Source organism: Ictalurus punctatus, chromosome 18, assembly GCF_001660625.3.
Source record: "Ictalurus punctatus breed USDA103 chromosome 18, Coco_2.0, whole genome shotgun sequence".
Classification (NCBI taxonomy): domain Eukaryota; kingdom Metazoa; phylum Chordata; class Actinopteri; order Siluriformes; family Ictaluridae; genus Ictalurus; species Ictalurus punctatus.
The window spans coordinates 3973713-4260731 of record NC_030433.2 but is presented as its reverse complement, the minus strand read 5'-3'; the positions used below and the strand labels follow the sequence as shown (position 1 = coordinate 4260731).

The following is a 287019-nucleotide window of genomic DNA, read 5'->3' as shown; positions in this document are numbered from 1 at the left end:
TTTCTTCTACTTCTTTTTCTTCTTCTTCTTCTTTTTCTTCTTCTTCTTCCTCTTCTTCTTCTTCTTCTTCTTCTTCTTCTTCTTCTTCTTCTACTACTACTACTATTCAGTTGTTTATTCATTTACTCTATGCACAACTTTTACAAATGGTCTCTCAGATTCAATGTACATAATCATGAAGTAGTATTTAAAAGAAATACATACGCAAATACATCAATAAATGCATAAATGAAAAGAAACAAGCAAGCAAATAGATAAGAGAGAAATAAATAAACAAACAAACAAAAAAAAATTTTCATTATTGATAGTGGAACTTATTAGTAAATTCGCACTTTTCATTATGAAAATTACGAGAAATATAAAATGTGTTACATTGTACATACGTCTTTTATGTTCATAACCACTGACTAATCAATTAAATTTCATTAAATTCAATTAAACCTCAGTATAACCCGCACGTTTTCATCATAATTGCTCTGTATGGCTGAATAAATAAACAAAGATCAATTTGGTGGAAATTAACATTTATTGTCATTTATTAAACATGTATTATACATATATATCCATTATATTTGTGTTTGTTTATTTAAAATGAACTTTAAACAAAGCTTTTTGTTGTTTGTTCAAATCATATTCATATAATATTTGTCACTTTCCTTTAATTTGAAGGTCATTAGCATGCCTTTTAGTGTGCTATATTCACTATGTTCTTTGGGGTTTTGTGTGTGTGTGTGTGTGTGTGTGTGTGTGTGTGTGTGTGTGTGTGTGTGTGTGTGTGTGTGTTGTTGTGGTTGTTGTTGTTTGTTTGTTTGTTTGATTGATTGATTTTTGGCATAGAAAACGTGAATTAAACGCGAATGAGGTCTTAAGTACACTTGAACAATATTTCCAACCCCTTGTATAGTCTCAACGAACCCTTTTTCAGATTTTGTTGTCACTAATGCACAACATACTGCACATCATTCATTCATTCATTCACTCTTCAAAACCCATTCTATGAAATCTGCATTATTAGATTATGTGTTATTTACTTAGTGCAGAATAGCCTAGGTTTTCATTAGAGCCAGGTTTTGTTGATATTAGTTGTTTGGTTCAGGAAATGTGAGATCCATTTTAAATGTATTACTGAAATGTTTAAGCAAGGTCGTTTGGGTAAAATACTGTAAGTTATTAGTAACATAACACTGCTGCAGTATGCGACTTGTCCTGCAGATGGAGCTATATGATTATATATGAAGGTGGAATCCAAACGTTGGCATTTAAAAGCGCCTATGAAACAATTAAGGGGCACAGTGGCTGTTAGCAGGTTTGCCTCGTATCTCCATGGTTGGCCCAAACCAGTTCCAGCACAACAATGACCCTGTGCACAAATCGAGGTCCATAAAGACATAGTTTAACAAGGTTGGTGTAAAACAACTCACGAGGCCTGGACATGCCCTGACCTCAACCCCACTGAGCACCTTTAGGATGAACTGGAGCACCAACTTCACACCAACTTTGGTGTCCAAGCACTTCTGTTCTTGTGGCTGAACGGGCAAATCCCCACAGCTACATTTGAAAACCTAGTGGAAAACTATCCCAGAAGAGCTGAGGTTACTATAGCTGCAAAGGGCAAACAATTTCATATTAATGCCCATGGTTTTGGAATTAGATGTTCAGTATTGAGGTGTACACATACTTTTGGCCATATAGTCTATCTATCAATCTATCTATCTATCTATCTATCGATCTATCTATCCAGCTATCTATCCACAAGAAGACAAAATGATACAAACAAAGGGTTGGATACAATCTCACAACCTGTTATATATATATATATATATATATATATATATATATATATATATATATATATATATATATATATACACACACACACACAAACACATCATTACATACATCACTGTTGAATTGACAATTGAATTCTTGAGAAATTGTTAATGTGAATTGTTATAATTAATGATTTGGTAAAAACATTCATGGAAGGAATCTCCAGTGTCAGTGCTTTGCAACAGTCAGTATGTTTTCTGTTTTGGAAAAATCTTAAGGACTGAGGATTTTATGCTTTGCAGTTTCAGAGAGAGAGAGAGAGAGAGAGAGAGAGAGAGAGAGAGAGAGAGAGAGAGAGAGAGAGAGAGAAAGCAAGAGTTTATAGTTACTGTAATATAACTGATAAAAGGAATGATCTTGTTTCACAGATGCTTCACAACATTTCATGTGAGTACGTTTGCCTTGTACCTCTGAGGTTAGGGGTTGGAATCCTGCCTCTGCCCTGTATGCACGGAATTTGTATGTTCACCCTGTGCTACGGTGGTTTCCTCCGAGTACATCAGTTTCCTCCCCCAGTCCAATGACTAGTGTTGTAGGCTGATTGGCATTTCCAAATTGTCGGTAGTGTGTGAATGTGTGTGCGATTGTGCCCTGCGATGGGTTGGCATTCCGTCCAGGGTGCCCCGAGGCTCCCCCACAACAAGAGGTATGGAAAACGGATGGATGGATGGACATACAGTATATAAATTTTAATTGTAACTATTGTAACAAAAGAAAACCTGACAAAACGTTTAATATGTACATGTTTGCAGAAGTAGACTGTGTATTTGATCTCACACACAACTTAATTACAGTGTTTTTTAATGAATTAATGGTTAGAACTTGGCCCTCACCCTTCCAAAGTGGTAGCTGTCATGAGATAGTGGAGAACTAATTAATGGGTGGGAATCGGTGATGAATTAATTGCATGTGAAAATGTACTAAAACACATGTTAGATGCTCCATATTATTTTGAATGTCATTTATAGAAAATATGCTTTTGTAGAGTGTAAGCATGTAGGATTTTCCATCCATCACAGGAGAATTACAGTCCCCTCCAAAACTATTGGAATGGCAAGGCCATTTGTTTGTGTTATACACCAAAGACATTTGGGTTTGAGAACAAAAGATCGATATGAGATGAGAGTTTAGGGTTTCAGCTCTTATTTCCTCATATTTGGACTGACATAAAACATTTTGTATCAGACTACCCAATTTTAGGTGAGCAAAAATATTGGAACAGGTGACTGACAGGTATTTCTTGTTACCCAGGTATGTCCTGTTAGATTGATTGTTTAAACAATAAATAGCTCTGAACAGCTACTCTTGGTTTTAACCTTCAGTTTCACCTGTGAAGACGGCATTTCTTGTTAAAACGGTTAAGCCAACATGAAGATCAGAGAGCTGTCTATGGGAGAAAAGCAAGCCATTTTGCCAAATCTATCACTGGGTGGTCTGATACAAAATGTGGTATGTTCTATATTGCTTAACATATCTACATATAAATGCCAAGAAATAAAATCTGAAATTCTAAACTCTATTCTCATATCCATCTTTGGATCTCAAACCCAAATGTATTCAGTCTACAGCAAACAATTTATTAGCCTTGCTGTTCCAATAGTTTCAGAGGAGAATTTTAAACGCACAGAGTATGGAGTTAAATTTGTGCCAAAACTAAACAAATAAATATACCATTTTGTAAACAAACACAATTTGCTTTGCAAAGTAAAACTCGACTCTCAAACAAACAGAAAGTGATTTTCTCACAAATGTGTCTGCTTGATTTTCTCACAAATGCAGCTAAGCAACCTCCTCTTCCAAACCAACAGATGGTGCTATTGGTCAATTTACACTAGGAGAAGCATTACAACCGCACATTACATTACACCACAATAGAGTGCAGTAAATAGTTTTTTTTTTAAATTAAATCCTGAAATAAGGTCTGTGATTACCACAAGCTCAAGATATTTTCACATTTTATTCTATGACAATAACAAATTTATGTGCCAATTATCCCAATTTCAAACCTCAACTGCCCCAAGAGGAAATGTTTATTGGATGTCTCTTATTGATTATAGATTCAAAAAAAACTTGGTTCTTACAATATAAGTATTGCATACCAAATAAAATTATGGAAGTTCATTTTAGAATCTTGCACAAAATCTACCCATGCAGTGCACTATTATCAAGATATTGTGAAGTAACTGATACATGTACCTTTCGTAATGGTGAGAGTGAAAACCTGAGACATTTGTTCTTTTCATGTAAAGTGTCTCCATTTTTATTTTTTGGTGTGAATTGAGTAATTACTGTTTGTCTAAAGGAAATTTAAGTTATGATTTAAGCATGAAGTAAGTTATTTGTTATTTTTGAAAATAAAAACAAGGTGCTAGAAGCTAGGTTGAATTTCTTTATTCTTGTGGCAAAATTTTACCATCACAAGCAAAGGTTTCTTAAAAAATTATCTAGGTTTGTGGAATTTTTTACCTGGAGTGGAGTATTTAATCCTTGAGGTTACTTGATAACAAAAAATAGATTTTTTCCCTACTATGCTGCGATGAGATCTTTCATGTGACATGATTAATAGGCCTGTGTTTATTTATTACTGTCAGTATAATATATATATATATATATATATATATATATATATATATATATATATATATATATATATATATATATATATATATATATACTCTGTTTGCTGCTTCGTCTCTTATACTGTGTTTATTGAACATTTTTAACTACTTTGAGCTGCATTTATTATTATTATTATTATTATTATTATTATTATTAACATCAGTAACAACAATTGCGATTAAATGCCCTTAGTAGCAGTAATATGTGCTACCATAACTGACAGGAAATATCATATACTAAACTGTACTAGGAAAGAGTTCAAACTCACCTTCTGCTTCAGAAGCTCTGACTTTTGAACATATTTCCAAATCTAGTCCCGGTATGTACTTGAGATGAACTGGATGATCGTTCTCCGAACACCCAAGGCTCCAACTTGTGAGTGATATCAGTGCTATGCAATATTTATTAAAACAGTTGAAGCACAGGCTTTCACAGAGACATATATCATCAATCCTCAGAGTCTCAAATTATCATAAGACTCTAAATGAGTGCTTTATTAAAGCAAACTTCACTCAGTTCACTAAACATTTAATAATGAACATTTCTTCATACACTTAGATCTATTCTTTGGTTAGATATTCAACAACATTGTTCAAAAACTTTTGATTGGAACTATATACTGTAATGTTTAGGATTGAGTGGATAAATGCACTGAAATGTGATCTAATCTTGTTTCCACCGAATAAGCCTGTTCCTGAGGAGGTTTGAGCTGGTGTTCTTGTTGTCTAGGTAATGATCAAAGAACGGAAAAATCCAGGATTATGTCAAATCATAAAATTTCAATCATTCAGTCATGAGGTAATCCAAGTATGAAGAACGGTTATGCATGACTGCAGTGATTCCATCCAACACGGTCCTCTCAGTGTCTGCTGTTCTGTCTCTAAGCTGTGCTATTTTCTAGCTGAGGAGAGAAAAGTAGCAGGTTGACCGAGACAAATCAGTTTGTAGTTGTACGAAGCCCTATATTTTGTTTAAGTGCTAAAATACATTGACTTGATATGCTTTAAAAAAATGCTCTGAATTGCACCTTGAGTCCTGAGAAGAGTACTGAAAAAGAAAAGAGTAAGGTATAAAGGAAATGCGTGTGTCTCAGTGCTCAGTGCTCGCATAAGTGAAGTTGTTTCACATGCGTCAGTTTGTCTGGATGCTCACGTTAGTTCTCCATGCTTGCGATTGCCTTTGTTTACTGACATATATCTCTACATAAGAAATCTTTATAGTTAATACTCTACAAATGAATCTGGACAAATTCCACCTGCTCGTGTTGGTGATTTCTAATAAAACATGATGGGCATTCTGTTATAGAAAAATCAATGGGAGGAATGGGAATGGTGGCTTAATGATTAGCACAGTTGCCTCGCACCTCCAGGGGGTTGGGGGTTCGAATCTCACCTCCACCATGTGTGCATGGAGTTATGGATTATTTACCTCAAACAGCACATCCTGAAGTGTTTTCATATTACAGGCAAACCAAAAAGATTTTCCTGTGGTGGAAAACATTTTACAAAGAGACTCCTTCCATAAAATCATCCCACCATTGCAATGATTATACATGCTTTCTTTTGCCAAATAACCACATGGTGTCCCTGTGAATTAGCTGTGACCAATCAAATGCGAGAATTCAACATTGCTCTCGTATTAACGAAAAAGCTTTGCACTAAAGTAAGTTTTAGCACATGTTATCAAATTCATCAACAGATAAAAAATGTTAGGTAGTTTAATAATTACAGAGATCCGTTTAAAGATTGAGATCTATTTACACCTAATGGAGGTTGACATGCGCATCCATTCACAATCTGGTGTTTAGTGAAACGTCTTAAAATGGTGCATTTAACAAAACGCCATATTACTCCTGCTCATCAAACAAAGCACAAATATTAGGATGGTACATTAAGCTGTCTTCATTAACAGTAATGAGTTCAGTGATATGCGCTCAGGAAGCTGCTTAATCATACTCTTGGGAGAGCTTCAGGAAATAACTTTGCTACATAACAAAGAGCAGGACAATTTACAAAGGACATTTACATGAACGACACTGTATAACCGATTGCAGGTACCTGCGTTGGGATTTTGCTTGTGTTTTAGAGGTTGTAACTCCAGGAGGTTGTAGGATGTAATATTTAGGCACTTCTAATCTCCACTGATAGAATCCTTCAATAGGTTTAGACCACACGTGGATAAGGTTTTCTCATGCAAATTCATATTTTTATTCAAGACAAACAGATGAGGTTGTGAATGAGAATGGTATCATGTATTCACTCTTGTTTAGTTATCTAGAACTTGCTAGCACTTTCCAACATCAAGAACCACACCACATAACAATTCCAAGGCGAGTTACCATAAGAGGTTAGCTAGCTACGGTAGACGAGTGAGTCCATGATTAGGGTGTCATTTGGTTCCCACTGATACTATGGTTACAAATAGGTATGTAAAGTAAAGGTAAGTCATTTTAAACATCAGAGAACAGCACGTTGTCCTGTCCAAACTCACTATAAATACACTTTAACCCGAAATATAATTTTAACATTATATTCATAAGTATAAACATTAAAATACCAAACCATTCGTTTCCATGATGTTCATCCATTATAGGATATGAAAAAAATGTACATCTTAGTTCACATTCACTCAACACTGCTGCCTGAACACATTCACCCCTACAAAATATTTGGAATAGTCCACAAGTCACCACATGTCTAAATTTCCTGAAGATCATGGGAAGAAGAAAACTATACTCTCTTTGTTTTGTTTTCCACCAAATGATCTTATGAAATTGACTGGTGATATGGATATGATATGGACCTTGTTACCCAAATTATACCTTGAAAGTAAATAATTAATTGAATATTTTTAGAGATCATTAGAATGTCCTTAAGGTGTGTATATTTGCTTAATTCTAAGCCCCAGAAATAATACTAATTCAACCCTGTTACTCATTCAAGTGCAAAACGCAGCCATTGTCAGGAAAGAAACCTGAAATGGGTTAACATTTAAAAATAATAAATAGGTAAAGCTTTTAAATATTTTTTTAGGTTCCAAGGTCTAAATGCAATCAAATCACAGATTCACCCAGATAGGTTAGCTTACCTCAGCCTTCTGCTTCTACTAGCTCCACTGGCTACACCATGCTTGACCGTATGTATGATGTTCTTTTTGTGGAATTCACTGCTAGGTTTATGCCAGATGAACCAAACAGAACATTCTCCCAAAAGGTTTGAGGATCATCAAAGTGTGTTTTGGCAAAATTCAGATGAGCCTTAATGTTCTTCTAGGTTAGCAGTGGTTTTCACCTCGCCATCACCTCCATCTTCCGTGGATGCCATTTCCCCCAGTGTCTTTCTGTTGGTGGAGTCATGAACAGTGACTTTTATTGATGTAAGAGAGGCCTGTAGGACCTTTGATGTTGTCCTTGGCTCTTTTGTAACTTGCTCTTGGAGGAATTTGTTAGGCCGGCCACTTCTGGGAAGGTTCACTATTGTGCCGAGTTTTTCCATTTGGAGATAACGGCTCACACTGTGGTCCTTTGGATTCCCAGAACCTTTGAAATAGCTTTTTAACCCTTCCCAGACTGATGTATTTCAATCACCTTCTTCCTCCTCGTTTCGGGAATTTCTTTCAACTTTAGCATAGTGTGTTACTCTGTAAGACGTTTTAACCAACTTCATGGTGTTGAAAAAGTTCCATTGAAGTGTTGATTTGATCGAACAGGGTTTGCAGTAATCAGGCCTGGTTACGTCTAGTCCAGCTGAACCCCGTTATGAATGCAGATTTATAGATTTTTGGAATTAGTAACTATAGGAGCAAATACATTTTCACACAGGCCCAGTTGGTATTGGATAACTTTTTTGCTTCAATAAATAACATTATCATTTAAAAACTGTATTTTGTGTTTACTCAGGTTGCTTTCTTTTATCTTCGATTTCATATTTTAATTTCTGAAACAGTTTAGCATGAGATATACACAAAAACAGAAGAAATCAGGCGAATATTGTTTCCACAGCACCGTAAATTTCAAATCTTATTTTTGCCAAAGGCTGCATATGGTGTGCCATTTCATTAAAACGTTTTTAAAAAATGAGCAATTAGTAAAAGTAATCTTTGACAACTTGTTGCTGTACTATAAGAGGAATAAAACACTCTTGTGCACTTTAAATGTTCACACTCTTAAGTGTTTTATTCCTTGCTTATGGCAGATTTAATATTCATTCACAGTTTTGACTGGTTCATGCTCACGCTCAGACTAATTTAAGAGCAGATGACCCAGACTGAAGAAAAAAAAAAAAAAAACTCTTAGATCTTCTCCTAATTTATCATTAATAATAACTATTTTGAGCTTGAAACCTGAGCATGTTGGAAGATAATAGACAGAGGGGGATATCATCAAGCTCAGCGGCATGGCCTAGTTAAATCTCATTAAGCTCTGACTCTGTTTAATATTCAAGTCAGTCTGAATAAAATGACAGGATAATTCCTCAGTGTAAAAAATTAGCCACACTATATTATCTACTTGTTTCAGTGACACGTTTGGTAACAGGTTCTTAGTCTCAAATTATCCCTTTTAAATCAGCATATTTACCATAGCTATTATAGTTAAATGCTTGTCTCAGTGGTATAAAAGCAATTGAGATGCTTTGCGTCTCCTAACTGGTGTCATATTTGAGTGATCCATCCACTCTAATAGCTGTAATCAGGCTTCCTCATTAAAAAACTCTTGCTTTATATATTATGTGAGATCAAGTTGTAGTGTGCTGTTGCACACAGTTAACGTTAGATGGCAAACTTGCTTAATCCTGAGACAATTCTGTTTATTTCTTTATGTGGACGCCAGAGACAGTTAGTTCCTGGTTGTGGCAGCTACAGATTACGTTAATCACCATAGTTTTTCTGCTTTGTCATAAGACTGCTGCGAGAGTTCACGAGGCTTTAACCGTATCTGATGTTCATCTGTTATTTTCCATCCTTTTCCAGCGTTGATCCATGCGGCCTCGTGGTGAACCCTTTGATAAGGAACACCCCCCCCCCCCCCCCCCCTTCATATATTAGCCATAAAGCATCTCATTTCACATCCTGAATACCAGAACCAACCACAGGCATGACAATACAGGTGATTTTTTTTTTTTTTTTTTAACAATAGATATCACAATTTCTTTTGAATTGTTTTTTCTCTTCATGCAAATGAGGTATTGTATAACAATTACGTAATGTTCGATCAAGACAATACCATGGAACTATTATAGAAAAGACTATGAAATTACTATGTAATAAGCTTTTAAAGACTGTAGGGCTAGGACCACAAAATGTAAAATGTCATGAATGCAGGTCATCTATGAACAAAAACGGAATAAAATATATAGAGATATAAAAATAAATGTCATTTCAACACTACATGTGGTTTATAAGGTTTATCAAACAAACTGACATATACTGTACACTCAGCCAATCATGTGGCAGCATCATACAGCTACATCACATCAAATATCAGAATGGGGAAAAAATGTCATCTCAGTGATTCGGACTGTGGCATGTTTGTAGTGGCAGACTGGCTGGTTGGGGTATTTTTAGAAACAGTCCATCCAGGATTTCACAATTTTTTACTATCGGAGAAATTACCGCAAAAAATCAAGCACAATATTCGGAAGGAGCGTGCAATTTTTCCAAATTTCCACAGATGTTCCGCAGATTTGGGCCATGAAGTGCCAGGTGACATCATCATAACACATATTTCTCCAAAGCCCTCTTGGATTCACACTCGTCGAAGATGAGTACAGCTAAAAGATCTCATTTAATAACCAACATCACTGCGAAAGAAATTCTGTGCAGTTGCAATTTTGCCAATTCAAGTAGTTATCTGCAAAGAAAAAGCACAAACAACTGCACAAGTTGCATCATAAATTTTGAAAAAAAAAAAAAAGCCGCAGCTAAATCAATCATATTTGGCCAGAAAAAAAAAAAATTCAATAAAACTCAGTGAAATCCTGTATGGACTGTAGAAACTGCTGAACTCCTGGGATTGTATTTAGAGTTTACATAGAGTGGCACGGAAAACCAAAAAATATTCAGTGAGCAGCAGTTGATAAGAGAGCTCAAAGGACAATGACCAGACTGGTTCGAACTGACCGGAAAGCTCATTTATTTAACTTAAATTACTGCTCTTTATAACCGTGGTGAGCAGAAAAGCATCTCAGAATGCACAACATGCCAACCCTTGAGGCGGAAAACCCCATCATGTTTCACTCCTTTCAGCTGAGAACAGAAAGCTGAGGCTACAGTGGACAGAACAGCTGAAGACTGGAAAAAAGCTTTAGTGTACAGGTATTCCTGATAAAGTGGCCAGTGATTGTTGTATGTCATAATGACACTTAACATGATATTTAAAACAAGAAACTAGGTTATCAGGAATAAATGGTGTGCTGTGAGTATACAAAAAGAGTCAAATAAAAGATTAGGAGTGTTATAAGTACAATTTATCTAAAATAAAAAGAAAAAAAAGTCTGACCAAAATAGTTGTGTCTTCCCTTAAATGGCTACAAACTCTAAAAGCAGCCTAGAACAGCTTAATAGTGTACAGCACCTCTGCTCTATTTGTCACAGATCCAGTTTCTCTTACCTTTGGTGCATGATGTTATCTAAGATTAAGTTATATTATGGGTCCATTTATAACCCTGTTCACTTTTTACACTAACTATCTCACCTTGGAGGATGAGGATGTACATTATAATCATCATGTGCACCATGCATCATGTTTCAAAGTTCAGCTGCGATGTGTTAAGTGAGTAAATGAGGCAGTGTGCAGTCCTTCTGCTTCATACTGCTCATTAAATAGATAAAATAAACTATGCTCAAAGTGCCATGCTGCATTCTCAATTTGTTTGACTGCTGTATTTATCATTGAGCAGGCCCACTGAGGGTAACTGTGTAAATATGAAATATTATGGTACTGGCGTGCTAGCAGTGCCACTGCTGTGTTTAATAAAAGCACAGCCAGTTAATCTTTTTTTTTTTTTTTTGTAAGACAGAAAGCTGAATTCAAACTAACTTAATCTACTATTTTCCTAAAGGCTCAAAAGTAAGGTTCAGCTAAACAAACATCAATACGTGTTCTCTGATGCATTATCTAACTCACACAATCCTGTCTCTTTGAAAGTGTATGCAACATGAATCGTATTGTTCCTGGTATAAAAGTTCAGAATAAACTTAGTCCGTGGGCTCATAATGTAATTTCAGCATTCCCTTCGATGACGCACTTTGCTCCAGTGACATGACAGGCTAATTAGTGGCTAAGTTCAGGCTCTAGATCCATGCACATCGCACTTACTATATGTCTTGAAGGCTCATAATTCTATTCATAATTCTATATATGTTCAGTTTGGTCTTCCCCAAACTTTTGCCACAGTTTGAAGCATACAATTGTCTAGAATGTCTTTGTTTGCTGTAGCATAAAGAATTCCCATTTAATGGAACTAATGGTTCCATTAACATAAACCTGTTCCAGCATGACATTGCCCCTGTGCAGAAAGCGAGGCCCCAAAAGTTTGTCAACGTTGGAATGGAAGAATTGACCTCAACCCCAATAAACAATTCTTTTGGCATGAATTGATGCTAGGCTTCCTCATCAGTGACTGACCTCCCTAACGCTCTTGTAGCTGAAAGACCACAAATCCCCACAGCCACACTCCAAAATCTACTGGAAAGCCTTCCCAGAAGAGTAGAGGTTATAATAAGAGCAAAGGGGGGACTGAATGTGGAATGGGATGTTGAAAAATCACATACGGGAGCGATTCGTCAGGTGTCCACATACTTTTGGCCATACAGCGTATATATAACCTTAGCCAGGGCATGTATTAAGAAAATGGTCGAGTTTTGTCGTGGGGTAAATTCCATGCAAATGAAAATGAAAATCATGGTGCAGAGGAGAAGCCACAGTAAACCGTAGTAAATTGGAATAAAAACAAACAAACAAACAAACAAACATCTGATTGCTTTAAAAATAAGAAAATGACTGCCTCAAAAAAAAAAATAGTCTCAAAAACTAGAATAGTTCAGCTTGCAATTTTTCAAAATTACCACAGATATTTGGGCCAAGACGTGTCATGTGACCATTGCAATGCACATTCAGCCAAATCCCCCTTTGATTCACGTGCAATGAACATGAATACAACTGAATGGTCTCATTTACCAACAAATATCACTGTGAAAAACTGTGCAAAACAATATCATGCAATTGCAATTTCAAGTAGTTTTCTAAAACACACACACCCACACACCCACACACACACACACACCCCCCCACACACACACACAAGCTCTGTGAAATCCTGTACGGACTATCTACACTGTGTGACAGAAGAATTGTTTACTGTGAAGATCATAATACATTAAATTATTTATCGTACCAACACTGGACAGTGACCATCATGTGACAATCATGGTCATCAAAATACCATCATGGGTAGGACAACAAATACATAAAAAAATACTTCCAATCTGGAACTTTCTAACAAAGATTACTTGCTGCAACACAAAATCTTTATGTGAAGAAACTATTAATGAGAAATTGGTCCTAATTAACAGTAACAACAGCAACAAAATATGTATAGTGCCCTCCAGAACTATTGGCACCCATCATAAAAACAAGCGAATTAATGCATATAAAGAATAGCACAATAATTTGAGCTAAAACTTGTAAACATGACAGTAAAACTTGACAGTGTAGAGTTGTATTAAAAACTTCAAACACAGACATTTTTATCTTTAAGTAGTGCAATTTTTTTTTCTATAAAACATTGGTATCAAAATCATTGGCAGCCAATGCTAAAACTTTTGTGATGCCAGCTGTGGATATAATTAGAGCACTCTTCCTGAGATGTCCAACAATTTTGGAAACACTTATAGAGCAATCTTGGTCCACTCCTCCATGTAGAACATTTTAGACTTCTTAAAGGTCTTAGGTTTTGTGCAAGTGGATTTCCTTCATTAATTCAGGCCACAGGTTTACATTAGGGTCCGAATCCAGACATTGAGATGGTCATTGCAAAACAATGATTTAGTGTTACTTTAACAATTCCTGTCTTGAGTTGAATTACCATCTTGCTGAAAGCGCTATGGGCGAGTCTGAACCTCCTGGCAGAGGCAACCAGGTTTTGTGCTGAAATATCCAGGTATTTAATTTATGGTGGCATCAGCTTTCACAAGAGCCCCTAAATAATAGGAGGGTGATTTAGAATGGAAGGAAACTGGAAAACCCAGAGGAAACCTACACGAACACTTGGAGAACATGTGAAACTCTACAAGTTACATAGGGAAAGTTCCTCGTATTCAGATTCAGGTTACTCACCTGCTTAATTTGATTTTCGGGCCTATGATAATTATATCCGGATGTTCATGTCTCTGGAGTTGCCAGATTTTCATGAGGTGTCTAAGATGTTTTTTGAAGCATCTAGACCACCTATAAACCAGATGTAACTGTGAGTTTGTGCTGATACTTGCTTGTTTGATTTCAGCTTATGTATGTACAGTGCTCTTCATTTGTTCATTGTGCTTTGTTTGTTTCTTGTAACAAGATAATTTCCCTTATGGGGTCCTTAAAGTATCTGTTTGTACAGCAGAGCATCCGGTACAAATCATGTTTTGCTTCGTTCTGTTTGGCTTCTATTCCAATTTTCTGGTTGTTTAGGCAGAGAGGGTAGGACACAATTTTGAGTTGGTTTTATGAAGATATTAGGATTTATTTATTAGGATTTTCCAGAGGGTTTGGTGTTGTAGGATGGCTCATAAATCTAGGATAAAAAAAACAACAACACTAGGACAATTCAGACTCGAGTGGCTAACAAGGTCGGACCACAAATAACCTTCAGGTTAACTTGAAAAACAAGAGAGCTTAGTCATGCTGCATAAGTAAGATTTTGCAACCAAAAAACAAGATAATAAAGTATATGCAGATATGCACGTGAGCAGAGCCAAGATGGATGTTCAGAACATAACAGAATATACATTTTTTTTCACGGCAATGTGTTCTCATATATGTATATATAAAAAAAATAGATACTGTGTGTATATATATATATATATATATATATATATATATATATATATATATATATATACAGTATCTCACAAAAGTGAGTACACCCCTCACATTTTTGTAAATATTTGATTATATCTTTTCATGTCACAACACTGAACAAATGACACTTTTTTTTGACACAATTTATATATATATATATTTTTTTCTAGTAAACATAAACATGACAGCCTCAGAACACATAATAGCTAAGACAGAAATCAGTGGAAGAAGTAAAACACCACTGGAGAGAGACGCACACAAAAACAGAAAGTGACACATTGAACGAGAACGTATTGGCTAAATTTGCACAAGCAATCTGGGATCACAAGCCTTTTCGTATTCCTGGTTCATCCTTTCATCTTGCTGCCAAATACACATCTGTCATGTATCTGACAACCTCTTTTCTCTATTGCACGGTCCATAATCCAAAGGAGGAGAGAAGGAATTTTCCCCAATGTTTTCGGCTAATTTCAGTAGACAAGGGTGAGCTTAATGACACGCTGGCTTTATATACGTCCATCACAATTTGATTTCCCACTTCAGGCTTTGAATTAGCAAAATCTGAGAGCAGAACAGATTTTACTTCGGCAAGCTCTCAAGGATGTTTAAATACATTCCTCTTTCTCTGCGCAAACTCTAGACCATCTCTACGGATACGTGCGTCTATATGTGCTGGCAATTATTTGTCATTTTGTGGAATACACCAGTCTAATGGCATATCATTCTATGCTTTCATTGTCTATTTATTTTATAAAATGGAGAGTAAAGATAGTACAGCATTTTTCCCCAGCAGCTTTTCTGACATGTGAAATTTCAGCCTGGAGCGAGTACTGATAAAAACACATTCACAGCGTGTCCAGTATGGCCACAATCAGCCCCATTTCGGACACAGAAAGACTCTACATTACAGTATTATAAGCCGGTGGAATTTCTGCCAAGTGAAGGTCGACGAATTCTATACTTTCCCTGCCTAGTCATTTTCAGGGATGCAATTTCGTTGCTTCGAACATACTAAGCAAAGCGCTGTTTACATAGTGTCTTTTCCACTATGGGAATGTGTTTATTATTGCTATTTTATGACTCTTATCAACTGCCTTGTGTGCAGTTTACAGGGATTTTGCTAACTCTAAATGATTCCTTTTTGTTGGCTGTGTCTCAAATTGAAAGCTAAATATGAATAACGATATTAGTAAATAGATATTAGTAATGATGTTTGGTTTGCAAATGTTTTTTTCTACTATTTATAGCCACCAGCAAGCTTCATTTCTCTAAATTCAATTTCTCTAAAACCTCTATTCTTAAATTAAGACCACCTCCCTTTGATTTACCTAGATAACCACCAGATTGTTTCTATCTTATCTATGTTCCTTGGTGTTCCTGACAACAGTAGACAGTTTGACGTAGTTGATGTAGGTGTTCTTTACACTCTCTTTTGTCTGTTGAATGACAACTTAACAACTTTCTCATAGCACACACTCCAATCTGCCAAAGGTTTACTCAGAGAGCACTTTTGTTTACCAGGATTGATTGGCATCGTGGAAATGAAATGATAATCTAGGCGGTTGAGCCCCTGGAGCACTATGCAGCATGCATTTGTTAGCATGAAGCGATGGAGGTCAAACAGACCCATTGGCGCTTGGGAAATCCAAGAAACCATTAGTGTTATTACAGTGGCAGGGCCTTTCATTTCCTCTGCAGCCACTGAATCAAATGACATAAAACTTACCAAACGAGAATTAATGGTGACATGTGGTTATGACTCAATTTGTTTTCTTCTGAGCTACAGGGATTCTGCTAAATTAGCTTAATACGATTGTGCAAATCTATTGTAATAAATATATCATGCATTTAACAAGGAAGGGTTTGATTCTCGGATCTAGAAATGCATTGCAATTTCTACGAGAACAGTTTGATCTTCACACATCAGGCCATCCATCCATCCATTTTCTATACCGCTTATCCTACAGGGTTGCGGGGAACCTGGAGCCTATCCCAGGGAGCAACGGGCACAAGGCGGGGTACACCCTGGACAGGGTGCCAGTCCATCGCAGGGCACGGTCACACACACATTCAAACACCACAGACACTTTTGGACATGCTAATCAGCCTACCATGCATGTCTTTGGACTGGGGAGGAAACCGAAGTACCCGGAGGAAACCCCCGCAGCACGGGGAGAACATGACATCAGGGCATATTTAACAATATTTTAGTAAGATGCATATGTGTGTTTAAATGTTTTCATAGGCTGAACTATACTAAAGATTCAAGCCAGATTTACAAAAGCACGCACAGAGAGTTGCAAACACTGAATGATATCTTAACAGTGAAAGAGCACTGCTGAAATGCATGGCATGAGCTACATCGTCCAATAATGCAGCTCAGCCATTGCAGCGCATCAGCTGTCATAGGCACTCACTAATTTTTCCCCCGGCTTATACAGTGGCCCTTCTTTCTTCCTAACTCAATATCGAGTCTTATTTGGTTTAAGTTATGGATTTGTTTTGGATCCCCTTCTCTTTCAAGTTATCAACATGAAAACACTGGGTTTCACAAAATTTTCATTACACTCATGTGTGATATGTATATAAATATGTGATTTAAATTTTACAGTATAATCCATATATAAAATTGTAGTATCCATCCATCTTCTACCGCTTATTCCTTCTTCAGGGTCATGGGAAAACCTGGAACCTATCCCAGGGAGCATCGGGCACACGGAGGGGTACACCCTGGACAGAGTGCCAGTCCATCGCAGGGCACACTCACATACACATTCATACACCACGGACACTTTGGACATGCCAATCAGCCTACCATGAATGTCTTTGGACTGGGGGAGGAAACCGGAGTACCCGGAGGAAACCCCAGCAGCACGGGGAGAACATGCAAACTCCGCACACACATGGCCCCGGCGGGAATCGAATCCCGGACCCTGGAGGTGTGAGGCGAACGTACTAACCACTAAGCCACCGTGTGCCTAAAATTGTAGTAATTCATCAAAAAAAAAAATTCAGTTGAAGCCTTTGAATTGAGGTTTACATTCAAGGTCTCCTTACACAGAAATGTTCACAAATGCAAAAGTTCTCATAGAAGTTTTTTTTTCCAAACTAGCTTTTATGAAAACCACATTTCATGTTCTTGTGATTCTGCTCAGAAAAAAAGCATGCCCAGAGCAAGGTCATATTTGTATGGCTAGTCTCTAAATTTGATAAAGAGAAGATCTGCATGAATTATTTCTGCACAGTGGCTTTATTGCTTTACCAAAGTTGGGCTGAATTCAGCTGAATGCAATAACATCCCTCCATCCATTTTCTGTATCGCTTATCTTACACAGGGTTGCAGGGAGCCTGGAGCCTATCCCAAGGGGCCTATCCCAGGGGACTCGGGACACAAGGTGGTGGACACCCTGGATGGGGTGCCAACCCATCACAGGGCACAGATGCACATACATTCACACACTATGGAAAATTTGTAAACACCAATCAGTCTACAATGCATATTTTGTGGACTGGGGAAGAAAACTGGAGTACCCGGAGGAAACCCCCAAAGCACAGGGAGAACATGCGCACACATGGTGGAGGCGGGAATCGAACCACCAACCCTGGAGGAAAATGTGCTAACCATTAAGCCACTGTGCCCCCCTGGAATAACCTTACAAACCTAAAATAAAAGTTGTTATGACACATTTTCAAAATACAAAAGTTACATATTAAGTAAAATCAAGTTTCATCAGTAGAAAATAATACAATGTGTCGGCGTTGACGTTTTTTCCGAGTTTTTCCCCCCGAGTACGACGGATTGAAGCATAAATGCTCATGTGAGTGATTTTTTTCCCAGAAAAAAATGTGTTTGTATCCATGTTGATAAAAACTGATTCAGTATTTGAATCAGGTCCACCCTTAAACAAGCAACAGCCCACATGCTGAGTACAGATTTAGTAGCTATTCTGGTGTTCTGCTCCTACAAAGCATCATTCAGTCGGTCAGTCATGCTCTCTGCGACCTGATCAGCCTGCTCGATGCATCTTTGTCTCTCCACCTGTGCCACTCTGAAAGGGAGCGCTGCTGCGGCACTGGAGCGGCAAGCCCTAATTTTCATTGGTAATTTGAGGGCACGAGTTTGAGTCACAGTGGAGCTCAAGCACCTGCCCCATTTCTAAAGCGATTTCATACAGAAATGAATAGAATTTCTGGTGCTTCTCAAGTAGCTTCTTTAAACAGAAATCAAACAAAAAGGAAAAACCCACCCTGAACAAGTTGCATGTCTCAGTGGTTTATTTATAAGATTTATTTTATAATGAAATTCAGAGTTGTTTTTTTTAATTAAAATGTCTTACATGGGGCACACGGTGGCTTAGTGGATAGCACGTTTGCCTCACACCTCCAGGGTCTGGGGTTCGATTCCCACCGTGGCAATGTGTGTGCGGAGTTTGCACGTTCTCCCCGTGCTGTGGGGGTTTCCTCCGTGTACTTCTACATGAATGGTAGGCTGTTACATGCATGGACACTTTGGCATGTCCAAAGTGTCTGTAGTGTGTGAATGCGTATGTGATTGTGCCCTGCGATGGATTGGCATCCTGTCCAGGTGTACCCCGCCTTGTGCCCCATGCTCCCTGGGATAGGCTCCAGGTTTCCCTGCGACCCTGAAAAGGATAAAGCAGTATAGAAGATGGATGGATGGATGGATGTCTTACATGACCTACAATGCCATTCGGTTACCTGTTCTAGTGGGATTTAACCCTCGCTGCATCTCTACTGAAGAGAGTGATGCAGTAGTCCTTTAGTCTGCCCAGCTCTTTCTTCTCCTCATCTGCTCAAACAGATCAGCTTCCAAAGTGTCAAATTCCATGCTAATATTGCCATGAGCACCGTTGTGCCTGTCATCTGCATTATACAGTATAGCGGCCTTGCATTCTGGATGTCTGAGCCCATTGTTTGCTTCCCAATTCTTCTATGTTGGATTAAATTAGATGTCACTCTTGCTTTTTTGTTTATAGGAGCTAACGCCAAAACCTGACTGTTATCCTTTTTGTCTCCTTGTGATTTCAGCACTTCTCAGTTTTCAAAGAAATAACAAAAATACATCACCAACCAACAACCTAACGCCAAAATCGCTAAACACATCACAAATATTTCAATATAAATATATGTACTGTGTCTCAGGGCGGAGGTGTAGTACTGGGGTGGTGATATTGTTCTATCCAGCATCACAGTCACCATCTCAGCCCATGTGGACTCATATACGCTTTGGCAATGATGCTAAAGAGTTGGAACAATTGAGCCTAAACCTGGTTAATGCTGGTGACCAGGTCATCGTGAACCCATTAAAAAAAAAGAGGCCAAATGAGATAATGAGGAAAAAGAGTGATCTGAGGTCTGTAAGGGTTTTCCTGGAGAGTACCTTTCCTTCAGGGAAAACTCTTAGCTCATTAGGTGCAGATTAGTTTTAGACACAGCTGCGAATGCCACTACTGTGTAGTCGGTAATGACTGCAAATGCAGCAGCATTCGGAAATTGTGTTTTATAAGCCAATTAAATTTCCGTCAAATAACATAATTTACTCAGTGCAGCTGTGGCTACTCGACCACATCATAAAATATTTCAGGACAAAGATTTACTGTTGTTTGGTCCACTGGTGTCTTGCAAGTTCATGCTGTGAATCTCTCAGAGGTGATCTATTGGAGGATCTTGAAGTACACATGGAACCAGTCTTCGTGATATGGTGCATTATCATGATGGAAGTAGCTAAGCGTGGCCATAAAAAGATGAGCAACGAAACTCAAATAAGTCGGCATTCAAATTATGCTCAACTGGTATCAGGGAGTCCAATGTGCGCCAAGAAAACATTCCCCGCACCATTACACCAGCTTGAACTGTTGACATGAGGAAGGTTGGGTTGATGGATTCAGACTGTTGATGCCAAATTCTGACCCATTTGCACATTGCAGCAGAAATCAAGATTCATCCGACCAGGTGACATTTTTACAATCATTAGTTGTCCAGTTTCAGTGAACCTGTACCCACTGTAGCCTCAGACTCCTGTTCTCGGCTGACAGGAGAGGAACCCGATGTGATGTTATGCTGGTGTAGCCCAGCCGCCTCAATGTGTGGGTAATTGAATTACCATAGTGTTATGTCATCACATTTTCATAGATTTCTTCAGGACAAAAATTTTAATTACATTATTATTTGATATAGTTTCAATAACAAAATTTTTATATTGGTACCATTTGCGCCAATTATTATAAAGCCAGATTAGGGTTTTTTTTTTTTTTTTTTTTTGTCTTTTTTTACATCAAAGGCGGATAATAGGATAGAAGTTGCCTTTGGAGTGTAATATCTGTTCCTCAGTAATATGAGTTGAGTGAAAAGTGGTAAAGTATTGAAACACAGCAATGTTTACCCCTGTGCAAGCTGTTCAGTATGCATTAGAGAGCATGTGTAACGGCTTCAAGGAGTATAAACAGTCACCCTGCCCCCATTCAACCATTTGTCACTTTCAAAACCAGGGATAAGACATATATTGAAAAACAGGCAACTAAAGGGCACCATGTTTTTGATACACTGGAAAATATATGAACTCCTCAAGCCGCTTATTATAAGAGACATGCTATTCATATAACCTGCAGAATGAGGAGCAGGGGTGAGTACAGATGACTCATCATTCATAGAGTGTGCATGTGAGTACATAGTGCAAAAACAAAGCTCAAAAAACTATTGGTGAGGGGTATTTTTCCCTTTCTGCCCTACTGTAAAAACAAGAATTTTTTTTTATTCATGTCATAATTCATCAACCCAGGGTCATGACTCCACATGGGATCTCCTGAGATGTGGATGGGATTGCTGGAGTTTTTACCAAACATTATTTACGAAGTAGTTTTGTCCACAGAAATTTGATTTACGGAATATATTAAGATAATAACTAAAACTGTCAGATTATTATTGTGAAACTTTCATTAGATTCAGTCAATTGACAAAAGTGCAAGACATTGGAGACATTCATCTTCATTTTAATCTTTAGCAGAAGCCTTAATGTTTTGTGCCAAAATTGACTGGTATGTGGCGGTATTCATTATTCCCTCCACCCAGATTAAAGCCCAGGTCCAGATGAAGAAAAACAGCCCCAAAGTATGATGCTGCCACCACCATGCTTCCCCATGGGGATGGTGTTAAAAAAAGTTTCCATCTTAACAACCTACCCCACAGCCCAGAGATATCCATCCATCCATCTATCTTCTATACCGCTTTATCCTTTTCAGGGTCACGGGGAAACCTGGAGCCTTTCCCAGGGAGCATAGGGCACAAGACGGGGTACACCCTGGACAGGATGCCAATTCATTGCAGGGTAGCCCAGCGATATGAAGAATTCATATTCAGGAGATTGTTGTGACATATAATTAGCAACCAGTACTTGCCAGAAATTTAAGCAATTTATTGTAATGTTGCTGTACGCCTCTTGGCAGCCTCCCTGACTAGATTTCTCTTGATCTTCTCATCAACTGTAGAGGGACGTCCTGTTCTTAATAGTGTCACTGTCATGCCATATTTTCTCCACTTATTAATTATTGTCTTTTTCAGTGTTCCATGGTATAACCAATGCCTTGTAATTTTTTGTAACCCTCTCCTGATGGATATTTTTGTAATATTTTGATCCCGTACCTGCTTTGTAAGCTCTTTGCAACCCATGGATTTTCCAGTTGGATGCTACCAAGAATTATTTATTAATTATTTATTCAATTCCACCCCCCACGGTAAAATGATACTTATTGTTACTATAATAAATAGGTTAAAATTTCACAATAAAGGTGGAAAAGGTTCTGACATTATTTATCTTGGTTAAATATTTCATAATCACTTTGGATTCATAAACTTTACGTGATCATATGCAGTCGTAGTTCATTTATAATATTAACAGAGAGTTGAATGTTATATTTAGTAAATGGTATTCGGTTTCATGCAGTGGGGGAACTGTTAACAAAGGACCAAAGACGGAAAAAATGTTAACAAGGGAACAGAGAGGGAAGAGTGTTAAACTATAGTAAACTTATCATATTTCTAGATTAGTATTTTTTTTAATTTATGCTTTAAGTGGTCTCATTCTATAGGCAAATAATTTTGTTTAATTCAGGCTTTTATTTTATTACAAAGAAGCAAAATCGTCTGCCAATACATTAAGACAATAAAAGCTTGAAATTAGTAAATATGACTAAAAATAGGCTGAATGGTCTCATATTTTTTATATAATAATCCCATAATGAGAAATGAGAAACTTTTCTTTATTCAAGACATCTTAATTTTTTTTTGCCGTGCACTCCTGAAAACATCACGTAACGATGCAATACAACTCGACTATAGCAACAAACACATTTTGGTACCATTTGCTTATTTAATAGATGCACTTATTTATGAGATCAGTGCCTTTTTGTGCATCAAGTCAAAGTAACGATCTTGGCTGGATGTAACACTCATATGCTGCAGTGGGACGCACAAGCCCAGTTTTGGGCTCAGTGATTCATAAAAAAATTTTCCAACATGTAATAAAGAAAATAAAGAATTCATGTGCTATATTTCCCTGTTTAATGTCCAACAATTAACTGTTACATGCAAATCTGATTTTATTCCCAAACAGTGGGTTAGTGTCAAGAATAGTGTCAGCCCTTAGAAAAGGAGTGACTAGGCAAAAAAGGTTGCAAACTTCTGTTTTATGTCTTCATTATTGAATATGAGCACCAGATCGAAAGATTTTTTTTTTTATGTTATTTTTTTTTTTTTTATCATTGAATGGATCAAGAACACGGTGATGTGGTGCATCACAAGCCTCCATATGGATGCAAGTGCATAGGTTAATTGATTGATTGTTTTAATTATTATTTGGTGTGACTGGCAGTTACTCCTATTAGCATGTGGTGAAGAATGATGAGAAGTGACAAGCTAATGAACCTCAAAGCAAGATGTTTATGCATGTACTGTGCCAGCATTTAGCAGGGTTGCTAATTAATTTGAAGAGTAGTTACAAAGGAGAAATCGGAAATTACATGTATGAGATTGTTTGCGTGTAAGGAAAAATAAATGCTTGATATGTGGTGGTGGGTGTGTGGGGGTAGCACCAGTGTTAGCAGTGTTAGATTATATTTAAATTGATGTCAAAATCATGAGCTGATTTTGCGAGTATCTGTGATCTTTGTGCATCAAGTGTATGATGATCAACTTGAGCATGTCCTGAAGGAGACAAATCAAATTATTTACCCCAGCAGTGCTCATATTGATTGGCAAAATTGCCTGTAGTGTATTCTCGATCGTTACGAATGCCACACAGTAGAAATCCTCGCACACATCAACACGCACTCAGATAGTCAGACAGCTGCATCATGCTTTCATTTGTGCAACACACTCCTGTTATGTGTATGCTGGTTGGAACTTGGCACGCAGCTGGCGGTTGACTTCTTTGTCATCTTGATTATGCAGAGTAGAAGCTGAAATCCATCAGGGAGTGACACAGAAAGAGAAAGAGCAGTGGGACAGCTCAGTGTATCGACCTCAAGATGAGATTACAGACACCGTTTTTTCCTTTGCTGTCTCAATGTAATAAAAAAATAGAAGTGGTCACTCGGCTTTCACATATTTTCAGCCTTGAATTTAACCACTGTGACGAGCACTGCTTTTACGTTATGTAATATTGTTTACATTGCCATGTGTCTTTGTTTCTGTTTTGATCCTTTCTCTGCTCTGTTCTGTCATTGGTTCATTGCCCTATTGTTTTCACCTGTTCTGTGTTTAGTCGTTGATTCATTTGTCTATTTATACCTTGCTCTGTCATAGTATTTTTTATGTCTCTCAAATCGATTATTAATTAATTCCAGTTTGCCTGCCTGTGTTTTGACCCCCACCAAGGACAAATTATTCTTGGATTACCGGACATCATAGACAGTCAGATGGATAGGCTCAAAAAAATGTAATTGGCAGTCGAAAAGAAAATACTCATGGTAGCCGAAAAATCCATCGTATGGCTCTGGGGGATCCATGGCAACCCATTGGGGAAGCCTGACAGAGTTGAGTCTCGGTAAAGTGTTCCTTATTATCTTGGCATGATGTCTCCTTCTCTTTCCTGCTGCTTCCACGTTATAGGCGTAGTATTTTGTCACGTAATTTACGTAATGGAGGTTAGGACGGATGCAAGTGCAGTTAAAGACTTTTATTAGAGCGAGACATGCAGACCAATCAAAATCATGATACAAGCGCGTGGTCAAAACAGACAATGGGTCTAGCGAGCTACAAGAAGGCATAAATTAAGCAAGGCTAGAATCCAGAACGATAAACGAGAAACAAAGTCAATAAACACGAATCAAGAACGAGAACAAAGAACAACCGCTTAGTAAGGAGAATACACTCAATACTACGCGATGAGAAAAGAGACACGAGGGGTTTAAATGACAAACATAATCAGGGGTGAAACACAGCACAGCTGAAAAAAATGATAACACATAAGGGAAACAACCAATGACAAAACAAGGGCGGAGACAGAACATAAACCATAACAAAAGCACGTGTCCAAAGAAAACAAAGTTAATGTCACTGAAGATCCAAAAGCGTGCGTTCGCTTAGGGCTCGCGCAACGAGCTAGCGCTTCGGTTTTCTGAGCACACTGCAATACTGCAGCGCTAGCTTGAGGGGAAATTGTGATAAATAGATAGATAGATAGATAGATAGATAGATAGATAGATAGATAGATATCTACAATATGAAAATTAATACACTCATTATAACTCATCAGTATATGATGATTAGGAATAAAGTAAGGAATAAAACGTAGTGTATGCTGGTTGGTCCTGATAGTTGAACAGCACACCCCAAAGAGTTGTATTACTCTTACCACAGCAATTTCCAACTCTAACAAAATATTGACAGACATTGTCTGAAGACACGAGGTCAGTAAAATGAAAGGAACAAAGTGACAAAGCTTTGAAACTGGAGACTCCTTTATTAATTTAAAAATAAAATGTTTTCTCTCAGAAAACGTCACCATGTCATCACTGTAAATCCGTTTACGTGGAGAGTCTGACATACAAGTCTTTGTGTAAGTTGTTACTATAGAAACAATGCTCACATGGTGATCAGCGGGTTGGTGGGTGTCAAGATACCAGGAGGGGGTACTTTCTCATAATATTTACAATTCATGAAGCTTTTATGTTTTCTCAAATGCACAATAAACCTTATCCTTCAGAAATGTGGTGCCTGCGAGAGCTCATAATGAACAATCTTGTCTTTGCACAATGCTTCTTTGTTAGATAAGAGAGAAGTTTTCTCTGAGGATGACACTGAACAGAGAGTTAGCAAATCACAGCTCCTCTGAGTCAAACTCTTAATTAAAGCCCAAAGTCACAGTCTCCAGCGTGCCCTCCTCCAGGGACCTGATAACAGTGCAAAGAGCTCCCTAATGTAAGTTGCTCTGATAAACTCTTTTGTTATTGAACACGGGGGTGAGTCACGCTCATCACGCTAGTTATTAAATGAAGATGCTCACTGCAATGTTCATGTAAATAAGATTTTGGGTGGTTAAATATTGAATTTCCTTTAGATTAAGCCGAAATAAATGGCTTGTTTGTCCAAAAAATATTGCATTTAATAATACAAATAGAATTATGCAAATAGGACGAGAGACAAATTGTAATGTGAGGGATAATGAAGCAGGACATAAGTGCGTGTGCTTGGTGTAACCATGCTAGTCAGAGGTCAAAGCAGGGGTCAGAGTGTAGGCAAACATGGAAATCGTAGGCATATCCAAAAGTAAGTTAAATAAACTGACATGGGTCAAAACCAATAGAAACTGGAATATGTAAAACAGTGGTCACCAACCCTGTTCCTTGAGATCTACCTCCTGCAGGGTTCATCTCCAACTAAAATCTAACACACCTGTTTTAGCTGATCAGGAAAGGATTAGATGGTCAGGTGGGCACAATTATGGTTGGAGCTAAAGTCTTCAAGAAGGTAGATCTCCAGGAAAAGGGTAGGTGACCACTGATGTAAACCAAGGCTCAGAAATGCACAATACAATTGGCAAGACTTCGCAAAAAGACCTAGACCCCTTTGGGCATAAGTAGACAATCTAATAAAGGGTTAACCTGAAACAGGTGAACACAATGAGTCACAGAGCAATGATGTGACAGGGCGGAGACAGGAACAACACCAAAACAAAGGGACAAGCAGTGCTGAGAACTGCGATGAGAACTAAGAGAGGGAATTTGTGACACAAATAAACTTGTTACTAAACGCTCTTTGTTGTTATTCGTGCACTCATGCTTCTGATTAACAAATGAAATAACCTCAATGCCCAGCCATATAGATAACACAAGTGTAAATTTGAGAAAGGATGGTAGTGGCACATCCTGACTAACTTTCACAATAGCTGAAACGTCCCTTCCAACATCCACACTCAGATCATATGAGCTCTGCATGTAATTGATGCGTGTAATTTAGAAGGTGCTAGCAAACCAGACCTGTCACAATCCGAGTGCTTAGCAAATACAAATCCGCCTAGCAGAAATGCTGATAAAATATCCACCCACCTCAGAACCTAGTGATGTGAATCAGGCTTGTTTGTCTCCAGACCTTTCATTTCCCTTTACCGTTCCAGGACTGTCAGTCGCGCCTGAACAATCCTTTTGTTTATCGTTCGAATGTTTTGCTGGTTTCAGAGCTCAATCTCAACAGACGATGGATTTACGGGACGCTCAGTGAGGTTGCCCAACATGTTTCTTTTTTTCTTTCGAGAGCTTAGTTTTAATAGCACTCAAATGGCTTTCCTTTTATTTGGCCTCCTCTGACTTTTTGTTTGAAGAGGCAATTTGTTGAGATGCTATTTCAATCCAATTTGTTCTCGAACATTCTAGAGTCGTTTGACGCAATAGATGCTCCATTTTCATTCGGGCACAATGTGAAATTTAATTTAGCAAGCCTCTTTGAAGGCACCTGTCACTGACGATAGAAGCGAGAGTCCTATTTCAGAGAGTGATCTCAGAAAATACCTTATTGAGTTTTGGAGCTGTGCCTCTTGGCTAATGATAGCTATTATTTCACACAGTCCCTGGTGCAATATTGGTAACCATTCAACAGGCATTTTATTATAGAAATATTTAAGTATAGGAGCCTTATTTTCCTATTTTATCTAATGGTATTCCCCTGGAGAGTCTGCTGTCCTCGGCTATATTCCTTTGCGGCCTTGATTATTTACTTTATTCCATACCTAACAGAATTAACTGCATTTCTTGCGCCAGTTTTGTTGTTACGTAGACACTGTGGCACATCAGTCCAAATGATTACCAATAAACAGATGTGTGATCCAGGAAAACACAACACAATATGCCAGAGCACTGCTATTAACCACAGAAAAGATGACTATGTAGATAGAAACACTAGTTGATTGTTATGGGTAGAAATTGCTTAAGCAATATCACTCGAGCAAGAGTGCTGTCTGCTTTTATACAACAGTTCTATAAACAAGAAATTAAATATCGAGCAAATGACACATCAGACACAATATGGCCAAATTTTCTGCTTATTTTTTGCTCCAACAGCGAAAATAGTTCCCCAAAAAATGCCACAGTTGGATAGAGTATTGTACATAGATTGACTGACAGCTTGCAGTAAATGTAATGGTTTCAAATTAACGATTTCTATTGCTAGAATTAGAAATGTATGGAGTAAATGCAGACAAATTATAAGTGCTATATAAACCTAAGGAAAAAGTGATACAAACAATGAAATGTAGCTGTGTTGTTATACTAAATATTTGCACTCTTGGATTGCTGCTTGTCCAATCAAATTAGTGGACCGGAATTAACTGTTGTATAATAGGTTGTGAAATGATAATACAAAGAACAAATTGGAACATTGCTGCTTAATACTGTACGTTTCACATTTTTCCTTGGTTCTCACCAATTTAAATTTCGCCACACTTCATGAAGGTATAAACACACATCTTGCTGCTTGTACCCACAATACATAATTACTATTGGACATTTCTGCTTTGTGAGGATATTCTTTCTTATTGCTGATTTTCTGAATCTGGATACTGTACAGGTTATCTTGTATTCATTAGGACTGCTTTGTAGCCAGAATGAACCAGTAACAACAACAAGACTGCCCATAAAAATGTTTTATACAATAGCTACAACCACATCATCATTGTTAAAGTGAAAAAGGGGAAAGACTTAGTAATTGCTCTTGTTAAAACCACAGGGTATATATTGAAACAGCCTGTGTGTATGTCTGTGTGTGTGTGTGTGTGTGTGTGTGTGTGTGTGCATGTGTCTGTCTGTCTGTCTGCCTATCTATCTATCTATCTGTCTATCTATCTGTCTGTATGTCTGTCTATCTACCTGAGAGCCATATCACCCATCAACTCTTGTCTGGTTTCCTACTGAAGATAAGTAGGTTTAGGCTGGGTCAGTACTTGGATGGGAGACCTCCTGGGGAAAACTATGGCTGCTGCTGGAAGTGGTATTAGGGAGGCCATAAAGGGGTGCTCACTGTGTGGGTCCTAATGCCCCAGTGTACTGACAGGGACACAATACTGTAAAAACAGCACCATCCCATTTTGGATGAGATGTTAAACCGAGGTCCTGAGTCTCTGTGGTCATTAAAAATTCCCAGGACACTTCTCCTGGCAAAATTCTCCCATTGGCCCTTATCTATCATGGCCTCCTAATAATCTCCATCCCTGAATCTCCTCTCCTCTCCACCAATAGCTGGTGTATGGTGGGCATACTGGCACACTATAGCTGCCGTCGCATCATCCAGATGGATGCTTCACACTGGTGGTGGTTTGAGAAGACCCCCCCCCCCCCCCACCACACACACACACACACACACACACACACCATATACACTTTGAGTTCCTAGAAAAGCGCTATATAAAACTAAGGAAAATCTTTTTAAAAATAATAATAATCCACATCTTCTGAGTGGAGAATTCACCATAGCTGTGGTAATAATAATAATAATAATAATAATAATAATAATAAATATGATAAAATTATTCTTCATGTATTTTGATCTTGATCTTACTGCCTATACACTACTCTATGGCCACTTTCTGTTTCTAAACCGTATCATTTTCATTCATCATAAAGAACACTATTGTTTAGTAATGTTGACGCTTTTTTGATTTAATTTAACGTCTATAGAAATGCATGCCGCATGAAGTTCTACAAGATTAACATGAACCCCCTTGTATGTTTTCCTGTGGAAATTTTGTAACAGTTATTCTGACTAGGGCTGATAATATAATATCGATATCATGATCAATTACGTCTCAGTACACTATTCTGTTCACTATGGCTGCTGTCACATCATCCAGGTGGATGCTACACTGTGGTGGTGGTTGAGGAGATTTCCCCCCATACAATGTAAAGATCTATCTATCTATCTATCTATCTGTCTGTCTATCTATCTGTCTATCTATCTATCTATCAGTTGTTTTAGTTTATGTTAGATACATACAGTAATGCAGTAATGTGAGTGAGCACTGATCCTCTAGTCTTAACCAGCATCATATTTAAACACTGTTAGGCCATAACAAATGTGTATCGGCCTCTGGGTTTAGCTGCTTGCTCGGCTGTGAAATAGACCTAAGCTGTCAGTAATTGCATCTTAATGAGCCCAATGTCTCATTTCGGCAGCCCGGTAATGATAATTAATAAATTAAACCTCTAATTACATAATCCTGTAAAGTTTATTATTCTGCTAAAGAAATGTTTATTGGTGGCTACAGCCTATGCTCAAAGTTATAACCATAACGATAATGAGACAATGCAAGGTTATTTGTTTTTAAACAATTCTCTTTGAATTATGAATCCATTAATCTTTCCTGACCTCTCCGAAGCAATCGGGTGTTTGGTGAAATGTCAATAGTGTGAGAACAGAGGCTCACAGATAGAAGCTGTAAGCATTCAGTAGGTTCAAGTCCAGGGAAAGCGTCTTCTTTTCACTTGACTCAGTGAGGGATACTGGCCAAGCTTTTCACACCCTCTCGCTGCATTCCATGGTGCCCAGTTAACATCCAGTTTTAAGAAATCTTGTGTCCTTTATCAGTATAAATCCTAGAAATGGAAAGAGATGAGCACCTCAGCCGGAAGAATGTATCTGCCACTTCCTTCCACGTTGTATTTTTCTTCATAATGCCATTATACAACCCATTTCATGAAAGGTCTAAATGTATATGACAGGCAATATTGGTATAAGATGAAGCCATGGGTATACTGTATGTTTAATCTATCATTTTTGTCTCAAACAGTAAATGGAAACTCATTACAAAAAGGAATCAGACCAACCATCACATACGATGGTTTGATAAATTGGTTTGAGGAAATGAATGGTCACCTGTTAGTGTCACTTGCTGGTGTCAACAAAGTGTTAGGAATATGATTAAATGCTCCGGCTAGAGCTGTATCAGGCACGTCCCAATGGCCAGAGATCCCAAGGCATACCCAAAACCCACTGGAGAGATTATGACTTCAACCATCGCCAGGAAAAGCGGAAGGTAAATGAATAAATGAAAAAAAAAAATTAGTATTTTAACTTGGCGTACAAGTACGCATATGAGTGTCAAGGTTCAGTTTCAGTTTTACTCTTCCGGGAGATGCAAAATCCTCATTTAAATATTGCTTCCTCTTTCTAATTTGCAAGTGACGTATTGTACACGGGTATTCTTATTCTTATTCATCCACTAAAAGGCTGTTTTTCTGTTTATATTCTCAACTATCATATGCCACGGACAGTGAAGGCTGACACGTGCTGTTCTCCATGTCAGATTATATGGAGGTAGGAGGTCCTCTTTAAAAATAAATTTAAAAAAAAACATGGTGTGGGGTGATTTAGTTGAGCTTGGATGTTTTATTTGTGAGAAAATGCTTCCATCTAGCCATCCGACCCTACAGCCCAGACAAGAGAATGTTGTCACACGCAGAGAGAAATCAGTACTTGTGAGAGATTCCTGCAGCTCCTTTCATGTTGCCGTTGGTCTCTTGGCAGCCTCCCTGGTAAGTTTTTGTCTTCTCCTTTTGTACATTCTGTAGGGGTGACATGTTCTTGGTCACGTCACTGTGGTGCTCCATTTTCTCCACTTGTTGATCAATTCCTTTTGAAAATGAGACCCTGTAGAGGCTTTTTCAGCTCTTTGCTGATCATGGTTTCAGCAGTCATTCGAAACTAAGACCATGTCAAGAAAATTCTATAGAAACAGCTGGTCTTTATTTGCGGTTAATCAGAATACGATCATTGAAAACAGCAGTATGATAATTACTCTTGAACCTGAGATTGAATTATAAAACTGTGTGCACACTTATGCAACAAGGTCATTGTAACTTTTTTTTTTTCCCCCTAAAATTTTTCTGATTGTTTTTCATTTCATTTTTATACGCTGTAATTTCACGTTGTAGTTTCATTTTTTTCATCATACAAAACTGGTCACTTTTAACAGAGGTGTGTAGACTTCTTATATCCACCGTATGTGGATGCTTTTGAAATGACACAGAGTGCAGAATGGAGAAATTTAAATGGCAACAGCACTTACCCTCCCATGATGCCTCTCTCTCATCTTCTTTTACTTTTAAACACTATTCTCCTACCAATCATGGGTAATCTCAGTTATTATGTGTACTCTATCTCTGTCCATGTTTTTTATTCCCCAGAAATGAATATGAAGTTGTAATGAGGATGCCTACAAATACATGCAAGACATTTCATGGGGAGAGAAAGTAGCTGAGCAGCAGATATCATACACTGATTGCAAACTCCTCTCATTAAACAGGAGTAATTGTTTTACTCCTGCACTCTGTCTGAGCAAAGAAAACAGCGAGACAGTGAAGTTCTCCGTGGAGCACAACAAACCCACTGCATTAACATACTCTTTTAGTAATTTTACATCATTATAGAAACCATCATTTCCTTTTATAACCCTTAATTGAGATGCAAATGGACGAACCTGGGATGAAAAACAAAACACTTTAAAATGGGAATGGAAAGTCATTATCTGAGTGCAAATTACTCCTCAGACCTATAAGAGTTTCTCTCTGCAACCTTTATTCCTAAAATCTATCAATTCAGGTGCATAATATTTCCAGCTCTCATTCTGAGAGGAGATAATTGTTTCATTTTATTGACATATCAAATGTAATTAAACTCCTTCCCCTTCATCACACAGTATGCTGGTCAAAGAGTTTGTTGCTTATGCGTGATTCAAATGGTTGTGCTAATTCTGAGCAACCCAGGGCAGGAAGGTAGGTGTCATTTTGCTTCGCACCAAAGGGTTTGAGGCCTCAATTCCACCAAAAAAAGTTTCCCCAAAGTTTGCATGTTTCCTCCAGGTATTCTGGTTTTCACCCCAAGTCCCGCAACATGTTTTGTAGGTTGATTGGCATTTCCAAATTGTCTGTAGTATGTAAAATGGATGTGAGTGTGTGTGATTGACACTCCATCCAGGGTGTTCCCCCACCTTGTTTCCCGAATCAACTCGGATAGGCTCCAGGCTCCACACGAGCCTGTGTAGGATAAGCGGTACAGAATAAAGATGGATAGATGGATGGGCAAACCAATCTGTCTATATTGGTTTATATAGTAGTAGGAGGAATCACCGGTTTTGCTTGTTTTACGAAAATGATCTCTGTTAACTCTGTTTGAATTTTTTTTTTCCAAAAAAAGTTAGTAGAAATAAAATCTCCTAGCCAATATTCATGGTCTTGAGGTGACTACATTGTAAATATTACAACTAGATTGACATTTTTGGGATGTGGGAGTAAACTGGATAACCTAGAGGAAACTGGCAGGCATTTTAGGAACAAATATAATTGTAATCTATTATCTATCTTGCTCTCAATCCTGACCAGTTACCCAGTATGTGCTGATGAAAAGCATCCCCACGTCACAATACTACCACCACCATGCTTCACTGTGAGGATTGTGTTCTCAGGATAATGATGAATATAAGTCATACTGAGTGATGACGTTTACTTGTCTACTGTTATTGGTAATCAACTAGCTAGTTTGCTTGTGATTGAACATAAACATCCGAATTCTGCCAAGGCCTACGCTAAAGGTGTTGGTCACTCGAACACTATGGTAGTTTGGTATTGACCGTGGACAATCCAGTACCAAGGCTGAACTGGACTCTAGGAACCTTTGCTCCATGAATCACTTGGAAGAAAAGGCTTCATACTCCTTTGGTGTCTATATTCCATGGCTGGCATGCTTTTCTGAATTCATGCCTATGCTTCAGAAAGCTCTTGTGAATGTCTACACACTCATTAATCTGACTTGAGTTAAGCAGATGAGACAGTATGATGCGTGGGAAGTTGCCTTGATAACAATCAGGCGAATATGAACAGGGATTAAAGTATCCTTGGTTCTCCTTAGCTTTAATTTCTCATAAGTGAGATGGCCAAAAAATGTTTTTATCTCCTTCAGCTCGGAGTAGAATGGATGGCAAGGATGCAAATGATCTGCCATTGTTCAGGCTTTAATGAGTTCTGTCTAATCTGAATCAACTATGGTTGCTGCAAATGAAAGAAGCCTCTTACATGTTTCTCCAATACAAAAGAGAACATGCATGGTGCTATTTATTATTTCAAACCCTCTAAAAAGAAGGATACAGCACTGTTATTCAGTAAATTACACACAGCCAGGGATGTTAATATCGTGTGAGATTTTGTAATTTGCCTTATATAAAAAATATTGCGGCTGGTGTAAATGATTGTCTCTACTTCTACTTCTTGGATGTTTTCATTGACCTTATGCCACTTTTAGACTTACTGTGTAAGGAGCTTAGATTTGCCCTTCATTTCTTTTTACACTTTTATCGAATATCAACAAATATCCAAATTACAATCCTGTTTATTTGCTCATAAACTACTATATCATCAACTATTCAATCTGCTAGTAGAAGAACCCTTTAGACATTTTACTGTGCTATTCACATGTGCTGTATGCAGTATGATACATATATGTATCAGCGTGTACATATTTCTGGTAACCCATAATTCATGAGCAACACGTTTCTGCATCACCTACAGTACTATAACTGACAGCAAGGTACAGTGTTTAGTCAAGCACACGGCCTGTGATCACAGCTACATTTGATCAAGCGTCTGCATGGATTCGAGTTAGATCTTGACATCTTTTCTGATCTGTGAATATTATGTAAATGACTGACACACTGAGCAAACCTGAACAGCAAGCACATGGTGGGAGATATAAAGTAGTCTCATATATGGTTCCTCATTAGGATATATCTCTCTCTATATATATATATATATTGTAAGACTAAAATTGACTGCCAGAGAAAGCACTGACCTCTGTTTTGTTAGCTTCAATAGGCATCTTAGAATCAAGCACAAAAGTGATGGTGATATTTTTGTAGCAAGGATAAAGAACTCTATTCAGGCTCTCTGGCAACACAAAGAGAGAAGCACAGACAAGCATACAAACTATGTTTACCCCCCAAAAAAGTCATTCAAAACTCATAGATTTGATAGACTTTTGGAGGATTTCCTGCCAGATAACTGACAACAGTTACAACATTATATCCAGTGTTATCCAAATCCAGTGACCTCTTGTGTAGCTACATATTATGTTAAAATGAAAAAATTCATTCAGTGTGATTGTCTCAAATTCCCTCTCAGTGTACATCATGGTTCTCAGCGTTGTTTTTGTGTCATTTTTGTTCTGGGTTTGTGTCAGGTGCCTGAATGCGAATCTGAATCAGTGTTACCTGAATGTGTTCACCTGTTCTGTGTTTGGTCCTTTTTTGCTGCGTTAGAAAGACTTATTGTGCATTTATTGGCTCGTTAAGCCTTAGCCGGGTTCCTAGTTTTGCATATCATTGTTCTTTCTGGTTTTCACCCTCACCTCATTTCCCCAAGTCTTTTGTTGTCTGCAAGTGTATTGAACCCTGCTGTGATTTTTCACACATTGACTTTTCACACTTGCGCTGTGCCTCACGTCTCTGTACATTACAGTAACATTTTTAGCAATGACATGCTTTTTACCCGGACTGGCTTTGCACTGAGCCACTCCAGTCTTGTCGTTTCTTTCTTATTGTTTCTCAATTTCTTAATTCATTCTGCTGGAGCCTGTTCCAGACGTTCCAGAAGCAGCCATGCAAGCCCAAGCCATGACACTACCTCCACCATGCTTGACTGATGAGCTTGTATGTTTTGGATCATAAGCACACTCCTTCTTTCTCCACACTTTAGTCTTTCCATCACTTTGGTAGAGGTTCATCTTGGTTCCAGAACTTTTGCGGCTCATTTCTGTATTTTTTTGTGAATTCCAATCTGGCTTTCCGATTCTTACTGCTCATGAGTAATTTGCATCCATAATAAATCACACTTGCGCCATGCCTCACGTCTCTGTACATTACAATAACATTTTTAGCAATGACATGCTTTTTACCCAGACTGGCTTTGTATCGAGCCACTCCTGTCTTGCAGTTTCTTTCTCATGAGCCACCACATGACTGACTGTCATTCATATAATCACACACAAATGAAAACAAGGTAAATTGAAAAATCCTTTCATATGAAAATTACAGCGTCACTTATTTCCATACGAGCATTGTTTTGAACGTCTTAAGTCTCAGTTTCGGTCAACCTTTTACGTTCATTTATATACATGATTTTCAAACTTACTGTTGAATATCCAAGGACAGTTCTGCTTTGCTAGCACAATTGTTTGACTCATGAGTTTTATAATGAGCGCAACAAATAATCCGACTATGCAGTGGAGGATTTGATGAAGCAAGTGATGAGGTTCAGCTTAGTGTGTGTGTGCGGTTACCTAAGCTTCCTCTGCTACCTCAGCACATCTAAACGCTTGCATTTTTGCATCTCGCTCTAAACACTTTTTTCTTTGAGAATATTTTTTTCTCAACTTCTAGTTCTCTTCACAAGAAGTTACAACCAAACTTCATTCTATTTGGTAGAACTTGATTTTCCATCTCAGGTTGCAGATTTCTTGTGGATGCACATCATGGAGCATGGATTTAACCCGTATTTCCTTTTTTGCACATATCAAATTCCAGCACTGAAACTTTACAATTTACAGTCTTGTTTATTTGCTCATAAATTAGTCAATAGTTATTAAATACTACAACAACCCTTTAGAAATGTTACTGTTCTACTCACATGGACTATTCTTTATGCTGGATGATGCATAAATCTTAAAGAGAGCTGACATCTTTTGTGAGATTCATGAGATTTCTGCTTCACTTACTATAACTGACAGCATAGACAAGCCGTTTAGTAAACAGAAGGTCTGTGACCGCAGCGACATTCGATCAAACCTCTGAATGGATTTAAATTCCTTTTAGATTTGTTAATATTAAGAAATGACTGACAGTATAAAGATGAAGCGAAAGGGAGTCGGGAGCTTATCCCAGAGAACTCAGGGCACAAAGCAGGAAGCAGGGGACACCCTGGATGGGGTGCCAACACATCACAGGGCACAATCACGCACACATTCACACACTATGGACAATTTGGAAAAGCCGATCATGATGCATGTCCAGGACTAGGAGAGGAAACCAGAGTACTATGAGAAGTAGAAATTGTATACTTTTTAATTTTTAAAAAAATTTTTGCTTGAAGATTTGGCACATACATCTCTGCCCAGGGAACATGTTTTTAAAGACTGCACGAATGTCTTTGCTCAGAGTAATGAGTGAATCATGAGTCGATTTCGCTTAATTTCTCTCCACCAGCACCACTTTTGAAGAGGCCATCGAAATACAGCAATAGCATCCCTTCACACATTCAAAGCCATTCTACTATAGGGTTTTTTTTTTTCTTTGCACAGGTGCATTTCAATGAGCAACACGAGACTAGCGTTCTCCAACCAACTTTATATGAGAAATGGATAGATATAACATTTTATCCCTTCTGTCTAATATCAAAACCAGCCATCAAATCTGCACTACAATAAGCACTAATAAAGGTGGAGCTGGTAGAGGCGAGGTATCTATTAATGTTACGCCTAACTTTATCATATCTCCATTTTTATTGCCTTCAAAACTAACATCAGCTACAGTGATGGTGATTTGGCTGGTTTATGGATTGGGTTAAGATTGGATAGGTGGATAAGTCACCCCCAAGCTGCTGACAGATAAATGACAAAATTGCTTTGCTCCAGTGGATCGACTGTGAAAACAGAGCGACAGAGAGCGAGAGAGAGAGAGAGAGAGAGAGAGAGAGAGAGCAGAGTGGTGCTGCCTTGGGCACTTCATTCTGCTCGGATTTTACACGTTGCCTCTGCGCTCAAACATCAGTCACATTCAGCTTCGTTTGACACGGCTTGCCAGTGACCTTTCATAGCGCAACTAATGAGATAAACCATTGCATGATGAGGCAAACAGCAACTCACTTTGAACATGATTTTTTTTTCTTGCAATAAATTCAAGGGGACAGAATCACATTTCTTCACATTCATGAGAGACGTGTACTGTACCTTCACAACAAAAGGATAAAAATGCTATTCAGGCTCTTCGGCGCCAGAAAGACAGAAGTTTTTCTGGAAAGTAGAAACCTTGAAAATATTTATAGGTTACTAATTTCATTAAAAACTACATTTTTTTAAATTGTGCAAATACAGTATTCATTAAAATGTACTACTTAAAAGTGTATTACCTGTCACACTGTATGAAATAATCCCGATAAACTCTTCTCCTAATTCTACAATTGATATGTGTTCTCCATGTTTGATTACACGATGACGATCCTCTAACGATAGACCTGTGATGAAAGAAAATGACTATCTAACGCTTACTTCATCGAGCAGCGTGATCTGGGCTTGCAAGGCTGTGGTAATGAAGATATTTTTTTTTCTGTTCATTAGCGTGTTTCATTTGAATTTTGTCATTGCCACTACAGCTGTCCTGTTGTAACTTGTGCAAGTGAGAGGCAAAACAAAAGTGTATAAGCTCAACATGTGTTTTATTGTGGGCAACCCAAGAATTATTGTCATAGCCCATAGAGTGGGTCAGTCCACAAGCGGGAAGCAACAATACTAGGCTAATCCATAGTCAAGCGACAATCCAAACCAGCCCTAATCAAGAAAACAAGGCTCAGACCTAACTACATGAATGCACAATGTTGTTGTTATTGTTGTTCTTTCGGCTGCTCCCATTTGCATATTTGATTTAACATCGTTTTTTATGCCGGATGCCCTTCCTGACACAACCTTCCCCTTTTATCTGGGCTTTGGACCAGGACTGAGTAACTCCATGACTTTAAATAGACAAAAAAATTCAATGAGTTAATACCAAACAGGTGAACACAATCAAGAAACACAGCATAGGCAGGACACGGTGGAGACAAGACTAGAACAGAAACAAAGAGACGTGGATATGTAAACAAAATCATGTGACGAGAACAAAAAAACCCAAAACAAACTAGAGCTCGTTGTGCTGGAAAAAGCACCTCACGCTTGCTTGGGAGAATCTGTGACATGCAAAAACGAAAACCACAAATGTGAGTTTTGTTTAATTCTTTGCTATCTTCTTATCTGCGACAAGTTTTAGACAAGCGCTATAACAGCAACTCAGGACCAAAGGATGTTTTTACAATTTGAGATTTCAAAATCTGCCTGACAACTGAACAAAGTAAACCTGGTGGGGAATGCCAACCCATTGCAGGCACACAAACACTATGGATTATTTGGAAATGTCAATAAGCCTACAATGCAGGAAACATTTGGTTACTATCATAACCCCGGTTCTCTGATAACATGAAGTGAGGTATCTCACTATGGGAACGCCGTAGGTGTGACCGATTGTGAAAGCACCAATGACACCACGTCTACCGATATGGCAGACCAATCGCTACAGCGATCAGGGAGTCCCACCTCCCTGAATATAAGCCGCTGCTGCCTGCCTCTTCATCAATTCTTCCACGAGGAAGAAAGCGAGAACGATGAGATACCGAGCGAATGTTAAAAAGAGAATCCCCAAAGCACGGGGAGAACACGCAAGCTTTCCGCACACAAGGCGAAGGCAAGAATCGAACCCCTAACCCCAGAAGTGCAAGGCAAACATGCCACCTTGCCTCCCTATCCATAATCTACAAAGTTAAAATGTAGGTTTATATTTCAGGCAAAATACTAAATGTATTAGCAAGCAAGCTTGTATTTACCTCTTTTGACTAGAGCTACACATTGTGAGATCCATCCGGTTTGGAGAATAAAGACATACTTTTCTTGGACAACTATTTTTTTTTTTTTTCAACAAGCCATGTTATCACTTCTCTAATCAAACAGGAGAGTAAATGAAATGAAAAAATCTGTGAAAATACTTTCCATTCTGACTTAACCTCTCTAGACCTGTAGCTAGTTCCTGGTCATACTGTATGATACAGTATTCTATTATACACTATTATACAGTAATAATAATAATAACAATAATAATTATGTAGGCGAGGTAGCGGGGGGTGCTCATGGCTTAGTGGATATCACATTTGAGGTTGAGGATCCCCCGTGACCCTGTGTAGGTTAAGCGGTATGGAAAATGGATGAATGGATGGTTAATACATTTAATTCATATAGCACCTTTCTCACAACCAAGGTCACTTTACAATTACAAAAACAACAACAACAAGCAAGCAAGCACATTAAAAAAAAAATAATAAATCACTGATGAATGTGTGGTTATGAATGAACTAGATAAATGAATGTGATTGACCAAACCACAGCAAAAGATCTGCTACAGAAGCAGTCACGACTTGTGTTTAGAAAACTGGAGTTGCTGGAGTTTTTTGGTCATTATTTTTGGTTTGTTGGGTCCACATCCAGACCACTGTTCACCGGGTCAAGACCCCTGCTATTGCTTTTACATTGAAAACATCCAGTATTCACTTCCATTTTTCTTCACACTGATACTGTGTGGCGTGTCATCTGGGTCGTTCTAATGAGTCACCACCTGAGGGATGGCTGTCATGTGTGCAATCTACTGTAACACAGCTAAAAACATGGCTTTTTGATCATTGTTGTTTTTCTCTCTCATCACTTATTTCCATTTGAGAACTCTTTCTGAATGCCTTCAGTTCAGTTTCTGACACAAACATAGTCAGCCTTTACCCATCTATTTAGCTTCTTGATTAAGTGCAAGCACTTTTTTTTTTTTTTAACATATACAGAGCATCCAGTGACAGCTTGGATTTGCTCTAATGATGAGCGTAAGAAAAGGTTGCTTTGATGAATGAAGCAAGTGGTGAAGGTCTAGTCTGTGTATGTGTGTGTGTGTGTGTAGTTGTGTTTTGCTATGCCCTGCATGATCTGCATTAGCTATTTTATCTCTTATCTTTATAGAGTTCAATTAAGCTCTAAACATCCACCAGGCCTTTCTATCCTCTCTTATCTGTCCTTGTCACCATAGCCCTGCTTCAGCTCCTCTCCTACTCCTGCTTTCTGCTTTGAGCATCTTTTTTTTTTTTTTTTTTTTATCACCTGAAGTTTCCCTTCAACATAATCCTGGACTATAAGCTTTTAGGGTTCACTTTGAAGTGAACTCTATTCTAGTTGGTAGATGTGCCTTCTCATGGATGCACATTTTTCTCAGAATGTACATTATGGCTGTATGGTTCGAACAAAAGGCTTGAACCTTGGCACTAGGGACAAGCACATTTCATTTCCAGTGAAGGTTCAACAACCAAGGAAAGAAAAATAAAGAAAAGAAACCCTACTTCTTACTGACTTGCGGTTTCTCAGAACAAAAGTTTTCATTTGGTATAAATGTTTAAACATAATACACTACATGGTGAGGCAACACATCTCAGTGCTGTAATTAGTCTTTGCTACTGAATCCCACTGCCTGCTGCACTACACACATCAGCCAAGGTCATAATCTGACTGAAAGTATAAAGTTTTTTACTAAGTGGATTAATTAGCGTGCATAGATGGCATAATCGTTTCAGAAGCTGGAGCGTGTAGGTGTGTGTAACCAGTGATGAAACTGAGCAAATAAAATTAATGTAATTCCTCTGCTTCATATACACAGTCACCTCATAAAGAAAGTAAAGTTGCCAGCCAGATTTGAATAAAATTTTTACTTGCAAGGTGAGGACAGAACACTACAGCTCATAGTCAAAACATCTACTAAAGACTTGGTGACTTTGCTACATCGAACTAAAAAAAAAAAAAAGATTATGGCTACGTAGACATCCCTTCTCCAGGAATTCACACTTCAACTCGTTTGTCTTGCGTTAGCTACCACGTTTTAGCCTAGCCAATAAAGTTTCCGGGTAAGACAATACAAGGAACTGGCCGACACTGGAGCTACAATTTGTATGGAATTAAATGTATCAAAAGTATAGAATGTAACTTTTTAAGAAACAAACAAAAATATCCAATGAGAAAGAAGAAAAACACTCTGAAACTGAAACAGTGAACTCAGCGGCAAAAATTGAACATGGTCTTCAAATAGACAGCATTCATTGTTAACAGTTTTCCAAACGTCTTTTTCGCTAATCACGATTTATGAATGCGGTGTCAGTTTCAGAGTTTCCTGCGGTGTCAGAGTTTTTGTTTACGCTTTCAAAGTTCTTATAAAGTTCAACTTTACATTCTGTCAAAAAACCCTCTCTTGTGGGCGGGGCTTAAGAGCGATTTACTCTCATTTGTTAGTGAGTTTTGTATCGACAGCGCCCTGACCTGGAAGTACAGACTAGTGTTGTGAATTTTGGAGAGTGTTCTGGATGCGGTTCTCAGTATAGTTATAGTCTTTGTACTTTGTAGTGGAAATTACTTACTTAGTTAGTATATTAGTTGTAGTTAATATTTTAGGTTTGGAAAGTCTCATACCACGGGAGTCGCATGGAGCATCGTCGTCGTCGTCATCATCATCGTCCTACTCCTCCTCAGACGGATACTCGAGCTGTCGATCCGAATCTCACTAGGCGATGAGAGTAAACCGCTGTTAAACCCCGCCCATACGAGAGGTTTGTGCCAGAATGGCAAACGTAAACTTGCGAAAAGAAAATTGTGAAAGCGTAAACGAAAACGCCGGCAGCACATTCATCAATCATAATTAATTAATCATAGACAAGCAACATGGCTGACTTGTCTTGTACAATATACTTAAATATTTAGCTACTGCTTATGTAAAGCTTGACTGTTTTTGTTTGTTTGTTTGTTTGTTTGTTTGTTTGTTTTTATGAATGACAGAGACAATTATTTCTGAACTTCTTAAGGAACTAAGGTTGGATGTGTACTTTAGCAAATGATCACGCAGACTCCAGATCAAAATGAAAGTTCTCAAACGCTTATGCCTGTGCATTTAAATGCAACATGGGGTCAGTCTGTTGCCAACAGAGCTTCAGGATGGGGAGCACATTTGCACGGAAGGAATGAATTTGCAACTCAGAGAGCTGTGAGGAATGGCTTGGTCATCACAAGGGAGGATCATAAGGCAGAGAGAAGGCACACGCATAAATGTTGTACCACGTAGAGTGTGACGTTCTGACTGCTAAAGCATTTCTCTGAATTCTGCTCATGGTAAGAGCATCTTGTCTTTTCCCACTGTGGTCATGGGCCAGTGAAGCTTATCCAACCTCTTCAGTTCAGCAGGGAAGCTCGGCTGCGTGAGTAATCTGAACAAGCTAATGGAGGCAATCCCACTTTCTGTTTTCATTTCCCTTGAAATATAGCTGTGCTTAGCCTTTTGCTGGTTCTCCTTAAATAGGTCCCTGTTTGCTGCACTCTGAGCCCTGAATCTCACTTCCATGGTCACAGAAGCTCAGCGACGTGCGGTGAAATCCAAACAAACAACAGTTCTGTGTCCCCAGTTATCTTTATAAAATCACATCCTTAGAAAAGTTTTGATTTGTTGGTCGATCTGACAACTACTGAAGAAAATACTGATATTTAGTTATTAAAAGCTCAAATTTCTGGTTAGGATTTTGTCTCAGTGACTAGTTTTTGGTAAGTCCCAAAACTGCAAGAAGGTTGTACATCCCAAAACCGCTAGAAAGCCCCTTTATCACCTCAACTACTCAATTATAAACTTGGGCTGGATTCTGATGGCATGGATTCCACAAGGTGTTGGACACACTCCTTTGAGATTCTGGCCCATTTTGGCCTTGACATGATTACATCACATAATTGCAGATTTGTCAGCGGTATATTCATGCCGCAAATCTCCTGCTCCCGTACCACATGCTCTATTGGATGCCGATCTGGTGACTGGGGAGGCCAGTGAAGTACACTGAACTCATTGTCATATTCATAGAAAAAGTTTGAGATGACATGGCACATTATCACATTAGAAATAGTTATTTATAAGATGATAATTGTGAATTATGGCTAATCGTACATGGTCAACAACAATGCTCAGCTGTGACATTCAAACTATGCTGGACTGGTATTAAGGGGCCCTGTGTGTGCCAAGAAAACATTCCCCACACTATTACAACCACCAACAACAACTGTTGACATAAGGCTTGGGTTAGGTCCATGGATTCGTGCTGTTAAGGCCTAATCCTGCCATCTGCATGTCATGGCAGAAATTAGCCTGTACCTTATCTAGCCTCACGTTTCTATTCTTGATTGACAGGCATGGCACCCAGTGTAGTCTTCTTCCTTTGTAGCCCGTCTGCCTCAAAGGTTCAACATTTGTGTATTCTGAGATGCTTTTCTGCTCAGCACAATTGTAAAGAGTGGTTACTGCTGTCATTTTAGTCCTTGTATAGCAATTGTAGTCCTAAGCCACTGTACCGAAACTGTTCATATCAATTGCCGCCCAAAGCCATGTTCCTGGTTTTTAACTGGTACAAAGAATCCACTCTTCTAAAAGAAGGTTCAATCTACAACCAGGTTTACTGGTTTGCCCTCTGGGGGAACCCTTAATGGTTCTACATAGAAGCTACAACTGCATTTTCCCTTATCAGAACAGGTTTCAAGTAGAACTTTTTTTTCGGAACCTACAAACCCTTAAATGTAGAACAAAGGTGCAGTTTATAGGTACGTTCACATAAAAGATCTCCATCTTTGGATTGATACCACTGGTTTAGTGACACAGAATAGAAAACTATTTGTATTTCAGTAAAATTGTCTAAATAGCAAGTAGACTTTAATAGCCTGCTCACGGTGAATTTGTATCAGGCTATTCCAAGCTGAGAAATGGATAATTAAATAATTAAGTAGCTGAATATTATTTATACAAAAATCTTTCATTGGATTTTAGTCAAACTTGGGATCAAAGCAATTTGATCAGGGGAATGATATGGCAAGTTCCAAGTACCAAGTTCTTTGATAAATTATTTACTTACTTTTCAAACTCAATATAAACAATGTTTTTCCCAAACCCTCCTCTAAAATCTAATAAGGAAGTTGCGCGTACGCAATTTAGAAATGATATTAGCAAATGTTATGTTTCTCGTAAACAATTCTGAGAGTAATTCTCATTTTAGAGATTATATTCATCAATATTTTAATAGTTTTGTGTTTAGTTCATGCAAACCTAAGTCTTGAACTGCAATTGTGAATAGGCTTGAAATCAGCAGAATCATGTTCTGCTTTTCATAAAACATTAATATTATGCAAATGTACAATTAAGTAATGATTATGTAATGGCTTTATTAATTAAACTTTCCAGTGGTTATGCAAAGAAATTTATATCACTGTTCCAGATTCAGATATACTTGTTGCTAAATGAAAAGTTCTTTGTATCACATTATTCAGATTATTTCACAGTTTGCTTCTCTGCTATCAGTCATTATGTAATTTAATTAGAAAAGCTTTTAGTGCAATCGTTTTCATATCTTTCGTTCATTTGGCTCCATTATCCTGCACTGGCATGATGGGTGTCCTAGACACAGCTGCCAGAACAAATCACAATGAATGGCAGCTTCTTTGTGATTGTGTTGGGTGTGTTGTTGGAAGTATTATGCATGTGCTTATGTCTGTGTCAGCTCACGTAACCTGATCCTATGATTGCCAATTCTTAGTAATAACATGAAAAGCTATGAGAAAAGTTACATCACTGATCAATAAAATTTAAAAAAAAAAAAAAACGAATTCTAAGCACAATGTCACAATAGACTCAAACAGAGACTGAGAATTACTCATATTCTTAATATTCATAGTTTTAACAGCTAATATTTAGGTGAAACGTCTGATACTAGGTGTCACTCACTAGGTTTACATGGACAACAATAATCTGATATTAACCCAATTAAGACAATACTCTGATTAGGAAACTTCCATGTAAAGAGCAATTATTGATTACCTTAATCCGACTACAGTCATACGCGAAGCAATGATGTGTGCCATTAATCGATCTGCGACCTATAACGTGTAAAACGGGAACATGAAAGGAATAGTCTAAAAGCAACTCATGTAAACACCTTAATCAGAATACTGTTTTATTCAGATTAAGGTCAATAATTACATTATTGCTGTCCATGTAAATGTAGTCACTGATGGTTATTACAGCCTTCAGAATGTCACCACTCCAGCTCCATGGACAGCAGCCAAGAAAAGAAAAACACTGCATTAATTTTTTCCCCTTAATTTTTAGCAGAAACATTACTCAAATCTATTATCTCAAGGGTTTTTTTTCCCCCTCTGAGACACGTGATGCTAACCTCCACATCTTTTCAAGCTGCTGTCCATGCTGTGTCACAGGGCAGTGTATCACATTTGGAAGAAAGTGCTATCTGCCCTCTTCCACATACAGTACACGAGCTCACAAAAGCTCACTATGATTGATACTTAAAGAGAACAAACAATTTTAATGTCTTTACCTCCACACACCGATGACTATGGCATCATCAGGATTCAAATTTGCGATTGCCCACTGGGGAGCAGATTATTATAAGAATCAAGATTCTTACTCATTATCTCAAAATCCTGACTTCTTTCAAAATATTGACTTGTCTTAAAACGTGTACTTCAGTTATTATTAAAAGATTATGGAACGATTATGAATGGGGTTAAGAAATGGGAGTGATGTAGCTGACTGAAGAGGATTTGCTGGATGCTATGTAGAAAGCTTTGTACTATGTAATCCGTATGGTATGTACAGTATATATGCTAAAACTTTGTGCTATTTATGCTTAACAAGAATTTTCGATAATATTTTGACATACTGCTGCTGCCAAAAATTAAAGAACGAAAAATGTATTCTTTTTTTTTTTCTTACATTTTCTACTTGACAGAAATGAGCTTCCATAAAATATAGACATGGGGTATTTCACGCCCATGAATGTAAAATATCATTCAAGGGTAACAAAAATAAATAAATAAATAAATAAATAATATATTTATTTATTTTTTTGTCTTCCATTTGATCTTAACTCAGATAGAATTTTATATTATAAAGGTCACAAAATGCTAACGACTAGGAGCTATAAACAATCCCAAATCTATTAAGGATTATTATGGCAGTTTTCACTCAAAGAGTTTATAAAAGACAGATGTGGCAGTGGGAGTAAGCAGTGGGTGTAACTGTTTTTTTTTTTTTCTTGTTTGTTTTTTATTTTAGTTTTTTTAAGAAAAAAAAATTATTATGAGGAAGCTGGAAATCAAAAAATACAAAACAGGAAAGGAATCTGAGCAGACCAGATGAGCACGACGGCTGAGGTGACATGCGAGAGTGTCAAAGAAATAGACTACAGTATAGATAAAATACTACATTTCGAAATTATAATCATACTCATGAAAATGGTCATAAAATAATGCATTCCCATAGATAGTGTATGTAAAAAGTTACGTATGATCACTGAATGTAAATGTGAAGAAACTATATAAAGAGCAGTGTAGGTCAAGGGTGTTTGAGTTAAATTTACAAAGGTCCATTTACATAAAATTCCTCACTTACAGGAATCTGTACAAGCAAACCTATAAGCAACTAACATAACTGAATGATGACAACAGTTACCCTTAAATAGTTAATGATTAGTTAATGCTTATAATTAACATCATTTGAAGTGGTTATGCTTTGTTTCTGGGTGGCACGGTGGCTTAGTGGTTAGCACATTTGCCTCAAATCCCGTCTCTGCCTTGTGTTCCGGCTGGGTGCTGAACGGACAGCGCCATTTCAACATCCCTGTTGTTGTGGACAGCAAGAGCGCACATGGCTGGCAGGGTGGAGCGGTAGAAACACACATGGCTGGCAGCCAATGATTGGAGCGGCGTTTCCTCACCGTCAGGGAGAAGAGGAGCAGCTATAAAAGGGCGAAGCAGAGATGGCGTGATGAGTTCGAGTAGGTGATTCATCGCTCTGTCTTTGCTTTCAGATGCGGACAACGACGATGAAGACGCTGCTCCTCTCGCACGCCCTCTCGACCTCCACCAGGCCTCCTGGGTCCCGCCACACGGCAGCTCCAGCCCATTCAGTGCACCCCACTCCAGGAAGACAGCGCCCCACATGCACCTGCTCAGCACCCCAGCACTTCCACTTTTGCACCTGACTTTAAATAAAAATCACCCAGCTTTTCCACCAGCTCTGCCTTCTGAGTGTCTGTGTTCTGCCTGACCCACAACACGTGTTATTTTGAGGCAGTAACTGGTACTCATTAATTATTATTTTGTTATTTCAACAAATCATTCCTTACACTTAAATGGACATAATCCCATAATGGTCACAGCAGTCATTTTGGCTGTTTGAATTTGATATAACATACCTGAATGCATGTAAGTGAATTACTAATTGTTAGACGTACAGTACAACAGAATTTCACTCCACTGTCTGACATACCTACTATTTCAGCAACAGCATATGGAATAAAGCGAACTGTCAATAAATTAGGCTTATTGATTGACTGTGGGGTGTAAAATATTAGGTCATAATTACGAGATAATGGCTGAAATAATCAGATATTTTCAGAGAAATTGCAATAACAACATTGTACTTGAGCATTTTTTTTTTTTGGCCATAAAAGTGGATCTGCAACAATGTTAAGAAAACTTTTTTCATATGTGGATCGGGTCTGCATCTTCTCTGTTTTTAATCTGACAGTAAGGTCATTTCAGGTATAATAATGTAAGTTGACTGGCATAGAGACCCTGGATTGGACAATAGCATCAGTCCTGAATAATGCTCAGTGATGGCACAGAGGCTTGTTTGAGCCATTTTGGAAATAATATCTCTAGGAAAGATACCGACCAGCAGATCGCTATGATGACCAAACGTGCCTCAGGGTTGTTAGTAATAGCATAAACTGTGCATTAAAAAACTGTCAGATAGACATTTTCTGTGATAGACAAAGAAGGAAAAATGTGCAGAGACAATGTGGAGAAACTGTCCTTCGGCTTTTGAACATCAATATTTCGCATCAGTGTGCAATGATTTCAAAGAATCTATTTACTCTGCCCTTGATATGGGGCAATGAAGCCATTTTTGTTCACACAGACAAACTAAAAAAAAATAAAAAATTAAATGTGGGTTATAGCAAGCTGTGCAATACTTTCAATACACCTGTAGCAAAATATCAACTGTAATTTTTCTAAGGACACAGTTAATTATAATTTGCATGACAATTACTTATTTGTCCAACTGCATGATGATTCATTCATGTCTCCATTAATTGAGATAAATAAAAAAGATTCCACCATCTCACTATGTACTGATTAGCTTCGGATCCGGTGCTCTTAGAAAGAGTTCAAATTGGGAGAAACTGGTGGTACGATTTCTGTGTGGGGAAATAAACGAAACCAAAAGAGAATTTTGTGCATTTCCTTAGCATTTTATCTTTATATGACAAGATAGAAGCAACAACGCGACAGTCATAGGAGCTTTGTAGGACCAGTGTTTGTCGGCAGAGCTAATCATCGGGGCCCATTTTTTATTAAGCAGTATGAAGTGGAAAATATTTCAATGCTAGCTAGCTAAAATCACTAAAAATGTCAAATATAGATTTTTACACCATAGTGCTGTTGAATTCTTGATTATGATTGGTCAGAAGGTTCATCCATCTATTTTCCCTACCTCTTACCACATACAAGGAAGGGGACACCCTGGACAGGGTTCCAGAGCACAATCACACCCACATTCACACTTTGGAAATGTCAATCAATATCAAGTCTTTGGACTGGGGGAGGAAACCCTCGAAGCATGGGGAGAACATGCAAACTCCACATACAAGGGTGAAGGCGGGATTCAAACCCCCGACCATGGAGGGGCGGGGCAAATATGCTAAACACCAAGCCACCATGCGTCCCTGGTCAGGAGGTATCGATTGTTGTAAAATTCTAAAATGTTTGCTTGTTTGTTTGTTTTTTTTATCATTGATATGGTGAACTTGTCTGTGAGCAGATAATTATTTAAGATTTATGGAAGGGGTCTCCAATCTACAGCCAGTACATTTTCAGACACGGGAGCGCTCAGGATAGAGGACTTTGCACTTTATGGCTTCTTGGCAACATGAAAAGCTTCAGTGTTTTTTCTCTTATTAAGAAAAAAAGAAAGACTAGTAAGGGATTGCCTGCTAAAACACAAACAATAGACGGAACTCGCTTCCACAACGTTAACTATAACGGTTAAACGTATGATGTGGCATTCATTAATACATTTTATTAATGTAATTCTTGGCAAATTGCTGTGGTATAAGAGGAATAAAACACTCCTGGATGTGAATCTGGAGCATAATACATCCAAATCACCCCATCATTAATAATATGCCTATAACAGCACCGCCCTAAGAGTATTAGTCCTTAAATGTTAAGCAATTTTGTATCCATTTTGAAGTTTTCTGTTCATATAAATAGCATTTAATTTGATTTCATGCATTTTTTTCCTCCATAAAGAACATTAAACATTAGTCACGGATCCTAACCTCAAACTTTTTAACATCTCATATGAACGGAGTTCACATGAGAGCTCGAGATCATTATACCTACAAATAATTACATTTCACAGGATTTTAGCATTGTATGGAGTCTTGACCTACTTAGATTTCATTGAAATGAATGAAATCGAACATTAAACACTGAAAATAAATAATTCAGCTCCATTTCAGACAGTATATTTACCAATAATGATACCACACTAGTGTTTTGTTTTTAGTTTCTTTCCTCAATCACTCTCAGTCACTGTCTAGAGCTCTTATAGTATTCTCCTCTATTTGCTATGTTCTGGCGGTAGATGACATGAGCAATGAGTCTGAATTTCAGAGCCGTCAAACCATCTCAAAAAAGCACTCACTCACTAATTTACTGGAGGGAACAAACAAATGAACATACACCATGTGTATAAAGCAGTGTCCCTATGTCGCCTTGACTCTAACAACCTGTGTAAGAGACTTGCACAGGAATATGTAAAACATTTGTTTAATAAAGCTGTCTGAACCCATCGAGAGGCATAAAATATACATATGTATGTACATTACAGTAATTCAACCTTACCTGTATCAAACAAATAGATAAATAACTGCCAGGCGTGGATGAGCTTGCAACTTTGCTAGCTCTGTTACTTCATGCTTGTCTATATATGTCAGTATATTTCTTCTTTGTGTTTATTTTCTTCACATTGGATTCCTGCAAGTTCGTGTTTTCTCGAGTGTAAATAGTTGACTTAAATGCTTCGTGCTGTTCTACGTATCCATTGTCTCTCGTGTTTCATTTGTTAAACATTGACACGCCAGTATGGTTTTTCTTTCTTCCTTATGTTTGTTTGTCAAAAAAAATCGCTACGTTTTTTTTTCCACTATGTACGTGTTCAAAATTTTAGGATTGATTTAGAATGCACTGTATTATTATTAAGTCCAAGCATGTAGCGCTGGAACACTGACTACGTTTACATGGACGGCAGTAATCTAATTATTGATCTTACTCTGAGTAAGATAATAATGTGATTAAGGTGTCTACATGAGACGCTTTTAGAATACTCCTGTCATGTACCCGTTTTACATGTTTTAGAACATAATTAGATTAACATCCCGCGTCATTACGTCACCGCGCCCCGCCGTCCGAAGACTAAATGCAAATGTAGTGCAAGTGGCTTTTTAATTCATGTCACATGCTGACATGTTTACATTGCCATATGCTTTTGTTTTATTTTCTGTCCTATAACTTGTCTTATCATTGGTTTGTTAACCTAATGTGTTCACCGGTACCGTGTTTCTCTTTTAAACGGTTTGTCCTTTTCTAACCTCCTGTTCCTTTACCTCAGCGAGAAGTCTTGTTCGTTGTCACTCCATGGTTCTACAGTACGTCGTGTTTTCTGTCTCTGTGTTTCCGGGTGCTCATGTTTTTGTTGTTGATATCTCTGGATTATCTCTTTTTAATGTTGTCTACCTGTGCTTTGACCCCATACTATGGACATTGGTAAAGAAATAAGCAGTAAACTCATCATAGAAGCACGCAAGCGTGGCTAGAATTGACCCCAAATCAGAGTCCTGAGATTGAATCTTCCCTGCATAGAGTACACTAACATTACACAAAAATTGTTCGTGCTTGCAGCTTCCAGAGATTTGTACACTGCACTTATTTCTTAATGGTGTCATTATGTGGTATTTGGGACTAGTGGCTTCTTTATGGGACTTAATAAGGCATCAGGCAGAAAACTAAATCGCCATGTGCCATTTGTTTATAGAAATATGCCTGCACTTGCACTCATGACTTATCAGATTATACAGCTCCTATCACGGGGCAAGGAGTTCATGAGCTCAGCGCTCATGTGAAGTAGTGTTTGAATTGCTGGAGCATGGTGCTTAATTAACTACTATGAATATGCAAAATGTGTGTGTGTATTCACGGGCATGCATATGCAGTTACACTTGGCTAATACGCATGCTGTTGTTTTCTCTTGTGTCTCATGTATGCTGAGTAAAAAAGGTACTCGCCTGCAGACAATCATCACATCCTTTCAAAATAATGCATCACTTTGTCTCGATGACAGTAATTATGATCAGCTAATACATATTAATGCCAGGCGCTGTAATAACCTTATGTCTACAATTAAAAATATATTCAAATGAGTCTTAATTAATCCATCCATTTTCTGTACTGCTTATACTTACTGGGTCACAGCGAATCTGGAGCCTATCCCAGGGGGCATGGGGCACAAGGCGGGGGACCAATCCATCGCAGGACACAATCACACACACTACAGACGCTTTTGGACATGCCAATCAGCCTACAATGCATGTCTTTGGACAGGGGGAGGAAACCCTGAAGCACTGGGACACACAGGGCGCAGCCAGAATCAAACTCTCAATCCTTGAGGTGTGAGGCAAACATGCTAACCACTGAGCCACCATGTCCCTGTCTTAATGAATCTTTCTTGAAAGAAATATATATGTATTCGCAATCCAATATATTTAACTTGATGTAATATTTTTGTACTGGCGGTACAGTTCCTCGACTGTGAGTTTTCCTTCATTCCAAATTCAACTTAATATGGCCCAGAGCATTTAATAGTTGTTACATTTCTCAGAATTATTAATGCCACCGATCACAATGTGAAGTTGAAATCGGTAATGGAAAGAGTGCAAAACACACTCACTTGAGTAAAGTATGGCTTCTCTAGTAATAATTCACTTAAGTAAAAGTAGTGGTCAAGAAAATGACTCAAGGTCTTCTGGTGAGTGAAAAAAAAAACACTTGCGTAATTACTTGTACATGTCTAGACTTGAGACAACTTATCACAACTTATAAAAAAAATGTTCTAGATATGAGGAGCGCATTTTTTGACAGTTATGTTAACTAACCAAGCACGCTATACGGAAGTGAACCTCAATTATCAACGGTAATCCAGTCAAATAATGTTGGGGATTCAATAGCTTGCTGTGTTGGTTAATTAGCTAGATAGCTAGCTCATGCTAATCCATACAGGATTCTAGCTACAGAGTTAGCAAGCACACTTTACTATTATTTAGCGAACAGGTTTTTGTATCAAGCCTTCGCAGGGGCACCCTTCTGGTGTGGAAAGTGATTAGGTAACTAACATCAGAAGATCATGGAGAACAGCAAACATGGAGCATTCCCATCTATTTGAGGCAGAAAAACGAATAATGCAGAAGAGATACTGACCCCAATCACTGCTAACACTTTATCAGTTTGTCTTCTTTCTTGTTTCTGCCTGTGGACAAAATTATAGTAGTGGCTACCGAGCTAGTATCTAGAGTAGAAAGTGTTAGGCTTAACATGTAACACATGTGAAGTTGCTAGCTTGTTACTGCTAGTACCAACATTAGCCAGTTCTCTTTAAAGAGTTTGTTCAGTTGTTTTTACTTGGCTATTTACTAAATTGTTTTTCCCTCATGCAAGATAATGAAGTATTAATTCTGTTCATTCTTGCATATAAAATAATGTGATCAGTGTGTGTGTGTGTGTGTGTGTGTGTGTGTGTGTGGTCGGGGAAAGGGAAGAGGAGGGTGTTGTCAGCCTGACCAAGTTGTTGCTTAGGGCACCCCAAATGTTCAAAAATTGCCCTGGAGACACACCTCTATTTTCGGCAAACTCTGCCTAGTGCATAACTATCCGAGTTGTGCGTAGGCCTGTGGTTATGCCTGGGGTCTGAATATTGATGGTATTAACTCAGTATTAATTCCTCACTACACATACGTAACTTATCTCTGAATATGGCCAGAAATATCCTAATTTCTACTAAACCTTGTATGCCTAAGAGTGTGTGCTGTTAAACTGTCTCCCCATTTTCCTAGGTTTAAAAAATACACATCTCTCAGAGGCAGTAGTCTAGGCTAGACTGCAACCCTTTTTTTTATTTTGCAAAAATATGAGACATTTTTTTTTAGCTATCTCTATGCTACGTGTTTAAGCTGGTCTGGAGAGATACAGTAGTAATGAAATATTTTCTAATTATGGTTCAGAGATTCACATACAGAGAAGGCAGGAGCCCGTCTGTGTGCCTGAAGTGGTTAGTCACACACTTGGCAATAACACACAGATCTGGTTCCGCCTGTTCAAGTGTAGATTTTGGAGAGTCATTAAAAAGCTATAGAATTGAGAGAGTGTGTGTATATATATTACAGTGCCCTCCACTAATATTGGCACCCTTGGTAAACATGAGCAAAGAAGGCTGTGAAAAATGTAAAAAAAAAATAATAATAATAATAATAATAATAATAATAATAAATAATTTTAAAAAAAATTCCTCTGCTCTTATGAATATCAAGCAATTGCAAACAAAACACAGGTTTATCAAAAAGAATCTTTGTTACTTATAGGTGTGCAACAATTATTGCTGTAGGGGTTGGGTGCCATTTATTTTGAGATGGTCTTCTTGTTCTCTGTTTTGGAATCAGCAAGGGAGTTAGGTTAGACACTGTATTTTATTTTGAAGTAGAACTCGATCCCATTTGAAGTTCCAGTAGTGTCTGGCAAACTGAAGACGCTCGAGTTTGTTTTTGGATGAGAGTAGAGGCTTTTTCTTGAAACCCTTCCAAACGACTTGTGGTGATGTAGGGGACTTCGGATTGTAGTTTTGGAGACTTTCTGACCCCAAGATGCAAGAACTTCTGCATTTCTCCAGCTGTGATCCTTGGAGATTTTTTGGCCACTCGAACCGTCCTCTTCACAGTGCGTTGAGACGATATAGACACACGTCAAATTCCAGGTTGATTCATAACATTTCCAGTTGACTGGAACTTCTTAATTATTGCCCTGATGTTGGAAATGGGCATTTTCAATGCTTGTGCTGTTTTCTTATAGCCACGCCACATTTTGTGACGCTCAACAACCTTTTGCCGCACATCACAACTATATTCCGTGGTCTTACCCATTGTTATGAATGAATAAGGGAATTTGGCCTGTGTGTTACCACATATTTATACCCCTGTGAAACAGGAAGTCATGGTTGAATAATTTCCTGTTCCTAGTCACCCAGGTGTACTAAAAATGTAAAATCTCAATGGGAATGTACTTCAAATATATTTTTCTCATATGAATTCAAAGGGGTACCAATAATTGTTACACAACTACATTTAACAAAGATTATATATATATATATATATATATATATATATATATATATATATATATATATATATATATATATATATAAACCTGTGTTGTGTTTGCAATTGTTTGATATCCATGAGAGCAGAGATTTTTTGTAAGTTCAACAATAAAGACACTTTTTCACAGTCGTCTTTGCTCATATTTACCAAGGGTGCCAATATTAATGGAGGGCACTGATTAGAAATTTGAAGAATACTTGATCTGAGATTTTTAAATCATTAAACTTTTCAGCAGAATCCAGAAATACCACTAAAAAGTGTAGAAAAAAAAAACGTAAAGTAATTCTTTGCACTATACTGCAGATATAAATGAATGGTTTGATTATGTCGCAGGAAAAAATGCGAATGATTCGTAATTATGGAATGTTATAGCTACCAGACAATATGCTAATGCTGCATACTAAGACGCATGCTAATGTCTCCTTCATGAATAATAAGTTATGCCTTCATTAATGCACAATTTTGTGGAGTTATACTGAGACAACAGCTTGGTTTCCATTCAAAGGTTTTGAACAATGCAGCAAAAAAATTAATAAATGAGAATGAATATGTATGAATGTGTACTCTACTACTACTAGAGAAAAAAAAACCTACAGTGGCCATATCGCAGGGATGTTATTGGTCTATTGTTAGAATGTAATAAATGCTCTGACTCTTCAAAACTTGTGCTAACGCTCGTCAACCATGGGCTCCTCAAAATGAAACGAATTGATGCCTACGAAGCAGGGGAAGGCTACAAAAAGCTATCAAAAGGCTTCCAGCTCACAATTTCCACTGTCCAAAATTAATAAAATGGCAGTTGAGGGGAACTGTGGAAGCCAAGGTAAGATCTGGAATCCTTCAAATAGAAGTGCTCATATATTGGGCAAAAAGTAAAAGCAAATCCCCCATAAGATATTAAGGAACTGCAGGAAGGTTTAGCTGATACAGGAGTGTTGGTGCACTCTACATTTACATTTACATGTATGGCATTTGGCAGACACCCTTATCCAGAGCGACTTCCAGAAGCGCTTTGAAGTCTCTATCAATAAATACATCCTGATACTGGTTCACTAGGTCGTGGATTAAGAATACCATCAGTCTAAAACTCTGTTGGGGAGGTAATATAGTAAGAAAAACACACAGACAACACAATTGCTGTTGTTGTTTTAGGTTTTTTAAGTAAAAAGTGCTCATTTAAGTATTTTAGGAAGAGGTAGGTCTACTGTACAGTGCAGCATTACTTGCACAAACATTATCTGCATTGAAGAGTCATCAGAAGCAAACCCGACCTTCACAAAAATGAATGTCTAATATACGCAAAAACATGTCTAGACAAGCCAGATGCATTTTGGAATGAAGCGCTCTGGATGATGGACTAATGGAGCTAATGGAGTGGAATTCTTTGGCCGCAATCACCAAAGGTATGTTTGGATAAAAAAAAAGAAAAAGGAGCAGCACTTGATGAAAAGAACACCTTGACAACTTATAATCATGGGGGTGGATGTTAGGCTCTGGAGTTGTGTGGCAGCCAGTGGCGCAGGAAACATTGCACAAATAGATGAAAGAATGGATTCCAGTAAATATCAGCAAATTCTGGAAGCAAATGTGAAGCAGTCAGCCAAGATACTGAACCCGAAAAGAGCTTCGGTTCTACAACAGGACAACGATTCAAAACATACCTCGATATCCAAGACTTCAAAAATTGCAAGCTGACGCTTTTAGAATGGCCTTTACAGACCCCTGGGATCATTTTCACATGATTGAAAATATGTAGGTACAGTACCTGTAGACCTTGCTATAACTGCCCAAGAATATCTCAGAAATAGAAGCATTCTGCAAGGAAAAGTGGGTGAAAATTCAATAAGAATAGAAATCTGGCAGTAAAAAGTGTTTGCAAGTTGTGATATCTGCCAAAGGGAACATTACTAAGTACTGACTAAATGCTGCACGTTACTTTTATTTATTTATTTTTTTACTTATTTGTGACTTGTTTGTGCCCCATAAGTTATTATATATTCCATTCCTACTCGTCTTTATCAATTGTCCATTCAACATTCATGATGTGTATGTGTGTTCTTGGAAATTCTAAAGTTACAGCATTAAAAACCCTTATTTTATTTTAAATCAAATGTGAAGAATTGCTAGATGTGTTCCTGAAAGCCAGTGTAGATACCTGTAGAGTTGGAAACACAAGCCCAACTTGGCAAGAGACAGAGCGTATGCATCATTAAAAGCTTTCAGAATAATGGTCTTTTATAGTCTGTGAACAGATAGAGGTTGAAGCTTTAAAGCATGCTCCACTAGATTTACGATTATCATCAACATGGAGTGAAAGAACAGACTGGAACAACAGCTTGCCTCTCTTTCGCTTTGTCATACATAATCGCTGGTGTGGTAGGTGCTCGTTCAATTGTTCTGTCCTCCTACCTTCTGTATTACAATAAACAGATTCTCCATTTTATATTTTAAAAAAAAGAAAGAAAGAAAAAGCGGGGAACACGCCAGTAAATAGAGGTCAATTCTAAAGTATGTTTCAGAACCCTGCATTTTCCTCATTTGTATGCATGTGGGCATTTTATGGAGCAGTGCATTACAATCTGCTGATTTCTTCATTCTGCGCGAGGGTCTGAGGTGATGCATGGTGAAGAGCATTTAAGCAGTCTGCATTAACACACAAGCCAAAGCTTACAGCCGGAAAAAAAATGAGTGTAGAGGTAATTAAGTAACGAGTAATTACTGTGGTGTCAGTTTTATCATTTGAGTATGTCGTCTTGAGGTTTGCCAGGCATGAATGTCATTAAGAATTGGAAATAATACACCATGACTGAAAAGTAATAAGTGCACAATGATTATGTTTCTAGAGAATAAAGTTTGTTGCAAGCATAGGTTTCTTTTCTACATAGTAACTATATAATGATGTTTAATCAAGTTTGATCGCTGCAATTATGTTAAGATAGAACTTCAATTACACTTATATCATTATTAATGACAATAAATCTGTCTCTTAAGCATTAATGCGAAAGCAAAATGTGAGAGTCTCAAGGAATATTTCCCTGTAACAAGGACTGGTATGTCTTTAAGAAAGCTGAAACTTTAGCTTTAACCCATTGAGTCACTAAAGATTAGATTATATGGAGATTATGGAGAGTATACGAATACATTTGGTGAGTTTTAGCCTTTATTAATATGTTAAGCCATTAACATTTATTATTCCACTGCACTGTTGAATGCACCTGAGTGCTTAAATATTTACGTTCATTTAATTTGGTGTTCATTTCAAGTGTACTTTTAAATACAGGGTGTCCCAAAAGTCTCAACACATAAGGGAAATTAACCTTTTTGCAATTATCTACCGATCAGTGCATCAGTTCGCTTGTTGCCAGGCAGAACTCCTTGCATGGCCAATGGCCACAGTAAAGAAAGACCAGTGTGAGTTATTTTAAGAAATCAGGACTTTGACTTCATAACACTTGAAATATAAGTTTAATAAGTTAAACGAACTTAGATTATTGATGGTTGATTAGGGTTTACTGTATCATTTCTATAGCACCAACTTACACGGGGGCTTGTATGATGAATGGTCTACATAAACAGGTTTTAAGAAAAAATAAACATGTTGATACGGTGAAGTTTCCTGTGAGGAGATGATCATTTAGCAATTTTGGACATCTGTAATGTCAGCACTTTGTAACAGTCAGAGTTAAAGCTGTAACTGCATTTTCTACCACACAATGCATGGCTTTGCACTTTCTGGTTTAGCATGACAATCTGCATTTGTCTTATTAACGTCACGAGAGAGAGAGAGAGAGAGAGAAAGAAATGTGCTGGTGAGAGAACGACTGTTTATACTGTAAGTGATAACACACAGAGCACCACACCATTCTTGATTATTTTTCCACGACAGAAGACTCCTTATTACTTATTTATAAGGACACATTACTCCTTACTTACACCTTTATTTTATGTGTAATTTATTTTGATTGCTTATAGTATTATTGAATACTATCAAAATCAACAACACTGTAAAGAAGAAAAGTTGACTTAACTTAAAAGTTAAAGTCAACTCCAAGGTTAAAAATTGAGTTAAGTTAAATTGAGAAACTCAAAAAAAAACAAACAAACAAACAAAAAAAAGCTGCAGTAAGTTGCCTTGAAATTTTAAGTTAAGTCAACTTTTCTTTTCTTTTTTTCACAGTGAACTAGCTAAAAATACTGAGAATGTTACATTATACGTTTATATGCATAAATCTACGAGTGCCCCAAGAATCTACAAGTGCCCCAAGAAAGAAAATCTCAATATATTCACAGACATATATAAAAAACATGGCTATATTATTGTCATAAAATCAATTATCTTTCATTATACAGATGTTGCTTGCATACAGGTGTATTGCAAACCTTTCGGTTTGAAAATGAAATATTCCAGTTCAGCGGTGGTGAGTCACACAATGATTGATGCTTTCATGCCAATTTTGAGATGCAGGGGAGAGGAAAAGTGGTGGTTTTCATTCATTTGCTGTCTTTCTTCATGAGCCGCATCACTGCCCCATCACGCCCACATCAAATAAAGAAATATCACATGGCAAGAAGGCAGAAATTATTTTTGGCATATATAGATGTATTTAATTGATAATTGCATTTTTTTCTTCTTTCTTATGTTAAAATGTGTCGATATTATTCATCACTCTTCCTTTATAATTTATTGATATATAAAAGCAGACCTTCATAGGACTGGAGCACTGTGATAAGTTTACCTTGGTGGTGCGAGTGCTTGCACTGAGAGGATCATGAAAAATACATGTCTCGTCATGGTTTCATAGCTAAAAGTTTCCTATACAAGTTTGGTTGCAGGTATTCCTACACAATGGCATGCATCTAAAAGAGATTTTCTTTGCCTCTTCAGTATTGGTACCACAGGAAAAAAAAATGAAAACATAAATTAATAAATATACACTGTAAAACCGGATAGTTCATTTAACTCAAAAAATGTGAGGAAACTAATTACCACAAAATTTTTAATTTGACTTTTAGCCAAATACACTTAAAAATCACAAAAATTTAACTCAATTAACTCTATTTAAGTGTATTTGGCTTAAAGAAATTGATTTATCAACGTAAAAAATTTTGAGGTAATTAGTTTACTCAAATTTTTGGAGTTAAATGAACTCATCCGGTTTTACAGTGTGTATATACAAGTAATATATAATACAAAGTAAATGGATTAACTTAGTGCCTAGCATGTTGCAAACCAGACCAACTTGTACAATTGATTCACAGTTCAGAAGGAATTCTTCAATTTTTTACATCATCTGCAATTATGTTCCCCCTAAAAAGCCTAGAATTGGTCCTGAGCGCGGACACAAATATTTGAGTCTACTGTGATATTGTCATGGTGGTTTACATTAGACTGCTAGCTTGTTTATGCACTCATCTCTCGTAGAGACTGAGTATACAGTCCCTCCAGGATTTTGCGATCGCAGAAATTAATACGAAATCAAGGAAACTCCACGATCTTCGGAGGAGCTTGCAATTTTTCAAACTTACCGCAGATTTTCCACGACACGTCATCATCACAACACGTATTCAGCGAAAGCCCTCATTGATTCATGTACGTCGGACTTGAGTACAGCTAAAAGGTCTCGTTTACCAACAAACATCCCTGAGAAAAACAGTTCGTCGAATTGCAATTTTGCCAATTCAAGTCATTTTCCACAAAAAAGCACGAAAAATTCAGCAAACTGTATCAAAAATTTCGAGAAAAGCCTCAGGAAAATCAAGCATTTCGGGTCGCAGCAAACACAAAAAAAACTCAACGGAATCCTGTACCGACTGAATTACGAACTCGAGTCATGTAGCTGAGGTGGAGGAACTGTCAGAGCCAGAATTCGCAGACAGTGCTGACAGTGTCGGCATTTCTTCCTTTTTATCCCGTAGTGTTTTCTAGTTTTCCGAGCACATAATGGTAGGCTTCAAAGAAAGAAAGAAAAAAAGCCCACTTTTGGGTTTCAATCCAAATACAGATGTGGATATTTGCAGCACTAAACAGATACCGATACAGATAGTGAGTTAATTTCACTAACCTCTAACTAACTCTAACTCTTACTCTCAAGAATATCAAATAACGTTTGTAAACGTTAGACTAGACTGCTGTTTAATTCAGTGATTCACAAAAAATTCAGCCTAAAAAATTCACTGCATGAAGGAGGTTTAAAGTCTTGGGAATATTTTACAAGGTTATATTTAAAGTTTATTTAAAGGATTAAACATGTGAAGATTGTTTCAGCCCGTTTATTGAGTTTAATCGAAATTAGCCGGATTTATTAGTCTGTCCTACATTTAGAATGGGAAATTGTTTTAATAAGAGGCTTTTAGATGGAACGATGCGACTTTTCACTGGCTAAACATCAAGAGGTCTTTATTTCTGCTCTGGGAGAGCTAGATTGACTGTCAGTAATTTCCATTTCCTTCAGCACTGACGTTTTAGTCGGTAGGGAAACCTGTAAGAAAAGAAAAGAGGGAAGAAAAGAGTGGACACGCATTTCTTATCCCTATGTTTTTTACACAGTTACTAGTAATATTCTGTGTGTGTGTATGTGTGTGTGTGTGTGGGTGTGTGTGTGGGTGTGTATAAGTGCTTTTTGTTCTTTTTTGACATTTGAATTAGTTATGTAATACCTATGGTATTACCTTATGGTAAACTGATGATTGAGTGCTATCAGTCCCTTTGCTAAAAACATCATTTCAACATACAATTTTTTAAATATATAATTAGAACACAAACCATGTTGTAATTAATGCACAGGGGTTTGGATGTATGTGTCAGTGTATTCGCAAAGCAGACAAATCCAAAGGCAAAGGCAGACATAAAATCGAAAGTTCAGGTGATCAATAAACAGATTAGCCTATTAAAAGCAAACTCAATAACATTTCAAGGTCAAAAGCCGAATCAAGGAAGGAGCTAGGAGCACTACTCTGCAATGAGGAGAGGTTTGAGGTGTGCTTACGGTATGTAATGAGTGGTGTGTGATATTATACAGTAGGTCTAGGGAGTGAGAACAAAGTAACTGGTCGTGTGTTGGATCAGGTGATAAGCCTTGAAGCAAATGATTTTGGGAAATGTGTTTTTTACAGACAGGCCCCAAAAAAATTTGGGATAGAAAATTTGGACTGAAGATGTTTTATTATTTTGCTGTCGGATGTAATATGATGTAACATAAAAACAAGAGACAATAAAAAACTGAAAAATAAAAAGATGAGAAGAACTGTGACTAGCAAGAACCTTAGCAAGAATAAACAGAACCTATGGTGGTTCAAAACTAGCGTTAGCATTCGCAAGGGGTGCATCTCAATCGGCTCCCTAGCTCCCTAGGTCATGAATCAGTATATCGTGTACATGAGTAAGGACCCTGAATCACTACACATTGGGACATTGATGACTTGGTTTCTGGTGAGATCACCATAAATTAAAAACGTAAAAATATTTAAGTTTTATATTTCATATAAATGTGATACATTTAATCACACGTATTTCTGTCATAATATGTCATGCAGAATCCTAGGCTAGCTCGTTGATTAAAAAAAAAAAAATCATTAAACATTAGACCCAAACAAACCGTATATAGAACGTCAAATAAAGTAAAAAAAATCACTGACGTAAGTAATCATTTGAGATCCACAACAACAAGAACAGGCTACTTACATTTGTAGCCAGAAGCTTGCTGAGTGTTCATCCACCACCTTTTTTGAGCTGAGAGGCTTCAGAAAACGTCATTTCCAGTAAGGGAACATACAGTAGTGAGCATTGATGCGCCCTAGTTTTGGCAGTGCATTGTGGGATTTTTTTAACGTTCCAGTGCATTGGAAGGATTTTGCAGTTGAAACAGCCCTTAAAATGGCCGACAACCCTGATAAGTGCCCTGACTACTGAACTAGCAAGCTGATTGAGACGCACCCAAGGACTGTCATGACATCACTTTCAACCACAGTTAGCAGTTCAACTTGAAAGCTAAGTTATAAAACTATCAACATGCCTCATACCTTTTCATGTAAATTGTAAAGAAGGCTTTTTTTAAATTCATTTTTAATTAGGTTTTGAGATTTTAAGCACCTGTATTTGTACCACTAGCATATTAAGCTACACAGTAGGCCATTCAGCTCCTTGAAAGCCAAGTTATAACAATATAAACACACAAAATTCTGATTATAATGAATTATGAGAATGGGCAGGAGTGCCTTTGCTGTCCTGCTGTCATTCTTTAATGAATATATATATATATATTGCACCTTCAAGTAAATGTAATTCATGATATTGAATAAGTAAAACTGAAGTTAACAGAGCTGTCAAACTGAATTAACTCCACAGGATGCTGAAGTGAACATGAAGGTTTAAATGATGAAGCAGTGGAAGCTTATGGAATGGCCTAATGGCACTTCGGTGTTCAGTCTGTTCACGACGCTTGGGTTCATGTCCATCATGGTCTTCCTGACGTGCCTGAGAAATAGACTAACCGAGCAGAACAGTCATGTTCCTCCTAATAACCTAACACGAAATCAATCAACCAGAGACTACAGACACATGCACAAACTTGCTCTGTCTGTCACATTCCAAATGTTTCAGTGAAATCCCTACATTTTTTTGAAAATTGCAAATGATCCATAGCCATCTGTTGACTGTTGATGGATCTTAGAGATGAATATCAGTCCGTTCATTGAGAGGCACATCATTCTTCTGGCATGCAGAAGAACGATGACACAAATCCCTATCTTCCTTATGTCTTCCTATTAGATGTTCCTTTGCATAATTTAAAATGATTAAAAAATAGCTTGGCTCGGTCTCAAGTCTTTACTCTTCATTCAGTTCCCATCTGGTAGAGAGCGTCTCTCGAAATGAAGACTAGTCATTGATTTCCTTACATGATGTGATATTGATCAGGATCGTTTCATTATGAATTTGTTCTAGGATGAAGGATCGACCCATAGGTTTTTAAGAAGCAACAACATTTTTGGTACTGCATCTCGAGCGACCTGACTGATATTTTATAGAAAATACCTGATTGATATGTATATAGAAATGTGTCTATACAGTTATGTGATTTGTAAATCATTATTCAGCCCATGTTGCCCATTCCTCATAAATCTACCAAGTTATCCGAACCACTTTATTTAAAGGTTACCTAAACAGGGCATTTATAACATGTTCGTAACTTAAGCACAGGCAGTGCTTAAGACTTACGTATATATCAAAAGTCATCAGGTGACATTAGAGATCTAATGTGTCTAGGTGACTCAGTCTTCATTAGTGGTCAACTGATTGAGGTTGTTATTGATTTCTTTAATTTATTCAATTCTTTACCTTGCAGAATAGTTTGTTTTGGAAAATTGTTAGAAGGTATACATAGTGCATCATGACAAAGTTATAAATGTAATCTTATACATGTTATCAAGCTTTCGTTATATAAATCATTATAACGGTGCTCATAACTCTTTGTAAGTTTGTGATGCCCCCTTGTATGCATTTTATAAACTTTAATAATGCCTCATAAAGCTCTAATTCTAATGTGCTAATTCCTTAATAACGTTGTAGCTCACAAATGGCTCACGGTTCAATAATTATAATACAACTGCAACATTTATTACAGTTATAAAAACATTATACACATTTGCAATGTCATCATTATTATTACTTATGAATTTTTATAGTACAGCACGTGGCATTATAAGGAATAGTGATGGTAACTTGAATAATCATGCACGGATACCGGAATTAATACTTACTTAAATATGAACTAATGATAAGTTAAGGCATGTACTAATCACACACTAATGACGAGCAAACCTTAACTACGACGGGAGTCTTATGAATTCATGCGTGAATAACAACCACATTGGGTTCGGGTTAGAGGTAGGGGTAGGGTTATGTACATGTTAGTACATGTTTGTTAGTTAATGTATTAATTAACACATCGGTTTAAACTAACTCAAGCATGCTCTATAGGAAAGAATATGAATTAAACGTGCATAGTTTCAAATTGTTCTTTATCGAATGTAGAAAGATGTACTAATAATAAACACCAACAATTTCATCTCAACCCATGCACAGACAGTTTGAGGGATAGTGGCCCAAAACATGAGCAAGAGCACAGGAGACAAATGGGCGACTGTTCGTAAAGATTTAAAGCCGAGGAGACCTGACTGACATGGACGCGTTAAAGCAGTCAAAATAAAGACTAAAACACTGAAAAACAGTCATACAGAACACTAGTTTTAAGCGTTAATAGATAATAATGTCTTCTAAATGAATAAGTGTTGCTGTATTCAATTCACTCTTGTAGGTAAAGGAGCAGTGCTCCGGGCCTGAGCCATTCAAAGCACGTACTAGTACTACAGTGAGATTTAAAGAGAAATGGATGGAGAATGACGCAAAATGGGTTGAGATAAAATGAATGGTGTTTATTATTAGTGCGTCTTTCTCCGGTCGATAAGGATGATCAGTGTAAATTATGAAAGTAATCCAGCACCATCTGATGATTTTTTTTAATGTACACCGCTGCATATGGCCAGTTTGAAATTATGTACATTTAATTCATATTCCTTCTTATAGCGCATGTTTGATTTAGTTTAGATTTGATTTAGCCGTAGTTAAGGTTAGCTCTTCAATAGTTTGTGATTCGTAATGACAGGCCTTAACTCATCATTAGTACATATACTGTAAGTAAGTATTAATTCAGTTATTAGGGCATCGTTATTTATGTACTGTAATTGTAAAAACAAATAAGTGTTGCCATATGTGATTCTTGCTGTACGACAAGAGTTATCAAGGAATTACTTATAGCCCATTATGAGAGTTTTACAAGGCATTATAATCCACCAATCCATCCATCCATCCATCCATCTTCTATACCGCTTATCCTTCCTTCAGGGTCACGGGGAACCTGGAGCCTATCCCAGGGAGCATGGGGCACAAGGCAGGGTACACAGGGCACAATCACATACACATTCACATTCACACACCCATTCATATGCTATGGACACTTTGGACCTGCCATGCATGTCTTTGGAGGAAACCCCCGCAAACTCCACACACACAGGGCCACGGTGGGAACCGAACCCCCGACCCTGGAGGTGTGAGGCGAACGTGTTAACCACTGAGCCACCGTGCGCCCCTTACATAGAACAATACAAAGAAAAATAAGCACAGTTATAATGACTTATGAATATGGGCTTCATAGAAAGTGTTCAGCTCACAGGTTGTGACATAAGCCATAGATAATCCCTCCATTATTGCTTTACAAAAGATATATGCAATGCTTATGAATGTGTTATGTCGGTTTGGTTCAAATAAAGTGTTTCTGAATCATCCCAGGCTCTCATCAGCTTCAGCTCGAAACTGGCAAAGTTGATTAACAGGTTTTCTGTGTGTCAGCCAGACGTCTCACACATCTGAAAGTACCCAGGAGTATCAATTTGACTGTCTCAGTTTGACTGCCACATATGGTATACCAGCTTGCTTGTTTGTTTTGGGTTTTTTTCATCAAAACCACAGTAGGGTTTTTGATGCCTTAAGGTCTTTGAAAAATAAGAAAAACATGCAACCTTCACTAAATCGCCCTTTCGAGGCAAATCTCGTCTAATAAAGTCTGAAGGGAAACGGTTTCCATCATTTTTATGGGTCTTAAAGATACGTAGGGCACAAACACAGATCTTACTTAATGAAATCTGTTCAGGTGGGTGCACAGTAATATCAGATATGCATAGAGAATGTAGTAAAAAAAAATGAATACAATTAATTCATTATAATGCATGAAAATGTAATAAATTTTGTAAGCCAACAACATAATCCATTTATAATGGGTTCCGTTAAAGGAAAAATGTTTCTATCCTGAAGCACATTAAAAATGTGTATCACCGAGTGACAACAGGTAGTTAGATTAACTCCTAAAAGCATATCAGCAAAACATTTCTATTATCTTTCATTGTCATTTTAATGAAAAATCCAGTATAGAAATCGCAAAGACAACAAACGCCGGATTCAAAGTTCCAGCATAGGACGCAGTTGCAGTGAGTTACATCAGAGACTCGGTTTGGCGAGTTAGGGAGACTTGAAATTCCAAGATTGGTAAGCTGATCTTTATGAGCAGAGTGTACAGATGAGGAGGTAAGAAAGTTGGACAGATTTAAAAGACTAAAGCTCTGCTGCATCACTGTCTTTAGGTCGAGGTGAAATGTGTGCTGTTGCCAGCAGGAATCAGTACATCATCAAGCGCCATTGCAGGCAATTTAGGAAACTATTAACCAAACAGACTAACACGTTGTGTTTTAACTGAAAGCATGAACACAGTATTTCCTTCAAAATAAATGTAGATTTTGTCATTGATGAGGTAGCAATTGGACTAAGCCTAGGCTCACATGTATGAATTTGTAAGAGAGAAACAAATATGAATATTAGGGGGAAAAAAAATTAAATAAGGGAGTACCTAAGGTGATGTTTTGAAGGAAACTGAAACAAATTTGTTTACGAAGACAGCTTCACTCAACTGCTGGCCACTCAAGGTATCTGTGGAGGTAGTCAGGCATCATGGGTTCAGTGGGGTAGAGTGCATGTGAGGCTACAGTGAAGGATTGAGTCTTTAAAGCAGCACCGATCAGCATGGTCATGGATCAAAGACTCGCTATGATTGGATGAGAATAAATTCCACATGGCTCCCTGCTTCTCCAATACGCCTGCTAACGCTCGAGCTTCCTCACGATTTCACTTCTTCTCCCTTCAAGGATTTCTCATTAGCAAACTAGTTATCACAGCAAGGGATTGGTACCTAATTGGTTTTAAAAAGGAAATGAAGAAAGACGCAGAAGAAATTCAATCTGTTCATTAATTCATACCATCGTGTTCCACTTATAGAAGATGTCTAAATGCAGATTGACCGGAGAGAAAAAAGAAATTGGTCGCAGTCTACGCCTTCTATTCTTTTTTAATCATTCAAACGAATCATTGTTACTCTTCATGTGTCCGGGTGTGTGTGTGAATAGACATACAACAGAACTTACTCTCTTTTTCCGGGGTTTTATTTCCTGACTGCTGTTTTAAATAAAATCAGCAGTCTATGGAGCTTTGATGAAAAATAAAGTACATTGAACAAAATACAGGTGCGTCTTTCGTGAATGGTGCAAAAATAAATCAGAAAAAAAAATCAAATAAACTGAACTGAATAACAATATCGATTAATTACTTGTACAATCCAAAGTAAAGTATAAAATATATCACATTAGGATACCAGTTACAAAACACCACAGAGAAATAAAATCAAAGCTTATCTACGAAATACGGTAGTGGCTAAACTTGAGAGCACATAGAAAAAGAAATCTAAATACAGATTAGCTTAGCGACCTTTAGCATGACTTTACATTGCACATCTTATCTCTTAAATATACACACTTTTAACTCAACTCAAGCATTTTAACTCAACACTTTAAGTAAACCCGAAATGCACGACACCTTTAACAAACGTTACGTTATGCACTTTCCATGAAATATTCTTAAATTTCACGGATCTAAATCTTTAAAGGGCACACTCCAAATTGTTAGTGCATTACAGTAAATGACTTTTTAAACCAACTGGGCTACAATTAGACTAGTCAAAGTCCACATCCTTTAAAAAAAAAATCCAAGGTGCATATTTCAGATAGTTATGGAAGGTTCTTTGGGTAGTTAAAGGTTCTTAACTTCCTAAAACGGTTCTTGGAATCCTCAGAATTCGACTTTAAGTGGGACAACCAAGAAATCCTTAACGGTTCTAGATTTAACGCATAGGACTCAAAGAAGATAAGATAACAGAGTTCTAGTTTCTTTGTCAAAGTGTCTGGGTCAGCAGTGTGACTCGACATAATTCGACATCATTCATTTTGATTTATTGGCGTATGACCCTAAGCTTGTTTTGTTGAATATTGAGATCCGTTTTATTTTGTTGCCAGATATTTGTGTAAATATGGTCTTTGGTGAAATATAATTCTGATTATTAATCCATCCATCCATTTTCCATACCACATAGCCTACACAGATTCGCAGGGAGCAGGAAGCCTATCCCAGGGAGCTTGTGGCACAATGACTCATGGACGGGGTACCAACCCATCACAGGGCACAATTTCCGGCTAGGTCTTTAACTTTACCGGTAAGCTTTGCTTTAAATAAATTTTGAATAGCAAAGCTTATTGCCTTAGTGAAATAAAGATCATTCAGGGCAGAAAATTAGAGCTGTTTTATTATTTGTTATTACAGTTATATACACATAGTTCAGCATTCGTTAATGTGTAGCTCAATACATATTTATGGGATAAAGCTTGGTTACATTATCATCACATTTGTTCACTAAGAACCAGATGTTGAACTAATTTTGGTGGTTATTACAAAAATCCCCAAGGTAGAAATTCAAAGGGAAAATAGTTTCAGTCTAATTAGGTGATTCCTAATCTAATCAAAATTTGATATAGCCTATAACGGAAATCTGCTGTACAAATAAAACTGAAAAAGCTCAACATCAGTGTTAAAATGATTTAGTATTTACTCCACAGGGTCCAGTAAAAGCAAATAAAGTCTATCTTTTAGAAAATAGGCCTTTTTTTTTTTTTTTTTTTTTTTTGCTCAACCTCATCCACTACTAATAATTCAGTGGACCATATTTAACACATTTTCTACCAAATTATGCAGCAAAATTGCATTTAGCCAAGGTCATAATTCTCAAATCAACCTAATTTTCACATGGCAAAGTTATATGGAAACTTTCTTCCACCTTATAGTGTATTTCATTCCCCCTAAACAATATTTAAGAAGTTGACCAGTTAGTGAATTAGTTAATTAGTTACCAACTACCGTTGTAATACTGTAATTATATAAATATAGTACTTATAATACTTATAAATATTTAAAGTTTTCACACTAATCGCTCATCTTGAGTCTGCATTCTTTTCTATAATTTTAAAACAAAAACCCCTGATCATTATATGAACCATAGCATTAGTGTCCCGTATTATGCTAATCTTTCTCTTCCTGAAACAGTAGTCAATATCTCTTTATTAAGATCAGACTCTAGAGAGTTACGATGTACACGGTAACAACTGCACCTTGCGTATGAAAGCACAATGCCTAAAGCTCTCTAATGCTGTATTTGGTCAATTAAGCCTTTGTAAGTCTTTCTGCACTTTTTCATTTCCTTTGCTACAGCGTATAAAGATTTCCTACCCACAGTGATCATTAGTTACTCTTTAAGGTCTTTATTCAGTCTTGAATTAACAGCTCATGGGATTTAACAACCCCACAATTAATGCACTTGCTTTAAAAAAAGGGGGGGGGGGGGGGTAGGTTTAATACAACGAAGATTACCTTTAATTCTAGTAGAGAATATTACACAGAGGTTTACAAGGTTTCTAATAAGGGGATATATCACTTGTGGAATTGTAGCAACTGCCTTTGGTGTACACATTGTCGAATCCAGATTTATTTGTATATTTATTTATTTACTTACTTACTGTCTTACTTACTTACTATCTTACGTACTTACTTATTCATTCATTTATTTATAGTTCTGAGTGTGATCTCCATGTTTAGTCCACCAAGCCAAATGTAAGAAATGTGCCATATAAATGAAGGTGCCTTGGCTTACATGGAGAGTTAGATGTTCTCCTTGCATATATTTTCTATTGGCAGACAGAATAAAGTCATTTTCTTTTCTTTTCCTTTGCTTTCAGTTAGGAGAAATATCTCTGCACGGAATCCTTTGTAATTACACTAAATGGTCAAACGTTTGTGGACACCTGACCATCATACTCATATATGCTTTTTGAGCATTCCATTCCAGATTTATTCCCCTTTTGCTGTTATAAGAACTTACACCCTTTCGGGAAGGCTTTCCACTAGATTTTGGAGCGTGGCTGTGTGGAATTGTGCTCATTCAGCCACAAGAGCATTAGTGAGATCAGGTATTGATGTTGGGGGAGGTCTGGGGTGCAGTCAGCATTCCAATTTATCATTGGATTTGAGGTCAGGGTTCTGTGCAGGCCACTCAAGTTCTTCCACAACAAACTTGGCATGGACCTCGCTTTGTGCACAGGGGCATTGTCATGCTGGAACAGGTTTGAGCCTCCTAGTTCCAGTGAAAAGAAATTGTAATGCTAGAGTATACAAAGACATCCTATACAATTGTCTGGTGTCCACAAACTTTTGGTCATATATGTGGTGCATGACTCCAGCATATAGTATATAAATATAATAATAGCATATAAATATTAGCAATGCGAGGTGGGGGGGGGGGGGGGGGGCATAGATCATGTATACTTATGTATATTTTATATTTCTCTTATCAAGTTCCTTCCTGATTTATTTTGCATAATTATATAATTTTCCATTAGGAGGTACCTACAAAGCAATTTAAGTATAATTATTTAAACAACTGGGTGCTGGCTGGATTTCCACATGCCATGCTAAATACCTTCTTCTTGGCGGTTTTTTTTTTTTTTTTTTTTTTTTTTTTTAATTTCTGGAGCAATCAAACAACAGCAAAAAACAACAACTACAAAAAAAAAAAAAAAAAAACCCTGAAAGTACTATGTAAGTGAACCTTCACTGAGACCAGCTTGCTGGGTAGTAGCTTAAAACCCATTATCTAAATTGAACCCTTATCTTACCTGTCTTGATATTGTTTGAGGGAGGAAATGGCTTTTCATTACAGCTCAACAATTAATAGACGTGACGCCCCTGCTTCCAGGGCACAAGGTCACCATATTCTCATTTAACACCAAACTTTGCTGCTATTAGCACTGCTGCACGTGTAGGTGGAGACCGCCTTTGACCTCTACTATGGGATATGGTGCAATTAACTGGTTATGTGGGCTTGTTGTTGAATAAATTACGATGCCCTTTCGAAGTGTCGACGGCACTCAATACACCACATGCGTCATTTGCAGTAGTAGTCATAGATTTTGTATTTTATGTATGGTGTTAAATAATGCAACACTGATCTGAAGTGATTTGTCAGTAACGATAATTCACAAGGCAAGAAGAATTTTTTTACACTTTGTACTGCATCAACTTTATAGTGTTTTGTGTTTTGCTTGGCTTTTCAATCACAGCCAATAAACATTGCTATATTTTGAGAGGCTCTGGAAAATACCCAAACGTCCCAGGTTGGATTAATATAGTACAACATCATGCCTGACTGCAGTATTTTCCAATTTCCTCTAACTTCTATTAACTTTATTTTGTACAGGAGTGGGGGAAATTCTGCAAATAGGTCCTTATTCAAACTTATGCTCTGAACCACTGAGGTATTAGACATTAACCATCAAGTATGTGAGACAGATATGTTCATAAACCCTTTATATCTCTGAAAATAGTGTATATCTGTATATATATAATGTGATATATATATATATATAATGTGATATATATATATATATATATAAGTACACACTATATTCAGTATATTCAACATTCAGAATGTTGTGGGTCATTACTATCCATCCATCCATCCATCCATTTTCTGTACTGTTTATCCTACACAGGGGAGCCTGGAGCCTATCCCAGGGGACTTGGGGCACAAGACAGGGAACACCCTGGACGGGGTGCCAACCCATCGCAGGGCACAATCGCACACACACACATATTTTGACTTGGGGGAGCAATCCACAGTAACCAGATTAAACCCCCAAAGTATGAGGAGAGAACATTCAAACTCTACACACACACAGTGCGGAGGTGGGAATCGAACCCTGGAGGTGTGTTACAACAACAGGCTGACATGCTAACCACTAAGCCACCGTACCCCCCAGGTCATGATTAAAATGTCAATTTTTCATAACCTATAATGGATGACTCATAATGTTTCAAGCAAAATATGTTAAAATATTCATTTTAACCATAATATTCCAAGGTCAAGTGTAGTTTTCTTACACTGGGACAGTCATTTTGTCGGTGTTGTAGGTATGTATTATTAAATTTTTAAGTTATTTAGCTGAAACATGCACATAGGTTATAGTGAAGGACATTTGCTTTTATTTTAAATGTCTTTGTACCTTCCTTCTACATACTTATTTGTAAATGTAATATCAGTCAGACACAAATGGTACCACAATCATTGAAGCACTCATTATCTGGAACCAAGTAGCATTATTCAAGCCTATCCCTGATAGTAGAAGATATAGCACAGCTTCTGCATTGCTACAGGCATATTTTAATGACTCCCCAAAGCATTGAGCTTCCACATCAAGCTGTGACTAGATGTGCAGTTTTTATAGCAGGCTTTTTCCTCCACTGTGGTTTGCCCCAGTCTGGCCTTTTCATTTAAACACCTATACCTTCCTATTTGTAAATGACTGTAGAGAATACAGAGTGCAGAAATTTGTTTTCTAACATCCCATGCTTTACCATCCAGCTACATCTTCCACTCTTGAAGCCAATTACCACGTACTGGGTGTGTAAGATTGTATATGCAATTACTGTGTACCATTTCCTTCAGGGCACTTAGAGAAACTTTTTTGTGATATCCAAGCATTAGTTTACTGAGTAATCTGCGAAAATACTGTATTTTGCTGACCGATAAAAGGTCACAACTATATTGGAGCCCTTTATATTTCAGATGTCGGGCTGTTTAATTGCGGTTCAATAGGGAAAAATTATGGCCTGGTCCTAAAGGTTATAACCTGCCTTGAAATTTATATTCATCAAGATTCACAGAACTCCCAAGGACTGACTGCATAAAATATTTTCAACAATTTGATATGCCTGTGGTGACATTAACCAGCTAGCTTCACCAAAGGTCAGCAAAGGTCATTGTAAAATTTCTTCATTCAATTTTGTATCTCAAAATTGCTGATCGGTCAATGAGCTGGCATTCACATGGACTTGAAAAGAGTCAAGTTAAGTCAAGTTAGGGTTTATTGAAATGTTTGTGGTGAGGCTCAGGAACAAAATATGCAAAATACAGCCACAAGTAGAGAAGCCTTCACAAATAGCACCCCCACTGGTCAGTTCCTGCAAAGTTCCATCCACTTTCCATACCAATTATCCTACATAAGGTCGCAGGGGAGCCTGGAGTCTTTCCCATGGAACTAGGGGCACATTGCCAGGGGACACCCCGGACATTCACACACCCATTCTCGCACTACAGACAATTTAGAAATGCCAATTAGTCCACAAGGCAGGTCTTTGGACTGGAGGAGGAAACTGGCGTACCTGGAGGAAACCCCTGGAGCACAAGGAGAACATGCAAGCTTCATGTATGCAGGGCGGAGGCAGGATTTGAACAACCAATCCCAAATGTGCAAGGCAAATATATTAACCACTAATCCACCATTCCCCCCTTCTTGCAAAGTTACACAGAACAGTAAAGGAACCATACAGTACTGATCATGACCAGATTTGAAATACTGACTGAAACAAACAACCACAAAACAATCCATTTGGCAGACACAAGAACTAAACTGCAATGGTGTCTTACTCCCTATACATGGCCCAATGTTATAACATTGATTATATAAAACATTATAATAAATAATTCTGGGACATTCCGCATTGTTCATAAATGGTATTCCAAGTCCAATTCCTCAGGTTGTTTATTTTATTTAAATTGTCCACGCATTCATGCTACATGATGTGTTGTGTAGGAATACACAGTTTTTCACTCAACCTTTTGCATAGTTTGCTGGTGAGACTTTATTTAGAGCCCAGAGATAAAACAGCAATAGCTAACATTTCCCCTTTATGGCCCCTAGTGAAGGGGTATGACTCCCAGAAGATTAAAGTGCACTGCCAAGCTATTTGTCTTTGGACAATCTCCAGCTGTCCTTCATTTCTGTTGTTGGCAGGACTGCTTATTCAAGCATGGCTTTAAATCATCCCCTGGCCACTGTCGAAACCCTCTAAGCAGGACATTGTGGCATGCCGAAGACCAGGCTCTCTGAGCTCTCAGTATGGGAGCTCTAATCTGTGGCATTTTAACATTTCGAAACATCTTTGGGCAGATCTATAGTTGTCAGCTTTGTTCCCTAACAATGGTGTATTTTGAAATTTTTACCTTGTGCTCAGGGTCAGTGCTCATATAGGTGAGATCGGGTTACAAAGAAAGTGCTTTAGAGTCGAACTGACAGGCCACTAGCTCATAATTAGTGTACTGGAAACGGGTTTTCAAGGCTTCATTTGCATCTTGGATACATGCCCTTTAAAAATTAAAATGATCTATTGGTACCATAAAGACTTGATATAACTCTATGCACAGTTCACATAGGCAGGTCTGTGTGCCAGTCTATTTGTATGTATGTATTTCATATTTGACTGACAGTCAGTTCTAACAGGATGCATGGTTGACCTTTTGGATTTGCCACTCTGTAGGCTTTGCTGCATTGTATGTATTTTTACTAATATCAGGCGAATATCTGTTTCTCAGTCTCATATTCATATCCTCTTTGATTCAGTGTTACATTTCAGCCTTTGTTTCCTCTTCTTCGACCAACAAAACATGTTTAAGGAATTTATTTTCACCAAAGCATTTATTTACGTCTGTCACAAATTTCAGTCACGGTTCCCAGCGCAGTAAGGTTTTATTTCGTTTATGTTATGGTACCAATCCAATCCCTGCCCCAGTCCCTTATCAGTGGTTTGTTTCCCTAATGTGTGCACCTGTTCTGTGTTTCATGTTTGTATGTTCGATTCTGTCTGACTGTGATTCTCGCCTATAATAAAGCAAATGCTGAGAATACACACTTTTGTGTTGTCTCATCAAACTGCATACTACAACGTCCATGAGTGACTTTATCAAAACAGTTTCTTACTTGATATTATGCTGCAGGACTGTTCTCAAATCTGATTGGTCAGAAGGTGTTCATTAACAAAGCATGTTAATACAATAATATATAAATATTATCCATCCATCTTCTATACCGCTAATCTTACACGGGGTTGCATTGAAGCCAAACCATTGCAGGGCACAAATGCACGTACACATGCCAGTCAGCCTACTGCGCATGTCTTTGGACTTGGGGGGAGAAAAACCAGAACCCCCAAAGCACAGGAAGAACATGCAAACTCCGCCCAAAGGCAGGAATTGAACCCACAACCCCAGAGGTGCGAGGAAAACATGCTAAATGCTAAGCCACCATGCCCAGCATATAAGTATCATATATATATATATATATATATATATATATATATATATATATATATATATATATATATATATATATATATATATATATATATAATTCATTTGTTAATTTGTTAATTTTTTGACTAATTTGTTTTCAATTGTATTCTTAGTCCCTGACCTAGTGAACTAGCTTGAGGGTGTGTTTTTGATACAGGCTCCAAAGCACTATATATATATATATATATATATATATATATATATATATATATATATATATGTGTGTGTGTGTGTGTAAAGTGCAGTGATCCATGCAAAGTTGATCAAGTTGTTAAGCATTAATTAAACTTCTTATACTATAGATTCTTAGGCTTTAGTGCTTCACAGTTGTGTACAATCTGCACATCTTCTGATAAAGTCAAGGTTGTTGCACGTATATACAATTCACAGAACCACACTTTTTGTGGAGGTTTGAAAACTCATCACTCTGTGATGAAATAAAAAGACAACCTACACAAAATGCTGTTTCTTGAAGTACTAATGTAGTTGTTATGCAGTATATAATAAGTGAATATGTAGATTTTCACACTTTCGAACCTCCTGAGTTTTACAAAGAAATACAAATTTAGCTTCTGTGAAAATATGAAAGATTATATCTTCTCAGCAACTCTAAAGATATGAATGTTTTGCTTTTTATGGTTAATCTGAGTTTCTCATCAAAGGGAAACAAGGTATTTGAAGTTTGCTTAACAGTATTTTCCTCCGTTAGTTACTTGATTTATTGCTTCATGGGAAAAATACTGTCTTTTACAGTATATCTCATTATAAACTTGAACGAGCACGAGTGTTGTGGATCAAACACAGCCCTATTCAGCTGTTAAGAAACATTAACATTTTAAACCCTCATTTTTAATACAAATAGAGTAAATGTGCAAGAGTGAGCAGTGTTGCCAGTTCCACTGCTTTCCTACAAAATTGGGTTACATTTCATTGTCTGCCGCGGGTTGTTATTCAGGGATTCCGAATTTAGGGATTTTGATTCATTTCATGCTCATATTTACCAAGGGTGCCAATATTAGTGGAGGGCACTGTAGCTGACAGGACCTACAATGCTATTTCTTTCTTATCATGTTTAAATTGTAATGGAAAAAAAAAAAAAAAAACTACTCTACTTACATGTCAAAATGTGATATCAAGTGATTTTTTTTTTCCAAGCTAAGCACGAGAATGAATTAATAAATCATTTTAATATGCATCTTTTTTATAGTAAGTGATAGAACTTTAAAAGGTTAAGCAAAAAATTCTGTAGTAATTATGCTTACAAAACATTAAGGTTGTATGAAGATGAGGCTGTGGGAAGAAAATGAAGTCACGGTTCACTAGCAACCCAAGATATGCATATAAGGGTTAATTAATCATTAATCCAAAACACAGTTTGGCTCTAGCGCTGTTAAAGATACTGTAATTGACTGTTATTCCATTCAGAACTTTGCTCTGCATAGATTTCAACATAGATTTAAAATGAGCAAGTACAAATTCCTAATAGATTTCTGCTGAGCCTGTCCTGCATCAGTCCCTCAGTCTCGGCTGTTTTGGAGTCTTTTATTCTGCTTTTCAGTCTTTTCAGATGTCACTGCATGTTTGTTCGAAATATTGCTCTGAACATGAATAATGTCCATAGGCATGCTCATTTATACTCATAAAAGATATATGTGGCAGATGATTATGACAGTTCCAGGAGAGCTGATATGACTAAAATATACACAGACAAGTGAGAGACAAACAAGCATGAATCATGCATGTCTGGACCTTCAGCTTCTGTCACGCTTTATTAGAATTGTAATAACAAAAAACAAAAACAAAAAAACAGGGTTATACTGATTTGTTGTTTTGTGTCATAATTGTGTGCCCAAGTGGCACAAAATCTGTTCATAATTGCCTTATAAAATCTAGGTTAGGAAACTAATGAGATCCTTAACTATAATTGCTAAGATAGATAATGTGCATATTAAAGCTTTTATTAGAGAATACCTCATACCTTCTCAAACAGCTTTTTTTTTTTTATTTGGAGCGAGAAACAAGACATTAATTTTATCTTATTAGTTCAACATTTCCCCTGCCACTTTTCTAAGGGTGGGATGTATTTAGAGCCAATTGTTTCCTAATGCAAAGAAATACCTGGGCATATTTACTTTGAATAACAACCAGTCCCATTTCCATATTGCTTTGAATTGAGGCTTTTGCATTCACAGACTTTTTTTTTTTAAATAGAAAATTAATAAAACTGTCTGCATAATGCACTATATATATATATATATATATATATATATATATATATATATATATATATATATATATATATATATATATATATATATATATATATATATATATATATATATATATATATATATATATATATATGGGCTGGTTCTTCATTTAGGTGCAGGTAACAACCATTAAGCATTGCTCTTTTCTCCTCTGCCATTGGATAACAGCTCATCAGTCTCTATGTTTTCTCTCTAAACAGATCTTATATTGGTGAACAGCTCTGTCACAATTATTTAAAATGAGGTTTGATATTAAAACCACAGTAGAACATTAGAACATAGAAAACATATTCAAAATTACCTTGATTTTCTCTTTAAATGTTTCATTTGCCCAGTTTAACCATTCGATATGTTTTCTATGTTCTATTGTGTATAACATATGGGTTTACGAGATTTGCGATTCATTGCATTCTGTTTTTATTTACATTTTACACAGCGTCCCAATATTTTTTTGGAATTGGGGTTGTAAGTGAATAATCATCGAGGGAAGTAATAATATGTGCAAAGACAGAGGTGAAATATTTGTGAGACTTCATAGTGGGAATTTATACAGTATGCCATAAAAGAATAACACAAATATTTTCTTAGAAAGATATCCTTATATATGTCCTTCTTTATTTATGCACTGTATGGCCAAAAGTATGTGGTCACCTGAACAATCACACCCATATGCTTGTTGAACATCCCATTCCAGATTTAGTCCTCCCTTTGCTGTTATAATAACCTCCATTCTTCTGGGAAGGCTCTCCAGTAGATTTTTTAATGTAACTGCTATTACTCTTTTGGAGACTTTGAGTGTCTCACCTGCTTCTGTTTCTGCAGATAATTCTAGATACCATTAATTGTGTTTCTATCTGAAAAATGGCCTATTACAGAATATCCACAATTTTTCATATCCTTTCGTTTCAATACACACTGTTCATTCGTGATAAAATGTCAAATGCAGACTTACAAGGGTCCTGTGTGGGCAAAATTTAAATGTGATGACAAAGGTCAGAGAAATGGAAATTCATAATCACTTATGAATGTAAAATCTTCTTTATAATGAACATCTTTCTTTGCCTTATGCTCCCACAGGTTAAAAGAGTTTAGAGATTCAGAGACATTTACATTTACATTTATTCATTTAGCAGACGCTTTTATCCGAAGCAACTTACAAATGAGGAAATACAAGCAAAGCGATATGTCAAGTGGAGAACAATACAAGTAGTGCTACAATACAAGATTTTTAATTAAGTTCTAGAGAAACTGCGTAGAGCAGAGGTGTAAGAGCCAGTGTAATTTTTATTTATTTGGTAAATAAAAGCCAAAAGCCCGAGCCACAGCTACAGCATTTATTTATTTTAATAATGTGGGGGTTGGCAGGTTAGGGGTTAATTAGGTGCTCACGTAAGAGGTGGGTCTTCGGTTGTTTTTTGAAAATAGTGACAGATTCTGCAGTCCGGATTGAGGTTGGAAGTTCATTCCACCACTGAGGGACTGTTAGTTTGAAGGATCTGGAAAGGGACCTTGAGCCACGCTAAGTAGGCACTACTAAGTGTTGGTCGTTAATCAATGGCAGATTGTGTGAGGGAATGTAAACCTCAAGGGAAGTGTTGAGGTAGGGGGGCGTTGTTCCAGACAAGGTCTTGCACGTGAGCGTCAAGGCCTTGAATTTGATGTGGGTGGCTACAGGAAGCCAGTGGAGGCAGATGAAGAGGGGTGTGACATGGGTCCTTTTGGGCTGGTTGAAAACAAGGTGTCCTGCTGCATTCTGATTCATCTGAAGGGGTTTGAGGGAGCTGGCTGGGAAACCCCGGGAGTAATGCGTTGCAGAAGTGCAGTTTTGAGATAACAAGAGCCTGGACTAGTAGCTGTGTAGCTTGTTTGGTGAGATAGGATCTGATTTCCTTGATGTTATACAGAATGAACCTACAGAATCGTGCAGTTGTTGAAATGTTGTCTGTGAAGGTCAAGCTGTCATCAAAAGTCACACCGAGGTTCCTGGCTGTCCTGGTTGGCTTGAGTGTGGTTGAGCCGAGCTGTGCAGTGAGGCTGTGGTTTATTGAGGGGCAAGCAGGGATGACGAGAAGCTCAGTTTTTGCCAAGTTGAGCTTAAGGTGGTGTTCTCATATCTAGTTTGAGATGTCAGACAGGCAAGCAGAGATATGTGCAGAGACTGATGGATCATCAGGCTGGAAGGACAAATAGAGCTATAAGTCAAAGGTCCCAGAGATGTAGTATAAATAGAAAAGGGCAGTCTACCCAGAACTGACCCCTGGGGAACTCCAGTTGTGAGTTGCTGAGTTTCCGAAGCTCCTCCCTTCCACAATACCTTGAAGGATCTGCCTGTGAGATATGATTTCACCCATCACAGAGCCGTTCCGGTAATGCCCAGGCCGGAGAGAGTTGACAGGAGGATCTGATAATTCACAGTGTCGAAAGCAGCATAGAGGTCGAGTAGGTGTAGGACGGATGATCTTGAGGTTGATCTTGCTAGTCGTAAGGCTTCAGGAACGGAAAGCAGAGCAGTCTCGGTGGAGTGACTGCTTTTGAAGCCTGATTGCCTGGTTTCTAGGAGGTTGTTCTGTGTGAGAAAAATGGAGAGTTGATTAAAAATAGCTCTATCAAGGATTTGGGAAAGAAAATGAAGGAGGGAAACAGGTCTGTATTTACCAACTGCAGCAGGGTTAAGTGTTGTTTTTTATGCAGCGGGGTAACCCGGGCCTGCTTAAATGAGGTAGGGAAGGTGCCAGTACAGAGGGATGTGTTAAAGATGTGTGTGAGTACAGGTTGTAGCATGGGAGGTATGGACAGGAGAAGGTGAGAAGTTATAGGGTCAAGAGGACAGGTTGTAGGATGACGAGAGGAGGAGTTTTGAGACATCAGTCTCTGAGAGAGGAGAGAAGGAGGACAGTTGAGAGTTATGTGGTGGAGGAGCCGGTCTGTGTGTGTCTGGGGATGAGAACGGGTTCCTGATTGATGTAACTTTCCTGGAAAAGAAAGTGGCAAAGTCATCTGCAATGAGAGAGGTAGAGGAAGGTAGAGGAGGGGGACAACGAGGAGAAGAAAAGGTTTTGAAGAGAGCACGGGTGTTGTGAGAGTGGCCAATCTTCTCCTGGTAGTATATGGCTTTAGCAATAGAGATGCTATGTGAAAAAGAGGAGAGTAGGGTTTGGTAATTGGTTAGGTCAGACGGTTCGTTAGATTTATGCCATTTCCCTTCAGCTACCCTTAGCTTGGTCCGGTTGTTACGAAGAGCTTCTGAGAGTCAAGGGCTAGGGCGTGATGTGTGAGCTGGCCTAGACGTTAGAGAGGAGATGCTGTCAAGAGAAGATGTTAGAGTGGAACATAGCATGTCACTTGCAGTGTTTAAGTCCAGTGAGGAGAGGTGGCTATCAGAGGGAAGTGAGGTTGTGACAATGGCGGAGAAGTGTATATTAGCACACTAATATAATCCTCGACAAGTGCTGAGCACGCCTCTGTAATCGCATGAACGAGTGACTCCGGACTGAAACTGAATATGAATATCTGAATTAGCTCTAATCTAGCAAGGTCTAAACAGCTCGTCGCAACAAGGAAGCGCTCGTCACAGCTTCTATCTGACAGCCAATGCTAAAAGTAGTTTCAACTAAAGAAAGAAACACTTACCAGTTACGGTTCACCCTGGGTATTAATAGCTTTTTTGGTAACGACTACATAAATAGTAATCTGGTGATGATCAGATCATGCATACTTGACAGTGTAATAATATCTTAGCCAATTAGTCATGTAGGCTCAAATGCATTTTAACAACCATCTGTCTATATTATGAAAAGTATTCTAAAAGCTCTAGCTGTATTCACTACATTTACATTTACATTTATTCATTTAGCAGACGCTTTTATCCAAAGTGAGTTACAAATGAGGAAATACAAGCAAAAGCAAGTATTCATTTTTGTTCTTTTTTTCTTTTTCTTTTTTTTTATTTTTAAATAAATCAGAATGTATAATAAGCTGTACATGCACTTTACATGTTAATGTGAAAACAGCATGTTCTGACAGAGAGCATGACCTGGACTCCATTAGTCTTTTTTTTTTTTCTCCATTAGCCCATTTACAATTCATTCCAGTTTGTATGAATTAATTCACAGGCAGAATAAGGTCACGCAAAGGTTGGATATCTCCTTGTATGCATTATGACAGAACCTTTATCATAGGATGCCTACATGGGGTTTAGATCTTTTTTTATATACAGTGTACATTTTCTAAGCATGTTCCCGATTTTAGGAAAGGATCAGTCTTAGGACTACATATCTAGGTCACTATGTTGGACATAATTATTATTCTCACTTTGGTACAGAATGCCGTGAAAGCGTATTCAACTCGACTGTATTGACAATGATTAAACGGTTCTTCGTATGTTTGGTTTCCGTAGTAATGAATATGGACAGTGTGATCTATGTGAATATTGAGATTAATAACCCCCTTTTAAAGAAAAATAGTTTAATTCACTTTGTTTATTACTTAGAATTTTTATATTGAGCCCTAATACTTTGTGCTATCAAACATTTACACAGGTTAGACCGACATAATTATAGATCATTATTATCACAAATAAGATGCAAAATTAAACCTTGTCTCTTAGAAGTTGTTACATGGTGCCAGGGATCTGAATAACAACCGTGTATTTATTTAAACTGTTGGGGTCATGCTTGAATAAGTCTATTAGCTGTAGAGGTCTGAAAGGTAGCCCTTGGCTATATTTTACTGGCAGACATGAAAATGGTGTGAAAAGAACAATATAGTCAGTGCATAAAATCAGGAAACTCTAAGGAGAGGCTAACACTATAAACAAGCGAATGCTAAAAAATGGATGCCCGCCAGATTTTTTTTTTGTCAATGGCTGCTTAAAAAAAACATGGAAAATAGAAAGCTGTTCATTATGCTGGATGTAAGATTTTTTCTCTGATAATTATTATTTTTCTAATGCTATCGCATAAGAACATTTCAGAATGGTGTGTCCTTCTCCACCGTACACGGATATATTTATCTGCTGCCATTATCATCATCTCAGAGGTACAGACATGTTAGAATAAAAGATTGAGTATCAGGTGTCAGAGCTAAACCTTTGTCCTTTAAAGGTCCTTTAAAAGATTTGTGGTGGAAACAACAGGTCGAAAAAAAAAAAATAGGTTAAATGGGTGGAGTTGAATAAGATTTGAGCCCATCCCATTTCCATTTCCCCATGCACACAAAGCTGCGCCCATAAAACTTACATTATGATGGTTGAACTAGAGTTAACATGCTAACTAGAGTTAGCATTAGCAAGCACGGTCAGTGCACTCGGACATTCCAGTGCTTGGAATCCAAGTTACAGCTCTATAAACATGTAAAATTCTCTTCATAATGATTTATAAAGATGTGAAGGGGAATGTCTATAAAATGGCCGACAAGAGGAGAACAAATACAAATACAAACAAATACAAGCAAACATTCAGGAGCAGAATGCAGGTTTTTGTTGTTGTTGTTGTTGTTGTTGTTGTTTTGGGGTCGGGGGTAATGGTTAACCTTTTTCAGCTTTATAATACACTTGTTCTGAGACAATAGCTAAAAGTATTTTTTTTTTTTTATCATTTCTACATAATTTTCCACTCATAAGAATTGAAAAATATTGACTATTGTTCTGTTAACAAGCGCTTTTTTTTTTTTAGCTAGCACACATACCCTAGGCTAAGATCAGCTGTTTTGTGTTTCATCGTGATCCAACTGATCTCAGATGCTATGATGCAAGATAAGATCACACACACACAGCTTATACTGTAGTAGTGAACTAGCCAGCTAACTTTAGCTAGCCTGATAAAGGGGAAAGATTTTTTTTGTTGTGATCCGTACAGACTTGCACAGTAAGCTTAAAAGCTGTCTGCAGGACAGGGCCTTGTTAAATGGAAATTCTTTCTCTTGTATGAAGTCTGCAGTTCTCTGTAAAGCTGTACTGGAAATTGGAGATGGGTTGTTGGCTGTACTTCTTTCGGGTGCAATGATGTCGGATGTATCTAGTTGATCTGGTGTACTGTATGTCATGTGGTTTTGACAATTCGGGCTTGACAGCTCTGACTGTGAAGTACTGTGAGTTACTATTACATGATTTCCAGAGTGACTCCTAGCAGCTCAGGTACACAATGTTTTAGATCATTTTTTCAAGGAAAATAGGTACATCGACAATGCACATCAGTTTGACTTGAGCTGTGTCACATGACGGTAGCCAGGTTAATGTAATGCTAGTTAAATCTGAATGTAGAATGTGGGAAATAATCAGAAAATACATTTTATATGTTAATATGGCCTATTTTTTTACTATATATAATCCACATCACTATCAAGAGAAGAGGGGAACAAACACATTCCATTTCCTGAGAGGTTCTGGGAAACTTCGGAGAAGCTTTGATTGATTTCCTTGCTTATCCTCGAACCTACGTGTGAGACTGGAAGAATACTCTGGGACAGCAGATTCAGAAAGGGCCTTTATAAACTGTTAATCAACTATTTATGTGATGTGACCAGCCTACTTGTTCTTATTCCAAATCTTCAGGATGAATATTGCCTATAGGTAAACTGCATATGCAGTGTTCTATATTATGTAATAGTATAGCATGAAATAAATAACTAAACCACAGTGAATAATGGTATACTCTGGATTCTTGACAACCAAATATTACACATCAAACTGAGCTAAACTGATTTAGTCTCCCAGCTGGTCTGTTGGACAAGGCATTGGTGTCCTAAGCCAGGGAATAGGGGTTAGTGGCTGGCAGAGTGGTGCAGCGGAAGCATGCCCGGCCCGTAACCCAGAGGTCGATGGATCGAAACCATCCTCTGCTAATTCCGATTAGTTGGTGCTGAGGTTAAGATGTTGGGCTACTGATTGGAAGGTTGTGTGTTCAAATCCCAGCTCTGCTGAGCTACCACTGCTGGGCCCTTGAGCAAGGCCCTCAACTGCTCACATGTATACAATAAATGAGATAAATGTAAGTCACTCTGCATAAGGACTTCTGCCAAATGCTGTAAATATAAAATATATCAAAATTAGCATAAGTTAAATCATTCTGTTTCTCTTAATTTGTTTTGCCTGCATAGTTTGATATCATTCCAGCATTACGCTCGCTTTCCAACACTAACATGGATATTACTGAAAAAACTGGTTTGAGTCTGAGCTTATGTTCGGACCAGATGCTAGCATGATTGTTCTGACATTGGTAGACAAAGCATAAAAGATTAATGATGCTACTGGTTCATTTATTAATGCAGCTGTTTACTTCACTCCAGTTTGTAAACACAGAATAGTTCCTATTTACTTTTAGATCAGCTATGAGAAGGCTGACATTTTCGTTGATAGATACATACTAGAAAATAAAGACGCTGAAATATTATATTTGCAATGATAAAATGTCACTAAAGGGATTTTCGAGTGTAAAATGTGGGCAGATCTTGAAAGAACATTGAGAAGATGGTTGCAATTAATTAAATGGTAAATGGTCTGCAGTTATATAGCGTTTTTTAAGCGCTTTTTTCAACTCTTGATACGGCTCAAAATATAGAGAGAATATTTGGAAAACTTTGTAGATTTGACATTTAGCCAATAACTTCAGGCTAATCAAATGTGAACTTTATATACTGGCATGGCTAGAGAAGACCGGCCCAGTAGCAAGATCGGACAGAATATTTCATTCAGAGATCAGTACACGCTGAATGTCCAGGAGTGCAATGAGACATTCTTGGTTATCTTTTAAACCCAGTGCACAGGACATTTCGATGAAAAGACCACATTTATCTCCATCATTAAAAAAAAAAAAAAATTAAAAAACAAAAAAAACAAAACAGTACTATGCTTATTAGTTAGCATGTTCGCCTCACACCTCCAGGGTCGGGGGTTCGTTTCTCACCGTGGCCCTGTGTGTGCGGAGTTTGCGTGTTCTCCCCGTGCTGCGGGGGTTTCCTCCAGGTACTCCGGTTTCCTCCCACAGTCCAAAGACATGCATGGTAGGCTGATTGGCATGTCCAAAGTGTCCGTAGTGTATGAATGGGTGTGTGAATGTGTATGTGATTGTGCCCTGCAATGGATTGGCACCCTGTCCAGGGTGTACCCCGCCTTGTGCCCGATGGATAGGCTCTAGGTTACTCGTGACCCTGAAAAGGATAAGCGTTATAGAAGATGGATGGATGGATGGACTATGCTTATTAACAGTTCCCTTACATTATTTAGTTATTTGCTTCCAACCCCAACTCCATCCCCAACCCACACACACACATACACTTATATTTCCAGATAATTCAGTACAATAATGCAGAAAGAGTAAAAGGTTCTTAATGAAAATTGGCATGCACATTCAGCTCTCCATCACTAGCTGAATCCCTAGTCAGCAGCCTGCTGTCAATTGACATGGAGCCTCCATTTGTTAAGAGACCGCTTTCAGTCTGGCTTCTTAACACCTGATTCCCTGATAAGGGTCTGCTTTATTTTTAATTTTCCATAAAGGGAAAGTATCTCCTAGGGACAATGGGTGTCAGGCAATCCACACTCCCTCAACTTCTATCATGTTATTACAGATAAATGGGTTGCCAGAAACAGTATTATATCCTGTCTGAAGTCTGAAGTCAAATGGGATTAATGGTTCCATATTGTACATTGTTTCTGCATTTATCTTTCTCCCTGAAAATATCATTCATTTTCCAGTTTCCATGACCATTTTCCATTTTGCATCTTTAAGACAAGCCATGCCCTCTCTTCTGATCGGATGGTTGATAAAACTGTTATCAAGCTTAGTTTTATATATATATATATATATATATATATATATATATATATATATATATATATATATATATATATATACAAAGCTAAGCATTATCAATGGTGACCAGTCCAGTTTCTTGAGATCTACCTTCCTGAAGACTTAATCTCCAACCATAATCATGCCCACCTGACCATCTAATCACTGCCTTTTTTCAGCTAAAACAGGTGTGTTAGATTTTGGTTGGAGATGAACCCTGCAGGAAGGTAGATCTTAAGGAAGAGGGTTGGTGACCACTGCTATAGATAGACATATTAATAGCTATGATGAGTCACTGTTAATTTAATACTCATGGTAATTTTCTTTAAATAAGTCTGAGAAAAGTTAGAGCTCAAATAATACCATATTAGCTAACTTTATTTTAAGCCATAGCTAGTTACAGCTGTTAAAATGATTTTAAAATAGGTTAATATTAATTCTATCATAACTGACTGGATGATTCGCTACGAATTTTCAAATGCTGGCATCCCAGATCCACTGCAACCCTGACCTGTATAGAGCATTACCTTAAGATGTATGAATGAAATGAAAAAGGATGAAAATAAAACATGTTAATTTAACTCATTTATTCATCAAATATTAGTTCATTTGTTTGGTCTTGATGTAACAATAGATTGCGTAATTTTATTATATTCCAAAATACATTGGAATTTGCAAACACACTCGAGGATTGTTTGTTTTGTTTTTTTTGTTTTTTTTTTGCGGGGGGGGGGGGGGGGGGGGTTATAAATAAGTCATTCAATAATGTGGTGGAGGCAAACAATTTGATGCAGCTGGATTCAGCCAGAATATTATGTCCTGTTGTGTATTTTTACAGTTCTATTGATGTCAGAGAGCAGAAAACATTTATTTGCTACATACCTCCACACAGATCCACTCATAGAGCAAATTGAAAAGCTCTTGTAGTGGAGTGCAGTATGAAATTAGAATAAACAGCACACCATCTCTTGGAAATAGAAAGGCAGGATTTAGCACTGAGGCAATTTCATACTGACAGGCATTATTAAATCCTTTATGCCCAACTACTTTCTCATTCTCCTCCTTGTGAGGCTTCCTACAATACCTTATACCTAATTGAGTTCCCTCAAATCATACTGACACATTCAGTGGTAACCTGTAATTATCTGCTAGACAGACACTCGGCATAACGACAATTAATACACAGATATTTTCACACTATTAAGCAGCCTAATGTTTATTCAAAGCTGCAGGATATAATCTAAGCACATATCTTAGCAGATTAAGGTTCTTGCTACTAGGTACGATGATGAGGGTCGCTCGCAATAAAGGTTCAGTCTTTCTCGAATCTCCCACCAATATCTTTACAAAGCACTATAGCAAATGTAAGTTCAATTTTCACTTCCTCGTCTAACTAGTACATCATGTGGTGCAGGGGTCCTCAAATGACAGACCCAGGAAAGTATTTCAGTGGATCAAACCAAGCGATTGAAGAATACTGGGGGGGGGGGGGGACAGGAAAAAAATTGTTCAGCAACTCTATAAAACATTCCAGATTTCTGCTGTTATAATAAATTCCACTCTTCTGGGAAGGCTTTCCTCTAGATTTTCAATACCAAATGTAGCATCTGTAATTCCCCATCCTCTCTAATCCAGAGTTTGCAGGTAAAGAATTAAACAAGACGGGATGTGATGTTATAGGGCATCCAAAAGTGTTTTATTCCTCTTTATACCACAGCAATTTATGAACACTTACAATTTTTTACTTATTAATGAATGGCAGGTCATACTGTTTAACCAATTATGTGCACAGACAAGTTAGTTCCATTTATAACCTACACCTCATTATTACTGACTGTTTCAAAGCAATGACACTGATGGTTCCTATCATAAATGTTAAATTGATATGCTTCACTATATTAATGATTTCACGTCTTTCTTTGTTAAATAACAAAACAAAACAAAAAATATATATATCTATATATTTTTAGCATTAGATTAAATAGATGTGGTGTGCCTGTCTGAGAATGAGGCATTACCACGTATAGAAATGATGATGTACTGTAGAAGAATGAGTGCATTAATATAAACCTGTGATTTGAATTAGCCATATATATTTAAAATCACTGATGTCCACTTATAGAGTGTGTGTGTATGTGTGTTGTGTTTGGGTGGTGTGTGTTTGCAAATGACAATATAATTTTTAAAACGTAAGAGCAGTTTGAGGAAAATAAATCATTCCTACCACGGTCTTTCAAACAGCTTTAATGAACATAGCATATAGGCTAAAAACCATTCACAGTCTTTTATTCAATGTGTTTAATCAAGTGGTCTCAATTAAACCAAAAAATACATAAATTACTAAATTACAACTAGTCAAAATACAAAATAGCAGTCACGTACAGTGGGTGAAATAAGTAGTGATTGAAAAAAAGTCAAGGCGTTAGAATGGCCTAGTCAATCACCTGACTTGAATCCATTTGAACAAGATTTAAAGACAATATGTTTAGAAGAACGGGCCAAAATCACACCTGAATACCGCGGCCGATAAATTTCTTCACACAGGAAGTGTCTTGAAGCCGTCATTACAAACAAAGACTTCTCCACTAAGTATTAAATAAATTTCAGTTAGCGTGTTCAATACTTTTTTCCCGTGTCATTCCACTTTATTACACATAACTTCGTTTAAGGAGTTTAATGTTGTAAATTCTTTATATTTTTGATTTCTTGAGATAATACTGATGTCTGGTGAGAATTTCATGTGAATAGCCTCATTGGAAATATATTTACTGAAAAAAATGTTGACGTGTCCACTACTTATTTCCCCGCACTGTATGTTGCCTTAAAATGTAATCAAACCCTTGATATACTTGAAAAATCTTTACAAAAAATTATTATATATATATTTTTTTACCCCCAACACATACACACACATTTAAATTTAGATTTTTATGGTAAAAAGCATTTCAAGCTGTGTTTTATCTGAAACATATCTACAAGTTTTATTTACTTTGAGTACGTATTGTATATCATTTTATTTTATTTTAAAAGGTCTCTACTGAAAAAATGTATACAGTATTTCTCACTCACTTACAAACGAACAAATGAATTAAGGAAGGACGGAAGAAAGGACGGAACGAAGGAAAGGAATAAAGGATAAATCAGACCAAAACCTGTAACAAGTGAGGTATACTGTATTTCTTCTTTCACGGGCTGATCTTACGGATGTTTCTCACCCTCAGCTTGATGCTCCTCGGCATCCCCAGTCTGATTAATTCTTGTTGAAGCTGAAAAAAATGTGAATCATTCATATAAAAGCACTGTGAATCACCTCACAAATATGATGAAATGAAATGCATTGTTCATTCTATTAGACCACTGATACTTCATTAGACATTTGTTGCAATTATTACTAGACATTATCTAAAAAGTAAATTTGACATTAACTGGCTGCATTAGATTTACGAAATGCAGAAAGGTTACTCACTTCCATCAACACCAGGTCTTTAATCTGAGAGTCCAGCATGTTTCCTCTCACTTTAATTTTCATCTGCAGTCCTATCACAGCACCTGTGATTAAAGTATTGAATTATAGAACGAACACAATCACTCGATGTGTGACATATATAGATATGCGATGCTTTAAGATAAAAAGCTGTTTTCTTTAAATAATAATTTCGACATTTGACGCCTATATTTGGAAATATATTGTTATTGAATATACCATGTTAGATCAAAAATTTTGATATTTATATTAAGTTAAAGGAAACATGCTTGTCCTTACCTGGAATGGATGCTACAAGAGTAAAAAGAAGATATTAGCATTTGAAGAACATGTGGAAGTCTCTTCAGTTCAAACATTGTTATGGTAAAATTAGAACAGTCAGAAGACTATTATATACAGTATATTCTTACATAAAATAAGAAATATTTAAAATTCTTATTATTTCACTGAAAAGAGATGAACTCACTACTATAGCAAAAGAAAGGGAAACTGGCTAAGCAGTTTTCATCAGTCCATTTGCCAGTAGAATCCATAGCAGTGCAGTGTTGGTCTCCATATTGTGCAAATGAATACAATCCATTATCAGGTTCTGCTATTATATGCTGTTGAATCGCTGGTCTCCAATATGAAAAAGTTGAGTTGCTCTGATCTGACCATAATAGGTTCCTATAAAGACCTATCCATACATCAAAGCCCTGTGTGATGCGCAATATCTGCTGAAGCTCAGTCTCATTCCTCACACTGGTCAGGTCTGTGTGTTTCGCTCTGCAGAAACTTTGCGCTTCATCCCAAGTCATTCTTTCAGAAATCCATACATATGTGTTGCCTGTACCTGAGGTTGAAATGAATGTATTAGTCACATCTTCATATGATTGATTAATGCTAAAATGACAGCTGCTTTGTGTTCCACATCAATGTTTTCTAATATTCAGGAATCTCCTATACCTAGATGAAAGGAAAATGATGTGAACTGCACTGTTCACCAAAATGTAAAAAAAAAAAAAAAAATAGTGTTCACTTTTTTTTTCCCTCAAACATAAGGTAAGGTTTAACTGTAGTAAAATTACATTGCATCCGCTAGCCTTTATATGAGCGGCATTTATGAAAAACAGTTAAATTAAAATATTTAATTGCAATTTTACAATATTTGTTGATCATTTAAAATATACATCAACAGTATAAAATATACTTTTGAATATACATTTATCTAAAATTAAAAAAAAAAAAAAACATATAGGATTAAGCACTTGCTGGTTAGGTTAGCTTGTTGATTAGCATATCTTCTCTAGCATGTATTAGACACATTGTGTTCTGCTTTTTGGAGCATAATAATAACTTTCAGCTTGATAGATAATAATAATAAAAAAAAGTCATACTGTGACTTATAAAAAAATACTTTTTTTTGCTTTCAATAATTCTCCCTTCCCTGTTTTCCCAAAGTTGTACAGTATATAGTGGTAATTGTCAGAGTCATTTTCAACACAACATTATTTAACCACCAGTGCCATAATATAGACACTTTCCTTATACTAATGTCCGAACCTTCTCCATCTGTACTACACTGTAAAAGCGGATAGTTCATTTAACTCAAAAAATTTGAGGAAACGAATTACCTCAAAATTTTCAGGTTGATAAATCAATTTCTTTAAGGCAAATACACTTAAATATAAGAACAAAAATTAACTCTATTAACTCTATTTAAGTGTATTTGGCTTAAAGAAATTGATTTATCAACTTGAAAATTTTGAGGTAATTAGTTTCCTCAAATTTTTTGAGTTAAATGAACTTATCCCTTTTGTAGTGTATTTGAGACATTTATACAGGTAATATATATATATTTTGTTTAACCTGAAGTAAACCTCTATGGGGAGGTCATGCAAAAACTCCACACAGACAGTAATCTGAGATCAAGATTGAACCAAGGACGCTGGAGCTGTGAGGCAGCAACATTAGCCACTGCATCACCATGCTACATTTAGCATGACCATTTTCTCATTCAGTTGGTGTGATTTTGAATAAACATGTATATATCTATTTACTCTTCTTACAAAAACATTGAGCTTCAGACATCATTTTCAGCAATACAAGTGAGAGCGTTGAATATAAGAATTGATATAACTAATATAAATAATTGATATAAATAATCACTGTCCTAACATGTTTTTTTTTTAACTCAAGAGATGTAAATAATTCAACAGATGCATTTTCCAATTCAGCCTGACAAGGGAACTAAATTCAAGAAAACTGCAACATAAAGCATAACATAAATGGAACATTGTGTTAGATCATATTTTCTGCACTTACCATTATAGCAAACAAATCCCAGTCTCTGAGTACACTGCTGATCATACCATTCCCCTGTGTATTGCATGGAAACACACAGTTCTTTTCCATTGTAATTATTGGGTTCATGGTACCATCCTCTGAACTCTCTCTCACCCTCCTTATAGAAAGCATCATCATCAAGAGACCATTTCCAGCTGTCCAGATCATCATACAGTCCAATCCAGGCTAAACCGGTGTAGCTGCCATTTACTGTGTTAAGGAGTGTGTTCATTTCCTCCATGTTATCAATGGTTGCCAGGTCAGTGTAATTCTCTCGGCAGTATCTCTGTGCTTCAGTCCAGGTCTTATACTCATTAACAAAGTAATACTGATGAGAGACTGATGCTGCTGCTAGACAAGCATAACAAAAATAATCATACACTATACCGTTTGGATTTAAAAAGTTGTTGTTGTTTTTTTTTATTTCAAAACAGAAATCTACTCACTCCTGTAGCAGAAGAATGGAAAGGTTTGACCACAGTTTTCAGTTGTCCATTTCCCAGACTCGGTAAAAACAGCAGTACAGTATTTACTCTGTCCATAATTACCTGGCTGTCCTATATACCAATTGCTGAAAGAGGAGTTGCTCTTATCTGACCAAGATCTTGATCTGTATAGGCCAATCCATACATTGCTAAAATGACCATGTAATAATGATCGCATCCTCTGGTTCTCAGTGTCATTCCTCACACTGAGCAGGTCTGTGTAATGCTCTCTGCAGTACTTCTGAGCTTCAGTCCAGTTCGTGGACTGATAAACAAGGATATAATTTTCACTAGCATTTCCCCTTCCTAAAACAGACAGTAATATTTAACAATTCAGAGCGATAGTGTACTATATTGAGTTGTTTCAAAAGCATTTCATGTATATATGTATGTATAGGATATATGTATGACTTCTGTGCTCACCATCAAAGCAAATGAATGGCATTGAGTAATAACAAGGAGCCTCCCACCATACCATATTAAACGTTGAAAGGTATACACACAAACTATTTTCAATCCAGTTCCTCGGTTTGTATTGATACCAGTTTCTAAAGCTTCTCTCTCCTTCCTTGTAGAAATGATAATCATCCAGAGACCATTTCCAGCTGTTCAGATCATCATACAGTCCAATCCAGGCTAAACCAGAATAGGTGCCGTATACCGCGTCAAGCAGCCTTCCCATGTCCTCCATGTTATCGATGGTGGCCAGATCAGTGTAATTCTCTCTGCAGTAACTCTGGGCTTCAGTCCAGGTCTTGTTCTCAGTGACTAAGTGATACTGCTTGGTGCATAATGATCCTGAGCAAAATTCTTTGAAAACAATTAACAGAAGAGCATAATTATATTTCCTGCAGTATGGACAGTGTATTGCAAATATTTTGCAAATAATATGTACAAATAAAAGTGCTAATATGATATTACGGGTTTATTTAAAGAATAATCAGCAGTAAAGGTTAAAAGATTCTGGCCTAATGTAATCCATGCAACTTTAATATTTTACACTGAATGTGTTTTTATTAAATGCACTTAACTAGTGTGTTAAAATTTTGAAATGGATTTTTCTTATGTTCCGTTTATTGGTACAACTGGAAATTATGGTGGTGTATTTTTTAGTGTGTGTGTGTGTGTGGGTGTGTGTGAGTGTATGTGTATTACATCAGTTAAAGTCCCTATGACTAGTTAGGGATTAGCACAGCTTTGTATAAAGATGTTTTCGTATAGTCTTATTTCGTTGTCTTGTTACCATTAAGAATTATGAAATGTAGCCGAAAATGACTAAATGATTGCAGTTATCACTGGTAGACATTCTTTCCCCCCCCCCCCCCCCCCCCCCCCCCCCCTCCTTTTTAAGAAATAATATTTAGGTTGTTAGACTTAAAGCTTAAAGCCTTTAAACTTTTTCCACAAAGAACCTGTATGACCACAAATCTTTAAACCAACCAAGCAGATTCAACATATTGTTTGACTGACTAATTATGATCTTCAAATTAATATTAGACATTTCCTATTTTGCACAAATAAAAATCTGATTACATTAAAGACACCTGGAGTAAAAGATATGACATAAAATGAACTCACTGTTATAGCAGATAAAAGGGAATGTGGTTAAGCAGTCCTCATCTGTCCACTGCCCTGAATCTCTGAATGATACAGCAGTGCATTGCTGATTGCCATGTTCCCAAATTTCATATATACCATTGTCTGGTTGTTCATGAATATAAGGGGTGGCTGGGCTCCAGTTTTCATATGTGGACGAGTGCTGGTCTGACCAGAGTCTGGTCCTGTATAAGCCAATCCACGCGTGAGAGCCACCTGTGAGGTTGAGGATTTTTTTATTATCTGCTTGATTCCTCACACTTGCCAGGTCTTTGTAATGCTGTCTGCAGTAACGCTGAGCTTCTGCCCAGGGCTTGAACTGGTTAACCCAGATGTAACCATCTGTTACATTTCGTCCTGTACTAGAGGAATGTTGTGCTGAAACACACAAAGTAAACACACAAAGTAAGAAAACACACAAGGTAAAATTCACACCGTACGTCTTAGTTAATTCATGATATATTCTCACCATCATCGCAAACAAAAGTCAAATCATTGTTACAATCTCCATCTGACCATTTCCCATCATAACGGATAAACACACACAGCTCTTTTCCATTGTAGTTATCAGGTTCATGGTACCATCCCCTGAACATTTTCTCCCCTTCCTTGTAGAAACTATCATCATCCAGAGACCATCTCCAGGTGTCCAGATCATCATACAGTCCAATCCAGGCTAAACCTAAGTAGCTTACATTTACTGTGTTAAGGAGTGTGTTCATTTCCTCCATGTTATCAACGGTAGCCAGGTCAGTGTAATTCTCACGGCAGTATCTCTGTGCTTCAGTCCAGGTCTTATTCTTATTAACGAAATGATACTGACGGGAGGATGCTGATAACATTCCTAGAGAGCAAAATAAAAATAGAGTTATGGTGTTTGCCCTTGTTTTTGTTTTGTTTTGTTTTTTTTAAAAATGCCAGATTATACAGGTGATTTGCATTCATTAGGTTTAAGTAATACTGATGATCCATTGTTTGGATGTAAACATGCTTTTGTAATAACAACATAGAGATCTACTCACTGCTGTAGCAGAGGAACGGGATAGTTTGATTGCAGTTTTCATCTGTCCATTTTCCAGAATAAGAATCATTAAATGAGACGGCAGTACAGGATTCATTCTGTGCATAATTATCTGGTTGTCCAGGAATCCAGTTGGTGAAGGAAGAGTTGCTTTTATCTGACCAAGACCTGGTTCTGTACAGGCCGATCCAAAAAATGCCATAACGATAATAATAATAATAATAATAATAATAATAATAACCATAATCAATATTATTATATAAGAACAGTCTTATCTTCTGGTTCTCAATCTCATTTCTTACACTGATCAGGTCAGTGTAATGCTCTCTGCAGTAACGTTGAGCTTCAGTCCAGTTCATGTACTGATAAACTGGGACGTAGATTTCACTGGCATTGATTCTCCCTAAAAGATATAGTTGATTTGTGTAACATTTTATAGACAAAGGGTTCTACATTATTAGCTTGTTTCTAAAGTGGATGAATTCAAAATACACATATCTGCTGTACTCACCATCAAAACAAATGAATGGAAGCATTTGAGAGCAATCATTCACCTGCCATACTGCACTAAAACGTGACACAAACACACACAAACTTTTTCCATCCCAGTTGCTTGGTTTCTGTATATACCAGTTTCTAAACATACTCTCTCCCTCCTTGTAGAAAGCATAATCATCCAGAGACCATTTCCAGCTGTTCAGATCATCATACAGCCCAAGCCAGACTGGGCTTTTGTTCCTGATATCTGCTGTTTTAATAAGGGCCAGCTCTTCTTTAGCATTATCAATACTGGCTAAGTCAACATAATTCTCTCTGCAGTATCTCTGTGCTTCAGCCCAAGTTTTATTCTCGTTAATGAAGAGATACTGACGAGAGAGACAGACGCCGACAGTGCAAAACCCTGTTAAAGACACAATGGTAGTTTTGCATTCTAAAGACAGTTTGAAATATAGTAATATACATACAGAACATAGCATATACAGTTGCAATCAAAATGATTCAACACCCACTGCAAATCAGGTCTGCAAATGTACAGACGTTCAGCAAATGAACAAATCAAACAAAAGAAATAGAAATAGTTCAACACAATGAATGCTTCAAGTGGTTTCACCAAATTCAACTGAAAATGCAACATATAATAGATTCTCCAGTCTCAAAATTACTCAACCCCCTGAATCGAAATCCCACACAACAGCAGAAATATACAAAACAGGTGTTGTCTCAAGCACACCTGATGCAATTAATCAAGGGCTTCATTGTTGCACCAGGTGTGCTTGAGCTGGAACACATGAAATACCTGAACTGGCTAGGGGTGTGTTGGGAGTACACTACCTGGACTGGGCAAAAAAGAGAAAGCTATCAATGGCTGCAACCAGATTTATGAGAAGGCAGGTTGAGAAAAACTCTTGAGACCTTCAGCAAGACTTGATAGCAACAGGCACTGAGGTTTCAGTGAGCACAGTAAGGCGCGTTCTAAACGCGGAAGATTTCCATGCCAGAACTCCAAGACATACACCACTACTGACCCAAAAGCACAAGAAAAGTCGGATCAAAATCGTATAAATAAGCCACAGACGTTCTGTGAAGCTGGTGTGGCTATGCATATCATTTTCAACAGGTCATAACAGTAAAAGTGTGTTCTACTAAGTACTAAAGACGCTTACCATGAAGAGGTTGAATAATTTTGAGACTGGAGAAGTCATTATAAGTTGCATTTTCTGTTGAATTTGGGGAAACCACTTGAAGCATTCACTGTGTTGAGCTATTTCAATTGCTTTTGCTTGATTTGTTCACTGCAAACAGCGGAAAGTCTGTACATTTTGACAATGAACCTGATTTGCAATGGGGATGGAATAATTTTAATTGCAACTATAACAACATGGGAAGGTTTAACTTTGTTAAAGTGTATTATTATTAATATTATTATTGTGATTAGTAGTAGTAGTAGTAGCAGCAATGAATAATAATAATAATAATAATAATAATAATAATAATAATAATAATAATAATAATACATTCTTGAAGAGAATAGATACAACACAGAAATATTTTTTTGGTTACTGACCTAAGAGCAGCAAAAAAGTAAACATGGCTCTGGAAAAACATGAGCAAAGAATTGAAGGTTAGCAAAAGTATGAACTATGACAGGAATCTACGTTGCAGTAGTAGTAGTAGTAGTAGTAGTAAATGTGGTTTATAGATATAATATAAACAGTTGGTGTAGAATATTTTACTCAAAACCTGATTGAACAAATGAAACTGCATCAATTCCAATTGAAATTCTGATGCCCAATCCTCATGATCAGACTGTAAATGCCAGCAACATGTGCAATATACACTATAGGGCCAGAAGTTTGTGGACACCTGACCATCACACTCAAGTGTGGGTCTTCTCGAAACTGTTGGTAGCACGCAATTTTCTAGAATGTCTTTGTGTGCTGCACCATTACAGTTTCCCCTCATTGGAACTAAGGGGTCCATACATTGTAGCATGACATGTATGGACATATGCCCTTGTTCACAAAGTGAGGACCATGAAGACATGGTTTGCCAAGGTTGGTATGGATGAACTCACGTGGCCTGCACAGAGCCCTGACCTCAACCCCACTGAACGTCTTTGGTATGAATATAAATGCCGACTTCATTCTTAGCTTCCTCACCCGACTTTAGTGCCTGACCTCACTAATGCTCTTGTGGTTGCATGGGCAAAGCCATGCTCCAAAATCTAATGGAAGACCTTCCCATAAGATTGGAGGTTATTTTAACAGCAAAGGGTCAACTACTTATGGAACGGAATGTCCACAAAGCTCATATGGGTGTGGTAGACAAACTTTTGTTCATATAGTGTAGGTGTAGGTAATAATAATAATATTACAAGAAGAAGAACAGACAGCATGAGGACACCAAAGAATGCTTAATGTTGTAGTTAATATTGTTATTAATAGTTGAAGAAGGCGTTGTAATAGTATTACAAGCATTCATAATATAATTTTTCTTCGTTGTATTTCATACATTCTTTGCATCTATTACGTGCATTATACTATGGTTTGGATTATCCCGCTTGTAATGCAATACCGGAAAAAAACATACTACTGACTAAAGTACAGCAAATCTGAAAGGTTAGTTCTTATGAAGCATGAGTAATGTATTGATAAACATGGCAATAATACATGTTTTACATGTAAAACATATTTACCTTATTGTTTTCTGCCCTTGTGTCATGTCCTCTCCTTTCCTTTCCACCAATTGGTTGTATTGCCCAAATAAAACTGAATAAGTATTCTGAGCGAGTCTGTATACGTTTCATAGGATGTGGGAGGGGTTTTGTGGGATGTGTCTTCACCTTAACAACAATAACATCAAAAAAAAAAAAAAAAAAATGTCAAATGAAGAGAAAGAGTTCAATTTTGGCAGTTACGCATAATTGAGTTCATTTATGAGAAAACTGACACAAATTTACATACATGTACTGTACATACATTAGATACATTCAGATCAAAGAAAATATGAAAAGCTTAAAAAAGTATTGTTAACCGTGCGGATTGACAGAGGCATGAGGAAGGCAGCCAGAACAACTGTACCTGAGTGATACTGGGGTTCCCTATTAATTATTTCTTTCTATTTCAGGTAATCCTGAGAGACTGTTTCTGTACAACTGTTTTATATTTGAGGTTTTTTTTTTTTTTGAAGTCCATTGTTTACTGTTGTTTTGTTCTATTCAAGTTGTAACATAATACACCGACCGCATTTGTAATAGGACACACATAGAAATATCCTTAAAGCAAAAAATTACAACATAGCTCTTGAAAATAACATTTAAAAAAAGAAAGAAAAAAAAAGAAAGAAGGCAGTGAGACCTGGCAAGAATGCATGTATTACATTATGTGTAAAAATAGATGTTTTATAGCCATATTGCTACTTAAAGACAGAATGAAACTTGGCAAATCGCTTATCAGAATCTGATCTGAGAGAGGAAGGGAGAATATAAGGCTTGGAATTACAGGAAATAAGAATGAGAAAACATAGGTACAAACACTAAAGATGGTGAAACATGAGACAAGTGAATACAGTAAGTGAATGAAGTAATTAACTGGTTTAGAACAGGAACTAGGAATTACACACACACACACACACACACACACACACACACGGGCTAATCTTACGGATGTTTCTCACTCTCAAAGTGAAGTTCCCTGACAGCTCCAGTTTGAGCAATTCTTGCTGAAGCTGGAAAAAGTGAAGCATTCATAGAAAAGCATTGTAAAGGTCCTTTATAGATAAACATGCCACATCAAGTTCAACTGCAATGTTCATTAAGTTAGACAATAGATATTTCCTTCGACCTTTGCTACAGATATTACTAGACATTATCTAAAAACTAAATATGACATTAAACTGCCTTATATGAGATCAATGCAGAAAGGTTACTCACCGTCATCAACACCAGCTCTTTAATCTGAGAGTCCAGCATGTCCCTTTAACTGTAATTTTCATTTGCAGTTTTATCACAGCACCTGTGATAAAAGTATTATATTATAGAATGAACACAATCACACAATAAAAGCTAAAAAGCTGTTGTTGTTTTTTTGTTTGTTTGTTTGTTGTTGTTGCTGTTTTTTTAATTCATATTTGATGCGTGAAAGTTGGTGAATTTTAGATTTTTCTATATATCTGCATAAAAATGACCTAAAACAACATCAGATATTCACACAAGTCCTAAAAGTAGACAAAGACGACCAATTTAAAAAAAAAAATGTGATAAAAATATTATTCTTGGTCATGTATTTATTGAGGAAAATGATCCAATATGACGTATCTGTGAGTGGCAAAAGCGTGAAGCTTTGCTGTCAGTATCTGGTGTGACCCCTTTGTGCAGCAATAACTGTAACTAGACATTTCTGGTAACTGTTGATCGGTCCTGCACATCGGCCTGGAGGAATTTTAGCCCGTTTCTCAGTACAGAACAGCTTCAACTCTGGGATGTTGGTGGGTTTCCTCACATGAACTGCTTGCTTCAGGTCCACAACATTTCTACTGGATTAGGGTCAGGACTTTGACTTTGCCATTCCAAAACATTACCTTTATTATTCTTCAAATATTTTTACAGGTACTCTATGTAATATTGGATCATTTCCCTCAACAAATAAATGATAGCGGTTCACATACTTTTGCCACTCACAGATATTTAATATTGGATCAGTATAATATTTTGTCTCAATTGTTTCATTTGGTTCTGTTTATCTACTTTTATGAAATCTGATGATGTTTTAGGTCATATTTACACAGAAAAATAGAACATTCTTAAGGGTTCACAAACTTTCAAGCACCACTGTACATCTGATGTTTTGGAATTTTAAAAAAAAAAATTTTTACCTCTCCCCTCATTGAAATCTTTCAACAAGTGAGATACCAGACAGTCTTTGTAAGCTTTTTGCGAACCATGCCTTCAACAGTCAGATGAATCCAGGAAGATGTCAAGAGAATCGTCAGAAACAGCCGGTCTTCATTTGGGGTTAATCAGAATAATTCAATTGATGATAGTTGTATGATAATTACTTTTGAAAAAGAGATTGAATGTGATTGATTCATTCTGAATGCAGCCAAATCCTCAATTATAAAATGGTGTGCACACTTATGCAACCACTTTACTGTAATTGTGTTATTTTTCCTATTTTCCTCTCAAATATTTCCGATTGCGTTTCACTTCATCTTCACTCCTTGTGATTTCACTTTGAGGTTGGGAAAAGTTCTGACATGGTATCATTTTCTTTGACTTCACAAAAACGTGCCATTTTAACAGGGGGCGTGTAGACTTTTTTTTATATGTAATGTATATTCCTTAGGAAAACTTTCCACACATTTACTAACTCTAAATCATAAATTCTCAAAGAAAAGTTGTTTGGGATACTGAAGTTGTACCATAATACACACATACATATATTTTGTAGGTCACTGACCTACGAGTAGCAAAAGATGAAACGTGGCTCTGGCAAAATACAAGAAAAACAAATTGATGGTTAACAGAAGTATGGCAGGAATGCATGCGGTAATAATTCTTGTGCTTTATAGATATGGTATGAAGAGCTGAGGTAGAATTTTTCACAATAAATCTATTTCGGCAAAAGAAACTGTATCAGTAAACAGGATGAAGACGGCAAAGAATTCTTATCATTGTAGTTAATATTGTTATTAATAGTTGAAGAAGCTGTATGTGTATTACTATTGATAATATAAATGCTCTTCTTTGCATGTTATAAATTGCATCCATTCCCCTTTTATTTTATTTTTTTTATTTTATTTTTTTGCTGTGGTTTGGCCTATTGAGCTTGGAAATATAATGCTGAAATAAACATACTACTGTCTAAAGCACAGCAAAACCGAAAGCCTAGTTCTTTTGAAATATGAGTAAGGTATTGGCAACAATGCATGCCGTATACGACGTTTTTAGCCGTATTACTGAAAAATGGTACAATTAAGTCTCCTTTTTAAAAATTATATACCTCGTAGTTGTTTGCCCTTGTGTCATGTCCTCTCCCTTCCTTTCCACCAAAGTAGTATTGCCCTAATAAAACTGAATCATGTATTCTGAACAAGCCTCTTTAAGTTTCATAGGACGTGGGAGGGATTCGGTGGGATGTGGACAAACTGGCTCTTCATCTCAGCAACATTAACATCACAACAAAGATGTCAAATGAAGAGTAAGAGTCCATGACCATTAAAGTACAACATGTCTGATTCCTCAAAAATACTGGCAGTTATACAGAACTGAGTTCATCTTTAAAAACAAAACTGGCAAAGAATTGAGAAACATCTAGAGCAAAGAAAATATTGTAATATTAAAACCTATATATAAAAAAAGAAGTAGGTTTAACCTTGGAACATATTCAGGCATATAATTGAATGGGAGAGGCGTGAGGAAGGCAGTCAGAGTGCCCTGCATTTACAAGAACAGCTGTACTTGAGTGATACCAGGGTCAAGTTCCCCATTGTTTATTTTTTTTTTTTTTCCTATTTCAGATAATAATGAGATTCCTTAAAGCTTCTTTGTAAAGCAACTAACCATAAAGCAAAAATAAATAAATAAATAAATAAATAAATAAATAAATAAAGATGTGGCTCTTGTAAATAAAAAGAAAGAATGAGACCTGGCAAGAATACATGCATTACAATATATAGACACAGTGAACCTTGGCTAAATGATTATCCGAATCTGAGCGAACGAGAGAAAAAAGTAAGCGGCAAGCACAACATGAAACACAGAACTAGAAAATCTATTAAAGGAAACCAAGGCTTGGAATTACAGGAAATAATATGAAAAAACAGGATACAAAGACTGAAGAGGGAGAAGCATAGACAAGTGAATACAATAAGTGAAGTGAACCAAGTATTTAACTAGTTTAGATGCTTAAATGTAAATAAGAACTAACACTTTAAAAAAAATAGCTTGGTGCTGTTACCACAGAAGGCACAAATTGTCTCTAAGTACGAGTCCGTTTCTGTGTACCCTAAAATGATAATGGCAGGTAGCAGACCAGTGCTGCACTGTAAATTTCATGAAATAATAAGTCTTAATTATGCATTTTAATTAGGAAGTGTTGTAAAATTGATTTTTAGCCAAAATTAGATTTCTGCCCATAAAATTGTTTGATATCTCAGCTTAAGGAACCATGACCGTATTTCACCAAAATGCAGTGGAACATTTTTTTTATTTACTTCTTAATTGTGTTTAATAGGCTTTCTGTCTGCAAAGACCATGCCATCAGTAGCCAGTTCACACTGCACTGATATACTACAATGCACTGGTGAAAACAGTCGGTCTGACTAAAACCTTGCTATCTAAGTGTGATTTCCTCAAATAGTGAAAGCCACCATTGATCAAGTTGTTGGATTTGTACTGTATGTGCCATAGCTAAATGGAAATAAGCCAGATATGTCAATTCAATTTGGAATGCTTCTGTGCTATAGTCAGAAAGGAATCTTTTCACTTTTGAGAATAACCAGATTGTAACATAGATGAGATACCTGTATATAAAAGAAAAAAATATTTCAGTTCAGTAAAGTCTGTAATTTTCAGAATTATATAGTATATAGTAGAAAATGTCAAAATTTCAAGGGTTTTGCATGGCCTCTACACAAATAGCTACAAACTGGATTATCCAAATAACTGAAAAAATAAGCTGAACAACATGATAGATAGATAGTGGGTTACATATTAACGATTGTGAAAGATAAATAAACATCTATTGACATTCAGAACCAAATGATTGGTAGATGGTAGGCTGGTTAATTACAGTCATGTGACACGTTGTTGACAGTCTACAGTTTGTAGAGAGTTTAAAAGTGGTGTTACCAAAATTTCTTTTGGGTGCCAACAGTTCATTGCAGTTAAAGTAAAATGTAGTCCTCACGGTCAGCAGCATTTCTATCATAGTAAGATTTTTGGCCCTGATGGCACCAATTGGCACTGGCCTCCAGCAAAAGCGAATGTGTTGTTGAGATGTGAGAACATGGTCTGTCACATAATGGTGGACAGTATATGCATCCATAATACTCATGTCCTCCAAGTCATAGAGGATATATAATTGAAGTTAAGTCTCTTAGAGGATTTATCTCAAAAGACCAGACCCCAGTGGATGCTGAGATGAGCAGAGTTGGTGCCCAAGGGATCTGTCCTTTCCACTGTCATTGACATACTTCCTCAACATGGCCACAATGGTATGATTGGATCATTATGCATTGGGTCATTGTGCAGCTGGCTGAATTTGCTAAGAGTTGGATAGAGTATTTTGAACTTTCCATCAATCCTTTGTATCCACCATAATTTTGGAAGACACTTGAAACATTTCCCAGTAGCTAGAAACCTGGTAGTTTAATTCAGAAGATGTGCTTGTCTCTTGCTCTTTTTCCTTGTTGCAGTGTCTTTGGTGGGAATCGCCTATGCTGCCCAGTCTCCTTGGACTAGTTCTGGTTGTCCTTCTTACTCTATCTTGTTGTTTTCTGAAGTGTTTGTAAGAGGTTGGCCTAGACATAATTAGACTAAAGGCTCTCCGAGCCTACCAGGTCTAAGTACTATGAAGAACAAGCAATTGAGAATTCTCTTTCACCCAGCATGGATGGGTTACCTCGACCTATGAAGAGGATTATTTTTCTGTACACATGGATGTAGGTTATGTGTGCAGGAAAATAAAATAATAAAATCAAAGCGAGAGCTTCTTCAAGCCCTGCACCATTGCTTCATTGAAACAAAAACATTCTATATATAAGTTAAACAAGTAAATTAATTATGTGGCTTTAACTATCAAAGGTGGTTCCACATGAGTAGCCTCTTGAAATGTTTCAGAAATGCATTACTGAGAGTTTCTTGCTAGTAGTCCCAGGGCAGACCGCAGCTAGTCCAGGACCCAGCTGGTTCTTGCTAGCAGTATTTTTATTTATTTATTTATTTATTTTATTTTTTTTGGATGAAGCAAAAAACAGTTATCCAACACCTATTACCTATGTGAAAAACTAAGTGCCCCCTTAAACTTAAAATCTGGTTGTGCCACCTGTGCCAGTCTGTTTTAGTTCAGTCACAATGGAGGGTCTTCGAGCATGAACTGTCCGTTTAAGGTCCTGCCACTTCATCTCAATTGGTTCAAGTCAGGACTTTGACTAGGCCACTCCAAAACTTTAATTTAGCTTTTTGAGCCATTCAGTGGTGGACATACTCCTATGCTTTGGATCATCGTCTTGCTGCATAATCCAGTTGCGCTTGAGTTTCAACTTACAGTCCAGACATTCTCTGTTAGGATTTTCTGGTAGAGAGCAGAATTCATGTTTCCCTCAATTATTGCAAGTTGCCCAGGCCCTGAAGCAGCAAAGCATCCCCACACCATCACACTTCCACCACCATGCTGGACCATGGGTATGATGTTCTTTTTGTGGAATTCAGTGTACGGATTACACCAGATGTAACAGGACCCCTGTCTTCCCAACAACTCCACTTTCGACTCATCAATCCACAGAACATTCTCCCAAAAGCTTTCAGGATCATCAAGGTGTGTTTTGTCAAAATTCTGATGAGCCTTAATGTTCTTCTGGGTTAGCAGTGGTTTTCACCTCGCCACTCTTCCATGGATGCCATTTTTGCATAGTGTGTTACTGGCTAAGACCTTTTAACCAACTTCATGCAGTTGAAAAAGTTCTATTGAAGTGTTGATTTGATTGAACAGGTTTTGCAGTAATCACGCCTGGCTGTGTCTAGTCCATCTGAACTTCATTATGAATGCAGTTTCACAGATTTGTGGAATTAGTAACTACAGGTGCAAATACAAGTTATACATGGTATTGTATAACTTTTTTCCTTCAATAAATAACATTATCATTTAAAAACAGTATTTTGTGTTTACTCAAGTTGCCTTTGTTTAATGTTAGATTTTGTTTTCCTTTCTGAAACTATTCAGTATTAGATATACACAAAAACAGAGGAAATCAGGAAAACTTTTTCACAGCACTGTATATATGGTAAAAGCATGCTAAATATCTGTGGCATTCTGTGTTGCTAATTGTTTTGCATTTATCTTAAACACTTGATGGATGCGTTTTTGACACGTATGCTTACACAGGGTGGTACACTAAAATGTTTTTTTGCTGTTGTTTTTTTTTTTTTTTGACTGCTGAACACGAGCTAACAAGTTCATAGGTAGAAATCAGATTATGTAAACGTTTGTTTACTAGCTAAGCAAAACTAGCCAACACTTTGAGGACATTTTTGCAAGCTAGTTAAGTCTTAGCTCATTCTTAGATAGAGAACTGGGTGTTTCTTATTAAAAATATATATATATTAAAAGGTATTACCCAACATAAAATTGATTAGGTGATACAAGCTTATATATAAAACACAAGTTTTATTGCATGAAAACTTCCTTGTAAACTGGACATAGACTTAAAGTCTCATGGCTCCCTCCAGAATTCAGACGAAAGGTATTAAATTACCTCTGCTATCTGGGTCAAAGCATTTTTATTACAGGTAATCGAATACTCATAGTCAGAGCACATGACTGGGGTTAAAAAAAATAAATAAAAAATAGGCAAACAAAAATAGAGCAGGGAGTCCATTATTAAAAACACAAAACGCTAGGTATGGGGAAAGCACAATAAAAAGGAAAATAAACCCGAGAAAAACATGACTCTGAATTGCAGCAATCACACTTACAATTATAACACAACAGAAAAAGGAGTTGTGAAAAAAGCTGAAGGTGTTAGTAATCAAAGGGAGTGTAACATTGAGCATGACGCTTCCAGAGACAGACCTATAAGCTCTAAACACATAGAGTACTGTGTTAATAATAGTTTGTTTATGTTACGTAAACAGCTAATGACTGCTGTAATTAATGTTGTGTTCACTTTTTTTTTGTTTACATATATCTAAATAATGATTCAATAGACCAATGTACACTTGAGTTGCACATACTACAAAGGATAGCACAAGTAGTAGAACTAGCTTCATGCAAAATGTGACTAATTTGGAAGATCCACTGTCCAATTAAGTGTATAGCACAGCTATAAAAGCAACAACAGCCACGCAGCTTATGGAAACCATTTTGTCCTACAGCTACGCACTTTTTATAAAAAAATGCTTGACATCTGTAGATTAAATTTTGCCACGTTAATGCCACCTGGTGTCTGTGACATTAACTTTGGGGTCATAATATGGAGCTCATAAGAGAAATAGCCCCCAGTGCCACATATCTTCATTTATATGAATGTCAGAGCCGTCTGATACATATAGTGAGCATTTGGGGCAAAATGATATCTCACATCACTGAGCAAAAGAGAGGCTGACCAATACACTGACAAGCCACTTTACTAGGACCAGTACACCTGGTTGTTCATGCAATTACCCACTTATTCAATCATGTAGCAGAATCACAATGCATAAATTCCTGCAGATACAGGTCAAGAGATTAATACTCACATATCAGAATGGAGATTTCAACGACTTTGACCGTGGCAAGGTCGTTGGTGTCAGACTGGCTGGTTTTAGTATTTCAGAAACTGCTGATCTCCTGTAGACTTTACACCAAGTGGTGTAAGCAAAAAAACAATGGCTTGTTGATGAGAGAGGGCAGAGGAAAATGGACAGCATCTTGTAAACAATCTGCCTTGTGTGAACAGTTCAGGCTGGTGGTGGTGGTGTAATGGTGTTGGGAATGTTGTCATGGCACATATTGGGCCACTTAATATCAATTGATCATTGATTGGCTAATGAATAAGAGATTATTTCTCTTGTTCTGATCGCCCCTATTCGTTCAGATCTCTACTTGTTTTTCTCATATTCCTTGCAGAATCCACCAGATCACTGTGGTAGATCTATTGAAAAACTTACAGGTCAGTTTCCTTATAAAACTGCTTGAAAGAATACCTGAGAGAACTTGTCCATGACCAAGGGTGGGCATGCGAAATACTTATTATAGATTACATATAGATTTAATTATAGATTATATATACAGTCTATACCCTAGCCGCAGAGAACCGATGTGAATGAATTAATAACAGCATTTAAAGGAAATTCATAATGACGAACATTTGTCCCCGACATTTTTGCTGATTTTCCGGGGAAGCTACCTTGAGACTTGTGATAGCATTTTATTCCAAGACGAATCTTGTGACTCAAGTCAGTTGTGTTAATTGACAAGCCCCTGAAGCAGGGCTGAACAGTGAGATTATGGATGCTCATTTTCCCCTCCACGGCTTCTCAAATCTCCCCGTGGCCACGGGGCCTTTTTCCTCACATCATCACACATTACATTACAGCAGGATACCTGCTAAATACCAATAATACTACAGTAGCACATTGCCTGTTCAGTAATAAATGATAAGAAAGGATTTATATATTATTATTATGCCGATTATTCATGTGTGACATTTGTGCAGCTGGTACACAAGAAATTAAATGCACGTAATGTCATTCTTAGATGATTAATTGGAAATAAAGTACTGAATTATGGTCTGAATTTTAAAGGGAGGCGAGGGGGCGGGGGGCTGTCGTTTGGGGAGGCATTTTTTCAAGACAAAGGGAAGAACTCTTCTCATTAAACCAACTAAGACATCATTATCATCCTGTCTAAATGATCCTCCTGGATATAACCACAACATTGGCTGCAAATATAATAACAATGGTGTGAAGCAGCCAGGAAGTGCTAGCTCAATATCTGGAACAATCTCCATGACATCAGAGATCTTTCCAGAAGCCAGATACCATTGAACAGAGCCAGAATGTATGAGATAAGGTTCAATCAGAACCCATACATTACATGTACAGATTGAAGCGTCTCCTATATAATGCCACCTTAGCAACACTTTCAGTTATATAATAAGCTGAAGCCTGACATTAATGAAGAATTTATGAATCCTATGTAGACCTTCATTTCATAGCTCATCTCCGAACTCTGCACCAAGCTCATTCTCGAAAACTGCTTTAGTTGCCCAGAGGAAATAGTAAAACAAGAAGAAAACATTCAAATTATGTAAACCATGGAGCCAGATGCTTTGCATCAGATAGCTATGAACCAGGTTATCATTTGGCAGATTCTCAGCAGAAAAAGAAAAGGACTTACTGAAACATTTTCTTTTCTCTTTTATTTCCTTTTTCTTTCATTCGCTTTTATCTCGCCCACTCTTGGCTTTAAAAGTCTAAAAATATAACTTTATACATTATTAACAAAGTTCTTATTGTCTTCCCAACAGGCATGGTGAATGGTAGGTTTAAAAAATAAATACATAAACAAAAAGCTCTATCTGACATAATTGCAAACCTGTGGATAACAGGGGGGAAAAAATGAGAAGAGAGAATTTATTATGTAAATAATTGTATGTCACTTTGAATAACGAGGACACTGTGCAGCTCATTTTCTTCACATTAATTTGAAATTCTGGATACACCAAAAAAAACTTAGTTTCTTGTCAGACTGAATCCTGGAGTTTATGCTACCCCACAAAATTTCTTCTTTTTTTTCTCACTTGTTAAAAAAAAAAAAAAAAAAAAATTATCATTCACAGAGTAAATTACCCATTTACCCAGGCTTTTCTGCGAAAAAAAAAAATATATACACACAACTGAAAATATACAGTTTTAATCTTGCATAAATTAGAGCTTGGATAAATTCACCACGTAAAGATTATACCTCGCTATCTTTTATCCTATTTCTCAAAGTTAATTATGCAGCATATGCAGTGCCGGTCCTAGCCCATTTGGTGCCCTAGGCGAGATTCATCCTCAATGTCCCCGATCACACCAAAAAAAAAAAAGATTATACAACACTCATTTCTCGTACTCAATAATATTTCACTTACTTGAATAATAAAAAATAATAATAAAACAAAACAAAAATTTTAAAATAAATAGCCATGTGGAAGCTGGCTTCTGTGGATCTGAGACAGATGTACTTGTTTTTCCAGTTTTTTCAGGTGTTTCCAGGTACTTTAAAAAAAAATTTAAAAAGCATCTGAAATTGTAAGTCATTAGTATTAAAAGCACAGCCATAGCTATTTCCATATTTAGAACGTGGTGTTCTTTGTTACTGCAGAACTATTGTACACTCAGTCAGTGCTAACTAGTTAAAGCATCATTGGGTTTGCTTTAAAATAGCTTGTTGCTTGCAGACAGCACAGTCTTGCTAATAAGTAATAAATATTAGTAATAATAATCTTTATTATCTAAATATATTAGGGAAGACTGCCTGGGGTGGGGTTTGTTGTTGGGACAAGTGATCAGGTTGTGATCGACCGAACAGGTTTGAACTTTTCAGTAACACAAGTCAAACATTCGGATACTGCACATCTATAACAGCATCTTATTATGGAAGCAAAAAAAAATCAGTCCGAGGTGTGCTTAACCATTATCATTTTTAACAGTTGGACAGAAGTGAACCAATCATTGTAAATCCATTATCTAAATAATTTAACATAACAATATCCTTCTTTTTTCTTTTTTCTTTTTTTGTAATTGAGCTCCCGATGGCATCTCAACTAAAAATCTTGATAGCTACTACTGGTCATATGTCATACTACTGGTCAGTGTCATATATCAAGGAGGTAACTCTGGACTTCAGTTCCCATCAGCCATTGCACAGTACTACAATATGTCACATGACCACCTGCACCTGAATCACGTTTCTATTAACGAGCACACTTATATATAGCCATTGTTTGCACTGCTTCTCTGTCTTACGTTTGTCTTAGACTACCGTTGTCCATGTTACTGTGTCTTGGGCCTGTTAGTTTTTGTTTAGTCCTTGCCACAGTGTTTTGGATTTGTCGTAGTATCTTTTGTGTTTTGTTGGCTTATATTAATAAAACTTTAACGTATGTGGACGTTAAAACGTCCACATATACCTTCGGTACATGACAGTCAGCAGCATTAGCATAAAAATGATGCCATGATCATTATCGTCCATAATGCCGTAAAAAAAACAAAATCAATATCAGTGACACTCACAGACACTTTACAATCACACAGAGACACCAACGGTGATGACTGATAAGTATGACGTACTTTTTAATTTTATTTAAAAATTTATTTTAAAAAACCACTGGCGATGTTGCACTTAATACAGCCTTGCACACACTGCCGCTTATTTACACCGGCACTAGGGGGCGCCAACAAAGAAATTTGACCAAACAAACTTTTCTGAGGTAATAAAAGACAAGGAACGTTAATTGTGGCTCAGAAATGTTAATTGGATTTGTTGCGGCGGCACCCAAATATGGTGACGCCCTAGGCTGCCCATTACGCCTAATGGACGCCTAAGCTGACATGGCAGCTTAACTAAATCGAAATGAGCTCAGGATCCACAAGCATGAATAACTTGATTGTTTTAAACTACACTACAGAAACAAATTGAAAACATTTAGACAGGCTTAGCATCTCTTGCCACATAGAAATAATCATGCAAAGTTTCGAGGAACTTATTTGGTTAAAAATATGTTCTGACTGAACCATTTCATCTCATATAATAATGGAACTGTAAGCCTGGATCTTTTAAATTGTTCGCTCCGAAAACTAACAAGATTTTATTTTTTTCTCATTCACCATTTTCCAGCAATTGTCAATGTCATATTACTGAGAAATCCATCACAGAACTAGTGGAGACACCAAGAGTTCGGCTCAAAGTTCAAGAATGTATTTGAATTGTAGCTATACAATGCAGGTGCACTGAGACATGACAGAGAGTCGTCTAGTTAGCGAGTTACGAGACAATAAGCACGATGATGTTAATTAGCATGGAAGCTAAAGCTTTGGAAGCTGAATCTGTTTGAGCAGAAAGCACAGGCGAGGAGGTGAGAGAGCCGAACTGAATAAAGGACTAAAGCAATGCTGCAACACTCTCTTTAGGTAGAGATGAAGCAAGGGCTAATTCTGTGGTTGTGGCTTGTGGGTACTGCAGGAGCCCGTTAACCAAAGAGAAGATAGAACAAAATGTCGATGTAAGATGTTTAAACTAAAAAGTCTACTCAGAATTTCAATCAAAAATAAACCTATGCGGGGTACGGTGGCTTAGTGGTTAGTACGTTTGCCTCACGCCTCCAGGGTTGGGGGTTCGATTCCTTCCTCTACCCTGCGTGTCACATGTTCTCCCCGTACTTTGCGAGTTTCCTCCACGTACACAGGCTTCCTCCCCCCGTCCAAAGACATGCATTGTAGGCTGATTAGCATCTCTAAGTTGTCCATATTGTGTAAGTGTGTGCGCGATTGTGCCCTGCGATGGGTTGGAACCCCATTCAGGGTGACCCCTACCTTGTGCCCCAAGTCCTGTGGGATAGGCTCCAGACTCCCTGCAACCCTGTGTAGGATAAGCAGTACAGAAAATGGATGGATGGATGGATGGATGGATGGAAATAAATCTTAGACACTACTAAAGATAATCAGGAATATTAATGTGCAAGTGGAATTTCACTTTATTGTAGAGATTCATTACATGGTTTATTTCCATACACAAGTGTGCCAAGAAATCCGTTTAAATGATCAGAAGAGAAACCTTATCTCAACGATCACAGATGCTACTTTTGGAACATATTTGCAGTAAACTTCAGGGTCTTGCTTTGCTCAGGCTCTCTGAATTGTCCATCTGTTTCTATTTTATTATTCGTCCTTTGTGGCAACCAATTGCCGACACTGCTTTCATACAATTCCACAAAGAATTTTTCAGCACTTTGAATGATTGTAAGGCTGTTTTTCTCCTTCGTTCTTGATTACGAACACTCTTCAGTTCTATCAGAGTATTAGATTTGCGAAGGCCCTCTTAATGAACCTTTTGATTAGACAAAAACGAAACAAATAGGGGGAATAAAGGATGAATGTGTGTGATGTTAGAGACTGTGTGAATTAAATAGGAACCACCAGACTGGATGCTTAAAGAGAGTGAATCAAAGTTGGTGAAATGAAGTGTGAATAAGTGTTCTTTCTCTGATAAGTCTTCAGTCTCTTTTTGAGACTATTTCCAATCTCAGTCACTGTTAACTGACTACATGAGACAGGCCCAGGGATGTCAACTTGATTTATTGCATTTTATTACAAAATAGCACTTCTTTTGGACTATATATTTGCATAGGAACTCCAAGTATATGAGTTGTAACTCAAATATATATATATATATATATATATATATATATATATATATATATATATATATATATATATATATATATATATAAAGAGCGGTCTTCTTTTTTCCTCAATAGAAAATGACAGATGAACCAATACCAATAAGCAGCTGTTTTGAACTCGCCAATGTCATACCCTTGGAAGCCACAACCCCTAGGGATCACATAACATAACGTTTCTCAAGTTTCTTGTTAAAAGGACATAATGTGATGATCTCTTATGATTCTTGATTGGCACCATTGATGATTCTGCCAATTTAGAAAGGTTTTTTTTTTTAAACTTAATAATAGATAATCAAATCCCATAAACTGTTCGTTTCTGACAGTGTAGAGAAACAGCATAAGGATTTCACCAGATCATAGAACTACAAAAGGAGAAGAAGGAGAAGGCCAGTTTGCCATATCCCAAGTATGTGATTTATTTATCGACTGAGACCTTATCGCTCTGTCTCTCCAAATGAGATGATATCAGGGATGGCTTAATCTGTGTGTCTAGGCACAATGTTTATCCCTCTTGGGAGGTGGGAGCTGTCAGGACTCATTGTTGCAGGAGACGAGAGGTGGCAAGGCCACATTTATTGAGGTGGAAAAAGAAAGATAGCAAGAGTGTGAGGAATAATGGAAAGGAAGTAATGGGTCAGGGTGGGGGAAATGAAAGGATTGGCAAGATAAATTTGAAGTGTAAAAGTAAAGAGCAGAAGAAAAAAGGTCGAGTGACAGACAGTTAGGAACAGAGTAAATGAGTTAATGCCAGAGGGAATTTTGTATGGATAAGACATGCCTCAAGGGCTGCTACAGGCTTTACCATGATCAGTATCTGTCTACAGGTATTAAGCCCTTGCAGATATAGGCTTTCATGCAAAAATATATACCCTTTCCTATTTCTACAGTAGTTTCATGATGCTGATACTATAATATATATGATAAGTTGAGATGGTATCCTATCACATAATATTATACGATATCTATGATCAAGATCGAGGAACGGAACTCAAATCCAGGAGAGCTGGATTCCAGCACACGTTTGTAAATACTAACACCATGGTCCTCAAATGAGCATACAGAGACTTCCAGTTATAGAATAGCCAGGTGGGGCCATGTTGATGGTGGACTCACTGTTAACTCCTACTGGTATATGTAGCTGTTAGAGTTATCATTTGGTTAAAGTTATATAATTAAACAAAAAAATACAAATATAAAGTGAAAACATGCATATAAAAGTAAAATCCTAATAATAATGAAAGCTGATGGCACCGATGCTTGGACCCCTAATTACTCAAATACGACAGTCACTGCTATCAATTGAGACTAAAGATCGCCTGAGGTTGATATTTTAATATTTGCAGTAAGAATTTAAAACATGGCTCAATATAAACGTACCTGATACATAGCCTCATTAATTTCACTGTCAGAACGTGGTGTTTTGGAGTTTATCACAAGAAATGGGTTTCATGTAAGGAAAAGAAATGTCCGGGCACGCAGGTGGGGGGAGGGGGATGGGAGGGGGGGGGGCTATAGTGGAATCAATGAGCAGTTCTCACATTATTCAAGGTAGTGGCAAACGGATGTGACTGGGAAACATACGCCTGAGTGACCAGACACCTATGATGATGAGGAAAAAGAAAAATGGGCTGAAACACTGCTGTCAAAGCATCCTTCTAAAGAATACAGATGATGCGTTATCAGATACTGATTAGTGGTAATGATAAATAATGGCCTTAACTTTGTTTTAAAATGTTCTGGAGACAAGTATTAGAGAAAGGTGGGGGAAAAAAGCTCAGAATTTGATTAATGACAGTTCCATTAATGTGTTGTAAATGACATCTACATATGCAGGAGGATTTTAAGGTACAAACACTTTCTCATCACAGAGCTGCATTGAACACATTCAGGAGACATCACATTTAATTCTTTGTCCATAACATCTAATTCAGCGCTCAAAAGTGTTTTGAAGTGCTTTTGAGTCAATATCAGTTGCTAGGAGCTGTGAAATTTTAAAAGTAGCCCAGAAAACCCACACACTGTGAGTTTTCTTCTCCAGGGAATAACTCAGGTTTCAAACGAGCACACTTGAACTTTTCCACATTGAAGTGTTACAACCAGGAAATAAAATGGATTTAATTGAGGTTTTTTTTTTTTTTTACCATTTGAACATTTGAAGGTGCAAAATATTTTTTATATTGTGACACAAAAAAAGCAAAAAAGCAGACATCTGTTGGTCGCAAGACATTGTATGCCATTAACAGCTGTTTTGGTGCATTCAAGTCCTCCTGAGAATTTCGTATTTATGAGTTGGGAAGTCGTAACTATGATGTCAGGTGCGTTCACTTTGGTAGGAGGAAGATGGCGGAGTACCTTCTCTACAAAAAAATACAGCAAGGTTTTTAACTCTACTTCTAGAAAATGAAGAGCAAAGAATGCACCTCAGGTGTGTTTTGCTTTTTTATGTTTTTAGTCAATTTATGAAGCCACTGTAAACTTTATCGTTACATATTAGATCATAATTCTTACAATGCTATCGCAAGTTGTGCAGGAAATTAGCTAGTTTTATTGTCAATCAAAAGGCATGACAAAGACATGTTAAGAAATTTGCTTGTATTTCAATAACTTGGTGCATATACCAAACACATAACTGAAATCAGCTTCTGAGGTGAGTACGTATTCAATTTCATCAAATTTTACCATCAACTACAGATGTTACATCCACTGATTCTGACACGCCCCCAACTCGGACACTCGAAAGAAAATCCAGAATTTCCCACTCGTAATTACGACTTTGTGGTGGCGTAAACCTGTACCAAGTTTAGGCAAATCTTGCGTTCAACTTGCAAATACGATCTTTTCGACATGACTTGAACGCACCATTTGCCTAAACTTGGTACAGGTTTACATTCCTGACGCAACACCCAGGCCTATTTCATGTCTCCCATGGTAATCCGGTTTGGTGTCAGGTGGCGGAGACGGTGACAGTTTCAGGCTCAGAGTTTTATTAAAACAACCGGCAAACAAATTCAAAATGTAAGGCAAGATAAAAGTCAGGATACATGCAGAAGTCAGGCGATGTGTGATCAGAGTAACCAGGGCAAAGACATACACCACATAACGAGAACAGGAACCGTAACCAGAAACCACTATGGCAAGATAAAGGCTTGGTATCGACTGGTAAGAAACACCGAGCGCATACCTCACACTCTGATGGTGGACTGAGTATCCTTTTATACTGTTGGCATGACTGAGTAAGTGAGTCCGAGTATGTAATCAGTAGGATGGTGATCATGAACTTCATAGAGTTCATGATGAATGGTGGATGTTGTTGTTCGGCAGCCATATTTGTAGGCCACTCTGGGTTCTGGGAGTTGTAGATGGCGGCCATGTTTGTAGACTACTCTGTATGAAGCGACATCGATTCCGGCATTGACGTGACATCTGGATATGTTTGCCATCAGGGACACCAGCTCTCTGAAGCATGCAACTTTTTAACACTTCCAGTAAACACAAAATGATGGATTCTTTGGACGTGCCTTTAAAAATGCAGTTGATCTATGTCTTCAGTAGGATAAGAAAGCATTTGGAAGTTATTACATAAGTTTACAAAAAGTTATTATATTATTAAAAATGTGACTGAGGGCATTGCCAGGAAAGTGGTTGGAGCAAATCAGGGAATTTAACAGGGCTCCATCATAAACTACACTTATGAGCTTATAAGTGAATCACATTGACATTAAATCTTGATAGAAAATACAAGATTTTTCCACTCCTGATTCTGAACTGCTCCTTTAGGGTATGACGTGTTGTAACACCCCCAGATTAAAGTCATGGAGTGACATTAAAGTTGAGAAAAATGTACATTGTATATTTGAGAGCCAAGATTATAGAAAATGATTTAGTTAAGCATATATTGAGGAACAAGCAAGCACATGAAGCATGCAGAGTTAGCGGGCTTGTTTGGCTTGAAGAAGGGGTTTTGTTACTAATGACCTGATTATAACTGTACAGTGCAACAAGATAAATTATCCAGTTTCTGCAATCAGGAAACCTGATCTCACCTTCACCTGAGTACTGCTTCCACTTACACACTCACCCTCTATATACCGGGACTCTCACGCCGACTCTTTGAAAAGCAATGCTCAGTCTACACTTACCTGTCTTACCAAGCCTTTGTTCAAGTGATTGCTCTTCTGGTTTTTGATCTTGCCTTGCTTCCTTGATTTTATATTTTGGATATTGCCCGTGGACGGCTGTTTGCTGATCGTCTGACATCTTGCCTGCTCCTGTTGATGAGTTTGCTTCATGTTTTGGATTTGTTTGCCAGTGTTAATAAAATTCTAAACTGCAATTGCATCCGTCTCCGACTCCATTGCATGGCAAACAAAAATCAAATCATATCGTTTTTGTCAAAATTACACTGTGCAAGTTAACATAATGAACAAGTTGTTTAACTCAGAGACAGTCCAAAGAGTTTTAAAGCTGTCGTGCTCTCTCTCTCTCTCTCTCTCTCTCTCTCTCTCTCTCTCTCTCTCTCTGTGTGAATAATGAGATTAAATATAGTATACCCTTCAAAAGCATTGCTTTTAAAGCACAGTGGATTTCGGCTTATACTCAGGTTTCAGGAATTATGGAAAATTCCTATGGTTTATGAGAGGTCTCTTGCAAGATGACTCCACCTTCATACACAGACAATGAGGGTCACTGAATAGCTTGATGTGGATGAAAGTGATGGAAATCGTATGATATGGCCTTCACAGTCACCGGATCTTAACCTAATTGAACAATGATTTAAAAAAGTTTTTTTTTTTTTTGCGCCGACGTATCAGAGACAGTGTCTCCATCGTCATCATCAAAACACCAACTGAGGGAATATCTGGTGCTCATTGTTCCAATATAGTTCTGGTAGCTCAGGCTGGCCCTTAACCTTACTAAGACACTATACGTTGCTTTTTATATTCCAAATTGTATTCCAATGATGATCTTTCTCCGTGTCTAATAAAAGGGCTGTGCCAACTGGGCCTAATTTAAAAGCATTACCAATACGGAGTAAGGGGCAGACGTTATCCGAGGCGACTCTGGACTTAATAAAGCAAGCTGGATCAATGTGCACTAAAAAAAAAAAAAGACATGCAGTGCTCGAGGCAAGACACAATAACCCTTGCAAACAATTTAATTTCACAATTTAACAGACTAAGAGGGATATCGCCGGGGCATTCTGTCTGCCGTTTATGTGTCTTCAAAAGAGGGGAAAGGGATAAAGCTATAATAGAGTTGGAAGATAAGCCTAATGTTATTAATACCAAAAAAACAGTAGAGTATTAAAGAATAAAGAGTCTGTCAGAGATCACAATGTTTAGCACAGTTCAGTGGAAATACCATTCAGCTCTGGAGATTCGCTCTTATTTATTGACTGCATATTCCATTAATGCATTGGGGTGCAGTGTTGCGTAAGTTACTCCAAAAACGTAATTAATTACGTAATCAGATTACTTCAGTGATTACTCTAAGAAATAATCACAAACGGATTACTTATTAATTAGCCTCAAGTTTAACATGGCAATGTTGCAGTGACAAGTGCTTTAATAAATTACTGGTGCCTGTAGTTGGATCAGTTGTTTTTTTCCCCCTAGGACATAACTTACATTTCACAATGATGTTCTTGTCTGAACATGTCATAAATTCGAAGCAATTGGAATATTTCCACTTAGCTAAACAGCCACTCGTCACTTCTGCCATCCTTTCACAAGGACGCTGCACATGTTCCCTCAAAGCACGCAGACGTGTCGGATTCGTCATCAAACTTAAAGGGAGCGCAATCATTGGACTTTGGATTTAGTTTTAAATAAATATTTGTTAATTTATTGTTTAATACGATTGAAATTCTGTATGTTACAAATGTATTGCATTTTATTTCAATATGGAAGTAATTAAATTACTCTAAAATAAAGAGCAATCCCTTACATTACTGTTTACAGGGAAATGGAATTTAATTACAGTAACGCGTTTATACCCATCACTGATAGGGCTTCGAAGACACTTGTTTTTTAAGCTAATTTGTATAGCTAATTCTGCAGGTGTGTGTGTTATTGTTGTTTTTATAAACAAAGTCATCATTGTCATGGTGTTGAATAATCCAAATTGGAGTAAGTCTTGGATAAAGACATTTCATAGGGGTCCACTGAGATATGCCTACCCTCTAGTGTATATTAGGAATCAGATGTGATCTTAATAGCTAACAATTCGCCGGGCGAATTGATCAGGAGAGAATGTTTGAGTGACAGCTACAAAACATCATCCCAATTTACCATAATTCTCCATCCCCATGAACCCACAATATCTGCAACTCTACCTAAGAGAACAAAATATGTAACAAAAGTCCGCCCAGATTGAGAATCAAATACCCCTCTGCTGTAGTTTCAGTTCTTCTCAGTACAGATAACTTGAGGACCTGCACATTTTGATTGAAACAGGTGTGGAGGATCACAATAGACCAAATCTTCATTCAGGTACCATGGAATGAGACCTTTGATTACTTTAGTACTTTAGTAGGATATTAATACTATTTTATGATCAATGTTAAATTTTACTGGGAGCCAGTGTAATATGGCTAACAAAGGGCTAATATGGTTCTGTCACTAGTGAAGACTCTGCTGCATTCTAGACTAATTGGAGCTTGTTTTTGCACCTGCTGGAAACATCCAGGCAGCAAGACATAACAAGAGTCCAACCTAGACATAACAAAAGCATGAACCAGTTTTTCTGCATTGTGGAATGGTATTTCTTAGCCTGGCGTTGTTTGTTAGAGTTTTTACAAAAAAAAAAAAAAAAGGTTTTCCTAGTATTATTTTCTACGTGAGCATCAGAATTAAGTATGAGGAAGGTAGTCCACCTGTAGTGTCTATCTGTCTATCTGTCATATGGTTTTGCAGAAACACACACCTCTGTGTCAACAGCATGTCCGTGGAAAACTATTACCATAACCAGAAGTAGCTTGTACTGGGAAGTTACCACAAGGTAGCAGTTACCACAAAACCGAGCCTTGTGGAACACCAACTTTTTTTTGTATGCATAGAGAAGTCATTGTTCATCTTCAGATAAGTCAGTCAGATAAGACCTGAGGTAGGAAGGTGACATTCAATTTTTCTATTCCATCTAGAAGAATATTATGAGTAATGGTATCAAACGCTGTGTTAAAATCAAGCAACACAAGCTAGGAAACACGACCCTGATCAGAGGCCAGTAGTAAGTCATTTGTTACTTTAACCAGTACTTTTTCAATATTCCTGACTGAAATATTTAATGAATATTAATCCAATGCAGGTATGAGCTTACCTGCTGAGCTACAACTATGATATTGGAGATTAAAGGGTTTGATATTGGTTTGCAGTTTGATAGTTTGAAGGTTGACAATGTTTTTATGCCTCTACCACTTTATGGTTTTTATGCCTCTAGCACTTTATGGGAGACATTATGTTTTCGGATTGTCCTTCCATCTGTCTGATTGGGATTCTCATTAGATTTGGAATTGATCCAAACAGCTTCAAGGTCATCGCAAGGTCAAATGTCTGAAATAGGTCGATTGATTCTAGTAGTATTTGTTTCAGGAAAATGCACAGTTCTTGGATATAGTACACAAGTTTATCATTTTGAAGAGGAATTCTGTCAAATTAATGAATTATTAAAAATGATTAATGAATTTAAAAAAAAATTCAGTCTGATGGATATTAGTGTCAACTGCTCCTACTGTGATCCATACACAGAAACATACCTTCACTTATTTTGACACTGTATCCACGTTTAAAATAAAACATATGGAAACGCTTAATTACCTAATATGAATTATCCTATTACTCTGACAGGAGTGTGTGGAACCTGTGGCAAAATATATATATATATATATATATATATATATATATATATATATATATATATATATATATATATATATATATAAATTATGACTTCTACGTTATTGAGTCAGTGCAAAAACATTTTAGATTCCCAAACATTAGTTTTCAAAGATAAAATTAACTGTTACAGAAAAATGTTTGTATGTCAGTAAAGAAAGCAGATGATCGTCACAACAAATATTGCCTTTGTTACATTAATTACTGTTTACTGCTCTTTACAGTTTTTTTAAATGGAGAAACATTTAATTTCTTTATTTTTGAGGGCATCTTTGCTCTACAGCATTTCTCTGCAAGTTCCTAAGACTTTTGCACAGTACTGTATGTATGTATGTATGTATGTATGTATGTATGTATATATGTATGTATGTATGTATGTATGTATGTATGTATAATGGACACAGACTCCCATCCTCTCTAATAACTAATAAGGAATTATCATTATTATTATTATTATTATTATTAGTAGTAGTAGTAGTATTTTGGTAAATTATAATTTTTTTCACTTGTTGTTTGTCTATTCATTAATTAGCTTATTTTTATGTAAAATGCATGTAAAGTGTACTGAATACTGTACAGTTTATTTATTTATTTATTTTTCATATTGGCAAATTATTTTGGTTGGTGTGGGGAGGTAAAAGAATTTAAAAAAAAAAAAAGTGTGGAAACAACTGTCTGTGTACTGTGCTCTCATATTTGCCATTACTAATATTTCATATAAAACTGACCTGAAGTTTTTATTTTATTAAATTTTTTACATGTTGGTATGTGCTATTTATGATAAAACTATTACCTACTTCAAAGACAAACATAAATACGAATAATAGACTTGAAGCTTTTATTATTATTATTATTATTATTATTATTATTATTATTATTATTATTATTATTATTTACTCTTTGATATAAAGTCTTGCTCCTCCTGCCAGTTTTCCCGGCAAGGCCGCATGGATTCATACACAGTCTCTGCTTGATTTACCATTCGCACTTTCGACACGTTTGTGCGTCTGGATAGCTTAAACTCTTCCAATTAGGGTTTTGAAATGACAACTAACATAAATCTTTTGTCGCGTATATAATATAATTTATATTCCAGGCAAAACATTTGACAAATAACGAATCGGTATCTAAGAGGAAATTAACGAAACCGCGAGGGACTTAAAAACGTTCAGTATACTCAAGCCGAGAGTGCGACAACTATAGTGTTTTGAAAATAACCCTTGCGCGAGCTGACTATTCTTGACATTTGTTGATTTAAAACGGAATAATTTGTAGCCCAGTATATTTATGAGTTGTTCGGGTAGGTGTTTGGGCTTGAACCTCAGTCGGAATGTATCGGAGAGGAGCGAGTAAAATGGACAAGCCGCCGAAGGAGGAGAGTGCTAGCAGCAAGTACGCCGAGTTGCTGGTGTTCGGCTACGCGTGCAAGCTCTTTCGGGACGATGAGAGGGCCATGTACCACGAGCAGGGCAAACACCTGATCCCGTGGATGGGAGACAACAAGCTCATGATCGATAGGTCGGTTGAACAAACCTTAAAAGGGAATGCTTACTTTAACCCCCCACTTTAAATGTCTTCCGAAGACCCTCGGATCTTGCTTTTTGCAGCTGGAGGCCTCTGGTTCAAGTGACATGCATCAGAATAAAAATAAACAAACAACTGAGATAATCGAGATAATCTGGCTTTTTTGTTGTTGGTGTTTTGTTTTGTTTTGTTTTTTGTTTTTTTGTTTTTTTTTAAGCCGAGGATACTGTCCTACGAGAGGAAACTGATTTAGAAAACGCACTGTTGCTGAGATATTATAGCATCATGATGCAAAGATGTACAGTCCTCCCTCTACAGATCCCTAGATTCATAAATCCCAAAGATCTGTGATCTTTGACACGGATTTGAAATGATGATGATGATGATGATGATGTTGATGTTGTGTGTTTTTTTTTCTTCCCCCAACAGGAATTACGTTTAATATTTCTTTAGCTTTTTTGTTTGTTGTTGTCATTAGATCTGACTTGAGGGAAGCCTGTGCATCTCGGTGCATGTGGAATTTGCTTTGGAGAAACTGATCTCACTCATTTCCCCAAAAGCATTGTGAAGTTTAATATCTTAACTCCAATACAGTGGTTCCCCGTCCTGGTCCTGGAGTACCCCCCACGTCCTGGTCCTGAGTAAACCCCACATGTCCTGGTCCTGAGTACCCCCCACGTCCTGGTCCTGAGTAAACCCCACATGTCCTGGTCCTGAGTACCCCCCACGTCCTGGTCCTGAGTACCCCCCTGAGTACCTCCGTGTCTTGGTCCCGAGTACCCCTTCGTCCTGGTCCTGAGTACCCCCTCCCCCACCCCCCCGTCCTGGTCCTGAGTACCCCCCTGTCCTGCGTCTATTCTCTCCTCAATAGAGTAACTACAACAAGCACTAATAGAGGTCATTGGGGCAGGTATCATGCTGCCCCATGCTCGCTTTATGAACATCGAACAAGCGGTTAATTACACAGTCCGTACAGGAGTTCGCTGAGGTTTTTTTTTGTGATTGTTGTGTTTTGTGTGAATTTTTTGCGCTTTTTCTAGTGGAAAACGGCTTGTATTGGCAAACTTGCGATCACACAAAACTTTTAAAAAATTTTTTTTTGATGATCACTCTTTTGCATTGATGTTTGTTGGTAAACGAGACCTTTTAGCTGTGCTCGTGTTTGACGCACATGAATCGAAGAGCGTTTTGGCTGAAGGTGCGTCGTGATGACATCACATGACACACCTTGGCCCAAATTTGTGGAAAATACAGTTATTTGGGAAAACCCCAAGCGCTACTGCATATCACAGAGTTAGGGCGTATGGAAAAAGCGTACGCATGATTTCAACTTACTGCAGATTTTCCACAAATTTGGGCCAAGACGCATCATGTCACGCCATCACGACGCACCTTCGACCAAAGCCCTCTAGGTAAAGATCTCATTTACCAGCGAACATCATTGCGAAAGGCTGTGCAAAACAGTTTCGTGCAATTGCGATTTCGCCAATTCAAGTAGTTTTACACGGTAAAAAAAAGCACAAAAAACTCACACATGTTGAAAAAAGCCGCAACAAAATCGAGCATTTTTGGCTGCAACGATCACAAAAAACACCCCTTTGTATGGACTGTGTAGGTACTTCAGGACAGGTGTTGGGAATCTGTGTCTTACCTGGTAGAAAGAGACATTTCAAGTTTGGCGCACGTTCTACAATTTAGCAACAAAGTGCAATGCTTTTGGAAAACTTTTGGGAAAGACCAACATGTATTCCCGTTCCATCAGAATTGTAGTTTCCATATTGTATGAGGAAATTTATTATGAACGAATATATACAAGTAGATTGAAGTGCAAGCCACAGCAAATTCCTCTGCTGTAACTGCAACTTTGTCAAATTTGTGTATTAAGGTGGTTCTCATTGAATGATTGGAGGAAACAACCCCCCCTAACCCCCCCACCAAAAAAAAAAAAAAAAGCACATACTTTTTCCAGTCCAGCATCTCTTTACCCCTTCCCTGTTTTGGTTCAGCCTCAATTTCATTTCCTGACCATGAAATGCATATACACTTATGTATATGCTCACCAAAACTACTTGCAAGGAGCCACCTTAATACACGTGGATCTGTTCCCTGTTTCCAATGTGTATGTGTGTGTCTCTCTATCACGTAACCCAGACCTTATTTTCTCAGCGATTAAGGCTAAGGGGTCCTGCCAGGCCCCCGATTGCCACCTCACCGCCCACTTCTCTCTTTCGACGAAGAGACTGGAACTGAGAAGTGGAATAGAGGAGCAAGCGCAGGAAAAAATCGTCCATATGGGTTCTTGCGGATAGGTATTTATGTGCTCGGGCTTGTGTGGCTGTACCATTTTACAATAGAAGTAAGAATGACGACGTGAGATATCATTTAAAAACAAATTGAGTGACGTGGGTACAAGCTGTCTTTTTTATGAAAGCGTGTAAGGTAAGAGGAAAGTTGCTCTTTTGTTTCATTACGTTTTGGCTCCAGGGCTTTTGAAACTTTTAAATGCTTAGCCGAGAATTGGATTGTACGTCTATAGTAAGAAAAATGACTCTCTCTCTCTCTTTTTTTTATTTTTTCTTTTTTTTTTCTCCTTTCTTTTTTTTTCTCCGGTCTATACACCTAAAGTGTTGCAGTAGCGATGCTTATTTCATTTTCCTCCAAGGGAATGTGCAGTTCCCTTGTAAGAGAAATAGTTTTGGTTTTAAAAGCCTTTTACCTTCAGGCTCTCCCGATGCGGTGAGTATTTGTTTTGTGTGTGTGTATCTTGGCCGATTTCCTTTCTAATCAAACGATTTATTTTGCAGATACGACGGCCGCGGTCATTTACATGACCTTTCGGAGTACGATGCAGGCTCGTGGAACCAGAACTACCAGCTTTCCGAAGAAGAAGCGAGGATCGAAGCACTGTGTGATGAGGAGAGATACCTGGCCTTGCACACTGACCTGCTGGAAGAGGAGGCCAGGCAAGGTACAGAGTCCGGGCGTCGGAAATGGGTTTCGCAGTTTTAGATAAAATGATCACGGGCTAGGTCAGTTCTAAAAGCTTTTCTTTTTTTTTTCCTTTTCTTCTTTCTTTCAGTCTTTTGCAGTGATGTTTGTTGGTAAATGAGATCTTATAGCTGTACTCATGTTAGACGCACGGGAATCGAATAGGGCTTTGGCTTAATATGCGTCGTGATGACGTCACATGACGCTTATTGGCGTATTTTCTGGTGTTTGAGTGATTTTGATGGCGAAATCCTGGAAGGACGGAGTACTCGTCAGCGCAGACGAGATGTTAAAGCAGAATTTGTTTATTTCACAATGTTTTTTGAGGTGGGGAGTTCAATTTGTACTGCGCGGCTGTAAGTAGGTGACATACAGGGGATCAGCAATAAAGACACAGAGAACAGTCTCGGAACAACCGGATTCTTCTAAGATTCATCGGATAATTTAGCCAGCATGGGTCTATGCGGAAGCAAGTGTTTATTTAAGGATGTGCTACCTTTTTTTTTTTTTTTTTTAAAATATTGTGATTAAGCCAAGAGAATCTGTGCAGTGTATAATTAGGGAACTGTACAGTCTAGGGATGTAAGATGTAAACCCAAGGCTTCCACACAATATGTTACGATTTCCTTTAATAAGGCTACGATCACGGAGTCTGTTACGATACAATACTGTATGGTAGCCTCTGATCAATATGTGTCCAACTTTGTTCAGAATCTAGGGTAGGTCTACCATGAATTCACAAATGACATCGAGATATTATAACGTGACACAAAGGGCTATTTTAAAACTGGTAGCGTTTCACAGGCAAATCACCTTGCTAGCCTATTAAATAATATCAGTTTAAAAATACGTACTATTTTTTTAATAATGATCTATTTATAATAATTTCACTTCAACGTTGCCTTTTAAATCAATCAGTCGATCAAATCGTCCGAATTATTAAAAATCGAATCGGCCTCGAAACTGAAAATGGAGTTACGTTTACATTTTATGGCATTTAGCAGACGCCCTTATCCAGAGCGACTAAATAAAATTTATCTCATTTAGACAATTAAGGGTTAACGGCCTTGCCCAAGGGCCCAACAGTGGTAGCTTGGCAGTGCTGGGGCTTGAACTCCTGACCTTCTGATCAGAATTCAGAACCTCTAACCCAGAACCTCTAACCCAGAACCTCTAACCCAGAGCCGCTAACCACTGAGCCACCACTTCCCCTGAGCCAGTTACACCTGTACTATGTTGTCCTGTACACTGTTGCTACTGTAGACAAGTTATGAAATGAATTATTACATAGTGGGATATTTAACTATTTTGATATTGTCTTCAGATGGCATTGAGTGATTTTAGTTTGTATCTATATTTAAATTTCTAAAATGGGAATTTCCGAGTGGTTACAACGGTTGCCTTATAGTAGCACTGGCCTTGAAACTGCTTCCTGCATATGTCGATATTGAGCTTAATTCAAAGTAGGGTAAATTTATTGTGTTTACGTTGTCAGCTAAAACACCTGTAGAATGTTGTCGGTGTTTGTACAGTCCATACAAAAGGTTTGGGATGCTGACCAGAATTATGATTTCTTTTTTTTTATGGATATTATCTTTTAAAGCACTTTGCAGTCTGCTTGAGCCGTGTTCTATGTGTGTTTTATCACACTGCAGTACTTAATTTCTCTATTAAGATTAGAGATGCACCCGTGTATCGGCCGATAAAGGCAATTTTTCACATTTAAAAAAACATTTTTTTTGTAAGCTTAAAAACATCCGATGATCAGGGCCGATTGTATCCTGTCAATCAAAAGAGTGCGGGAAAACACATGGATTTCGTGCTGTGTGTAAAGGTGATGTCTCGTGTGGAGTGACGACGAAACTGCAGTTTTTTAATGTCTGTAATCTCTGCACTGCTAAAATTTTTACACCGGACACTGCTGCAGTGAAGCGGGAGTTTCGGCGTCGAGTCTAATTTTTTTTTTTCGCCCGCCGCTTGCGCTGAATTAAAGCACCAGTACACCGTTGAAAGATTTAAATGAAGACGAGTTGACAAAAAAAGTCATATATTGCACATATATAGAAAAATATATTCGTAGAGTAGTGCATTTCATATCCAGTTAACGTAAATACGTAAACAAGCCGATATTATATATTATCCGTTTGATGTTCAGTGATGAAGTAGAAATGCTTTTGTTAGTGGTGAGTGAATGTGAAGCCTAACAGGAGGGTTTTTTTTTTTTTTTTAGAATTCAATCAATGTTAATATGAATTAATAACATTCAATAAGTTAAGAAATCTTACTTTAATGTTCAGAATTTAGTTCATGTGTTAATGTTAATTAGAGTCATGTGTTTTCTGTTTATTAGACCAGTTACTGTGAAACAGCTTGTTGAAATGGAGAGAATAAAGGTTTTATTTGCATTTCTTTTAGAATTGTGGAATTCATTTTTATTCATTTAAAAGAAGGCATAAAAGGCAGAGGTATCGGTATCGGCCGATATCACTCTGAATAATCGGTTATCATATCGGCTGAGAAATTTAGTATTGGTGCATCTGTAAATAAGATATTTATTTTGTACATTTTACTCATGCATATTTTCTCATAAAGGCTTGAATACGTTCTACCTCAGATTTGTTGAATGTTTCTGCTACTTGGCAAGTGTTCTAAAAATAATTAACCAGTTAACTGTCTGGTTTCTTCAACTTTCACTCAGGAGAAAAAAAAAAATCTGCCTTTAAACTCGAAAGGAATAATGATTTGACGTTTATCGTGATAATTATCGATATCGACTGATGTGAAGATTTTGATCGTGATAATGTTTTTGGCCGTATCGCCCAGCCCTAATTCAAAGCCTTGGTAGCGATAACCGAGACACGCCTCCCACTCGCACCGCATAAGCGCCGCTCGAGTCCAGATAATTCTGTGGTTTGAATACTAATGTGCGTAATTGCAGTATTATCTCCTCACCACACGCACTCAACTCAACTCTGAATATGGCTCCATTTGACAAAAAAAAAGAGCGCATAGCTTAGTTATGTAGATCGTTGTTAGAATTTCCGGCACTGACTTTGTTTTTCTATGATGTGCAGAAGAGGAATATAAAAGGCTGAGCGAGGCTTTGGCTGATGAAGGCTCCTACAACGCAGTGGCTTTCCGCTACAGTGCTGATTACTACGACCCCTCGCAGCCCACTGAAGAAGAGGACAAAGACAAAGGTGGGCGAACACACAAACACGCACACAAACTAGAGTTTGCAGAGAATATTCAGCGAATACACGCATTATCTGGGCAGGGGGAAACGCTTGCACGGCGACGTGACGAATTCTGTCACGGCCCTCACCGTTCAAACGAGTGTAAACCTCGTCGTAGGTTAGACATCACTATCTCATCACAGTCAGCTCGTTTAGAGGCAGTCATGGAGCTATGGTTAGGGCTCTGTTGATGGACACGAGCTTCCCTGCTGCGCGCTGTCACTTCCAGAATCAACGATTTCACCGCCCACGAAATTTGCAGAGAAATCTCGCCCGTTCTCGTGCATCATATCACACGACAACCGGGCGAGATTTCTCTGCAAATTTCGTCACACATCATTGTTAACAGTGTAGATTAAAAAAAGCATTGGAGCTGAAAATGTAATCTGTAGCCTGTGTATGGCTCATAATTGAAATGCATGCTGTTTGCTGTTGTTCATTATTTTTGCTTCGAACTTTGGTGAAGATGCCTAGTTGATCACTTTTTTTTTTTTTTTTTTTTTTTTTTAATTATTATTATTTTTTTTAATTACTGGTTTACTCCTCTTGAAAATGATCATCGCCATGAAAGAGCTGAGTGAGTTCTTGATCGGTCTGGGCGAGATATTTTGGCATCGAACAGCTCCGAGTTGATAAAACACTCCTCCGAATCATTTACATGTTACATAAACTCAACTGTGCACAAATTCCACACCGACCAGTTCCTGCAAAAACGCACCGACACGCCCGATTGCTGCTAATGAGCTGCTACTGTAGAGCAAGACATGCACGATATATGGCCAAAAGTATGTGGACACCTGACCGTCACGCCCATATTTGGTTCTCCCTCAAACTGTTGTCACAAAGCTGGAAGCACACAATTGTAAAGAACGTGTTTGTACGCTGTAGGTTTACAGGTTCTTTTCACTGGCCTGCTCACAAAGTGAGCTCTACGAAGTCAGCATCTGCTGAGGTTGGAGCGGAAGAACTCGAGTGGTCTGCACAGAGCCCTGACTTCAACCCCGTTGAACACTTTTGGGATGAACTGGAATGCAGACTGCACTTCAGGCCTCCTCACCTGACATCAGTGCCGGACCTCAGTGATGCTCCCGCGTCTGAGCACACAGCTACACTCCAAAATCTGACTTACCCCAGCAAAGCGGGGTTAAATCGGGACAGAGATGTTCAAAAAGCACATATGACCGTGATGCTGAGGTGTCCACAAACCTTTGTCCATCTGGCGTATACGTTCTAGGGAGCATTTAACTATTTGAAGAACAAACTAGCACAGGATGAAGCATTTTCCTTAAAGTGATGAACTATAAAAAATTCAAGCAAGAATATCTCCAGCTCTGATACAGCCATTTTGATTTCAGAGGCACTTTACCTGCAATGCAAGCCCTAGCACAAACTCTTCAAACTAGTCTCTAGGCCATTTCTCATTAGATAAACAGTAACCAGTCCTTGAAAACATGCGAATTTGCATATGCATATACACAGTCCTTGGTGATCAGTTATTCAGACGCTCTAAAGTCAAATGAGGTGTCATTTCCAAGGTTTAAAAAAAAATCCGCGTCGGTTTCTCAATGGCACAGGTTAAACAGGAGACCTATACGTAAAGGCTGTTCATCATCAGCATGCAGAGCTGTAGCTCACTGTTTGCTTGTCGAATAAATAGTGAGGGCTTGGCTTTTTCGTGGCCGTTCTTACACTCCCATTATCTCAGCCTTCAAAGAGACATTGGATTCCGAGCCAAATAAATATGGCCTTAATATTTATTCAAATTCGGAAGTTCTTAACCGTGCTTTTATTTATTTATTTATAATAATTATTCCGCATCCAGCAGGTACACTAGCTCTGTTTGATGTAGTGCCGGTTGTATTCTTGCTGTTGTACAGAAATCTAAGCATCTGTTTTGTTTTGTTTTTTTTCTTTATAAGCCAATATGACTGAGCTTTTTATTTTCCAAAAGAATGCCCTGGCAAGGTTTTGAGGACAGGTCTATTCATCTGCATCGACTTCACACTGGCAATGCTCGCAGTATTGTGCCAGGTCCATCCTAAGTACAGGATTTCCTGATTTTTTGGCAGAAATGGCAGTGACAGAGAGCACTTCCTTTCCTGTGGTCATAATTTATTGATTTAGTGGATGAAAAAGCTGGCCGGAGCGAGTCACTGCCTCGCCAGTAAAACGAATGTTCGTCAGCAGATGGCCAGGCAGTTGGGTCATTTCAATTCACAATTTAATTTTTATTTATTTATTTATTTATTTTTGCATATTACCAGCATTCTGAGCTCATTTTGTTTTTGCTCTCCTTCAAGTCAGTAGAAATATTAGCAAAGTAGTTGCACTACTCCACTTAGGCTGCAATGGCTGTATTGATTTATTTTTTAAATTTTTTTATTTTAATTGAATGATTAGTTGGAATAGTTTTAAAAATATATTCTAAATACCATATATATATAATATAAAAAATATAATTTCAGTTGTAGTTCTCTAATACTGCATCTAAGCTACTACAGAGATCTTAACTAGGCTTAATTAAATAGCTGGTAACTAACTACAGGGTGTCCCAAAAGTCTCCATACATAACGCACTGTGTACGCCAGCACCATGTCAGTTGCGCCTTCGCAAGCGGATGTCAGTCGACGTCGGCTTCTCGGTCGGTGCGCGACACTTCCAGTCTTTTTGAATCTGCTAATAAGTTTGGCAACAGTGTATGTGCTTGCCGTGTTTCCCGTTATAGTCCATCGCAACCATGTGACCGCTTCCCGATCCAGCCAGGTTCCCCCGTACGTATGGAGACTTTTGGGACCCCCTGTATTATACAATATTACTGATATTCTGACAATGTCAGATGATCTCCCATTGCATGTGTTGATGACGAACATAAGATCACTGTATTTCACCTGTTCTGTGCACCTTTTTTGTAGCTGTTTCAGTGTTCGTCTCATTATTGTCCTTCAGTTTCATGACTGTTAATAGACCAATAATCTGAATAGCTGGATTTCAAGCAGAATTACAACCAGTAAAATTTTAAACGAAGACCAATATCCACAGGCTGTCTCCTTAACTGAAATACTTAAAATTAATCATCCTAATTTAAATACAACAGTAAGTTTTCTAGCCAAGGTGAATCATTTTCTGTGTGCGGAATCGACTCTGGGCTTCACTCTTATTTGTCAGTGGAATCCGTGAATTGACTCTTTTTGGGATTGACTCACAGCGCCTCTGACCAAAAGCAAGATAGCGATCAACTCTTTTTAAAAATAAATAAATAAATAAATATCACAAGCTAACTGATTCAGGTAGCTTTGTTACCTGTAGCGATGCAACTGCCCAACACTGCATAATTCACATTCAGATAACAAACGCGTTAAGGACACAGGACACGCATTATAAATCAAATATTTCACTTCATGGCATGAGAAAATGTTTGTCTTGGAGACTAATCGTTCATATGACAGCATGGTCAACCATTTTTAACTCCTCAAGAATTAACCCATCTGATAGAACTGACAGTCTGAGTAATGAAAAATGAAAGTTGAAGTGGCGCTAGTGCTCCAGGCAACTTGTGCTTTTGTATTCTCATTCTCTTAGCCTCTCTGTCTCTCAACTTCATATCCTCTCATCCCTTCAGAGCCCGAGCCTCAGGAAGAAGATGGTGAAGAGCCGTTCGTAGCACCTCCTGGATTGATCATACCCTCCGACGTAGAGCTGGTAAGATTTACCAATGAGGCACAGGAATGTGAACAGCTGCACGGCCTGAATATTAACTATTAGCATCATAATTCAGAGAGAGAGATGTAGTTTTATGGTGTGCTGGAAGCCCATGTGTCGTGTTGGAGTTATTTTTTTTATTATTATTTATATGTAAATGAGTCAAAATGCTTTGTTCTACTAAGTATGGACAGTGAAATGTGTTGGAGAAATTATTATTAGTAGTAGTATTTTAATTGATACTTTATTGTGCTATGTGCTAAATAAATACTAATAGTAAATAAGACTTAATGTTTGGCTGCATATCCCGTCCTTGCAATAACCGCATCAAGCCTGCGACTCATTGGCGCCACCAAATTGTTGGTTTCTTCTTTTTGTGTTGCTTTTCCAGGCTTTTACCGCAGCCTCTTTCAGGTGTTTGTTTCTCCCTTCAGTTCCTCTTCAGGAGGTGAAATGCTGCTCAACTGGGTTAAGATCTGATGATTGACTTGGCCAGTCTAAAACCTTCGTCTTTCTTCCCCCCTTATAAAATCTTTGGTTGAGTTGGCAGTGTGTTTTGGCTCATTGTCTTGCTGCATGATGAAGTTCCTCTTGATAAACTTCTGAATTCATTCTGCTGCTACCATCATGAGTTACATCATCAATAATGATTTATGAGGCTGTTCCAGAAACAGCCCTGCAAGCCCAAGCCATGACACTACCTCCACCATGTTTCACAGATGAGCTTGTATGTTTTGGATCACGGGCAGATCTTTTCTTTCCCCACACGTTGGCCTTTCCATCACTTTGGTAGAGGTTCATCTTGGTTCCAGAACTTTTTTGGATCATCTCTGTATTTCTTTGCGATTTCCAATCTGGCTTTCCGATTCTTACTGCCGATGAGTGGTTTGCGTCTTGTGGTATGGCCTCTAGATTTCTGCTCTCGAAGTCTGCGTCGAACGGTGGATTGTGATACCTTCACCCCTGCCCTGTGGAGGTTGTTGGTGATGTCACTGACTGTTGTTTTGGGTTTTACTTCACAGGTGTCACAATGTTACACACCGAACAGCATAAACTACCCCTTCTCTACTTTTAAATTAGTTTATAGGTCAAATCAGCACGGCCGCACGCGCTGTGAATTTTTGGCTTTGGATTAGTTATACTCACTCAGTACTTGGTAAAATCTATACATTAGCCGTACTAATCACTGTTTTGAGAAGGTAACATCAACATTAGCGTTATCGCTATGTTGGCCGGCTGGCTTGTCGTTCTCGCTGCTCGCTCTTGTCCGCTGTTGTTGGTGTGCCGCAATTTCAGTCCAAAATGTTGCATGAATGTTTGTAGTTCACTATAGTAAAATATAACCAGTAGCTTCTTAGGGCCTGTAACTGTAAAAGTGCAGTTAAAGTAGCTTTTTATAAGCTTTATATGTTCTAACAGAGCAAACAAAAGACATGCCTTTGTAAAGGGTAGGCATCCATGTTAACCTGGGGTGTTCAAACTTTTTTCAAAAGGGGACAGAATATACCTCATCATAATACCATGTGTCTCAGTCATTTCATATATATATATATATATATATATATGTGTGTATATATATATAAAAAAGTATGATGTGTTGTCACTGGCACCCTGTCCAGGGTGTACCCCGCCTTGTGCCCGATGCACCCTGGGATAGGCTCCAGGTTCCCCCGTGACCCTGAAAAGGAGTAAGTGGTAGAAGATGGACAGATGGATGATGTGTTGTCCTGTTATTATTAATTATTAAGAAATAATGCTGTTATTGGAAAATATAATAGTAGTAAAAGTAGCTCCTCTCAGACTTGGGAAATCAACAGTGCTGTTTTATAATGCAAATTAGACTAGATATTGCTTCATTATTACAGATGTTAAGATAGTATTCCTCAAATAAATATTTCCTTACCATATAAATTGAAATTTTATTCCATTTGCCTCTAAAATAGTATTTTCTGCAGTTTGCTTTGGACTGCTGTAAATCTCTTCTTTTCTTTTCCTCCGTTATTATTATTATTATTATTATTATTATTATTATTATTATTATTATTTGCTTTTTATATCTGTTTCTTCCACGAATTATGGTTTTCACTCTTAACATTATCATATCTTTTAATATCCTTCCACAGCTCTCTGAAAGGTCAATATTTTCTATTCTAGGACTCATAAAAGCTGTTTTTTTGATCCCGCTGCTCCCAAAGCACACTGTTTGAGAGTTTAAGTGTGTTTGAACTTTTCCTGCATAAATAAGATTTCCAGTAAACATCTAATGAGTGTTTTAAGGCGCTCCGAGAAAGCACATTCAAATAAATTAGCTCGAGCATGTCAACAGGGATTCAGACTTTTGAGCAACTGAAGATAAAACTTAAAATCGTGTTATGATAAATTTTCCTAAAAGCATGCATTCTGTTTATGGGTAAGCTCTAACGTGTCGGTACTTCTCTACATTTTACGACCTAGCCGCCAAGTGGGATGCAAACTCTTGCACTCGGCTGTATGTTATGTAGGTAATTGTCCATCTGGTGAATTTAAACAGTTGAGAAAGTAGTTACGGAAACTGAACCTGTGCTGAAGAGCTCACATCACATCCACTTAAAAGATCAGTATTTAGGCTCTCAAACATTCTGAAAAAAACGTAGAAATGTAAATCCGTTGGCATCGTTTCAGCGCTATACCATTACAGCTAAAGCGTTGAAATTTTGCCAGTCAGTTTGCATTCCTAATTTTTTTTTTTTTCCCCCAGACTGCTTACAGTGCAAACCCCATATGAAGACATGCTGCTTTGTTCAGTTTCTGAAGGTCATTTTTGGTGACCTTTTGAGTGACTGTGTTTGTCAAGGCTTAGCACGGAGAGAATGGAGCATCTCATTCATAACGACAGGTTGCATTTCACCTCAGCGTGTATCTTTGGAAACAGCACATGAGCTCTAAGGATGATTATCAGTACGCATATGATCTGATCCTTTAACTCATCTCTCTTAAAGTGCCCCTGAAATCTAAATAGGTGTTTCAGAGCTTTTTGTTTTAATTTGATAGTTCGTCACTACTAGGAAATTGATTGCAGTGGTGGCTCAACGGTTACGCTTCTGGGTTACCTACCAGAAGGTCAGGGGTTTAAGCCCTCGCACCACCAAACTGCCACTGCTGGACCCTTAACCGTATTGGGGCGCTGTATCATGGCTGACCCTGCGCTCTGAGTGCCGCTCCCTAACAAGCTGGGCTATGTAAAGAAAAGAATTTCATTGCGCTGTAATGTATAAGTGACAAATTAAGGCTTCTTCTAGTGTTGTATTTGTCCAATTGTTTATTATTATTATTATTATTATTATTATTATTATTAGAAAAATTTTCCCCCATTTCTAACGAATTTTAGTCTTGGTCAATTCACACCCACCAGCCAACACTCGCTTACCATGGAAAAGCTTCCAAAAGGGGAGGGTGAAGACTATGAAGTGCTTCCTCTGAGACACATGAAGCGAGCTAACCGCACCATCACAGCGCATCGTGACACACTCTGAAGAAAGCACAATCTGCCCTCTTCTGCGTGCGTCAGCTCACAGACACCCATGATTGTCTAGTATCTCCGTGATTGAATGGGGAGAGGGGATGGCCAATCTCCCATCTACAGAGCATGGCCAATTTTACTACCTCGGACTCCCAGACTCCGAAAACTATTGCATCGTCAGAATTGAAACTCATGATCTGTGGAAGATGGGGCAAACATTTCTGTGTTGCAGTACTCTGGGAACTATGTTTGTCCAATTAAAACCCATCTGGGATGTGAATGTTTGACTCGCAGGGCAGGTCTTTCTCTACGGTAGCAGCTTGTTGGCAAGAAATGTAGTTCTTTGGTGCATTCCCCCACACTATTCCATTTTTAAAAATTTTTTTTTTTACGACTACCACTCGTTTGACAAAAAAAAATGACTGGAGTTGGAAGCTGGAGAATATGTAGGCTGGAGTTTGTGGTTATATGCCAGGTGCTTTTTGGAGGAGTGTTTTAACAGATTGGCGCTTTCCTGCGCCTTTCTACTTCAGCCTTATCGAGAACCGACGCTGTCTTTACAGACCATATGACCTTCTCTATCAGTAAGAGTATTAAATATCATTTTATCTACCATTCAGTTGCGTCGGAGGCCTACCGGCGACGGCCCTCTGGCTCACCGTCACCATCTGTACCACTGGTGGTTGACCTAAGCTCGAACTTGTACGACTTGATTCCAAAAACACGCGGCATCTTGTTGTGTAGGACGTCGTCCTTCTTAGGGTCTGTGCAGGCAGCAGTGAGAAATCCTCCCCAACAGACACAATGCTCTCATTAAACTCGTCACTGTTCTCCATATTTCATTAGTTTGCTTTCAAGTTCGTTTAAATTAAGTGGGGGTGTGGCATATCTCGGATGCGATTGGCTGCTCTGTAAATCAGCCAAGCACTTGAACACGGCATCAGTCAGACTTTCAAAGGAAATGTCCGCATAGAGATTAAACCACAGCTCTCAAGCACAGCTGTCCTAATTGCTCTAGCTCACAGTTTTCGGTGATTTGATTCTATCTAAACTCCAGGGCCTTTGCTTCTGTCCAAACCTGAGTATTTTTTACTCAAGCGCTCTCCTAATGCAATCTTGATGAGCAGCACAATGAAACCTTCAGTCCCTCCAGCTTGAAACTCCCAATTAGTTTTAAGCCAGTCAGCCAGTCCTTTGAACAGTTCTGCTGAATTATTAATCTGCTCCGCTGTCTTCACCTTCTTTATTTTGTGTCAGGCTACGCAGCCTTCCAACAACAACTGGCAGGAAGAAATGTTCTGTCTTTGCATGAGGAAATATGTTTGCTGTTCACCGTTGTAATTCAAGGTTATTTGCTATGGAGTAGAAATTGTCTCTCATGTCCTCCCAGGCCTGGAAAGCCATTAGTTGTTTGTTTGTTTGTTTATTTATTTATTTATTTATTTATTTATTTATTTATTTATTTTTAAAACAGGTCACTATGGGTTGCAAGTGCAGGCTTTTTGATTAATTCCTTACTCTTCATTCTGACACTTGGTTCTAGCATTGTTTATTTATGTGAAAGATTTCTAACTCGTAAACAACTGAACAAAAAATTGCTGCGTTCGGTGAATTTGGCCTCACCCGATTTGATCAATTAACGATTTTTAAAAAAATTTGCCTTATAGATTGATTGTGAAATCCTTATTTTGAGACCGTTTATCACGCACAAATCAAGTTCTGGTCAAGATCTGTTATTCTGTGTGAAATGAGTGCATTGATTAAATCTCCACTCAGTGTTGCTCCAATGTTGGGATGTCTTTCAGCCTGCGACCATTAAGACCCATGCCATCATCGAGCGCACTGCTAACTTTGTGTGCAAGCAAGGGGCCCAGTTCGAGATCGTGCTGAAGGCGAAGCAGTCTGGGAACTCTCAGTTCGACTTCCTGCGTTTCGACCATTACCTGAACCCCTACTACAAACACATCCTCCGAGCCATGAAGGAGGGACGATACACACCCGCCTCTGAAAGCAAGCAGGATCAGACTCGGGGCAAGTGCCAGCGAAATTATTTTTGCACTCTTACTAGTTGTATCATTTATTTAATTGTTTAATTATCGCACTATTACTAGGAACACAAAATATTCGCCGAATGCATCATTTTTGCAACATTGCATTTGATTATATTTTGTAACCTGCAGAATCCAAATCAGGAAATTCCAATGAGGACGAAGATGAAGACGACGACGATTATGACAATGAAGATGGCAGTTACCTCCATCCCAGTTTGTTTGCAACGAAGAAGAGCTCACGTCTAGAGGAGATAATGAAGGTACAACTCCAGCTGAGTCATGCAGCACCGGTGCTTTTTTGGGGGTTTGTAGCTGTCGGAGAGTAGTCCAGGAGTCCCGCAACATATTTCAGCAGATTGAGCTGTTAGCAAGGTGGTTGCTTTGGTATTCCAGGTGTTTTCTAGGGTGTTGAGTAAGAGAAAGGGACACCTACAGTGTACACTGGTAATATGTGTAATGTTCTGTATGTCCTGTGCTATGGTGTCTCGGGCGGTTTCTCTCAGTATGTTGTTGTATATGGTTGTTAGGGTTTAGGCAGTTGCTGTGCTATTTCAGTTGGTTGCTAAGGTGTTGAGCGAGGGAGAGAAGGGGACACCTACAGTGAGCACCTGCATTGTGTGTTGTGTTCTGTATGTAAGTGCTTGTGGTGTCTCACTGGGGATGCTGCGTTACAGATGGGGACTAGACTGTTTGTATGTGATTGCTAGGGTATTCCAGGTGGTTGCGCAAGTGAGAGAAGGGGGTCCCTAGCCTTTGCACCTGTGCTATGGTATCTCAGGTGTTACAGCTGGTGGTCAGGTTGTATGTAGATACTAGGGTATTCCAGTTGGTTGATACCGTATTCATTAAGTGTGAGAGGGGACCCCATACTTTGTGCGTCCTGTGCTGTGGTATCTCAGGCAGTTGCAAGGGGTTGTATTGTTGTTACAGACAGGGATTGGGTGTTTTTAGGTGGTTGCTAGGGTATTCCAAGTGGGTTATGAGCGAGTGAGAGAAGGACGGCCCTATTCCAGGTGGTCGTTAGGGTGTTGCTATATTATCCTTTATTGCTGACAGGTCACTTGAAAAATGGATAAGGATCAAGGTATGACAAAAGAAACAACTCGGCAGATCCACTTTACTTATGTAAATTACTTAGCTGAAGGCAGTTCATCAAGAAAGTAATGAGTTTTCACAGAATTTCGTAGAGAAAGATTTTTAAAATCTCGTTGAGTTTTCTATTCTGGCTTGCGGAGAAGTGTGCGTTTTATTCAAAACAGACGTCTCATCAGATCCGTGGCAGTAGTCAAATATGGTAACGGGAATCACCATTACGAGACAAAACATAACCACTTCAAACTGACTTATTTATAACCATGAGCTAGGTATTCTTTGGTTAAGCATTAAAAGGAAACGGTTGTCACTTTTCGGTCATGTTAGTTGCTGGAGGTCGACCGATAGTGGATTTTACCGATACCGGTAAACCAACTTGGGCAGTACCTGCTGGGAACCGATTAATAAACCGATGGTTTCTCAAAATTTATACTGAAATAAATATTTATGAAAAATTAACGTAAATAAAAGTTATACATCCAAACAGAACCAAAAAGGTCACACTGCAAAAAAACTAATAAAAATAGACGTTCAAAATGAAACAAAAAAACACTTCAAATAACAACAAAATTGGTGAGTTTTTATTTCGCCTCTAGAGGCCGCTCTAGTACTGTACAATGACGGCGGACCCTTCTCAGCCGCTCCTGCAGCGGACGCAACCGGCAAAAACTGCCTGGATCTGTGTGGATTTTTGCCGATAACCGATAGATCCCGCAACCTGTTATCGCAGCCGATTAACCGGCAAATTAATCGACCTCTATCAGTTGCTTATCCGGACCTTGCTAAGCAAAGAATTGTATGAAGCTGGATCTTCACAAATTTAATTGACCACTCCTGTTGTAGGCTGTCCCCTATAGCCAAAATAATACCTTTTTAATATACATATATATATATATATATATATATATATATATATATATATATATATATATATATATATATATATATATATATATATTTTTTGTTAACCACTATTTATACATTCTGTTGCAACACAGTACGTTTTAGAAATTACCCAAGACAAGATAATGGGCTGTATAGACGCTTTCAAAAGAAGGCAGTAATGCACTCATTCAGTGAGCGTATTCAACTCTGCACGAGTCCTATGATTTCAACCTACCACTGTTCCAACATTTAAAAGCTGCCCGCTGTAGAATGAATTGAAAATGCATGTTAAGATGTTACATTTCCTGACATAATTGCGCCTGCTATGAAGGCATCTGACATCAAAGTGCTTTAGACTTATTTATTTATTTATTTATTTATTTATTTATTTATTTTATTGGTTCTATTTGACAGCAAGTCATTTTGAACTCGATTACCTGATTTAATATTCTCTATGTTTTGAGGTCCGTGTTGCAGGGGAGCATTTAAAGTGAATGATTTATATGAAGGATAAATAAGACGATGTCTTATCAGGTTTCCTGTTATAATTCAGAGAACTCTTAACTTTTGATCACACTTGTGATGTTTTCTTAACACTTTTCTGTGGGGTTTTTTTTTGTTGTTTTTTTGTTTGTTTTTTTGGAGGATATGGAATGTATCTATTTTTTTTTTGCGGGGGACATGGCGTTCAAAGTAATCCATTTGCTAATTAGCACAACTGTTGAAAATACTTTCCCTGACAGTCATTACAGTCATTTCCAGACTAGTCGTTTCTTTTGTCTGTATAGAGAAAAAATTGCACACTTCCTCTCAAATGGCATCTGTTTTTGTGTTTAGTGGTTGTCTGCTGCGTTGTTGTCACAGGGAGAGATTGCTAGCATAGTTATAATGGTGTTTAATGAGAGGAGAAATTTCAGCGGGCTCAAACATAAGGGATAACAGTCAGATTTCGCTGTTAGCGCCTAAGAACGAAAGTTTTCTCACACACCTTTCTCTGTGACGGAACATTCTCGAGAAATCCGACACGAATACTGGAGACGGCAAACGTCAGACTGAAAGTTCCAGAATGCCATGTAGCCATACGACATAAGACTAAAGCTCTGAAGGATCACGCTCTTTTAGGTGGTTGACACCACTCTCAACAGGTTCAAGGTTCCATCCTCTCCTTCAAGGTGGATTTTCCTTTATTTCTGAAACGTCTCATACGTATATTCTGCTGGCCTGATCTTTGCCTCTATGCGAATGCAAGTTTCACCTAGCTCAGCTATGGCATTTCCAATGCTGTTAGCAGCAGTATAATAGTATTGTGGAGTTTCACACCTACCGTGGAATTAACAAATGGGCAAATTCCATTTCAGATAATACGAAAATGATATTTGTGTCACTTGGCTGCAGAAAGTTGCACCCCCTGCTAGAGGGCAAGAAAATGAATCGTCTTATAGTTCAGCAAATTCGGTAAGATATTGCCCGGGACGTTTATAGGCCCCGAGGGCCTCGTTCTATTCCGTATGCCTGTTGTGTTTCAGCTCCCAGGACAGCTTTATAATCAAGCTGTAGAATGCTGATAACCAGGCTTACATTTGTTCGGAACTTGTGTTGCTGGAGGAACTGTACCTTAGGGAACATACGGTCCTTATTGTACGGTTTTATCTTTGTAACATTTGTTAAGTCATAATATACATCACAAAAAAAAAACTCCGCAAGTTAAAGTTACAGCTTAACTTCTTCTGTAAAGCACTGACACTGGAGACTCCTTCTAGAAATAAACATCTCCTCAGAGAAAACTTTACCATATCAACAACTGCACGTTTTTTTTATTCCAAATCTGTTAATGTGGAGTGTCTACCATACCAGTCCCTGTGTAAATTGTCGCTATAGAAACGCTCATGTATTATTAGTACAAGCGCATTTATATCGACCTTGCACTCGGAACTAGTACTATTTCTAACCAATCAAAATCCAAATCACTGCGGGGTATATGAAGTGCTTAAGTGTGCACCTGTTCTTCCAGCTAATCATTAAACTGTTCCATTTTGCTTTTGCGCTCCATCTTGTTTGGGATCTTGCCCCAACCCTCAACTCATACATTTCGCATATTGCATAGCTGAGATTTTCACAGTACGAGCGTTAGTTCAGCAAGCCTCTCTGAACTACACTTCTGCATCTCAGCGTGGAAACGTCGACATGCGTCGTTGATGATAAATAAATCAACGCTTCCTTTTGATATATGCTGGAGGTGGAGACAGTAGCTTGGTTTTGAAAATGTATTCTTTTTTTTGCAACCCAGCCCCTGCAGGTCATGGACCCAGACCATCCACTGGCTGCACTAGTTCGCAAAGCCCAGCAGGAGAAGAATGGAAACATAGCCATCACCACCAAGCCTGAGGACGAGGTGGCAGCACCAGCACAAGCACCGTCAGCAGAGTACACCACTGATCGTAAGTACCGTGCCTGAAAATTTGCAGCCCGGGACCCGTTTAATTGTAAAATAAATGTCACGGACCCTTCGATGCAGATTTATTTTAAATCAGGAATATAATCCAATTGCTTAAATATTAGGCTTGCTTAAATGTGCACGATAATAGTTTGGGTATTTATTTGCACCACTAAGCTTTTCATTGATGGAACACGTTAGGTCCAAGTTGACCAAGTATTATTCATAGGCCTACATGTACATGGAAAATTATATATATATATATTTAAATTGGTTTAATTCTGAAAATTGTTAAATGTGTTTTTAGATACTTTTTTGTTTTATTTTTTTTATATTATATAAATCATTTTATGTTTTTTTTAATGCAACACTAATGTATTGCTGTATTTCACTTTGAGTAAATTATATATCGTGTAGATATCTTAGAACTGCCTTTTGAGAATCATGGTATGATATTTTTGTCATATCACCACCTCTACCTGGATGCTCCCTGGCCCCACTTTGAGAACCACTAATCTAACTAACACACTGTAATGATTATAATCCCAATGTGTCACACAGAAGACGATGAGGTTCCCTTTTAAGTCAGGTTCCTCTAAAGGTTTCTTCATTGTAAGGTTTGATCATTTTTGACCCTGTCTTGCATAATGATATCTATTTCCCGATTTCTGTGCCCATATCCCTGGTTAAAAGTGCTCTACAAATAAAAATTAATTGAACTGAACAGCGTGGGGCTGATGTGCTGATAAACCGTCCAATTAAAACCTGAGCCAGAAAGAGTTTCCTACTGTGATATCACTGCAAAATTGCAGCGTCTTGTTAAAAATGTCTTTCATTCTTTGTTTTTGCAATACAAGTCATTTTAAACTGTAGTAAAGCCGTTCAGTAATTAAGACCGATCTCCGAGGAAGGCTATAAAGAGCGCGACAGTGATGTAGACATGGCCGAACACGGCTGACGGTTCTGAGTGCACCGGTTCAAACGAACCACTTAATTAAGTGCCAAGTCCGGTGGACTGCATCATTGCCTCTGTGCTCTGCTTCCTAACGCTTTTCAGCCACACCACGTACCCCCATAGGAACATTTCATTGTTGACCAGAAAGCTTGAACCACAAAATGACCGGTACTGCGCTCGAATTGAGGGTCCAACAGAAGCCGTCTGATTCGCTAGTAAAATGAATTCAACAATGAGTATAATTATGGGGTTCTTAATTATGTGCTACTCGATTGAAACGCTGTGGAGGTGGCCGAATTTGAATAATTGTTCAAAGGTAGAAAATAGTTGTGACAGCTGGTTAAATGGGTTCCCTCCCATTAAGCTAAATTTATTAACACTCTTATTACTAAGAAGGGTAAATAGTAATTAAGTAAATAAGTAATTAAGAAGTGCAAATCTGTAAAAGACTCATTTACTGATTGGATTTTGTGCCATAACATTTTAGGCATATTTTGGCGATGTTTGTTTGGGACTAGATGAAGGATGATGCAAGGTAGGTGAAATTGTGGACATGCATTTGTCACACTGGTGTCAAGAGCAGTCAATGCTCTCAGATTAAAAATAAGAATAATAATAATAATAATACAAACGGATGCTGCCCAGTTCTGTGTGTTAGTTGCGCAGAATCCTAATTGTCTGGGACAGGGATGTCCAGTTTCATCTGGAAAGGGCCGGAGTGGGTAAAGGTTTACATTTCAGTCCAACATCCAAAGACCGTTGCAGGTGGATTAATTAGCGTTTTAGCTTTTCAGAATCAAGAACGTGATCAGTTGATTGCGACAAGGCCTGGATTAGCCAATGGAAAAAAACAACAAAAAAAACAACCTGGAAAACCCGTAGCTGGGGGAGAACGAAACGCAAACTCGGCCAATGGCTCTACAGATTTGGAACTCGGAACTAAAGCTTTCCTTCATGAAACCCCTCGAGCTTGTAAGTCAGACGCTATAAATGTCTGTTTGAAAACGTGACGTCTGCAGCTTTAAGATCGTCAGAAATAAATTGTCGCAGCATTCCATAATACGTGTTTCCGTTTAGTCTGTTTTGTCCCTTATACGAACCTTAAACGACCTGCTGTCTAGTTTTCGGAAAAAAGAGAATAAACCCTGCTTGTTTTTGACGAAGGTTTTTCATTCGCTGTGTATGGTTTTTAAATATAATTCACTTCACAGTGATACGACACATCCAACGAGTGTTTCAGGTGGGTTCACTAGCTTTCAGCTTTTCAGAATCAGGAAACTGACGGTGTATATCTCTCCTGTTAGCACAACATGCAGTCACCTTCAAATGTACTGAAAGAGAATAAAGACTTATAAAGAGAGAATAAAGACACACCCATATGTGGTTCTTCCCCAAACTGTTGCCACAAAGCTGGAATCACACAACTGTGTAGGATGTCTTTATATGCTGTGACGTTACGATTTCCCTTCACTGTTTCATCATGACCGTGCCCCTGTGCACAAAGTCAACTTCATGAAGACATGATTTTCCAAGGTCTGAGTGGAAGAACCAACCTGCACAGAGCCTCGTTCTCAATCCCACTGAACTCCTTTGAGATGAATTGGAACACAGACTGCACTCCAGGCCTCCTGATCCAACATCAGTGCCTGAACTCGCTCATTTCAAACGTGCAAACCTAAAATCTAGAGGAAAGCCTTCCCAGAAGAGTGGAGGTTCTAAACAACAGTAAAGGAGTGACTAAATCCGGAATGTATGTTCAACAAGCAGATATGGATGTGATGGTCAGGTGTCCACAAACTTTTGGTCATGAAACGTACCAGGTGTGTAAACTGTGCTTTACTAGATGAGTGTTATTATTATTATATCTACGCCTTTTTTTTAGCCTATTAAGTGAGGTAATCAAATATGTCAAGTTGCACAACATTGATGCTTTTACTTGATAGACCAAAACAAACTACGTTTCTGAGCTAGCTGAGGTTTACTTTTTTATACAGGTATGATGAATAGATTTGAAATGCGTCTCGGAAAATCCATTTCGATGATTTATGATTTATAAGGTTACGCTTATTTATCATTTATTGCATCCCTGACTAATAATAAACGTATGCTTTCTCCCAGAAATCATACGTTCTCGTCTGGTTCTCGGATTGATACGTGTTGCATCACATTACCTTGACTCGTTTAAATTTATCCCGAACCACGCAGACTGAGTGGAGGCTCGTGTATTTGTGGGTCTGCAGAGAATTTTTAGGAAAAAACTGATTTTACAAATAAATTGTACTGCATGTGAATTTCCATGCTCGCTTCCTGGAGGGTTTGATCTTTTCTGAATAAAACTGAAGGACCACATTACTGCGGGTTAAAAATGAACCAGTTGGGTTTTCCCAAAATGCGGCACGTTTCTGGAGTTACTCAGTTGATCAGGATTGACCTGAATTTCTGTTTTGTGAAAGTTCCTATGTCAAATTCGCTAACAGTTTCTCCATACACCACAAGACTTTTATTTATTTATTTATTTATTTATTTATTTATTTTTCTTTTGCCTTTGTAGTGGAGTGTTAATATTGCATGAAAAATGAATGCTCAGATTTTTTTTTTTTCCTATTAGCTCGAGTGGTTTCATGAAAGTTTGAGTTCCAAATCTGTAGAGCCTTTGGCCGAGTTTGCAGAGTGCTCTTCTTTCTCCCTCAGCTACTGATTTTCTAGGATATTTTTCCCCCCTTGGATAATCCAGGCCTTGTTATAACTAGCCATGTTGCTCTTTTATTCCACCGTGCACTGATCATCACCAATGATTCACCTTTCATGCCAGTGCAATTTAACATAGCAAGAACAATTCCTCTCTCATTTCTCAGGGTTCAGCCGTTTCAAGCACATTTGGTTCTTTATTAATGCAATTTATTTGTCGTGACTGCGGTAAATAAAGCTGCTCACAAGGCCGCCGTGCCACGCCGTAATTCGAGCCGTGCTTTTAGTTTTGCTTTGTAAGGAACTGTAATATACACGGCTCTTTTCCTTTTCAACCATTTAATATCATCCCGTTTGATTTTTCCAATACATTGAGGCCTGCTGCAGTAGAGGTATGGAGGTTTTACAGCGCTGGCCTCTTGTTAGTGCTGCATACGTCACCTCCGCTCATCAACTCTTGAGTCATATTTGTCAAGTTTCTGCTCTATCAAGCGCTGATGAGCTCAGTGTTTGTACAGAACAAAGGAGTAGATTTTGCACTCAATTAAATGGGCTGTTACTTTTGTAAGTGCTTCGGTTTTTATCTGCAACAGTGCTTCTGTGAGCTGTCCTTGAGTGTGTACTGGCACTCTACTTAACCGGTTTACTGGAGCTTTAGTTTTGTGTGTGTATTTCCCATTAATGTCCAAACCTTACCCAATTAGCATTTTATGGAGTCCATTAGAAAGCTCTTGTATTGTCTCGTGTGACGCTCCAAGAGCTTGCGGCAAAATGGTTTGTCCCATTTTATATACAGGAAACGCCAGAAAACTATGCCTTTCTGTTTTGTTTTTCAAATAGAGTAGCATGCAGACCAAACGAGAATAAAATCCTGCCTTTTATCGGGTTTATCAGGTTTGATCAGATTTGTGAGCTTGTCGAAAACAAGAGGGAGGGGTTGCGGACTCTAGTGGGTAAAATTGCACGGTGGAATAGGGTGTTTACCGTTTATGCATTTAGCATGGTGTCGTCGAGATATGCTAGGCTGGTAATACTCTCTTTTTTTCTGTCATTTGCCGTTTTCGTACACGTTAGGCTTGGTGAAGTCGAGGTTAGTATCGGCGATCAAGTCGGACGATATAAACGTCATGTCTGCAGGTTGTTGTGCTGTCTGATTTTGGGGTAGAGAAAGTTTTTTTCCGATGCATCTTAGCTACCGTTCTCTGTGCAGCCAAACAGAAACATGGAAGAAGGAAAAAAACACTGAGTCAAATCTAATGCTAGCGATTGCAGCTTCACGCAACTTCTCACCAGGTTCTGCTATTTTCCTTTATAATGGCGTAATGTGAACATGAAGTGTTTACATTTACATTACACCTTCCTCGCTTTTCACCAAGGGAATACTGTCGTTAGTCAGCAATAGTTAGGGTGCATAATAGGGTGATGGCATATTACAAACGATCTCACAAGCCTGCTACAGATTATACTTTGCATTTTATGTAGTCCAATAAATTCGGCAAGCTACCATAATTTCTGGCGTAGCGAGGCTACCATGAATCAATTGGCATATTACAATCAGCCAGAAATTATAGCATATTTTGCTCTGCTGTATAAGTAATGCATTCTGGAAGAGAACAAATATAGTAGAAAATATACAGTATGATGATGATTTAAAATTGACCAACAGCACTGCACCTAGTCCAATAGTGATGTGCTATAGTGTCTTTTTGATGCATGATGAAATTTCAGCTAAGAGCAGATTTTGCTGTAAAAACAATAAATTGGCAAAGTACCATAAAACACCAGTAGGAAAAAAAACAACTGTAAAAACACTAATAAATAAATAAATATTTTACAAATAGCCAAAACAACATATAATGTTCTGCCCTATGAAGAATGCCTTCTGTAGTTCACCTTCTATGACTCTGTCGGTAGACTCTAAATTTGGCGGATTTGATGACGTAAAACACAAGATGACGTTAAACTTTAGCGCCGCAGTCATGTCATCGCCGGTGTGGAATTATTACGAGGTCTCGAGAAGCAATGAAAAATTCGCCAGTTGCCGTGTATTTTTAAAGGCCTATTAAAATGTTCATTGTAAAATGAATATCTGTTGTGCTTATTTATTTGATTCTCAATTAAAATAACAACCCATGGCATTACTGTTAATAATATCACCAAGGCAACATCTGTGGTATTACTTTATCTGTGGGGGGGCGGGGGAGGAGTTTAACAGTGGCAGTCAACAGAGAGCGTACACATCACTTATATAAAGCTTGAACGGTCGGGGTCGGGGTCGGCCGATCATGCTGACGAAAAAAAAATCGGTAACTGGTATCGACTGCAGAAATCCTGATGGGAGTATCCCTAAAAGCTACCATAAACACACTGCTACATGGGCATATTGTAAATTGGCAAAAATGACAACATAAAATGACATTTTTCCACTGTACAAGCAATGTCTGCTGCAGGACAAGAGATGAGGCGTAGCCCAGAGAACACGGGGTGTGTGTGTGCGTGTGTATGTATATGTGTGTGTGTATGTATGTGTGTGTGTATATATATACATGTGTGTGTGTATGTATGTGTGTGTATATATATATATATATATATAATGACCATCAGCAGTGCTGTATTCAGATCAACACACACCAGAAGTTCAGCTCCAGTCTGTCTCCTCCGAGTCGCCAGATGATTGATGATACTAGCATCTATTGTTGAAACCAAACCCCTTCCAGCCAGCAATGAAATGAGACACCATAATGGGATGATTATCTCTCTTTTTTTTCCCCACAGCAGAGCTTTGGCCTGTGAAGGCGTCTGGCTTTATGGTGCATGTTTGCCCAGTGATGGAGGTGTGTGCTGTCGGTGCTTCATGTCTCAATTAGCCCCCCGAGAGAATCCAGCATCCTAAAAATAGTTAAACATGCTTCCAAACAACAGGGTTGTTGAGTACTACACATGCTCTCAGCCTCACATTTCAAAAGGAATGGACAAAAGGACAGCTTTGGATACCGATGTCTGAAATCGAATTGAATTTCCAGCATTAGAGAGAGGGTTCTAGCGTTAGAATAAACACAGAGATCAGATATGTAGTGCGGTTGGGCATGTCCAGAACCTATTCCTTTTTAAACCTTTTTAAAGAAAAATGTAATGCCTATAGTTGCCTTTGATGCCAGGCTGCAATCACACCGGAATCAAACTGCCATGATTGAGTAAATTCCAGGGGCCTGATTCTAGCTGCTCTCAGATGCAGTTCGGGATTTATCACTACCTTTAGCCGTTACGATCACTGCGGGGACATCTGAACTTCACTGTGGTTCATTGTTGTTTTTTCTTGCGCTGCTTTATGTTTAGTTCTCTACCTACCGATGATGTGAAATGCGTTTTGCTTGTGCGTTATGCCATCGTTCAGCTATTAAAATCATTATTTAAACGAGTACAGTAATATTTTGCCTATTTATTGGAACTAGAGAACTTTTTTCCCCGAACATTCCACTCACTAAAACCTAAGGGGGGAAAAAAAACCCTAAACTACAGAATTTGTAATCTTCTATTGTCATATTCCTAGTGGTGTTCTGTATGTAATTTATTCCCTTGTTGGTGTACATTCACAGCAAACATGGCAGCGATGTATTATGGGTACTGCATGCTGCCTGATGGGACATACTGCCTGGCGCCACCACCACCTGGCATCGATGCCAACGCCTATTATAACTCGATGCCTGCTGGCATGATGCCCGCTCACTCGGCATCCCCAGCTCCTCCGCCCCCAGGCACTACACCTCCTCCTGAATCTGCCGTCGCTGTCCCATCAGCCCCAACAGCTGCCGCTGCTCTCCCCCCTGCATCCGCTCCCGTGTCTCATGCTACACCTTCTGGTTTCTACAGCACTAGGTATGTGTATCCGGCACCTGTAAATACTTCAGTCGTCTGGTACAACACATGCCACTCATGGGTTTCTTGTTTACAGCTTATACTTTTAGCTGAGGTGGAACATCAAGTAAACCATGTCTCGATGTATGGGTTCTTGTTAATTGTTGGTCATCTGCTAATTCCCACCTACCAGTCGCTTCTATCATGTGACCGCTATCAACCGGGGAGGTGAGACATGAAGCCAGTCATCGCATTTTTTCAAACTGCTGCTCATGGTGGGTCACATGGCTATCTGCACCCTTCTGCGTACATGAGCTCTTGGACACCAACGGTTGGCTACTGTGACTGAAGAGAAAGTATGTCATCCCTCCCACCCAGAGAACACGGCCAGTTTTTCTCCCTTGTAAATGTAAATGATGAGGCCACGGATACTGTGGCATCATCGTGATTCGAGCTTACTACAGAGCAAATACTTTTCAGGTTTTTCATCAGTCCAGAGGCTTTGTAAGTCCTACACCAACAAAGAAAGTTATTGGATGGATGATGTAGTTGTTGAGATGATTGACAGCTCAAACTAACAGTCTTGCATCTTGAACACGCAGGTAGTTCACGTTTCTTGGTGGCTTTAAGGACTGACTACAGGACTTCTCCAACATTTGAGGGCTTTAAGTGTTTTACAGTTTGAAAGTTTGACAGTGTTGGTAACTTGGCGTGCTGATGGATTAAAGCCAAAGTCACCTGACATCGAAAATCTCTGGTGGGATTTGAAGATCGCGGTTGCAACACACAAATCCAAGAATATTACTGAACTGGAGGCCATTGCTCTTGAGGAATGGGCTAAGATTCCTCAGGAACGCTGCCAGAAGCCATGTATCTCGTTTGCAGCGGGTCATAACAGCAAAAGGCTGCGCTACTAAGTACCAAAGATGCTTGCATTGAAGTGGTTGAAGAATTGTGGTAGATCAGTAGTTAAGACATTGGACTACTGATCATAAGGTCATAAGTTCAAACCCCAGCACCGCCAAGCTGTCGTTGTTGGGCCCTCAAGAAAGGACCTTAAACCTCAACTGCTCAGATGTGTAAATGAGATAAATGTAAGTCGCTCTGGATAAGGGCGTCTCCCAAATGCCATAAATGTCAATGTAAATGTCATTTTGAAACTGGAGAAATCATTATAAGTTGCATTTTCAGTTGAATTTGGGGGAAACCACTTGAGGCATTCGTTGTGTCGACCTATTTCAATTGCTTTTGTTTGATTCGTTCCTTGCAAACCACCGAAAGTCTAACCCTGATTTGCAATGGGGGTTGAATAATTTTGATTGCAACTGCAGACCTTCTATGGTAATGTGGCATTTTTTGTGCAATAATACCACAGATAGTTTTCAGGGTGCCCCCCTGTCCTGTTCTAAATATTTGTATAAAAGTCCTTGATGATGAATGACTCGCATTTGAACGTACCAAGGTTTTTTTTTTTTTTTTTTTTTTTTTTTGGGCAAGCCATCCAAACATTCCCTCCTCTCTCTTTCTCTCTCTCTCTCTCTCTCTCTCTCTCTCTCTCTCTCTCTCTCTCTCTCTCTCTCTCTCTCTCGTTCAGCTCTTCCACTCCTCAGGCCAGTGTTAGCCAGACTACTTCTTCAGCTGCAGCGATCATCCCTCCTCCACCAGACATCCAGCCTGTTATCGATAAGCTGGCCGAATATGTAGCCAGAAACGGCGTGAAGTTTGAGACTAGCGTTCGTGCTAAAAACGACCCACGGTGAGCACCTTAAAGCTGATCCTCTCCCCATGTTCTAACTTTACTCTTCATTGATTATTTTTTTTTAGTTAAATAGCTCTCTGCGGTCGTGTGTAATAATTAAGGAATAAAACACGACCGCACATACTGTTATAGGAAAACTGTCAAAGGCGGAGTGGCGTGATACAACCCGATGGTGTGATGCAACCTGGTCTTCTGGTGGAAAACGTCTCAAACATCACCATATTAATGATTATAATTGTTTTGAATATTTATGCCGTACAAGTCCCAGTGTTCGTTGTTACAACCACCTTGTCAATAAAAGCCTCTCAGCCCACACTACTATCAGAGCTGTCGTTATACAAAATTAATCAACAGCATGATGTGGTATTATAATAAATAATTAATGTCTGTTTGTCCCAAGGTTTGACTTCCTGCAGTCTTGGCACCAGTACAACAGTTATTATGAATTCAAGAAACACTACTTCATGCAGAAGGAAGCCTCGAACCTGCCTCAGGTATTTTTTTTTTACCCTTCGTTTCTTACTCTTGCCTCTTCAGTGTGCTCCTTATTTTTCTATTCATGATCACATGTTGATAAACCTTTGTATGTCAGTTATGACCCTTGATCACTTTCTGTAAAGTCCAAGTACAACTTTCATGAAGCATCCTTTCAGCAAATATAGTATTCAGTTTGCCTTTATAGTATGCAGTTGTACAAGAGTAATATATTATATTCTCACTATCCGGTTTCCCTTTTTGACTGTGTTGTCTCTCAAGGTTTCTACTTCTTTATCATTATCGGGTTTTTCTTTGCCACTGTCGCCTCTGGCTCGCTCATTAGGCGTCTAAATCCGCTTTCTGTAAAGCCTAGTGGACGCTACTCGAAATATCCGAAACGTCATACTGCTCACAACGACGTGAGTGTTGTTTCGTGGACGTAGCAGCGGACGAGACTCGCGCGCTACACGATCTTTCTTTCACCCGGAGAAATTCCCAGATGAAGCGTGTCTGATCCCAAATTCCGCTTTCTCACCGAAATCAACACGAGAACTGTTGATCATGTTTGTGATGGAGCAACTGGCGGTGTTGGTGGTTGTTTCTGCATTATTTTGCAAGAAAAATAAGAGAAAAATGTGGGGGAAGGATTGGGTGAGGAGATGTGGGCAGTGAGGATCATGTGTTCTGCAAAGAGATCAGGTGGTGTAGTGCAAAGAAACATAGTCATGCTTGTTTATCGCTTTTTTCCTGTTTCTAACAACCGTTTGAGATGCCAATGAATTTCTTATCGAAGATCTATTATCACGCCTACAGTTGTTTCTTCTCAGACTCCCATTGGCATTTGACCATCATTGTTCTTGCTACTTGTCACACTACAAAATTCATCGACGAGAATTTCAGTCCCGGCAGTTACCGCAGATTTTCAGCAGATTTGGGCCAAAATGCATCACGTGACACAGCGCGCATTCAGCAAAAGCCCCCTTCGATTCACGTGCATCGAACGTGAAACATCACTGCGAAAGACCGTGCAAAACAATTTTGTGCATTTGCAATTTTGCTCCTTCAACTAGTTTTCTGCCCCCCCCAAAAAAAACTCTCAAAAAACTCCGCGAAGTCACTGAATTAGTCATCACTGGGCTGTGTGATGTTAAAGTCGGTCTTCAAACAGAATAATGTCCTGTTCTGTCAGTTGTTTATGTCTCGATCTCACATTTGATTGACAGTAGTGCTCTCTATATGTTGTTTTGGCAAACTGTGTTTGAAATCTCATTATGTTCCCTGAGTGCATGTAAAATCTTCAGACCAGTGGAATCCATGATAGATCCAATGCGCCCATGCAATGTCTATTTTCCTGCAGGTCCCCCTCATCCCCCCTTACCCATATCCCCCCCCCAAAACATAACAATACAGTATCGTTATCCTCAGCATACTGGTCATTTTCATTTCATTAGTGTCCTTCAGCTCACTAGTTATTCGTAGTAGATTTGTTTGAAGCTTGAGATTGTAAAACAAAATATTAAGGGTTACGATTTATTATGCTATTTGCGTAAAGTCTGCTAAGTGGCCAATTATTATTCTGCATGCAGCAGCCAGAGCTAATAATGCTGTAGTAAATAAACAAGTGAGCTGGAGAGCTAAGTAGTTTTTATTTATTTTTATTTTATTTTATTTTATTCTTGAAAGTTAATAAATGTACTCCATCTAATGTTTTTATTTTTTTTTATTTTTTATTTTTTTTTTAATAAATGATTGTGAAATCATAGAGCCTGCAGGTGAATCTGCTGTAATGTAAATGTGAGGTCTGTGCTCTGAATCAATTCTTTCTGTTCGTAGAGTCAGAAGTATTCATTAGCCAAATTGACAGAAAAGAGGAAATGCCAATCTTGCGATTAGAAGTAAATCAGGTCTAGGCATGTGTCAATAATCACTTTTACAATAATGCCATGATAATCAGCATACTCACTAAATTAATATGGATTTTTCCCCCTTTGTGATAAATGTGCCATAGGCACCATTATTTATCCTGTTTATCCTGGGTTTGTGCTTGTGATATCTTTCTCTTTTTTTTTTTCCCCCTGAATACAAATTCCTACAAGGATTATTTATTTTAACAAAATCTGAGGGAGAATTCTCCTTTAAAATGAAGGGAAAAAAAAATTTTCTGCATGATTTCTCATTGCTCATGTAGGGTTCATTCTCATTCCGCTCAAATCCTCGTCCACCGCGCATTTCAAAAACGTCGGGTCTTGAAAAACTGCCACAGGTCCGACATCAGATCACATCATCCCCTTCCCCACATAAGGTGCCGAGATCGCTCGTGACAAGTTCATGTGGACGTTCATATTTAGTCAAAATTTTGCATTTATGTTAGTTGAAATAAAATCATTTTAGTTCTGGGTGATGTGATCTCTAAAGTAATGTTTGATATTTTGAAAGTAATAGTTTTTTGATTGTGTGTAAAAAAAAAAAAAATTAAATAATAAAAAAAAAAAATTCAATTAATGATTTAAGTAAAACCTTGTGTGCTTTATTAGACAAATTTGAATAAATGAACAAGACCTCCTGTAGAAGTAATCCGTTTTAATATTTCAAAATTGATTTTTATCCCCATACACTGTTAATTACGATAACTAGCTGAAAGAACTATCGCTAAAAATAGAACAAGACTTGACTTGGACTTGGACCTCAGGGACTTGTGAACATGTCTGATGTGGCCTAACGTGAAGTTGATTATTCTCCAATAACGGCATGTCTCAAAAGGTTTCATTAAGGGTTTCACTTCATTTATCGAAGTTCAACAGGTATGTTTTAAAAGTCTGTTTAATGCGGTGGAGCACGAGCAAAACACGTTTTATTCCCGTTATCTCTTAATGTGCTTGCTCTGATATGTTCATGCGCACTTTGACATAAATGTTGCGGTTTCTACAGTAACAGTAGTAGTAATTGTAGTAGTAGTAATATTAAAATACTGCCATAATCATGAAAGAAACTGTAGCCCAAAACACTCTCCGTAAACCCTGTTAAACCATAGGAGTAGTATGAGGAGGAATATTGTTAGTAATTGTGGTAGAAATGCTACTATTAATAGAAGCAGTAGTAGGAGTAGTCGTACCAGTCAGTCAGTCCCTCCAGGATTGTTTGATTCTCATGTACTCTTGCGAAATCCTGTAAGGATTGATTAGTAGGAGTAGTATCAATAATAGTTGTAGTAGTAGTTTCTCTGTGGTTTTCTTTTTGTCTTGGGAAGAGAGAAAAACCGGGGCTGGGGAGTGAGCAGCTGTTTATTAGTTTATATATATATATGAGGACATTCCACAACATTGCATGTAACTATAAATGTATAAAAAGTCATTCTTTAATAAATAAAACATTGTAAAAGTTGGCGAATTGCTGTAGTATAAGAAGAATAAAACCGCTGTTGTCAGTAAATAATCAACTCCGGGTGGTAACAGTAGCTAGACTTCACGTCAAGTTGCATCACACCCTGGCACTGATTATTTTCCTGTAACCTGTCACCCTGTCATGTTTAATTCCGTACGTATTCAGCTATACTCCTGCAATCCTACTCTCAGAGCCAGTTCAAAGAGGCTTCGATTGCCAGGAGGTTGGGGTTAGGGTGAACACTTCAGAGACTGCTGTAGGTGAAAGCATGGTCACTATCAGAGCATAACACAACAAACCCTTCTCCTGATGCTCTACAAGGGTCACGTCTGGATAAAAGGCGGTAGTAGTAGCTTCACCCCGAGCACACCTTGACCAGACATCAGACATTGCAGCCTGCAGCTCCTGAGATACAAGAGAAAGTGAGAGAGTCCGAGCGAAAAGGTGAAAATGATTTTAATCAGGGAAAAGCCGAGAGAAGGGGATTCGAGTTATATTAAAGTGAAAATGGGAAGAATGGATCATTTTCCTCACAACAGCCGTATAGAAGCAGCAAACCCGTCTGGTTATATTTGTTGGTCCTCTTCGTAATTTCTTTTTCAGAGGCTGTGATGCGATAGGTTCTCTGTCTAACAATTCTGCTTTGGTTAATTTCCTCACCTGTCCCTATCCTTTTGAAGCTTAATCAGTGTAATTTGCTTTCTGTGTCTACCAGTGTAAATTGGATGTCTGGCTCAATTAAACACTGTGTCAATAAGGATGTGATCCTGTTAGCTACCTATTTCATCAGACTATACACACCTTTTCAGTTCTGGTGTCTGTTCATGTCTCTTATTTCATGAATGTCCTTATAAAATTGAAGCTTATTGTCAGAATGTGGCTTAATCTCACTCGTTGATGTAGCCGGAAATAGAAATCGTCTACGTTCCATTTAATGGTGGAACTTGGTATCAGTTAAATTGGTCTGTTTATATAGTGCTGTGGTGTGCGGTTATAGAGACCACAGAGTTTAAAGTAGGGTTTACCTACTACTACTAGAGTTTAAAGTAGGGTTTACCTACTACTACTAGAGTTTAAAGTAGGGTTTACCTACTACTACTAGAGTTTAAAGTAGGGTTTACCTACTACTACTAGAGTTTAAAGTAGGGTTTACCTACTACTACTAGAGTTTAAAGTAGGGTTTACCTAGTGTGTTTTGGGCCGCGTTATATCTTAATCATTATGGCATTATTTTACCACTATTGTGTTTTTGCTATCATTTAGGGCTGCAACTAACGATTGATTCATTAATTAATCGATTAGTTGGCCGATTTATTTTTTTTCTCGATTGATCAGATGGGGGGTGTTCCGTGACATTTTTTTCATTTATTTAAAATAAAATCCACAAACAGTGTCACAAATATAAACTTAAGTCTAAAACTTTACACAACTGTTTGTCCAATTAAGTAAGACTGAAAAGAACCCAATACACACAGACACACACCGGAATATATATTATAAATTTAGGACTGTAGTTTAATTCTGTGCATTTTGTCGCATCTATAAAAAATACATAGATACTTATATACAAAAAGCACTGAATTCTACAGTCCTAGCAATCCCTGGTTGTTGGCGGAACCTGTCATTCCCCAGGGATTGGTTCAAATACCAGGTTCAATGACATTTTATTGTTGGTGTGACATTTAATTTGACTCTGAATTATCCGTTGTTTATTTTATCCATCAATGCGACATATGAAGTTGGCTACCACTCATTAGGTTTTTGCAAATTACCACTTCATTTGTAAATAAATTTCAAATAAATCCTTCAATGAACCATCGTCAGCTCCGCTAACGTGACATTTGTGAATGCACGCAAATAACCAAATTGATTCATTTTAAAACATCTCATTTGAATATATTTTGATACATTTAACCAAAAAATATAATACTTAAACGTTTTTAAATCTTTCCTATGGATCCCCTGCAATTACACCACTGACCACTAGGCGTCCGCGGAAACACTGCACTAGACTGTAGAGTATACGGTGCATAGGGTAAGTGTACAGTACTTCATTTGGGACACAACTTCAGTATTCACTCTCCAAAGCGTATTTTCGGAACAGAAGTAACGTAATGAGTAAATGTGCCGTGCGCAGACCAACTATTCGATAATGAGATTCGTTGATGATGATTTTCATAAGCGATTATTATCGATTTTATCGATTAGTTGCTGCCGCTCTACTATCATTACTTGTATTACTATTAATATGAATCTTACTATACTACTGCTACTACGCCTTAATAGGGTTTACAGGGTGTTTTTTGGGGTGCACTTTTTCATGATTATGGCAATATTTTAGTACTACTATTACTACTACTAATATTCCTACTAGAGTTTACAGGGTTATCCAGAATGTTTTCAACCTACAATTTTCCTTCATGATTATGACAGTATTTTAGTACTACTTTTATTACTATTATTATTATTATTATTATTTCTACTACTGTGGTTTAATAAGTTTTACCCAGTGTGTTTTTCATGATTATGGCAGTAGTACTAATATTATTACTGTTAATTTTACTATTATTATTATTATTATTATTAGTAGTAGTAGTAGTAGTACCAGAGCTTGTGAGCGGAGAGGAGCGCTGATCATTCAGAGGGAAGAGCGCCTTTCTTAAGATTCCACTCCACACGCTCAACCCAGAATGCACCTTGTGGTATGGTGGTTTGAGAAAATGCGAAATAACTATTAGGTCTAAGGTTATGCCTTTCAAACATCGTTTTAATGAAGTGCTGTAAAGATTGAGCTATTTTTTTTCAATAGACCACATTTCCCCGCATTTTTTGATCTATTTTAATTTTAGAAAAGGTATTTCCTTTACTAAATACTCCAGGTGTGTTTTTTTTTTTTTTTTTTTTTTTTTTCCCGAAAGTTCTACATGCATTTCATTGTGTGTGTGGAATTTTTTTGTTTGTTTGTTTGTGTTTATGATAGACCTGTTTTGAATGGTCTGTTGCTCAACCAGTTGTTGACGGGTATAAAAAAAAAAACAAAAACGAATATCAAATATTCTTTTTGTTGTTGTTGTTGGTTATTACCTTTTATATAGGGTTACATTTATGGGGCTTGCTCGACATCTGTTAAGTTAATTGATTTAATTGAATAAATTTAAATAAAATGAATAAAAGGTACAGCCTGTAACAGAATGTCACCCACAAAGATCATCATAATTCTCACTACTATTCTAATTGAGGCATTTATTCCAGCAATTATTTTTTTTTTCTGTTTGTATTACAAAGTGAAGCAAGTATACTACAGAGAAATTTCTTGTCAGAGTGGGATTCGCGCGAACTTTGTTTTAGCGTTGAGCGTGAGCGGTATGTGAGTGTAGTGTTTGCTTTTGCCGTGAGCAATTGAGCGGCGTTACTCCCATTGGTACTACTATTACTATTATTAATAATACTCCTCCTCCTCTTCCTTGTCCTTCTACTACTACTACTACTACTACTATTAGTACTGCTACTACTACTGCTATTATTTCTACTATCACTTCTTGTCCTCCTCCTTGTCCTACCACTGCTAGTACTAGCACTACTACGGTTTAACAGGGTTTACAGCGCGTGTTTTCGGTCTACAGTTTTTCTTCATAATTAGGGCACTATTTTAGTATTACTAATACTGTTACATCTACTCCTACTACAATTACTCCTACTACTACAAATCCTATTACTTCTACTGTAATAGTTATTCGTACTAATACCGCCACCAAAACCACCAACGAGTACATCTGAAGGGTTTTTTCTCAGGCTGCTATATAAAAGAGTGAAATAGCTTTATTGTTGGCTCTTTCATCCAGCTCAGTATGATTCATTCGGAATTCATGGTGCGTCCAGGTCTAGCTTGAACTAATTTTGAATGAACTTGATAAAGAGAAAGGCACAAGTTCACAGAACAGACAAAGAGAGCCTTAAGCCAACTTGAATTAGTTAGATTTGTGTGTATGGTTGAAGCACATTTCTGCCCTTCTCATTACTGATGGGTGCTATGATGCAGATTGGTACAGATTTTGACTTGGCATGGGTGACCGCACCATAGAGTCCTAGGTGTGGTCCAATATCAGACGGCCATTTATTAGTATAATGTTCCTGCTTTTCTATTGAATCTAGCCCCATAAATCTGTTTGCGAAAATTTGGCTTATTGAGAGTGAATATGAATGCGCTAGTTTATTCATTTGTCGCAGTATTTAAGGCTTAGAGTGTGCCACTTCAGGGAATACGCTATTGATTCAGATTTCACTGGCTTTCAGACAACTGCAAATGATGCAAATGATCTCACCACGTTTTGTTTTCTTTCTCTCTCTCTTTTTTTTTTTTTTTTTTTTTCCCCTTCCCCCACCATTCCCTCCATGCAGAATCGTATAAAGGGTCCAACTCCGAAAGGGTGCTGTGTCAGGCTGGAAAGTATTCTTCAGTAAGATTTAGGCTTTCATCTTGAGTTGAAAATCAGTTTCGTTTGACATCAAGTAATTACTACGACCTGAAAATTATGCAGGTCGTAAAACTTTGTACTCGCTCTTAATTGCAGTTCTGGACTCAATACTGAACTCTCACCTGCTTTCAGTAGTGGAACATTCAAGCTTTTAATTCTGCTTTTTATTTTTTAATGTGTCCATTTGGGAATTACGAAAAAAAAAAAACACACACTCTCTGAAGTGTCTTACGGTGAACGTGTCCTTTTATTATGATTTCTTTCTCCCGTCCTGTTTTTAATGCCTAATTCAACCGAATGTTCAGGCGCGTTTGTCATTAATGCTTTTATTTTACGCTTGGAAACCAGAGGTCTGTTCCTTAAATTGATCAAACTGTGATTTAAAAAAAATTAATAAAAAAGAAATGTCTTAAATATACACTGAGAGGGGGGAAAAAAATCAGTAGTGTATCAGATCAGATCTGTTCTGTCTGGTCTACTTTTTCCTTCTTTCTACTCCTGTAAAATGGCTATGTAGTGGACTGTCTGACTTATGAAACCATTCGGAAATTTTAGTCTCATATAAGTTACCGTAATTCGACGTAGGGTACAGGAAGTCCAGCACCACTACATAATGTCTCTCTAGTCAGTGACCACGTAAAGTTTGGTAGTGTGAGCGTTCTGAAAGTCAGAGTTTAATAGCCAGATGTCTCTTTTTTACTATTGTAGAGTCATAAACAAGCAACCACTTAAGGATTCTGGTCCAACATCTACATTAGGACACTAGATTTTTTTATTTATTTATTTTTTTGTGTAACACTTACTGATTGCTCTTCGGGTTCTGTTGAAGCATCTGCTGATGAAGTTGCATGCTGACTGCTGTGTTTTCATCCTTCTTGGTTGCGTCATTAATCTTCCCCGCGTTATATAACCAGGCTGTCCAGCAGCTTCCCGTCTCTCAATAAACCAGCTTGGTTTTTCGGTTCTCGGGATCAAGGCAGATTAGGTTTGGCACGAGTGTGTTGAAGCAAAATGCCGGACACGGACAATTCTAATGGAACATGGAGATATTTTTCTGCTCCCAGGCTCATGTATATCCAAGTTTGTGTTCCTCACTGTGCTTCTTTGGCTGGTATGTAGCAGAATAAACCATGAAAGTGGCCATTCCTTATAACACGTATACATATATGGCTATGACAGAAAGGTGTCAGAACACACAATGCATCGCGGCTTGCTGCGTAGCTGGCGACTGGTCAGAGAGCCCATGCTGACCCCTGGACATCGCTGAAAGCACCTACGATGGGTACGTGAGCACCAGAACTGGTCTATGGAGCATTCCAAGTAAGGTGGCCTGGTCTGATGAATCACGTTTTATTTTACATCATGTGGATGGCCAGGTGCCTATGTGTTGCTTATCTGGGGAAGAGATGGCACCAGGATCCACTGTGAGGAGAAGGCAAGCGGGCGGAGGACGTGTAACGTTCTGCTGTTAAATCTTGGGTCCTGCCATTCATGTGGATCTTACTTTGACACGTACCACCTACCTAAACATTCCTTAATGTCAGTGTCCTCTTTCAGCAGGATAATGCTCTCTGCCACTCTGAAAAAAATGTTCAGGGACAGTTTGAGGAACGTAAAGAGTTCAAGTTGTTGACTTGGGTTGATCTGAGTTCCCCAGATCTCAGTCCGATCGAGCATCTCTGGGATGTGCTGGACAATCAAGTTCTATCCATGGAGGCCTCACCTTTCAACTTGCACGACTTAAAGGATTTGCTGCTAACTTTTTGGCGCCTGATATAACAGCACGCTTTCAGACGTCTTGTGGAGTCCATGCCTCGACGACTCAGAGCTGTTCTGCTGGCACAAGGAGGATCTACACAATATTAGGCAGGCGTTTTTAATATTACGGCTGATATCTATATATGGCTTGGCAGCCATTTGCGAAGAATACCTACACAGCTGTTTATTCATTCATGGGGAGGCAGGTCAAAAGCTTCAATCAAACATCAGAATAGGGGGACGCGATCTCACTGCCTTGGTACGGGTGTACTGTGGCACGGTTGAATGGGTTGGTTTGAGTATTTCAGAACCTGCTGATCTCCTGGGATTATCACACACAGCAGTCTTTAGAGTATACACAGAATGGGAGGAAAAAAAGTCAGCAGCTGATATGCTGCATGCATAATAATGTCTTGTATCTGTCATCATCTTTACTATATGTGCAAAATAGAACAGCTTTCATATTATGTAGTTTGTCCATATAGTTCAGCCCAAACTTTTACCGTCATTGACGACCATGAAGTGTTCTTAGTTCTGCTTTTGTTGTACCGGCCGGCACATCTCTCAGAAAAGCACATCTCTTCTGACTTTGGAACGAAAGCCATATGTCATGAATAATAAGACATAAAAGAGCAAAAGGCACATTAATGTCCAAAGTGCCCCTATGCCTGTTTAATAATTTGCACTCATCAGCTCACAAACCTAATCACTGCCTTAAAGCATCAAGAAGACCATTCTGCATTTTAATCGTTCCTGTTCCAGAGGGATCTTAGGAACGTTAGCTTACTGTGAAGAAGTATCAGGCCCGAGAAAACTTTAAGAAGTCCACTTTTGAGAGGCGTACTATGATATTATGTGCAGTCTTTGATCATTAGTAAACAAATAAATGTGGCTGAGTGAAAGTGTAAAAAGTGATTATAAAAGCCTGAGTGCCCGAGACCGTTGTGATGACAGCTAGCTTGTTAGTTCCAGCATTAGTTCTGCTGTAAGAAAGCCTGTGAATAGTAACATGCAACACACACACTTTTTGCAGTACTATTGCTACTACTACTAATGGGCTTTAATAGACTTTACACAATGGGTTTAGGGTCATTTTCTTCATGAATATGTCAGTATTTTACCGGTACTGCTAAAACTACTGCTACTATTACTACTACAACAACTATTATTATTATTATTACTACTACAACAACTACTACTACTATTGATACTATTGACACTTCTACTTGTCTTTAATAGGGATTACCCATTGTATTTTGGAAAATTTTCTTCATGAATATGACAGTATTTTTTACTACTGTTACTAATCCTTCTGCTAGCATTACTACTACTACCACTAATACTACTGCTACTACTACTACTACTGCTACTGCCGCTGCTGCTGCCCAGTGTATAGGGCCTAAACTTTTTCTTAATGATTATGGCAGTATTTTAGAACTACTGTTACTACTACTTCTAATAGTGTGTTTTGCGTCATTTTCATCATCAGTATGAATGGATTTTGCTACTACTACTAAAACTGCTGCTGCTACTACTACTATAACGACTTAATCTACTATTAGCTACTGCTAATAGATGTAAAAGGTTTTTCCTAGCTGGTTTTGCATCAGTTTCTTAATGAATGACAGTATATTACTACTACTACTGTATTTCTCCTGCTATCACTCCAAATGTATGTACGGTATGTATGTATACATATATTATGCCAAGTAATAGTTATTAATACTAATATTACCAGTACGAACAACTGTGATGATGATGATGATGATGATAATAAGAAAAAGATGTATAGTAGTAACTGTGGAAATAATTCTTTAAAAATAATAATAATAACCATGTGCCATTAATTACTCGGTAGTTGAGTGGAGCAGTTTGTGGTCTTGCAGGTTTGTCCTTTGACTCTCATTAATTTATGCACGTTTTTCACTCAGACATCAGCAACTATGTAGCTCCAGTGTGATTTCAGCACATACATGAAACCCTGTTTAAATCACTTAGCTATCTGTTTTATTTAACTTCAGAGCTCTGCGTCCATAAATGTGAGAGATTGTATTTTAGCACTCACAATCTGAATCTCAAGTGTTACGTGACTTTGGTCTGTGTGTGGGTTTGTCAAGAATTTCGATACTACACCTGGTATTTGTGTAGTATTCCAAACGTTGAAGAATACAGATATTTCATTTGTTTTAATGTTATCTTGAAAGATTCAGTGTTATCGTGGCACGGCGGTCCTCGGTTTTACAGCTCCAGAGTCTCCGGTTTGAGCCTGAGCTCAGGTTACTGTCTGTGTGGAGTTTCACATGCTGCTGTTCCAGTGTTCACATGTGGGTTTCCTCTGGGTTCTCTGGTTTCCTCCCACCTCCCAAAAACACGCAAATGGGTGGAGTAGTGTGAACGAGTACATCCAGGGTGTACGTGTTAATAGTTCAGTGCATTTGTTCTGTCAGTAGTGGTAACATGGATCATGACATCATCTATGCTTTTCTAGAGGACGTTTTTATTCTCATTACAAATCCATTTAAATTAAATTCACCATGAGTAGGGAATTGAATTTATTTCAATCCTTGGAATGGGAGGAGTTGTACTTTATTAGTAAGAACTAATAATGGTTTTCAAAGGGGAATCTTCTTACTTCTCTGACGGTTTCCACATGTTACAGGATGTTTTGGACAAAAGTCTTTGATCGGCCGTGAAGCTCAATGCTTCCAAAGGTGTTCTGTAAATAAAGTGTTGTAGTCAGGTTACATACATACGTTAAGGTCCAAATCAAGTCTCAAATCACCCGCTTCGAGGTCCCTACTCGGCCACTCCAGTGTTGTTTTCTAAATTGTACTGGTTGCTGATGAAATACAATCTCAGCTTTCATACTGTGGCAACAATTTAGAGAGGGGGGAAAAAAACCCCTGTTTATCTACAGAAGCTAGTGAGCTGTGAGCATTGCGACTCACTCCATCTCCTTCTTTGCCCCTTGTTCCCCTCCTCTTTTTAATTACTGAGTCACTGGTGGATGATTTTTCTCACAGTATTTCACCTCAGGAAAGTGCCAGTGCGCAATGTGTGTCTGTTTATCATCACTCCTGGCTAAACAAAGAAATTGGTAATAATGCTTAATGTCTGGTTAACTGAACTAATTTGTTTTATATCTAAAAATATTCTGCCTACAGTGCGCTCTCTTTCTTTTATTTATTTATTTTCTCCCAAAAAATGTTTGGCATACAAAGGTACTATTGGTTTAAACAGAAATTCACATTGTTGTTCTTTATAGCATTGTATAGTTCTGGGTCAAAAGGAACGTTAAAGTGCGCCTATTATGGTTTTTCAAATATTGCCTTTCATGTAGTGTGTTATAGAGCTGTTTGTGAATGTAGAAATGTAAAAAAGGTCTGCATAGTTTAAAAAAAAATAAATCAAAGAGCACAACAAAAGGAGTTATCGACTCTCAAAAGAAGGAACCGATTCTGAACAGCTGAAATGAGTCGTTAGTGATTCCAGACTTACTTCCTGTACTGACCTACATAGGTTTGTAACAAAAAGCCCCGCCTCTGGTCTTCATTGGCTGCTCGCTGACAGTGGTAGACCAATCTCAACAGACTGGGACATCTGAGCCAATCAGAGCAGAGTATGCTTCCTAAAAAGAGGAGTTTCCTTTATGAATCCTTTAGAACGGATCATTTAACGAGTCTTTGTGACACTGGGGGTGGGGGAGGTAATGCCTTCAGTTTAAATTATGAGCACGTTAAAGTGTTTTTTGACCTTGGGTGCATGTAAATCTATTGTACGAGACCTCTAAAACAAAATTAGGCACGTTTCAAGACCATAATAGGTGCGCTTTCATGCTGGTGCAGGTCACGAGTAGATTTTGACATTTAAAGCCTGGGATGAGTGAAACACTGTAAACACGCACAGACGAACCAAATCCTCTGGGATTCCTCACTGTGGTGACTTTCAAGTAAGGCTGGAACTAATGATTATTTTGACAGCAGAACATTGTGGAGATTTGTGTATCGCTTGCTGCAGCCTTCCAGACAAAGAGAGAGAGAGAGAGAGAGACCGTGAAAGAGTGAGTGAGTGAGACGAACAGACAGGCCGAAGGAGAGATGGAAAGACAGACAGACGGAAGGAGAGACCGAGATCATGAAGGAGAAACTGAGAGTGAAAGACAGGGTATAGAGAGAGACCAAGACAGAGTGAGTGAGAGAGAGACACACAGAGCAGGAGAGACACAGGCTCTCATCTGTGAGAGAGAGAGAGAAAGAGACTGAAAGTGAGATGGAGAAAGAATAGGAGTGAGACAGACCAAGGAGAGTGTGAAAGACAGGCAGAGAGAGGCAGAGCAAGAGACGAGGCGAAAGACCAAACTGGAAAGACAGAGGAGGGGGAGAGAGAGAGAGGGAATATGAGGGAGGTGGGCAGAGAAAGATTGATATGCCGAAAGGAATAAGAGCAAAAAAAGTGTGAAATAAATTGAGAGAAATGCAGAGAGACAGGCTTGCAATGCAGTAAGGAGAAAGACAAGCTCCCATCTCTCTCTCTCTCTCTCTCTCTCGCGCTCTCTCTCTCTCTCTCTCTCTCTCTCTGTCTTTCTCTCTCCTTCTCTCTTTTACTGTCTCGCTCTGTAGTACCTCCATAAATCCAAGTACACGAGAAATTATTAAAGGGAGTCTAGTCAAACATTGTATACAGCTGAATATAGTCTCTCTCTCTCTCTCTTTCTCTCTCTCTGTGATGAAACAGTGCTGCGTATATCTGTGTTTCTGCTTACCTTCCGACACCGCAGCTTACTTAACAAGCGTTCAAATGAAAGGAAAGCAGTCCATTTCCAATCTAATTAGCTGTGATGCTGTAATAAGTGAGAATCCGGACGGTTGAGTCCGTATTTAGATAGAATTATGGCAGACCTGCCAGTGAGAGCACATGCAGACAGTGTGACTCTCGGCAACTTTCTGAGTCCTAAGGTGTGTTTTGTAGCATTTAATCATTAATTATCAATTCAATTTTTATTTATTTATTTATAATTTATGTAAATTAAGGCAGCAGTCTTTAAGCTTCCACAAGAGGGCATCTGATCATTCGTTTCAAATTTAAAAAAAAAAAAAAAAAAAAAAAAAAACAGCAAGTGACTACACGAGTTTGAATGTATAAGTGGTTTAAAAGTACTGCTGGTTCCAAGTGTGGGTGGGAAGTCAATCAACAGAGAGACTACTGTAATAGACTTTGACACAGTGGGTGGCAGCATGCAGACCTTCAAAGCACATCAAACAACAATTAATATGTCAGTCTCTTCTGATTTGCTAGAACACCCTCCCGTCTTACTGTGTCGTATTTGTCATTTACATGTTCTTGTCTGAAGGCCGTTCATTTTACGGATACGCGCGAATACGTGTGGCGGCCTGGGAAAGCCCATCGGATGTCGTTGAATTCTGGCATACTCTGTTCAAGGGGCACGTTGATTTGTCTTTAGTCACAGTGAAATTTGTTTAGCTCCCATAGTCGTGCAAAACAAATTCTATTCTGTGGAAATTTTTTTTTTTTAATCGATTTAGGAAGCTTCTGTAAACTTTATCGTTACATATGTTGTCAATGCGATCGTATTTTGCGTAGGAATTTAGCTTGTTTTATTGTAATTAAAAAAGCCTGATGAGCTGCTGCATATACCAAACACACAACAACTGAAATCAGAGACAGTTAAACATTCAGTTTCAACAAACGTACCGTCGACCATAGACGTCGCAATTCATTGATTCCACCACGTTTTCTAACTGGCACGCCCCAACCTGAAAACTCTGAGCTCAAAGAAATTCCTCAAAGAAAAGAAAAGAAAAAGAAGTTTTACCACTAGTGATTATGACTTTGTGGGGGCGTTCATTTGCGTTCAGCTCATAAATACGTTCTTTCCAACATGACTTGAATGCACCAATAGATTAAAAGATTTTATTAGAAACATCTGTACACCTGCTTATTCGGGAAATTACCCAACCAGCGAATCATGTAGAAGCAACGCCATGTATAAAAATCATGCACATACAAGTCAAGAGCTTCAGTTACGATGTTCACATCGAACATCGGAATGGTGACTTTGGCTGTAGCGTGGTTGCCTGCCTCAGTGCCTGCCTCTCCATTCTATAGCCCAGTTAGTGTTGCCGCTCTTGTTCCAGTTTATTTATTTATTTATTTATTTATTTATTTTGAGTCTACCGCTCTACATCACACACAGTTAGCTTTCAAAAAGCAAGAGACGTGTTGTGTCTCTTTTAGTCCTTCAGCAACATTGAGTCAGTACAAAAACATTTTAGTTTTCCCAGCCCATAATTAAATGTTACAGAAAAAAAATTGAAGGCATGTTTGCTCTACAGCATTTCATTGCATGTGCCTAAGACTTATGCACAGTACTGTAGTCTCATCGGGTTAACTCTGTGGCAATCACAACATCAGTGCGTGTTTATATTGATCTGGAAGTCAGTGCAGATATTTATGGGGCCAAGCACATAGTGCCTTCTTTTTCTTCTTCTTCTCCACCCACCCTTAACTCATTGGCTCCCCCCAAAACACAACAGAAAATGTACGTTCTATAGTTTCACAGTACGGTGAGATTCGCACTGCGGTATTCACTTAGAGATGTATAACAAGCAGCTCTAAAGTGCCTCTATAATTCTGAGCAGCCTGATAACTCTCCTTGTAAGGTGTTTAGCTCCAATCGATCAGCCGACAATCGGTATCGGCCGATAATCACAATTTATGACCCGATCGGTAGTTTCTAAATTTGTCCGATCTCACGAAGCGATCGCAATTTGATGACGTAAAACACATGATGATGTTAAACTTGAGCGCTGCAGTCATGTCATCACCTGTGTGGAATTATTACCATTTTCCGTGCATTTTTATGGTAAATGGTCTGCAGTTATAGATCACTTTTTTTTTTTTTTCTTTTTTTTTTTAAAAGCCTTAAAGGTTCTACAAAGCGCTTTACACTGGTTCTCATTAACACATTCACACACACCAGTGATAGCACAGCTCCCATGCAAGGTGCTAGCTTGCAACTTGGGGTTCAGTGTCTTGCCCAGGGACACTTCGGCACGTGGAGTCACGTGGGCCAGAAATCGAACCAATAACCCTACGATTAGCGGACAACCCGCTCTCCCACCTGAGCCACAGCCGCCCATTTTCAAAGGGCTATTAAAATGTTCATTGTAAAATGAAAATTTTGTTGTGCTTATTTATTTGATTCTCAATTAAAATAACAATCTACAACATTGCTGTAAATCATATCACCAAGGCAACATCTGTCGTATTACTTTTTCTTGGGGGGGAGGTTACATATCACTTATATAAAGCTTGAACGATCGGGATGGGTATTTTATTTTTTTTTAACATCCACCTTGCGATTTGTGATGATGGATCCAATCTCCTGTGCTTGCTCACCTTTTTAGACATGTTACTGGCCTTGTGAGCCCTCATATTACCCACTCTCTCCAGCGCTGAAAACTCTGTCACTTCTCTAACAAAAGTGTCAAATATTGAAAAATTTCAATGAGTGACACAACTGTGCTGCTACTAGTTTGACTCGTGCTCTCCTACCTCCTACTCTGTATATGTCTCCCTCACTTTGCCCTTGTGCAGTGGACATACACTGGACGAACAGTCTGTGATGATGTACCACACGAGTCAATTGCAGTTTGACATTTATTCTTGGTTCTTATTAAGCATACAGTTAAATGACCTTGTGCGTTTTTCTTTCAGTGTCCGCCCGAATGATCGCTAATACTTTTGTAGTCCTTTGCATAGACTGGTTGAACCAGGAATGTGATTTATACAGTGGTTGGAACAATTTTAAGGCCATTTAACCCTGACTCTTTTCTAAAGGATGGATAATATTGATGCATACAAATTATTTTTAATTAACAGAAGACGTCTACTCTCTTTGATCACCGTGGGTATGCTGCGTTTTTCCATGTTGAGTGCTATGTTGCGCTTTTATGTGCACATGCTCGTGGACAAATCATATCTTAAGGATCAAAACCTGAGTTGACGGAGATAGTTGATAACCAGTGTCATGGTACCAGTAAAGCCTGGTTGGATTGGTTTGGTTGAGTTTGTACAACTACCTTTTTGGTACAGTCCCCACATCTCACAGCTGAAACTTTGGGCAACGAATAGAAACACAATACGCTACGTTAGGAACTTGGATAATTGTCGTAAACGTTTTTGTTTCCCTTAGTCTATATTACCGTAAACAACTAGCTAACATATTACGTTAGCTACCACTTTTTAGCCTAGTCAGATCCAGTCAACCCAATGGAGCTTTTACTAGTCTGGTGGGTTAGCTAATAAATGTATGATTTGATACTTATTATACCAACAAGGGCAATCATTTGAGATTTGTCCTAACTTCAGTTTGGCAAATATTATATGAACGAAAAAGCACTTTGCGTGAATAAATGAAACCCAACCTGAAACATCTAACTGTTTGATAAAATTCTGATGTTGATGCCTAAATCCACCAGAACCAAAAAAGATGCTTCCAGTTTAATTGAAATCAGTTGTAATTATGTAGTTCTTTTAATTATAGGCTTTGTTACAAAGCCCCTTTACAGAAATCCAGATGTAGATTTAGATCTCTGTTGCGCAAGCCAGAGGTGACCGCCGCAAGGAAAAAATCCGACATTAAGAACCCTGAGAGGAACAAGACTCAGCAAGGGATCCCGACATGCATCTGTGCTACTTCGGCAGGAAGGTTGACCAAATTTAGCACGGGTACGTAGTTACGATGCTGCTCGTTTGGCAGGATCAGGTGCAATTACCGAGTGCCGCAATACAGTGGAAAAGTACAGCGTGTAAATCTGAAAGCTAGGTTATAAAGTAATCTAGTCTTAGTGTTGTCATCGTGATGTTCACAGAGATTGAGTGGCTATATCAAAGCAGTCTTGAGGGGGTGGAAAAAACACATTAGTGTGTGCCTTAAGTTCTCAGTCACCACAGCGGATTTCCGTCATATTGATCTTATAGCTAGGTTGTTTTGGAGACGAATGTTTATTTTTTTATTTGGGAGGCAGTTGAGTGGGTAGGTCACCTCCAAGCGATTGTCACATAATTCACATAATTTACCGCTGTGATTTCAGACACGTCATCTTCAACAGCTTGTGATGCGGGTGTAAATTTTCAGTCCGCTGAGCTCAGTAATGAGTGCGCACTTGAAGAGTTATCTAACGTTCAAGTAAGGAATAAAACATCACACGGCGCGTCGTTATGGGAAAATTAACGATGACGACGACACAAAGCGGCGTTAACTGTCACAACCCCAGAGTTCCTATAACAGCACACCCCGAAGAGTTTTATTCCTCTTATACCACAGAAATGATCGAACCAACCATGAAGATTTTCTGTTTATTAAATAACGACACGTCACTTTTTTTTCTTCTTTTTTTTAAATTTATAGTTACTTTTATGTTGTGGAACATCCACAGAACAAGCTAGGTCCTTTTATCACTTGATGTGTAACGGCTAGAAAAAGTCTCACCAGCTTTGCTTTTTTTTTTTTCTTCTTTCTCCTTCTTGAGCTTAATAAGACAAAACTCCTCTGTTCTGAAGTCTTTGTTATGTCTGAAAACTTTCCCACTGACTGCTACAGACCTTCCCAAACTGCTAAACAAACATCTCCTCACAGAAAACATGACTTCTGTCAAAGCTGCTGCTATGGAATATTTATCAACACCGTCTGACCAATCAGATTTCAGAAACCACAGCGTGTTTTTCCGTAGCCAATAGCGGACGGATAGCTGTGTCTGTTGCTTAGCCAAAAATGAATATGCTTCGATGGCACAGGCGAACACCGTGCCATACAGATTCTCTTCCCAAAACAACATTATCATTAGGAACCCATCCACCCATCATGCTGTAAACGTATATATTTTTTGCGTTACTTCTCGAGTGTTCTGCGGAGGCTTTTGCATCTGTGATTTTCCATCAGTGTGCGGTATCTCGCTCGAGACGACGCTGTGTACGACAGTCCAGAAATGTTCAAGGCTTTCTTTTTTTTTTTGCTTTGCTTTTAATGGAATATAACTGCTTTATTCCTTCTTTTTACTGTAATTCTGAAATGTCTTTCTCCTAACGCATACATGGTCATTTCTCTCATACTAGCCCATATAAGGAACGTTCTACAACAGCTAGTCCCAGGGCGTTGCACGAGTGCTTATGTCTAATCTAACCACACTGGGACGTCTCACTGTTCGTATCACTCAGCTCGTCTGTATTCATCACACAAAATTCCACTTCCTACTTTGAAACGGTTACTACAGTAGTATTTGTGTATCATCAGTAACTTTTCGTTTAAAATATAAAGCCCATATATTTAAAAAATTAATTAAAAAAAGAAAAAAAAGAAGCCAGTTTGATTGCCACCTTTAACAGGAATGTACAAATGAATGCGAGCTAGCTAGACAGCTAGCCGACGGGCTACACAGAGACTCTTGCTTTTTCTGGAAATATTTCTGCTATCGGACCAAATATAAACAGAACAGTTGTCCATATTGTGCGAGTTACTCAGTGATGATTTCTTCTTGTATAAAAACAATAATGCACCTGCGATTGTATTGGATATCAGCACGGCTGTGATTAGCTTCGGCTCGGTGCTTGTGTGTCATTGCTTAATTGTAAAAGGAGCCTTACACTAGAACCTTTTGGATTAGTCACAGTCTTTTGTTATATTCCTGTCGATCCAGCAAGCTTGGCTGTTATTTGTGCCGGGTGATTATTTTGCTGATGCAGTACATGACTCTTGTCCTCTGGTTTCCTTTCAGGGCTCGGCGGTCCACAAGGATGATGGCACTACTACAGACAGTTCCTCTGAAAAACAGTCTAATGAGGGCAAACTCATTAAAGGTAAGGTTGGGCCATGTACCTCTATGGACTTGACCTCTGGGACCAAAGCACTAGAATTAAATTAAATTAAAATAAATAAATAATTAAAAAAAAAAAAAAAAAAACAAGCCTGCACTGCTGCAATTAGTCTTCTAATCATTGCTGTTCCCGAAGGTTTCCCATGTTCCACAGAGTGTAGTGGTGAGCTGAGCATCACTGTAGCAGTGTTAACACTTGTTCTGGTGTGTCTAGGCCGTAATGATCATGTCTTTAACCCTAATGACCATCAGCGCTAGCCACATTTCCTGCCCCAGAGGAAAGGTTAATGGCTGTAACTAAGTGACACAGATCAGAATTCACTTCCAACGTGTCCTCGTCTTGTTTTCCCAGCATCCTTTGCCCCCATCTGCTTTGCGATAAAGTCCAAAGAGAACGACATGCTGCCTTTGGAAAAGAACCGCGTGCGTCTGGATGACGACTCGGACGAGGACAGGGGGAGAGAGGAAGAGCAGGAAGGGGCGGAGCAGAGCATGGCTGGGGTGGAGCACCAAAGTGAGGCAGCTCCTGCACAGCCTGAGGAGAAAAAGCCCACTCTTTCACAGGAAGAGCTGGAGGCCAAGCAAGGTTGTGTGACTGCAACACACACACACACACACACACACGGGAACAGTTTGCGAAAGCGTCTTGTTAATACATTTCTTTTGTCTTGTTACAATACATTTAACTGTAGCATTCACAAGTTTTGTCCCCTTGCTATGGTGATACGGTTTGCTCTATCTGTTTCCCATTTTATACCACTACTGTCAAGTAGCTAGCTGCTAACTGTGTGTAACTACAGTGCCTTGCATAGCTACGGCTCATCGGTATGGCCCAGGGAACACCATGCCACAGAGAAGCATGGTGCTAGTAGCATTATTCATCAGCAGTGACTGGGAAGCAGGTCAAGGTTGAGGGCAAGATGGATGAACATTAGCGATTATTTTGTTCACGAGTCTTGATCTCACAGTTTTCTTGTCATGGCAACCAGCTGGAAAAAAAAAATCTTGTCTACCAACATTTTTTTCTTGTTAGCAATATTAGCACCACTAGTATTGTATGACGGCACCTTTAACTATTACAGTGCATTCTGTAAAATACAGCATTTATGCTATATTTTATATTTACCTTAAAAGCAGTGTTTATCATTTGAAAGAGACGTAGTGCGACTATTGGTCTGCTTTTGGATAAAATACCTGCCAACTGTCTGAACCATCAAAAGTGAGGCAGTATGTGGGGTTTTTTTTTGTTTTCTTTTTCATCCACTAAGAAGTCAGAGCAGAGAAGTAGACCGTTTTTGTTGTTGTTGTTGTTTTTTTTGTTGCAAAATGTCTCCCTAATGGACATATTAAACGAAATATTTTCTTGATGCATTTTCGGTTTGTCTATCTGGAAGTCCAGGTGTTTGGAATCGCTAAACTGCTCCCATTACACAGTTGTCTGACACACATTGCACATTAACCAACACATTTTCCTGTAATCTGTTGACATAATGATGTGTAAACTGCACAATCGAATGCGGATGAGTGGCGCAAAGTCCACCTTTTCACCGACTATATGTGAGAGGAATCCTCACGCCTCTAGTCGTTTAATTTACCCCAAAAAAAAAAAAAACACACACACACACAATAGGTGACTTATATTTACTTTACAGCTTCAGATTCTTCACTCAAGTAGAAAAGCATCTGGAAACTACGGAGACCCCCTAGTGTCAGGTAAGAAAAAAAATACAGGCATGTGTAATCCGTGCCCTCAGATTTGTAATCCGTGCCCTCAGATTTGTAAACCGTGCCCTCAGATTTGTAAACCGTGCCCTCATATTTGTAATACGTGCCCTCAGATTTGTAATCCGTACCCTCAGATTTGTAATCCGTGCCCTCAGATTTGTAAACCGTGCCCTCGGCACGGATTACAAAACTGATGGCACGGTTTACACATGGCTGCATTTTTATTTTTTTTTCGTTCCTGACACTAGGGGGGCTCCGTAGGAAACTTTACTTAAGTAAAAGTGCTAGAAAGATTCACAGAAGGAAAAGACATCCATCTCAGTTCACACCTTTGAGGTTTTATTTTTTATTATTTTTATTTATTTATTTATTTTAAAGGTTTACTGATTTTAAATTAGTGCCTCTTTTCCCAAGGAACCGGGGGAACATCGGAGAACATTAGCTAAGGCTGAGTATTCCTAATCTCGCAAACATTAGTTAGTACGATAACTCCGAAATTGAGTATCGTATCATTTGATACGAAGCTTTTGATACGATATGTCTGCTTTACTTTGTCATAAATACGTTGCAATATTTATATGTAATAAAAGGAACCAATATTTAAACTTAATCAAGCCAAACTCCCTCCTCAAAAGTAGCTTCCATTTTTTTAATCAACCTACAGTTTTTGTCGGTTTGTGTTTTGTTTTGTTTTGTTTTTTTTGTTTTTTTTAAATCTCCTACGCATGCTGTTTTTAATGAGGTTGTACATAGGGACTGGAAGATTTCCCAAATCTGTACGGTCTTGTGTATAGGTCTTGTGTATTTTGTCTTCCCGGTCAGTTAAGATGCCTGTGACGGCCAGTGACCGCTCTCTGCTGCGTTTAGGTAACTTTTCCCTGGCTGTTTCAGTCCAGATTAACAAATTCATTGCAACAGTTGTGAAGTTCATAGCTGTAAATATGAGACACACTTCGGTGTACTGGAGAACGCACAATTGAGCTACAGCAAACAGCAGAAATTGAAATAATAATAAAAAACTAAACTGTGCTTCAGACTGTTCCCTTGAGAGTGAAAGCTTAGTCAGAGAGCTGACGTTTAATTAACCATGTTACTTTGCTACATCCTAAAATACAGCTTTTGTTTCATTATATGCCGAGTGTGAATGGATCACCAAGCACGTTGTCATTATTAAGTTTCAGTAATTGTACTTTTTTAATGTTAAATGCTGTCTTAGGTATCAACTGAAAATGGAAACCTAAGCCACATACACATATCAGCCATGACATTAAAACCACCTGCCTAGTATTGTGTAGGTCCTCCTCGTGCCACCAAAACAGCTCTGCTGCGTCAAGGCATGGACTCCACAAGACCACACAAGAAGGTGTGCTGTGGTATCTGGCACCAAGATTTTAGTAGCAGATCCTTTAAGTACTGTAGGTTGCGAGGCGTGGCCTCCATGGATCAGACTTGTTTGTCCAGTACATCCCACAGATGCTGGATCAGATTGAGATCTGGGGAATTTGGAGGCCGAGTCAACACCTTGAACTCTTTATGTTCCTCAAACCATTCCTGAACAATTTTTTGCCATGTGGCAAGGAGCATCATCCTGCTGAAAGAGACCAGTGCCATTAGGGAATAACGTTGCCATGAAGGGGTGTACTTGGTCTGGAATGATGTTTAGGTAGGTGGTACGTGTCAAAGTAACATCCACATGAATGCCGGGACCCAAGGTTTCCCAGCAGGACATTGCCCGGAGCATCACACTGCCTCCGCCTGCTTGCCTTCAGGGCATCCTGGTGCCATCTCTTCCCCAGGTAAACGACACACACACACACACCCGGCCGTTCACATGAGGTAAAAAAAAAAAAAAAGTGATTTCTCAGACCAGGCTCTCTTCTTCCATTGCTCCATGGTCCAGTTCTGATGCTCATGTACCTATTGTAGGCTCTTTTGGTGGTGGACAGGGGTCAGCATGGGCACTCTGACTGGTCTGCGGATACACAGCGCTATATTCAGCAAGCTGTGATGCACTGTGTGTTCTGACACCTTTCTATCACAGTCAGAATTAACACTTTCAGCAAAGTGTGCTACAGTAGCTCTTCTGTGGAATCAAGCCAGAAGGGCTAGCCTTCGCTCCCCACACACATCAGTGAGCCTTGGATGCCCATATTCCTGTCGCCGGTTCACCGGTTGTCCATCCTTGTTCCACTTTTGGTCGGTACTAACCACTGCATACCGGGAACACCCCACAAGACCTGCTGTTTTGGAGATACTCTGACCCAGTCGTCTTGCCATCACAATTCGTCGGCTGTCAAAGTCACTCAGATCCTTACACTCGCCCATTTTTCCTGCTTCCAACACATCAACTTCGAGAACTGACTTCACATGCTGCCTAATGTATCCCACCACTTGACAGGTGCCATTGTATTGAGGTGATCAATGTTTTTCCTTCACCTTTCAGCGGTTTTATTTTCATGGCTGATCGGTATATTGTCAATACTTATTTTTGCAATATTTAAATTATTGTATCATAATGAATTGCAGTTTTGCCGTTTCATTATGCCCATAGATTGTTGAACGGTTTGGGTGTCATTTAGCACTCTTAAAATCTTTTTATTTTATTTTTTTTTTTATTTTTTTTTATAAATGCTCTTTGATGTTCCTTGATGCTTTTTCAATTCAAAAAGTATTATATAAAAGTAAAACTCAGGGCAAGTACACACACTCAAAAACCAGACTAAAGTCATTTGCCACATAGATAAATCACCTGCACTTTTCAAGTTATTTGTTCATTTTCTATAGAAAAAAACGGGTCATTTTCAGACAAGACGTACAAGTCTCTTAACCCGCCTTATATTTTTTGGGCTCCACACCATTTATCTGGAACAAGGAAATTGGAGATAAATTTGTGGTGCACACAAACATCTTTAGCAATCACTGATTGCAATTCAGACATAATGTCCCATCAAACAGTATGGTCTCTGTGATGCATAGCGGTGTCTGGAAGCAAAAATGAATGAGGAAACATAGCACTGTCAGCCTAGTAGCTGTCCAGGACATGACCCTTTAAAAAAAAAAAAAAAATCTTTTAATGCCGGATTTATTTATTTATTTATGAATTCCAGAGGGCACACATTCATTCAAGTGTGATTTCATGCTTTCGATTTTTTTCTGACCAAGACATTGTCTTCACCTCTTTTTGTAATTGCAGACCTTTCTCAGACAAATGCTGAAAAAGTACAAGGAGGTTGTTCTAGGAATCAGCTTGTATGTTGATCTAGAACTAGCTGTTGCACTAGAGGTGCATGCATCGGTATAATTTTTTTTTTTTTTTTTTTTTTTTTTTTTTTTTTTTTTTTTTTTTTTTTTTTTTTTTTTTTTTGAGTACGCGTATTGATACTGAAACAGACACTGAAATGAGTAACCATAACTTAAAACTTCATATTAAACAATCAGGGCCTTCACGGAGCATTTTATTTAGCTCTATTTATATTAGTCGCTGCCGTGTGCTGCTAGAGATGAACTCCTCGTGCTTAGTTTTATATTTACGATGATCTTTAAACAGCATCTTTAATCATGAGCACAGTATCATCGAGTGCGCTCATTAAAAATGAGTGCAAGATGCAGTGAAAGTGAATGCACTTGAGAGTGAAGTGTAGACCTATGTCGTGCAAGGGGAAATAAATCATGTGTCTTGGTGCTTAGTGCTCGCCGAACTGAGCTGTTGTTCAACGCGAGAGTTTTTCCTGATACGCTCTGATTGACCATCCTGATACATACTGTTTAAAGTTACTATCGAAGTTATTTTTGATCAGGTTTCTTGTATTGTAGGATGATGCTGTAGTACGTCCTCTTGATATTTCCACAGAGCACAGTTAGTTTTGTTTATTAATCGATTAATAATGTCATTTGGTGTTCTCTCTTCATTAGGGTTAACTAGGTTAACGTCGCATAGTGTCACGTGGTACCAGATGTCGTTACTGGAACGTTATTTATAAGTTAACGGGCACGATAATTGAGTAATGTTAATGCATCTTTTAATATGAACTGCATAATTTGCCGTACAAAAACGAATGAACAGTAGATTAGTAAAGTGATCACCTTAATGAAAGAAATCAACGTGCGTTGTGTGGAGTGTGTAATAATCATGCACTCACTTGAGAGTCTCTGTAGTGGAGAGGCTGACCTACTTCCTGTCATGTTCCTATGACATTAAATAAAGTGTCCCAGCTTGTAGTGCGAGCTATGTGACCATCGGCAGACTAGTGATTCATGTCCATCCTGTGTAATTACGTGAAAGTCTAGCTCAGGGTCACGGCGGGAGAAGGACACGTCCGTGTACGCTTCCTCACTGCAGAATGCCAGTTTGCTCTGGGATCATATTCCCTCATGTGCTTATATAGGCTGTGCATTAATGCATGGCATGCCTCGGCGACAATTTCTCCATAATCAGCGAGGCCTTTTAACCCTTTTTATGTTCAGTACTCTTGAAAAATGGGATGGGGGGGGGGGGGGGGGGGGGGGTTGTTTGTTTTTTAAACATCCAATATATTCGGTTCGTATTCTGATACTGTGCGTGAGTGGAAACAAAGAAGTGAGATATATGAGAATAAGTGATGGTTACTGAAATAATTTACATATTTACAGCCTTCTTGAACGTGTCCACATTTTGTAACTTCACAACCTTTAATTGAAATCGACTTCATTAGGATTGCTTTCCCATGTCTAACATTTTAAAGGTGCAAATATTTTGTACATCGTGACAAAAAGGTCAAATAAACAAAGAAGCAGACATTTGTTGGCTGCATAAGTATTCACCCCTTGGCTCAATACGTGATAGAACCACCTTTGGTTGCAATTACTGCAGCGAAGCTTCTCAGATACGTCTCTGTCAACTTTTCCCATCTGGATCCTGATGTTTTTGACCAATCCTCTCGGCTCGGTCAGATTAGACGGGGGCTGTTGTTGAAAAGCAAGGTTTTTGTTTCTGAACCACTCCAGAGTCACTTTTGCAGTATGCTTATGGTCTTTGCTCTGTTAGAATGTGTTAGAATGTAAACCTACACCCAAGTCTCATGTCTCTTACACACTAGAACAGTTGGTGTTCTAGGATTGCCTTGGCGCCATCCGTCTTGCCCTCAAGCTTGAACAGTTTAGTCCCTTCTGATGAAAAGCATCCCCCGCAACAGGCTTCGTACTGGTGATGGTGTTCCCAGAGTGTTGAGCGGTACCACCGCAAGGTCCTGTTGTCACGCAAAGTCAGTAGCTAGTTAGCCGATCATAGTGGCCACTTTAAGCTTTCCTCCTCAGGTGTCATGCGAATGGTGCCTGGGATCAAACGTAGTACAGATATTTCCTTGCAAACAACACAGTGACTATAGTCATAATTGCAACTGTGATTATAGCATTTTGATGACAGCCCCTTGTGTCAGTGCAGATTCATCAAGCATAAATTTGCCATGGCTCTCAATAACACTGTAAAACAGCGCAGCTGTGAGCCTCTCAAATCCACATGACAAACAAAATAAAGCCAGATTGGAAATAATTGGACGGATTTATCTGTTCCTTTTAACAGAGTATTAAGAATCTGAGGCTATTTTTGCACTAGTTTGGATTGTGGTGCCTCACCCCTTGATTGCAGTTTGTTTGTGTGTGTGTGTGTGTGTATATATGTGTATGTGTGTGTGTGTGTGTGTGTGTGTGTGTGTGTGTGTGTGTATATATATATATATATATATATATATATATATATATATATATATATATATATATATAATAAAAAAAACGTATGTGTGTGTATATATATATGTGTGTGTGTGTGTGTGTGTGTGTATATATAAATCTGTTGTGTCTTATCCATCTCTTTTTTTTTTTCTCCTTTTTTTTGAATGGGTAATGCTGTGTCATGGTGTATATACACATGTGTACACACACATTGTGCAATCATTACAGTGTGTGTGTGTATACCATGATATAGCATTACCCGTTCACTATTTCTAAAATAACATGCAATTTTTAGTTCCGTTCCAGTGTTTCTTTTAGTAAAATCTTGACCCGAATAGACTACGAAACATTCCATTATAGTAGTTCATGAACTGTTAGCCAGAGAGAAGTTGGGACAAATAGCACCAAAAGGCAAGCTTCATGCAACGACTGACTACAGCTTGGGGAAAGTGGGATAGATGACGGCAGAGAAGAGAGTTCAGTCAGCGGCATGCTGGGATACTCTGAGGGGCTATCGATTGGCCTGAAGCTCTGTATCAATCTGCATCAATGGGCTGTGAAAGGATCACAGAACCATGGTGTGATTACCGGTGGCTGCTTTGAGCCAGCTCATTTCTGTTGTCTCTTTTATGAGCTTTTGCACTACTTCGAGCGTGCGAGAGGGTGTGTAAGTTTCCCAGAACTGTGTTCATAGTTCGCTACGCTTGAGTAGTGGGGAGTTGCGCACATCAGTATTCAGATTTCAGACTCGACTACAGACATCAGCGCTGTATGTCAATTTGTTGTAACAGCATTGGTGTAAGTCTGATAGTCATGATGTGCACTGTAAGTATTCTCAAAAAAGAATGGCTAGAAATAGGCATGGGTCGCTGAGATTTAAAGTGAACAGTGAGTGTAGCAGGTGAATGTTTGGTAAGCTTATATTTTTAACCGTGGGTATGTTTTCTTTATCAGAGTGTATATCAAATTATTTTATGAAAAAATCAAAGTAGACAAATTAAAACTTTTGATAACGCAGTCTAAATCCTGTTCACACATTACGATCTCATGACCTCGATTTAGCACCTCATGGCCACATAACGTTTTGTTTTTTTTACAAAATTTGCAACTTTTAATGTGATAAAGTAGGATTATTTACGCAGCAATATATTTGCCATGAATGGCTACTGCTATTATTATTTTATTTGAACGCTTGCCATTGTCTCATTCATATAGCATTGATTATTAGTTTATTTTTAAGTGGTATCTTGCGTTTATGAGAGTTCATAATACATTTGACAGGAAAAAGTGAAGATCTGCTTCAGTCTGTGTTTACTATCACACAAAGTCAAGTGCTTGTATTTAAAAGTGATGGTCTAGATACTATCGAAAAAACCTGTCTCGGTGAAATCTGGCAACTTCAAGATGGAAGAAATTTGCCTAATCTGAATGGGAAGCCCATACATGTAATTTGCATAATCTGAATGTGAAGCCCAGACATTTAATTTGCATATCTGATTTGGAAATTGACTTAACCCTTCTCTGAACATGCATAACTTTCCCTGCCTACGTATTGACATAACTTTTGAACTTAAGTCACTGAACACTTTTATGAGGATAGCATGACAAATATTCATGCACATTTCCTGAATTTCTCATTATTTTTAAGAATGTGCTCAATAAATTTTTCCCATAACTTGGAGTGCAAAAGTTCGCAAAATTATTCAACCCCCATTGCAAATCAGGTTTATTGTCAAGGGCTTTATTAGTCGCACCAAGTGTGCTTGAGCTGGAACACATGAAATACCTGAACTGGCTTGGGGTTTGTTGAGTGTACACTACCTGGACAGGGCAGAAAAAGGAAGCTATCAACAGCTCCAACCAGATTTCTGAGAAAGCATGTTGTGAAAAACATTCGAGTGATTGCAAAAGACCTGCAGCAAGACTTGGTGGCAGCAGGCACTAAGGTTTCAGTGAGCACAGTAAGGCGCATACTAAATACAGAAGGTCATCACGCTAGGTTATCATACGACTCCAAGACGTACACCACTACTGACCCAAAAGCACAAGAAAAGTCGGCTCAAAATCGTATAAATAAGCCACAGAAGTTTTGGGATTCTGTTCTGTGGAGCGATGAAACAAAACTGGAACTTTTGGTCACGATGGGATCAGCGGTACGTCTGGAGGAAGAAGAATGAAGAAAGAACACTCTGTCCACAGTCGAGCATGGTGGTGGCTCGGTGATGCTCTGGGGCTGCTTTGCATCCTCTGGCACTGGAAACCTGCAGCGTGTGGAAGGCGAGATGGATTCATTGACGTATCAGGAAATCCTAGGAGAAAACGTCATGCCGTCTGTGAGGAAGCTGAAGCTTGGGCGTCATTGGACCTTCCAACAGGACAATGATCCCAAGCATACCTCAAATTCTACGAAAGCTTTGTTGCAGAGGTAGTCCTGGAAGATTCTACAGGGCCATCACAGTCACCTGACTTGAATCCCATAGAAAATCTCTGGTGGGATTTCAAGAAGGTGGTTTCAGCACGCAAACCCAAGAATATTACTGAACTGGAGGCCATTGCTCATGAGGAATGGGCTAAGATTCGTATTACAAACATACATCACAACATGTATTTCAGTAAAACAGACATACAGATTTTACTTGGATTTACTCTAGACACTTTTGGGATCTAGCTTTAGTTTAGATAGAGGTCTGTGGTCTGAATTTTACCCCTAAATCTGCCACGGCTTGAGTCAATCTGCAAGCTTTAAGGACCAAGGCGTATAAGTCACTTTAAATAGTCTGTTATATATTTCATAAATGATTTTGCTGGACTAAAAATGGAGCAAGTCGACAGAAACTAGGAATCCTAGATGAAGACAGAATGCACCATGGTCTGGTGTCTTCCAAAATAACTGTTCTTTTGTCATTTTTGTTCAGCAGCGTGTAATCTTAGGGAGCTCTGGTACTGCACTAACTCAGCTTACGAAACAGTGTGCACTTTACTGTGCACATGCATGCGCATGTCAATGCCTGTAAATATATTATGTGCACACTGTTATGCCCTGCTCAGTACGGGGAGTAAATCCTCCTATTTTGTCTCAGCTAATTTGTAAAGGTCATCTGATCTCCAGGCTATATAGCACCTTTCCACCGGACACTGCAGCTCGGCTCAGCTCTACAAATTACTCCTAGTCCTTAATGGTGTTTCTGTTTCCACTCCAGCAATCAATCAATCATATTTATTTATAGAGCACATTTAAAAACAACCAAGGTTGACCAAAGTGCTGTACAATATAAAAATCACTACATAAACCTACAGAAGAGTAAACGATAAGTACTATAATAAAACGAAAATAAATCACAGTGATCACAGACTATTGAAAGCCAGAGAAAATAAGCATGTCTTTAGAGCAGATTTTAAAGGCTGAGATATAAGGGGCAGGTCTGATATGGAAAGGAAGACTATTCCAAAGTTTCAGACTGGCAAGCACGACGGCGTGGGCGCCTCGTTTTTTTTTTTTAAGTCTAGAGCTAGGTATCGTGAGCAAACCAAGGTCGCAAGATCGCAGCGTTCTAGATGGAAGATACGTGCGGAGCAATTCAGCTAGATACTGAGCGGGCCAGGTTATTGGGGGATTTGTAAACAAACGATAAAATTTGAAATCCAATTCTGTACTTAACAGGGAGTCTGTGTAAGTTGATTAAGTTAAGTGTAACCGGCTCGTATTTACAAGTCCCCGTGAGAATTCTGGCAGCTGTATTTTGCACCAGCTGTAAACTGAAAAGGCAGGACTGAGAGACACTGTAGTAAAGCGAACTGCAATAATCTAAACGAGATGTTATAACCGCGGGAATCACTGATTGAAGGTTGCACAAAGATAAAAAGGGTTTTACTTTAGTAAGAAGGCGAAGATAAAGGAAAAAAAAACACTTTACAACCGCACTAATCTGCTTATCGAACCTTAACCCAAGCACAGTAGGTTTTATATGGTGCAAGAGAATCAAGGTCAACAGCACAATTTTCCTTCGGTCCAAATAAGACTCATTCAGTTTTGTTATCATTTAGGCTTAGAACGTTTCTAGAAAGCCATGGCTTGAGTTCATTTAAACAGGCCATCAGTGGTTGTAAAGCGTGTTTAACATTTTGTTTTAAGGGAAGGTAAATCTGGGTATCCTCAGCATATAAATGAAAAGATCTTGCATACCTATTAAGAATAGAAGCCAGAGTGAGCATATACAGGGAAAACAATACAGGACCGAGAACTGATCCCTGCGGAACTGCACAACTGAGAGGTATACTAGAGGAGGAATGATCACCAATACAAACAGTGTACCACCTGTTGGTCAAATAGGAGCGGAACCATTGTAATACTGTGCCACACAAGCCCACTGATATCCCCAAACTGGACAACAGGATCTCATGGTCGACCAAATCAAACGCAGCACTCGGATCTAATAAGAGTAGGGCCATGGATTGCCCAGAGTCAGTCCCAATTGAAATATCATTTGAGACTCTTAAAAAAGCAGATTCAGAACTTTGTAGGGATTTAAAAACCCGATCGGAATATTTCACGGATAGAGTTTACGCTCAAATAAGACTGGAACTGAATACATCTTTCTTGAGAATTTTGAAGATAAAAGAAATTAGAAATACGATGAAAATTGGACAGAGAGGAAGGATCAGGGATTGTTTTTTTTTAAGATATGGGGACACCACAGCATATTTAAGACAATTTGGAAAGGAACCAGTAGATAAGCATTTGTTAATAACCGAAAGCATGCCGGGATCAATCGTATCAAATATTTGTCTAAATAATAGAGGCGGAATAACATCCTGGGGACATAGAGTTGGTTTAAGTGACCAATAATTATTTATTTATTTATTTTATTTTAATTCTTTGCTGCTTTTACATATTATAAGAATTTTTCACAATTTCTTAAGAAACTTGCATTCTGCCCTTTTTCCGTTTGCGTTCGGGACGTCTGAAAGCCTGTCTGAGCGAGCGTGTAGTATCAAGTATGCCAGGGCAGTGGCTCAGGCTTATGATTTTTATCCGGCAAAAGACGCAATGGAATCCAGAATTCCATAGTCTCCAGCTTCAGTTGCTTGTCTACTGGCAGAAAAATCTTCAATAAGCTAGGGTAGAATTAAAAAGATCAAGATGTTCATCTTCATCCATGTTCTGCAGAGTGGAATCCATTTCCAAACAGTTACATACTTCATGATATGCTGCGGAAAACTCTTCACCGGAGCTTTGAGTAAGGGTCTGAGATAAGCGTGCCAGAGATGGTCTTCTGAGCGAACAGCCAGCGAGGGGGACGGAAAAGATTACAGGCTTGTGGTCAGAGAAAGTCGCACTACTGATTTCAACATCAGAAACTGAGAAACCATGGGTTAAAATCAGATCTAAAGTGTGGCCGGGAAAATGCGTGGGACCAGATACCCAATAATTCTATAGAGTATGGTTTAGAAGCACAGCAACAGTATTTTTTCATGCCTAGTAACTAGGTCCCCCACTAATACAGCAAATTCACTCAGAAAGGCCTTGTTTTGTTGACGTGGACGATATATTAGCACCATGACGATGGGATTCACTAAAAAGGAATGTGACAGTTACACCTCAAAACTGTGAAATGAGCCAATAGGTAAAGAAGCCATGCAAAACTTAAGTACCTGTGCTGAATTTGGTGATCCTTCTTGCCCAGGTACCATGCGAGCTGAACCAGGATTTACAGGTGGAACTAAAAATAGTACAGACCATCGATTGATCAGTCACACAGGCGTCCTGATTAATGTCTCCAGCTAGAATTGCTTCTCTACTGGCAGAAAAATCTTCAGTAAGCTAGGGTAGTGTCTGCTATAGTTTCTCACTCTCTTCAGATTTCCTTTTTCTGTTGGATTTAAGCCTAACATTTCAACTTTTAACATTGATTACTTAAAACGTCTTCCGATGTTCTAAAAATTTAACACGTGCTCAATATATACATCAGATTGTTTGCCTTAAAATTCCTTTCATGGTGCACTCTCAGTTCTGTTGGATTTGATGACGTCATGGAACGACTGCTAAAAAGTAGAATGACGAGGAATCCTGGTTGGTGGACTGGTTAGTAGATGTAAGAGATAAGGCAGAGATAAGGTGAAGTTTTTCCAATGTCGTTTGTATGCAGTATAGGCGTCTGTGCTGAATCGGAATTTAAAGTGAATTTATGAAAAAATTGGGCAAGAAAAATCCATCACAGGGTCACAATCACATCACAATCCAATGGGCAACAAACAATATATTGCCAGAATATAGCCAAATCCACCTGACCATCACATCCGGTCATACATGAGCCTTTTACAAAATGTTGGAAGCACATCATCGTCCTGAATGTCACAATGCTGTTGCATTGTGATTTTCCTTCACTGGAACGGCACTAAGGGACCCAAACCTGTTCCAGCATGACCATGCCCCAGTGCACAAAGCAAAATTCATTAAGACATTGTTTGCCAAGGCTGAAATGGAAGAAAACGAGTGGCCCGCACAGAGCCCTGACCTCAACCCCACTGCCTGGCCTAAAGCTCTTATGGCTAAATGAACACAAATCCCCACTGCCACGTACTGATATCTGTTGGAAAGCTTTATCAGAAAAGGTGTTATAGCAATAAAGGCATGACCAACACCATATTATTGCCCATGGTTTTAGAATGGATGTTCAACAAGCCCATATGGGTGTTATGGTTAGGTGTTCACATATTTTTGGCCATATTCTTTTCTTGCATGTCAGTTAAGAGTAGATTTATTTGTTTTTATTTATTTTCTAGTTGTTGAGCCTATTTGTTTAATGAGGTACGGGCCCCCCCCCAGTGTCAGGTAAGAAAAAAAAACAGCCGTGTGTAATCCATGCCCTCGGTTTTGTAAACCGTGCCCTCGGTTTTGCAATCCGTGCGCACCGCGTTACAGTTGGGTTTATATTGGACATTCGCTGTACATTCGAGCTTCTCTCTTCTATTTCTCAAGAAATTGAAAAATCGAAGGATAAAAACCGAGGGCACGGATTACACACGGCTGGTTTTTTTTTTTTTTTTTTTTCTTCTTCTTACCTGCCACTAGGGCGGCTCCATACTAAGGAATTATGAATTAAAAAAAAAAAAAAAAAACAAGAATAGCCTGGACACAATTTGCTTGTCATGGGTGCCAGGGCTACTGGTTTGTCAACTTGTATATCATTTATTTTTAAGCAAATACTCGAAGGTGCAGCATGATAAAGTAATCAAAAACACTATTACCAAGCACTCAGCCATATGCCACCGATTTGTTATTATAGATCAAATAGTTTTTTTTTGTTTTTTTTTTAAGACATGTAGGGGCATGTCCGAACAAGTCATTGTTCTTGTTTTCTGGCCATCCTTGTCCGTTTCTCCACAGCCTTCCCTCTTCTGTTTGTATTTGTTGCTGCATGAATGAGAGCGGAGTGTTTTAGCTCACCTATATTGTTCCCACTGTGTTTCATATAACGCTGCATGGCAGGAGTCCTATTTTTAGACCAGAGGATAGGCACAGTGTTTTGCCACCCTTGTGTAATCACTTGTTTTCTCGCAATTTTCAAGAAATCGACTGGAGAACCCACTCGAGCTAAATTGAGCTGTTGAACTTCGGCTCAACTGAGAAATGTAGCTTCCACCTCCAACTTGTCTTTGCTTAGGTGACCGGCTCTTAAAGACCCAGTCAGGGGTCTCTTCATCTAGATGAGCTGTTCCCTTGTTAATAATGTCAGAGAAGGACATGAGATGACCATGATTCCGTCTTACCCATGCTGTGACTAATACGCTGATGCAGTCAAGCGATGCGTATGACTCTTACATTAGCCTAATTGTAACATCTGTTAATGTTTTTTTAAGGTAAGTGAACTATACAGTAGCAGTTACTGGTAGTTTGGCACACCATATGGGAAATGAACACTGCTGTTAGATTGGTGCTAATGCAGCAGTGAGAACCACATTATCTCACTAGCGGAAACACGGAATCAGACAGGCAAAGGCTGTCTGTGAAGTTACAGGATTTTAGCATTAAACGTTGCTTCATAATGACTTTTTGTACTGACAAACTTTGCTGCCATGACAGAACTATCAAGCTCAATGTACCAAGCACAAGCTTGCAAAGTTGTAAGTGGATCATAAACTTCTTGTCTGACAGGAAGCAGTTTGTGAGAACATTTCTCCGAACACCATGCGAGTCACTCAGTACGCTCGCACCGCTAGATTGTCCTCTTCACATTTCTGCTTACGGCTGTGTTCTAGTGACTCTTCTATAAAAATTTATGGCATCCCGGTGTAGCAAGAACTACCGTGAGTTCAACAGCCTTAAAATCAAAGAATTACACCTGGTTCGAACATACTCCGTATGCGGGGTGGAAGCAGCGTGCACCATCGCGCTTTCACATAAGACGCATTTGCAGTGCGCAGCTGATCCGCGGCGGAAGACGTTCAGAAAAAGACACGATCGTGGAGCCTGACAGGAATTTAAATGAAGTTTAGAGCATCATTGTACAGTGATACAATCATTCATAGATGAATACCACCCTTAGCGTACTCTCTTAGTAATCAGATTGGTTAGAATACCATTTTATATCCTCTCTCTAAACTGTACTGCTACCATTACCATCACTTTAGTTCAGGCTTTTGGATTACATTGCATCCTTAAATTAATATTGTGTCACGACTGCCCTGAAAAGAATATCAGTTTTAGGCTCAAATATACTGGAATTTGGCAGAATTCATGATGCCATCAATCTTTACCAGCGCCCCGGAACCTCCAGCAACAGAATAGCCCCAAAGCAGTTTATAAGTTCATTAAACCATCTGGGTACCAGTGCAGAGAAGAGTCTTGAAGCATGACTTCCTCGTTCTTCTAGAGGAAGCTGGGTCCAGTGGAGTTGTGCTAGAGGCTCCTTTTAAGTTATTTAAACCTACACTCTTCTGGGAAGGCTTTCCAGTAGATTTTCCACTAGGAGCGTGGCTTTGGGGATTTGTGCCTTTTCAGCCACAAACGCATTAGTGAGATCAGGTACTGATGTTGGGCGAGGAGGCTTGGAGCGCAGTCGGCATTCCAATTTACAGTAGCCCAAACGTGTTCAGTGGAGCTAAAGGCTCTGTGCAGGCCACTCGTGTTCTTACACAACAACCTTGGCACACCAATCATTTCTTCATGGACCTCACTTTGTGCGCAGGGGCATTGTCATGCCTGAACAGCACTCGGAATATTTAGTTCCACTGAACAGAAATTTTAATGCTAAAGCATACAAATGCATTCCAGACAATAATTCACCTCCAGTTTTGTAGGAAGACCGTCACATGGGTGTGACGGTTTGGTGTTTGCATACTTTTAGCCATATCGTTTAGCAGTGGGAGATCTTGGGGGAAATTCTGGATCAGCTGCAGGAGTCTGATTAGACATGTGAATCCCTGCCAGGAGTGAGTTGCAGTAGTCCTATCTTGAGATGACAAGGGACTGAAGAAAACCCTGAGTGGAAAGAAATGCCGGATCCTCCTGATGTTGTAAAGGAGGAAACTGCATGATTAAGCCATGTAATTTACACAAATGTGTAGCAAGAATTTTAACTAATTTGCCTTATAGAGAAGATGTTTACTTTTAAACCTTTGGCATGTCTGATACGTTGTCCTGAAGTTTGCATTCTGATTGATTAGTAACATTTCTATGGGAAACAACTTTTGTATTTATGATTCAGTGCAAGATATAGTCATTTAAAAAAAAAAAAAAAAAAAAAGTTTGACATCCAGTTATTAGAGTTTTATTTGAAACAGTTGCCGTGAGAAAATGTTGGGCTGCAGACACACTCTTCCAATGAAGGTAGGCAGTTTTTGGCCAGGTTTATTGATGAAAAATACCATACTCTGTAGCAACAGTTAGAAGTCTGGCTTGTGCAGCTATATTCTAAGGGTATCAGTGCAAGGTTTCCTGTTGTAAACTTTCCCCAAAACTTTCATTATAATTGAGGTTTCAGTATACTGGTTATTCTTACTTTGTATTCTTTTCTATATGTGGGTTGGGATTAATTTTTTTTGTGGTAATCTCGCATACGCTTCAGATGCAGGAATATTCCTTCAACAAAGTGGAAATCTCTAATCATTTGAAGCCCTCCACACAGTAGCTGATTCTTAATTCCACACTTAATCTTCACTTGTAACCCTGCCCTCCTTTTTCGCAACACAGCCAAACAGAAGCTAGAGGACCGTTTGGCAGCTGCGGCACGCGAGAAGCTGGCTCAAGCCTCCAAAGAGTGGAAGGAGAAGCAGCTGCAGGCCGAGCGCAAACGGAAGGCCGCTCTGTTTCTGCAGACGCTGCGTGGTCCCGACGCTGAGCTCAAACGAGCCGAGGAGCCCTTCGCTCCTCCCGAGGTATGTCTGTGTCCTGTACTACCTCCTAGTTGTGTTTTTATTTCATGGTGGAATATGTGAGAAAATGTATGACCACGTCACTCATTTTTGGCTTCAAACATGGCTACTCTTGAGGTTTTGTTAGCTTCAGCCATTTATTGTATTTGTTATTGTGGCAAATAGGGCTTCTGAAACCATAACCACATTTTCAAATAGCCTGTAAGGATTTCAAATGTTTATCGATCTGTCTTGGATTGGGCAAAATGTAATATCTGTCACGTACTGCTGTATATATCCCCTCTGGAAATGATTACGCTTGCTTTTCTGGTCGTGCAAATGATGTGTAAAGGTGTAATGCATCTCTTCTGGGCCACTGGGGCTCTTCATGAACCTAACAAAAGAGCCTCGGAAGCTGTGTCTCAAAGAAAAAAAAGGAGAAGGGGAAAAAAAACAAAGCGTGAACTCCTTGAAGTTGTACACCTTTGGAAAAAGCCTATACATTACAAACTCTGACATATTGCCTGACTTTTTATCACTTGTATAAGTGTAAGTGTGCAAAGTTTTGTGCTGGGTCTACTGGGATTGAGATGGAGCCCTTAATCTTAACTACCTCTGGTGAGGTCTCCATGGTGATATTGCACTGCTCTTCTTCCAGCTTGTATCTTGGGAAGGGGGGGGGGGGGGGGGGGGGGGTCTTGAGTTTTTGAAAAAGTGCATATATATGTCCAGAAAAGGAAGAATCTACAGTAGTGAGCACTTTCATGATGTTCCTCTTCACTGTGTTCTATTAACATGCTTGGTGGAGTGGCAAATCATGAGCATGGACCCAAGTCTAACACAAACTCACACTTTACACATTCAAGCTTTATGCAACTCATTCCACACACACACACACAAAAAATATTCAATTGGTTCTATGTACTTGCTTGACGTGTAAACCTAGCTTTAAAATACAGTGCACTTAACCTCACTACATGACTCTGACTCAACCTCTGTGATTCATAACGGATACTCTGCTGCGGTAGACAAGTCATGAATCCATTAGTTACAGTGCCCTACACTAATATTGGCACCTTTTGGTAAATTGAACCTTTTGATCTTTGGTTTAAAAAAAAAATCACATAAATACTCCAATCTCGTGGATATCAAACAATTGCAAACACAACACCGGTTAATAAAATGAATATCTTTGTGAAATATAGGTGTGCAACAGTTATTGGCACTATGGATTCATATGAGAAAGGTATATTTGAAGTATATTCCCATTTGATATTTAAAAAAAAAAAAAATGTACAACTGGATGACTAGGAGTAGGAAATTGTTCAACCATAACTTCCTGTTTCACAGGGGTATAAAGATGAGGTAACATACAGGCCAAATTCCCTTAGTCATTCATAACAATGGGTAAGACCAAGGAATATAGCTGTGATGTGCGCCAAATGTTGTCGAGCTTCACAAAATGGGAAGCCCATTTTGAAACCCATGGAGAACCTGTGGGGTGAACTGAAGTGGAGAGCCCATCGATGTGGACCTCTGAAATTTGAAGGATCTGGAGAGATCCTGTATGGAGGAATGGTCTCAGATCCCTTGCCATGTATTCTCCAACTCAGAGCTGTTATCTTGGCAAATGGAGGTAGCACAAAGTATTGACTAAGGGTGTCAATAATTGTTGCACACCTATATTTAACAAAGATATTATTGATTAAACCTGTGTCATCATCCTTGTCTAAGAAAGTGCCTGATGTAACACATCATTTTAGCACCCTTGACAAAACGCCAGCAGGTCTTTGGCCAAGAAAAATCTTTGTGAAAATCAGCAGTGTGTAGTTTTTTTCTTTTTTTTTTCTTTTATGCTTATTAAATAAAGTGCATTATAAAAAAAAAAAAAAAAAAAACTCAAATATTATGTTTTCAAGGCTTGACAAAGGAAAGATAAAGACCAAACTGTACTGAACTACAGCCAAATCACTGGAACAATACCAATAGAGCTTCCTTTAAAAAGTGCCTTTTTAGATGCGGTACAAACAATGACGCAGTATATAGCAATAGATATATTTTGCTAAGCAGACATAGTTAACAGAGCTGAATCTTATCCATGAAGTCATTAGAGAAAGTGATTGTTTCTCTGTACATTTAATGAACAGATTTTGCGGCTTCCTGCTTGCTATTCATCACATTTTAGCATACCTCTAACTTGCCTATAGACCTACATAAGTAGTAGTAATCTATTATAAAAAGTGTATTTCCTTACACTGCATTCACTCCTTGCATTGCTTCAGTCACTTATTTACTTGGTGGCCAGTTGGAGTTCCAGCTGCTCCTGCCGTGGTTTCCTTGGCAATGTGTGGCCGCAATATGGGCACATAACCTACACAGCTAGATGCGGAACGTATGCCAAGCCAACAACTTAACCACAAATTAAATGTCTTCCTGCTAAAAATGAGATGTAATGTCCATTTTGACCATGACTCAGATGTATTACCACTAAATGCTGTAGTATAAATTGCATCAGAAGGTTGTTAGTTCAAGTTGTAGCACCATGAAGCTTCCACTGTTGGGCCTTTGAGCCAGGCCTTTAGCACTCTCTGCATGCCCTCTCTCCCCCCTCTGTGTTGCTACCCCTGCTTTTTGTTTGCTACAGGAATCATCGAGGTCATTCCGTCATAGTGGTGTTCAGAAACGCCAGTTCATAGAACCCCCCCAAAAAACCCAACCCCCCACTGAATACATTTCACAGTAATGGGGAGAAGTATCGTACCACCGTGGCCACAACATTTCTGGCCACTTTGTTGCGTAATATTACAGCTTCCCGGTTTTGGTCGGTTCTGAAATCAATCCAGAAACCGATCTCTACCGTGGTTTAGGGTTCACTTCAAGTGAACTTTTATGTTGGCCACACCACCTTTAAAACATTTTTACTCCAGGCCCTAGATTTTACTCCTTGCCCAACCTTGAGAGCTTCAAGTTCCACAGTGGTAACGAAAACACTACATATTACGTGTATTTACATTAAGAAATGAAAACATGATTTAGGACAATAAAGAAATGTACTTGTAATCTCAAATAAAATAAAAAAATAGATGTTCAAAAAAAAAGTAAAGTAGAGATGTTATGCAAATAAGGAATGAAATGCAACAGCGCGAGAGGCATGGCGGTTAGCACGTTTGCCTCGCACCTCTGGGGTTGGGGGTTCAATTCGGGGGTTTCCTCAGGGTACCCCTGTTTCCTCCACCAGTCCAAAGACATGCATTGTAGGCTGATTGGCAACTCTAAATTATCCGTAGTGTGTGGTTGTGCCTTGCGATGGCTTGGCACCCCGTCCTGTTCCCGCCTTGTGGCCCTGGGTTAGGCTCCAGGATCCCCGCAGGTGGATGCAACTGTGAATGTTGTTAAATGATGAAAATCAACAACTGGGTGGTGTGCAATGTTTTATTCCTTATATAACAAGGCAGTTACATTTGTAAAACAAGTTGCTTTCGGTTATCGTTTATGTCTTTAACAGCTCTAAACATTCGTTCCTTCATCAGTCTCTCTTTTTTTCTCTCTCTCTCTCTCTCTCTCTGGATGTTCATAAAATAAATCGAAACAAAAATGCTAACTTTTTTTTTAGCTTGTTGGAAAGCGTTAGTGCTGACAGTTACAAAGTACTGACACTGGAGACTCCTTCTAAGAATGCTAAATAAAGAGTTTGTCACAAAAAACATCATCATGTCGACATTAAAATAATAATAATAATAATAATAATAATATTTACGTGGAGCATCCACCATACAAGTCCTGGTGTATAGTTTTTGCTTTAGAAGTGATAACATGTTAGAACAAGTGCTTTAATATAAACCTTGCCTGAGCTGCTGTACATATAGAAAATGACTGAGCATCTTCTGACCAATCAGAATAGAGAATCTGGCAGCAATATGGTGTAAAATTTCTTGTGTGCATTGACTAGGAAGGAATTCATCTTTATGAGCACAAACCTGCATTGAACGGCCTCTGTATGGATCCACGTGTTTGTGCACTTACGTTTTCTCAAAGCCTACCATTCTATTGATCACTGGATCAGCGTTACAATACAAATCACTCTCATATAAATGATTGCAGCTTTGCTTTCTACCTGTATGATTTATACCTCAGAATGTTTGTACTCGCCTACCTGTAAATATTGTCATTGACCGGTTTTATCTGCTAAGTGGATTGCACAGCGCGTTTCATTCCTCCAAGGCTATTTGGCATCTCTGACGCAAATCTTGTCTTTAGAGTGATCCGTCTTTTTTAAGACGATCTCATGACTGCTACTTCGCTCTCTTCATCGCTGTCTCCCTGCCTCTTTCACTCAGTCACCGCAATCATTCAAGTGATTTTTTTTTTAGGCGGTTTTGGCAGTGCAGCTGGTTTAGCCTCATTAGAAGCTTCTTGGTTTTCCTCCACTGTTTCTATTCATGATGATTCTAATCAGAGATGCAGGTGGCAGACGCAGGACATATGTTGTGTTTGTTTTCAGCATCCTCTGCGGATCCCATCATCTTATCGCAGGAACAAAATTGGACTTCTGACAACTTGGAAGTGTGATCTGCAGAATTTCGATCAGATCGCGGCTTGTCAAGACCCTATTCAGTTACATTTTCATAAGCAATTCAGGCTGTGTCAGAGGTGTATCAAACTCGTGCGCCTGTCATTCTGGCCCTGGTTTACATCTCATGTCTACCCCCCCATACGCTCATGAGTGAAGCTCAGCAGAAATCCTTTGAAATCACAGAACTACACTTTCTATAAGCTGAGCAATTTATTTGAAATTATCATCTACAAAGACGTCATGATTGTACAACCTGTAACTGCATAGCAGCAAAGGGTCTAAGTGGTTTTCCCCTCATAGGATGGTGTCAGTTCATTAATAGCATCAGTAAGGCGTTGCTCCACCAGTTCAAACTTCATGCCTCGTGTAGCATGAGCTAAGTCGTCTGCATAGATGAACCTTGCTGCATCATCGCTCCTTGGTTAGCCATTTGTGTAGATGTTAAATAGAAGAGGTGCCAGAGCGCTCCCCTGAGGTAGGCCATTCTTGAGTCTTTACCATCTGCACTTCTTGCTCAACAAAGAACATCGTGTTTTGGAAGACTCTCCCGAACAGCTCTGTTGGGTGGATGTCTCTTGTCATGTCCAGGATCTTCTGAATGAAGCGCCTGTGGTTGACTGTACCGTACACTGCAGAAAGGTCGATAAAGACGGTACCTTACAACCATCCCTTTCTCATATCCATCTTTGATGTACTGTGTGAGGTTATGGGCTTGGTTGGTGATTGACTTTCCTTGTCGAATTCCTGCCTATTCTGGGATAAGGCGTTCATCAATCACTGGCACAAAGCGGTGCAAGCGGAGGCGCATTGATAGCTTATAGGTGTGACATAGCAGTGATATAGGTCTATAGCTCTTAGGGTTATATGGGTTCTCACCCGGCTTCAGTAAGGCAATAACGTTTGATTTCTTCAAGGTTATCGAGAAGTTCCTCGTTGCCACGCAGTAGTTGAACAATTCTAGAAGCCATTTCGTTACCTCTGGGCCAGTATGTTTGATTTCCTCAGTTGTGTGCTTGTCTAGGCCCAACCCCATCGTAGTCCCATTCAGCAGCTTGTTCGCAACCGTCTTTTGCAAGACACGTAAAGTCTTAACAAAATCACTAGCGGGGTATTACTGATGTATTTTATGTCATAGAATAAAACGTGAAAGTATCTTGAGGTGGTGTTAAATACACAGACTTTATTTCAGGCATTAAACCAAAAACCCATTCAGAAAACCCATTGACTTCGAGATGATGGTACCGGAAGTGCAAAAATGATAACTAATTTATGGGTTTTGTATAATGGAAGCATTTTTGTCTTTCCTCCATTCAGACCCATGGGTAATGCAATAGTAACTAAACAGTGTTATACAGTCATAATTTAAAATAATAGCATGAATAAATGGTAATGTATGCCACCGAGATTAATGGCCATGTAGTTCTTTAGGGTTGTACCTCACTTGGCATTGAGCCTCTAGCCTTTATGGAGCTTCTTCACACTCTTCAGCTCGGTAATAAACGATGAGCTGCCTCATTCGAGAAGCCATGTACTCCTACTCGGCGTCCTCTCAGGAATTTACACGGGTCTGTTAAAGTGACTCACCGCTCATTCACAGTGGTTTACGTGGTAGCTGAAGATCCTCAGTATAGGCCGATTCATACCTTTGCGTAGTTGCATGGAAGCATAGGGACACAGAGACGGGAATCATGGGTAAGTTTAGCTTGAGAAAGGGTCGTTGACATATTCAGAATCTCAGCGTCACATCGTGCGAATCTGTGGTGCTGTGCGTCATGCAAATGCTGATTGGTTGAGCAGGGAAGTAGTGTTGGGAACTTTTTTCCCTTCCTAGCCCAGATGTGCTTAACTAGTCCGTTTCTATCGCTTTTCATTATTCATGAGTTACCTTATGAAAATGCAGACAGTTTTTTTTTGTAGACCAAATATTCACTAATAGATTCTTCTTGCAGCGGGCTACGCAAGCCAGGAGCTCTCAGAGTGAACATTAATAATATTTGCCTGTTAAACAAAAAAACCTAATTATTTTATTGTAGTTCAATAAGGGAATTCGCTTCTGGCAGTGATTTAATTCCGTTTGTGCCAAGTTCATCTAGTTGAGCATTAACAAATTTGTAAGCCCTAGAAACATAACCCAGTAGGAAACAATAGGGCCATGATGTCTTATTTCTTGAAACAATGCAAATAGCAAACATCAAGAAATTCACTGTTCTCAATTTTATTAAGGAAATAACACAATTTGTTTTTGTACATTTTGCCTTGTATGTAACAATCTGATTTGGGATATATCCGAATATGAATACATTACCACTGTTCTAAATAGGAAGTGCACTATTCTTTTGTGTTTTGTTTTTTTGTTTTTGTTTTTATTTTTTCCCCCCAATAGCTTGCCAGAGAAATTTATATGGTAGATAATTCTGTATATTCTGTATATACCTAATACGGTAGAATATACAGCATGCAGGTCGAAACAAAAATAATAACGGCATAATAACAGCCGGGATGCTGAAATTGTTAACATTTCTATCCATCCATCTGTTTTTTTTTTGTTTTTTTTTTCCAGTGGTAGGGTTCATATTTAATTTTTTTTTTTGTTTGTTTGTTTAAATGTCAAGTTTAGGCCACGCCCACTTTGAGTTTAAATTGGGTGCGGATATTTGGCGTGCTAAACAGTTACAGATCGTGTTGTTGTATTGCAGCCCTAATGGTTTGGTACATATTACACTGCTTGCTAGTGCACATACACATGTTACAGGTAAGCATGTTGGCAGACACGTATGCAAACGTACGCACGTGCTTGGAGATACAGATTCGCAGAAGTATAGATCAGGCCTGGTTTCAGAATCAGAGCCAAAGCTGGAGTTAAAAATTCAGATTTATAAGTGGAAAGAGAACACTTTGAGATTAAATGCAGCTCCATTCTTTAATAGAGGTGGGAATGATTAGTTGGGAGAAAGCTTAGTCGGGGAGTCATCTGGGTGGCCAGGTGGTGCTGTGAACCCAGCGCTGGAAGAGAAAGTGCACCTGCAGCATCAACGACCAGGTGTGGAGAATGCAGAGTGCTTTCATCTGAACTACTATGCAAACATTTGGTGCAGTTTAAGCATAAAAGAGGCTTTCTAAATAGATGTTGAGCTTACTTAGGCATTTTTACGTTTGGAAATATATAGTCGATATGTGCTTGGTTTTTTTTTTTGTTCTTGTTTTTTTGTATTTTGAAGTGGAATGAGTAGTGAAAATGTTTAACTGAAAGAATAGAAGTGACTGATGCACCACGCAGATCCTCCAAGGAAGAATTTGAGGAGTTCTCGGAGTCCTTTAGTTGTTCCGTGCTGAACTGCATGCTGTAACAAGAATGATGATGATGGTGATGATGATTTTTGGCCTGCTTTGGAAATCATACAAGTTCACAATGATTGTTGAAAAGGATTTCATATACATTTAGCCAATAAAAGTGTAAGCCATTCGAGGAGACAAGCTGTGAATGCATAGTGTAGGGCTATAGAATTCAAAGTTGCGTGCAAGTGGCCTAGAAGGCGGGATCAGTTCCACTGCATTGGCAAACTGAGATGCTGGTCCCCATTTTCAAAAAAAAAAAAAAAAAAAGGGGGGACCAGTGGGTGTGTTCCAACTACATCACACTTCTCAGCCTCCCTGGTAAAGCCTTTGTCAGAGTGCTGGAGAGGAGACTTTGTCCTATAGTTGAACCTCGGATTCAAGAGGAACAATATGGATTCTGTCCGTGCCGTGGAACAGCGGACCTGCTCTTTGTCCTTTCACAGATATTTGAGGGGGCATGGGAGTATGCTAATCCAGTCTACATGTGTTTTGTGGACTTGGAGAAGGCATATGACCATGTTCCCCAGGATGTCTTGTGGGAGGTGTTGAGGGAGTATGGGGTGCCGGGGGGTGCTTATGCGTGCCATCCAGTCCTTTTATTCCCAAAGCGAGAGCTGTGTCCATATTCTCGTGATAAGTCGGAAATGTTCAAGGTGGGTGTTAGACTCGTCCCCACTCGTGTTTGTGATTTTCACGGACAGGATATCAAGGCACAGCCGAGGTAGATAGAGTATCCAGTTTGGCGGCTTGGAAGTGGTATCACTGCTGTTTATAGATGATTTGCTTCTTGCCCCATCGGACTGTGATCTCCAACACGCACTCGAGTGTTTCGCTGCTGAGTGTGAAGCGGCTGGGATGAGAATCAGCACCTCTGAGTCTTTGGCTACGATGCTCTCTCAGAAGAGTGGATTACCCTATCCAGATTAGGGGTGAGCAGCTGCCTTTAGTGGAGAAGTTTAAGTACCTCTGTGTTTTGTTCACGAGTGATGGAAAGGGGGAGTGTGAGATTGACAGGAGGATTGCTGCAGCATCTGCAGTATTGCGGGCGCTGCATCGATCCATGGTGGTGAAGAGGGAGCTGAGCCCTCGGACATGGCTCGCGGTTTACACGTCAATCTACCTCTCCATCCTCACCTATGGCGGAGACCCCGAGGACGACCCAGGTCACGCTGGAGGGGTTGTATCTCCCGGCTGGCCTGGGAACCCCTGGGAAACCCCAAGGAGGAGCTGGAATCTGTCGCTGTGGAAAGGGAGGTCTGCCCTGCCCTGATTAGTACGCCGTCACCGCAACCGTCACCAGGACAAGTGGTGTAGAAAACGGATGGATGTTCATGTTGTTATCGTTTGCTGCCACTTTCTTAGCAACCTGTGTAAAGTATATTGTAGAAATGTCATCACATCACGATTGGATATTTTTGACTGCTAATCTAGCATCTAGGGCGGAGATCGTGAGCCACTCAAACTCATTAGAGAGCACGGGCAAGTCAGGATGTCAGCAGAAGAAAGCGAGCACTATTTATAACTTCAGAACGCCTTCAAGGCCAGATATTCAGCCGTTATTAACAGTATTAGAAATATTCTACTTGTCACAGCGTGCAAGCCTCCACATTTCAGCCTCCACTTTGTGGCCATTTCAAACGAATCGTTTTGAGGTTGAAAGTCGCACAGACTTTAAATAAAGATGCAGAACGACTTTTCCATGCATGTTTCCTGTGGAGGTTTTTAACGAGTGGGTTTGGCAGTAAAGCGCGCTCATAATAAACTGACTTGTGTCATTTTCGAAAGGAAGAGAAATATAGTAATTTGTCACAGCATATGGTTTCCTATATAGTACTTGACAAAATTTGTGTTATAGAATCGGTTTTCTCATCGAGATCGACTTGCAAATACATGTTGCGTCCGTTGTTTTTTCAGGCAGTAGTATACTTTGAAACATAAATACGTTTTACCCAAACAGCATGGAAATATTTTTATTTAGTCTAGTCTCTGACCTTAATTTGTGTCTGCCTGCATAGATCATGCCGGTTAAGAAGTCAGTTTAACCCTCCTATTATTATGCTAGGGGTCAATGTGACCCATTTCCACATTTAAGATGTGTGAAATTTTTGACTTTCCTCATTTAGGGTCATGAATTTATATGCAAATATTTCTTCTTATGGCTCGTCTCGGGCAACCATAAATTTCCATGAAATACATTTCTTCGGCCTCAACCTCGGAGTTCATTATATGTTCAGTTACATATGTTCCGGGTTTTTGCATTCGCCTCAAGTTGCAATATTTATAATGCAAATACTAACATTCGAATGAACAGTACATGAGGTGAAATTGTAAGAATGACAGCAATTTAATGGAAACTTGAAATCAAACTATATCCCAGAAGGTACATTACTTTATATTTTGAAATATATTTGTTGAAATCACCCATCGTGTCATGTGTAATTTGACTGAGCCAGTTGAACATTATTCCTCATAATCTGAAGACAGAAATGTCACATTTCTTCAGTTTTCTTGAATAAAACGATATTCTGTCCGCTTAGCAAGGATGGCAGGGAAAGAAAGATGCCTATATAAAAAAACAATCTTGTCAGATTTATAAAAATTCAAGTAGGCCATACATATTTTAATGAAAACTTCCTTTCCGTATTTTTTTACTGTAATTAAATCAGCAGTGTTGTTTGGGTTCTCCCACCTGTAGGGAGTTAGCAAAACTGCAGCTTTTTTATTATTATGCAAATTTTTACATATAAATCGTAATTATGTGTTGTCATGGGCATTTGAGTTGTGATTCTTCACGTTTAACAGCTGGAAGTGGTGCTAGTCCATTTATCAAGACTGAAGGAAAGAAATAAAAAGTATTTTATGCATCACTAATCCCAGGCTTCCATTTTTTTTTTTTTTTTTTTTTTTTTTTTTAGTATTTTCCATCCTCGGCTCATTTTCAACTCGTCAGCCATTTTTTGAGCCAATCAAGTATAAAGGTCAAATGTACGGTCCAAAACACTGTAATATGTTTTAAGGTGCCAGTAGCTCGGTAACAGGTTGGTAGGGTTTCGGGAGATCAGTCGTTAAGGTTCTCTGCTGGCTATGAGTGTTACAGTTTCCAAATTCCCATGGTATAATAATCGAATCTAAAACTATGACATTTATGTGTCACTGTATTAATCGGCCATTTTAAAACTCAAGCCGTTGGTGAAAATGAAAGAAAAAGTTTCTAGTTCTTTTTTTTTTTTTTTTTTTTTTTATAAAGATATTTTTGAGAGTGACTTTAAAAAAAAAAAAAAAAAAAAAGTCTAACTACACTGCAAATCTAAGCAAGTGAGAATATCTTAGTGAAGTGTTTGTAGTATTTCCTGTTATAGGACTACAATAAAACAAGCATGTTCTCTTGCTCTATCGCCAGCTAATTTTTCAAATTTTAAGAATTTACTTCTAGAAAGAAGCAACATGTTCTGACAGTGCAATAAGAGAACATAAAGCTTGAAATGATAAATAATATTCAGTTACACTGAATATCAGCACGGCTGTGATTCGGTATAACCATACAATTGCGATATTGTTTTTGTGTGTTAGTTAAATGAGAAATTAATATAGAGGAAGTGACATATCAGACTCAATATAGGCAAATAAGAAGAAGCCACAATTACTTCATAGCCTGTCGGCTACCTGGTTAGCTAGCTCTTTTTTTTTTTTTATAGGAGTTTTTATATTTTAAGTCAAAAGCCGTATTCATGACGGATGTAACGTCTGACATGTCCGCTGACGATGACGCTGACTCTACTGTAGTAACCGTTTCAAACTCTTGCTAGAAGTGGAATTTTACACCGCGAACGCAGACAAGCGGAGTCATACAAACAGTGAAACGTTCCAGTGTGGTTATACTAAATCTAAGCACAGATGCGAAAAGGTTGCAAAATGTTTGGGGAGTCACATCCAGGCAGAAATGAATGCGAACCACTGGAGGGAGGAAAAAAAAAAATGATCGAGTAGACAGTAATAGAAAGAGCATTCATAAAAGTCAGCGGTGAGTTAAATGTCAGCTCGTACACCGTGACTAATTGTGAAAACTGTGACACCATAGTGCTAGTAACAGAGAGGTTGTGAGCTAATCTTCCAGCACTGCCACAGAGCCAGTGTGTGTCCTTCAGCAAGCCCCTTCACCAGCGTCTGCTCAGCTACTGGATTCCCCAGGACTTGTAAACATCTGGTAAATGAAATGTAACCGAGCGCTGAGCCGTGACTAATCTGCACCTTACATCCCACACATCAGCGTAGCTTAACAAACAGAAGGCTCAATTAAATTACTATTTTGAAATAAATAAATAAAAGGCATACTTTCAGACTCCAGTGTTAACGCTCCTATTCACTGCCTTTGAAAAGCTTCCCAAATGTCCAATATGCTCCACTGCCCAGGAAACCAGCACATTTCCAAGAGACGCTTTCAGTCCAAATCTGGTTTGTGTAAAGCATGTTCTGCTCAGGTTCCAACATCCAATAAGATCTCTATAAGACCACAGAAAAATTACTTAGTTTTGTTTCCTTCTTCTAGTGTGTTTTATTGTTCCATTTGACTTTTATTACCAAGCTGAACCTAATGAATGCGAGCAGAAGCATGCAGACCCTGCAGCAGGACCAAAACTCTTATTTGAAATGAAGCGGCTGTTTTTTTTTTGTTTTTTTTTTGGAGGGGGGGGGGGGGGGTGGTTGGTTTTTTTTGTTAAATTCACTTGTTGTTTTTTTTTTCTATTAAAGCAAACCTTTCCCCTTTCTTTCATTTTAGAGCAATAAAAAGGGCAGAATTACAGAATAGAATCAATAGAGCCCGAGGAAATGGGTCTGTCTGGGGAAGGCTGGCCATGTAGGCACATGCATGCTGATGTTTGTGATCTTTCCTTTTTCCTTGTTTTGTTTGTATGTCTTTGAAGACAGTTTCTTGTTGGAAAATGGAATACCATGCAGAAAAGGAAAGAGTTCTTAATGGCACTGGATTTATTTGATTGATTTTTTTTGTTGTTGTTGCTGCTGTTGTTATTTTCTTTTAAGATACAAGTCTTATAAAAATTTCGGTCCTTTCTTCGCTGCATTATGTTTCTTGTTACCTAGACAATGTGTGGGTAGAGCTGTGTATCCTAGCGCTTTTAATCACAGAATCCTATTTATTTGTCTTCATACAGGCCATATGGTACTTCCTCCCATATCAGACATTATAAACTGCTGAGATGTGTAAGTTTGTAAGTATTCCCTAAAAAATAAAGCTTGCAGTTGTTGAAATTAGTGCATTTTTTTAATTTTTTTGTATCGCAAGTATTTGAAGGTCCACTAGTAACACCTTTATTCTTGAACTCGTCATAGAGTTATTGTATCATGTGGCAGCAGCATAGTATATAAAATTATGCAGATACAGGTTAAAAGTTTTTAGTTAATGTTCATATCAAACTTCAGAATGTTGGGAGAACGTGATCTCAGTGGCTTGTACCTTGGCATGGTTGTTGGTGCCAGAATGGGCTTGTTTGAGTATTTCAGAAACTCCAGACCTCCTGGGATTTTCACACAAACAAAAGAACATTCCTGTGAGCAGCAGTTCTGCAGGTGGAAACACCTTACTGATGAGAGCGTGTCAGTAGAATGGTCCGAATGGAGTTTATATGAATGTTACGGTAACTCAAATAACCACTCTTTGCAACCGTGGTGAACAGAAAAGGATCTCAGAACTCACATGTCGATCTTTGAGGTGAGGATGCGCTAAACCAGCAGAAGGGCACATCGGGTTTCGTGCCTGTCAGCCAAGAGCAGGCAGCTGATTTCTACAGTGGGCACAAGCTCTCAGAAACGGGTCAGATAACCTCTAAAGGGAAGCGAACGAGTGTATGATCATTATCTTAACAAATATTCAAATTTAGCACTTCATGTTTGCGCCTTTGATAAAATGTCAGCAGATTGTTGGCAGACGTTTCAGCTGTGAGCTGGGGTATACTGTCCTCACATCACACACAAAAGATATTATTCAGGAGTAGGGTTCATTTTCTTTCCTGGTTATTATATTTGCGGGTTGTTCGTCCGTCTGTTCATTTGATATTCTTGTTTGTGTGATATCTCAAGAACATGTGACTGATTGATGTGGAATTATCATCATAACCAGCAGATGCATTGATTGATTAGATTTTGGAATTGATTCACACAGCGTCAAGGTCACGGCAAGGTCAGATGTTGAAATCCATTTCCTTCAGTGGCTTAGCAGTTAAGGCTCTGGGTTACTGATCGGAAGGTCGGCGGAAGCTGCCTTTGTTGGGCCCTTGGGCAAGGCCCTTAACCCTCTCTGCTCCAGGGCGCCATATCATGGCTGACCCTGCGCTCTGACCCCAACTTCCTGACAGGATGGGGTATGTGAAGAAAACAATTTCACTGTGCTGTACTGTATATGTGACCAATAAAGACTCCTTATCATTATATTACTTGCGCATTCATGTCCTTCAGGAACCCGATGCCTATTTTTGGATAGCTGCGATTTTTGTCAATTCAGCCGCAACAAAATTGAGCAAATTTTTCATCATGTGAAAATGAAATCCTGTACGGCCTGCTTTGTCATCGGTCCGTCGGTGTGTCGATTCGAGATTCTCGTTAGCACGATAACTCAAGAGCACTTGGGGGAATGTTTGTCGAACTTGTATGTACGGCTTCAACTAACGATTATTTTCAGAATCAATCAATTGACCGATTTATTTATTTATTTTTATTTTCCATTTGATTGGATGAGGGGAGGAGGCAAACTTTCAGTACCATTTTTTTTCAGTGGTTATCAATCAAACTGAGTGTTACAAATATAAACACTCATATTAAACTTATAAAAATATCAAACTTTACATTAACACAACTGTTTATCCAATTATGTATGTAGTTTATATATAAGTAGTTATGCATTCATTTTATGGATGCACAATAAAACACTGATAATTAAACTACAGTCCTAAATTATTAATAAAGCCTCAGTTTCACTGCACCTTACGGTTTCTGTTGTTCACTGCCTTTAGGGATATTGTTTTACTTATGTTTACTTTGACCGTAGCATTTTAATTAGACGTTACAGATCTTACTTGATCTCCCACTGTTTATCACCGCGTGTACACTGCGAGTGAGGAGCAACGTGGCCTCGTTTCTAATAGATCGCTTCCGTTATAATAAACGACAGAAGTTACACTGCAAGCGCGCAAATACCGCATGTAGTGACAATAAACTTGAATGAAACTAAGGATTTTAAGCACCAGATTCCCCAAGCCCTTGTAGAGCATTTTGGATATAAACATAAGTTTGTGCTCGTGCATCGCTGTTGTGCTTCCGTGCTTTTAAACATAAGTTTACAATCTTCTTCGTAATATAAAGTGCCCTCCTGCTTTAGAGGTCGGACTTTTTCCGCTGTCACGATTGATGATTACGGCTCCGTTTGATGGTGACTGAGGTCATGTTGGGCATAAAAGGCAATGTTTACATGAACAGTAAAAAAAAGAAATTTATTGCTGTTGACTCTGGGTATTCTGCTAAAGCTAGCGGCGTTGCATTACATGCATTTGACGGCACGGGCAATCGACTGGGATACAGCTTATACTTCCGGTTGGTACTAAAACCATTTGTGTTCCATTTGAGATGATGCCACTCTTCTAAAATTCATACACTAGACGGTGGAGTGCTTAGTGTAAGTGTATAGCACGTCGTTTGGGAAACAGCTTTAGTATCTACTCTCCGATGCGTGTTTTTGGAACAGAAGTAACGCAATGACTAAATGTGCCCTGTACGGCGCACAGACCAACCAATCGATAATGAGATTCGTAATCCGATACGATGTTCATAATCGATTATTATCGATTTCATCAATTAGTTGTTGCAGCTCTATTTGTATGAGATTATCCATGTAACCAGCAGATGAACTAATTAGATTTTGGAATTACTCCAAACTGCATCAAGGTCACAGCAAGGTCAGATGTCTGAAATAGCTTTTCTTGTCCATCGAGCAACTAAATAAATAAATAATAGTAAATCAAATTTTAATAAATAGAAAAACACGGAATATCCTGGACATAAAATCTGCTCAGCCTACTGATATGTCCACTCTACTTCTACTTCCTTGGTCCCCTATACCGAATGCAACTTTCTAACCTACATATCCATGAAAGGTAATCTTGTCTAATAAGTGGTACCCTGTAACGTTAACATTCTGACTAGTGGCTTGTTTGTATTTCTGACAAACAGACATATTCTTGAAATTAACGTTTAGTAATGGAGCCAGCATCAACACCCGGGGTTAATATTGTTGACACGTATGAAGAAACCGTCCCTCAAGCTATAGATGGAGTAATACCCCGATCGACCAGTATCTCACTCCAGGAGCTTTCTGTTCAGCTGTGTGTCGGTCACTGCTTAATATTTACAAATCAGAAAGGACCCCAAGAACTGATTTAAACCCATACCAAGCTTTGCTCAAATGTGGTTGTGGTTATACTGTAGATGAAACCCCCCCCTTGTAGAAGACCAAGGTGCGATATTGAATTCTCAGTTAAGATGACACTTTACCGATTTTTTTTTCTTTTGTACTTGACATGTGGAAAAAGGACTGTTTGATTAAAATATCTCGGTTAGAAATGTAGGTTTTGTCCCGGGCTCAGTCATTATACATGACATGTTTGCTCACATCATTTTGTGGTACTATCTTGAGTTTCACCAGTAGGAAAGTCTTTCTTTTCTCTCCATCCTGAATTTAAAAAACAGAAATTTCGAAGCCGTTGCTAAACATCCGTCGTTTCCAAATCGAGTTTCTTGCTGATGCTTGACGTGCAGATCGTTACCATTAGATGAACCTTTCCAGTTGTCAAAGTGGTTTTGTTGTGCAACATATTTCTATGCTTCAAACTAAGATCATTAAATGAAAAATAGTGGTTATTTTTCAAAGGTTAGCCTCATCGACCTGCTACGTTTATGTCATAGAGTAGACTAAGGGCACTTTCACATCCATTAGTCCGTTTACTGAGTCTGAATCCAAACCAAATGGGTTACTTGTACTCAGAGTTATGACGTATTTCCATTTTGAAATTGCGCGAACATTGATTCTCCGGTAGTATTGTTTTCATTTGGTAGTACAGCAAGACAGCACCATCTAACTTATGTTTTTTAGTCTTACAACAACATATTAGTATTGGGTTAACGTTAGCTCGGGGGGGTTTTTTTTCTTCCCTTTATTAATAGGTGTTTGTCTTGTTTTGATTTTCATTTCATATTGCACGTAATTACGCAACTCAAGAAGCGAAAAGAAGTTGTCCAAGAGGGTGTAGAACTAGAAACATAGTAATAAAACATTTTCGTTCATAGGTTTGAAGTATGGCGGTGGATAAAGGTAAACAAACCTTTGCCAAGGCCGGGTGGAAATCGCAAAAATCCTCAGTTTTTAAAACGTTTCATAGTTTAAAAAGTTTTCTGTCATGTACGCTCTCTTTTTGTTCTCCATTTAGGAGCTTGCATCTACAAAAAAAAAAAAAAGATGGGGTTTGTTTTTGTTTTTTTTCTTCTTTTCCTTCCTGCAAGGTTGAATCGCTTTCTCACTCAAATATCACAAGTTTGCTTAGAACCAGATGAAGACCACCTCGGACAAGTTATTCTGGTCCATACTTATGTATGATTGCTGAGTTCTTACCTGCCCAGATGATCTGCACAAAGAAAGAAAACACACCAGGGTTCGTTTCAAATGGATTTCAAATTGACATTTTTCGTAAGCGAAAGCACTGTAAAAGCAGAGTTAAAATATAATGGTTCTGGTCGATGGTCCCCTGACATTTGAGCTGCCGCTGATGTTCTGATGTATGCATGTATCCCAGCAGGGAAGGCTTGACTCGCGCTCACTCTGTGGACACGAATATTGCTTTGCTCAGAATAAACAAACGGTAGGTAATCATTACAGATATATTTTTCACCTTGAGTATTCTCGGACTAATTAAGGAAAGTGTGTGGCTGCAGCAGCCGTTGTGCCAGCTGGCTGCCTCGTGCTCTCTGGACTGATGAATAAAGGCATAAATTGTTCATGGCGGACGGACGGCTCTCCTGCGACCCTTAAGTCCTGGGCACTGGCGTGCTCCAACCATCAATCTCAAGCCCTTTTTATCGATACGCCCTTTGCTTCCATCCCGTATCTCATTATGGATATTAACTCCAGTACATCATGCTGCAGAAGTATTTATTAAGAATTGAATTCTCACTTGTATCTATTCACTGTATATATCACTCGTCCTTCACTATCTATCTGTCTTTATCTTCCGTCTTCTGTTCCATCTCAGTCGTTGATGGGTCCGTTTGAGCTTTGCTCTCTTTCAACTCGAATGGCCGCCTTTGAACCCAGGTCCTATCTATTAATGCTCCTTCTCCCATGTGTCATGTTGGGGTATAGGATTACACACCCGTGGGCCATGTGCTTCTCTTGCTCTGATGTGTACTTTGCTCTCAAATTGATTGGGCTCTTAGTCTCCAAGCTGATGTTATCTGTTCAAAAGCACCTTCCTCTAGGGAGAGGACTATCCATCAAGGCCTGGTTTAATAAGACAGGCAGCCGTCATTGGAAATTTCCTGGCAAGTAAGGACAACGTTGAGTGCAGAGGTGACCATCTAGCCCATTTCTCAAATGTTTTATGCATGTTGCGAGGATGGGGACAGTCGGATGCAAAAGGTTACACTTTTTCTTTGTTTTTTTTTCTTTGTTTTTTTTTTTTTTAAACGAATGGTTTTGAGGAAAAACTTTCTTTCCATATGTATGGCCAGGTGTTACTGGAAGCTGCGGTGTTGCACGTCCGTCAGGGTCTCACTTGCTGTCCATTTTCAAGAAGTACAAATGTTCCTTTCACAACCTTTTATCAATCCTGTAGATTGCTTTTCAATACTTTTCTTTATCATAATTAACCCATGCCTGTATTTTTTCTGACCCTGAACTCTGTTCTGCAAGGTTGTTTACCAAATCTTTTGGTTGTTTAGTTGCAGACGACCCCCATTTAAGTTTTTTATATATTTAGGAAATCTTTCTAGATTTTTTTTGTTCCACTTATTCAAGGTGAACGGGAAGGGCAAACCTTTCCATTGAGCTATAGGCTAATGACTTTAGAATTTATACACTATGTGGCCAGTAGTTCATTGACACCTGGCCATCACACTCATATGTGGGTCTTTCTCGAACTGTTGCCACAAAGTTGGAAGCACACAATTGTATAGGAAGCATTACAGTTTGCCTCCCCTGGAACTAATCGGTCCGTACAGGGTTTTTTTTTTTTGTGTTCGTTACGGCCAAAATTGCTTGCTTTTTTTTTTTTTGTTTTTTTTTTTTTTGTTTGTTTTTTTTTTTTTTTAAATTGCGGTGTAATTTGTGCAGTGTATTGTGCTTTTCTAAGGTTGATCACCATATATAGCAAGGAATAAAACACAACAAATCATGGTGTCATAGTAAATGTTTATCAACAAGGGTACAGTGTGATACGGTTTGATTACGGAGCAGGTAATTCCACATATGCCAATCATATACCAACAACTATAATTTTTTTATTTTATTTAAGAACAAAACACCATAACTTTGATCTGTCTTTGGTTACTTTTAGTGTTCTGGAACGTCCACGAAACTTACGTTATAGCAACTACAAACAACTGTTTGGTTGTCAACCAGACAACCATTTTGTTTTGTTTTTTCCCCTCTCTCGAAGTTAATAAGACATTAGAAAACCCCTTGTAATGTTACCGAGAAACCACAAAGCGTAAAATTGCCATGTCTGAAAACTTATTTACATCTTTACCTCTGACTATTACAAAGCGTCGGTACTGGAGACTCCTTACGTATATATATCCATATATACCTGTGATTTGCCTTAAAGCTGCTGTTAAAGAACACCTTCTGACCAATCAAAATCAAGAATCCAACAGCACTGTGAGGTATATTTATTCATCTCTTTTATATACTTGTTTTTTTTTTTTTTATTTCTGTGAGTGTCTGAATAAAATCAAGGGTATCAATCGGGCAGGTAACGAAGCATGCTAATGAATTGACTGCTTGTCCATATAATCTTGTGCAATTGCACTTTAAAGCTCTTGAATTGAAAGGACCTGCTCATTATATTTTCTCGCTAATTAGCGTTCCAGTCAAATTCTGTGCATGGCTTTCATGATTAACTGGCAGTTAAATAATGAGAGATCTTCTGTCCCAGATCTGTTTGTCGTAGTTGAAGCATCATACGTTTTAGGCATTTACTGTACATTTTATACATTTCATGTTGAAAAACATGTGCAAGGACAGTTATAACAGCTATAAACAGTCTTTCCCTTCACCAACCTCCCATCCCCTACTCCCATCTTTATTTCATCCTCACTCAATTCCACAGTGGCTACAGGATCAGCCCTTATGCATACATGAATCTCTCACTCATGTCCTCTCATCATCTGCTGACCCCAATCAACAGGCTGCCCGGGCACTTCAGAGAGTATGAATGAGAGATAGAGAGGAAAAGATTAGCCTGAAGTATGAGATAAAAGCTAGATTGTCTTTAACATTTTCTGCTTTCCTGCACTGCAGTAAACCACTACCAGCGCCACTATCTGCCGTACTTCACCAGAAGATGCTCAGGAGCTTCAGATTTAACCCAGTTTCAGAAGCAGAGAGTACAAAATATGTAGTTTTACCATTGTAGGTCCTGGATTAACATTCCAGAGTCTTCTTCATGAGCATGGACCCGTGCTGAAATGTTAACTGAAATGCTAAAATTTTGTCTGTCGAGTCTTGCCTATTTCGTCTGGGCCACCCTTATGACTGGTTTCATCTTAATTAGTATGTTCCAGTCCTGAGTGTCAACTCTGCTTCTGGTGTAGCCGCTAATGTGCCTCTGAACCCAAGGAACCCCTGTGGAATTGCAGCAATGCTTGCAGAGATGAAAGAGCCCGAGTTGAGAAGGCATTTTTTTGGGGAACGATGCAGCTTCTTAAGCTTTTATGTAGCTTTCTAAGGAAGAGTGTAGAGTGACTAAGCCTTACTTTATACAGTCAGGAGACTATCGATTTATTTATTTATTTATTTTCCCTGCTACTCAGAGTTCAGATGTATTTTTTAAGACAATGGAAGTTTTTTTTTTTTTTTTTTTTTTTCCTTTTCCATAAAAACTACACCTTCACAGGGAACTTTCTGGGAATTGCTCCAGAAAAGCGAGGTGGAGTTTATAGGCACAATTTACTTATTTATTTCCTTCCGTTTATTTCTAGGTAGGGCTCATGCCCGTGAGGAACCAAACTTATTGGTTTTGTCGGTATTGCTCATAAACCAGTACTGGAACCTTCTATTGCATGCTGTCAAGTTGATCTCACTGTGTCAAAGACCCTGACTCAGAACTTGACCCGTAAAATCAGCGACATTTGTGTTGCACACCATGTTGCTCCTTTGGAACCCAGCAGAATTTGTCATGGGGATCCATTTACATTTTACGGCATTTGGTAGACGCTCTTATCCAGAGCGACTTACACTTATTTCATTCATACATCTGAGCAGTTGAGGGTTACGGGCTTTTCTTGCACAAGGGCCCAAAAGTGGCAGTCTGGCGGTGCTGGGGTTTGAATTCACAACCTTCTGAGCAGTAGTCCAACACCTTAACCACTGAGGCCTCCAAGTTAACAAAGACACATAAATATGTGGACACCTGACCATCGCACTCATATTTGCTTGTTGAACATGGCGTTCCAATGTTGGTCTTCTTTGCAGCTGTAACAGCCTTTGGGAACGCTTTCCACTAGATTTTGGAGCATAGTTATGGGGATTTGCCCATTCAGCCACAAGAGAATTAGTGAGATCAGGCACTGATTTCATGCTGTTGGTGTTCCAGTTCATCCCAAAGATGTTCAGAGGGGTTGAGGTCAGGAATCCTTGCAGGCCACTCAAGTTCTTCCACTCCAACCTTGGCAAACCATGGACCTTTGTGGAAAAGGGCATCGCCATGCTGGAACATGGTTGGGCCACTTGGATCCGGGCAAGGGAAATCATAAACTATGTGGCAGCGGCTTGTTGTATAAACTACATATCGACGTGATGGTCAGGTGCCCTCATACTTTCGGCCATATATAGTGTATGTGTCGCAGCGTTCAAATGGCTATTGATTGGACTTCGACTTGAAAGATGACAAATCTATGTTTTAATAGTGGTGGAAGGGAGTTTTGGGAAGGTGGTGCATTCTTCCCGGACAATATCTTACCATCGAGTAGCGATCTCTTCAGCTGGAAATTGGAAAAAGAAGTGTCATTCTTTAGAACAGGGGTTCCCAAACTTTTCCAGGGCAAGGCCCCCCAAATGGCATTAACGTTTGACCGAGGCCCCCCTTTTTCAAGAAGTTCTATAAAACACATTAAAAATACAGACGTCTGAATATATCCCCCTTTTTTTTTTTTAAATTAATAATTACCTCTTTCATCTTTACATTACATTACATTAGGAATTGTGTGTGGTTGGTTGTCTGAGAGTGAGAATCATGTATTTATTTATTTTTCACACCAAACTGTTGAGGCCCCCCGGGCACCTCCTGGCGGCCCCCACTTTGAAACCACTGCTTGAGGGTATGTGGGACCATCCAGAGCAGCAGACGTTGTGTTCAAGAAAGCTCGAAGCAGAAGAAGGCAGTAGAGGTGTGTCAGGATCAGGCAGCATGAGTACAAGTGCAGAGCAGATTATTATGTGTGCTCTTATCCCACAGTGGTTTAAAAGGCTGCACGTTGTGAGCAGAGTGCAAGCGAGGGCTCAGGCAGGTCTACCTCTGACAGCATGACTAAAATGGAGGATGCTAGCTGAAACCTTTTTTTTTTTTTTTTTTTTTTTTTTTTTTTATTATTAATTTTTTTTTTTTTTTTTTTTTTTAAACCTGTTGTACATAAGTACAACAGCATCAGTGAAACATGAGGAACCTCGATAAACGCGTGGTCCGAGACAGCGGGAGAATGGACGAGCATGGTGTTAGACATAAACGAACTCTCTTATGCGACTACAGATTTCACAGTAATGGCGTTGTAGTTTATGGTTTTAAGTTTCATCGTGTGTTGAAGGTGGATGTGTTGGCTCTATTGCCTCTCTATAGGGTGTAAGGTTCAGTATGATGCCTAAGTGTAATGAAAGAAATTGTGTACAACAGTCACAGCAGGATTTGGATTGAAGGTTTTACCCACTTCTTATGAAATGCTTGCTGGAATGGAAGCATTCTGCTAGTCACGAGTGAGTCAAGCTAACATAACAAACCATCCCCACGTATTGATGAGATGTTATAGCACTGAATTTAAAAGTGGCGTGTGTCTGACACTGTGTCCGTGTTTAAGATTGTGTCAGAGACGCTGCTTGTATGCGACACTATCTCTGTGTGTGTGTGTGTGCTCCCTTCTGTCGATAAGACACTGCTTGTGTGTGACACTGTTTGAGATTCTGTGTGCGACACTATCTCTGTCTGTCTGTGTGCGTGTGAGACACTGCTTGTGTATGACACCATCTGTGTGTGTGTGACATTTTACATTTCCGGCGTTTGGCAGACGCCCTTATCCAGAGCGACATACGTTTATCTCATTTATACAATTGCGGTTGAGGGATAAGGGCCTAGCAGTGGCAAGTTGGCGGTTCTGGGATTTGAACTCCTGACCTTCTGATCAATAGTCCTATGTCTTAACCTCTGAGCTGCAACTGTCCCAGTTGTACAGTGATAATATGTACGTGTGTGTGCGCTCGTGTGTGACCCTCTGTGTGTGTGTGTGTGAGAGAAAGAGAGTGTGAGAGACACCATTTGTGTTCCACACTCTGTGTGACCCTGTGTGTGTGTACTCAAACAGGTCAGTGTGTTAGAAGTATGCCCCTCTTCCTCTGCCCCTATCTCAGGAGAGCCGAGAGAATTAGTCTCCCAAATGTCAATCTATTTTTAACCTGAGCATTTGAAATCAAACCAGGCCCTGCCTCTCATTATCTAGCCCTTTTCTAGTGTGTAGTATCCCGAGAGCTCCGTTATCAAACAGAATACGCTATGCTCATCTTCATCTCTCTCTCTCTCTCTCTCTCTCTCTCTCTCCTCCTCCTCCCTCCTCTTCTTCTCTATCTTCTGTCTCTTTAACTGATGTGTGCACAGGAAGTAGTTTGGTTTCACTGAAGACAGATTTATCAAAGCTAACTGACAGTCTGATTAGAGTGGAATTGGATTACGAACGTATTCATTAATATGTCTCGTTAATTAAAAAAAGGGCACTGTGTGATAATTTTACTGATGGCAAAGATTTTTTGAATGTTACTAGCAGTAAGAGCAAAAAAAAAAATGCAGTGGCATCAGTGAAACTATCGCACTGTGGGATTTTCCCCACCGGACAGATCTCGAATATTAACTACGTCTTTACGGTTTGTAATGCAGCTCGTCCCCCCTCCCCCCTCCCCCTCCCCCTCCCAAAACTCTCTAGTAAGTTTTGAATGTCTAGCTTTAGTGTGTACAGTTGGGTTGGATCAAAATCTTTATATTTTCAGCCCGTGAGCAGTCCTTCCAGCATTTCGCGATCGCGGGAATTAACGAAAAATCACACAAACGCCGCATTATTCAGAGGCGCTTGGCATTTTACTAAATTCCCACAGATTTTCTGCAGATTTGGGCCAAGACGTGTCATGTGACATCATCACGAAGCGATTTGAGCCAGCTCGATCCACGTGCGTCGGACATGAGTACAGCTGCATCACAGAAAGCACAAAAAACTCTGCGTGCTGCATCACAAATTTTGAAAATCCTCTATGGGCTGAATGAGGAATTGCATTGATTTTCTTTCTTTCTTCTTCTTCTTCTTTTTTTATTTTATTTTATTTAATTTTTTTTTTTTACACTTCCTTCTCTGTTGCACCTGCTCTGTGTCCTCCAGCTTGTCTCAGTCTTTCTGTTTATTTTTCCCTCTCCTGCATTCTCTCTTTATATCTCTCTGCTTGCCCTCTCTCGCTCTCCCTCCACGAGTAAACACTGTCCTGCTTCCGAGTGAAGGATTGCTCCATTTCAGCGTGAGCTAGAGCTACTGTTTCACACCATGTGGTAGAATTAATTGGGCCGAATCTAAGCGCGCCCTCTGCTCCCTTGCATTTCAGGCACTAATGCTCTGCAAACTCGGAAACTTTACACAGCGCTCTTTGCTATTCTCTACGGACGAATCGTCTTCAATCGCACGAAATCGGAAGTTGCGGTTCGACGGCGCGGGCGGATTGTTCAGGACGGGTTGTTTTAACGCGAAGTCGTTTTCTTTTAATCACACACATGGATGTTGAGGTAATTGTGCATCAGATCAGAAAAGCCCATTATATTGAGTCAGGACTGCGTTTTTGTTGAGTAACCTCCAAAATCCTTTAATTAGTTTAAGATCTGCTCGTAAGGATGAAGATGAGTAATTATGATCTGGAACTTCCTCACACAACCCCCCCAACCCCTCCTCCTCCTCCTCCTCCTCCTCCTCCTCCCAGCCTACATGCTGCTCCTCACCCTTGCACGTTGATTGAAAGAAGGGAAAGTGTGTCTGTTCTCTCCAGACCAGCTGCGTCATTATTGATTTTTGAAGATCACGGAAAAAGCCCCGTCAAAGAGCCATCAAAGCCCCTTTATTGGATTATGCCGATTAACAGACTCTCTTTGTGTTGTTGTTTCCCACAGGCCCCGATGTAGACTCTCCTCTCTCCTAATCTAATCTGCATCTCCATTTTCTCTGTCCACAGCCAGAGGTGTCCACCGTGCCAGCTGAGCTCGTCACCCAGGTGCCTCTCTCCGAATATCCGCCTCCGGACCCCTCCTCGAGGAGCGCCGATCCCCCTGCCACCACCCTGCCGCTCTCTTCTTCATCCACGTACTCTTCTACACGAGAACGGGACAAGAATAGAGACCGAGACAAGAAAAAGAAAAAACACAAAAGAAGGTCTCGGTCCAGGTCACGTTCCAGATCCAAAACAAAGCACTCGCTACCGAGCGCATACCGCAGCTACAAGAGGTCCAGGTATAAATAACCATCAACTTTTCTTGTTCTCTTTTTTTCTTTCTTTCCACCTTCAAGCTTATAATAATCGTGTTTATTACAGATACCCAAAGGCGCTTCATACCGAAAGGTAAATGTATGAGTTTTCTCCATCCATATGTTTGTTTTATGACATGCCCTTTATAAACAATGATTAATTGACAACATAGTTACAAAGGTTCAGAGATGGAATACCTTACTCCATTTGTCCTTTTTTTTCTTCTTCTTCTTTCTTCTTTTTTTTTTTTCTCTTCTTTTTCATTTCACTCCTCATGACTCACCAATTTGTCCTTATCAGCTGCTGAAGTTGCAGTAATTACACTCATCTCATCGTGGCATTTTGACATGCCTTAATATATTTTCTGCAGATTGAATCATTTCTGCCCCCGGCTTGAAATCACTTACAGTGAAGATTAAAAGCTGGAATTGAGGTCTAGCTTTCTTTCTCACCTCCCTTTTTTTCCGCTTTCTTCCTTGCTTTTTTTTTTTATTTTAACCTTTAATTCGTCTCTTTCTTTCTTTTCTCACCTTAATTTCTCTTTGGGTTTTTTTTTTTTTTTTTTAATTCCTGTTATTTTCTTTCTTTCACGCTCTCGCCGTCTGACCTTTGCGTGTGGAGATTGTATATTTTCGAGGTGCAAACCCACAAAGAGCGAAAGTGAACCGAATATAAGGAAGCAAAATTATTCGAGGACTAAAACGGCTTCATCTAATCCCGGATTATGAGAGTATGGAGATAATGGGTTTAATGGTTTTCAGTTTGCTAGCTTAGCAAAGGCGTTTAAGAGTCTTTGAGTACTAATCTGCTTCTGCTTCAGTCGAGCCTCTGTGGATCTCTGCTGAAAGTGGCTTGGTTTTGAAGATTTACCCCCATTTCCCCTGCAAAAGCAGTATAAAAGCGTCCCATTTTTGACCTTCTGACACGACAAGAATAGACGTACAAGGCTTCACCTTCAGCTTATCTCCGCATGAGCTTGTCTGGCTCTTGTGTTCCAGATGACATGTTCAGTCAAAAGTGGAAACTAGAACGGACGAGGGAAAGGAAATGACTTGGCTTCTGCAGTTAAACACCCAGCTGGTGTGACCACACGCTCATTTTCAATTCCCGAGGTTCCAGACCCTGCTTCAACCGTGTCTGAGATGCTCCATCCCATCTCCAAAGCAGATAACATTTTTTTGGGCGGGGGGTGGCATTTGAAAAAAAATTGCATGTGTTCCAGTTTCCATGGTGATCCTCTAAATTGTAGTAGTATTATACTCAAGTATGTAAGAAGTTCATCGATAATCTTTTTCTTTCTTTTTTTTTTTTTCTTTCTCTCGCCAGACCGAGTAAAAGTATGTTTTTTGGTGCTCACTGACAGCAAAATGACCAACTTATTTAATATTAGGGGTGGTCGATATAGCAAAAATGTCATTATAAATGTCTCAAGATATTTCAATACGTTTCTACGATACAAAACGCAACACGTATATAGATTTCCAGAGTCTAACATCTAGAGTTTGTAATCGTTATTTAAAATAAAAAAATAAAATAAATGCATCACAATATCGATATTACATTGTTGTATTAGTACTTGATTAATACTAATCCAATTTTATTTAGCTCCATTTATTATACGACAATATCACAATACTTGAGGGCATTTCTACGATACACGATGCGTATCATGATGTATAATTTAGGTAACGGGTAACTGTTTTGCAGGTAACTGTCTGCAAAACAGTATTTTTTTTTTTTTTTAAATAAACGTTAACCTGAGTTTGATGATACTTTTCTTTAATGCCTACAAAGACAAAGAAGATTAAGTTTTAAAACAATGACGCCAAATCAGCGGCCTCCATTCAGTACCATTTAATTCTGAATTATTTTTTGTTTTAAATGAAAATGCATCACCATACCAAAGTGTCTCGCGCAATCATTTATCACGATATGGATATAATATCGATATATCGCACCAGCCCTAACCGACAGTACGTGTTTTGAACTCTCCAGTATTAACCGACATTCTGAAAGCCCGCTCTCAAATGATAAACATGCACTGATGCAGCGTCCCCGCTTCTTGTCTAGGTAAATAGAGAATGTTTTGAGTTCGTTAATGTAAAATAAAATCCATTAGCGCATGTCTGACTTGGCTAACATTAGACAAGTATGTATTAGTATGACGTATATCTATTAGACACGCACCACCGTTCCAGGCACTGAAAATTTTTCGGCTAAACGTGGACAAAAACGGCGCATTCGGTTTTCTGACCAAGGGGAAAAAAGAAAGCAATCAAAAACGTGAATAAAAATGCTGTTCTGCTTCCTGTCGGCACAGATGCGTTCAGACAGTTTGAGCAGCAACAGATCGGATATGACGTCCGTTATTTCACGGCTTCTACGAGGGACATTAGATGAGTGTTATCTAGAAAGACTATACTGAAAACGTACTGTTTTTACTCCCCCCACCAGCGTCCCCTTTCCATTGGACGCACTATTTTCTTTATGGTTAGCAGGCCTAAGTTTGATCACAGATGCTTTATGAATTTGAGTTCACCTCCTAAAGTTTCCTAAAGTTAATCTCAGGAGTGGCGTAGAGATGTTTGAAAGTTAAATCTCATTTATCATCGTATATTGCTTTATTTGAGAATAAATGACACCCTCCTCTCTCGTATATTCCTTTTCCTGACTAGTCTAATCTGATTGTGAGGAGGTTATAAATGCGCGTGTGTGTGTGTGTGTGTGTGTGTGTGTGTGTGTGTGTGTACCTGAAATTACTTTGTTAGTTTGTGGCATTCCCCAAGTGTTCAGTTGCTGTCCGAACGCCTTTAGTGGAGGAAAGATAGAAAATTTGATTTTTATGCTTTACAGGAGTTATTTCATATTGCTCTTTCCCTTAAACATTATCCATATTATAATACTGAATATATTCATTATTATAATATGGATTATTACTTGAGCCCGAGGCACGGAAGTGCAGCAGCACCTCTCCAGTCATGCCATCCCTCAGCTAGAGGACTAACGAGAAATGTAGCAGGCTCTTACACCACTAAACTAGATACATGAGCTAAATTACGTGGATGGGCCATTCAGCTAAGCGGAGTGTACTCCATTGTCACCACCCATGTAAATGTGTGTGACCCCTGGGAGAACTTGTCGCTATTACCCAATTCAGATTGCTACTTTTCCAGTAAGGGTAATGGAAAAATTTGAATTATGATTTGATGTTCCAGTGTTTGTAACGGTTTTTATTCTGAAAGTGGCAGGTTAGAGTGGTTATGTGATGTGACTTTTTATACCCTACAAGTCAAAGAATTTCAAGCATACCTTGCTTTGTTAACTTGGGAGTCAAGGATGGAGCTCTTGTATCGTACAGCTTACAGCACTGGACTACTAGAACATTCTCTTTTGTTTCTTCTCTCCTTTTTTTTTTTTTGTCAGTTTACATTTCACTTCTAATGATGAAAAAAGAGTAAACAAGTTGTATCATTAGTGAGAGTAAAAGAACACCGAGTCAGGATGGGCCAAAGAATAAATAAATAAATAAGTCCCTTAATTAAAGGACTAGCAAGGATTTACAAGGATATATAGTGTATCCCGGTTGTTTGCCCTGCTGTGAGTCACTTGCTAATTCTGTACTTGTTCTACCTTTCTCCCTTTTTATTGTCAGATCCCAATCCCATTCTCCTAGCAAGAGAGAGCGGCGTCGTGAGGAAAGAGAAAGAGAGAGACAGCGCTACGGAGGCAGCAGCTATCGCCTTGGCAACAGCCCAGGAATGGGCAGGAAGAGGTCGAGGTCCAGATCCAGGTACACACACACACTGAGTAGTTAGTGTTGCCGAAAAGATTATTTAGACGCGGTATCGTCCGCCTTTTGGGGTTTGTCGTTTCAAGTACTCAACACCTGCAGGAAAAAAAAAAAAACTGATGAATACCTGCAGAAGAAAACTGACGTACGTGTTTGTTTCGGTTTTTGTAGTGAAAGTCCTTCACTTTTGAGTCTAGAGCCTCATGTGCTCATTCAGCTAACAGCATAATTAGTACAATAATTCAGAATAACCCAAGCTCTCTCAGTGCAAGCGGGCTAGTGAGCATAAGCGTAGACTCTTCTCATTCTTGAAAATAATTGAATAGTCAGTACTTTTTCAGTAGTCTTAGAAACCCACAGACTCGCTTGTATTCATCGATTTAAACACTAGGACTGCACAATTCACGTTCTCATGCTGTAGACTTGTTAATGGCCAAAGTCACAGCTATCATTAGCTGTTGACTAAAAGTCTACTGTTTTATGGTATTATGTCCACTTGCAACGTAGCCACACTGCTTTCTCTGTACTTCAATCCATTCATGCAGTACATGATGAATGTAGTGTGGCAAAACTTCTCTTACCACTGTCTAGCCAGTTCGGGAAAGGCTTCATTAAATGGAAACATTTTGATTTGCCATAATCAAATCCAAATCAAAGTCATACACACCTCCTATGATGGTGAGTGGAGAGGGTGGCTGATGGATGTCCAGGTCTCTAGCATTCTTGCTGTTGAAGTGCGTGGCCTGTTTCAGTATGAGGAAACTCTTTTCTGAGTTCACCAGAAGATAGAGATTGAGTGCTGTGTCCCAGATGGCCTGCTCCTTAGTGGAAGGAGCCATTCATCTAAATATGGCAGTATCCTGATGCCTTTGAAGCGACAGGGCCGCACGTATACGCATACCAAGAACACCTGTGGTGCTAGAGAGAGAGGCTGAGGGGTCTTTGAGGTCTTTGAATTCGAGTGCCTGTCCTTGGAAGGCAAACCTCAAGAAGCATCTGTCTCCTGGGACAGTGAGGACGTGGCAATTTGTGTCATGCAGAGCCACTGCCATCAACCAGTTTTCTGGCGGCACCGGATGAATAATATCTGGTAGCCTTAACATGCGACACGGGAGGGATTTTAGGAACCAGTCCGTCCCTCTCAATTCTAGAATTAGACAGACACCACCGTCCTTCTTCTGATCTAGAAAAGTATGTTGATTAGAAACTTTAGTTCTGAATTGTCTTTATCCAAGAGGGAAGAAAATTCCTGGGGCCCTGAGGCCAGTGAAACTGAAGTTTGTACCCCTGTGATAGTGTCTTCAGGACTCACTGGTCTGTTGTACTTGCTGGCCAGTGAGCAAGGTTTTGGGCTGTAAAGCCTCCTGCAGACAGTACGCCTCATGAGGGGGATTAACAGGACTTTTAAGTTGTCAGGGAAGGCTGCTTAGGGCTCAGTACATGGAGTGAATGTATGGCCTGTAAATGCCTGCTAGAGGCCTGAGCATGTGGCTGAATTCTATTTAGGGCTCAGTTGGGGCTGAGAGAACTTTTGTAGGTACTGAAAAAATGAGCTAGATGAGCATGAATTGATCTACAGAGTCTGGTATCTATCAACCAGTGGGAATAAGGAGAAAGTGTGACTCACTTGATTGGCAGTGCCCTCATTAGCATTAGAACTTTCCAGTTGGCAAATTCTATAGGCAAGTGTTCTGGTAGTCCAGTTGCAGCTCCTAATCAGTGGATACTGTTAGATTCTGCCTGAAACCATCATCAATTAACCATCTTCCAATTACCACGCTTTCGCTTTTGACCCAGAAAGCAATTTTGAATTATTAAAGAATGGCTCAGAGTAAAGGTCACGCTAACATCCGAAGCGCAGCCCCCTTTTTCACCACCTTTAATTATATTCTTTTGGATCAGGCTGAATTGTTCTGGAAACTTCCCCCCCAATGTCTTTCCTCAAAGTTCTACTGGAGGGACAACCAGGAGTTTTCGCTTTTGAAAAGTGCCATCTTGTGTCATTAAACCCTCTGTTTCCCCTGCACCAGGGAATCTGTTTCTCAGCATGTGATGAGAGAGGAAGCAAGGCCAGGAATAGCAGCTGTTGTCAGCTTAGAGCTTGGCTCCCGTGGTGTTTGCCAGTACCCTACACACAGCGCTCCAGCTTTAAAGCCTTCGTTGTAACAGCTATATCCTTAGATTGCATCACTCGTACGTCATTTTGAAGAAAATCGCCTGCCACATGAAAGTAATGTAGTGTGCTGGAGCCGGGAGGCATTTTCAGATTGGGAAGAGAGCATCCAACACAAATTCTCACAATCAGCAGAGCTGGTGGTCCTTCAGACTCTTTCAGAACCCACTGTAACCACGGAGGAAAGATTTGGCCAACATCCCGTACATTATGGCTTTGGACCCCTTTTGAAGAGCTAAAGAGTTCCGAAATGAGAACTTCTCTTTGCCACTGCAAATAAGCTGACGTTTATTGTTTTAGGCGCAATATGATCTTAACATTTAATGTAGATTTTAAACTAGCTGCATGCAGACAAACCGCAATTGCATGAAGTTTTGAGGTTCTTTGCAGCTGTCCGTGAGTTGCATACCGTCACCCCGACACCTTCATCTTGAGATGTGCATTGGACTGGTTTTTGTTATCAAATTTTCGCCTGCTCTTAAAGGAATTGTGACCGTTCATGCCCACTCCCAAAGGAATGCAGCTTTTCTTTGTCTGGCGAGCTGCATATCTGACCACCCACTCCTGCCCATTTGAAAGTAAAAACTGCCCACTCCAGTTTTTTGTCGAGTAGCACAAAATCACAATCCCTATGCACACCTCTGCCCCCAACTTTGAACATAAACTATAGTGACCTTTTCGGTGACCATATCTTGCAATATGAAGGCTGCACCTTCCTAGACACTAAGAATATTCAAAGCTCAGGCAAAAATCTGCCATCTTCCATCTCTATACTTTATGTATGGTATGTGATGGCACAATCTCAGGGCATTTCTTTCGTTCACAAATTCCAGAATGAACATGTAGAAGGTCGACTAAACCAACACCACAACACACCCAAAATCCCTAGCAGCGCTGCAATCTTACGACTATGGCTCGGCTCACAGCCCTTCATTATTCACCCCCTAGTAGTGCAGATTGTGCTAGAACAACGTGCAACAAGTTTTTCTTGAGTATGCTAACTCAAGGTTCCTGAATTCATGCGCAGTTGCTGATAGAATCCCACTTATGGGATCCCACAACTCCTACCGCTCGCCGAATGACTTCTCACCTTCCAGCGATTACAAAGCACAATTCCGTCCTGTCATTAAAAGAATGAGAAAGGGCCAAGCCATTCACGAGTCATGTCCAAAATGTCTGAAATTAGCCTGCACTCCTGTAACTGAAGCCCAGCTTGACTCCATTGCCCCAGAGGTTTTTGCAGCAAGCGTGCTGTAGCACTGTGTGCCTTCACACTAATTATACTGCTATGTAGTGCACATTACACACTCCTGCTAACTCTTCACTCTGCCCAGACCCACATATTCTCTGGAGAAAGAAAGCAGAGAAGTGCTTGTCGTAGTTCCAGGCCTTTTTGACTTTGCAGTTGGTGATATTTTTTATTTATTTATTTATTTTAAAACATAGATAGAAGAGGGTTTTTTTTTTTTTTTTTTTTTTGTCCCACCCCACCCCCCACCTGCTGGATGGCTGATGGCCATCAAACCTCTGAGTTTGCCATTTGGAGAAAACAAAATAGTGCCATGGAAATTTGGTCCTGCTTATAAGCAAATTAATAATAGTTCTCAAGCTTCATATTTGATATGACTGTATAGTGAATAATATAGTCCTTATCACCAAGTAGTTTGGTGAAGAACAGTATTAAAGTCTGGGTTCATCTGACGAACATGCTTGCTAATTGTGTCCTGATAATAGGAGCTGCTCTAACTCTTTTGATATGATCTTTGGTTCTTTGTGGAAATTTGTGACTTCTGTTAATGGCACTTGGCAGCATTTTATCATTCATTATTCTAGCTTGATTGCCTTTTCCTGGTCAGGGTCACGGTGGATCCGGAGCCTATCTCAGGACCACTGGGAGCAAGATGGGAGTTTACCTTGGATAGGATGCTACTCCATCATAGGTCACCATGCACACACATTCACACCTAGGGGCAATTTAGCATCTCCAATCCACCCACTTGCAGGAAATCCACACAAACGTGGAGAGAATGTGTCTCCATGGGTTTTCTCCACGTTCGCTATGCTAAATTGCCCCTAGGTGCAAATGAATGTCTGAGGATATGCGTTTGTTTGTGCGTATGCATGGTGCCCTGCGATGGACCGGCGTCCCATCCAGGATGTATTCCCGCCTCGCGCACAAGCGTTCCCAAGAGTCTCCGGATGAGATAAAGATAAAGACCAAGATAAAGTGGTTAAATGAATTTAAGTGTACTTTGTGACTTCTAAAATTACAAGAGTGGTTGCAAGAGTCTACTCGCTCCTGAAGCGTATCGAGTTGTTTTAATATAACCCTATACGCAAATGTTTCACAGATCGCCTCGTGAAAGGAGAAAGAAGAAGTCGTCAAAATCAGTGCATCACTCAAAGGCTTCCTCCAATTCACCCACAGCCTCACCAGACAGGGGTAGAGCAAGCAGGAAAGTCTCCGCCCACACTGCTAGCTCCTCCCCTACATCTAGCCCCACATCTAGCTTAAGGAGCTCCAGGTAAAGTAATCTCATGGTATTCTGCTAGCTAGAGAGTGCTATGGAGTAAAGGAGTGTACGATGTGTATGTTGTGAATTATATATGGCTGTGCTTCTAGAAATTTCTTCTTCTCCCCCCCATGAGTCACAGCAGTGTCCCACAGTGTTCTTAGTGAATCTCACATTACCATCACAACAAAAGAAGTCACTTTCCTTTTAAAGTATCCTGCAGTTTTGGCATGATTTGACATCTAGACTAATGACCTGTTGAATGAAACATGAAAGCGTTGAATCGCAGAGCGATTTCCGATTCAGAATGTGTTTTTGACACATGCAAGGAAAAATGAATGAAGTGAACACACTGCGTTTGTTATTGTTGTTCCTTCCCCATTATTGATTGTTGTATTCAAATCACCACAGGGGACATCTGTGTATAAGAGTAGTCTGTCAGAATTTCTCAGGTTTCATCAGAAGGGGGGGGGGGGGGACCGTTAAACCCGTAGGGTTATTTGTGCCTTGTCTCAGATCTTCTGGGGACGGATGAATATTTCATAGCATTTCTCCAGTTCTTCTAGTTCTATTTTCCCAGCAGAGACCTGGACTTCCTGTTTTCCCCGAGTCTGTCCTTGCGGCTTTTTATATAGGCCAGCTTCTACGAATACTGTATTAGTATCTGCCGATTGCTGACACACATCTCGTTCTTTTTTTTCTTTTTTTTTGCTTTTACAGGGACGCGTCACAGGAAAAAGACAAGCAGGTCGCGTCAACCATTATTTCTTCAGTTCAAACCAAAATCACTCAGGTATGTAGGCAAAATATGATGAACGTAACTCTCTGTTCATGAAAAGCTGTGAGGCTACTTGTGTCTCAGAAATGTCCAATCAAAATGAAACGTGCTGTTTTTGGAAAATGATGAACTTCAGGGTGGTAACAGCAAATCCGCATCACACCGGGTCGCACCACGCTGCCCTGTCACTGATTATTTTCCTATAACAGCAAAGCCCCTATGTGTTTTATTCCTTTCATACCGAATGATACGACTGCCTCTTGATCTCATCATGTCCGTGGGGGTGTGTGTGTGTATATGTGTGTATTTGTAAGCGAGAAGAAAAAGAATGTCATTTCAGCAGGCTGATGCCGTGCAGCTGTCACCCTCGACAGCTTCCAGCTGATCTCTGCCCTCATCCTTTGTGAAGGAGCACATGTTTGGTTATCCCTTTCTCTTCTACTGGAATTGTGTTTGGAAATGTGAGGAAAGCTCGAGGATGAAAACACACTCACCAAACCCGCGCTTGTTGCTTAGCTGCCAGAACTTGCGCTCACGTCCGTCTGATTGCATGAAGAAGGGAAATTCACTCTGCTAAGCACTCTTTTATTGTGGCTGAAGCAATATCCTGTTGTGGATAGAGTTGCAGAGCCTTGGAGCGCTTTATGCTTTCTGCTGGCAGCATTACATAGCGATGCTGACACCACTGAACCCAGACAGCACCTACGAACGAAGGGATGCTTCCTATTAAAAACCAACAGCTGCTGACGCAACCTAGCGCTCCTACTGATAACACAAACAAATAATGGTACAGGCAGGAGGCTTAAAGTAGGCAGACCGTTGGAGTGTGTGTGTGTGTATGATTGCTGTATGAATGTCCTCCCGCTTCACTCTCACTTATTACGGCAACGCTAAGAACCCCCACCCCCACCCCCCCGGTATTATAATATGAATAATGTTTAAGGGAAAGAGCAATATGAAATAACCCCATTCACATGGATGGAGATTGGGGCACTGCAGATGACTTTTAGTTTGATTAGATGGAGATAATCATCACGTGTAAATGATGACCCTGCATCTTATTCATTTGTCATTAGCATGAGGGAGAGTTGGAGCAAAAAAGGTAATGATATGGAGTAAAGGTGTGTGAGGTAGAGATAGCAAGTGATTGTAAGATGCTTTATTATATTTCGTGAGAAATATATTGCATGACATTAGTATTTACAACAGAGAAGACCCAACAGAAAAGCCAGTTCACTGAAGGGGAAAGGACGTGGGATGTAAAAGACCACGTTGACTTTATCTAGCTGAATTTGGCCTCTGAGTTTATGAGCCTCGGTCTTGTGAGCCAATAAACTCTCTTTGTTCAGACTGTGCTCTCTTTGGTCAGAAAATGAGGAACTGCTAATAATTAAGTAGCTGGGCCCTGATTTTTTTCTTACTTTTTATCCTCGCTGCCTGCTAGGATTTCCTTGTTAGCAATGTTGGCATGTCTGCATTTCAAGTTTTAAAAAAATTTGAACTCTGTAAGGAAGAGTCCATCATTTTTTAAACCAATCTGCCTACCGTGTCTGTAGCGTATGAGTGATTACTATGGACAAAAAAAATCCTACTATAAAATACTGAGATCCTTAATGGAACAAAGTCAAGGGCAAGTTGATAAACTCACAAAAAGTTTCAAATATACGATTATACTGTAGAATTTCCATTTGGCCAACGTATCAAGGATTTTTTGGTGAGACAATGTTGACGAACACCCTGCTCCCAACACATGCCAATTATTCGTCATCTGTTACACAGTTCACTGACACACCGGTCGGTACAGGCACCGCTCAATAGCAAGGCTTCAGTCGTTCATTCAGCTTTTAAAGATGTCAGCCCACGTTAGAATCTGTACAATCCAGCACTAAAAGTGTAGAAGTGCAGCTCACGGCGAGCCATGCCTCTGCACAGCCAGTGTTTTGCATATCTGTCAGATCTTTGCACAAAATAAATTTCACCTAATATCGATCTCCGTCCACAAGCAAGCCTGCGACACACCAGCAACGCATATCAATATGTTTTCTGAACCATGCCAAAAATGTGCGTAGTCTTAAAAAAAAATAAATAAAAATTTTTTTTTTAAAAACGAGTGTAGTATACAGGTCTTAAGATTAGACAGACATGAGAGAATATTTTGCCAAAGCTGTAATGTCATTTTCTTCAACTTTACAACATGTATGCAAGTATTTAGACTTTCCTGAAGGTTGTTTGTTTTGTTTTTTGTTTTGTTTTTATATTGAAATAACTAAGGCACTTGAAAGTTTTTGAAGCCCTAAGTTTGTCCTTAGAGGTTTTATATTTTCTGCAACATTCAGTACTGAAAGAGAACCTAAACATTTAAAGAACTCCTGAAAGTGGTCTAGATAGTGCCAGTTTTTTTGTAAGTGTCATCACCTACCCAAACAACTCCCCTTAGACTGTGATTAGAAGGTTTTCTGTTCTCATATCAATACAGGAAAGCGTGTTAAAATGATTGTACGGGAGAATCTTACATACATTACGACTGAGGTGGATAGAGGTCAGGTTGGAAAATGGAGGAATGTTTATTTAATGTATTATGTAAGGAAGAAAAGATGACTGGGTGTGCTGAGATATATATATATCTCATATATATATATATATATATATATATATATATATATATATATATATATATATATATATATATATATATATAATATATATATATATAATATAATTATTACATAATGACACATCATTCTGTTGTAGAATTTGTTATAATAGTTACTTTTAACGTTGCGGAACATCTCCAAGGTTCCTGTCAGTGCTTACGTTATAGCAGCTATAAACAAGTCATTCCTTCAGCACGCACTCTTTGTTTCTCCCGCTTGGTGTAAATAAGACCAAAAAAGGCAAGCTCTCTGTCCTGAAAGTTTACAAAGAAAACTCTCCTGACAGAAAACGTCGCCATATCAAAGAAAGGGTTAACAAAACCTTTTTAATTTGTTTATTATTAATCTTAGATTATGTGGTGCCATCTGCCACACAAGTCCCTGTGAATGAGCTGTTACTATAGAAACGATTTGCAGAAACGAGCGCATTAGTATAAACCTCTGGTAGCTCGCACTACCTTCCAGAGCCGTTCTCTCATACGGTGGTGCCTGAAAGTTAATGAACCCTGTAGAGCGTTCTACGTTTCTGCAGGAATGTAGAACACCTTCGGATCAATCAGATTTAATAATTCATCAGATTAATTATTGCCAGATTTATGTGTATACGCATATTAAATCATGGCACAGCACTTTGTGATTGTTTAGCGAGCTCATTTGTGCAGCTTTGTTTTTTTTTTTGTTGTTTTTTTTCCCCCCAAAATATCTATCTTCCAGAATCCAATCTGTTGTAATAATTATGTAGTGCAGCCCTCATGTGAGAGTAAATGTGTGTGGGGAAAAACATTTCCATGGCACTGGAGTGTCTCCAGAGCATTTAAATGGACAAATCTACTTACTCCTTCTCTGCTTCAAGAAGTAGTAATTAGGAAGGGGTTGCATGAACAGACCAGAGCCCTGGTCTAGAGTCCTGAACGATTGACACTCTTTTGGGAAGTGGGTTGATACAATTGCTTAACCAAAAAAAATAAAGATCAGGAGGACTCGTGTGAATTGACACTGTTAGCAGGAAAGTGGGCGATATTTTGATGACTGCTTATCCTAACACCATTTGTGCCTGGTGATTTAAACTAACTAGCACATAATGTGATGCATGAAATGTGCTTGGTGGAAAGAGATTAAAATTCCACCCCCTGTGGAATCTTGAGGAATGTTTGAGGCTCTGGTAAACAGTGGAGCAAATGAATTTACATTAGCACAGTAAATATAATATAGACTGGAACCATGATCATTCACTGCTGAGGACAAACCGTGAAACAAACAGTGCGTGAGAACATTTATTTTATTTTATTTTTTTCCTTCTAAACAGCTGCAGCATCCATGTGCAAAACAGAATGTTTTTTTTTGTCCGTGACCGCTTTGAGCTCTGCGATCCACACAGCTGTGTTTATTTGACGCAGTGTAATGACAGCGAAGATATTGCAGCAATCTGGTTAGTCTTAATGACTCACTGTATCATAGGAAGCTATTTATCTCAGCTTAGTCAGAAATGTAGGTGCTGTTGATCACCACTCGTAGTATTCGAGCTCGCCGGTGCGTTGCAGGTTGCTATTTTTTCACGCCACGTCTCACCACTCGTATCATATCACAACCTTATATAGTTGTTTGCCGATTAATCCACAAAATAAGCAGTGGTCAGCGTTCAACTATTCTCATAAAGTGCATATGTAACACGTAGGGATCAGCTCGTGGATAGATGTTAGATGATTATCGTGCCCCCTGACAATTCTGGAGGTGTAATAGGATGTAATTAAAGCCTTGACAGGAAGACAAAGAGATTTGAATGGATAACATTGCTCCTATAGTAAGCCAGGAGAGTTTATCTAAATGTTTGGCAGCCTGGGAAAACCCTTTGTTTGTCGCTGTGGCTGAATTGTGGAATATGGAATTAAACTTGTGCCAAAAGTATTGAACGTAACTTTTCAAGAAACTTACAGAAATATACAATGAGAGAGAAGAGAAAAACACTCATGGTTTATGATCAGCATTCGGGCACAAACCTCTTGTGTGGGCGGGGTTTAAAAACAGTTTACTTTCATTGGCTAGTGAGAATGTCTAAAACCTTGCTAGCTAAGTGTCGAGTAGCTGCAATTGAAATTATTCAACCCCCAGTGCAAATCAGGTTTATTGTCAAAATGTACAGGCTTTCAGCTGTTTGCAGTGAATAAATGAAACAAAAGCAATAGAAATAGTTCGACACAACGAATGCTTCAAGTGGTTTCCCCAAATTCAACTGAAAATGCAACTTGTAATGATTTCTGCAGTCTCAAAATTATTCAACCCCCTGAATAGAATCACAACAGCACAAATATGCAAAACAGGTGTTATCTCAAGCACACCTGATGCAGCTGTATTAGGTGTGCTTGAGCTGGCGCCATTAAACAAAACTGGAACTTTTTGTCACGATGGATCAGCGGTATGTCTGGAGGAAGAAGAATGAAGAAAGAACACTCTGTCCACAGTCGAGCATGGTGGTGGCTCGGTGATGCTCTGGGGCTGCTTTGCATCCTCTGGCACTGGAAACCTGCAGCGCGTGGAAGGCGAGATGGGTTCATTGAAGTATCAGGAAATCCTAGGAGAAAACGTCATGCCGTCTGTGAGGAAGCTGAAGCTTGGCATCGTTGGACCTTCCAACAGGACAATGATCCCAAGCGTACCTGAAATTCCACCAAGGCTTGGTTGCAGAAGAAGTCCTGGAAGATTCTACAGGGGCATCACAGTCACCTGACTTGAACCCCATAGAAAATCTCTGGTGGGATTTCAAAAAGGCGGTTTCAGCACGCAAACCCAAGAATATTACTGAACTGGAGGCCATTGCTCATGAGGAATGGGGTAAGATTCCTTAGGAACGCTTCCAGAAGCTGGTGTCTGGCTTTGCATCTCATTTGCAACAGGTCATAACAGCAAACAGGTGCTCTGCTAAGTACTAATGATGTTTGCCATGAAGGGGTTGAATAATTTTGAGACTGGAGAAATCATTACAAGTTGCATTTTCAGTTGAATTTGGGGAAACCACTTGAAGCATCCGTTGTGTCGAACTATTTCAATTTTTTTCAAAACTTTTGCTTGATTTGTTCATCGCAAACAGCTGAAAGTCTGTACATTTTGACAATGAATTCGGCTTTTCAGTGGGGATCGAATAATTTTGATTGCAACTGTACATGCCATCTCAAAATGGACGTAAGTCTAACCAGTGCAGTTTGTAATCAGATAACGTCTGTCAAAATGCCTTCAGTCCTCCTAAGCCTTCACATCATCATCAACACAAAGGAGAGCGTTTACACACACTATCCAGATGACTGCGGACAAAGGTCAGACCAAATAATTTGATATTAACCGATAGACGTGACTGAATCGATCAGCGATTATTTCACCATCGACGTTAGCATGAACAGAGAACAGTCGCACCAAGTGATTACCGTGAGGTTCATGTTTAAATGTCATGAGTATTTTTATTTATTTTATTTTTTTACCTCAGGTGATGAAATGATACCGATCATCGTAGTGAGAACTCATCTCATTGCCATCTCATTGCCATCATTCTTGACCAGAGTTTTAAAATGCTTATCAAAATGGTTGAAAACTTATTTTTCTTCTTAGGATGGGAGTCTTGTTAATGTCTGCAATATCAGGTCTTTTGTTTTGGTTCCGTCTTTTCATCTGTTATGTCTTTTTAATGCTTTTGTTTTATTCTTTTCTTTTTAAAAAATATATATATATATATATTTCTTTGCTGTTTGGATTTACAGATTGTTGTTGTACTGACACGGGCTGTCTTTTAAATGAGCTATATAAATAAAGCTGACCTGACACAAATCAGAGAGAAGGTCAGGCGAGCTCTTTCGGCGTCTGCTAATGTGCTTTCTGTGGTGGTGTTTTTGTTTTTTGTTGTTGTAGTTTCTTTTCTCCTTGCTGGTGAGTCGGCGTTTTATACTGTACTGCACGTCTTGAGTTTTATTCAGCACTTGCATCGCCATCCCCCACAGCGCACTATTTATCCGCCTCCTCATCACCGTTCGGTGTGAGCATGCTGACGAGAATGTTTGCATTCGGTCACTGGTTGGTTTGTTTTATGATTATTTCTGGTGGGGTTTATTGGAATTTCTGGATCGGTATCTCAGTCGGGCCGGACGAGGCGAAGCGAGGCTAGGCTAGGGCCGGGGCCGATAGCTCATCTTGGCTCGCCTCCTACGAAAACGCCTCCTGCTCTGAGAGATTGAAAATCTCCGTGCTGCGGTGCATAATCTCCAGGTTGGACTGCTTTCAAACCGGAACAGCACGACTGAGCAGTTCAATGAAAAGGTGCTGAAGGCGGCTCTCTCATAAATAGGCAAGGCACATTAAGCTGTCACTGGTGAAACATTAGCTTTACCAGATTGCGAGTGGAAGCGGGTTGCGCGTAACTCCGTTCATTCCACATCAGCACTGAAGCAGTAGCTGACATTCGAGTACACCACGCTACCCGTATCATGCAATGGCGCGCTATGCTGATATGTCGATGTGCAATCCCTTGAGATGAAACGCTTCTCTGCATAAATGAATGTAATACATAAATGAATAGGCAAACAGTAAAAGAAGCAGATGAGTATGTAGTATGGTGGATTTAAACTGCATAAGTGACAGGCAGGCTTAGATATGCCGAAAGAGTCTCCGTGACCCCGGAAGCTACACGACCGTGTCCTGAGGCGCATTTAAAGGCAGGGATTACCATACACACCATACACGCTCCTAGGTGGCGCATTCCTGATTAGAAAATTTCTTTATTTAAAAGCTAATATCCATATGCATGTTCTATCTGAGGCCTCAAGAGCTGTTTTTCTCTTTTTACGTTCTATTCTATACTGGGTTTTTAACTAGGTTTTCAGAGGGCTCGGATGCTGTCTGGCTTCTGGCTTTGGGGGTGGGGAGGGCGAGGGGTTGGGGCGGAATTATTCGAAGGAAAATTTAAATTAAGTTTTATTTCACATGGTTTTCCACCATTACCCATGCCCATGTTTGTGAAAGGAAGCTGGCAACACACTCTTCGTTTCACCAAATGACGTGTTTGAGATTTCATGAAAATATATGTGGACTACCTTACGTTGTAAACACGTTGAAATACATATGTAATTATTCTGAACATGCAGCCAAATGACATAAAGGAGACCGAGAGACAATTCCTTGTTTTATTTCAACAGTAATTTCTTTTTTTTTTTTTTAAGCGGTCAGCACCTGTTTTACATTATAATCCTTTGGAGTAAACCATGTTTTCAACAACACCCCGAGCTTCTTGTGGGACGATCTCAACTGCATTTGGAACAGCATTTTTATTTTTTATTTTTCCATATGAAAAAAGCTTTGACATGCGGTTTTCATCAGAAAAAGAAGTTACATGTGAGCACAGCCTGTTAGATACTAATGTTAGTTCAGTCGAGATATTATTATTATTATTACTATTATTATTATTACAAATGTCAACTAACTCTTCACTGGATAACGTAGCTTAACTCAGTACATAAATATCTATTTAAGTTAACTAGGTTAGCGATTTCTTTAGTTGTTTAAAAAAAAAAAAAGGCTACATTAGTGATATCTTTTCTCTATCCGCCATCGTTATTGTTAACAACCACTAGAATTACTCCCTGAGAGCATGTATTCTTTGTTGAGGTTCACCGTATCGATAGCTTACGCCTTGCTTATCCGAGTTTATGGTTGCAACGACCATCCTGAGGTGACGGTACGGAGAAATATCCAATCAGCTGTTTTGATTAGCTTGGCGATGAGCATCTGTCACACACCAATCGCACAGACGTTCGTCCAAACCCTGATTGTTGGTCATTTCTCTTGGCAGCTTACCTTTTCGTTTGAGATCAAGCCACCTCTGAATTTTCAAAATTTTTATTTTCTTTTACTTGGTTATTTTATTTTGTAGTCAGCACATAGAACTCTCACCGTAGTTTTAATATCCATCCTGATATGTCGCCTAAATGCCTTTTCACATTCATTCGGCTCGAGGTCCTCGGCAAAAACACTCAGGAAAACCCTGATATTTACCTAGTCATAAGAAGGGCAAATATTTGCGTTGTGATAAATTACGTCACAGTACAGTGTCTGAGATATCTCAGATATCATCAGTACATTTCTAACACTGACCCGCTGCCTAGCACCTGATGATGATGATGACAAAAATCTGTTTCTTTGTTGTTGTTTTTTTAAATCCCTTTAAAGAGCATGTTTGCATGCTGGGTGTGATGGTTAGGTATCCACATGCTTACTGTCGTTTTTGCTTATGCTTACTGATGTATTGTACATTGATTGATTTCATTTCGTGAAAGAACTCGAAGCACTTTCCGTTCACCCTGACAGAAAGGGAAGTCTGGGAAATGGAAAATGATTACTGAAGTGAGACTGGGGAAGAGGGCGGGACTGTCAGTCATTCCAGATTCATTCACCGCTTGCCATTTTTGATTATGGACAAAGGAAGACTGCTCTTTAGGCATATTATTGAGTGATAATTAATTGTTATACTGCCGAACTCCTGCAAAAGGTTCATAAGGTCGACACAGTCAATATTTATCTTCTGGTATTTTCCATCGCACTGTAATTCCTTCGGCATACCCCTCAGTTTAAATACCTCCATGATAGACGGTCGTACTTTCACAATGTATACACTGTGTGTACACAAATGTGTGGCGTCCTCAGAAAACCCACCGGATGACCCAATAGCTGGATTCCGTCTAACAGCCAAGAAAAAGACGAGATACATTGACACGTCTACTTTATGAAAACCAAAATCTAGAAGTGGTTTTACTTGCTTTCTAATCTTGTTTACGCTTTCTGCACGCAGAGATCGCTTTAGATAAACACAGTTGCAAAAACAGTCTGCATAAAGATGTTTTAATTGCGAGCCAAGTGCGCTTTCCTCAGTCAGGGAAGGTCATGCTTCGCAATCTGTTGGTTACATACTATAGCAAAGCAGACCCTCCTAAGCCCTAATAGATTCAGTTTACAGATGCTCTAAATACCAGTTGTCAAATGATCTTGCGATGCACCCACGCTTACACTATCACTGTAGAGACGACCGCGAATATATTTCAATGCTAATGAATAAATGGGAAATTTAGCCAACAGAAGGAAAGTTACTGAGTTAATCAGCGATCGTTTCAGCACAGATGTAAGCACGAACAGTGATCAGTCAAGTCAAGAGCGACGACAAGACTCGTGTTCACCAAACGCCGTGACTGACATTTACCTCAGGAAATGAAACCAGAGACTAATGGGCTCGGAATGAAATCTTTGAAAATGTAATTTTCTCCTTTTTTTTTTTTTTTTTTTTTTCTCCACTTTTGGGGGTTAGCAGAATTTTAAAAAATGCTAGACCTTTACTTGTAATTGAGATCCATGCGAAGGAGAAACACATTTCACTTCAGGAAAGCCTGCCATTTTAGTAGAAAATGTCAAAACTTCCTTATGTGAAAACCTTTCCGAGACAGACGCAAATATATTCACGGAATCTACACACCTCTACGGATACGCTCGGCACTACTTGTGCAATTTGAGCGTATCCAATTTGTCCAAGCTGAGAAAGAGTGCATATGAGGTAACATGAGAAGTCAAAACAAGGTGTAAGCTGCATTGGGGAATAACGGTTTCGTTACCACAGCGAAGAGAACAGCCTGTGATGTGTGTGACGTCGATCAACATCTCCCTCTTCATACCATGAGCTTAACTGTCAGGACGCTCCTCATGGTGATTTTAGAGAAGTGCGTTAGGATTCGAGCCGTAATAAATTATCGGTTTATCGTAGTTGAAAATCTTTATTCTTTAACCGTCCAGATTTCTGCTGGCGTTCTTGGCCGAGAGACGTAGCTCGTCTGGCTCTGCATTCTTAGATGCTTTTCTGCTCACCGTGATTGTACAGACTGGTCATTTGAGTCTGGTTGTCAACCAGTCTGAACATTCTACTCTGACCTCCTTCATCAAAGAGGCTCACTGGGTGGTGTTTGTTTTTCCTCTCAATTCTGTGTAAACTCTAGAGACTGTCGTGTGTGAGAATCCGAGATGAGGAGCACTTTCTGAAGTACTTAAATGAGCCCATCTGGCACCAACAAACATTTTCCCCATTCTGACGCTTGATGTGAACATTAGATGAAGCTCGACATGATTTTATGGAACACGCTGCTGCCACATGATTGGCTGATTGGATAATTCCATGAATTAGCAGTGCACAAGTGTTGATGTATGTTTTCAACTATTGCGATTTGACTTGCTTTGGGATTTGTTTGTCTGTTTGCATTCAGAGGTTCTGCCTTCTAATTTACTTCTGAATTATTACTGATCATTTCTGATGTTTTTTTTTTTTTTTCTTTTTCCCCTCTGCCTCCCAGACTCAATCTCACGGTGGCCGAGAAGTGCGAAACAAATCACAAATACGAATACAAAAAAACGAAACGGCCAATTATAAACACAACGGCAAATCCAGCAACAAATGAACAAGGCAGAAAACACAACGACAAACCCGAAAACAAATCAACAGGTCAGAAAACACATTAATAAGTCGGACAAAACGGAAAAGGTAGTTATATTTTAGCGAATGGATCACTTTACCACTGATTGGACGACACATCTGTCAATCAAGATATACAGGAAGTAATAATTGTCAACAACTTTGTTTCCTGTACATTAACAGACTACAACAGACGTCTGTGTTTACTTTAAACCATTTTTTGGTCCGTAGCAAGACTTTAAATGTTAGAAAATAAAAGTTTACATTGGCAAGAAAGGAGAAGATGGAATTTATTCGGCGCTATTTTGAGGGGGCTATTCTCCATTAAATGAGGTCAGGAATGCGATAAGAGCAGAGCTCCGTGGACCAGGACAGGTGTTCGGCTACTTCAGCAGAAGCACAAGTTGTGTGAAAAAACGTGATCATGTTATGCGGTTGCTGCAGCCTGCTGTACTTCCTGTATATCTCAATTTAACGGATGTGTCGTCCAATCAGTAAGCAATCCATTGGCGAAGTATACCTGCTGTTTCCATGTTGTCCGAGTTTGCGTCGTGTTTTCTGCCTTGTTATTTTGTTTATAGATTTGCCGTTGTGTTTATAATTTGTTTTTGTTTCTGGGTTTGTTATTTTGTTTTCTGATTTGTTCTTTTGCTCTAACATTTGTGATTTTGTTTTGCGCGTCTCGGCCACCGTACAGTCCAGTGTAACTCACCCCACTTGCTTTTCTCCCTCCCCCAATACAGGACCTCATGGCTAAAGTACGAGCAATGCTGGCTAAAGGCCTGCAGCCCAACCCATCCTGAGAGATGTGAAAAGGGGCAGACTGACGACTGAGCCAGCCACGAACGTCACCGTCAACCTGCATCAGCACCGTTCAGCACTGCAATGCAGGGCTGTACTGATGTGCTTTTATCCCTTTACGTATACTCTTATGGATCTTAATGACACCGAGCACCATTGGTGTTTCCCTTTAATGTAAAAGAGCTCAAGGTATGTGATGAGCCATGCAGCATGCAGGGTTTATTGAGTCTGTGGGTTTAAGGCTTTCCCATGTTTAGTTTTTTTTATTTTTTTTTTTGTTTTTTGTTTGTTTTTTTTTGCAGGAGGTGCTGTTGTAAAAGAAAATATCAAAGTCAGAAAATTTAACCACCGTTTATTTTACAAGAACAAATTAGAACATTTGACTAAATTGATAACGGAACCCCATCTTGTGTGATTTGGCTTCTACCAGTGGGGCGGTGTTAAATCCTTCTGTGAAGGATTATGATATCTTCTGTTCTTCTGTCTCAGTTCTTTTTTCCAGCCAGGTTCATTTTCTAAAGCCTTTGGCTGCTCGAGATTTTGTTGTTTACTTTTAACTAATGTGGCCTTCATGCTGTAAGTTTGTACAGGCTTTTCTTTGCATCTGCTTTGTAAAACTGAAGTCAATAAAAAAAAAAAATCAAAATCTCGTGTCACCACTATGTCCTTGTCTGATTATGTCCAGAGTGTGTGCTGCTTAAGATCCAAGATAAGATAACTTTTAACAGAATTACTGATCATGGTCATTCTGACCGATTAGTGTATCTGGATTTACTTGTTTTGAGATAACTGCGTGTTCCTGTTTTGCCTGGAAACGGGAGCTATGGCGAGACTTGAAATCACTTGAGCAGCAAGTCGGTGATCGTACGAATGGTACAGGAGCCTGGAGATTTTTTCTTTTATAATTATTTCTTGTGCAAAATATGCACTTTACACGTGTATTATGTGGATATGGGATACTAAATGACATTTGCGCAAGATTTTGCTACTTTATCCGGTCCCTCCAATCACAGAGATTAACACCAAATCAAGAAAACTCTATAATATTCACACGAGCTTGCAATTGTTCAAAATGACAGCAGATTTTCCACAGAGTTATGCCAAGAAGCGCCATGTGACGTCATCACAACGAGCATTCAGCCAAAAGCCTTCTTCGATTCATGTGCTTTGAACGTGAGTACAGCTAAAAGGTCTCATTTTTTCCTTTCTTTCTTTCTTTCTTTTTTTTTTATTTTTTTTTATTTATTTTTTTTTTTAAAGATAATAATAATACAGTGTTGTATAAGTAGTCACCCCTCTTAAACCTTTTCTGCATTTTGTAGTATGACAACCTGGAACTGAAATGAATTTAACTGGCATTTATACAGTACTGCAAAGGTTTTAGGCATGGAAATGCTGTAAAGCAAAGATGCCTTCAAAAATAATGAAAAATGTTTTTCCATTTAAAAAAATAATTTGAAAAAATACTGTAAAGAGCAGTAAAAATTAATGAAACAAAGGAAATATTTGGTGTGACGACCCTATTCTTTAAAAAATAAATAAAATAAAATAAAAGTAGTCCCAGGTAGAATTAGTGCAGATTTATAAGGAAATGAGCTGTAAGTTTTATTGAGCATCTTGCAGAACCAGCCACGGTTCTTCTGGAGACTTTCTTAATTTTGTGGCAAAATCCAGCAGCCTTCATTGTGTTTTTTTGTCTTCAAAGTGTCTCTTACTACTTAATACGCTGCTTTCTTCACTGACATGCAAACATTTTTCTGTAACATTTAATTATGGGCAATTATGGGAAAACTAACGTTAGGAAATCTAAAATGTTTTTATACTGACTCGATAATGTAGACGTCATAAAATATAAAAAAAAACGATAAAGTTTGTACTATATTAAAAAAATAATAATAATAGGGTGCCTAAAACTTCTGCACAGTACTGTATGTCACTGACTTTTGGTGGAGGTGTCATGGTTCCATAGCCTTTCAGCTTTTAATAATGGATTTAATGGGGCTCTGCAGGATGTCGGATGGGAGGGGGAGGGGTAGGGGTTGTTTGTTTTTGCCAAAATACTGGTTGATACTTTTTCAGAACTTTCTCCCACACTTGTTTTGCTAGTGCCTAATGTTCTCTAACAACATTTGGGATCTTCCAGGAGCAGATGCATTTATATTGATTTCATGTGACACTTTGATTGCATACAGGTACATGGCAGCTGGTTGCCCCACAACTAATTTAGGGGTTTCACAGATATGGGGAGCACATATTTATTCAGTCACGATTTTTTCCCCCGTTTTTTGTTGTTGTTGTTCTTTGTTTCTTCCACATGCAATTTTGCAACTACTGTATATTGATATTCCAATATTTTCAATATTACAATATTATCTTGAGTAGATTCATCACATATAATCCCAATTAAGCGACATGTAGTACAACGTTTAGTGTATGAATCATCTAAATGTCTGTTCACGTTAAAGACCTCATCCCGAGCAGGTCTGAGTTGCCGGACTTCTCGGTTCAACAACTGCAAAGAACGCGGAAAAAAAAACAGTCTCATGTCAAATTGTCAACAGTCCACTCCAGATGATCCACGTACGAAGAATAGGGCTCCGATCTCTTCGATATGTTTTCTATTTCTTGCACCTGTTAATCTGGCTTCTGGATTGTCCCGGTGGTCCCATCAGCGTAGTTTACACTGTGTCTTCCAGAATCCGGTCTGAGTTCATGAAGTCCATTATTATTAACCTGTTCGGATCACGGACCTCGTCTGAGCGTTCACCCGATCGTCTGAAAATTACAAGATTGATTCATGACTACACTACAGCCATCTGTGGAAAACCACCCTGTTTTCTGGTTGCTCTTCGTCTTCCCCTTATCACTGGAGACTGTTAGTACACAGAAGAAGCAGTGTGCATTCTCCAAGTGCTTTCTTCTGTTTGAAAAGATGCTACCAGAGCCTTTGTGTACCAGAGGGAATCTGTGTTAGCCTTCACCTTCTAGATTAGTAGATGTTAGATGATGGGGGGGATATAGCTGTCGGGTATTGCTAAATTGTTTTTTTGTGTTGTTTTTAAAGCAAGAAAGAAAGGGCACTTTCGTTAAATCTCCTGACAGATTGGACCTGCATGCTGTGCTTGGTGGTGTCTAACACACTTGACCACTGAGATTCAGACTTCCCAGAAGCCCTGTACTGCCCAAATGTGGTCTGTGTATTGCTAAAGGCATTACTGGATTGTGTTATTTGGCTGAGCAAATACTGTGAAGTCCAAAAAAAAAAAAAAAAAAAGCTGAACTGAGTTCTTTGAGTAAGTCACTGCGCTGAGAGTGAGCAATGTTTTAAAGTCCATCTCTTTCACTAAACTGTACGATGATGCTTAAAGGCATTTCCTTAATCAGAGATTAACGATTTGTTTACACACACACTCTTTAGTTTGTACACTGCCAATATTCAATTACACAAAGAGACGCATCTCCTCTGCTTTTCAAGCCACAGCGGATGAATGAAACTTTAATTATGCTTTTATATCTGAATGATGCATGGATTCTGAATTCTGGAGATGGATTTGGCAAGTTTATGAAGCGTATTAATTTCATTAAATAAAGTGAGTGTAATTATACAACTTTATATGCGCAGTTTGGATGGGTGGGTAGAAAGTTGATGTTTATATATATATATATATCCGTCCATCCATCCATCCTTATTGGTTAGCACGTTCGCCTCACACCTCCAGGGTCAGGGGTTTGATGCCCACCGTGGCCCTGTGTGTGCGGAGTTTGCATGTTCTCCCCGTGCTGCGGGGGTTTCCTCCGGGTACTCCGGTTCCCAGTCCAAAGACATGCATGGTAGGCTGATTGGCATGTCCAAAGTGTCCGTAGTGTATGAATGGGTGTGTGAGTGTGTATGTGAGTGTGCCCTGTGATGGATTGGCACCCTGTCCAGGGTGTACCCCGCCTCGTGCCCCATGCTCCCTGGGATAGGCTCCAGGTTCACTGTGACCCTGAAAAGGATAAGCAGTATAGGGGAAATATATACACACACGCGCACACGCGCACACGCGCACACGCGCACACGCGCACACACACACACACACACACACACACACACACACACACACACACACACACACACACACACACACACACACACACACACACACACACACACACACACACACACACACACACACACACACACACTCTTACCAGGAGAGCTTACAAAGCTTAGGACTCAGGTTCTCAACAGTTTTGCAATACCAGTAGCCCCTTTAACTGTGTAAAAATAAATAAATAAAATTCCACAAAGCACCTCAGTACAGATTTAATTACTGAACACAATCCATACTATTCAAGTAATGGGCATTATTAAAATCTGCATGATTTATTGGACCAGTCGTCACTTTTTGGACTGTTATTTCCACTGTATTCCCACAAGTTTAAAATTTCCCTGACCCCTGTCTGTGCTTCACAGACCTCATTTTGAGATTAGAAATACTTTGGAAATCCTTGAGTAGTTCTTAAACAGAAACTCGGACAGGAGCGTGCTTGTCGGGGGGCCGAGCTGGAGTGCAAAAATCATACTGCATAATGTATTTCATTAATCTGTTAAATGGATCACTAATAGTTTTGGAAGGAACACATTAATTTGACTAGATGGTGCTGGTAAATAACTTTTACCCCGATGTAAAATATTTATTGCAGCAAGTCACAAATAATTTAATGGATTACTTTATGGGTATTGCTAATTAACATAATTAATTTGGATAAAAGGATTTTCTTTGGACCGAAGCAGGTTGTCTCTAGAGGGTTATTCAGCCACTTGTGAATCATCATTGCCATGCCGGCGTGCAGGTTTGCCTTGGAGAATGGGAATGGACAAGTCTTCCATCATCACTAATCCTGAAAAGATACCTCAGTTTGGTAGAAAAAGATTTATTAGTGTTTGTTTTGGAATGGCACTAATGGCCAAGAAAGTACCTGAGGATGCAATATGTAAGATTTACACTCAAATAAATGGCCGTTTTAAATTCCATTTCACGTGGCTGCCCAGTATATTAAACTACACTGCGTTATGCTGGCAAGCTCTTTGCAAAAAAAATAATAATAAATAAATAATAAATGCAATGTGTCTGTATGTATTCAGAATGTAACCAAATATTAATTATCCAGATTGATCGTATAATGTGTTCTAGATTAATACAAACGCAGATACGAATACCAGGTGCACTATTTGTTTTTGTTTGTTTTCCAGGACGCTCACGTGTATCAGGGTGAAAGACGAAAAGCTACATGGGTACAAGATTTGTGCTTTCATCTGCAGCTTGAAGGGCACGAGTATGAAGTTGAGAAGTACGGTTGCCAGATCTGCACACGTTTTTCTTCAAAAAAAACACACAAATATGCTCTTTAGAAATCATTTGGTCTTTGCATAAAAGACATGCATTTTTCTTTTTCTGAGGAAACAGTGGTGTGCATGCATTTCTGATTTGCAGTGCCTGTAATACGCAAAACATTATCCTCTTCCTATCCTTATACTATATCGTAAAATCAGAAATTGTTCTGTACATCACAGATACACGGTCTGTACTTACACTTCCCCTTTGGTTTCCACAGCCAGTGTTCATGGAAATTGAACGGGCTTTTTTCTATCAGTAATTTTGTTCCGACTGTGACCCTGGCAACCTTGCTTGCGGGACAACGGCTCCGATCGTTAACATGATGCGAATAGGAAACACGATATTCGTATTTTGTCTATCATCAGTGGCTTGCTCCAGTAGCCTGACCTAAACCCTGCAATACTGAGCTCCAAAATAAAACCGTATTCTGCCATATTTTCTGTACAAACAAAAGAAATACGCTTTTATTCATGTAGCCCACACCGACCACAGACTGTGCACAAATCCTCATCTTGCATGCTGGGGGAAAAAAACAAAACAAAAACTAGTAGAGTTACGTCCTGGTGAGTTGATTCATCATTTGCATTATACACCTCATCTGAAGAAAAGCATCAGTACCAGCAATGCACACTGTTGAAACAATTGCCAGTTATGAGATGAAGAGTCCTCAGAAGAACTCGGAGTGGTTAAAGTATAGCATGCAATTGCTCTCTGTTGTGGCTTTTCTCCATCCTCTACATATTCTAACAGCTGTAGGAACTAAACTAGGCAATAAGCTGCAAAATGGCAGCACCGCAGGCTTCAAATCTGCCATCAATTCAAGAGAAAATTAAAGAGCTCAAGATGTGCCATGAAAAAATGACTCCTGATGTGGTTCTTAGATGCAGATTTTTATTTTTATTTTTTCTGACTGCTTTAGATTCTTGCCAAACCACTTCAGGCGTTTAGAGTTCCCAGAAGGGAGGGGGATCTCACCCAGAGCTGGCACTGGTTTTATGCACTTAAACTCTACTGAGTTCCATTATGTAATAATATGTGCGTAGATGTCTTTGTTCATTAAAATTAGTCAAGGAATGAGTTGATGTAGGGTCAACTGCTTTATTTCTCTCCTCGTTGCTGTGTTTCAGTTTGACATTTTGGGGCACTTAGTAAATCACTTCCCTCTGTTTCTTAATTGCACCATTTGGTTTCTGTGGTGCCTTTTTTTTTTTTTATTATTTCCTAACCAGCAATATTGATGTAATCACACAAACCAGCAGCCTTCCGATTTATGGGGCACATTTGATAAATGAAACTATTGATAAATTACTGGAGTGAATATGTTTTCCCATGTGAATATGTTTCTATAGTTAGTTCACTCATTGCGAGATCATTCTTTCTTTCTTTCATCTTACGTGTAAGGTTTATTCTGGTCAGAGTCCTAGTGGATTCGATCCTATCGCAGAAGAATGGGCAAAAGGTGGGAATACACCCTTGATGAGTGGATGTCAGTCCATCGCAGGACACCATGCACTCTCGCGTCAACATTTTGAGCAGTCAGTCCACCGACTGTCAAGTTCTTGGGGGAGGGTGAGAGGAAACTGAAGAACCTGGAGTAAATCCACATGGACACAGAAACCATGAGAACCTCCACACAGAAAGTAATCAGGGCACAATTGCATACAAGTTCGCAGACCCGTTCACACACTATGGACAATTTGGAAATCCCAATCAGCCTACACCTCACGTCTTTGGACCAGAGGAAACCCCTGAAGCATGGGGAGAACATGCAAACTCTGCATGTGAGGCAGAGGCAGGACTTGAGCCCCCAACCCTGGAGGTGCGAGGTAAACATGCTTACCCACTTAGCCACCGTGTCCCCCAAGCCAGGGATCTATGATTTCAAATCATTCCCTGCACTCTGGTTTGGAAGGATGGATTTCTTCTCTGCAGATGTCTTTTAGCTCTTGTATACATACAGAAGATGGCAGAAAGTACAGAAAGTGCTCCATTCCGAGCGCAATCAGATATTGTATGATGTTACATGAATAACAGTTTGAAAAAGTTGCAGTGGCTGGTTTCACGTGTCTTGGCAGAAGTATGGCCTCCCAGATTGGTAACCCTCATGCGATAGAGAAGGCTCAGACTTCAAAATATTATAAAGAAATGTTAACAGGTGGATGGCATGGTGCCATAGAGGATAGTGTTGCTGCCTGGGGTTGGACCCTGAGCTTGGGTTACTGTCTATTTAGTGTTTCAAATGTTCTCCCCATATCAACTTGGGTTTCCTCTGGGTTCTGGCGGTTTCCTCCTACCTCCCAAAAACATGACAAGGTGGACTGGCTATTTTAATGCTCATGGGTGTGTATGAGTGTGGCCCTATGATGGACCTCCCATCCATCCCAGACAGGGAGTATTGCTGCCTCCTGCACGGTATTTTTGGGATAAGTGTTACCCTATGATGCACTGGCATCCCATCCATCCTTTCCAAGGTGTATTCCTGCCTTGCACTCAGTGTTCCTGGGATAGGATTTGTATCTATTGTGAACCCAACCAGTATAAAGCAATTACTGAAAAGCAAGTTTCGAGTCATAAGCTACCCTGGTCAAATATATGCATTTCTGCCATTCTTCTTTGAGGTCCTTTTCTTCGTCATGTTGGTTTGGCTTGTGCGGTTCATTGGCTGCCGATTTTGGGATGTCAAGAAGAGCCAGAGAAAGAATATTTCATCCAAATTCTCTAAAAGACTATTTGCAAGTCTAATTTGGAATAGGATCTTGTGGGAGAAACTAGCGAGATGTTTAATGGCATTTGTCTGAAGCTTCATTCCTCCTCTCTTATCTCTCCCCTACACTCCGCATTGACTCCGGTGCGTTGGCCCTATCAGATTTATCAGATTAGACGTGCAGAAATAAACAAAGGATTTTTTTTTTTTAAAGGCTTGCATCTTACATGTTCACTGAGATGAAGTGAGTGAACCAGCTTATCTCTGGGGACCGGTTGGCTTATAAAAGGTAGAGTCAATAGGAGTGACTACATCAGACCTGCACCAATCTGGTTGGCTCGGCTTGTAACACCTGAAAGGTTTTAATTTCCAGCGCTAGATGAAGAAGTTTCCCTGAAGCAGTGTGTCTGGTTAGCTTATTCTCCTTTCCTCACTTCATTCATTATCACACGACTGTCATTGATTGAAATGGTTTTTGTCCATGGGTTTATTTCACCGAGAACAGAGCTGTTTTCTGATTTGCTACAAGGAGTGAAAGTTACTTTGGAGATTGAGAAGGATCAAGCAGCGCAGAATATCTTCATGCCTGCTCCCTCGTCTCACTTTAACGTGGCATTGCTCACACTCTGACAAGGCTCGAGGCAAAACCTCTCGTTACGTCCCTGCTTGTCAGATATCACACAGGGACCAGCAACTACTTGAAGGTTAATGATGGCCACCAGCACTGCGATCCACTTTCTGGTAAAGACTGAAAACAACTGTTTGACGGGCGTCTCTCACATCCCCTTCCACATTGCCTGTGTGTTCATAAAATCCCCTAATGGTGCTCCGGGGTGAACGAAAGGGAAACGAAAGAAGACAACAGACTGGAGGTCTGTTCTGAGATCAAGTCTGGAAGAAATATCATCCTCCAAACAGTCATAACGAGAAAGCTTGCTTGTGGAATTCTGAATCAGACACACTTGATTGGAATTTCTGAGGTCTGTCTACGTTGTGTTCGTGGGTTTCTTCATTTTGAAATGAACATAAACAAAAAAAATAATAAATTCTATGCAAATGAAATTCTATCAACTGTTCAAAACAGTTTTTGGATTTATAACGTGTTTTTTATAACGTAATATTACAGAAAGCTCTTGTATTTCTTCTTTTCTTGGTTTTCATCATTTATTTATTTAATTTTGGGGCTACAATGAATGAATGAATGAAGAATGATCTTGAATGGCCTGAATGTTTATCAGCAATTACATGGTACCTAGTAGCAAGAAAGGTAAGGTTTAAAAAAAAAAAAAAAAAAAAAAAAAAAATACCTTAACTTTCTGAAAAATGTTATTTATTTTACATTTTAGTGTCAAGAAAAATAAAATCAATTTTTCATTTTGAAACGAAACACGAATGAATGCACCGTACACAGACATTTAGTTTATTTGGTAATATTCCTATGTGACGATCAGCCTGCAAAAACTTCCAAGGACATGCGCATATCGCACATTTATTACTAATTATTAAGAGTCCGGTTGCGTCCTTAAGTCTCTTGGTCTCCCTTTCTAGCACTATTGGTACACAGTGATTTTTTTTATTTTTTTTAAAAAAGAAGAAATGAAAAGGCTGAATTAATTAATACTGTTCTTTGATGCCCATCTGTGCAGGCAGACATGGTGTCTGTTTTTACAGACAGGCAAGACACTGGAGTGGTTTTCCTTCCGTCACTAAGACAACTATGTGCAATCGGTCTCTGTCTTCGCTTTACCTTAGTCACAGAGAGGAGTGGGTGACCCCCGGAGCCGATCTGGATGGCAATAACAGCCTCCATTTACCACGCAGGGCAGTGGAGAGAAAAGGAGGAGGGGTGCAGAGGAGCTCAGCTGTGAGCGATGGATGTAATAATTGCTGAAGCTAACCTCTGCGTGCAAGTCCCTCTGAGGAACTGGCTCTCAGCATAACGAAATCGCAAAAGAAACAAATGCATTTGATTATGTTATCCCATCGCCTTAGCATAACTGCTGTGAGATAAACCAGTATAGAAAAACAAGGTTGTGACCTAATCATCACAAATCGTCTAGGTGCTTTGAGCTGTACTGCCCTTCGAGCGCTAAAGAAGCAAAAGTTAAAGAACGAGGAGCAGTATACTTGTAATATTAGTTACTCTATCTGTAGAATAAAACACAACAGAGCATCAGTGTCAGGGTGGTGTGATATGACCCAACGCAATGTCCAGCTGCTCTTACCTCCTCAAATTTATTGTATTCCAATAGCAATGCATACTGAAGTGATTTATTCCGCTTATACAGTCCCAAAGCATGTCCTTTTTTTTATCCACTTAGAGTTACAATTATGTAACATCCACAACCTGTTATCATTCACATAATGAGAGCTATAAAAAATAAAAATAAATGTCCATAAGACAGCAAAATGCAGCTTGTGATCTTACGGAGAAACTGCAAAGCCCTCTGTCCTGAAGACTTTCCTGTGGTGGAAAACCTACAGCTATAGTTTTACCTTCGACTGTTCCAAACCACTGGCACTGGAGACTCCTTCCGTAAATGCTAAATAAACATCTCCTCACAGAAAGCTGCTCCATATCAACAATTACACATTGTTTTAAATTTGTTTGTGGAGCGTCCAGCATGTAAGTCCCTGTGTATGTTATAAATATGAAAAGATACTTAGAATGAGCACAATGGAGTCAGAACTACTGTCAGAGACATGATGTTCTATAAAATTTAGATAGATAGATAGATAGATAGATAGATAGATAGATATAGATAGGTTGGTGTTTAATAGAATCATTGATTATCTTCTGTAATGAGTGAAAGTGAAGGTATATATTACACTGGGGTCATGTTTACTGAAATACCGATTTCTTTGCCTCTACCACCTGGTTTCGATTTTGTCAAGGCCACTTTGTTTGTTTTTCGTAAGCCGCTGACCCATTTCGTTGATTAAGGGAAATGCTACAGAAATGAGACAGTGCCAGACTTCCAGCAGCACACCCTCTTAACCCTGCCTTGAATCTAAATGCTTGTACACCACTCATTGTCCAACAGATACTGTAGGCTAGATTGGTATGGGCCCAAATCTAATGGAAAAGAAAAAAAAAGAAAAGACCTCGATCTAGGATTGAGAAAAGTGGTCATTCAGCAACATGCCACCGGGAGCCACAATCTCAGCCAACCATGACTGCAGCATGATTACCGAGCAGTGTGAGGCATAATTTACCTGCAAAGTGTGCCATTGTGTTCGTTCCATGCCACAGACCTTCCTTTTATCAAAGTGAAGAATGGCCTCATCAACTGCAGCCAGCATTGAGTGCCAAGTTAGCAGCTCCAGAACTCAGGAATTGTTTCAGCACCCTCTGTGTTCCCTCTGTGCTCAGTAAAGGTGAAACAGGGTCAAAATGTGGTCCTGGCCTGCCACACCGTGATGAGGACTCGTGCACCATGTTCAGCACGCAAATAAAGTCTCCATGTTTTTTCTTACCTCTTCAAATGTCTCAGTTATTATGTTAAAAATAAATCTGATGCAAGCGCAGTTTCTGACAGCTTCAACTAATTATCCTCAGCCTTATTCAAGTTGACACATTATTAAACAAATAATCCCTTTGCAAGGAAAGAAGATTTTTTTTTTTTTGGCTTTGTTTTGCTTACAGTGGTGCTTGAAAGTTTGTGAAACCTTTCAGAATTTTCTATATATCTGCATAAATATGAGCTAAAACATCATCAGATTTTCACACAAGTCCTAAACGTAGACAAACAGAACCCAATGAAACAAACGACACAAAAATATTATACTTGGTCATTTATTTCTTGAGGAAAATGGTCCTATATTACATATCTGTGAGTGGCACAACTACGTGAACCTCTAGGATTAGCAATTAATTTGACGTGAGATTAGAGTCAGGTGTTTTTTAATCAATGGGGTGACAATCAGGTGTGAGCGAGCGTCCTGTTTTATTTAAAAAAAACAGGGATCTATCAGAGTCTGATCTTCACAACACATGTTTGTGGAAGTGTCTCATGGCACGAACAAAGGAGATTTCTGAGGACCTCAATAAAAGAGTTGTTGATGCTCATCAGGCTGGAAAAGGTTACAAAACCATCTCTAAATAGTCTGGACTCCACCAATTTACATTGAAATATTGTATGCAAATGGAGGAAATTCAAGACCATTCTTACCCTCCCCAAGAGTGGTCGACCAACAAAGATCATTCCAAGAGCAAGACGTATAATAGTCCGTGAAGTTACAAAGGAACCCAGGGTAAGTTCTACACAACTAAAGGCCTTCTCACATTGGCTAACGTTAAGGTTTATTAGTCCACCATCAGAAGAATGCTGAACAACAATGGCATGCATGGCAGGGTTGAAAGGAGAACGCCACTGCTCTCCAAAAAGAACATTGCTACCTGTATGCGGTTTGCTAAAGATGACGTGGACAAGCCAGAAGGCTATTGGAAAAATGTTCTGTGGATGGATGAGACCAAAATAGAATAGCTGATTTAAATGAGAAGGGTTAGGTTTGGAGAAAGGAAAACACTGCATTCAAGCATGAGAACCTTATCCCATCTGTGAAACATGCTGGATGTTGTATCAGGGTTTGGGCCTGATTTGCTGCATCTGGGTCTGGACGGCTTGCCATCATTGATGGAACAATGAATTCTGAATTATACCAACAAATTCTAAAGGAAAATGTCAGGACATCTGTCTGTGAACTGAATCTCAAGAGAAAGTGGGTCACGCAGCAAGACAACGACCCTAAGCACAGCAGTCGTTCTACCAAAGAATTGTTAAAGAAGAATAAAGTTAATGTTTTGGAATGGCCAAGTCAAAGTCTGGAACTTAATCTAATAGAAATGTTGTAGAAAGACCTGAAGCAAGCAGTTCATTTGAGCAAACATTCACATACTTTAGGCCACACACAGATGTAATATTGGATCATTTTCCTCGATAAATAAATGACCAAGTACAATATTTTTGCCTCATTTGTTTAATTGGATTCTCTTTATCTACTTTTAGGACTGATATGGTTTTAGGTCATATTTATACAGATATATAAAAAAAATTTGAATACGTGTAAGTTTACAGTACATGTCTACTGTCTTGTAGTCCTCTGACATGGACTGCCATGTCCATATAACTCAGAGTTCTGAAATAATTTTTTTTTTAAAAATGCACCATTTCAGAATGAACTAATCCTCTTTGCATAATTGCCCATTGTGGTTCTGTTTGGAATTTGCAACCTGAGGACAAATCCCCACATCTGGAACCCTCGCTTGTCTTTTCCAATTGTCTGGAGGTTTTTATTCATTTACTTCCATTTTTAACTGAGGCTTTGTTGGATGGATGGCGTCCATGGGTGTTAGGGTGATGTTTATCCAAGCTCATCTCTACAGCTGTGGGGTTGTGTTATGGAAAGATGCTAGGCTGCATAGAAGACTGCACACCGAGTTGCTAACACTGCTGACAAGAAAATCCTAATAAGCAGAAAGAAAAAAAAAAAACAGAATTTTATCACAAAAAACATCTAGCATTGTTGTCAGCTTCATGCTGAAACAGCACATGATACTTTGTGATTTTATTGACCTGCCCACTTGGTTCACAAAACCAATTTTCACAATGTACAAGTCAACGTTCATCTAGATAAAGTTTACACAAAGAGAAACTAACTACTACCAAGAGCAAATGTGTATATATATAACAATACATGTCCTTTCCCCTTCAGTGAATTTCCTTTTATTCACGTTTGGTCTGATTTGCATTTGGATACTTGTATACTTTTCTGGTATCTTTCTGCTAGATCCTAATTTGATCCTAGTGTCATTTAGGATGTAACAGTATTTCTTTTTATTTAAGTAGGATGTTAAAGAGCTATCTGACTAGTGTAATTTCAGAGCACTTGAATGCTACAGTTCATCCTTTCAGTGAAGGCATCAAACCCTCCATCTGAGATAAATCACCATCTAACATTGACTCTGTCTACTTCACACCAAAATCATTTTCTTCTGTACCCAATATAGCCTCTAGACCACCCACCAGACCAGTCAGCAAAAATAGACCAGACGTGAGCCTGACACTCCGACAGCCGGCATTGCATTACTGGTATTTCAAATAAACCATATGTTCCATAAAGCAATGTTTTTCTGATCTCCACAGCAAGAAACCTGGGACTTATTATATACAAGGCGGGTGAAAATCAGGAATGCTGTAAATGAATAGTATTAATCAAGTTTTTCATGTGTTTTTCAGTATGCTGAACACTCTGTCAAGTATTGTGCATATTTCACAGTGCATGCAGGATACATACAGGATACCATAGCATATTGAAAGTAATTGCACTGTAGGTGCTATACATGTCTGTTTAATGCTGTATTAATGTTCGCCCTAGAAGGATTTATGTAGCCTGTTATTTGGCAGAGTTACAACTGAGGGCAACAAACTGTCTTTATGATGAAGGTCTTGTTTTGCTAGTGCAATATCTTAGCCTTGAAGGAGTGGAGTGGAAAATCAAGCGTGAGGGATCGTGACCATTTTCCCAGACCCCGCTCTGTGTTTCTTTCATGACAACTAGGTGAGGAAACACCCATGATGAATCTACCACAGAGATGTAATGTAATGCCACTGTTTACATTTTTATAGTTTTAAACCTGATGTGGGCGTGGCCTAAATCTGAAGGGAGTATTTTTTTTCTTTCTTATTTATTTATTTATTTATTTAATTTTTAAACCCGGAGGTAGAAATGGCACGACTGACAGCATGGTGTGTGTATTTAGTTGGTTCTGTTTGCTAGATCTTCTTAGCTGTCTTAGCTAGATCTTGACAAGGCAGGAAATAAGGATGCTGTATAAACTTTACATTTGGGCAGCTTTTCTTTTTTTTTTTTTTCTTTCCGTTGCATCCTGCGGTATGCCAGTCCTGATGTACAATTCTAATGTCACCTAGATGAAAGCTTTCTTTAAAAAAAAAACAATAATAAATAAATAAAATGGTGCACCTACTATTTGTATCTGTTTAGACCATATTATCCTTTCATTCCTAAGAATGTATTCATATTCAGTTACATCCCCAGTCTACTATATGCACACAAAATGGTTGTCTGGGCCTGTTCATGTGAGAGGATCAGGCTGTTTTTATCCCCTGAAACGTTCTGATCATATTATCATATTATTATAAGAATTGCTTCTGGTGTACATCTGGAGGCATCAGACCTGTAGTGTGTTGGTAGTGGATTTTCTATGTCATATCACAGCAAACCAGTGACTCCATTTCCCATCCTGCACTGCGGCCTACAAACATGGCCGCCATGGACCGCAATTCTCAGAAAACTCACCTTCATTCTAATCACGCACACCTGCATCCAATCTCACACCACACATAAAAGAGACTGTTCATACACTTAGTCTTTGCGACGTATACGCTCGGTTGCCTTCTGTCTCGGGGGTTACCGAGTCTTGATACCGTGTTTGTTCATTCTGGTTTTGACCTTGTTCTCGTTTACGACTTTGTCTCTTTGCCTTGCCTAGATTGCACTGTTTGCCTTGATCGATTGACCTTTACCTGCCCATGTACCTTGATTTCTTCCTGATCCTTTGAACCTTTGAACCTATTGGATTTGTTGTTGTTTCATTAAACTGCCATACCTGCATTTGCTTCTGTCTCCTCCACTACATGACACTGCATCTCTGGTTTCAGTCCTACTTTAGACAAGTAATTACAGTAGTACATGAAGTCTGTAGAAATACTGTATAATAAGTGTGACATTATTCAAGTCCTCAGCTGGTAGTTGAAGCCAAATGTAATATTTCCTGAGAGGACCAGATGAAGGGATTTGTACAAAGAGATACACCTAGTCTTGAATAAAAGAGACACAAAATCCAGGCACACATAAGTGGATTACACTGCTTTAGTGCAAGGGAATCTAATTTAAACGGTACAAGGAAGGGGGTCCTGGTTGGCTCCATCAGAAAACGAGAGAGCAGACCAGCTCATTATGTGGAGTTACTTTTTTACTTTGACTTTATGGGTGTTGAGGGAGTTGAGTACAGCCATGTATTATTGGAGGAGGATTCTTGCCAACCTTTAGCCTTGGCTCTCTGCTCGTTCTGTCTTGGGTGGTAAGCTTGTCTAAAACAGTGTGTGCCTGTGATGCACACTGAGAAAGATGGTGTAGCAGGATTTCAATCTCTCACTGTCAAGCAGGCTGTGTACTAGGATCTCCTCAATCCCACCAGCATGTTACCCTCCAGGTTCTGCTCTTCTTTCTCAGGCTCATGTCCTGTTTTAAACAAATAAACACCAGAGGTTGAGACCTGTCAAGGCACTGACTGGACTTCCTGATTAGCTATCACTTGTAACTAGAATGCACACACACAGTGGGGCTGAAAGACTATGAAACCTTTCAGCTGCTCACTTATAGAGCACTAAATAACTGTATGGGGATGTGTGTATTGGTAGATTTTATCCTGTGGAGATTTATGATGATAGCACAGAAGATAAACGTGTTCGAATGTCAGTGTGGCTGAATTCTGAAAAATAAGAAAAATCATGTTTGGACAAATAAATCGAAATATATTTGCAGTGGAAATGCTTTTATCAACAGTAAAATGAGGTTGGCGGTTCGATTCCCGGCCCAAGTGTCCTTGGGTAAGACACTGAATCCCAAGTTGCTCCCGATGGCAAGTTAGTGCCTTGAATGGCCGCTCTGCTAGCATTGGTGTGTGTGTGTGAATGAGTGAATGAGATACAGTGTAAAGTTCTTTGGATAAAGCACTATATAAGTGCAGACCATATACTAGTATTTGCTTTAGATCAATCAGCATATTAGCTTCTTAAATCTGTAACACTGATTAATGACAGATCCGTATTCTAAAGTGTTACCCACTAAACACTTGCTATTCGAGCTAACACAGAATGAAAGCCATTTGATGACCATCATATTGCACTGGACTTCAGTAGTCTATTCGGCAGGTCTGTTCTCCATGGGTCCTTCATGAATGGCTCATATTCCTTAATGAACATGTTTTCGCCGTTCAGTGTATACATGTGTCGTGATCTTCCACGAGCCTCGGTGCCTGCGGTGTGGGTGAAGGTGAAATGACGTGTCAGTGTGTGTGTGTGTGTGCGTGCGTGCGTACATGCGTGTGACAACAAGCTCTAGAGGGGAAAATTCACATTACGCACATGTCATAAAGTCATGAATGACAGTCACACCTCAGTATTTCAAATATGACTGGTGTAGAAAGCAAAAGTATGGTGGAGAGACATGGTGTGTTCTTAAAACGCGTGTATTGCTCTCAAAATCATATTTCTTTAAGGCTCTAACAAAAAACCTCTACAGGAATCACAACACTATTACGTTTAAAACGAGAGAGTCCATATGTGGGGGGAAAAAAACAACTCATAAAAGATGAGCACAGTTTGAAAGGTTTTATAGATCTCAATTTATATTGTTATTAGTACCCATTACAAGACGGCATTTCTTTTCGTTTGTCGAGCTGGCGTATCATTCCGGTTCACTAAATTGAGCTTTTATGATATCTGCTTAATACTAATGCTGCCTAGCTTTTACTCTGATGTATTCTTTTTAGCTTCAGTACTTATTGTTCCTGTTAAACGGAATAAACTTCAACTCGTTATATTCCTAAATGACATTTAACTGCACCAGAAGCGTAGCTATTGGGGGATTTTGTTTATGTTTTGAGCCATCCTGAAACAATTAACCCTTCTAAATGCTTATTCATGGGTTGTTAACATACAGATACAACGTAGCTGATTAATAACGTTTTGCACAGTGATTCTGCTATAATGATATTCATAATTTGGTCGACTCCTACTCACCTTCCAGCTCGCCCCTTATAATTGGGTGAAGTCAACCATCCACTCTGCAGCACAACACACTCAAAGTAAAACTCTATCTTCCCTCTTCCACATACACAAGCTCACAGATGCCCACTATTGACTAGTGTCTCTGTGATTGATAGAAGAAAGAAAGTATTCCATCCCTCCCACCTAGAGAGCACCAGAGGCCAATTATGCTCTCTAGGGCACAGATAGCTGTGGCATGTTTGTGAGATCGAAAGTTCAAATCCTGGGCTTTTCTGTCGCACCACTTGGAAGCAACTGCCGTCTTTGCGATGTCAAATGAAAGCATCTCTTAATTTATTTAATCACATTTCATCAACTAGCAGCTGTTATGGTGAGAAACAAGGCTAACCAATCAGAATTTTGCATCGTTCCCATTTCTGTTTGAAAGCTATTAGCCTGCTAGCTACTCTCTGAGAATAGCGATATCGAGGTGACAGCTGATGGAATACTTTAGATTTATTCAGAATGACAAGAAGAAGGGTTTCTCTTGTTTTATTATAAAGCACAATATCCTTTCCGACTTAATACTAGCATGTTATTTTTTTAAATACCATTTTCAGTAGACCTGTAATAAAATAATGGTACTGTATTTTTGACAGCATTATTAATATTAATGAGATTGGTTGATGGTTGACTGTCAAAAGCTACTTTGTGTTGTTGTTGTTTAATGTCTATTAAAAGCACTAAACATATAAATGAATTGAACTGAATTAAGCATATTTCCAAATACTCCCATCTTTGAAATGAATTCCTTGAATAACACTGAAGTGCACTGAGGATTTTGTACACTGAGAAGTGTTATTTTGTGCAACGGGGTTGTTCCATGTGCCCACTTTGAGGGCACAGGGGCTCTCTGTGAGCTAGGTCTGCCATTTTCAGGGCTTTTGTTTGCATTGGCAAGGAAAAGAAGTAGGATTACTATTACACTGAGAAATGGATCTGTTTTTGTTTCCCTCCTAAAGCAGGCCCTGGGAGATACTCTGTACATTTTGCTGACCCTTGTTTAAAGGCTTTTTAAAAGCAGCTGGCTTTGAATGTCTGCTGTTCAGCCATTTAGAAATGGAGACGCTCCATCATCTTGCTGCACCCTACCTACCATGACCCGGAAAACAACCCTGTTTTTTTTTTATGTCAATCACACACCTGCCCATCTTTCATGTAGGAGATGCTTATTTGGACGGCGCTAATTCCAGTTGAACTCTCTCTGGTTAGCATGATACAGGTTTCTAGGTTAGATTTGTGAATATATCTGTGGCAAACTAGAGGCCAAAGTCCATTTTAAAGTTAAAAGCAGCACAATGTGTCTATTGCCATGACTTGAAAGCGTTCCTCTTTTGTTTCTGTACAGATAATATGACCTCATTTCATCAGCGAAGATAATGCTGCTTGTTTTCTATTCGCTTTACATCTTCCACAACAAAGGCTCTTGTTTTTTTGTACAACACAATCATATAAATGTGTTTATTGGATGCAGTTGCTAATTACTGAACAGGAAGAATGATTCACTGTTGGAAATTTGGGGGTTACAATCGACTTTGAAAGCCCTCCAGCCCTCATTTATTCATGAGGCTTTTGTCTTAAAGATAATCTAGTAAAAACTCTAAGATAAAGCAGGCAGACACGATTGTTATCAAGATTTAACCATTGCCATTGGACAAAGCCTTGAGACCAGAGCTTGAATTCTCAGTATTCCTACAAGACCTTGCATAAGTATTCACTCCTGTTTCAACATTTTGTCGGGAAATAGATTTAATGAGGATTTTTCCATTTGATTAATACAACATGCCTAACATTTAAAAGTGCTAAATATTAACATATACATTTGTCGGGTGCATATTGGTTGGTTGATATGTTTGCCCCCTTCTTCTTGGCTCACTGTCAGATTGAATCGTGACTGTTTTTGAAGAGAAAAACTGTTTTCCAACCCTTGCTACAAATTCTCAATCAGACTGAGGGCTGGGCTTTGAACACATCCAGTGCAGCTTTGAAAGATAGTGGAAGACGAACCAACACTCCAAACTTAAGTCTTTTGCAGACTGGAAAAGGTTTTCCTCTAGAAATGCCATGTATGGACTCTTTCCATCACCTCTGACCATTTTCCCAGTTGCTGTTGATGAAAAGCATCCCCTCAGCACGATGCTACCACCAGCATGCTTCACTGTGGTAGTGGTGTTCTTATAGTGACATAAAAAAAGCACTTTGTGGCAAGGCTAAAATGTTGGTCTCATCAGACCAGAGAATCTTTTTCCTCATGTTTGCAGAGTCACTGTATTTCATATCTTGTTTTTGTTTTGTTTTTTCAGTAATGTTTTTCCTCTCGCCACTCTTCCATAAAGACCAGCTTTGTGTAGTGTCTGGGTTATGGTTGTCCTCTTAAAAGCTTCTCCCATCTGAACTGCGATTTCAACAGATCCTTTGACCTATTGGTTGCTTCTGATTAATGCTTTTGGGATATTTTTTTTTATAGAACCAAACCCTCACTGTCACATTTTCAGAACTTCATCCCAGACTTTTGATAGTTTTGATAGTTCTTCATGATACTGTTTGTTTAGATGTGTTCTCTAGCCATTTCTAGACCTGATAGAAATCACACGACCCTTTTAATCTCACACAGGTCGATATTGATTAATTATACAATTTCTCATGCCAACTGATTGCACCAGAACTAATTTAGGGGTTGTACAACGGGAGTTAATTCTTGTACTTGAACATTTACTTGTAAATGGAAAGTCTATATCTCCCCACTTCAATATTCTAATCTACTTTGTGTGGAGTTATAACAAATAATCCCAATTAAGTTCATTTCAGTTCCAGGTCTGGTTGGAGCTGAAATGCTGAATCTCGAATTCCAGCTCACAAATGAACACTGAGATTTCTGATCTGTAAAAGAGGCAGGCAGTGGAGGGTTGGAGCGAGTAAAGTGCTGCACAGTTACCGCTTAGAGAATGACCCAATTACTGCTTCTCATGGGACTGCAATCTTGAGCACCACTTCCCGTTGGAATCAGCTTGAACTTCTCAAGAGACAAATAAATATGTCATTTAAATTTCAGCACCAAGCCTGTCTGTTTGTGTTCATCAACCCGAGATAGCTTCATTTTTTTCATTGCGTTTTCTTTCTTGAAATCGCAGGCGGTTGTAATGACAAAAGAAATGCACCACTTATTACTTCGCTATCAGAGCGCATACGAGAGAACTGCCTAATGGGATTCGACCCACGCTCTATTTGTGACAGAATTTTGGAGGCTTCTGTGAATTGTTGGAAAATGTTGTGAGATTGATTGGTGTTCATGCATTAACATAATGGCCCTGAGGGTAGTTAATCCAGAATTATATGTGTTGGCAGCCAGAATTATTGGAACCTTTCGTGAAAATGAGCAGAAATTAATAACACGCGATGACATTTTGCGCTCAAACATATGCCGATGCGCTGTAATTTTATTTTAACGCAATGTTGTTTTTTTTTTAATAAGTAAAATGAGCTTTCTTCCATGGTTTCTGCAGATCACCGATTTCAAAAGTATTGGCACCCACCACGATATGCCGTGGCCATGGTGATGTCTATCCTAGAAATAATAATAATAATAATGCTATTATAACCAGACTGGATTGTTAATACTGGAGAAAGTAAGCAGAAAGCATACGTTTGTGTCTTGGATTGATTACTGAGAGGACACACACGAGGCATCAATTAAGATCTGCTTTGCAAATTTTTGAGTAGCAGTGCTCTGAAGAAAGCTTAGCTTGGGGTCTAACTTTCACAAATTCATAAATAACATACTGCATTGAAGCATATTGCAGCTGAAGTGGGTAAAATTAGTGTCAGGAAACAATTAGTGGTTATTATTGTTTTGGAAGTCACAAAACATGAGATGAAAACCAGTTTGCATCAGTACACTTTAATTTCGCTATCCTGATTTTCTCAGAAAACAGTGACAGACATGTGACGGCATTCAGAGTATCAAAGAAAAGACACGTGAGAGTTCAAAGAAATAAGACGGATAATGAAATACTCGACTCATCACCAAGGTCTGTTCTTTTCTTCGTCTCTCCCTCCGTGTTTTCACAGCACGGATGCATTTCGGAATAAGCTTGGAGAATCATAAATTTAAAAAAAAGCCTCCAAATGAAAATGATTATTTGCTGTTGTCACACATTGCATGCAGCACTGTTACCGCATCTAGTGTCACTATGCAGTGAGCTCGGTTATACTCAAATGTTTTCTGTTTTAAATGCTAATGCAATCAAACCATAATGAATAGACGCCGGGGCTCAACACGAGTCTGTTACCTTTTTTTTGTTTATATATTCTTCAGAGCACAAAGTTTATTAGGTCTGAAATATTGAGTGGCAAATCCACTAAACCTTGTGTCTTGTGCGGAATGATCCCTGAGAGGCAGAGGTAAAAACATCTGCGGTTTAACTGTAGCGTTTATGATTGTTGACCCCTTGCTATAGGTGATACAGGAGACACCTGAAAACTATGTGCTTCTGTTTTTTCAGCAAAATCAGCAGTCAGAACGAATGTTAATAAATTTCATCTGGCAGAAAAGGCAGTTCAATGACGGGGAAAGGATGCCGGAGATAAAAGGTGTACATTTGATCCTGGTAGCAGTTACGCTCACATTTGCACTGAGGTTATCTAGGTGAACACTGACTTGTGAATTCACACTGCTCTGTTTCATGAGGCAAAAAGAAGGCAGGCTCTGTGGTCTCAATGGTTGCCAAAAAAAAAAAAAAAAAAAAACGGATGAGCTGCTAATTATAACACAATAATAACAGCCTTATTGTTTTCTTTCTGCTGTATGGCGTACATCTAGAGAAACAATATCTAGCTAACATTACCAGTACATGTTTTATCATTGATGACGTTATCGTTAAGCCATCCCGAAGGTTTTTATGGTAAGATTCTGTTTTTACTCTTTGCTTGTTAGGATTTTATTGTCAACAGGGTTGGCACCTGTGGTTAGGGGGATATTAGATTGCACATTGGAGACTGAGCAGACAATGACACACTGTAGTTTGTGATTATTTTGAACCAAATCATAAAGCGTGAGTCAGATTTTTTAAGGTAGCCATTAGATCGTGCTATGCCCGACATTATTACAAGGTAATAACTAGCCCAGACTGTGAACTGAACAATTTGCCTGCAGCATCATTCATTTTTTTCCCCCGATCTCTGCTTAATTTCAAGGATAGCTCTAATGAAGGGCAGCACCAAATTCTGTCCTCCAATTCCACTGATGCTGCACCTTAACTGTAATTGAAGAGATCAATCCTCAGTGGACCATGTCAGCCATTTCGGTGCACCCCATCCTCTCAGTGGAACTTGTTTTTGGGCGATCGAATGTAACAACATTTTTTTTTGCATAATAACCTCAAGGACTCATTTTCTGTTGTCCACATGCAAACAGCTCTTCAAAGCTGAGCAGCCAAATGTCTGGGATCACTCAAGTGCATTGCCCTTTTTGTCAAGGACTGTCATTGAAGCATATTTATTCACAAAATCACAGTGGAAATCTCCTCTTGTTGCAGGATGAACACAGCTTTGGATGTAGTTGACATTCATTCCTGATTGTTGCCAAACTAGAGAACAAGCTTAGAAAAAGCTTGGCAACTAGAGTGTCCCTGGTCATGTGACCACGTCAAGCACTCTTGATTCAGTAAACATTGAGTTCATGTTAGCCAGTTCCACTGAATGTGCTGATATTCTTTTTAGCCGTTCTTTTTTTAAGCCAGTTGCACTGAATGTGCTGATACTCATACTTTACATTCTCCAAACGTCAAACTGATAAATACAAGGACTGAAGTGAATTGCACCTGTCAAACATTAATCCCCTCAATAACTCTCGACTTTGGGTGCGGATTAAAAGTCAGTCCCAGAAACCTAAAAACATTTTTTTTTTTTAAATAATTCAGATGAAAGGTGGTTGTGCATTTTGTTTCATTATGAAAGATTTGTACTTATGAGTCCATGATTATAGTCAGGATTGCCAGAGTCACAGGTTTTACGCAATTTGGGCTAGTTTTGGAACAAAGCTGCTGGAGGAAAACGCACATCTCTGGGTGGCCTTGTTTGGGGGGGGGGTTAGATTACAAATAGTCTCTGGCCACTAACCTTTCAATAAGGTTCTCACCATTTCCACAGTACTGAAAATGCTCTCCCTAGGGTTATAAATGATCATCTTCTCTTACGTAAGGTGTTCCTCAGGGTTCTGTCCTTGGCCCACTGCTTTTTATTGTCTACATGCTACCCTTTGGTCATATCATTTGTCATCATGGTCTTCGTTATCACTTCATTATATTCACCATATTCACCATATCCACCATTTCCATATCACCCTGCAGCTCTCGGCTGGTTTCCTACTGAAGCTAAGCAGGACACTAAGCCTGCTGCTAGAAGTGGTATTAGAGAGGCCAGCAGGGGGTGCTCACCATGTGGTCTGTGTGGTTCCTAATGCCCCAGTATAATGACGGGGACACTATACTGTACCAGGTGACAATAAAAAGGAATGCTTGCAGACTATGGTAACTTTGTTTCCCATGCAAAGGAAGGACAATTTGGCCTGAACCTTTGGGGCTAGATTACGGTGCCTTTTTAAATTTTTATTTATTTATTTATTTATTTTGATGTAGTTGGTCTGGAACTGATGCTAAGAGTTAGCCATCAACAAAGGATTGTGGATGTAATCCCCCCGCCCCCCCCTTCCTCTTCAAGCTCCCAATTTTTTTTCTCCTGGTATATCAGCTCAATTAAAGGTTTGCTCCTCATTCATTTTCTGTTCTCTTCCACTTGCTTCCCATTGAGGGATTAGTGTTGTTTTAATTGGCCTGCTGCTCAAGGAAGCAGGATTTGCAACATTCACATCAACTTCATCATCAAAGCCATCTGTTTTCGTCCCACACCCAATTGATGAAAATGGACTAATCAGAGTTCAGCTGGTGACAATGCTGGTATAAAGGACTTGCTTCGGTGGCTGCGTTGAGTGCTACCATGTACCGCTATTTCCACATGTGCCTCAAGGTACTCCATTTCAAGGAAATAAATGAATACACAGCTTGACAAATATGAGCCACAAGAAAGGCCACTGAGAAAAGTGGGAATGAATGATTTTACTGAGCGGCTCGGGTAACACTCTGTTCCGCACACATTGCCTGTGTTTAAAATGGTATGAATGAAACTCATCATGAGAACACCATGATTATTTCTAGTATGCCAATGACACCAGGATGATGTACTCGATTTCATGGTACTGCATCCCAAAATGTAACATGGTATTTCAATATTTTGAAGGTAATAATAAATAAATGTCACTACCTACAGGTACTATACATGTAATAGATTCAGTATTTAGTAGCTGCACGTGCTTACTTAGTTAGCTATGCTAGTTGAGTCTTTACTGTAGGTTTATTCACATTGCTCTGCTGTTGCAGAATTGGCACTAAAGAGTTTTCTCCTGCCTTTAATTCATTTCAGTGTCTCATTTCACCATTTTTGGATTTTACTCACCAACTGTTAACAAATTTCCATGTCACTGTAAATGCATACAGTACATACTAGTGCCTTGTACATGTAGGCTATTTGGGACACATCTATTGTTCTTCATGGTTAGAGGATTGGTGGCATCATTTCCCCTTCAGCCAATAATGAGATCACACCATTATGGGCGTAAGAAGCTTTGCATTCTATTCTCTGTCATTCTTGAATCTAAAAGAACATTTTCCCTCAACCCTATTTCTTCATCAATCCGAATCCATTTTGGCTCATCCAAGAGTTGACTGTTGCAGCCAGCTGGCAAGCTAATATCTGCATCTCTACTCCTTTCATGTGGAAAATTACATGCCACCTCAAAGGAAAGTGTCCAGCATGCTTTACGGCCCTCAGTCTGGGATAGAACCAAAACACACATGTTTTATTCAGGGACCCATGTGTCTGCAGCTAGGTGCTGCTTATTAGCATGGAGAAACAGTGGCTCAAACCCCTGCATGGCACATAGAGAACAGAGGGTATTATGAAACAGGGGAGGTCCAGAAGCTACTGTCATTTTTGCTGAAGGCTGAACCTCAGTAATCAAGGGAAAAGCTCCCCAGTCAGCCTCCTGCACTGATCCAGTGGTTAATTAATGGAGTGCTTTGAAAGGGTTATGAGGCCTATCCATTGGGATCCATAAATCGGGCCTCATTCACTCGTCTGCTTCCCTGTTGAGGCGGCATCTGGACGGGCATGTTGAGTCAGACATGCCTGGACCCTGTCAGTCATCCATATGGGACGACTGCGGTGCTTCGGAGCCTGAGACGTAGTTATTAGCCAAATTGATTAGATAGTAGAGACGAGGACAAAAGGGCACAAGGAAGAGGAGGGGTAAAGAGGCAGAGAGTACACTAATGTTTCCACAGACTTGTGTTACTTAGCAAAGAGAAGCGGAGTGTTTTGGACACCAGGGGGGAGAAAAATAATGGATAATTCAGTGGACTGTGTGGCAGGCAGTGGATTGTCGCAGAAACTCACTGAGGCTCATAAGAAAGATCATCCAGTTAGAATGAGAAATGTGAATGTCAATGGATCCCCATTTATCTACATTAATCCATCCGAAGATTAATGCACACTAATGGCTAAAGTGATTACAACTGATATTCTTGCTGCTCCAGCAAGTTCCCAGATGCACTTGAAATATTGACAGTTTTGTCGCTTTGCAACTTCAGCCAGCTTTTATATATAGAAAGGGTTGTGAACTCGCATTGTGCTATGTATAGATACATTTCGGAGGTGAAGCAGTGTCCCTGGGGTGTCTGTTGGAGTAGCTAACTGTCTATGTCATGGACTATGGCCTTCATCAGTTCTCACACAGATACTGTATGGGAGGTGAGGGACTGTTGAAGGCACCTAACCATGAAGAAAATCCCATGTGTCAACATGACAACTGCACCCACTTCCTGTACTCAAGCCTCTCTCTGTTCACATTAATGAAAAATGGTGACATCCCAGTCATGGTGCAGAATTTGAAGAAGAACTTTGACTTGTGTCACTTGCCTCTGCATACTGTTTGAGAAAAGGTACTGCAAATTGTGGCTCGGTAAATTGCGACATTGTGGATGATTAAAACGCGGGTCTGTTTCACAGGGTTATTTATCCTTCCTGTACTACTTGGTCGAGGTGCAGCAGAGGTACTAAAAGCCGAGGCTGGAGAGTCGGTTGTAAATCTGTCCAGCTCACATTCTGGCCTGCTGCAGGGCATCATTCTAATTATAAAAGTGCACAACGGTGCCGTCGTCGTATGGGGGAATGTGTAATCCTTGTAACAACACAGACATCTGATAAATTGTTTTGGTAAACATATGATTTGCTGGAGGAAAATCTCCTTATGAAGGCAAAGCATCTCATTCCGTTCACTTCACTTATGTACTTCTGAAATCAGCTTTTCAGTCACACACTGTAATGACAGATAACAGATTTCATTTTCTTCCTCCACTTTGTAGTGCAAGAGGTACCAGATATTATCTTCTCAAAGAGTTTATGCCCAAGTCTCAACTTTGTTTCAGTGGATCTCTCCTAGATACTGTAGATTTGTACCTAAGGACCGCTGCTGTTCTCATAAAGATGGCTGTACTCATCCCCGGTCTCTATTCACAATATTCTCACAATACTTTTGTCTTTTATTTATTTATTCATTTTCATATGGTTCATTTACATGTGATTCATTTAGATGTGATTCATTTACGTATGATTCATTTACATGTGATTCATTTTCATGAGATTCATATTCATGAAATTCATATTCAAGTGATACATTTTCATGTGATTAATTTACGTATGATTCATTTACATGTGATTCGTTTACTAATTTGCTTCTCTTTAAATCCAGTTTTAGACTGTGATATTACAAAGGTCTTTCCAGATTATTACTTGCTATACTGTATGAGATAACCCCAGTAAAATTGCCTGAATTCTATAATATAATTTGTTCACCATGTTAGGTTTAAATTCTCTAAAAACAGATTCGCAATTGAATAACATTCTCACAATACTTTCAATACACTTAGTACTGTTTGTCGATACAATATATAGATGTAGAAGAGTAATGATTTATAATCCCACCCAAAAGAGCACAGGGTCCAGGGGTTATGAGTCTTCCAAAGGTTTTTCCTCAGCACTTGTTGCTTTACCCATTAGGGAACTAAATCTACACCCAGATTTCTGTAAAGCTGCTTTGTGACAATGTTTATTGTTAAAAGCGTGATACAAATCAAATCAAACTTAATTTATCATGTGAAAGTATTAGCCACAAGACATAACATTAAGTCTGTTATTTCCTTCTACGTCCATTTGTGTATTATACAAAAAGTAAAACATTTCCATGTTTGGTGATTTGCCAATGTATTACAAAGCCTTACACCATCTCTCTCAAGCTTTCTCTTTTTGTGCAAAATGAAAGAGCTGGCACAGTAAACAAATCTCTCAGTCCTATACTGGCTTTGACAGTTGAGTAAAGACACTAGCTTATGTACTGTAGCATTCCTCTCAAACTAATTAGAGCAAACTGTGGTATTGATTTTATTTTTTTACTCTCCCTCCTGCCATTCCTTATCAGCCTTTCCCCTTGGAGAGCCAGCGAGAGCTAGAGGTGGAGCTAGTCATGGAGTAATGCTTCGTGTTTATTCAAAGAAATGGCATCTCAAAATAAATGGTCTTTTCCCAACAGGACTCCACATGACCTTCATTTCATGGAATGGCTAGGCCATGATGTGATTAAAGGCAGAAACTAAGACATATATACATTATACCAGCATGGAAAGTTCAGTTCTAATTATACATCAGTACACTCCTTGTCAGATTTGTTGTATTACAGCAGAGTATTGCTTTCATTTGAGGTGAAGGGTTGTACATTGAATGTGTCACTAAGTCAAAGTTAAGAATGGACTTGTGGGCTGTGCACGTTTATACTCATAGATCATCAGTGAGACACAGACAGAGTATGACATCATTATAAACACACGAGACACCCAGTGGCCTAGATTGCACTGGCTGAAACTTCATCTCCTCCACATGTGCCAGAGACCGTTTCATGCCTCTAATGTGATTCGCTGTCCACTATGCCAAGAACACCTCCAAAGGCTTTGGTTCGGTGACTCTCGAATTGTTTAGTTAAACAAATCATCCATGTGTAGAGTGGAAAATCCGAGTCTCTGAGAATATGGAGGGTTTTTTGATCTGTTTGTGGCACAGTATCAGACCTTCAAAGCAGAATGCTGGAATGTGTCTCTGCAGGAAAGCTCATCTTAGTATCAGTTCATCAGAACATGCATGAAGACCTGTGAAATCTGGAGAGCATTCTGCTCATATGGCCAGTTGCCACCAGCTCACAGAACAACAAAGCGGTTATGCTTCTGACCAGCTTTAAGGAGCAAAAGGCTCATTAAGATCCATAACTGTGAGTGGCCAAGGCATACTGTTTTTCACTATTGCTAACAAGCATTAGTAACTACCAAGTTCACTTTTTTTAAAAAAAATCTTCATACCTCGTTCTGTACAAACACACAGCTTAGCATACTAGGTCATTTCACATCCCAAAAATAATACTTCTTTTAAAGCCAGTTTTACACTGAGATTTCAGATTTAGTCTGAAAATTTTTAAGATTATTATATGTCACACTGTATGAGATCTCGATAAAATCTTTGCGGTATTCTGTAACAAACGTGTAATGGCGTGTTCTCCATGACAGGTTATACATTAAAGGTCCTCAACTCATAGACCTATGATTATAGGAAATGTTCTGTTCATGTCATCAATCAACATGATTGAAGTGATCTTGAGGTAATAAGGATATGTTTCTGTCCCTTTGCATTTCTTGTGTACATTTCACCATTGACACTACCGTATTTGTAGTTTTGCATAATCCTGTGTCATCAGCCTATTGATGGCATTTGACAAATGTCATAGCAGCCGATAAAATGGCCGCCTGTGAGAATGTCACATTATGCATTCTAACACAGTATTTGAACGGACAGTAAATCAGTCTGACTGCATGAGGATGATGAAATGTCCAATGTCCCATCTTGTCCCTTCCAGGCTTTCATAGAGATCATCCAAAAATAAAATTAGGCATCATGTATTGTAGGGGTGATTTGTTTTAACAGGCTAGCAAAACTGGTATTCAAACGCATTGAATTATTGTTTGAAAATCAGTTTTGATACTATGGATGTAACACAGTGCTCTACAACTATAAATTTTCTATGGAAATGCCTGAAAACACTGTAAAAATCCATTAATAGAAATGCAAGTACCGTCAGCATTGTCTATGAATTCTGCTTCTGAAAGTTCCCCAACCACAGCTACATCACTCAAGTTCAAGTGGCGTAGTGGTTAGCACGTTTGCCTTTCACCTCCAGGGTTTGGGATTCGATTCCCGCTTCTACCCGGTGTGCACAGTTTCCATGTTCTTCCCGTCCTTCAGGGGTGTCCTCGGTGTACTCCAGTTTCCTCCCCCTGTCCAAAGATTGGCTCCCGGAGACCCTGTGTAGGATAAGTAGTACAGAAAATGGATGGACGGTCAACATAGAGCGATATTGTGCTTACTGTGCGAAAAATACACTTGGCAAGTACTAATGCTTGCTAACAACTAAAAAAAAAAAATAATAAAAAATAAATAAATCATGCAAACTATGGTTTCGGTGTGCAGTCGACTAATTTAATATTCCCAATTGCTCAAGCTCATTAAAATCTCCATTCATTATATCAACCTAGTCTGTGATTCAGATCAAGAGGAATAGTTGTAAAGCTACGAAAGTTGAAAATTTCTCACAAATGAGGATTTGCGGATTCCTATTGAGATTCGTTAACAGTATGCCCCGAGGATTTCAGGTTTTGCTTCATTTTTCCCCCTGCTGTAACACCTTACACAAATCATCAACCAATTATCACAGAACTGTATTAAAGTAGCACAGACCAGTGCTTGTGAATCCTTATGAAATATAAACTGTATTTTATCAGATTAAAAACCTTGAATAAATTATTGAAAGCCGCCTTAATCAATGACCTGGGATTTAAGGAAACTGTGTATTGCTCACTGCTCTGAGTCAAGAGTAGTTTTACCTATTCTAGTAAACTTTTAGTTTCAGTAAGGTTTTCTTTTTAATTAATACTCATGGGCCTTGTGGGCAATTACTGTATGTGGCAGTAGAGCCAGATCCTCTTCTTTTGTTTTAAAAAAACAGAGTTTCGACAAGGAAACGTTTTAGCAGACGGAGTTTATAAGACGCTGTCGTTTTTGCAATCCTACTGATAAATTCAGCAGGGGAACTTTGATTTAATTAAAGCCATTAAGCATTGTAGGTTTAATTAGATGGTCAGAATGAGCAGTGATCTAAAACTGTGCTCCAGCCACTAGCTCATTAGAGCAAATAATTGTCATTTGCAGAGGCGCAGCCTGCTAGAACAAGCCAGCTGTATTGAGAGCACAAGTGAATGAGGCCGACAAAGAAACAAAAAGACCAAGCGAGGTTTTGTGGAACAGCAACAAGTAGCACAGCAAGAAAAAAAAGAAAAGGAAAATCCCTGAATAGGCCTCTGGAGATTCTCAGCAGTGCCCACAAACCTGTCGCCATCATCCCTAGTCGTGAATGAGCTCCTTTAACACAGGTAACAGCTTGCTGTCTTTTTTTCGTGAGTTTCTCACAGGATTCTGGGTAAAGGTTTAATCAGCGCTGACTGGTCTAAGAGGGATAAGGCATTCTTCTCTTTCGAGGAAAAAATACATAAAAAAAAGACTGCATTTTTAGCATCTTAATTGTTAATAAATAGCTGAAAGTGTATTGTTTTTACTTTTTTGGAACCAAGAAGAACAGCATCACTAATAGCTATCAGTAAAAACACACAAAGTGGTATGAAGTACACTACCAGTCAAAAGTTCAAGAGACACCTGACTGAAATGGTTCTCATGATCTTTAAAAACCTTTTGAATTGAAGGTGTGTGATTAAATGTTTGAAATCGGTGTTGTAGACAAAAATATAGTTGTGCCGACATATTCGTTTCTAAAACTAACATTTTAAATACAAATATATATATATATATATATATATATATATATATATATATATATATATATATTTTTTTTTTTTTTTTTTAATGGATGACTTGGAGCAAAATATTCCGAAAAGCGGTCAATAAATGTCCAGCGTAGGTGTGAACTCCTTTAATACTGTTTAAAAAGGATCTCAGGGAAATTCCTCAAGAAATCAGTTGAGAAAACGCCAAGAATACGTTTCTGGAACTTCTAGCCAAAAAAGGGTGTCTACTTTAAAGATGCTAAAATACTACATTTATTTTTATTTATTTTGGATTTTTTATCACAACATAATTCCCATAGTTCCATTTGAGTTACTCCGGGGGGGGGAACCCATGACAGTCAGACGGTCCTGCCAAGTGATTACACTTGGTGACACTCTCTTTAGAGTAGATTCCCCCCCCCCCCCCCCCCAGTTGATTCCAAATATAGAAGACTTTCCTTTTGAAACAAGTCAAAGTGGTGATGTTTTAAAATGATTGACTGATTTACAAAAAGGTCAGTAGCAAGCAAGATGCTCCATATCCTCACCAAATGTAAAGCCAACCACTTATCCACTATGCCCCCTTTCTTCAAAGTGACCAACTATAAAAATTAAACGGAGAATATCTCCGTTAATATTATCTTAGTGGTTAGTACGTTTGCCTCGCAACTTCAGGGTTGGGGGTTTGATTCCTGCCTCCTCCCTGTGTGTGTGGAGTTTGAATGTTCCCACTATGCTTCTGGGCTTTCCGCCGGGTACTCCAATTTCCTCCCCAGTCCAAAAGACATGTATTTTAGGCAGATTGGCATCTCTAAATTGCCCGTAGTGTGTGAATTGGTGTGTATGTGTTCGTGATATCGTCCTGTGATGAGTTGGCACCCAGTCTCCCACCTTGTGCCCCATCTCCCTTTGGATAGGCTCCAGGCTCTCTGCGACCCCGCAATTATGTAGGATAAGTGGTACAGAAAATGGATGGATGGGATGGATGGATGCAATATCTCCAAAACTAAGACTAAGGGACAGGGACAAAAAGCTCTGAAATACCAGATTTGATTTCAGGGGCACTTTAAACCCACCTCACCATTACACGTAATCAGTATTCATTGAGAAAATGCGAAATACTCTAGCGGGGTATATGAACATGAACAAGATGTATTTTTAAAATGTTTAACTAAGCCAAACGAAGTACAAATTACACAAAAGATCTGTAACTAAGTTGGCTAAAAGTGCGTGCAGTTTTTCTGTTTCCATGCTTGTTAGTTGATTACATACATGAAAATTTTTCAGAAAATAATACGTTGATGAATGGTGTTGCCTAACTGTCTCTCAGTGTGTGTGTGTTATAATTTGATGCCTATGATGAGACTCAATCATAAGTTACTGATAGGTAGCTAGTAGAATTTTGTAGCCCTCCCATTCAATATTCTGTCTAGCTGTCACTGGTTTTAATGATCGAGATTAAAAAACAAGCATGGAATAAAAGGTCAGTAGGAAGAAGGAATAATGGTGCAAATTAGCAGAATCTGTCTGCTATCCAGTCCCACATTCTGTGCCAAAAATCCAGAGTGCTGACATAATTAGGCTTCTTTTTTAAGAATACCTCAGGCCAAGCACTGTATAGCTCTAAGGAGGTTATACGCTGGTAATTAGCTAAAAAAGCTATTAACCTCACGAGCTTTTTTTCTTCTTTTTTCAATGATGAACCCTAATATTAGCCTGACTTAATTGGTGCACTCAATGACCTCATTCCAAATTTGAGCTGGGATACTAGTAAATCTCTAGTTTTGACCAAGCGTGCTGTAAATAACAGGCTGTCAATATATGGCACATGCTGTTGCGTCATTTGGACTTAATTTCCTCCCACAAGAAGACGGCAAACAGAATTCTGAGGACCAGACACAACCAACAGGCCAGCTTGATTTTCTGTTTGGATATTTGTTATTTTGTTAGCTTGTTTCTAGATTGACCTACCATTCCGACTGAGGAAAAGGACAGCTCGGTTGTAGTAACAAAGATTTAACACGTCCATGTCTTCATCATCCATAAGAGATTGATTGTCCTTTATAAAGCCTTTGTGTGCAAATCGAATGCTCAGCTATAAATTTGTTTGTATTGTCTCTTTTTCCAGGCGCCGCAAGTGCCTGCAGTGCTTTTAAAGCCTGATAATGATGGTAGGATCCTGCAGGAGGAACTGAGGAAGGGTGGGGGCTTTGCCATTAATTCCCAAGACACATTCGATTCTACCAACCCTTGCAGCGAGGCTGTTTGTTATCTAGAAAGCCACTAACACCATTTTTTTCTTTCTTTCTGTTACACATCCCAAAGAACGCAGAACAGCGAACATAAGCAAGCCTACAAATAAAATAAACTCTCCATATACAAAATGGATGGAGACAGCAATGTGTGCATGGACAGACGTTATTTTGGCCATGTTCATGAGAAATCACAGTGTGCAGACAATGCGATTACATTTTAAGTGATAGATACAGATTGGTGTCACACACAATCAAGCACAGCATCCTGTCGCTAAGACGGATCTGTCTGGAATATTGGACTGGCAAATGGGGAAGGGCATCTTGTAGAACATCTGAATCTCTGTAGCATCACACCACTGTTTTTAATATCCCAAGGCCACCATCAACTGATCTAATAACAGAGGTAAATCATCAGTGCCATAAAAATTTAATCTGCCTCTACAAACCGCTGATGTTATCTCCGTTCTGTGATGGCAACCGATCGGATTTCATTTTGCAATCTCTTCTCAAATCATTTCATAGCTGGGTAAGATAGAAGCAAGGAGCTCACCCATTATATACATGCTTTCCTCATGTGATCATGTGAGGCATAGGTCAAACAATTATTCATGAAACCACATGCTCTACACGTGCAACTATAAATCATGACTCGACAAATGAAACGGCCTGCCCCGTTTGTGGAAAAGATTGGCAGTGAACTTAAATAAATCATCCATGTGAGGATAAAAATAAAAAACACATGTTCGAAAATGATGTCTAAAAACCACGTGTGAATTACACACGTGACGTTCATGTCAATTTCTTGTAAGAAGGACCATCACCAATGTGGGATTTCTTGCAAAGAAAAAAAAAAAAAAGAAGTGTGGGGTGTCGACTTCAAATGATTTCATCAAACACAAGGAGAAAATTGCATGTCACATTCTGTTGTCATGGAATTCAATATCCTTAGTCTGCATCATGCAACAAATTCGCCTAAAGCCTGATTAGATTAATTACAGTATTAATCAACAGGAAATCAGTGTTAGTTTTCATCCATTCAGATCTTTTTTTTTCGATTACTTTCCTTTTTCCTGTGCCTTTTTTAGAACTCGTGCTGTGTTTATTTTGTGTCACCTCAGGTGTGTTATTATAAAAGACTACTATAAAGCATTTTGTACTGTACAGACTTGAATACAACTCATTTTACATCCTGTTTTTGTAAAGCGCATAAAAGCAAATTGAATGTGTATGTGTGTGTGTGTGTGTGTGTAATTCCAGTCATTCACTAAGGGCAGCGTCTGAATAAACAGAGCAAGCTTTTCTGTGCTGAAGGAAATCTCTCATACACTGTCATATTTGGAGATCTAACCGGTTCAAACTGGCTTAACACTGTACGATGTTTTGTCCGGATTTTGTTGCTGTAAATAAATCTCTGGTCATGAGTTGAGATCGGCGGTCTTGGATATCATGTGACATGCGCACCATCAATTTAGGGCCATTGCGAGTACAAATCTCAGAGTGTAACTGCTGCTATGATACTCATCTTAAATCAGTTTTATACTGTGTGATTTCTGCGGCCTTTTAAGATTATTACTTGTCATACTGTCTGAGATGATCCTGATAAACTCTTTGCTAAATTCTGTAACAGCGTGTTCAATAACGGGTTCTCCATGTTAGATTATACAATGAAGATCTTCTAACGATAGACAATAATCTACGTTCTGCTTACATTGACGTGTAAGTGCGATACAGGCTTGCAAATGAAATAGAATTTTTTTTATGTACAATGTGTGATTTTTGTCTGTGACATCAAAATCTGGCTGAAAATTGTAGAGAAAATCATAAACCCGGCTTATAGACAACAGAAGGACACCATAGGAATATGCAAAACGTCTGGGTTACGCATATAACCCTGTTCCCTGAGAAGGGAACTCAATGTTGAGTGAGCTCTACGCAGGAGGGTGCTTCCCACAGCATGGAGCTCACGCAACATTGATTTCCCTTTGAAACGGAACTCATAGGACAGGTACAAAGGCATAACATGCTAATGGACAGATGCTGTTTATGTTATCCCATTTTCTGCACGCTCTAAAAAGTGGTTATGGCCTTATGTACTGTAGAATTTACATATTGATAATGTCCATGTTACTACAATAAAATCCATTCATTTTCCCTATTGTATCATATACTGTACAGGGGAGCCTGGAGCCTTTCCCAGGGAACTCCGGGCACAAGGAGGAAGTCGCAGTAGACAGGGTGCCAACCCATTGCAGGGCTCAAACCCACACACAACGGACAATTTGGAAATCCCAAGCAACCTCTGCATGTCTTTGGGCTGGGGGAAGAACCAGGAGGAAACCCCTGAGGCACAGGGTCAACATATAAGCTGTGTACACACAGGGCGGTGGCAGGATTCAAACCCCCAATTGCAAAGGTGCGAAGCAAACGTGCTAACCACCAAGCCACCGTGCCTCCCATTACAATAAATGACAATAATAATAATTATAATAATAATTACAATAATAAATTAATAAATTAAGTTTGTAAATGTACTGCACATATTTCTATTTATTGAGTTTAACATAAACCTGCGATTCTTTACCTTTTTACTTTTTGTTGAACTTATATGTTCTATTTAAGTAGAAATTCTGCTCTTAATTTAAATGCATTGATCCGTGATGGGGGGTTTTTGTCACTGCATGAGGCTGGATTATGCTGACTGATGACAAGTGTAGTCCTTTTCTTTAGTCATACGGTAGGTCTATCATCAGAGAATGAGCATTCAAGAAATTCAGACAAAAGCTTGTACAGTGTGACTAGTAATAATCCTTAAAGGTGTTCTGCAGAATAAATGTTCTACGAGGACTTAATCAATTTGAAATCTCCCAATGTCTGAGATCAGATATTACCTGAGACGTATTTCCCTCGTCTCAGAATAAGCCCTAATGCTGTTCAGGTATTGATTGTACAGTCATTCTCAGTGGCAGCTCTATTGTGATGAAGCCAGGGTGTGAGGCCACTCTGGTTTCATGCCTGGTCCTCTAACACTCGCTGCATGGTGAATTATCAGTGACAGGCTAAGGGGTGACATTGATGGAGAATGTAGGAGGTGTATACTGCAGTCATGAATCAGTTTGAGTGCAGACAAATTACCCTTCCAAGCCCCGCTCTCCATGGATCCACATCTGATCCAGACTGCATGTTAATATGTAGAACCTTTTAATCACTGTTTGCAAATTGTCATCTGAGAAGAATGGGTGACTTCATGGTCGAGGTAACTCTTGTTACTTAACAAAAAATTTTAAACTAATTTTCAACAATAAAATGTATTTTTATTGCTTTTTTTCCAATTAATAATTTGTATTCTATCAATAATTTGGGTAATTATGGCTGTAATTCAAATCACATATTATTGTTATTATTATTATTATTATTATTATTATTATTATCTTAATATGTTGTTGTTGTTTCTATAGTAACACTTACGCAAATACTTGTATGGCAGATCATTTCGATTACCTAAGGGTAAGAATAAACAGATTTAAAAACATTTTTTAACAAATAAAAACGTATAATACTTTATATTCTGAAACTTGTTTTGTAATGAGATGTTTATTTAGAATTTATGGAAGGAGTCTCAAGTGACAGTAAGCTTTGCACCATGAGAAGGTCTTCAGGACAGAGTACAGTACTTTGCGTTGTACTGTTTCTTGGTGACATGACAAGCTGTGCTTTTTTTTCGTCTTATTAATGTCGAGAGAGAGAGAGAGAGAGAGAGACGCTGGTGAGGGAACAACTGTTTATAGCTGTAATAATGTAAGTGATATCAGGGATTTACTTGTTTTGTGGACATTCCACAACATTATATGTAACTATAATCAGTTAAAAGTACAACACGCTGCGTTTGAATTTTTTTTTTTCATACCACCCATCTCTTTAGGAGACCATTGAGACTTTTTTTTTTCTTCCATCATTTTTGTGGATGTGTTGTACTTTGTATTTAAGGGTTAGTATGAGTTAGTGGTGCGTGTAGGACGTAACGGATAGGACAGTCAATGAGACAGAACAATAGACAGTTAGACACTGGGGGGAGGTATGGGGGGGTGCAAAGCGAAGTAGCGGTGATGTCGTTTGAGTTAATTAATATGTATAACACCAACTTTGGCTTCTCTGAATGTAGAGTGATTGTGTGTGTAATTTATTTGCGCGTGTTTGTGAGCATTACGCTTGAGACGTGTGGTATGGCTTTGATCATGTGGTTTGTCAGTCGTTACTCTGTTATTAGCTATTGCGAAGTGATTCCCTGGTGTATGTAGGTGATGATTGGTGTCCAAATAGAGTTAAATTGGGTAGTTTTCTTTTTGATTGAGGAAGAGAGTTCTTCCATTGTCATGTAGTTGATTATTAGGTTTTTCCAATGTGTGATATTAATGATATTTTTGCAGCACTTTAAGAGGAATGAAACATTTCGGGACGTGCTGTTATTGGAAAGAAATCACTTCTGTCATGGATTATTTGACCACGACAGCATACCACGTCATATTATTATTCCCTACTAAAACATTCTTTTTGCATATACTATATGGCAGAATTCAAACCTTTCCTTTGTATTTCCTAGGTGTTAGCGATAATGGGTAGATTTTATGGTTCCAGCCTTGACCAAAAGGCACTCTCCTGCTGCCTTCATACTCCTACTTCCTCCATTTTGAAATGTTTTGGATAAACTAAAAGGAAGTCTGACAGCTTGGTAACAATAGCCTTCTTTCAATCGGCTGTAGTACATGGAAAAAAAAACAAAAAACAACAAACAAACTAGTGCTCGAGAACTTAGGTGTGTTAAGATAAAGTGCCTCTTTGTCTCCACTGCCTTGGACTGGGAAAAAAGAAACATACAGACAGAGGTATGCTTTTAAAGCATATAGCAGCTGCAGATGCATGTCTGGCACAGCTTTCCTCTTTTAGCTCCTTTACATTGAAGTGTTTAATATTAGTTGAGGCCGGGGTTGCCAGGTCTCAGTAAAATGTCCATCCTAGCTACATCTCGAAAGCTGGACAAAAAGACTGTAAAAAGTTCTGACTTTAGAAAAGGGAGATGCATTTTTCTTCTTTTCTTAGTCTTGGGAAACAAGTTCACTGTGGTGCACACGCATTTTTGATTTGCAGTATCAGTGATTCTTGTCTGGTTTGGCCATTGTCCGCTCCATCATCACATTTCCCTCTAACAAAACTTGCCATTTATCTCGCAACAGAAATAGTTCTGTTTTTCCTTTGTTTGATTAGATTTAATTCTGATTAAACAAACAATGGGGTGGTGTGATGCAACCCAACACAAAGCAGAGTTACAGTTACCACCCCGAAGAGCACGTCTCACCGTGCTTCATTCCTCATGTACAACAGTAAGTCAGAGAATTCCATTATGAAATATATTCATTAATGACTCATTATGCCTTTTTTTTTTTTTTTTTTTTTTTTTTTTTTTTTTTTTTTTTTTTTTTTTTTTTTTTAGTTACATTTAATGTTCTGGATTAGTTTCCAGAACATTCAAAGTGTTTACTTCGAGTATGACTTTAGTCAGGTTAAGGTAATCAAAAATCGCTGTTTACACGGTAGTTTCTTAATCAGAGTATCGTCTTGATCGGGTTAATATCAGAATATTGTTGTCCATGTAAACGTACTGACTTTGTACTTTATTGAGTGTTTTTGTCCTTTAAGCACAATCTTCACACTAGTGTTATACCAAAAAAAAAACAAAAAACAAGAGCATAACATCTTCCCCCATCTTTGTTTTCTGATGATCTTCTTGATGTTCTTCGTGGATTCTGATGTTCTTGTTGAGGTTCTTTGCAGATTCTGGTGTTCTTGTTGTTTTTCCTATGGGGATACTACCATTCTCGCTGGTGTTCTTTTTAGATTCTGATGTTCTTGTTGACGTTGTTTATGAATTATTATGTTTTTGTTGATGTTCTTTGTAGATTCTGATGTTCTTGTTGACGTTGTTTATGAATTATTATGTTTTTGTTGATGTTCTTTGTAGATTCTGATGTTCTTGTTGACGTTGTTTATGAATTATTATGTTTTTGTTGATGTTCTTTGTAGATTCTGATGTTCTTGTTGATGTTGTTTATGAATTATTATGTTTTTGTTGATGTTCTTTGTAGATTCTGATGATGTTGTTGACGTTCTTTATTAATTATTATGTTTTTGTTGATGTCCTTTGTAGATTCTGATGTTCTTGTTGAGGTACTTTCTGGATTGTGCTGTTCTTGCTTATGTTGCTGATGTTTGTATACCATGGGCTGTCTGAATACTCAATTCTGATTGGCTCGTAGGTGTGTGTTCAAACCGTTGAACGCACTGGTACTTCCAGTCAGATTAATCACCGTTCTAAATGAATGCTCCACCTGTAAACAATTGTAACCATAGTAACATACAGTTGCATTCATTCAAATAAATCTAATCTTATCGCACTACTTTACCTCTGTGTATGATCTAATGATCTAACGACCCAGATATAAAATAACTAATGAAAATTAACTGTTAATTTGATCCTTTCCGTCAAATTTTGCACTGCAAACATCAATGACAGCTTTAATTTGCTAATGCTGGCAAGTGACCGTGGTATAAGTGGGATAATCTATGGCTAGGTGTGCGTTACACGATTTTAATGCTCCACTTTGCATCAGGTTCTTCTTTGCATCCACGTCATGCATTAAAATGTACTGCATACATAGCCATAGATTATTTTATCCCTTAATAATATTCTGGTTGATCTTTATGGATCTAACATACTTCTTGATGCTCTTTTAGGATTCTGTTCACTTGTCAATATTCTATATGGATATTGACATTCTTGTTGGAGTTCTTTGTGGTTTCTGATGTCCTTATTGATGTTCTTTAAGGATTCTGATATTCTGCTTGATGTTCTAGGTGGATTCTGGTATTTTTTTTTTAAAAATGTTGTACACTGTAATGTTCTTGGTGACGTTCTTTATGGATCCTGATGTCCTTATTGTTGTTCTATAAGGATTCTGGTGACAAAAAGACTAAATGGAGCATAAGCTTCACACTGGTGTTATTTAAAACAAAAACAAAAAACAGCATAATATCTTCCCCATCTTTGTTTTCAGATGAAGAAAGGTGGATTCTGATGTTCTTCTTGATGTTCTTTATTAAATTGTGATGTGCTTGTTGATGTTCTTTTTGTAGATTCTGATATACTTTTTCATGTTCTTTGTAGATTCGGATGTTCTTGTTGATCTTCTTTGTCAATTCTGATATTCCTGTTGATGTTCTTTGTAGATTTGGATGTTGTTGTTGATGTTCTTTGTAGATTCTGATATTATTGTTGATGTTCTTTGTAGATTCTGATATTATTGTTGATCTTTGTAGATTCGGATGTTCTTGTTGATCTTTGTAGATTCTGATATACTTGTTGATCTTCTTTGTAGATTCGGATGTTCTTGTTGATGTTCTTTGTAGATTCTGATATTATTGTTGATCTTTGTAGATTCGGATGTTCTTGTTGATCTTTGTAGATTCTGATATACTTGTTGATCTTCTTTGTAGATTCGGATATACTTGTTGATGTTCTTTGCAGATTCGGATATTCTTGTTGATCTTTGTAGATTCAGATGTTCTTGTTCTTTGTAGATTCGGATGTTCTTGTTGATGTTCTTTGTAGATTCGGATATACTTGTTGATCTTCTTTGTAGATTCGGATGTTCTTGTTGATGTTCTTTGTAGATTCGGATGTTCTTGTTGATGTTCTTTGTAGATTCGGATATACTAGTTGATCTTTGTAGATTCTGGTGTTCTTTTTGATCCTTGTAGATTCGGATATACTTGTTGATCTTCTTTGTAGATTCGGATGTTCTTGTTGATGTTCTTTGTAGATTCGGATGTTCTTGTTGATGTTCTTTGTAGATTCGGATATACTAGTTGATCTTCTTTGTAGATTCTGGTGTTCTTTTTGATCCTTGTAGATTCGGATGTTCTTGTTGATGTTCTTTGTAGATTCAGATGTTCTTGTTGATGTTCTTTGTAGATTCTGATATACTTGTTGATTTTCTTTGTAGATTTGGATGTTCTTGTTGAACTTCTTTGTAGATTCTGATGTTCTTGTTGATCTTTGTAGATTCTGATATTCTTGCTGTTATGATTCTGCTGATTTTGGCCTGACACTTTAGCTAATTTTGCTGATTATTTGATTCCACCTATACATAGTTCTAACATTTACAAAGAAAGTTGACGCATTATTTGATGGCAAGTTTGATGTTTGATGTATTTCGCTAAGATTTCTGATCCTTTCTTTAGAAGAGTATCCAGCTCTGTGATGTCTTTTGAAATGCTACAGTAATGAGCAGTAGAAAATAAACCAGCTCTGAATTTAAGAGGCATGTGCAGTTGTTTCAGTTGAAGGATTTTCCTTCTGGCAATATATACATATTTAATTACGTGTCAGTTTATTCCCCTTGATTGTTCACTTGTACATTCTGAACCTCTTGGTCTTTACAGCCAATAAAACCCTTCCACTAGAACGGTAAAACCAAAGGTTTTTAAAATAAGTGTGCTGTGGGTTTTTTTCTTCCACAGGAAAATTCATGTTAGATTTAACCTACATTTCATCTCCCCTTTCTCTGGCTTTTTGAGAGATGTTGAGATTGGTGAGTGCATTAACATTGAAGAATCTTGAATCCCTTTCCTGTTTATGTGTGTGTGTGTGTGTGTGTGTGTGTGTGTGTGTGTGTGTGTGTGTGTGTGTGTGTGTGCGTGCGCGTGTACTAACAGCTGCTCATAAACAGTTCCACAGAGCTGAAATGACGCACGATTTTAATAAAGCAAAAATACCAGTTATTTAGGACACTTCCAATCTTTACTCACATTTATACCACAGTGCTATTGAATTCTCTAACTAGTGATTAGTCAGAGGTTGTTGATCAGCTGTAGTTTAGCTACATTAATGCACTCATTCTAATATGTTGCTGTTTTTGCAGTAACAACCATTAATAGAAACTCTGGTACTCCGGTAATAATTGATAGAAACTCTGGCTACTCTGTTAACAATTCACGTGAGTAAAAGTTGAGTAAAAGTCATTGAGAAAAATACCTAAGTAATAGTAATTATGTCATCTGGTGAAAAACTGCTTTACTTTTTCAAATTACTTTGAAGAGACCACCACCTTGATTATCTACAGTATAAAAATAAAGGGAATGCTAGTTGACTAGCTAACTTAGCCAAATCCTGTTGATGTTTTAATCGCTTGCTAAGTTTGTTCGCTTTCAATAGGCTTGTTGGCATGTTAATTTACACATACTGTATTTCTAGCTAAATACTGTAGTTAGCTGTCTAGCAAAAATGTCCTTACACATTATGCTGAGTCTTACCTATAGGCTGTAGCAGCACATAGCTATTGTACTGTATGTTTAACACAACAGCCAATCAATCCCAAACAATGAAGTGACGTCTTAAAATATCAAAAGATCTGGCTAGCTAGTCGAACTCACACCGCTAGCTATTGGCTTACTTGTACATGCGGAATCATTATCGTGCTTTCTTCTGAAGCATTTAATACTGAAGATAAAATGTGATCAAATGTGCACAAATTGATTTTTAATTGTCTTACTGTCTTCGTGGGATAAGTGTATTAATATTTTCTGTGGTGAAAGGTATCAAAAATAAAGGTAGAGAAGTTGAATTTTTTTTTTTTTTTTTTTTTTTTTTAAAGTAGTTCATTGCTTTCCATGGATTTCTATGGCAGTTGCTCCAATTAACAGAATAAAAATTATGTTTACTTGTTGATTTATTGGATTTTTTTTTGTTGTGAGGACTTGTTTATCTAATATTTTTGGAAGGCATCTCCAGAGTTAGCACTTTGTAACAGTCAGAGGTAAAGCTGTAACTGTACGGTTTCTGGCGTTGGAAATTCTTCAGGATCGAGGGCTTTGTGGGTATCTGGTAACATGACAAGGTGCATTTTTGTCTTATTAACTACAAAAGAGAGAAGGGGGAAGGGGGACTGATGTGAGAGAACCACTGATTATAGCTGCTATAGTGTAAATGAACTATAACAGGAACTAACTATAAACAAATGTAAAAAAAAAAAAAAAAAAAAAAGTATGACGTGTCATTCTTTTATAAATACAATAATTGAATTACAATTACAGTAATAATCATATAATAATTGTCTTCAGGATGTGCTGTTATTGGAAAGTAATCACATCATATCACCCCATCATCTATTACTTTCCTATTATAGCATGCCCCGTTATTTGAAATTCCATACAACATGACTAAAATCTTGTGATCATCATGGCATTCTGTTTAGCATAGAGCAACCCAGGCTATCTAGAAATTATTAATTTGGTTTTGAATATTTATCCTGTAACCTCATCTCAACCAGGCAAAAATATGCCCTGTAATAATTTGACTATTTAACACTGATCAGATGGTTTTTTTTTTTTTTGGTTTTTTTTTTTTTTTTTTTTTTAAAGTGTGAGAAGTATATTTTATTCATAGCTCAGACATATCATGGTAAATAATTGCTACTTTCAAAGCACGCAACATCAGATATGTCATCTGTTACATTTCCATCACTACAAAGAGACATAAGATGAAAGTTGGCTCGCTCCGACATTCTGTGAAAAAAACATGATGTGGCTGAAATTAATTCCCATCAGTGCTGGCTTACTCTGAAAAACCCATCTCTAAACTATGTTTACTTCGCTAGCATCTAAATAGTGTAGCAGTACATCAGATCTGAGGTTTCTAATGGCACAAGAAATGGGCATAATCTGTTTGAATTAGAACCTCAGAAAAGAAAATAATAGTGATGTCGCTGCACTTTTTTGAAGGATGCTCAATTCCGGCATGAGCATGCATTGATTAGGCTCCACTCTTCACCAGTGAAGCAGTGAGGTGTGCAATGCTAGCACTCCTTACTCATACCTCTCCCAAGTCAACTACTGTATAGTTGCTTTTACGCAACCATTAATCTCTTTGCTTCTACATATCTTCATTATACATCCTAGGATGCCAGTCTTCATTAGGACAGTTTGAAGTCACATCGTCTCTCTGTCATGTGGGTGTAATTTGGCATCCTGCGATGTCAGCTGGTCATTTTTCTTCATCTGCCAGTGTTCCAGCTTTTCTGCCCTCAAAGACAGGCGGTAATTCTGTGCGTCTGTCATCGTATTCATTATTTAAACTGTCACTACTGAAAATGAATACAAAGGTATAAAATTCTGGCTCATGGAGGCTTATAATGGACTTAATTAGAAATTAAGATAATAGTGAATCTCACATGCTTGCTATTTAGTCTTTGGCCTCTGTTAAAGCCTCATCATTTTCCCATCATGTTTTGTTTATCACTTTCGGTGGACTTAGATTCATTTAGTCGGCTGAAAATGATGTTCTACATGGACGAAAAAAGTTTCTCTAAAAATGAAACCTCGAAATTCTGTAACTGTTGTATCTTAATGTAAAATTTTAGCTCGAAGCCTTATTTATTTTCACTCATTTGACAGTGCAGGGAACTAAGGAGGGTGGGTCAGGATTATTTTATTAACACTGCAGGCTGGACTAAAATGTAGCCTGGTAGTGATGAGGAGATAGAATCTATTTCCTCAGTAGACTGCCTTTCCATTAATAACTCTTTAAATGATATGTGTATATATACTGTACTGTTTTATATACACTGATCAGTCATAACATTAAAAGCACTGACAAGTGAAGTGAATAACATTGATTATCTCGTTACGATGGCACCTATCAAGGGGCGAGATATATTAGGCAGCAAGTCAACAGTCAGTTCTCAGAGTTGATGTGTTGGAAGCAGAAGCAACTTTGACGAGAGCCAAATTGTGATGGCTAGACAATTGGGTCGGAGTATCTATAAAACGGCAGGTCTTGTGGAGTGTTCCAGGTATGCAGTGGTTAGTACCTACCAAAAGTGGTCCAAAGAAGGACATATTGCAAAAATTGTTCAGGAACGGTTTGAGGAACATAAAGAGTTCAAGGTTTTGACGTAGCCTCCAAATTCCCCAGATCACAATCTGATCAATCATCTGTTGGATGTGCTGGACAAACAAGTCCGATCCATTGAGGCACCACCTCGCAACTTACAGGACTTAGTGGATCTGCTGCTAACGTCTTGGTGCCAGATACTACAGCACACCTTCAGAGGTCTTGTGGAGGCCATGTCTCAATGGGCCAGAGCTGTTTTGACGGCACAAGGAGGATCTAAACAATATAAGGCAGGTGGTTTTAAAGTTATGGCTGATCGGTGAAAAGTATATAGGACTGGCTGTATAAAGGCTACTGTGTCTGTGCTTCATTAAGAAGACTTATTTTCATTTATACTGATTCAGCAAGCAGCAGCCAATCCTCCAGGTCATGCTGCCTCATAGCGATATTAGCTAGCTAGCTACATTATGGGACAACTGGAGAGTTTGTCTCAGCAGCGAGTCTTGCTAACATTAGCAAAAGTTAGTTAGCATATATTATGCGCCTATAATGATGCCTATGAAGTAGGTTTCTGTGCTCTTAATGCTATCTATCTATCAATCAATATATCTATCCATCTAGCTATCTATCTACATCAATCAATCAATTTATCTAACTATCTAATCAATATGTACCTCCTCAAGGTTCAGTATTCTGAGATGCTTTTCTGCTCACCACGGTTGTAAAGAGTGGTTATTTGAATTTAGACATCCTCTTCTGTCCAGTGTCTTCTATCAACAAGTTGTTACCGCCTGCTGAACTGCCACTCACGGGACATTTTTTTTTTCTTTTTCTTTTTGCTATTTCTTTTTACTATTCATTGCATGTGAATCCCAGGAAATCAGCAGTTTCTGTATTTCAGTTTGAAATACTCAAACCCATCTGGCAGCAACAACAATACCATGGCCAAAGTCACTGAGATCACATTTCCCCCCCCCCATTCTGATGTTTGACGTGGACATTGACTGAAGCTTTTGTCCTGTATGATTTAATGCATTGCGCTGGTGTCATATGATTGGCTGACTGGATATTTGCTTGAATGTACAGGTTTCCCAAATAAAGTGGATTTTATATATAGGAAAGTTGAAAGTTTTCAGCAGTAGTTCTGGAAAAAGTCCATAAGGATCATAGTCTATTTTATTGATGAACCATTTATTCTCTTCTGAAGCAAGGTGAGTCATTTTAGCCATCATTCACCTCGTTCACATTCTGCAGTGAAGCCAGAAATTTCATCCTAAATATGTCGGCCACCAAAGAAAAATTAGGTGAGTGAAACACTATGATATCTTGCTACTGAATAAGGACCTATATCTAATCCTGCCTTGCTTTAAACCGATTTCAGACAAGTCAAATTAATTAAAATCTTCCTTCATGTATTTTATTCTATTGGCTCTTAATAGTATCTCTCTGATACTCTGCCTATAAGAAGTAAACACATGTTTTGTGGCGGGGAGACCTGCTACAAGTTTACCGACAATGTTGGTGTGTGTGTGTGTGTAACCAGTATAACGTGTACAGTTTTCACAAACCGCCACAATGGTTCTGCACCTGACACACTTGTACCAACAAAGCACTGCCTACCAGGTCAGTGTCATTGGTGTATTGAAAATGGTCCAGCACCCAAATAATATCAGCTGTTGTCTTTTACAGTGATGGATTGGGTAAAGACACATGCACATAGCAACGAGTCGGCACTGTGAGTAATTGTATACTCTTGAGTTTCCCCTCAACCTCGAGCCCTGGTTAGCCCGTTCCACTATAGCCTACCCTGCAGTGACCTCCCTGCTTACAGATCTAACCTTGATGAGAGGAGACATCTGATTTTTTTTCCTTTCTCAGAGCAAATATAAGGCTTGCCTTACGAGAAATGGGTGCCTCCTCATTGTGACACCTCTCTCTCTCTCTCTCTCTCTCTCTCTCTCTCTCTCTCTCTCTCTCTCTCACACACACACACACACACACACACACACACACACACACACACACACTTTGTCTTACTAACCTTGTGAGGACCTCCCAATGACATAATTATTAAAATTATTTAAAAATGTTCATGGTTTACAAAAAGTTGTTTGTTTTTTTAAAAATGTCC

At 38.7% G+C, this 287019-nt stretch overlaps 2 protein-coding genes across 2 annotated transcripts; one reads left to right on the top strand and one right to left on the bottom strand.

Moving 5' to 3' along the window:
* Positions 1 to 91620: 91620 nt before the first annotated feature.
* si:dkey-11o15.4 (macrophage mannose receptor 1) lies at positions 91621 to 99928 on the bottom strand. Its single transcript, XM_017491990.3, has 10 exons — positions 99801 to 99928; positions 98670 to 98698; positions 97116 to 97505; positions 96606 to 97007; positions 96053 to 96427; positions 95566 to 95961; positions 94411 to 94797; positions 93949 to 94293; positions 93482 to 93853; positions 91621 to 92009 (listed from the first exon to the last, which is right to left on the bottom strand). The coding sequence occupies exons 1-10, from the start codon at positions 99824 to 99826 to the stop codon at positions 91621 to 91623; spliced, it is 3111 nt and encodes a 1036-aa protein (XP_017347479.2). The 5' UTR covers positions 99827 to 99928.
* Positions 99929 to 123302: 23374 nt separating this feature from the next.
* On the top strand, positions 123303 to 239353 carry sfswap (splicing factor SWAP). The gene is made up of 19 exons (XM_053687699.1): positions 123303 to 123660; positions 126471 to 126634; positions 129729 to 129854; positions 133510 to 133589; positions 138894 to 139113; positions 139269 to 139399; positions 143404 to 143554; positions 150790 to 151069; positions 152643 to 152804; positions 153208 to 153301; positions 173695 to 173776; positions 174146 to 174379; positions 191417 to 191601; positions 217227 to 217501; positions 217584 to 217610; positions 221170 to 221307; positions 225832 to 226005; positions 226714 to 226786; positions 238651 to 239353. The coding sequence occupies exons 1-19, from the start codon at positions 123473 to 123475 to the stop codon at positions 238708 to 238710; spliced, it is 2844 nt and encodes a 947-aa protein (XP_053543674.1). The 5' UTR covers positions 123303 to 123472; the 3' UTR covers positions 238711 to 239353.
* The last annotated feature ends 47666 nt before the right edge of the window (positions 239354 to 287019 follow it).

What these genes read in the sequence shown, in the direction of transcription:
- sfswap (XM_053687699.1), top strand. Translation starts at nt 123,473, where the DNA reads ATGTATCGGAGAGGAGCGAGTAAAATGGACAAGCCGCCGAAGGAGGAG. An exon ending in GTCTAGAGGAGATAATGAAG is followed by an intron (nt 139,400 to 143,403) that starts GTACAACTCCAG and finishes TTTGCAACCCAG; the next exon opens with CCCCTGCAGGTCATGGACCC. An exon ending in AAGCCTCGAACCTGCCTCAG is followed by an intron (nt 153,302 to 173,694) that starts GTATTTTTTTTT and finishes GTTTCCTTTCAG; the next exon opens with GGCTCGGCGGTCCACAAGGA.
- si:dkey-11o15.4 (XM_017491990.3), bottom strand. Translation starts at nt 99,826, where the DNA reads ATGACACAAGGGCAGAAAACAATAAG. An exon ending in CCCGTTCCTCTGCTACAGCA is followed by an intron (nt 96,428 to 96,605) that starts GTGAGTAGATCT and finishes TTTGCTCTCTAG; the next exon opens with GAATGTTATCAGCATCCTCC. An exon ending in GACTTTTGTTTGCGATGATG is followed by an intron (nt 95,962 to 96,052) that starts GTGAGAATATAT and finishes TGTGTGTTTCAG; the next exon opens with CACAACATTCCTCTAGTACA.